Source organism: Salmo salar, chromosome 01 (genome assembly GCF_965601325.2).
Source record: "Salmo salar chromosome 01, fSalSal1, whole genome shotgun sequence".
Lineage (NCBI taxonomy): Eukaryota > Metazoa > Chordata > Actinopteri > Salmoniformes > Salmonidae > Salmo > Salmo salar.
The window spans coordinates 62,185,038-62,445,417 of record NC_138291.1 but is presented as its reverse complement, the minus strand read 5'-3'; the positions used below and the strand labels follow the sequence as shown (position 1 = coordinate 62,445,417).

At 41.7% G+C, this 260,380-nt stretch overlaps 3 protein-coding genes, 1 long non-coding RNA gene and 1 pseudogene across 15 annotated transcripts; 4 read left to right on the top strand and 1 right to left on the bottom strand.

Moving 5' to 3' along the window:
- Nucleotides 1-13,548: 13,548 nt before the first annotated feature.
- On the top strand, nt 13,549-26,201 carry LOC106605618 (sialin-like; annotated as a pseudogene).
- A 21,922-nt stretch (nt 26,202-48,123) lies between these two features.
- LOC106607006 (elongation factor 1-alpha, somatic form) lies at nt 48,124-53,076 on the top strand. The gene is made up of 8 exons (XM_014203539.3): nt 48,124-48,382; nt 49,671-49,837; nt 50,094-50,273; nt 50,497-50,793; nt 51,002-51,152; nt 51,238-51,494; nt 51,916-52,150; nt 52,282-53,076. The coding sequence occupies exons 2-8, from the start codon at nt 49,694-49,696 to the stop codon at nt 52,404-52,406; spliced, it is 1,389 nt and encodes a 462-aa protein (XP_014059014.1). The 5' UTR covers nt 48,124-48,382; nt 49,671-49,693; the 3' UTR covers nt 52,407-53,076.
- Nucleotides 53,077-61,184: 8,108 nt separating this feature from the next.
- On the top strand, nt 61,185-65,119 carry LOC106606998 (cyclic GMP-AMP synthase). Its single transcript, XM_014203532.3, has 5 exons — nt 61,185-61,811; nt 61,906-62,122; nt 62,226-62,489; nt 62,856-62,955; nt 63,131-65,119. The coding sequence occupies exons 1-5, from the start codon at nt 61,347-61,349 to the stop codon at nt 63,495-63,497; spliced, it is 1,413 nt and encodes a 470-aa protein (XP_014059007.1). The 5' UTR covers nt 61,185-61,346; the 3' UTR covers nt 63,498-65,119.
- Nucleotides 65,120-112,640: 47,521 nt separating this feature from the next.
- Nucleotides 112,641-259,966, bottom strand: LOC106606915 (potassium voltage-gated channel subfamily KQT member 5). 12 transcript variants are annotated; one of them, XM_014203394.3, is made up of 17 exons: nt 258,512-259,966; nt 152,715-152,811; nt 134,951-135,077; nt 133,536-133,711; nt 133,165-133,290; nt 132,404-132,514; nt 132,224-132,319; nt 130,261-130,349; nt 128,801-128,827; nt 126,356-126,412; nt 124,417-124,652; nt 122,619-122,727; nt 119,807-119,938; nt 119,425-119,559; nt 118,804-118,923; nt 116,646-116,772; nt 112,641-115,709 (listed from the first exon to the last, which is right to left on the bottom strand). In XM_014203394.3, the coding sequence occupies exons 1-17, from the start codon at nt 258,958-258,960 to the stop codon at nt 114,597-114,599; spliced, it is 3,327 nt and encodes a 1,108-aa protein (XP_014058869.3). In that variant the 5' UTR covers nt 258,961-259,966; the 3' UTR covers nt 112,641-114,596. The 12 variants fall into 12 exon arrangements, with proteins under 12 accessions (XP_014058869.3, XP_014058859.3, XP_014058882.3 ...); XM_014203384.3 differs by lacking the exon at nt 130,261-130,349 and adding an exon at nt 129,958-130,052; XM_014203407.3 differs by having other exon boundaries at nt 152,721-152,811.
- LOC123723846 (uncharacterized) lies at nt 203,806-207,120 on the top strand. The gene is made up of 3 exons (XR_006770295.2): nt 203,806-203,985; nt 205,427-205,485; nt 206,027-207,120. It is a non-coding gene; the product is annotated as an uncharacterized LOC123723846 (long non-coding RNA).
- Nucleotides 259,967-260,380: the final 414 nt, after the last annotated feature.

The following is a 260,380-nucleotide window of genomic DNA, read 5'->3' as shown; positions in this document are numbered from 1 at the left end:
AAGTGTTGCATCTCACTCATCTCTATCTCCGCTGAGTCTATCTTTTTAAGTAATTTCTTTTTTTGATGATTTTCCCCATTCTTTGATTGAAATGAATGACCTCAACCAAATTCATCCCTAAAGTTTGATCTGATCATAAAAATAGAGGATTCTAGTGTCCAAAAGCCAGTTTCACCATTTTGAAGTAGTTAATAACCTGTTGGGGCTCGGGGGCAGTATTGAGACATTTTGAAAAAAATATGTGCCCATTTTTAACTGCCTCCTACACCAACTCAGAAGCTAGGATATGCATATTATTAACACATTCGAATAGAAAACACTCAGAATTTTCTAAAACAGTTTGAATGGTGTCTGTAAGTATAACAAAACTCATATTGCAGGCAAAAACCTGTGAAAAATAGATCAAAAAAAAATGTGAATTTTGTGACTGTACTATTTAGTGTCATTGTTTTATAGATACCATAGTGAGAAAGGATTCATTTCGCAACACCTACGGCTTCCACTAGATGTCAACGATCTTTATAAAGTTGTTTGAAGCGTCTATGATAAACAGAGAGCAAATTAGAATCCAAGGAAGTTGACATGTCATCACTTCATTTTTTTGCGCCTGCGCATAAATCTGAGAAACGTGAGTTTGTCATCATTGTTTATCTAGACATAGGATAGGTTGTGTGAAAATATTACTGATGTTTAATGTTAAAAATGGACCAAAAGATTAATGCTAAACAACATTTGACATGTTTGAACGAACATAAATAGATTATTTACTAGGTTTTTTTAGCTTTTCGGCGTGATTTTACACTCCCCCCACCACGTTTTGTGGGAGCATAATGAACGCTAAGTACTTGGTGTTATTTGGACATACATTTTTTGTAAAGAATCAACAACAAGTGGGACACAATTATGAAGTGGAACGAAATTTATTGGATATTTCAAACTTTTTTAACAAATAAAAAACTGACAAATTGGCCGTGCAAAATTATTCAGCCCCTTTACTTTCAGTGCAGCAAACTCTCTCCAGAAGTTCAGTGAGGATCTCTGAATGATCCAATGTTGACCTAAATGACTAATGACGATAAATAGAATCCACCTGTGTGTAATCAAGTCTCCGTATAAATGCACCTGCTCTGTGATAGTCTCAGAGGTCCGTTAAAATATGCAGAGAGCATCATGAAGAACAAGGAACACACCAGGCAGGTCCGAGATACTGTTGTGGAGAAGTTTAAAGTCGGATTTGGATACAAAAAGATTTCCCAAGCTTTAAACATCCCAAGGAGCACTGTGCAAGCGATAATATTGAAATGGAAGGAGTATCAGACCACTGCAAATCTACGAAGACCTGGCCGTCCCTCTAAACTTTCAGCTCATACAAGGAGAAGACTGATCAGAGATGCAGCCAAGAGGCCCATGATCACTCTGGATGAACTGCAGAGATCTACAGCTGAGGTGGGAGACTCTGTCCATAGGACCTTTATGGAAGAGTGGCAAGAAGAAAGCCATTTCTTAAAGATATCCATAAAAAGTGTCGTTTAAAGTTTGCCACTAGCCACCTGGGATACACACCAAACATGTGGAAGAAGGTGCTCTGGTCAGATGAAACCAAAATCGAACTTTTTGGCAACAATGCAAAACGTTATGTTTGGCGTAAAAGCAACACAGCTCATCACCCTGAACCCACCATCCCCACTGTCAAACATGGTGGTGGCAGCATCATGGTTTGGGCCTGCTTTTCTTCAGCAGGGGCAGGGAAGATGGTTAAAATTGATGGGAAGATGGATGGAGCCAAATACAGGACCATTCTGGAAGAAAACCTGATGGAGTCTGCAAAAGACCTGAGACTGGGACGGAGATTTGTCTTCCAACAAAATCTACAATGGAATGGTTCACAAATAAACATATCCAGGTGTTAGAATGGCCAAGTCAAAGTCCAGACCTGAATCCAATCGAGAATCTGTGGAAAGAACTGAAAACTGCTGTTCACAAACGCTCTCCATCCAACCTCACTGAGCTCGAGCTGTTTTGCAAGGAGGAATGGGCAAAAATTTCAGTCTCTCGATGTGCAAAACTGATAGAGACATACCCCAAGCGACTTACAGCTGTAATCGCAGCAAAAGGTGGTGCTACAAAGTATTAACTTAAGGGGGCTGAATAATTTTGCACGGCCAATTTTTCAGTTTATTTGTTAAAAAAGTTTGAAATATCCAATAAATTTCGTTCCACTTCATAATTGTGTCCCACTTGTTGTTGATTCTTCACAAACAATTACAGTTTTATATCTTTATGTTTGAAGCCTGAAATGTGGCAAAAGGTCAAAGTTCAAGGGGGCCGAATACTTTCGCAAGGCACTGTGTGTGTGTGTGTGTGTATATATATATATATATATATATATATATATATATATATATATATACTACTCAAAAAAATAAAGGGAACACTTAAACAACACAATGTAACTCCAAGTCAATCACACTTCTGTGAAATATAACTGTCCACTTAGGAAGCAGCACTGATTGACAATACATTTCACATGCTGTTGTGCAAATGGAATAGACAACAGGTGAAAATTATAGGCAAGTAGCAAGACACCCCCAATAAAGGAGTGGTTCTGCAGGTGGTGACCACAGACCACTTCTCAGTTCCTATGCTTCCTGGCTGATGTTTTGGTCACTTTTGAATGCTAGTGGTGCTTTCACTCTAGTGGTAGCATGAGACGGAGTCTACAACCCACACAAATGGCTCAGGTAGTGCAGCTCATCCAGGATGGCACATCAATGCGAGCTGTGGCAAGAAGGTTTGCTGTGTCTGTCAGCGTAGTGTCCAGAGCATGGAGGCGCTACCAGGAGACAGGCCAGTACATCAGGAGACATGGAGGAGGCCGTAGGAGGGCAACAACCCAGCAGCAGGACCGCTACCTCCGCCTTTGTGCAAGGAGGAGCAGGAGGAGCACTGCCAGAGCCCTGCAAAATGACCTCCAGCAGGCCACAAATGTGCATGTGTCTGCTCAAACGGTCAGAAACAGACTCAATGAGGGTGGTATTAGGGCCCGACGTCCACAGGTGGGGGTTGTGCTTACAGCCCAACACCGTGCAGGACGTTTGGCATTTGCCAGAGAACACCAAGATTGGCAAATTCGCCACTGGCGCCCTGTGCTCTTCACAGATGAAAGCAGGTTCACACTGAGCACGTGACAGACGTGACAGTCTGGAGACGCCGTGGAGAACGTTCTGCTGCCTGCAACATCCTCCAGCATGACCGGTTTGGCGGTGGGTCCGTCATGGTGTGGGGTGGCATTTCTTTGGGGGGCCGCACAGCCCTCCATGTGCTCGCCAGAGGTAGCCTGACTGCCATTAGGTACCGAGATGAGATCCTCAGACCCCTTGTGAGACCATATGCTGGTGCGGTTGGCCCTGGGTTCCTCCTAATTCAAGACAATGCTAGACCTCATGTGGCTGGAGTGTGTCAGCAGTTCCTGCAAGAGGAAGGCATTGATGCTATTGACTGGCCCGCCCGTTCCCCAGACCTGAATCCAATTGAGCACATCTGGGACATCATGTCTCGCTCCATCCACCAATGCCACGTTGCACCACAGACTGTCCAGGAGTTGGCGGATGCTTTAGTCCAGGTCTGGGAGGAGATCCCTCAGGAGACCATCCGCCACCTCATCAGGAGCATGCCCAGGCGTTGTAGGGAGGTCATACAGGCACGTGGAGGCCACACACACTACTGAGCCTCATTTTGACTTGTTTTAAGGACATTACATCAAAGTTGGATCAGCCTGTAGTGTGGTTTTCCACTTTAAGACCTCCATGGGTTGATAAATTGGATTTCCATTGATTATTTTTGTGTGATTTTGTTGTCAGCACATTCAACTATGTAAAGAAAAAAGTATTTAATAAGATTATTTAATTCATTCAGATCTAGGATGTGTTATTTTAGTGTTCCCTTTTTTTTGAGCAGTATATATATATATATATATACACACACACACACTCAGCAAAAAAAAAAACTTCCTCTCACTGTCAACTGCATTTATTTTCAGCAAACTTTACATGTGTAAACATTTGTATGAACATAAGATTCAACAACTGAGACATAAACTGAACAAGTTCCACAGACATGTGGAATAATGTGTCCCTGAACAAAGGTGGGGTCAAAATTAAAAATAACAGTCAGTATCTGGTGTGGCCACCAGCTGCATTAAGTACTGCAGTGCAGATTTGCCAGTTCTTACTGTGAGATGTTACCCCACACTTCCACCAAGGCATCTGCAAGTTCCCGGACATTTCTGGGGGGGAATGGCCCTGGCCCTCACCCTCCGATCCAACAGGTCGCAGACGTGCTCAATGGGATTGAGATTCGGGCTCTTCGCTGGCCATGGCAGAACACTGACATTCCTGTCTTGCAGGAAATCACGCACAGAACGAGCAGTATGGCTGGTGGCATTGTCATGCTGGAGGGTCATGTCAGGATGAGCCTGCAGGAAGGGTACCACATGAGGGAGGAGGATGTCTTCCCTGTAACACACAGTGTTGAGATTGCCAATGACAACAAGCTCAGTCCGATGATGCTGTGACACACCGCCCCAGACCATGACGGACCCTCCACCTCCAAATCGATCCTGCTCCAGAGTACAGGCCTCGGTGTAACGCTCATTCCTTCGACGATAAACGCGAATCCGACCATCACCCCTGGTGAGATAAAACTTCGACTTGTCAGTGAAGAGCACTTTTTGCCAGTCCTGTCTGGTCCAGCGACGGTGGGTTTGTGCCCATAGGCGATGTTGTTGCTGGTGATGTCTGGTGAGGACCTGCCTTATAACATGCCTTCAAGCCCTCAGTCCAGCCTCTCTCAGCCTATTGCGGACAGACTGAGCACTGATGTGCATTCCGGGTGTAACTCGGGCAGTTGCTGTTGCCATCCTGTACCTGTCCCGCATGTGTGATGTTCGAATGTACCGATCCTGTGCAGGTGTTACACGTGGTCTGCTGCTGCGAGGATGATCGGCTGTCTGTCCTCTCTCCCTGTAGCGCTGTCTTAGGCGTCTCACTGTACGGAAATTGCAATTTATTGCTCTGGCCACATCTGCAGTCCTCATGCCTCCTTGCAGCATGCCTAAAGCACGTTCACGCAGATGAGCAGGGACCCCTGGGCATCTTTCTTTTGGTGTTTGTAGAAAGGCCTCTTTTTAGTGTCCTTAGTTTTCATAACTGTGACTTCAATTGCCTACCGTCTATAAGCTGTTCCATAGGTGCATGTTCATTAACTTCTCTAGGGTAGGGGGCAGTATTTTGACGTCTGGATGAAAGGTGTGCCCGTAGTAAACTGCCTGCTACTCAGGCTCAGAAGGTAGGGTATGCATGGTATTAGTAGATTTGGATAGAAAACACTCTGAAGTTTCTGAAACTGTTTGAATGATGTCTGTGAGTATAACAGAACTCATATGGCAGGCAAAAACCTGAGAAACATCCTACCTGGAAGTGTGGAAATCTGAGGTTTGTTGTTTTTCAAGTGATTGCCTATACAGTATACAGTGACTTAGGGTTCATTTTGCACTTCCTAAGGCTTCCACTAGATGTCAACAGTCTTTAGAACATTGGTTCATGCTTCTACTGTGAATAGGGAGAGAATAAGAGCTCCTGGAAGTAGATGAGTGAGAAAATGACATGAGCTCAGTGGCGCACACTCACGTGGGAGTTAGCTGTGTTCCTTTTCTTTTTTGAAGACATTGGAATTGTCCGGTTGGAATATTACTGAAGATTTATGATAAAAAAAACATCCTAAAGATTGATGCTATACGTCGTTTGACATGTTTCTACGAACATAAATATAACTTTTTTTGACTTTTCGTCGTGACATTTTGTGCGCTTTTCCTGCATTTGGAGTAGTGGACTAAACGCGCAAACAAAAAGGAGGTATTTGGACTTATATATCGACTTTATCGAAACAAATAAACATTTATTGGGGAACTGGGATTCCTGGGAGTGCATTCCGACAAAGATCATCAAAGGTAAGTGAATATTTATATTATTTCTGAGTTTTGTTGACTCCACAAAATGGCGGGTTTGGTTTCGTGTCTGAATGCTGTACTCAGATTATTGCAAAGTGTGCTTTCCCTGTAAAGTTTTTTTGAAATCTGACACAGCGGTTGCATTAAGGAGAAGTATATCTATAATTCTTTGAATAACAGTTTAATATTTTATCAACGTTTATGATGAGTATTTCTGTAAATTGATGTGCTCATTCACCGGAAGTTTTGGGAGGCAAAACATTTCTGAACATTTCACGCCAATGTAAAATGGGGTTGTTGGATATAAATATGAACTTTATCGAGCAAAACATACATGTATTGTGTAACATGAAGTCCTATGAGTGCCATCTGATGAAGATCATCAAAGGTTAGTGATTAATTTTAGCTGTATTTCTGGTTTTTGTGACGCCTCTCCTTGCTTGGAAAATGGCTGTATGGTTTTTCTTGTTTAGGTGCTGTCCTAACATAATCTAATGTTATGCTTTCGCCGTAAAGCCTTTTTGAAATCGGACAATGTGGTTGGATTAACGAGAAGTGTATCTTTAAAATGGGATATAATAGTTGTATGTTTGAGAAATTTGAATTATGAGATTTTTGTTGTTTTGAATTTGCCGCCGTGCTATTTCACTGGATGTTGAATAGATTGGGTGGGACGCTAGCGTCCCACATACCCCAGAGAGGTTAATTGTTTATGGTTCATTGAACAAGCATGGGAAACAGTGTTTAAACCCTTTACAATGAAGATCTGTGAAGTTATTTGAATTTTTATGAATTATCTTTGAAAGACAGGGTCCTGAAAAAGGGACGTTTATATAGGTTAAGGAAGGATCACAAAATTCCATCCAGGTCACCAGGAAGGATCAGCCAATGAATTATACTTCAAAACAAACATTCCAGGTAGCAGTAAATCAACAACCTTTTGCTTTTATACTTGTTCAAACAACACTCGAGGTGGCAGTGTGCACCGTTTCAGTTTGTTTGCCAACTCCGAAGTAGTAGAATAAGATAATTGACTACTTGAAAATAGAGATGGACTCAATGGCGCTACAGATAGAACAAGGAGTCCGATGTTTCACCAGATGTATAAATCTGAAGCATCCGGTTGGAATTCCCACATCTCACCAAATATGGTGAAGAGAGGAAGCCCAGTGGGAGCATATGGAGCGAGATGGAATTATGCCATATGGAGCGAGATGGAATTAGGCCGACATTCTGTTGATTTTCAAATCCTATTCAAAGTCAAAAGGGCATGAGATGGCGTGCAAGCAAGATTATTCATTAACCAGTGCCGGTTCCTCAGAGGAGGAAGGGGAGGACCAGGGGAGGAAACATTAAAGTTATGCTTTTTAGATAAAACTATACAAAATATATTAAAATGGCACCAATTGATAAAACTATTTTGCAATGAAGATACACAGTATTCTCCGCAGCACTCTGTAGGGTAGCATCATGGTGTGGCTGGAGGACAGCTAGCTTCTGTCCTCTGGGTACATTGACTTCAATACAAAACCTAGGAGGCTCATGGTTCTCACCCCCTTCCATAGACTTACATAGGTTGGAGGACGTCCTTTGGAAGTTATTACTATCAGAGCTCTTGTGGCTCTGATAGTAATCAGAGCTCTATCTATCAAAGCTACATCTATATTTTGTAGTGTGTGTGTGTGAGAGAGAGACTCTTAGAAATGTCCTTGTTTTTTAAAGAAAATGACTTTTGTCCATTTTAAAATAACATCAAATTGATCAGAAATAGTGTAGACATTGTTCATGTTGTAAATGACTATTGTAGCTGGAAATGGCTGAATATTATTATTTTTTATCTACATAGGCATACAGAGGCCCATTATCAGCAACCATCACTCCTGTGTTCCAATGGCACGTTGTGTTAGCTAAACCAAGTTTATCATTTTAAAAGGCTAATTGATCATTAGAAAACCCTTTTGCAATTATGTTAGCACAGCTGAAAACTGTTCTGATTAATGAAACAATAAAACTGGCCATCTTTAGACTAGTTGAGTATCTGGAGCATCAGCATTTGTGGGTTTGATTACAGGCTCAAAATGTCCAGAAACAAATAACTTTCTTCTGAAACTCATCAGTCTTTTCTTGTTCTCAGAAATGAAGGCTATTCCATGCGAGAAATTGCCAAGAAACTGAAGATCTCGTACAACGCTGTGTACTAGACCCTTCACAGAACAGCGCAAACTGGCTCTAACCAAAATAGAAAGATGAGTGGGAGGCCCCGATGCACAACTGAGCAAGAGGACAAATACATTAGTGTCTAGTTTGAGAAACAGATGCCTCACAAGTTCTCAACTGGCAGCTTCATTAAATAGTACCTGCAAAACACCAGTCTCAACGTCAACAGTGAAGAGGCGACTCTGGGATGCTGGCCTTCTAGGCAGAGTTCCTTTGACCAGTGTCTATGTTCTTTTGCCCATCTTAATCTTTTATTTTTATTGGCCAGTCTGAGATATGGCTTTTTCTTTGCCACTTTGCCTAGAGCATAGAAGTTATTTAGCTTGTCTGGTACGCTCGTGTCACTGGGCAGCTGGTTGCACATTTAACATGCCGATTAGAAATGAGGTAAAACCGATTTTAAGTTACCCTGCATTAAAGTCCCCGGCCACTAGGAGCGCCGCCTCTGGATGAGCGTTTTCCTGTTTGCTTATGGCGGAGTACAGCTCATTGAGTGGAGTTTAAGTGCCAGCTTCGATCTGTGGTGGTACGTAGACAGCTGTGAAAAATACAGATAAACTCTCTAGGTAGATAGTGTGGTCTACAGCTTATCATGAGATACTCTACCTCAGGTGAGCATAACCCTGAGACTTCCTTAGATATCGTGTACCAGCTATTGTTTACAAATATGCATAGGCCTCCGCCCCGTGTCTTACCAGAGGCTGCTGTTCTGTCCTGCCGATAGTGTATAACCCGCCAGCGGCATGTTCTTAATGTCGTCATTCAGCCACGACTCTGAAACATAAGATATTAGTTTTTAATGTCGCGTTGGTAGGGTATACTTGCTTTCAGTTCGTCCCATTTATTTTCTGCCGATTGACCGTTAGATAGCAGAACGGAAGGCAAAGGCAGATTAGCCACTTGTCGCCTGATCCTCACAAGGCATCCTGATCTTGTTCTGCTACACCTACATTTTCTTTTCCAGCGAATCACGGGGATCTGGGCCTGCTTGGGTGTCCGTAGTATATCCCTCGCATCTGACTCATTGAAGAACTCCTTGTCCAATTTGAGGTGAGTAATCCCAGTTCTGATGTCCAGAAGCTCTTTTCTAAAATAGCATGGTTGGTTAAGAGACGATAAGACGGCAGCCCTACCGATTTTTTTACTTTTTTTTTTTAACAGAAGCAAACGGAACGCAACTGGGATAAACATACTTGAACTTGTCCAATAGAAACTCTTGTTTGCAACTGTTGGCCTAATGATTACAACCTACACTACGTGCACAATTATTGGGCAAGTGAGTATTCTGATCTTATCATTATTTCTATTCACATTTTTGAACTCCAAACCATATAAACTTGAAAGCTTATTGGATTGAATCATTTTCAGGTGATATGTATTTGTGAAATGAGGGAGGGGTGGCGAAAGTGAATAACACCTTATATCAAGGTGTGCATAATTATTAGGCAGCCTCATTACCTCAGGTAAAATGGGCCAAAAAAGAAATTTAACTGACACTGAAAAGCCAAAAATGTAAAATGCCTTTCAGACGGATGCAACACTCTTTAAATAGCTAAACTATTGAGGTGTGACCACCGGACATTCAAACATTTTGTTTTGCGAATAGTCAACTGGGGCGCAAAAAAACGCATGGGGAAGAAAAGGCGCAAAAGACTTGAGAAGAATTAAACATCAAACTACCAGGAACCCATAATCCTCCAGTGCCACCGTATTCCAGAACTGCAACCTACCTGGAGTGTTCAGAAGTACAAGGTGTCAATTGCTCAGAGACATGGCCAAGGTCAAGAAGACTGAAACAAGACCACCACTGAATAAGATTCACAAGTTGAAGCGTCAAGATTGGGCAAAGAAATACCTGAAGACAGAAGGTTTTATGGACAGATGAAATGAAAGTGACTCTTGATGGACCAAATGGATGGGCCCATGGCTGGATCAGTAATGGACACAGGGCAACACTTTGAGTCAGGTGCCAGCAAGGTGAAGGTACTGGTATGGGCTGCTATCATTGAGGATGAGGTAGTTGGACCTTTTCGGGTTGAAGATGGACTGAAACTCAACTCCCAAACCAACTGCCAGTTTCTGGAAGATTCTTTCGTCAAACAGTGGTACAGGAAGAAGTCCTCAGCATTCTAGAAGGCCATGATCTTTATGCAGGACAATGCTCCATCACATGCATCCAAGTACTCCACTGCTTGGCTAGCCAGCAAGGGCCTCAAAGATGCCTGAATAATGACCTGGCCCCCTTCCTCACCTGACTTAAATCCTATTGAGAACTTGTGGGCCCTTCTCAAACGTGAGATTTACAGTGATGGAAGACAATACACCTTTTTGAACAGCATTTGGGAGGCTGTGGTTGCTGCTTCAGCAAAAATTGATTGTGAACAGATCAAGAAACTGACAGACTCCATGGATGGAAGGCTCATGGCAGTTATTGAAAATAAGGGTGGCTATATTGGTCACTGAATATTTTTGAAAGGCCAAAAATGTTATATAATTGTCATTTTGTGTTACTTATCTGTTACACTTACTCTAAAAATTGAGAAGAAACAAGTGAGTTGAGAAATGATTTTTGTAATTTAGTTGCCTAATAATTGTGCACACTAATAGTTGCCTAATAATTGTGCACACCATATATTTCCCTGAAAACACAAAACTCACTTTTCCTTTGTTAAACATTCAGGTTTGAGGTTCAATAACATTTTGGATGGACTGAGAGCATTGTGTTTGTTCAACAATAAAATTAATCCCGAGGAATACAATTTGCCTAATAATTGTGCACGCAGTGTAGATCATCTAGATGCAGGAAATAATGTGCAAGGCGGTAATGAATGTGTGATTGTCACCTTGATTACTCTAATTTCTCTCGACCTGTGCGCCTACGTTGTAAACTTTCATGCGTGGCCTTTGTTGTAGCAACCTCATGATGGGTATAGGGAAAATTTGAGTATCATGTAGTAGACTAAACCTATAAATGTTACATTGAGCTGTGTGAATGGAATATGAATGAGTCATCCAAAATGCTGTAATAGAAATAAGGCCATACGCTTAAAAAAAAGTCCTCCCTCTTAACTTCTATGGGCTACGTGGGACGCTAGCATCCCACCTGCAGGACACAGCCAGTGAAATATCAGGGCGGCAAATTCAAAACAACAAAATGTCATAATTCAACTTTCTCAAACATACAACTATTTTACACCATTTTAAAGATACACTTCTCCTTGATGTAACCACATTGTCCGATTTCAAAAAGGCTTTACAGCGAAAGCAACACATTAGATTATGTCAGGAGAGTACATAGACAAAAATAATCACACAGCCATTTTCCAAGCAAGGACATGTCAATAAAACCCAAAACACAGCTAAATGAAGCACTAACCTTTCACAATCTTCATCAGATGACACTCCTAGGACATTATGTTTCACAATACATGTATGTTTTGTTCAATAAAGTTCATATTTATATCCAAAAACAGCATTTTACATTGGCGCATGATGTTCAGAAAATGTATTCCCACCAAAACCCCCGATGAATGTGCACATCAATTTACAAAAATACTCATCATAAACGTTGACCAAATATATAACAATTATTTAAAGAATTATAGACTACTCCTGGATGCAACCTCTGTGTCAGATTTTAAAATGGCTTTACGGAGAAAGCACATTTTTCAATATTCTGAGTACATAGCTCGCCATCACAGCAAGCTATACAGACACCCGCCAAGTTCGGGGCAATGTAAACTCAGAAATAGTATTAGAAATATTGTCTTACCTTTGCTGATCTTCGTCAGAATGCACTCCCAGGACTGCTACTTCCACAATAAATGTTGTTTTTGTTCGAAATAATCCATATTTATGTCCAAATACCTCCGTTTTGTTCGTGCGTACAGATCACTTATCCAAAGGCATAATGCGCGAGCGCGGTACCAGAGACAGTCAAAATGTTCCATTACCGTACTTAGAAGCATGTCAAACGCTGTTTAAAATCAATCATTATGGTATTTTCAACGTAAAATTGCCATAATATTCCTACCGGACAATAGCATATTCATTCAAGAAGAAAAAGAAGGAGGGGCACGCTGTCGGGATCGCACATATCCAATCCCTTTGTCCACAGGCAGTCCACTGATTGACTAAGCTCCTATTATCTGCCCAGTGACAGGAGAATGCTGAAATAACTTTCTGAAGGCTGTTGACAGCCAATGGAAGCCTTAGGAAGTGCAACGTGACCCCACAGAAACTGTAGTTTCGATAGAGAATCAAAAGAACTACAATTCTCAGACTTTCCACTTCCTGGTTGGATTTTTCTCAGGTTTTTGCCTGCCGTATGAGTTCTGTTATACTCACAGACACCATTCAAACAGTTTTAGAAACTTTAGTGTTTTCTATCCATATCTAGTAATAATATGCATATTCTAGTTTCTGGGCCAGAGTAGTAACCAGTTTAATTTGGGTACGTTTTTCATCCAGCCGTGAAAATACAGCCCCCTACACCCCAACAGGTTAAACGGCGCCACTGGTTTGAACATCTACAAATATTTGTCATGGTCGGGCGCTGAAGTACTGCCCAAACTCTGCAAAATTTACACGCGTAGGTTTACAGATGCAATTATTGCTCAAAAATATTAACTTACAAGTTTGCAAATGCGAATACAACTACAAAATGATTATTATTCTTTTTTTTATCTTCACAACTCATCAGTAACATGTTTGAGAATGAGGGGAGGGGGGAATGCCTGCATGCAGGAATGCCCGAATTGTAGGCTGCAGTTGTACACTATTGAGCTAGCAAGCCCTCTGCGACAATGTTATTGGGGCACTGGAATTTCTGATTTGTATATAAATGTTAACTGTCACTGAAGTTGGTGGTTACTGCTGTACTGGTTTCAGATCCGAAGCGAGAGAAAAGGTCTGCATGTTTTGGTAAGGGGTCAGTGACGTCACACTCCCAAGAAGCTCAATCAACCCGACAGGTTCGCGACTCATGAATATTCATACAATTTGCCACCGCTTTTCTACCGGAGCTAAGCCACGTTCACGTGCTAGTCGGAACTAGGAAACTTGGACATTCCCGACTTGCTAACTGGTTGAACGCAGCAAGTGTAAAACTATAACGAGTTAGTAAGTCAGAAATGTCAGTTTCCTAGTTCCGACTAGCATATGAACAAGGCAGAAATTTCGCCACGGGTTCATACCTCAGTGGGTTCCCCTCAAAACGTCCGCTCAGTTCTCGTGATTCAATGCTGACTGCAATGAATGGGATGACAACTCCGTAGTTGCCGTACTTCCATACAACAAACATTTAACTCTGATGGTCATGTGCAATGGACCTATATGCATCGGAGACCGATGACCAAGAACGACCATTGTTACTCAGCCGACAAGATGATAAAGTTGAAAAAGGTCAGTGCAAGCTGGAACAGCTGCTTGAAGCAATCTTACTTTGTACTCTCTAAATAGCCTTTAAATAGGCCTTTTCACACTGCATCGTTCATCTTTGCCCCAGGCTAGACTGGCCCTGAAATAGCTTAGCCTGTATTAACACAACCATTTGTTACCCCTGGGCTAAGGTTTAGCACTGACCTAATACACACTTATATCCCAAAGCCCTGGGCTAACTGACAAACACATGCGACCAACATTCTATCTCTGACACGCAACCAATGTTAAAAGCAAAGCAATAAAACATTTATTAACACTAACACATTGCCTCTTGCACTAGCATTTGATTTCCAACAGTGGTGGTTTGTATAAACCTTGCTGACTGCCTGTCTGACCTCGTAAACAATGTAGTACTTTTGAAATTCGACCTCGCTCCTGTCAGAATGATGTACACGAACGAGACATCAACTTTTCTGATCCAGGCAAAATCATGAAACAATATTAATAAAATGGTTATATCCAATCAAATGTCAATAGAAAAGCTATGAAAACAGACAAATGGCACGTTTCCTGCACTTCCAGTTGTAGAGTTTGTAGCTTTACTAGTTGGCTAAGTGAGAAGAGCCTGCATGGCAACCATTTTTGTTATTCACAGCAACCAATGATTTAGCGTGGGTGAAAGTTTTTTTTTGTCCTCCGATGGAAATAGTATGTATCTACGTATCAAAATAATGCAGAACGTATAACAGGCATGACGAGCATATGTTAACTAAGTGACCGTGCAACTTTTGTGATGGACAGTGAGCATTCTAGGCCTTTTTCTTGACCCAATTTCACACTGGCACCCCCTGAAAAATCGGAATTAAGTTTTTCATATAAAACATTTATTAAAATAAACTATTCAATAATTTTTTCACAAGTAGCTCACTCTTGCAAAAAAAAATACTGTCAGGCTGTAGTATAACTGCAGTACACTGTAGTATAACTGTAGTTAGAGTGCAGTATAACTGCAGAATGTTGCAATTACAGCGTCCAAAATACTAGTTGACTGCAGTTACTGCAGTTTCAAAACTGACTTTTTTTTTTGTGAGGGCAGGGCCTTTACTGTTCCTCTATTGGCGGACCGATGTAGCAGGCAGATCATTTTTTGTACCCGTACCCCCCCACACCCCAAACTACTTCCCACTACTATGCTTCTAGCTAATTTCAAAACATTTACTCAGATAAATTCTGTGTGTAACGTTAGTCAACGAATGCCTCTGTTGCTTGCAAAACTGTCAAACCCTTCATTGACAAAAGTCAGCTGATGGAAAGAAAGCATACCCAAATGCGCAAAAATAAATACGGGAATCTGCGCCACGTTCAGTTGTCGAACATTGCAGATAGAAATGCTATAAATGGAGCTAAAATAATTACTTGTTTTACATGTTGGAGAGGCATGTTTTTTTCTACTTAACATACTTTTATCTGAACATTCCAAAATGGTGTGTCCTGCTGTACTAGGGCTATAGTCACTTTGAAACAAATGGAACAAAATGTGAAGGGACCTACCTGAATTTGTCCAATAGAAACTCATGTTTTCGATGCAAAACGTTTACCATTTATTACGGTTTGGACTAACGATTGCACCACAGGGATGTAATCATTAGTCCAATCTGTTTCAAACAGTTGCGATTTGCATCGAAAACAACAGTTTCAAATTCAGGTAGGTCCCTACCCATTTCATTCAGTTTGGTTCCTAGTGAATACACCCCATGCTGGTGCTCTACTGAGGGACTTCGTTAATAGCTTGTGGACATGGGCTGATCAAACAAGTTAATAATCTAGAGTCCTACACAAACATTCCACTTGAATAATAACAAAAAGAGAAATTAACAAACCAAAAAAGCATTTGCAAGAAAAATAGAAAGATCCAGTGCATTCGGGAACGTATTCAGACCCAGGGGTGGTTCTGGGGGGGGGGGGGGGGGGGCAGTGCCCCTGTGACAACAATTTTGGACCCCCTAAATGTGGAGTATGAAATCATTTTTACATAACAAATTTTTGCTATCGTTTGTTTTTTACATCCGTTATTAGACAGTGGCAACAAGGAACACTAATGATTATGAACATGGTCTTTTGCCTGCTAATGCCTGCAATGCAGTGAAGAAAACAATATGACAACAATGTCTAATGTAACTGGCCCCTCTAACAGTACAACTGGCCCCAGCTTGGCCCCCCCAGTTGAAATGGTCTAGAACCGGCACTGTTCAGACCTTGACTTTTTCCACATTTTGTTACAGCTTTATTCTAAAATGGATTAAATTATTTACTTTTCAATCTACACACAATACCCCATAATGACAAAGTGCAAACAGGTTTTTAAAAATGTTTGTACATTTATTGGAAACTAAAAAAGTATTCAAACCCTTTGCAATGAGACTCAAAGTAGAACTCAGCTGCATCCTGTTTCCATTGATCATCCTTGATGTTTCTACAACTTCATTGGAGTCCACCTGTGCTAAATTCAATTAATGGGACATGATTCGGAAAGGCACACACCTGTCTATGTAAGGTCCCACAGTTGACAGTGCATGTCAGAGCAAAGACCAAGCCATGAGGTCGGAGGAATTGTCCGTAGAGCGCCAAGACAGGATTTGTGTCAGATCTGGAAAAGGGTAACAAAACATTTCTGCAGCATTGACGGCCCCCAAGAACACAGTGGCCTCCATCATTCTTAAATGGAAGAAGTTTGGAACAACCTAGAGCTGGCCGCCCGGCCAAACTGAGCAATCGTGGGAGAAGGGCCTTACTCAGGGAGGAGACCAAGAACCCAATGGTCACTCTGACAGAGCTCCAGAGTTCCTCTGTGGAGATGGGAGAACCTTCCAGAAGGACAACCATCTTTGCAGCACTCCACCAATCAGGCCTTTATGGTAGAGTAGCCAGACGGAAGCCACTCCTCGGTAAAAGGCACATTACAGCCCACTTTGAGTTTCACAAAAGGCACCTAAAGGATTCTCAGACAATGAGAAACAAGATTCTCTGGTCTGATGAAACCAAGATTGAACTCCTTGGCCTGAATGCCAAGTGTCACGTCTGGAGGAAACCTGTCACCATCTGTACAGTGAAGCATGGTGGTGGCAGCATCATGCCATGGGGATGTTTTTCAGCGGCAGGGACTGGGAGACTAGTCAGGATCGAGGGAAAGATTAAATAGAGCAAAGTACAGAGAGATCCTTGAAGAAAACCTGCTCCATAGAGCTCAGGACCTCAGACTGGGGCGAAGGTTCACCTTTCAACAGGACAACAACCCTAGGCGCACAGCCAAGACAACGCAGGAGGGGCTTCGGGACAAGTCTCTGAATGTCCTTGAGTGGCCCAGCCAGAGCCCGGACTTGAACCCGATCGAACATCTCTGGAGAGATCTGAAAATAGCTGTGCAGCGACGCTCCCCATCCTGTAGATTGATGAGGGGGAAAAATACCTATTTATTCAATTTTAGAATAAGGTTGTAACGTAACAAAGTGGAAAAGGTCAAGGAGTCTGAATACTTTCCGAATGCACTGTAGCTGTTTATTAAGGCCTTTTGGATCGACTGATTATTTGATCAGCCCATGTCCATTTGCTATTATTGACATTTATTATTGGCATGGCTAGTGGGACACTCCCCTGCGAGGCTACATAGGTGCCTCCAAACTTTTCTTACCCAAGGCTCTGATGAAGTAGCCTGGTGCTAGGTGATGTTAGCAATGTTATTTTAGCAACGCGGGTGTATTTACATACACTAGTGTTGCTTTCAATTGGGTTGCACAAAAACAGCCCGTGGGAAGCTAGACGTAAAATACAAGTCCATTGCAACTTACTGTGACGATGGGCAGGACAGTTGGTCATTATGACGGGGGGGGGGGGGGGAATTTGACACAAAATATCTAAAGGATCTTATTATTAAACATACTTTCCAAATGTGGGCCTGCTGTAGACCCACTTCCTCTCTGCTTACTTCTTGTCAAAATTAAAGTCCTACATGTGCGCCATATGTGAACAAAAAAGGACTAACTTGTAGTGGACTTTTATATTGACATGAGGTAAGCAGCAGAGATGAAGTGGGCTCTCTGCTTAGCTGCTCAGTTTGACAGCTGCGCCAGTGCGAGAGGAAGACGCGTGTGCTTTGCGGTTTCCCTGATCTTTTTTAGGAAGTTTTCCTTAAGATCACTCATCGACCCACACGCTGCATCGCTGTCATTCAGCAGCAGACGATGCCCTGTTAGCCACTGACTTGTCAATCCCACTCACCGCTGTCATGAAATGGATTCATGCTGGACACTGACTGAGCTCAATTGTCATGACACACAAATACAGTGATGACATTCTGTCCCCTTCATACAAACTTTGAGAAATAACGAGGAGCGCCCACAGTGTGCTTTGTGCGGACGAACAAATGAATAAAACGACACGTCCTGACCAAACATCCACAACGCGACGGTAAACCCAGGGAGTTATTTCAGAACAGGGCAGAATGCTTCAGGAAACAGTGCTTCGAAAGTGGAAAAGTAAACTAGCAAGGCATTGTTGTCATTTTATAACAGGTGATGATAAGCAGAAATAAGGGAGTACTCTCTCTCATAGTAGATGTAAGTTTCTCTGATGAAAAATTCTACTGTACATCTTACTGTAGAAATTATTGTTGAAAACATGTCTATGTTGGAACTGTTGCTGTTAAAATACAATTAATTTTATTCTGAACTGGAATAAACTGATTGAAGCAAGATGCTTTTTGAGGCAAACATACTCACTTTTCTGGCCTGGAAGTGTGTTCTCATTCAAAACTAGACAGATAGCTAACAACTGAGTCTTCAATAAACTCCCAAGGCGTGACTTTTCTTGAATGAATATATTGAAAGCGTTTGTTGTGAAACAATAATATACTTTAGTAATCAATTCACATCGACATACTGTAGCTGTACATTATACATTTCAAGTTGAAGTTGCATGGTACCTTGGCACATGCTTTGTATTTATGCATCTGGCATGATGCCAAACCAGATAGACAATTATGAGTAGCAACTAGCCAACTCCTTTCATTACTCTAATGATGTGCAAACACCTCCGTACAATAACAAAGCATATTACACTAGAAACAGTAACAAAACGACAGTATTATGTTTTACAATTCGTTTACATGACACACGAGCAAACTAATATAGCTGACGGCATACATGAAAGGCAAGGCAATTTGCGTGAGTAAATGCAACCAACTAACATTGATAAGTAAGCAATTCTACCAATAACAATATCATCAGTAGCAATATGCTTCAATCGAACTTAGAAACAAATATTTTCCGAGACTGAAGCGTGACAAGAAATGGCTGCACTGAAAGAACTGCACCGTAGCGTTGTTTTTAGCCGCTTCTCTGCGTGCAGAAACGACTACTTCCTGTTTCCGTGCAGTCTTTATAAGTACCAGAGAGCTCCACTAGGGGGCTCTCCCTATAATAAAATAATCTGTTACATTCTAACAGGATGGCAGCCCACTCACACAGTTCTGGGTTGCTCATCTACAGCAGGTCATCATGACCTCAGTGTTGCACTGTCAAAACCTGAGCCCAAAATAGACATGCTTGTTGAAAACTTCAACCAGCCATACACCTCTCATTAGGACTGTGTGTGTGTTTTCTGGTCTATATCTGTGTGATGTGATCAATCAATTTATTCCAGTTCAGAATAAATAATATGTATTGTATTTTAACAGGAACTTTCTATCAACACTAATATCAACAGTAAGATGTACAGTAGGCCTGAATTTTTTTAAATCTGTACTGTTAATTAGGGTTGCACGATCAAAAAGCCTGTGTGTGTGTTCTGTTATACATTTGTGTGATGTGATCAATTAGTCCAGTTTAGAATGAAATTATTTATTGTATTTTAACAGCAACAGTTCCAACCTAGACAGGTATGTAAGAGTGTTTTTAATTGGGAAAAATAAACTTTAAAATATATTTATGGGTATTTCATTGTTTGTTTTTGTCTATATTGCATTTGTATTTTTAGGCATAAGGGCAATGTACTGATATTTACATATAGTTGCATATTTTCCTAAGCTTTGGGTCCCAGGAAAACACAGACTTTTTCATTTGGGTCCCAGGCTGAAAAAGTTGAAGAACCCCTGCTGTAAGCAGTCTATGGACCAGGTATAACAGCAACCCATGCTTTGGTTTTGTTTAACTGGCCACTTTTACAAGGTTAGACAAATGTAATGTGGGTGAACTATTCCTATAACAATGGGGGGACTTTAAAAAAAAATAATCACCTAATTGCAGGAACAGCAACATCTAGTGGTCAGAAGCTGGTAATATCAGGATGCAGGATGGGCCATAAAACCAACAACTTCAAAAACAGATTTCTCTGAATAGGGGAAAAAACTCAGAATTATTATTAAACAAGCAAAATTTAAGTCAGATGTGTTCTTTCCCCCTCCTTGACTCTGCCTCCCGTTAGCCCCAGAAATCGATTTATGTCTACAAAATAAGGTTGATTAGTGTACTGGGGCTACGCTTCTCCTGTAGCAAAGTGGAGCTAGCAAGAAGGAATCTACCACCCTTTACACATCCAATTTGTCAATCTGTAAAAAGGTATTAAAGTTTTTTTCTGGGCAGAACCCAGAAAAGTTTTCAATATTGATTGATTAGGCATGTTGCGGAAATATTAAATGTGTCACACTTGATTGTCAGCAAGTTGGCGAGGTCACAGTTAAACTTAGATGCATAAGTACCGGTCTGAAGTGCGCTCCCAAAAGGGAATTCCTTACATAGAGCCTAATATACTGCTATCTGAACCTACATCAACATGATTCATTGGATAGGTTCCTACATGTGACTGGCTCTGTCTCCTATTTTAACTTAAAGAACATATTCTGGGGCGTTCTAACAATGTTCCTCCGGAGGGCCGCCCCCCTCCCCCATCTCTTGACCAGATATAGGTAGGAACCAAGGGTTGTTTATGACACCAAAGATAAGATGCACAAAGAAAATGTCCTTTACAGGCATATTGAGTTCAAGAACTAGCCTAAATTACATATGGTGATTAAACTCAAGTGTATTGTGGAAATGGATATCTGACTTGTCATAGTCATCATGTTAGGCTTAGTATGTCAATGTCTGGACGTCGCCCCGTTTGTTTATAAAGTTGTCGTCTTGATATAATTGTGTTAGTGGCGGGTTTAGCCTAATCCAGTGTTTCCCAAACAGGGCTAGGGTCTACAAGCAGTCTACCATATGAACAGCAGTTGAATATGGGGGACACAGTCTCACCTTTTAGCTAACCAACCACCCTGCCAGCTTTGTGTAGTCAGTCAGTGCCACTGTTAGTAGGCCTACCATCACTGTTAAATATTTCTCCACTGTCTCATGTTTTGCATTCTCTTCTGGCCAGCAGTTTGTTTGTGCCATGGGTTGTAGAACAAACTGTCATTTTCAATTCTTGCATGTCTATTTTAAAACAACACATTTTTTTAACTGGTTTGCCATGCATTTGTTGCCTATGCACTATTTACCAATACTACCATATTCAGCTGTCAAATATTTATTTTAGACCTGGCCCTGAACTGACTGTGAGAGGTAGCCTATAGGTCTAACAATTTAAATGAACAGGGAGCCATCCCCTTCACTCTGAGTTGCAGGTCTCAACTTACCCTCAGGTTCCTGGTTTAGATCCCCCATGGTAGACAGACACGAGACACCATTTCATTCCCACAGCCATATTCATTCTGAATAGTGGTCATGGGAGGAATAGTTGTCAGGTTGCATTAAATGAGCTTCTGTTCTAGAGGAATGCTTTGGGTTATAAAAGGATGCCATGATTCAACAATAACAACCTTCAGTCTCATAAACAGCTCTTAGCCATAGTTAATGGTACTAAAAAAAGAGAGATGCTGTAGAATATTGTGAAGGAAAAAAGATACTAACACTGTAGCTGTCCTCTATGATCAACATTAGGTGTATGTGACAATACAGCATATTTTAATAATAATTGATTATTGTGATATTTTACTGTGCCTGGTCCATTTCCAACGGGTTACAGCATCTTACAACTCTCTCTGTTTCTCTGGTCTCCCTCCACTCTCTCCTTCTATCTCTCCCCTCCCTCTCTCCTTCAGCCCCTGCATGCTGCTCGTCGAGGTACGGTCTGTCCCTGCTCTCCTGTTATGGTTTCTTTGTGACTTATGCCCTTAGGGTCAACCTCAGCGTTGCCATGGTTGACATGCTTAACAACACAGACGCCAGCGGCAGCCCCAAGCACAACCACACTGTGAGTATCACCAGCCCCAGCACTGCTTGCCCCAAACACAACCACATTGTGAGAAATAATGTAATACTGCAACCACTATGACTGCACACATTACACACCTCACTGTGATTGTGACGCTTAATCACAACACCACATGATAAGCAACCGTATCTGTGTTGACTCTCTTGTTTGCTCTGGCCAGACAGACTAAGGATTGTCTGTGTGTTTGTGTGTGTGTCTGCCAGGCCAGTGTGTACGACTGGGACTCTGAGACCCAGGGCTGGATCCTGGGCTCCTTCTTCTTCGGCTACATCCTGACTCAGATCCCAGGGGGCTACCTGGCAAGCAAGTACCGTAATTTCCAGACTATTAAGCGCACCTGAATATAAGCCCGCACCCACTGAATTAAAAAGAATATATATATTTTGAACATAAATAAGCCGCACATGTCTATAAGCCGCAGGTTCCTTCCGGTACATTGAAACAAATGAACTTTACACAGGCTTTAACGAAACATGGCTTGTAACAAAAATAAATAGGCTTTAACGAAACACGGCTTGTAACAAAAAAATAATAATTAGCAGTAAGCTTTAGTTGTCTTTTTGCACTGAGTCAATTCCTCACGCTGCTGTTTCCAACGTCTTATCATCGACTCATTAAGACCAAGCTCCCGTGCAGCAGCTCTATTTCCTTTTCCAACAGCCAGATCAATCGCCTTCAACTTGAAAGCTGCATCATATGCATTTCTCCGTGTCTTTGCCATGATGAGGGTGACAAAATGACTACCGTAATCAGAATGATGGGAAGTTTGAGAGCGCTCGATTTAATCTAAACAGTAAACAAAAAAGTTGTTTGACCTTAACCTGTTCGGCAATTTCATTGGTCTAATGAAAGCTTCATGCCGCCAAAAAACTGAGCACATCACAGAATGTGTTTTTTTTTTTAGAAAAAAAAATTGAAAGCGGGAAAAATCCATATATGAGCCGCGTCATTGTTTAAGCCGCGAGGTTCAAAGTTTGGGAAAAAAGTTGCGGTTTATAGTCCGGAATATACGGTATGTGGCCAAATGGCTGCTGGGCCTAGGAATCCTGGGAACTGTAATCTTCACCCTCCTCACCCCCATGGCTGCCGACCTGGGCGCAGGTTACCTCATCGCTGTCAGAGTGCTAGAGGGCATCGGAGAGGTAGTGTGTGTGTGTGTGTGTGTGTGTGTGTGTATACACACACAAGACTGCTATAAGCTCTGTTAAGTACTCATGAGAACTCACACTATAGCATCTGTATGACCTCTTAATTACATATTAAAAAAATGTGTGGTTCCTTTGCCATGTTAATCAGATTACTTCTCAGTGTGTCCTGAGTCTGTGCCCAGTCGTAACCCAGGGATATTTTTGTCAACCAGGGACTGACGTTTCCCGCCATGTGGGCTTCTTGGGCCCCACCAATGGAGAGGAGCCGATTGCTCACCATTGCTTACACTGGTATTGCACACCTAACCCACCCTGCACATACATTTCTTATTCTGGGGACTCACTCATGTTTGCATGTGTAGCATATTATTTTTCTTAAAGTTACAATATGTAACTTTTTGGGCGACCTGACCAAATTCACATAGAAATGTGAATTATAGATCTGTCATTCTCATTGAAAGCAAGTCTGTTATGTGTGCTATTTCTATGCTTCCCGTGCTTAACATTTATTTTTATTTTTTTTCACCTTTATTTAACCAGGTAGACTAGATGAGAACAAGTTCTCATTTACAACTGCGACCTGGCCAAGATAAAGCAAAGCAGTGCGACACAAACAACAACACAGAGTTGCACATGGAATAAACAAACACAGTCAATAATACAACAGAAAAAGTCTATATACAGTGTGTGCAAATGAGGTAGGATAAGGGAGGTAAAGGCAATAAATAGGCCATAGTGGCGAAATAATTACAATATAGCAATTAAACACTGGCATGATAGATGTGCAGAAGATGAGTGTGCAAGTAGAGATACTGGGGTGCAAAGGAGCAAAATAAATAACAGTATGGGGATGAGGTAGTTGGATGGGCTATTTACAGATGGGCTATATACAGGTGCAGTGATCTGTGAGCTGCTCTGACAGCTGGTGCTTAAAGTTAGTGAGGGAGATATGAGTCTCCAGCTTCAGTGATTTTTGCATTTTGTTCCAGTAATTGGCAGCAGAGAACTGGAAGACAAGGCGCCCAAAGGAGGCTGACCAGAACGCTCATACGTGCACCATGTTATTTTAACTGAAATGCACAAGGTCCTCTACTCTGACAATTAATTCACAGATAAAAGTTAGATTCTAGTAATCTCTCCTCCTTCAGTCTTCTTCTTCTTCTTTGGACTTTATATGGCAGTTGGCAACCAACTTTAAGGAGCATTACCACCACCAACTGGACTGGAGTGTGGACCTCAGTTCATTTTTCAATGACCCACGTGGGTATATGCTCTTACAAACCAATGAGGAGATGGGAGAGGCGGGACTTGCAGAGCGTCAAGCGTCACAAATAGAACCAAGTTCAATTTTAGCGCCTGGCTACGCAGACGCTCACGAGCAGTGTGGGTGCAATGATTGACTAACGTATGTGTACATTTATTTTGCAACGCTCACGCATGCGACATGAGTGGTGTGGTCAGAATGTAAGTTTAGTTTTTGCATCTTTTACTTTTTGTTTTGTACACCAGCTGACAATACAATATTTTTGGTTATTGAAAAGATATTTCACAGCGGTTTTGATGGTACAATGATTCTCTACACTACTTGTTTTGTCACATAAACTGAAATTAGGCGAACCATTAGAATCTTAGCAACCAGGAAATGGCAGCGCGATTCCTGCATATTGCACCTTTTAAGTTGATGTGATTTTCTTCACATGGCAACTTAATAAAAAAACTCCTCTGTCCAGGTGCTCAGCTGGGTACAGTGGTCACCCTTCCCCTGTCTGGTCAGATCTGCTTCTACCTCGACTGGACCTGGGTCTTTTATATATTTGGTAAGGCCGGCAGAGAGTTTGAAACAGAGAAGATGTGAAACTGAACGTTTCAGCATTTGACCCATTTCACACAGGTTTTCCGTAGTGTCGGCTTTGTACAGTTTTGTCTTTGTTCATGCTTACAATGAATACAGACACGGTTTCCTTGATGCATTCCTTTTTTAGGGAACATAAAGGGGAAAACACTTGGTGGGAAATATGATTGGGGGGAATTTAAGTCCATGTCACAAGAAAAGCTTGTGCGGCATGTCCGTCCGTGTGTGTGTTTACATTTTAGTCATTCAGCAGATGCTCTTATCCAGAGAAACGTACAGTTTGACCATTAGTGCATTATTTGACTGTGTGTGTTTAGGTATTGTGGGGATTGTATGGTTCATCCTGTGGGCTCTCCTTGTCAGTAACACTCCAAGCACACACCTGCGGATCTCAGAACAGGAGAGACTCTACATCACTTCTACCCTGAGTAAGGCGGTATGTTGCAAAAGCAGCTGGGAATTGTAGTGTCTGATCTTTATCTCTAAGGCCCAATCTCTTTGTAAAGTGGCAGACTATGGTTGTGTCAGGCTCATGAACATTAAGTACATAAATATAGAATACAGTGGTCATATACGCACTGAAGTTATGTACAGCTTTTTGTGGGTTTTTTTTGTCCTCAGTACAGTAGCAGTGTAAACTGGCACACTATTTGGTGCGACAGCAATCTCAACAGGAGGAACTGACTGCCTTTTTATGAACACTGTTATATGCAACCCTTTTACTGCGGTCACATAACTTTTATTCTATTTTTACTTCACATTTGTTATGCAACACTTGGCAGACATTGAGACATTTAAAAAAAAAAAAAGGTGTTTCTAGCCAAACATCCACAAAGTGCTTTTCTCAGCCACCCTCAAATAAGCCTGTGATAAGTGACATTTCACATGTGCAAGTCTAGTGTTATTTTAAGATGGCCATGTTTGATGTTCTTTTGTTCAGATCTCTCTGACGGGACCACATCCCCTGGGGGTCCATCTTGGAAGTCCATGCCGCTGTGGGTCATAGTGCTGGCTCACTTCTCCTACCACTGGACCTTCTACACGCTACTCACCCTGCTGCCCACATACATGAATGAGGATGCAGGTAGAAGTTGCCAGCCTGGTCTCATAGACTAGACGTAACATAGTAAACATAAATCTGGGACACTCAAATTAGTATGATATGTTACGTTTGGTATGGTTGCATTAGACAGATGGTTACTTAAGGCAAAAACTAAAGTATGGTGGATGGCAGGTTTCGAGTTCGAATGTCATCACGGACAACTTCAGCATTTTAGCTAATTAGCAACTTTTCAGCTACTTACTACTGTTTAGCAACTTTGCAACTACTTAGCATGTTAGCTAACCCTTCCCCTAATCTCAGGGCCTAAAATTAACACCTGACAAATGCAGGTAGATTTTGGCATTGGCGGGTAAAATGTCTATTTCACCAGCCACTTTGGCGGGTGGTCAGGGCACCACAGTGTGAGCGTTTCACTTGCATTTTTTTTATAAAAATAGTAATCACATTTATAGTAAAAAAAAAAAAATTGTCATCTCATCTGTGATATTTTGATTAAAAAACTTGGGTCACAAATAATTTCATTAAACAATATACTGTACCACATTACTTCTTACTAGTAATACATTTATTGTTTCAGAAACATTACAAAGTAGGATGCTCATCTGTTTTTTTGGTGTAATTTGAGTGAAAAAAATCATATTGGAGCTGGTAGATTTTTTTTATCTACCTGCCACAGTAGCTGGTGGATCAAAAAGTAAATTTTATGCCCTGCCTAACCTTAACCCTTTTACCTAACTTCTAAACATACCCCTAGCCTTGCTAATGTTGGCCAGCTAGCTAATATTAGCCACCTAGCTAGAATTTGTAACATATATGATACATTTAGCAAATTCGTAAAACATAATACGAATTGTAATTCGTAACATATCATACGAAATGGGTGATGGACATCCACAAATTAATACATATCATACGAAACGCAACATATCATACTAAATGGAGTGTCTCAGATTTACATATATAATAATACGAAATGCTCTGAGACTAGGTTGAAGTTTCTAGTTATCCCATATCTAGGATCAGATACCCTCATAAAATCCTATCCTTTGATCCTATCCTATCCAAATCCTACCAGATACCCTCATCAAATCCTAACTAGTATTACGGAGAACAAGGCAACACTGACCTTAGACCAGTGTTTAGGTAGGGGCAACTTCAACCTACTTTATTGGGCTCACAGATGCTTCCTATTGTAGAACACTATAGAGGAGTGGCAGTCAGTGTCCTACATCTCTACTGGGATCAACCTGTTCGGAGCAGCTTTCTACACTCTGTTTTGCCAAGTCGAGGATCAACACTGAGCATCCACAATCCCCATTCCAAGGCAACTGAGGGGGACAAAGGGTGCACCAAAATGAACTCACAGCCATGGCACAGTTTCCTGTCAGTCTTCACCAAGCTGCTCTACGCACAACGCTATTGGGAAAACAGCCTTGTAAAGAAAACGTTTTAAGATTTTAATGTATGTTATTTTTGTTAAGTGGACCCAATATAATGGGTATAAGTGAATTTCTTTTAATCAATTATCAATGATTTTACTCTTTATGTAGGCCTTTTTGTGTGGTATGATAACCCCTTTAGTTTTTTACTTTGTTGACAGGTAGGGGATTGCGCTGGACTTTGGACTCTTGTGCCTAAAATCACTTGATGAAGTCTTGCATGGACTGACATCAGACAAGTACCATTTCTACTTTTAGTCATCATTTGTTGCTTCCTCCGCTAGATGCTCAGAGGAAAAAACAACAACAAGCCCTATGAATTAAGGATCTTGTATGTAGCACAGTTAGTGCCAACTGAAAGAACCCAATCTCAGAGGATAGAATCCAAGTGCAGTTCACCCACTGGTGGGTTTCTCTACTTGTGAGAAACTCATTTTTTGCCCTTCCGCTTGTGTCTTAGTGATGGCTACAGTGGTTTTCAACCGGTGAACATTTTTTTTTAAACACTCACATATAAACGTGACCTGTGGAATGAATGTGGGATTTTGACTTGAGCACCAGTGCCGTTACAAAGACAATCCACTGAACAATACATGAAATGGCACAGATGGTTACATCTGTATTGTTGTTTCAAGTCTGGTGCGACGGATCTGTTACATTTATAACTTGAGGGGCATAAATCACAAGCAAAGTAATTTGTATAATTTTACTTTGCCTGTGAGAATCATTAGCACAGGCAAGTCTGATTAGGCTTAGTGGTACCACAGCCTCTGCCATAGAAAAGAACCTGGAGTGGCTTCGTGTCTGTGGTTGCACATTTTACATTGCAGAAAACCACTTGTCTCTAGACCTTTTTGTTCAAAAGTAAGACCTGTTTTACTGGAGCTAGCCTACATGGTTTTTGTTTCTATTGGAGATTTGTGGGACGCTCTTGAAGGTTTACACACAAATTAACCATAATGAGTAAGAAACTATGAAAATAGTTTAAAGAAAACCTTATTTAAATTTTGGTACATCCTGTTCTTTTGGTATCTGTCAAGGAAGGACACAACTCTGTGGAGATATGAAGAGAACAGAAGCTAGCTTGAGCAGCAGCACCTAGAAAAGAGTAACAAAACTGGTGTTATTACTTGTTTTCACGCTATGTTCACACCAGGTTCTCACACATCTACTAACTGCCACGTAGACAGAGGTTGTACTTTTCTATAAGCTGAGACACAACTCTGTTTATTGGGCTCTTAGCTCTGCACAATTGAGTGATTGTTAACTGCTCCAGAATTGCAATTCTTATAATAAAGATGTTTGAAGAATCTAGTCTCTCTTCCTTTTGGTTAGAATTTCCACGACGTGCCACAGATTCGTTTTTTTGCCCATCAAGGTGTGCAACGGTTCAAAAACGGTTGGGAACTACTGGGCTAGAGTGTATAGGAATATGACCATCATCAACCCAGTGTGTCTCATCTAATTGAGACGTGACAGAAAACGGATACAAACAGCAGTATTCCCTGTGTGAATCTGTCTACCATCCAAATGTCATAAAAACATTTTTTGTTACTGATCAATTGTTTCATGTTTACTTGCTGGTCCAACTACAATTAAGGAGTTTAAGAGACTTATCTACTTAATACATTTTTTTTTAGATAATGTTTCAATTTTTTCATGAGATAATATTCTGAACACAAACATTCTTTACACACTACATACAATGTTAATCATGGTATATTGTTACTATTATGGCCAATTTGTTTTCTTTATGTGAGGCTGACATTTATTGCACAGGCTGTTTCCCCCACCTTAAGGAACTGTACTTTTTATATTTCTGAGAGACCTTATGGTCAGTTTCTGAATAAGCTTTATACACCTCAAAGTAATCAATGTGGAAAATGAATTTAAATTTGAATATTGGCATACCAGGTTGAATTTGACGCTTGATCTTTTAGAAAGAAAAAGCAAAATAAAGAACAGCACATTATTAAACCATTTATTTCAGTCAATGACCAATGTAAAAGTTTTTATTGATATCGTTTTTTTGTTGTAGTTTATAATTGTAATTATTAATTGCTACTTTTTACCCCTTTTTCATGATATCCAATTGGTAGTTAGTTTTGTCCCATCGCTGCAACTCCCGTACGGACTCAGGAGAGGTGAAGGTCGAGAGCGTTGTGTCCTCCGAAACACGACCCTGCCAAACCGCACTGCTTCTTGATACACTGACTTGCTTAACTCCGAAGTCAGCCACACCAATGTGTCGGAGGAAACGCCGTCCAACTGGCGACCGTGTCAGTGTGCATGTGCCCGGCCCACCACAGGAGTCGCTACAGCATCATGGGACAAGGACATCCTGGTCGGACAAACCCTCCCCTAACCCAGACGACGCTGGGCCAATTGTGCCCCGCCTCATGGGTGTCCCTGTTACAGCTGTCTGTGACACAGCCCGGGGTCGAACCTTGATATGTAGTGATGCATCTAGCAATGCAGTGCCTTAGACTGCTGCGCCACTCGGGAAGCCTTAATAAAACATTTTAATGAAATCGTATTGAATATGCATGGTCTTGACTCTTCATTTAGCCCTTAATTACACAAACTCACTGACAGCAGGTAGTGGTTCATTTGGGGTAATTCTAAAGCCAACCAGGGTGTGGCTATAATTTTTTCTCATGTACCTGCTGTGCAAAACATGGAGAACAGTCCTATAGGCTAAGATGGCGCCGGAGCAGAAGGCAGACGTTTTACGTGCACCCAACCGATAGTTTTTTTTGTTCTTTTATCTGCGTTGTAACTTATTGTTTTACTATTTTTGTACATAATGTTGCCGCTACCATCTCTTCTGACCGAAAATAACTTCTAGACATCAGGACTGCGATTACTCACCACAGACTAGCAGAACCCTTTTTCTTCTTTCACGACTCTGACGAGCCCAAGGCGAAGGATATACGTCTCCCTCGGGAACAGGCCCCGACCCCAGTGATCTGAGTGAAGAGGAGGCGGAGAAAGAGAGGCCGGAGGGCAGGCTGCCTTCTGAGGAGTCGGAGGCGATCGAATAAACCCCCACTCCCCTCAATTCTGCAAGCAAACATGCAATCTTTGGACAATAAAATGGACGAGTTATTGGGTAGATTAAACTACCAACGGGACTTTAAAAACTAACATCTTATGCTTCACGGAGTCGTGGCTAAAAGACGACAATATCAATATACAGCTGGCTGGTTATACGATGTACGGCAGGATAGAACAGCGGTGTCTGGTAAGACAAGGGGCGGCGGTCTATGTATTTTTGTAAACAACAGCTGGTGCGCAATATCTAAGGAAGTCTCGAGCTATTGCTCGCCTGAGGAGAGTTTCTTATGATAAGCTGTAGACCACATTACCTACCGAGAGAGTTTTCATCTGTATTCTTTGTAGCTGTTTACATACCACCACAGTCAGAGCCTGGCACTAAGATAGTATTGAATGAGCTGTATTCCGCCATAAGCAAACAAGGAAACACTCAACCAGAAGCGGCGCTCCTAGTAGCCGGGGACTTTAATGCAGGGAAACTTAAATCAGTTTTACCAAATTTCTATGTTAAATGTGCAACCAGAGGGAAAATAACTCTGGACCACCTATACTCCACACACAGAGATGCATACAAAGCTCTCCCTCGCCCTCCATTTGGCAAATCTGACCATAATTCCATCCTCCTGATTCCGGCTTACAAGCAAAAATTAAAGCAGGAAGCACCAGTGACTAGATCAATAAAAAAATGGTCAGATGAAGAAGATGCTAAGCTACAAGACTGTTTTGCTAGCACAGACTGGAATATGTTCCGGATTCCTCCAATGGCATTGAGGAGTACACCACATCTGTCATTGGATTCATCAATAAGTGCATCAATGGCATCTTCCCCACAGTGACCGTACGTACATACCCCAACCATGGATTACAAGCAGCATCTGCACTGAGCTAAAGGCTAGAGCTGCCGCTTTCAAGGAGTGGGACTCTAACCCGGAAGTTTATAAGAAATCCCACTATGCCCTCCGATGAACCCTCAAACAAGCAAAGCATCAATACAGGACTAAGATCGAGTCGTACTACACCGGCTCTGACGCTCGTCGGATGTGGCAGGGCCTGCAAACCATTACAGACTACAAAGGGAAGCACAGCTGAGAGCTGCCCAGTGACACGAGCCTACCAGAAGAGCTAAACTACTTTTATGCTCGCTTCGAGGCAAATAACACCGAACAGGCATGAGAGCACCAGCTGTACCGGAAGACTGTGTGAACAAGCTCTCCCCAGCCGATGTGAGTAAGACCTTTAGACAGGTCAACATTCCCAAGGCCGCAGGGCCAGACGGATTACCAGGACGTGTACTGCGAACATGCGCTGACAAACTAGCAAGTGTCTTCACTGACATTTTCAACCTCTCCCTGTCTGAGTCTGTAATACCAACATGTTTTAAGCAGACCACCATAGTGCCTGTGCTCAAGAACACTAAGGTAACCTGCAAAAATGACTACCGACCCGTAGCACTCACGTCTGTAGCCATGAAGTGCTTTGAAAGGCTAGTCATGGCTCACATCAACACCATCATCCCAGAAACCCTAGACCCACTCCAACTTGCATACCGCCCCGACAGATCCACAGATGATGCAGTCTCTATTGCACTCCACACTAACCTTTCCCACCTGGACAAAAGGAACACCTATGTGAGAATGCTATTCATTGACTACAGCTCAGCGTTCAACACCATAGTGCCCTCAAAGCTCATCAATAAGCTAAGGACCCTGGGACTAAACACCTCCCTCTGCAACTGGATCCTGGACTTCCTGACGGGCCGCCCCCAGGTGGTAAGGGTAGGTAACAACATATCCGCCATGCTGATCTTCAACACAGGGCCCCTCAGGGGTCACTCATGACTGCACGAACATGCACGACTCCAACACCATCATTAAATTTGCAGATGACACAACAGTGGTAGGCCTGATCACCGACAACAACGAGACAGCCTATAGGAAGGAGGTCAGAGACCTGGCCGTGTGGTGCCAGGACAACAACCTCATTAAATTTGCAGATGACACAACAGTGGTAGGCCTGATCACCGACAACAACGAGACAGCCTATAGGAAGGAGGTCAGAGACCTGGCCGTGTGGTGCCAGGACAACAACCTCTCCCTCAACGTGATCAAGACAAAGGAGATGATTGTGGACTACAGGAAAAATAGGACCAAGCACGCCCCCATTCTCATCGACGGGGCTGCAGTGGAGCACATTGAGAGCTTCAAGTTCCTTAGTGCCCACATCACCAACAGACTAACATGGTCCAAGCACACCATGACAGTCGTGAAGCGGGCACGACAAAACCTATTCCCCCTCAGGAGACTGAAAAGATTTGGCATGGGTCCTCAGATCCTCAAAAGTTTCTACAGCTGCACCATCGAGAGCATCCTGACTGGTTGCATCACTGCCTGGTATACTACCTCAACTAACTGGTGCCCCCGCACATTGACTCAGGATCGGCACCCCCCTGTATATATTGTTATTTTTTACTGCTGCTCTTTAATTACTTGTTACTTTTATCTCTTATTCTTATCAGTATTTTTTGAAACTGCACTGTCGGTTAGGGGCTCGTAAGTAAGCATTTCACTGAATACCTGTTGTATTCGGCGCATGTGACTAATTCAATTTGATTTATATTGCTGGACCCACTGGCGTACTGCAGTTTTGCAGCCCCCCCCCCCCCCCTCAATTTTTTTTAAAATAATAATTTAGGATTTTTTTGGGGGGGGGCAGCTAACTTCCAACAATTCTCCAAATGTTACCATGGGTCAAAGAGAAAAATGTTCTGTTTTATAGCTAATTTCATGATATTCTACACATTTTGCCATGAGGCTGAGAGGAAAATGTGCGTTTTATAGCTAATATCATCATTTTCTACAAATTTTTGCAATGATGCTGAGCGTCTTTAATAATGTAAAAGAACATTTCCTGCTTTTGAGAATAAATGCAACTCGCAAGCACGCAACGTGACGTGGAAATAAATACAACAACACTTGCAAACATGTCACTTGATATGTGAATAAATTCTATAAGATTTGCAAGCATGCAACTCAATTTCAGAATGTATGCAACTCATTCACTAAACTTGCGACTGATTAACCTTCTGTGAAGCAGAACTACATTTGCCGATTTTGAATCTGCACACTCAATAGTTGTATCACTAATTTAGCAACTGACCTCTGGCAAAAGTTTTGTAGGTGAAAAAAAAAAGTGCTCTGCATGCAGGTATAGCACATGGGGATGTGTAAAACTTATCTTCAGCCTGAAGTGTCCCCACTGCACCAGCGAATAGCTAGCTTTTTGCATGGCACCGACTGGTAAGACTCTTCAGGTGAGGAGCAAATGTGCTTGAAAAACTTCCGTTCATGAAACCGTTCCACCTGCCATTAGTTCCGGGCAAGCAAGACCAAAAAAGATGGAGGAAAGCCAATCATTGCTGTGTCTGGTTTTCCAATTCTATATGATCTCGCTTTGCTAGAATACAGAGACAAAATCAGAAGGTCAATGGCATGGAGGAAGATTGCAGAGAGTGTTGGTGGGTGAAGAGAGATTTGCACAACAATGTTTGCTTGTTCTGTTAGCTAGCTATGAAACTCAATCAATCTAAACCTCAAAACTGATCAAGGCCAATATTTGTGAATGTGTTGACTAATTTTTATTAAATTTGCCCACCAAAGGGTAGAAATCACCAGTAACACACAACATTGTAAATGAAACACTGGGTATGAATTTCCCATGTCAAATGCTACCAATTTAATTATGATATCTTAACATCATGATTCTCATATATCATATCTTATGGCTCTTTCATTATACCTGTGTCTTGATATGGATGATTTATAGCTCACTTCCTGTAAAATACATTGGCCTACAAGTACTGGGTACTTTAGGTTAAGGAAATTGTGGTTTTGACTTGCAAAAATTGTGCAAAGCTCTCTCACCTAACTTCAACATCAGCAATCTCTGCAATCCTCCTCCATGCCATTGACCTTGTACTCTCAAATCATTCTCAGCAAATAAGGTACAATTACGCGCCCCAAGATCCTTTTCGACATTTTCAATTACCCTACAAATTGTCAGCTCCTTATTTTCAAATACAATAATGTACCTACGATACAAGGGATGGATTTGCACTAAACAATTTCATGTCAGAAAAAACAAAGGAGGTTGGTTAGCCTCATATATTATCTGCTGGTATCATTTTAAACAGGTTTTGCTTTGGCATGCCTTATTTTTTTATTGACATTTGTCAATAAAACTCATGAATACATCGATTTATGTCAACTTGTTTTGTATTCTACGTGTAGCTCTGGTTGTCCTGAAAAGAAAAATGATAAAACACTTCGCTATGAGGCTAAATATAAGACCTGGACATGCAGATACAATTGAAGTCGGAAGTTTACATACACTTAGGTTGTAGCCATTAAAACTTGTTTTTCAACCACTCCACAAATGTATTGTTAACAAACAATAGTTTTGGTGAGTCGGTTAAGACATCTACTTTGTGCATGACACAGTTAATTTTTCCAACAATTGTTTACAAATTATTTCACATATAATTCAATGTATCACAATTCCAGTGGGTCAGACGTTTACATACACTAAGTTGACTGTGCCTTTAAACAGCTTGGACAACTCCAGAAAATTATGTTATGTTAAAATTATGGCCTACCTTCAAACTCAGTCCCTCTTTGCTTGACATCATGGGAAAATCAAAATAAATCAGCCAAATTGTAGACCTCCACAAGTCTGGTTCATCCTTGGGAGCAATTTCCAAACCCCTGAAGGTATCACGTTCATCTGTACAAACAATAGTACTCAAGTATAAACACCATTGGACCACGCAGCCGTCATACCGCTCAGGAAGGAGACGCGTTCTGTCTCCTAGAGATGAATGTACTTTGGTGCGAAAAGTGCAAATCAATCCCAGAACAACAGCATAGGTAGGACCTTGTGAAGATGCTGGAGGAAACAGGTACAAAAGTATCTATATCCACTGTAAAACGAGTCCTGTAACGACATAACCTGAAAGGCCGCTCGGCAATGGAAGAAGCCACTGCTCCAAAACCGCCATAAAAAGCCAGACTACAGTTTGCAACTGCACATGGGTACAAAGATTGTACTTTTTGGAGAAATGTCCTCTGGTCTGATGAAACAAAAATAGAACTGTTTGGCCATAATGACCATCGTTATGTTTGGAGGAAAAAGGGGGAGGCTTGCAAGCCGAAGAACACCATCCCAACCGTGAAGCATGGGGGTGGCAGCAACATGTTGTGGGGGTGCTTTGCTGCAGGAGGGACTGGTGCACTTCACAAAATAGATGTCTTCATGAGGCAAGGAAAATTATGTGGATATATTGAAGCAATCTCAAGATATCAGTCAGGAAGTTAAAGCTTGGTCGCAAATGGGTCTTCCAAAAGGACAATGACCCCAAGCATACTTCCAAAGTTGTGTTAAAATGGCTTAAGGACAACAAAGTCAAGGTATTGGAGTGGCCATCACAAAGCCCTGACCTCAATCCTATAGAAAATTTGTGGGCAGAACTGAAAAAGCGTGTGAGCAAGTAGGCCTACAAACCTGACTCAGTAACACCAGCTCTGTCAGGAGGAATAGGCAAAAATTCACCCAACTTATTGTGGGAAGCTTGTGGAAGGCTACCTGAAACGTTTGACCCAAGTTAAACAATTTAAAGGCAATGCTACCAAATACTTAGAGTGTATGTAAACAACTGACCCACTGGGAATGTGATGAAAGAAATAAAATCTGAAATGTATCATTCTCTCTACTATTATTCTGACATTTCACATTCTTAAAATAAAGTGGTGATCCTAACTGACCTAAGACAGGTTATTGTTACTAGGATTAAATGTCAGGAATTGCAAAAAACTGAGTTTAAATGTATTTGGCTAAGGTGTATGTAAACTTCTGACTTCAACTGTGTGTGTGTGTGTGTGTGTGTGTGTGTGTGTGTGTGTGTGTGTGTGTGTGTGTGTGTGTGTGTGTGTGTGTGTGTGTGTGTGTGTGTGTGTGTGTGTGTGTGTGTGTGTGTGTGTGTGTGCCAGCATGGTGTGTGCAATGCCAGGGTTGTGGGTTCGATTCCCACGGGGGCCAGTACAAAAAAAAAAGTCGCTCTGGATAAGAGCGTCTGCTAAATGACTAAAAAAACGTTTTTAAAGTGTAAAAAATGTATGTATATGTATACAGTGCATTCAGAAATTATTCAGACCCCTTGACGTTTTCCAAATGTTGTTACATTACAGCCTTATTCTAAAATTGATTAAATACCCTTTTTCCCTCATCAATCTACATATCGCATAATTACAAAGCAAAATGAGCATTTTTAAAAAATTTTGAAGGAAAGAAAACTGAAATATAACATTTACAGTGGCTTGCGAAAGTATTCACCTCCCTTGGCAATTGTCCTATGTTGTTGCCTTACAACTTGGAATTAAAATATATTTTGGGGGGTTTGTATCGTTTGATTTACACAACATGCCTGCCACTTTGAAGATGCAAATATTTTTTATTGTGAAACAAACATGAAATAAGACAAAAAAACTGAATACTTGAGCGTACATAACTATTAACTCCCCCAAAGTCAATACTTTGTAGAACCACCTTTTACACCAATTACAGCTGCAAGTCTCTTGGGGTATGTCTCTATAAGCTTGGCACATCTAGCCAGTGGGATTTTTGCCCATTCTTCAAGGCAAAACTGATCCAACTCCTTCAAGTTGAATGGGTTCTGCTGGTGTACAGCAATCTTTAAGTCATACCACACATTCTCAATTGGATTGAGGGCTGGGCTTTGACTTGGCCATTTCAATACATTTTAATGTTTTTCCTTAAACCACTCGAGTGTTGCTTTAGAAGTATGCTTAAGGTCATTGTCCTGCTGGAAGGTGAACCTCCATCCCAGTCTCAAATCTCTGGAAGACTGAAACAGGTTTCCCTCAAGGATTTCCATGTATTTAGCGCCTTCCATCATTTCTTCAATTCTGACCAGCGTTCCAGTCCCTGCCGATGGAAAAACATCCCCACAGCATGATGCTGCCACCCCTATGCTTCACTGTGGGGATGGTGCTAGGTTTCCCCCAGACGTGACGCTTGGCATTCAGGCCAAAGAGTTGAATCTTGGTTTCTTCAGACCAGAGAATCTTGTGTCTCATGGTCTGAGAGTCTTTAGGTGCCTTTTGGCAAACTCCAAGTGGGCTGTCATGTGCCTTTTCACTGAGGAGTGGCTTCCGTTTGGCCACTACTATAAAGGCCTGATTGGTGGAGACTGCAGAGTCTTTCTGGAAGGTTTTCCCATCTCCACAGAGTGACCATCGGGTTCTTGGTCACCTCCCTGACCAAGGCCCTTCTCCCCCGATTGCTCAGTTTTGCCGGGCGGCCAACTCTAGGAAGAGTCTTGGTGGTCCCAAACTTCTTCAATTTAAGAATGATTGAGATCACTGTGTTTCTGGGGACCTTCAATGTTGCAGAATATTTTGGTACCCTTTCTTAGACCTGTCCCTGGACACAATCCTGTCTCGGAGCTCTACGGACAATTCCTTCGACCTCATGGCTTGGTTTTTGCACTGACATGCATTGCAACTGTGGGACCTTAATTAGACAGGTGTGTGCCTTTTCAAATGATGTCCAATCAATTGAATTTATCACAGGTGGACTCCAAACAAGTTGTAGAAATATCAAGGATGATCAATGGAAACAGGATGCAACTGAGCTCATTTGAGTCTGATAGCAAAGGGTCTGAGTAACTATGTAAATAAGGTATTTCTGTTTTTGTTTTGCTATAAATTTGCAAAAAAATAAAAAAAACAGTTTTCACTTTGTCATTATGGGGGTATTGTGTGTAGATTGATGAGGAACATTTTTTATGTAATCCATTGTATAATAAGGCTGTAACGTAACAAAACCTGGAAAAAGTTTGGGGTCTGAATACTAACAATTTACACATTTAAACTTGACAATTTAAACATTAAAGGTAAGTATCACTAACATTTTCTATAGACAATGTGCTTTTGTACACCACATACCTGTTTAAGATAACAAAGAAAAAAGGGTAGGAGAAAGGTTATTATTGTCACAGGCGTCTTCTTTGAGTGTTGTTGAGGGGAGGGGGGACGTAAACTGCTATTATTTTGGGTTGAGTCCTCCAAAGATTTCCATTGGTAATTGCTGGTTGCAACGGGCATAAACAATTCCCAATGGAAATCTTTGGAGGACTCAAAATAGTTGATTACAACCATATACAGTCATTGATTACAACAATATCTAAACCATGTTTTATAAATACAATGTGATTCCATAATCTTATGGGCAGCCACAACTATAGTTTGCTAAAAATAAATATTCATACTTAGATATCTGTACGTTTTCAAAACTTGTACATTACAAATTATAAACCTACAATTATCACGTTTCCGGGAAGACCCAGATGCAAACAGTGTTGAGGTAACAAAAGTGTATTATTAGAACAGTGGGCAGGCAAATCAACAGGTCAAGGGCAGGCAGAGGTCATTAATCCAGATCAGAGTCCAAAAAGTACCGAACGGCAGGCAGAGGTCAGGGCAGGCAGAGGTCAATAATCCAGTGTGACAAGGTACAGAACGGCAGGCAGGCAAGCTCAGAATGGTCAAAACCTGGAAAACTAAAAAACAGGAATTAGAAACCGACAGGACCAAGGGTAAAAACGCTGGTAGGCCTGATGAACAAAACGAACTGGCAACAGACAAACAGGGAACACAGGTATAAATATAATGGGGAAGATGGACGACACCTGGAGGGGGGTGGAGACAAGTACAAAGACAGGTGAAACAGATCAGGGTGTGACAACAAAAGTCGATGTGACATCTCAATCTAATCTCAAAATGAGATGGCAACATCTACAGTACAAACAAAGATAAGACAAAGTAGTCATAAAGTTGCCTAACACTAAAATTAAAATAATTATATGCCATGTAAAAAAAAAAGTTTGTGGAACACATTTCATAACAATAAATGAATGGACTTTTTTTCTGAGTACATGATGAAAATACATATCCATGTTATGGGGGGGTGTGAGATTTATAAATGTTATTCAAATATGTGATCATATATTTTAAAATACACTGACTTTTCTGTTTCCATTTACGTGGGCTGGCACCCATGTCTCACTGACCCATGGCTCCAGCATCAACTCATTTACATAAGTATTCACACCCCTGAGTAAATACTTTGTAGAAGCAACTTTGGTAGCGGTCTTTCTGGGTTTCTGAGTCTTTCTGGGTAAGTACTGTATCTAAGAGCTTTCCACACCTGATTGTGCAAACTAATTTGCCTATTATTCTTTTCAAAATTCTTCAAGCTCTGTCAAATTGATTGTTGTTAATTTATAGGAAACCATTTTCAGGTCTTGCCATAGATTTTCAAGTAGATTTAAGTCAAAACTGTAACTCAACCACTCAGGAACATTCACTGTCTTTTTGGTAAGCAACCCCAGTGTAGATATGCCTTGTTTTTTAGGTTACTGTTCTGCTGAAAGGTGAATTCATCTCCCTGTGTCTGGTGGAAAGCAGACTAAACGGAATAGAGATTTAGCACAATAGAGCTAACTCTCTATTCCGTTTATTTTTTTATCCTGAAAAACTCCCCAGTCCTTAATAATTACAAACATACCAATAACATGATGCAGCCACCACTATGCTTGAAAATATGGAGAGTGGTACTCAGTAATGTGTCAGTATTTGACTTAACCTAACATAATACTTTGTATTCAGGACAAAAAGTGAATTGCTTTGCCACATTTTTTGGCCGTTTTACTTTAATGCCTTGTTGCAAACAGACTGCATGTTATGGAATATTTTTATTCAGAGCAGGCTTCCTTCTTTTCACTCTGTAAATTAGGTTAGTATTGAGGAGTAACTACAATGTTGTTGATCCATCCTCAGTTGATCCATCCTCTTCCTATCACTGCCGTTAAACTCTGTAACTGTTTTAAAGTCACCATTGGCCTCATAGTGAAATCCCTGAGCGGTTTCCTTCCTTTCCGGCAACTGAGTAAGGAAGGACGTCTGTATCTTTGTGGTGACTGGGTGTATTGATACACTATCCAATGTGTAATTAAACACTATTATTGCATGCCGAGTGAGTCCATGCAACATATTATGTGACTTGTTAAGAAAATGTTTACTCCTTAACTTAATTAGGCTTGACATAACAAAGGGTTGAATACTTATTTACTCAAGACATTTCAATTTTACATTTTTTATTACTTTGTAAACGTTTCGAAAAACATAATTCCACTTTGACATTATGGGGTATTGTGTGTAGGCCAGTGACACAAACTCTCAACGTAAAACCATTCTAAATTCTGTCTGTAACATTCCAAAATGTGGAAAAGTCAAGGGGTGTGGATACTTTGATGGCATGTATGCATATGTTTCAGACTACAGATTTAAATCTCTAAGGGATCGGTGTCCCTATACCGGGACGGTTGTTGCTAACGTGCACTAATGTGACTAGAATGACGTTGTAAGTAACAGCCAAAGTTTCACGACATGGACATGTCTTATATGGGCAGAAAGCTTGAATTATTGTTAATTTAATTGAAATGTCCAATTTACAGTAGCTATTACAGTGAAAACAATACCATGCTATTGTTTGAGGAGAGTGCACAACAACAAACTTTTAATCACGGTAACTGGTTTGATACATTCACCTCTGAAGGTAAACAATGTACTTACATTCAGTAATCTTGCTCTGATTTGTCATCCTGATGGTCCCAGAGATAAAATGTAGTATAGTTTTGTTTGATAAAATCAATTTTTATATTCAAATGTAGGAACTGGGTTCTACAGTTTGAACCCCTGCTGTGTCTTGCTTCAGGTCCTGAGCTACAGGCAGGTACATTTGGGTATGTCATTTGAGGCAAAAACATTTTTTTTAAAGGGTCAGATCCTTAAGAGATTTTTTAAGGGCATTGAAGTGGTAAAAACAATGTCATAAGGCAAAAAGCATTAAAGAGGAAAAAATAAATTTACAATGGTTATCTCTGTATTAGTATTACTGTATCCACATCAGCCCATTTAAACACCTAGGTAGAGCAGAGAGGACTTAGAGCATGTGGCTTGGCAACACGCAAATGTTTCATCTCCACACTGGGATGATTTTAACAGTGTGACACCACACAGGCCTCATGCCGCTCAGGTAGGAGGGTACCAGTAATAAATTAATAAAAACACTAAACTAATGAAAGCGCACACAGGATCACAGCACTTCAGGAGCACACAGACACCAAAAACATCAACATTTTCAACTGGCTTGGCTCGCTATTCCACAAATGTACATTTATTAAAGGCAGATTAAATTCCTATTGAGAGGGGATAGCTGGAAACAGCCGATGAATCTGCCAAAGACTGACAAAAGCTACAGCACTGTGTTTGTTAAAGTGAAAATCAGGAGATTTGTTTGAGTTCCTCTGCAAAAACCTGTTACAGAGTCTAGGCTTGTGTAGTGTGGCACTGCGTTGACAGTGAAGAGAAAGAATATGAGCACCACGATCATGATGAAGTAGAGGATGGTAGTGGCCGGCAGCCACGCTAATGATATGCAGCTTGGAGAAGAAGTAGTGCAAGTCGTAGACAAAAGGGTAGACTGCCATGAAGAGACTGGTCAGGAAGCAAGGCCACAACCAGTGAGTACTATACAAAACACAACACATTCTTTACGTTTGGCTCAATAATTTTTTGGACACTGTAGTGAGGTCTAAGTGATTGTATCGCTGAGCAGAGAAATTGAGCGAGAAACATTTGCATCATTTAGAAAGTTTTCATTAAAATAAATCGATTTACTGTTGACACAAAGACTTGACACTAGGTTGTTAAACATACTGGCACAGATAATCTGGCAGACTGAAAACGTTGGAAATGCGTTTAACAAATATTACACAATACTTTTATACTAAACGAAAATATAAATGTAACAATTTAAAAGATTTTACTGAGTTACAGTTCATATAAGGAAATCAGTAAATTGAAATAAATTCATTAGACGTTTATATAGATTTCACATGACTGGGAATACAGATATGCATCTGTCAGTCACAGATACCTTAAAAAAAGGTAGGGACGTGGATCAGAAAACCACTCAGTATCTGGTGTGACCACCATTTGCCTCATGATCAAGCTGTTGATTGTGGCCTGTGGAATGTTGTCCCACTCCTCTTCAATGGCTGTGCGAAGTTGCTGGATATTGGCGGGAACTGGAACACTCTGTCGTACATGTCAATCCAGAGCATCTTAAACATGCTCAATGGGTGACGTCTGAATATGCAAGCTATGAAAAAACTGGGAAATGTTCACCTTCCAGGAATTCTGTACAGATCCTTGCGGCATGGGGCTGTGCATTATCATGCTGAAACATGAGGTGATGGCGGGGGATGAATGGCACAACACTGGGCCTCAGGATCTCTTCACGGTATCTCTGTTGCATTCAAATTTCCATCGATAAAATGCAATGCATATTGACTGACTTTCATGTCTTAAAGTAATGATGGACTGTCATTTCTCTTTGTTTATTTGAGCTGTTCTTGCCATAATATGGACTTGGTCTTTTACCAAATATGGCTATCTTCTGTATACCAACCCTACCTTGTCACAACATAACTGATTGGCTCAAATGCATTAAGAAGGAAAGAAATTCCACAAATTAACTTTTCACAAGGCACACTGTTAATTGTTATTTGAAATGCATTCCAGGTGACTACCTCATGAAGCTGGTTGAGAGAATGCCAAGAGTGTGCAAAGCTGTCATCAAGGCAAAGTGGTGGCTACTTTGAAGAATCTCAAATATAAAATATATTTTGATATGTTTAACACTTTTTTGGTTGCTACATGATTCCATATGTGTTATTTCATAGTTTTGATGTCTTCACTCTTATTCTACAATGTAGAAAATAGTAAAAATAAAGAAAAACCCTTGAATGAGTCTGTACACAAGTGGAAGAAGCACATAGGGTTGGGAAGTTCAGCTCTTTTTACTGACACAGCTCTTTTCGACTCATTCAGTGAGATGAACCGGTGGTGGAAACAGTACCTAATTGTCACACTTGAGTAAAAGTAAAGCTACCTTAATAGAAAATTACTCAAGTGAAAGTCACCCAGTAAAGTACTACTTGAAGTATTTGGTTTTAAATATACTTAAGTATCAAAAGTAAATGTAATTGCAAAAATATACTTAATTATCAAAAGTTAAAGTGTAAATAATTTCTAATTGCTTATATTAGGCAAACCGGACCGAACACTTTTTAAATATTTATTTAATTTATGGAAGCCAGGGGCACACTACAATATGCAGACATAATTTACAAACAAAGCATTTGTGTTTAGTGAGTCCTCCAGACCAGAGGCAGTAGGGATGACCAGGAATGACCAGTGTATGAATTGGACCATTTTCCTGTCCTGCTAAGCATTCAAAATGTAACTAGTACTTTTGGGTATCAGGGAAAATGTATAGAGTAAAAAGTATGATATTTTCTTTAGGAATGTAGTGAAGTAAAAGTACAAGTTTTCAAAAATACGAATAGTTAAGTAAAAGTACAGATACCCCAAAAACCGACTTAAGTAGTATTTTTACTTAAGTACTTTAGCCTACTGAAAATAACAAATCTCTCGACTTATTTCCTTAATTTGAGTAAGTAATGCCCAGAGCACACAGGACCGCCTACCGGCGAAGAAAGAGTATTGATGCTACAAGCCTCTTATTCACTTTTCGTTCAACACAAGGGTAGTGGTGGGGAGTCGCCTCCTAAAGAATTGATTCCACCAGTCCTTGCCCGTCGACTCCTATTTCTGGGTATCAAGACTTCTACGATTCTGTATTTTTGAAAGGAGGAAACTCATTTCCATAGTATACTTTGAGAACACAAACTCTTGCATCTTTCACAGCAAAGAAAGAGAGAGCTAGCGAGGGAGAGAGAGAGATGGAAGGGCCACCACCAGGCATAGATAGGCATGTTTCCAAGTGTTTGGGGAGTCGAGCAAGAGTCAACTCCTGGTTGGAGTCGACTCCAAAAATCCTGAAGTCGTGCAGCATAAAGGGCTTATTAGGGATGTCATTTGTGACTGAGACATGTAAAATTGTGCTTTAAACAATGTACATTTGTTGATGGCTAGACATAAAAATAAGATTATTTCTTGTTACATTTGAAACAAGGTCTAGTTGTGGCAGCAACCGGACAAGATTTTGAATGACTACTTGCGGAATGTACTACCATAACTGCAATCTTTTTTTGTATTGAAACTGCAGTAAAAGTGCAGTAACTGCAGTCGACTGTGGTATTTTGGAAGCAGTACTTGCAGAATAACTGTAACTGCAGTTACACTGGAAAATTACTGCAGTAAAAAAAAGTGTGTTATTTTGGACACAGTATTTCCAGCATACTACAGTTATACTGCCCTCTAACTGCAGTTATACTGTAGTGTAATTCAGTTTTACTGCACTGTGACTGCAATATTTTTTGTAAGATTTTGCCTGACTGCCATGAGGGCGATAACCACAGTATAGTTCGAACTGCAGCACCCCAAATGATTCATTCTTCAGTTTTTTTTGAGCAAGTGTTACAGAATGTCCCTGCCGAGGGTGCTGTGGGACTAATTTCCAGCGTGTGTGTTGTTGTTTATGTCTGGCTGGAGCCTTGCTGAATGACTCTCACCCATCCTCCTTCCTCGCCCTTTCTCCCCCTCAAGTGAGAGATCACGTCTCCTCCAGCTCATGGCTTCAGCCAATCAGACAATAGCCATGTGTCTCACCCCTGTGCATTCTCTAGCCATGCAGTCTCTCCAGGTCCTGATTGGCTAGCCAGCCTGACCCACACTCTCAAAAGGGAGTAAATATTGCCACACTGTACCTTAACGTGGTATTCCGGTCTGTGATTGTGGGTGGACATACAGTATGTTCATGGGATGCTTGAGTAAATTATTATTGTTGTTTAGCTTGGCTTTGTATAGCACTACGTAGCTATTACAATGTTATATGCTGAAGTTGTTATTAGTATTGGCTATTATTACCTTTTAGTGTAATGCTTGCTATTTATGTTTCCCATTTGTATAGCCTTGTATAGTATTAGGTAAGATGTTTACATTAACTCTGCTGTTGTTATTATTATACTATTATTTAATACCTGGTTATTAGAGACAGTCCTTACCTATTGTGCTATTGCAGTTCTCTTCCATTTTTTTATTCACTGTTTTAGCCCATTTCATATGCAGACATTCATCCTGCTCTATTCATTGCTTTCCATGTGTATATTAATTATCTCTCTGTTTCTGTACCTTTACAGAACCATACCCATGTATATACCCACATGTGTGTGAATAAAAGTTATGTATGTGTGTTAACTCTTGGACTGCCTTATTCCCCTCTAACCAGCGGCGGTGTCAGTGAGTCACAAACCAAACCAGTGAAATACGTAGGGCCGGGTCGCTCACTTTCACAAAGGCTGTTGAGAAAATACTCAACAAACAATCAAAATCACACTCCTTGCATAGAGGCCGAATTGACGTTTACTTGTTCAAGGACATGATTTGATATTAACTTTTTAGAGAGATTGTTAATGTGTAATTAACATTTACAATCAATGAATTACTTGTTTGTTTCTTTAGGAATCATTATACAAACACCGCAAGTAAATTCAGTTCATGGTTGAGTGACAGACTTGACACTTGTTATTAACAGCCGCTGAGCGCAACTGTAGATCCGAGTTACTAGGCACCGCACGTCATGCTGCTTACTTACATGGAACCCAAACCGGCTGCACGCGTGCGCCATCGTGCGCTATCGTGCATACATTTATTTTGTCCCCCCACACCAAACGCGATCACGACACGCAGGTTAAAATATCAAAACAAACTCTGAACCAATTACATTAATTTGGGGACAGGTCAAAAAGCACTAAACATGTATGGCAATTTAGCTAGTTAGCTTGCACTTGCTAGCTAATTTGTCCTATTTAGCTAGTTTGCTGTTGCTAGCTAATTTGTCCTGGGATATAAACATTGAGTTGTTATTTTACCTGAAATGCACAAGGTCCTCTACTCCGACAATTAATCCACACATAAAACAGCCAACCGAATCGTTTCTAGTCATCTCTCCTCCTTCCAGACTTTTTCATCTTTGAACTTATATGTTGATCGCATCTAAACTTTCATAGTATTACCACAACGACCAAAACAGTTCGTCTTTCAATCACCCACATGGGTATAATCAATGAGAAGTTGGCACGGTACCTGCTTCTATAAACCAATGAGGAGATGGGAGAGGCAGGACTTTCAGCGCGATCTGCGACCCAAATAGAAAATAATTATATTTTAGCCCTTGGCAACGCAGACGCTCGTTGGCGCGCGAGAGCAGTGTGGGTGCAATAATTGAATAACATGGATTTCTAAATTTATTTTGTGACGCTCGTGCACGTGAGGTGTCCGGTCTGGTCAGCATGTTAGCGAGTACCACCAAAGATTATGGATATACTGACAAGATACATGTCTCTCCACCCTAACAATGAGAGTCGTTTGTCCACAAAGCGGCACAGCGTGTTGTCTAGCTCCCACATATCCTTTCTTTGGATTGGTGGATACATCTCATTATTGTATCCTTTTTTTAACATTAGGGTTTTTTCAAAAGAAAAATCGTTTATGGAGTAACAAGTACAATATTTTCTTTCGGAATGTAGTGAAGTAAAAGTAAAAGTTGTTAACAATATAAATAGTAAGGTACAGATACCCCAAAAAACGACTTAAGTAATACTTTAAAGTATTTTTACTTAAATACTTTACACCACTGATCAGTGGTTCCACTTCCGATTTGGTCCATACCTGGCGAGAACTCGGGACCTCTGCCTCGCTAGCACATGTGACCGCCCTCCTGAAGCGTCTTATATACAGTATGAAAAGCTAGCTATTCGCTTGCGCTAGTGGGGACACTGCCCGCTGAGGAGTACGTTTCACACATCCCCATGTGGTACACTTGCTTGCAGAGCAGCTCTTACGAAACAGAAGATTCACCAGTTGCAATTGTTGTAAATGAGTTGCATTCATTCTCAAATCGAGTTGCATGCATGCAACTCGTATTGAATTTATTCACATATCAAGTTACATGTTTGCAAGTGTTGTATTTTTTCACACATCACGTTACGTGTTTGCGAGTTTTGCTGCATTTATTCTCAAAATAATTTACATGTTTGCAAATATTTTTTGAAACTACAAAACTGATTTTACAGGTGCAACTCATATTTTACATGTGCAAGTCATACTTTACATGCCTACACAATACATTATGTCTCTAATTTACTTCCATAGCAGGACCTCATGTTCAGGAGTCCATGCATATGTTATAGGGTCGGTCTTATTTATAGGACCTTATTTAGTTTATACACAATTATTATTTATCTAAAAAAATACTTGTACGGATTATATCCCTAATCGCTCGTTCCCTAATTGAGGAAAAATACACTTTCATTGACGAATTCAAATTAAGTTGAGCAATACAAATGAGGAAAAAGTCAGGAGTTGTATTCGATAAAAGTGTTTATAAACAGTATGAATTTCAGCACCACGCGGAAGACTGCGGTTGTACAGGACAAACATAGGTACAGGTAGGAGTTTTCATAATTACAATTTTTACAAGTATGGACTGATGGCGGCTCAATGTTGTCGCTAGCAAAACGCGGGACCTGTTATCATCACTCAACTGTGGCTCAATGTAAGAAAACGGAGTTGAGTGTGCCTCATCTACTCGTTCCCTTGCTCTGATGCTCTGTCTAGAACGGTCTAGGAGGGGGCATGAGAATTGAGCGCAATTGCATAACTCCCTACTGTCTGGGATATAAGCGGATCAGCATCTCGTTACACACGGTCTTTCATTCAGCACCGAACTTGACTGTCGTTTGAGCAGGTAGGCAACAGTTCCCGATAATATTTCACCCTTTGATAAATTGCTCTCAAATGCAATACTGTAAATGGCGAATGATTGAATTATCTTTTTCTATTTTCAATGTGTCCTTATAATATTGTTGTCCGTAATGTTTGTGTGCGTGTGAATATTGTATTGACGCTGGAAGCCGACAGTCGGCCGCTAATGCGCATAGATAGTCTATTCCAGTAAACAGAGGGATGAGAACATGGCGGCAGAGGCAGAAGGAGAGCTCGAAAAGCCTGATAAATCCCCTAGACTTCCTTAGAATTATCTGGTCGCGCTGCTAATTGTAGCACACGCCCCCGTTTTCTAGTCACCTATTCTTTAATACATGGACAGCAAAGGAAAATGAACAGTGGAGAAAAAAAACTATTGCAAAGAAAAATAAACTATTGCAAAGCTACCAGAATTTTATAGTAAAAATAACTGTCAGTTGTGATTATATCTGGTATCAGCTCCCAGTGCACATAGATAATCTTGCAGAACTGGCTACTGTAACAATTTCCATACATTACTCAGTTAATGAAATGTTATGTCATAAATAAATAACCTAGGGTGTTGATTGTGGCAATTGCAAAATTAGGTGAATTTGTGATGATCTTGTTTATCTGTCATTGTCATGTTGTAAGTCAATGAAAAGGAATCCACACTACTGCCCTAGTAAAGCCAGAAATTGTTGACACGTTATTCCCCTTCATTTAACCTGTGCATGCATCCAATGCAGTTGTCTGGCTTCAGAAATGGCTGCTGCACTTCCAATGGCAAGGATCATGACAAAATGGAGGACTATCTGTGAGGCTATAGTTAGCAAATTGATACGGAATGCGGAGGATATTCAGTGACATAAGATCTGATCGTCTCAATGTCTCATTACTGAGCTGAGCTGTGGTGGCAGAGGAAAGGAGGGATAACTAGCTGGCCTGCTAAGTGGAAGAAGAGAGGTATGTGGAGGGATGTGAGGCGAGGGAAGAAACTGTCAGTGTGTCTTGAGCTTGACACAATTCTGTGCCCACTGACGTGATGCCCAATTTGCTGACATTAAGTGATTGCTTATTTGTCTCGTGGTGACAAATATGTGAAATTGTTTGTGTGTGTGTAAACTGTGCTTGCCCTTAGAAGTTATACTGAGGCAGTAGCTGCTGGGGCTGTTACGCAATGGCAAGTCAGTTGTAGTGTCCTTGTGCTATAATTCAATCTATTCCCTGCTGTGTTTTTGCCAAGGAAATCCCTTAAGATCCATTGACCGTGCTGCGTTTTCCGTTTGCAGACTCTCTCACTGTCACTTTGACCATGGGCAAGGAAAAGCTTCACATCAACATTGTGGTGATCGGCCACGTGGACTCTGGAAAGTCCACCACCACTGGCCACCTGATCTACAAGTGCGGTGGCATTGACAAGAGGACCATCGAGAAGTTTGAGAAGGAGGCTGCTGAGGTGAGTAGGAGTTCGTACTGTACTTTGCAATCAACTCTTGATAGTCCGTTCTTCTGTTAGCCGACGTGTTATGAAAAGGGTTTGTAGACTGCTGTTATATTGTATTATCCAATCATCTTTATAGGCTACTTAAAGATAGACATGATATTAACAATATGTGTCAAAAATGCGACAATCCTTCATCTTGGGAGTAAAATTCACTACCATGTTACTCCTCAGTAACATGTTTATAACCAGTGATGTGTGTTTTTCTCAGATGGGGAAGGGATCCTTTAAGTATGCCTGGGTGCTGGACAAGCTGAAGGCAGAGAGGGAACGTGGCATTACCATTGACATCTCACTGTGGAAGTTTGAGACCAGCAGGTACTACGTCACCATTATCGATGCTCCCGGACACAGGGACTTCATCAAGAACATGATTACTGGAACCTCCCAGGTCTGAACCACAATGACAGTCTTTCCTTACACACAGACAATTGCCAGGTCTTCACTTGCAGGGACTGGAAGTCTATTATTAAACTTGCAGCTTTGGTTTTCAAGGTTAGCTTATAGCTGTACTATAACCCCAGACAACTTCAGTAGTCGTAAAGTGCCTTCGTAGCATATGACTTTTTTGAAAACTTATTGTATGCATTATTCCCATGTTCTGGTGTTTACAGGCAGACTGTGCAGTGCTGATCGTGGCGGCCGGCGTGGGTGAATTCGAGGCGGGCATCTCAAAGAACGGGCAGACCCGCGAGCATGCCCTCCTAGCCTACACCCTGGGGGTCAAGCAGCTGATCGTGGGAATCAATAAGATGGACTCCACTGAGCCCAACTACAGCCAGAAGCGCTATGAGGAGATTGTGAAGGAAGTCAGCACCTACATCAAGAAGATCGGCTACAGCCCGGATATGGTAGCCTTTGTTCCCATCTCTGGTTGGAACGGAGACAACATGCTAGAGGCCAGTCCTAACGTACGTAAGCACAAAACTAAAGCGCATTTCTTGTTATTTTTGGTCATTATTCTAGGATAGCGTTGCAACCACAGTGAGCCATCTATGACGATATGTAATATAATCTGCTCTCCACTTTAATTTGAAGAAAGTACGTCAATGTTTAGCACAGCACACTTCATAACTTTGCTTTGAACATACTGCTAACTCCTGTCTCCTGCATGCTCAGATGACCTGGTTTAAGGGATGGAAGATCACCAGGAAGGATGGCAGTTCGTCCGGGACCACCCTGCTGGAAGCTCTGGATGCCATCCAGCCCCCATCCCGCCCCACCGACAAGCCCCTCCGCCTGCCCCTGCAGGATGTCTACAAGATTGGAGGTGAGCATCACACCCACCCTAGAGGCTGTCCATCCATAATGATGATACATCTGTCACGCTCACTTTCTTATCCTCTCTCACTCAGGAATTGGCACAGTGCCCGTGGGCCGTGTGGAGACGGGTATGATCAAGCCAGGCATGGTGGTGACCTTTGCCCCTGTTAACGTGACAACCGAAGTGAAGTCTGTGGAGATGCACCACGAGGCTTTGACCGAAGCAATGCCCGGAGACAATGTGGGCTTCAACGTCAAGAACGTGTCCGTCAAAGACATTCGCCGTGGCAACGTGGCCGGAGACAGCAAGAACGACCCCCCAATGGAGGCAGCCGTCTTCACTGCTCAGGTGGGCAGGGCCAGACACACACACACACACACACACACACAAACTACTGTAGAGGTGTAAAAACCATAGAACCAAAAGTCATACAACTACAAATAATTATTATGTTTAAGTATGATACACAGTAATGATTACATTTACATTTACATTTAAGTCATTTAGCAGACGCTCTTATCCAGAGCGACTTACAAGTTGATCACATGGATAAAAGTATTTGTGGCGATGATACAGCTTAATAGTTACTATTAATATCCCATATTTCTCTTTCTCACAGATATATATTTGTGGCACAGTGTGATGAGCTGTGGGGAACTATTTTTGGCAGAAAAGGGGCCAACATTGAATGTCATGGTTACCACATCAGTGCTGATACAGGTGTTGACAGAACAACCATGTTAACTGTGTCTGATGTTCCCTCCTTTAGGTGATCATCCTGAACCACCCTGGTCAGATCAGTGCTGGCTATGCCCCGGTGCTGGACTGCCACACCGCCCACATCGCTTGCAAGTTTGCTGAGCTCAAGGAGAAGATTGACCGTCGCTCAGGCAAGAAACTGGAGGACAACCCCAAGGCCCTGAAGTCTGGGGATGCCGCCATTGTGGATATGGTCCCGGGGAAGCCCATGTGTGTGGAGAGCTTCTCTGAGTACCCTCCACTGGGTGAGTATTGTTGGGTAGTAGTTCTCTTGGGCCTGGTTGGAATTCTTTGAAAATCATTCCACTCTCCCTTGAAGTTACCATTGATCTGACATCCTCTCTCTCTCTCTCTCGCTCGCTCTCTCTCTCTGCAGGTCGTTTTGCAGTGCGTGACATGCGCCAGACAGTGGCAGTCGGGGTGATCAAGGGTGTGGAGAAGAAAGCTCCCTCCACTGGCAAGGTCACCAAGTCCGCCCAGAAGGCCCAGAAGACCAAATGAATGTTGTGCTGCGCTGCCGACTCCAGAGTCACCCATGGCAGGACAGTGGTCACCCAACCCCACCCCCCTATTGGCTGCTTCAACTCCATAGTCAAGGACTGGTTAATAATCACAATGCATCGCAAAAGTATCAGAAGGAAAGAAAAAGATAAGCCTAGTCCTTAAGACAGTGTTTGTTCTTACTCCCATTTCAAAGTGGCTAGATTCATATGTATTTACGTTGTAATAGCACATTGCTAGTTTTAAACGTGTACTGTTAAATAAGTGAATGACCATGTCCCCCGTGTGAGATATTTTAACCATAGAGGGGCGCAGTTATAACTCACTCTTCACACAGTCTGTTGTCTTGCTTTAAGTGTTTGTTTGTAAACTACCTGGTGCTTTATAGCAGCCTATGGTAATACAACTTAAAACTCTTATAAGTAGAACATTTGAGAAAAGTTAAGTGTATGTTTTATTATAGCTTTAAAGTAAACAAAAAAGCTAAACATTTTACATTTGTCTCACTCTAGGCATACTGAGCAGACCAATTGTTGACTCTCCAAGCACTTTTAATTGGCGTTTTGTTAACTTTGCACTGGAAAATGTTTTAATTGGCAGAAGCTGTTACATCTTACTCTGTTCAAGATGGCAGAAGCCCTGTTCATGACATTAAAGATGTTTCAACCAACCAGAACGTTCACGTACACAGTTTTTGCAGATGTAATCGCAGGTGCACAAAATGCTTGTTTCTCACTCCGACAATGCAGCAATATCTAGCAATACAATAACAATACACACAATAAAAAATGAATAAAGACATCAGGTTGAGCAATATCAGAACGTGCAATGTCAGAACCAGAATGTAAATATATACAGAATGTATTTGAATGGTGTGTATAGACAGAATGGACAGTAGGGGAGTGAAGTAATTTGAGCCGAAGGGTTACTTGAGCCACCACCTTTTTCTAGGAAACCATACACAAAATGAATCTTGACCAAATATTAAGGAAGATGTCATCTTCAAATCAAATTTGATTTGTCACATGCACTGAATACAACAGGTGTAGACCTTACAGTGAAATGCTTACTTACAAGCCCTTAACCAACAATGTTTTAAGAAAAAATAGTGTTAAGTAAAAATAGATAAGTAAAAAATTGAAAATGAAAGTAAAAAAATAATTAAACAGAAGCAGTAAGATAACAATAGCGAGGCTATATACATGGTGTCTGAAGGAAGAAACCACATCGAAAAAGTGGTAAGCAAGTTAGGTCCAAAAAACTGATTTTCACAGTCAAATAAATGTATTGTGTTACAGTGGCTTGCAAAAGTATTCACCACCCTTGGCATTTTTCCTATTTTGTTGCCTTGCAACCTGGAATTAAAATAGATTTTTGGGGGGTTTGTATCATTTGATTTACACAACATGCCAACCACTTTGAAGATGCAAAATATTTTTTATTGTGAAACAAACAAGAAATAAGACAAAAAGACTGAAAACTTGAGCGTGCATAACTATTCACTCCCCCAAAGTCAATACTTTGTAGAGCCACCTTTTACACCAATTACAGCTGCAAGTCTCTTGGGCTATGTCTATATAAGCTTGGCACGTCTAGCCACTGGGATTCTTGCCCATTCTTCAAGGCAAAACTGCTCCAGCTCCTTCAAGTTGGATGGGTTCCGCTGGTGTACCGCAATCTTTAAGTCATACCACAGATTATCAATTGGATTGAGGTCTGGGCTTTGACTAGGTCATTCCAAGACATTTTAATGTTTTCCCTTAAACAACTCAAGTGTTGCTTTAGCAGTATCCTTAGGGTCATTGTCCTGCTGGAAGGTGAACTTCTGTCCCAGTCTCAAATCTCTGGAAGACTGAAACTGGTTTCACACAAGAATTTCCATGTATTTAGCGCCATCCATCATTCCTTCAATTCTGACCAGTTTCCCAGTCCCTGCCGATTAAAAACATCCCCACAGCATGATGCTGCCACCACCATGCTTCACTGTGAGGATGGTAATCTCGGGGTGATGAGAGGTGTTGGGTTTGGGTCAGACATAGCGTTTTCCTTGATGACCAAAAAGCTACATTTTAGTCTCATTGACCAGAGTACCTTCTTCCATATGTTTGGGGAGTCTCCCACATGCCTTTTGGCGAACACCAAACGTGTTTGCTTATTTTTTTCTTTAAGCAATGGCTTTTTTTCTGGCCACTCTTTCGTAAAGCCCAGCTCTGTGGAGTGTACGGCTTAAAGTGATCCCATAGACAGATGCTCCAATCTCCGCTGTGGAGCTTTGCAGCTCTTTGGTCTCTTTGTTGCTTCTCTGATTAATGTCGTCCTTGCCTGGTCCGTGAGTTTTGGTGGGCGGCCCTCTCTTGGCAGGTTTGTTGTGGTGCCATATTCATATTTATTTTTTAATAATGGATTTCATGGTGCTCCGTGGGATGTTCAAAGTTTCTGATATTTTTTTATAACCCAACCCTGATCTGTACTTCTCCATCAACTTTGTCCCTGACCTGTTTGGAGAGCTCCTTGGTCTTCATGGTGCCGCTAGCTTGGTGGTGCCCCTTGCTTAGTGGTGTGGCAGGCTCAGGGGCCTTTCAGAACAGGTGTATATATACTGAGATCATGTGACAAATCATGTGACACTTAGATTACACACAGGTGGACTTTTTGTAAACTAATTATGTGACAAATGAATGTAATTAGTTGCACCAGATCTTATTTAAGGGGTTCATAGAAAAGGGGGTAATACATATGCATGCACCACTTTTCTGTTTAAAAAATATATATATATATATATATATATATATATATTTGGAAACAAGTTATTTTTTTATCATTTCACTTCACCTATTTGGACTTTTTTGTGTATGTCCATTACATGAAATCCAAATAAAATAAATTTAAATTACAGGTTGTAATGCAACAAAATAGGAAAAACGCCAAGGGGGATGAATACTTTTGCAAGACACTGTATAGGTTTCATGCTTGTATCGAAACCAAAGTACATATTTTTAAGATTGTTTTATACATCAGTTGGGGTCTCTATAAGCTACAATATGAGTTCCTTAACCCAGCATGAAAGTGCATCCTTGTAGCTATGTGTTTTTGCCTATGGGTAGGTTGAGCCAATAGCCAAGGGGTAAATTGAGCCAATGGTCACCATACCCCATACAAATTATGAGTACATGTAGTCCGTTTTATGAGTAATATGCATGGTATTTTCGCAATGTGTCATGCATATGAACTTAAGTGCATTTTTATTGTTACAAAGCAGACATCATCATGCCCCTTGTATACAAACATCAAACAAGCAGGGGTCTACCCCCCCCAGTGAGGTTCTTGAGAGAGGCAGTCAAGGAAGTGAGAGTAGGGAAGAAGTCCAATCGAGCAGCAGCAAGGTATGAAAAAATAGACTGGATAACACAGAAGAGGTACACTGACAAAAAGGAAAGAGGATCTGTGCGAAAGAGAGGCTATGATAGAGTAGCAGAGGCACACACAGTTTTATCTGATGACATGGAGGCTGCGCTTGCTAAAGATACCAAGAATCTTCAGGCCAGTACATTTTTTGTAGTATTAGCTTAGCGCCTTGTTGCCAACAGGATGCATTTTTGGAATATTTGTATTCTGTACAGGTTACCTTCTTTTCACTCTGTCAATTAGGATAGTATTGTGGAGTAACTACAATGTTTTTCATCCATTCTCAGTTTCTCCTATCACAGCAATTAAACTTTGTCACTATTTTAAAGTCACCATTGGCCTCATGGTGAAATCCCTGAGCGGTTTCCTTCCTTTCCGGCAACTGTGTTAGGAAGGACACCTGTATCGCTGTAGTGACTGGGTGTATTAATACACTATCCAAAGTGTAATTAATAACTTCACCATGCTCAAAGGGATATTCAATATCTGATTTTTTTATTTTTACCCATCTACTGACCAATAGGTGCCCTTCTTTGCGAAGCACTGGAAAACCTCCCTGGTCTTTGTGGTTGAATCTGTGTTTCAAATTCACTGCTCGACTGAGGGAACTTACAGCTAACTGTATGTGCGGGGTACAGAGATGAGGTAGTCATTAAAAATCATGTTAAACACTATTATTGCACACAGAGTGAGACCATGCAACTTACTATTGGACTTGTTATACACATTTTTACTCTTGAAGTTATTTAGGCTTGCCATAACAAAGGGATGAATACGTACTGACTCAAGACATTTCAACTTTACATTTTTTATGAATTTGTAAACATTTCGAAAAACATAATTCCACTGACATTATGGGGTATTGTGTCTAGGCCAGTGACAAAAAATATCTACATTTAATGCATTTTAAATTCAGGCTATAACACAACAAAATGGGGAAAAAGTCTGAAGGCACTGTATATCTGAATGTAGGCATAAATTTAAGATATACAATATACCACACTCCCATTCCATGAATTAAACTTTGACCTACAGTGGCAAGAAAAAGTATGTGAACCCTTTGGAATTACCTGAATTTCTGCATAAATTGGTCATAAAATTTGATCTGATCTTCATCTAAGTCACAATAATAGACAAACACAGTCTGCTTAAACTAATGAAACACAAACAATTATACGTTTTCATGTCTTTATTGAACACCCCGTGTAACATTCACAGTGTAGGGTGGGAAAAGTATGTGAACCCTTGGATTTAATAACTGGTTAACCCTCCTTTGGCAGCAATAACCTCAACCAAAGTTTTCTGTAGTTGTGGATCAGAGGTGCACAACGGTCAGGAGGAATTTTGGACCATTCTTCTTTACAAAACTGTTTCAGTTCAGCAATATTCTTAGGATGTCTGGTGTGAACCGCTCTCGAGGTCATGCCACAGCATTTTAAATCGGGTTGAGGTCAGGACTCTGACTGGGCCACTCCAAAAGGTGTATTTTCTTCTGTTGAAGACATTCTGTTGTCGATTTAGTTCTGTGTTTTGGGTCATTGTCCTGTTGCATCACCCAACTTCTGTTGAGCTTCAATTGGTAGACAGATAGCCTTACATTCTCCTGCAAAATGTCTTGATAAAATTGGGAATTCATTTTCTCGTCGACGATAGCAAGCTGTTCAGGCCCTGAGGCAGCAAAGCAGCCCCAAACCATGATGCTCCCTCCACCATACTTTACAGTTGGGATGAGGTTTTGATGTTGGTGTGCTGTGCTTTTTTTTCTCCACACATAGTGTTGTGTGTTCCTTTCAAACAACTCAACTTTAGTTTAATCTGTCCACAGAATATTTTGCCAGAAGCACTGTGGAACATCCAGGTGCTCTTTTGCGAACTTCAGATGAGCAGCAATGATTTTTTTGGACAGCAGTGGTTTCTTCCATGGTGTCCTCCCATGAACATCATTCTTGTTTAGTGTTTTACGTATCGTAGACTCGTCAACAGAGATGTTAGCGTGTTACAGAGATTTCTGTAAGTCTTTAGCTGACACTCTAGGATTCTTCTTAACCTCATTGAGCATTCTGCGCCGTGCTCTTGCAGTCATCTTTGCAGGACGGCCACTCCTAGGGAGAGTAGCAACAGTGCTGAACTTTCTCCATTTAGAGACAATTTGTCTTACCGTGGACTGATGAACATCAAGGCTTTTAGAGATACTTTTGTAACCCTTTCCAGCTTTATGCAACTCAACAGTTCTTAATTTAAAATGAGGTCTTCTGAGATCTCTTTTGTTCAAGGCATGGTTCACATCAGGTAATGCTTCTTGTGAATAGCAAACTCAAATGTTGAGTGTTTCGTACAGGGCAGGGCAGCTCTAACCAACATCTCCAATCTCGTCTCATTGATTGGACTCCAGGTTAGCTGATTCCTGACTCCAATTAGCTTAGGGGTTCACATACTTTTTCCAACCTACACTGTGAATGTTTAAATGATGTATTCAATATAGACAAGAAAAATACAACAATTTGTGTGTTATTAGTTTAAGCACACTGTGTTTGTCTATTATTGTGACTTAGATGAAGATCAGATCAAATTTTATGACTAATTTATGCAGAAATCCAGGTAATTCCAAAGGGTTCACATACTTTTTCTTGCCATTGTACCTGCACCATCGCCCACTGTCACAGGACACCATCACCCACTTATCCCAAGGCTGCTCAATTTATCCTGTCCCTATGCTCAACTTACCCCACACCTGGGGTAAGTTGTGCCAAGAGACCACTTTTTTTTGGACAAGCTATCTTTTCAAAGCTGTTATGTTTGCATAAATTCTGATTATTTCCAAGGATTCACAACATTCTGAAATATATGTAGATATCTTTGTTAGAAAGAATACTATATTTCCTTTGAAGTAGTGATGCTGAATGTAAAAAATGGCTCAAAATACCCCCCTCTCCCCTATATGAATAGAAAAGGTGTGTACAGCAGTAGTTATATAGAATGAGCCAAAGTGCTGGAGTACAGAGACAAAAAAAACAATTATGTGTCACTGACTGTCCCAATACTTTTGAAGCTCACTGTCTATAGGACAGCCTGTTCTTATAGACTAGAACAGTGGAGGCTGCTGAGGGGAGGACAGCTCATAATAATGGCTGAAACAGAGTGAATGGCATTAAACACCAGCCATTACTACGTGCCCGTCCTGCCCAATTAAGATGCCACCAACCTCCTGTGGACTAGAAGTAACATTAAATGTAATCCGGGACACTCAAATTAGTATGTTATGTTAAGTTTGGTATGGTTACATAAGACAGAACATTATTTAAGGCAAAAACAAAAGGAGGGTGGTTGGTCATGGTGGATGGACAGGCATATAATGCGAACTTCTAGCAACCCAAAGGTTGTGTGTTTGAATATCATCTTGGCCAACTTGAGCATTTTAGCTAATTAGCAACTTTTCAACTAATTGCTACTTTTTAGCTACTTTGCAACTACTTAGAATGTTCGCTAACCCTTAACTCTTTTAGCTAACTCTAACTCTAACCTTAACCGTTTAACCTAACTCCTAACCTTACCCAGCTAGCACAGTGGATCTGGGCTGATTCCGACTGAGAGTCGGGGCACTCGGCTGAGAGTCAGACTCGGCCGACGTCATGTGGCCCGAGTCTGGGCCGCCATCGGCAGTATTACTTATGGCTAGCATGCTCGGGCTGCTTCCGGTGTGAGTTATCTGGCCAAAATGTATATATTACTTGGTGCTCGGGCCAATTCCGGTGTGAGTTCTCTGGCCCAAATCTATTACTTGGGGCTTGGGCCGATTCCGGTGAGAGTTATCTGGCCCAAATCTATATATTACTTGGTGCTCGGGCCAATTCCGGTGTGAGTTATCCGGTCCAAATTTATTACTTGGGGCTCGGACCGATTGGGGCTACTCTCTGGCAGATGATTACACGGGCTGCTTTATATAATTAACATTTCATTATTTATTTATTTTTCCATATTTTCCTCATTGTTTCAGTGATCAAAAAATACAATTAACATTTAAATGAAATTCTTTAAGAGATCTGTGTAGTATTTTAGTATTTTGTTACTTTGTGTAAGGGAATTGATAAGCATTAAAAACTTTGTTGGTGGAACTTCCCGAGTGGCGCATTGGTCTAAGACACTGCATCGCAGTGCAAACTGCGTTTCTACAGATGCTGGTTCGAGACCCGTGCTGACTGTGACCGAGAGACCCGTGAGGCGATGCACAATTGGCCCAGTGTCGTCTGGGTTAGGGGAAGGTTTGGCCGTCCGGGATGTCCTTGTCCCATCGCGCTGTAGCGACTCCTGTGGTGGGCCAGGTGCTTGAACGCTGACGCGGTCACCAGGTGTATGGCGTTTCCTCCGACACAAAATGTTTTTTTGTGGATGGGTATAATTTGTATGTATAAAATGTATAATAGTAATATTTTAAATGAATAAATCAGGTAATTTTGTACACATTTATTTCAATTTGCATCAGGCCGCTTCTGGGGGTATTCTGGTAAGATGCCGGCAAAGTCGGCTGAATTCTGGTAGACGGAAATTCTGGGCAGTCATTCATTTTGATTCCGGGCCGAGTCCGACACCTGATTCCGGGCCGATTCAATAAGTTCCGGTCCCCCGGAAGAGGGCCTCTTCTGGGCCAATTACTCATTGCTAGCTGGGTAACCCTAACCTTAACCCTAACCCCTAACTCCTAATGCTAGCCAGCTAGCTAACGTTAGCATTAGCAATCTAGCCACCTAGCTAACATTAGCCACAACATATTTGAATTCATAACATATCATTAGTTTTGCACATTCGTAACATATTCTACGTTTTGCAAATTTGTAACATATTGTACGTTTTGCAAATTCGTAACATATCATACAAATTCATTACATATAATTTGAGAAATGGATGATGGACATCCACAAATTAATGCATACCATACAAAATGTAACATATGGCACTAAATAGAGCGTCTCAGATTTACGTACAGAATAACACAAAATGCTCTGAGACCAGGTTGATAGGGCAGCAGTCTCTATGGTCCAGGGTAGAGATGACTGTTTAACAGTCTGATGACCTGAAGATCCCCTCTGGGGTTCATGGATATCTCAAGAGATATATTATACTTGTTTAACTGGTTTAGGGTAGTCATTTGCCCTAGTTTAGTAATATAGTTAATTCATGTAAGAGTAAAAGAGTAAAAGTTACATATTTATCGCTATCATACTGAAAGTAAAGTCCATTAACTTACTCGATGGAAGATAGGGATTTGGAGCGACAAGCATCTATCACGTCATTTACCTGACAATAGCACATTTCAGGGAAATCATACATGACACAAGTGAGAGGTGGGCGTGCATGTGCTTTAGTTTACTCTGTCTCAATAGCTTTCGACACAAGACGGCGATGAACGGATGCTGTATGTAGAAAGGGGAGTGTTCACATTCACTTTTCATCACACGGAAACAGTGAAGATTGTATCATTTAGCTAGCATAGAAGACAGTTTAACTCGTCGCTGTCACATCACGATCATACTTACTACAATGAGCGGCCGAGGGAAACCACAAAGCGTGCGCGCAAAGAGTCCGGAACCAGCGCATGCCAAGAATCCGGTTCGGGCCAAGAGTGCCCGGCAACCTCCAAAGGAACCAGTGAAAGACACTAAGAAGGAAACGCAACAGATCACTGATGAAAACAAACCCAAGAAAACTAAGGAACTTAAGCAGCCTAAGCTCACAACTGAGGAAAAGGCACTTGTGCCACAGAAGTGCGTAGAAGTTAAAACCGGATCAAGGATGGTCAAAAAAGGTCACAGCGTTGACTCAAATCCGAATAAGATCCTGTTTACAACCATTGATCAATTGACGATTAAGAAGAAACAGAAATCGGAATCAGCAAGTATTGTCAATGACATGGTAAAGCGTATAATGGACCACATGAAAAAGTGTACAGAATGCTTCAAAGATGTAAATGCTCTGCGCACTGGAAGTTACTACGAGAATTTAAAGGTGGGTTATTAATTGAATTCAATCATACATCACCAGTGTGACCCAATACTCGTTCATGCTTCACTAATGTTTGACGATCTTTTCATCAATATAGATTTCTAATCCCGACGAATTTGACGTGATGTTGACTGTGCCTGTCGAGCGGGTGAACATTCGGGCGTTTGGGGATGATGGGGCGTTTTACAGCGTGACGTTCAAACGAGGAAAACACTCGTTGGATCGCTTTCTAGATGAAGACAACACAATATCTGCCAGTGGAATGCTTACGGAGTTCAGAAACGAGGTTAAAAAGTGTGTGAAGATACTCAAAGGTGTGTACGGCTGTAGCGCGCGCTTCCCAAATGCCTGTAATGTAGCGTATGTATGCAAAACATTTGTTAATTAAATGTTTCTTATTTCCATACTTCTATCAAGATGTGGAGTTGGATAAGAAAAAGAAGGGTTGCCCGGCGGTGACCTTACTGATAAACGGGACGGGAACGGTCCCTATCTCACTGGACATTGTTCTGGGGCTTGAGGTCCGCTCGAGCTGGCCCCCTTTCACCCAAGGAGGCATAGACAAAATAGACATCTGGCTCGGGACCAAAGTGAAGAAAGAACAAAAGTTTAAGGGGTACTACCTCGTTCCGAAGTACGAGGGAAAGGGCACGGTGGAACGGGAAGGTGTCTGCGCTAGAGGTAACCTTTTTGTAAACATTAAGTCAACACTATTAAAGCTAACACATCTTGAATAAAACTATCACTTTCATTTGTGATTTCTTCATGAATGACAGTTGCAAAGCATAGGGCGACCAGGATGCCTGCAGTAACCCCCCCCCCCCCCCCCCCCCCCCCCCCCTCCAAACAAAACGTTTTGAAATTGTTGAATAAAATATTTTTCTCACAAAATTAGGGCCTTTACTAGTCCTGTATTAGAAGACACCTATAGGTGTCAAAAAAAATTCAGCACTGCTTCCCCCCTTTCCAGAGAAAGGGGAAGTGGCATGTAGCTATGTACTTTTTCTGAGTTTCCTAAATGTGTTTTTCTTGTCCTGTTACCTACAGACGTATGGCGCATCTCATTCTCGCATGTGGAGAAGAGTATCCTAACAAATCATGGCTCCCAGAAGACCTGCTGCGAGGCCAGCGGGACTCGCTGCTGCAGGTAAGCCTACTATAGAATAAAATCTACAAACATGAAAACTGTAGTCATAACGATCAAGTGGATTTTTCCTAGTTGTATGAATTTACACATTTTATGAACGTGTCATTAAACCCATTTCCTTTGATAAATTGTGTATTATCATGTGTGCCTTAGACTTGCCGTTTTCTTGCTTCAGGAAGGACTGTCTGAAGCTTCTGAAGCACCTGTTGGGCTTGCTGAAGGCAGAGAACCCTAGTCTGTCCAAGTTCTGTTCCTACCACGCCAAGACCACCCTGCTTCACGCCTGCTGCTCCAGGACCAAGGACAGCGACTGGGAGGCGGCCCAGCTGGGACTCTGCTTCCAGCAGCTGCTGGAGGACTTTGAGGTCCACCTGAAAGATGGCATGCTCCCCAACTTCTTTATCCCCTCACACAATCTACTGAGCTCCAGCCATGACCGCAAGAGCTGTCAGTTACTAGCCCGGCGCATCGAGGAGGAACGCAACAATGGTTTCCCCATTTTCCACAAGTCAGTCGGGACTACCTCGATCACCTCCCCTTAGTGACTCACCCAGAGGCCCAATAGGCATAAGTGGAGTACAGTGGTGGTCGCATAATGTTGTCTATTCTTAAAGCAAAGGCATAGGCAGGAGGAATTGAAGAGCAGAGGAGTCAGAAGTTTAATTTAATTCAGATCTTACTTGAAGAGTTTTGAATGAGAGCCAACTGCTCCTCCAACAAATTATAAAAGGTAATGTAGCCCTTTCCTGCAGTCAATGACCAAAAGCGCACTCTTAGGCCTCATGGGTGGAATGTTATTAATCATTTTTTTTTAAAACCCAACAAAAATCTGGAGTTTCTATGTCAAACAGTTTTGCTATATTTCAGTCTTCTGTGATGTATATAAGTGTAATATTGGGATGCAAAGTAAAAAATGTATACATCTCAACTCTGTATCTGACACGGTACAGGCGTCTTTTTTTAAGCCCATAACCAGGTTTGAGGTGCATACTTTTGTTTCAAAGTATATTTGTTTAAGACTACCAAGAATCACTATGTGTGACCCTACATTTTGCCCACTGCAGTAAAAGGTTAACAAACTCAGTACAACACTATTAATTGTTCAATTAAAAAAAAAAACATTAAAATGTGCAACACAAAAAAAGGCTGAACACTGGAGGTTCCAGCATGGAAGTTGTAAGTTGCTTCTTCCTCTTCCGAGGAAAGAAATTACAGATTCGTAAGACAATTGGCAAAGGGATATTGGACTCTAAACCACAAAATATGAGTAGTTTTAGCACTAGGAGCTAACATGAGCTTTCAGTGAGGATTTTCCATTAAAAAAAATTTAATCGCTTAAAAATTATTTCATACTCAATTCTACCTACTCAGGATGTCAACACCATCTATTCCTTGCAGAGTATTTGTCCACCTGTGTGTCTGTCTTGGCCAAACCAGGAGGAAGAAACAGATTTTCCCTGGTGTACGTTTTGCTGTGTTGAGTTGTTAGAAACTGACTGTGTGACAGTTGGTCCAGGTGCATGCTGGGAAACTCCAGCTATAATTTTTGTAACCACGGTCATTCTCTTTGACTCAAACTGTCTAACAGAGAGAGAGAGAGAGAGTGTGTGTGTGTGTGTGTGTGTGTGTGTGTGTGTGTGTGTGTGTGTGTGTGTGTGTGTGTGTGTGTGTGTGTGTGTGTGTGTGTGTGTGTGTGTGTGTGTGTGTGTGTGTGTGATGTGAACACATTGCAGGTGCCTCTCTGTTTACCCAATATTTGTATTTCTGTTCAGCTTTTGTTCACCCAAGTTTATTATTAGCCATGCATTGGAATTTAAAGCCTGAGGGCAGAGGTGTTTTCAGCTGCATACCAATAAATTGCAATGTGCATGTGTGAAATACCCTACTTTTTAATAAAACAGAATACATAATGGCAAAGATGTCTTTCTTATCTCTGTGAACCCAAAGGACTAGCCTTTTCTTCACACATGTATGCTTAACCTGTTCAATAGGCAGGTGTGTGTGTACCTGTTGTGGGTTAGAACTTCCAGTTAGACTCTCCTCTGTCTCTCACTCCCCACATGATGAGATTAATATGGACAAGAGGGAGATTGTATTTGTCAAACGGCAGCCAGGTATTGATCAACATGTCACCAGAATAAGACCCTCGATATTTATTGGAAAGGAACATCAAGCTCATCACCGTGCACTTTAACCACCCTGTGAAGTTCATTGTAACGTATTTCATATGTAGCCTAATAAACTGCATAGTGGGAGGCCCACACAACTCAAAGTTTACTTCTATATGATGGTTATTAGGACTCGACATTAATGCTTGTCTGCAAGTAAAAAAAAAAGGTCGAACAAGAAGAATATAGATATAAGTTGTCAGAATGGATAAGTACAAAAATTCAGGCACAAATCACAAAATCAAACAATTATGCTACTCCGATCAGAATTGAATCAGTGACCTCCGGATGCAATGTGTTGCACTCTGTCATCCCAATTTCTGCAGTATAATTATTGTAGGCCTGCATTGACAGGCACACGCGTTATTTCAATCATGCAGCGTTTTTGAGATGACAGTGTGCACGTTTGTTGATATCATTGCGAGTTAGCGATTTATTTGCCTATAGCAATTTTTTGGTTAGCAATTAAAATCCTGGAAAACTCATGGTGTGTGCATCAACTGCGTGTGCCAATGGGCCGTAGCCAGAGGATATAGAGCAAGCGAGAGCGAAATAGACATTTCGACGGCAGGTAAAATAATGCAGCCTGGTCTCAAAGACTAGACGTAATATAGTAAAGCTGAATCCGGGAAACAAATCCAGGACAGAGAATGCAATAGAAATATTTCGACGGCAGGTAAAATAATGCAGCCTGGTCTCATAGACTAAACTTAACATAGTAAACCTGAATCCGGGACATCAAATCTGGGACAGCTCAATTAATATGATATGTTACGTTGGTATAAGGATTTAGAATTTTAGGACTCCTTTAGGTATAAAAAATATATATTTTTTGGGGGATAAAATATTGAATTTGGCCTTTACTTCTATAGCCCATAGAAACACATTGAATAACATTCACATTCATAAATGGCAAAAAATACAATCAAAAATGTATCATAAAGAATAAGGTTTTTAAACGTCTGTCCTATATCTAGGAGATATAAGAAAGCTAAGGTACTTTATTTTTTGCGACACATATTTAATCCCTTATTTTTGTTGGCACAAAACTACCTCCATACTTCCATTTGTTTGTTTGGGTTACAGTGCATTCAGGAAAGTATTCAGACCGCTTTACTTTTTCCACATTTTGTTACATTACAACCTTATTCTAAAATGGGTTAAATTGTTTTTTTTTATCTCATAAATCTACACACAATTCCCCATAATGACAAAGCAAAAACAGGTTTTTAGAAATTTGTGAGGGCTGTAGAGTAAAACGTGTTCGTGAGAGTCTTCCCTTAGAGTGGTCATAATAGTTTTTGTGAGAAGACTGATTTTTGGGATGTTTCATAGTTTGACAACTCAGTGGCCTTGTGGTTGAGTGTCCACTCTGTGATGGGAAGTTTGTGAGTTCAATCCCTGCCTGAGTCATACCAAAGACTGTAAAAATGAGACCTGATGTGTCTTTGCTTGGCATGGAGCTAGATTGGAGGTAAGGCCCTGTGATAGACTAGCTAGGGGGTGTAGTTGTACATTAATAACCTCTTTGGGCTGGGGGCAGTATTTTCACATTCGGATGAAAAGCATGCCCAGAGTAAACTGCCTGCTACTCAGGCTCAGGAGCTAAGATATGCATATTATTAGTAGATTTGGATAGAAAACACTCTGAAGTTTCTAAAACTGTTTGAATGATGTCTGTGAGTATAACAGAACTCATATGGCAGGTGAAAACCTGAGAAAAATCCAACCAGGAAGTGGGAAATCTGAGGTTGTAGTTTTTCAAGTGATTGCCTATCCAATATACAGTGTAAATTTGGTCATATTGCACTTCCTAAGGCTTCCACTAGATGTCAGCAGTCTTTAGAACGTTGTTTCTGGCTTCTATTGCAAAAGGAGAGCAAATAAGAGCTGTTTGAACCAGTGGACTAGCCTTTAGTTTAGTCATGCACGCGTGGCCGTGAGCACGAGCGCCATTCCCTTTCATTTCTAAAGACAAAATAATTGTCCGGTTGGAATATTATTGAAGAATTATGATAAAAACATCCTAAAGATTGATTCTATACATCGTTTGACATGTTTCTACAAACTGTAATGAACTGTAATGAAACTTTTTTGACTTTTCGTCTGGACTTAGTGCCCATGCCTTGTGCATTTGGAATAGTGAACTAAACGCGCAAACAAAAAGGAGGTATTTGGACATAAAGATTAACTTTATCGAACAAAACAAACATTTCTTGTGGAACTTGGATTCCTGGGAGTGCATTCCGATGAAGATTATCAAAGGTAAGTGAATATTTATAACACTATTTCTGACTTTTGTTGACTCCACAACATGGCGGGCAATTGTATGGCTTGTTTTGGTGGCTGAGCGCTGTACTCAGATTATCGCATGGTGTGCTTTCACCGTAAAGCTTTTTTGAAATCTGACACAGCGGTTGCATTAAGGAGAAGTTTATCTATAATCCTATGCATAACACTTGTATCTTTCATCAACGTTTATGATGAGTATTTCTGTAAATTGATGTGGCTCTCTGCAAAATCACCGGAAGTTTTGTAGGCAAAACATTACTGAACATAACGCGCCAATGTAAACGGAGATTTTTTGATATAAATATGAACTTTATCGAACAAAACATACATGTATTGTGTAACAGGAAGTCCTATGAGTGCCATCTGATGAAGCTCATCAAAGGTTAGTGATTAATTTTATCTCTATTTATGCTTTTTGTGACTCCTCTCTTTGGCTGGAAAATGGCTGTATGTTTTTTTGTGACTAGGCGCTGACCTAACATAATCATATGGTATGCTTTCGCAGTAAAGCCTTTTTGAAATCAGACACTGTGGCTGGATTAACAAGAAGTTTATCTTTAAAATGGTGTATAATACTTGTATGTTTGAGGAATTTTAATCATCAGATTTCTGTTGTTTTGAATTTGGCACCCTGCAATTTCACTGGCTGTTGTTGAGGTGGTACCCACATATCCCAGAGAAGTTTTAAGCTGCCTCATGATACTGAAACAGGAGATAGGCTCCTGCCCTACGAGACATTTTGGCTCGCACAAGCTAAGGCTGCTGTAGCTCGGCCACCTTCCGTAGCAGATGTGAAAGGCCGACATAGGTGGGTGTGGTGGATTGAGACGCAGCCCATGCAAAAAAATGATATCTCTACCTTAAACTGATGGATTTTGATGCTTTTTGAAAATGTATTATGATACTTAGATTAACACAAGGGTGGTTGGCGTATAATACGAACGTCTAGCAACACAAAAACACTTAGCATTTTAGCTAATTAGCAACTCTTCAACTGCTTACTACTTTTTTTTCGTACTTTTCAACTGCTTAGCATGTTAGCTAACCTCTCCCCTAACCTTAATACTTTAACCTAACTCCTAAACGTAATCTTAACCTTAACCCCTAACCATTGCCTAGCTAATGTTAGCCACCTAGACAGCTTGCTAGAATTCGTAACATATCATACGTTTAGCAATTCTGTAACATATTGTACGTTTTTGCAAATTGTACCACATTGTACATTTTGCTAATTCGTAACATATCATTTTAATTGTAATTTGTAACATATCATACAAAATGGGTGATGGACATCCACAAAATAATACATACCATATGAAAAGTAACATCATACTAAATGGAGTGTCTCGGATTTACATACAGAATAATATGAAATGCTCTGAGACCAGGGTGAATAATAATATACAAGACTAACTAGATAGCCAATTCAAAACATATTGTGTAGTTTGACTGGTTATCTCGCTAGTTACCTATTTAGCTATTAGCATGTATTAATGTCATTGTCATGTCCGGTGTCCTAAAATAACTTTCTACTGGCACTCATGTATAACCGCAAAAGGGCCGACACGCAGTTGATATGGGTACACATTTGATGAAACCAATGCTGTATACTCCGGTTGTAAAACCGTCTCTCAAGCACTCAAAATTGGCTCAGATTCTCCTCTATTCAATACTGGCCATGTAATTCTGACAAAGTAAAAAAATAATAATCTTAGAACAGTCTAATTGAGAAGTAACTCCTATGGTGTCAAGATTTCCCCGGAACACAGATTTTATTTTTACCTTACAAATACAGTGGCTTGCCCTCTTGGCATTTTTCCTATTTTGTTTCCTTACAACCTGAAATTCAATAGATTTTATGGGGGGTTGTATCATTTGATTTACACAAACATGCCAACTTCAATGTGGGGATGGTGTTCTCGGGGTGATGAGAGGTGTTGGGTTTATACCAGATATAGTGTTTTCCTTGATGGCCAAAAGCTCAATTTTAGTCTCATCTGACCAGAGTACCTTCTTCCATATGTTTGGGGAGTCTCCTACATGCCTTTTAGCAAACACCAAACGTGTTTGCTTATTTTTTTCTTTAAGCAATGGCTTTTTTTCTGTCTGTAAAGGCTTTTTTCAAGCAATGTTTTTTTTTCTCTTCCGTAAAGCCCAGCTCTGTGGAGTGTACGGCTTAAAGTGGTCCTATTGACAGATACTCCAATCTCCGATGTGGAGCTTTGCAGCTCCTTCAGGGTTTTCTTTGGTCGCTTTGCTGCATCTCTGATTAATGCCCTCCTTGCCTGGTCCGTGAGTTTTGGTGGGCGGCCCTCTCTTGGCAGGTTTGTTGTGGTGCAATATTCTTTCCATTTTTTAATAATGGATTTAATGGTGCTCCGTGGGATGTTCAAAGTTTCAGGATATGTTTTTATAACCCAACCCTGATCTGTTTGGAGAGCTCCTTAGTCTTCATGGCGCCGCTTGCTTGGTGGTGTCCCTTGCTTAGTGGTGTGGCAGACTCTGGGGCCTTTCAGAACAGGTGTATATATATACTGAGATCATGTGACAGATCATGTGACACTTAGATTGCACACAGGTGGACTTTATTTAACTAATTATGTGACTTCTGAATGTAATTGGTTGCCCCAGATCTTATGTAGGGGCTTCATAGCACCACTTTTCCATTTTTAATTTTTTAGAATTTTTTGAAACAAGTATTTTTTTCATTTCACTTCACCTATTTGGACTATTTTGTGTATGTCCATTACATGAAATCCAAATAAAAATCAATTTAAATTACAGGTTGTAATGCAATAAAATAGGGAAAACACCAAGGGGGATGAAAACTTTTGCAAGGCACTGTAAGCTGTATCAAGTTAGTTACAACTGGGGCTGGAATGCAAACCTACAGGAAGTTAACTCTCCAAGAACAGGGTTGGATAGCTCTAGCCTACTGTTTCTGTAACAATAGCCTATAGCTAAAACCACGATTGTTTGTCAGTGTCAGAGTAGCCTGTCATTTTGGTCATTTGTGTGGTCATAAACAATATTCTGCTTACGTCTCCAGTAATGCCCTTACCAAAATATCAGGCTTCTGACAAACAGTTGTGGCAAACCTTAGGCAAATTTGCTGCAAGCTCATATTTTCATATGCAAAGTAGTTTTATGGCAAACTGTTGTGGCAAATTTGCGGCGACTTGTGAACTTCTGGCAAACAATTCTGGGAAACTTGTGGCGAACATTCTACTGTTTTCTGCAAATTTGATCAGGTTTTTGGTTACAGTGTGTTAACAACATTGAAATGTTGTATCTACGTGGAGATTAAAAGAGTACATGGCCATTAAGGCCAGATTGTTCTTCAAGATGTTCAAACATCCATAGATGACCAGCAGGGTCAAATAATAACCACAGTGGTTGTAGAGAGTGCAACAGGTCAGCACATCAGGAGTAAATGTCAGTTGGCTTTTCATAGCCAAGCATTCAGAGGTCGAGACACCAGGTGCGGTAGAGAGAAAGAGAGAGGGGGGAGGGAAAGGGTGAGAGGGAGAGGGAGAAAACAGCAGGTCCGGGAAAGGTAGCACTTCCGGTGAACAGGTCAGGGTTCCATAGCCGCAGGCAGAACAGTTGAAACTGGAGCAGCAGCACAACCAGGTGGACTAGGGACAGCCAGGAGTCATCAGGCCAGGTAGTCCTGAGGCATGGTCCGAGGGCTCAGGTCCTCCGGGAGAGGAGGGAGAGAATTAGAGGTAGCATACTTAAATTCACAAAGGACACCAGATAAGACAGGATAATTACACCAGGTATAACAGACTGCCCCCAAGCCCCCCGGCACATAGACTATTGCAGCATAGATACTGGAGGCTGAGACAGGGGTGGTTGGGGGACATTGTGGTCCCATCCAACCAGGCAGGATATAACCCTACCCACTTTGCCAAACCACAGCCCCCACACTACTAGAGGGATATCAACAGACCACCAACTTACTACCCTGAGAAAAAGCTGATTATAGCCCATGAAGATCTCTTCCACCGCATGAGCCTGAGGGGGAGCAAGACCGGACAGGAAGATCACGTCAGTGACTCAACCCACTCAAGTCGAGTATAATGCAAAAAAGCCTGGCACGACGTGATGCACCCTTCCTAGAGATGGCATGGAAGAGCACTAGTAAACCAGTGACTCAGCCCCGTAATAGGGTCAGAGGCAGAGAATCCCAGTGGAGATAGGGGAGCCGGCCAGTGGTCCCAGTTGAGCATTATTTATTATCTGCTGTTGTTAAATAGGAAACAGCACGTTAGTTGTGCAGGGCTTGATGATGTTGATGGCTGTCGATGGTAAAATCTGTAGCATGAAAACAACTGTGTTAGCAGTGGACTTATGTGACCAGCATGCTAGCTAACACACTTATATACAGCAATCATATACCAAAGCACATCCCAGAATGCCCCTCAATCCCTAACAGGTACCATATACCCACACATGTATAAATAAGCAATGTACAGCAAACCTGTACACATTGTAAAATAGAAAACAGTATTCAGAACGTGACCTACCCCTTGCATCACAGTTTCATACTGGGGAGACCTGACGTTCGTGATCTCCACCTATCTGCAAGCGGGGCTAATCACAACACGCCTTATTGTCATCGAAATTGAACCAACTAATAAGAATGCTTGAACATTAAATACGCCTTTCTTTAGAGGCAAGTGTAAACATAACCAACCTTGTTACATTTAGAAGCTTCTGATAGGCTAATTGACATCATTTGAGTCAATTGGAGGTGTATCTGTGGATGTATTTCAAGGCCTACCTTCAAACTCAGTGCCTCTTTGCTTGACATCATGGGAAAATCAAAAGAAATCAGCCAAGACCTCAGAAAATAAATTGTAGACCTCCACAAGTCTGGTTCATCCTTGGGAGCAATTTCCAAACGCCTGAAGGTACCACGTTCATCTGTACAAATAATAGTATGCAAGTATAAACACCATGGGACCACACAGCTGTCATACCGCTCAGGAAGGAGACACGTTCTGTCTCCTAGAGATGAACGTACTTTGGTGCGAAAAGTGCAAATCAATCCCAGAACAACAGCAAAGGACCTTGTGAAGATGCTGGAGGAAACCGGTACAAAAGTATCTATATCCACAGTAAAATGAGTCCTATATCGACATAACCTGACAGGCCGCTTAGCAAGGAAGAATCCACTGCTCCGAAGCTGCCATAAAAAAGCCAGACTACGGTTTGCAACTGCACATGGGGACAAATATCGTACTTTTTGGAGAAATGTGCTCTGGTCTGATGAAACAAAAATAGAACTGTTTGGCCATAATGACCATCGTTATGTTTGGAGGAAAAATGGGCGGCTTGCAAGCCGAAGAACACCATCCCAACCGTGAAGCACGGGGGGGGGGGGGGGGGGGGGGGCAGCATCATGTTGTGGGGGTGCTTTGCTGCAGGAGGGACTGGTGCACTTCACAAAATAGATGGCTTCATTGTGTAGGAAAATTATGTGGATATATTGAAGCAACATCTCAAGTCATCAGTCAGGAAGTTAAAGCTTGGTCGCAAATGGGTCTTCCAAATCGACAATGACCCCAAGCATACTTCCAAATTTGTGGAAAATGGCTTAAGGACAACAAAGTCAAGGTATTGGAGTGGCCATCACAAAGCCCTGACCTCATCCTATAGAAAATTTGTGGGCAGAACTGAAAAGCGTGTGTGAGCAAGCAGGCCTACAAACCTAACTCAGTTACACCAGCTCTGTCAGGAGGAATGGACCAAAATCCACTCAACTTATTGTGGGAAGCTTGTGGAAGACTACCTGAAACGTTTGACACAAGTTAAACATTTTAAAGACAATGCTACCAAATACTAATTGAGTGTATGTAAACTTCTGACCCACTGGGAATGTGATGAAAGAAATAAAAGCTGAAATAAATCATTCTCTCTACTATTATTCTGACATTTCACATTCTTAAAATAAAAGTGGTAGTCCTAACTGACCTCAGAAAGGGAATTATTACTAGGATTAATTGTCAGGAATTGTGAAAAACTGAGTTTAAATGTATTTGGCTAAGGTGTATGTAAACTTCTGACTTCAACTGTAGTTTCCTTGATGTTGCTATGCTTCCCACTGAAACTGGCATTCTATATATCTTTCAGCAAGGAAACAATGTTTCACTTGTATGAATGCTATTTAAACAAACAATGTATCTAGCATAAACTGGGACTTAGGCCTAGTAAATCGACCTTGAAATGTGTGGCCAACTGTTCATAGAGAGCCACAGTATACAAGATTTTTCTACAGCCAAGCCTCAACACAACTGATTCAAACTGATAATGATATTCAATCTAGACTGGGGACTTCATCATTAAAGCTGCAATATGTAACTTTTGGGGCAATCTGACCAAATTCGAAAGGAAATGTGAGTTATAGATCTGTCATTTTCATTGAAAGCAAGTCTAGGACGTGGTAGATCTGTTCTATGTGCGCTATTTCTACGCTTCCCGTTCTTAAGTTTATTTTTTGCTTCTTACTTTCAGGCTTGTACACCAGCTTCAAACAGCTGAAAATGCAATATTTTTGGTTATGGAAAATATATTTCACAGTGGTTGAGATGGTACAATGATTCTCTACACTATACGTGCTTGTTTTGTCACATAAACTGAAATTAGGCAAACTATTAGAATTTTAGTAACCAGGAAATGCCAGAGCGATTTCTGCATCTTTAAGAGACAGTTGTCTACTTGTTGTCTCTTCTTCCTGACTCAGGTGTATAAGGCCTGGGTGGAAGAAAAACAACATAACATTTAGTTATTATGCCTAATATGACAATTCATATTATTTTTCCAAAATGTATTATTGATAACTTACCATGCATGTAAGAAGTCTTGACCTAGTGCACACATATTTCACTGTTCTCAGTTTGATTGAAGGCCTCAACCGTTCTTTTTGCTTTCTAGAAAGAGAGAAGGAACAACACATGATCAAGATGAGCTAGCTACTAGTTTAAAGCAATGAAATATCTAATTGTTACAAAGAATGAATGTGTGGGCTATATTTATGAGAACGATTTCTGCATTTGCTTACCTTATCAAGCTTGAAGATGACACTAATTTATCACTAGAAAAAGTGTTATGAGTGAGTGCACCACAAACCAGTGGTGGAAAAAGTACCCAATTGTCATACTTGAGTAAAAGTAAAAATACCTTAAATAGGAAATGTAAGAGTGAAAGTCACCCAGTAACTTACTACTTGAGTAAAAGTCTAAAGGTATTTGGTTTTAAATATACTTGAGTATCAAAAGTAAATGCAATTGCAAAAATGTACTAAAGTATCAAAAGTAAAATTATTAATCATTTAAAATTCCTTATATTGAGCAAACCAGATGGCACAATTGTTTGTGTTTTTAAAATGTAAGGATAGCCAGGGGCACACTCCAACACTCAGACATCATTCAGAAACAAACCATTTGTGTTTAGTGTTTAGCCAGATCAGAGACAGTAGAGATGACCAGGGATGTGCGTGAAATGGTCAATTTCTGTCCTACTAAGCATCCAAAATGTAACGAGTACTTTTGGGTGCCAGGGGAATGTATGGGGTAAAAAATACTTCATTTTCTTTAGGAATGTAGTGAAGTAAAAGTAAAAGTTGTCAAAACTATAAATAGTAAAGTACAAAAAATGTATTAAGTAGTACTTTAAAGTATTTTTACTTAAGTACTTTACACCACTGCCATAAACATCTTTCCAGGGTGTTGATACATCCTCCTCCCAATACAACCTCTTCCAAGAGCACGAGTAGGGTATCCATCTGCAAGTTACGTTTTGTTTTGATGTCAAGTCAGCTCATATTGTTTCTACCTTAGCTGTTGTGCTACTGACCAGTGACACTACCATACTGACATGCTATTAAAAGACAGCAACGTATTCACCTGTGTTTAGGCAAATCATTAGTTACCTAGCTAGCTATCACATTAGTTGTGCAAAAATATGATAGCCAACGTTAGCGCTAGACAGCGAACTAAGCGCTAGCCAGTCAGTGGCGCTGACAGATTGAAACTGGTATCAACAAAATGTGTTTCACTCTATGCCATAAAACATGACATTGCTAACTAGGCATGAATTAGCTAACACAATTTGAAAGTGTATTAGGTAGTTTAATTAATAAGTTAGACACTCACCGGACAACTTTGGTAGGTAGCTAGCTAGATAATTTGGTTTCCATTTTCCTACAGATTTCTCTAATCCCCGTGATTTCTTGTCATTGGTTAGAAACGTCTTCTGGTAAACTGTTTGACACTAGTGGCAATAAATATTGTTGCCACAGGTTTGCCACAGATTCAAAAAGATTCTTAAGAGAATTGTTTGCCAGAAAAAAACCTCTGGTGAACTGTTTGGCACTTGTGGCAATAAATATTATTGTTGCCAAAGGTTTTCTGCAGATTCACCACGTGTGGCAAACATTTGCAAACTTCTGGCAACATTTTGTAACACACTATTTAGTTAGCAGCGTGAAGTTTGCCTACACTATTTTTCATCGTATAGCTTGTTCTCCATCTTTTTTTTAAAATAGTGAGGCATCATGTTTTCAGAACTTTTATTTCCATGACTGCTAAATCCCAGAGACTCCCATAGAATTATCTGTCTACTTAAAGATAGACAAGATATGTGACAATATGTGTAGACAATATGTGTGAAAAATGCGACAATCCTTCATCTTGGAAGTAGAATTCACTTCCATGTTACTCCTCAGTAACAGCAAGGATTTATGGTAAAAACAAATAATAGCAAAGTTTACTCATAAAATATTAGGAAACCAATGGTCTGGGGTATAAATATAAACTATATATTACAATATGATAATATTGAACAATATTTATATATTTCCATTTGCATTCTATATAAAGAGGGTGCTTTTTGTCATGTCTGCTCCCACTCCCCCTCTCTGGTGCTCGAGGTCGCCAGGTTGGTCATCATTACGCACACCTGTCACTATCGTTACGTGCACCAGCGCTTCATCGGACTCACCTGGACTCCATCACATCATTGATTGCTTCCCCTATATCTGTCACTTCTTCAGTTTCATTCCCCTGTCTGCATTGATGTTGTTTAGTTTCTCTTGTCCAGATGCTGTTCTTGTTTAGTTTCATGTCTATTTATTATTAAATCCTCACCCTGTACTTGCTTTCCGTCTCCCAGTGTCTGTTGTTATGGAACCATTACAGAATGCAGACACCACAATTGGAAGCATCAGGGAGTTTTTGTTTTTTGTTGGTGACGTTGGGTCCTGCTGCCGAAGCAACCGGGGATGCCTCAGCTGGCTCGTCAGGCTCCCATGCCTCAGCTGGCTTGAGAAACTCACAAGCATCGGTTGGCTCGGCAGGCTCCCATGCCATGCCTCAGCCATATTGTTGTGATTCACCAAGTTATGTTGCTACTGTATTGACTGTAACATATGGTACAACTTCTAGCATGAGAAGCCCATATTTTCAATTGGCAAGCAATAGTAATGAATTCCCATGTAGTATGTTATCATGTGCATAAATCAACACACTAATCTCTTAATTTGACAGTTCCTACTAGTGGCCAATTTCAAAGTTGCAAAAACACTCTCAGATAAACACATTTTCCAGATATATTTAGTTATATCTGGAAAATGTGTTTATCTGAGAGTGTTTTTGCAACTTTGAAATTGGCCACTAGTAGGAACTTACACATAACTGTTAATAACTTAATAATAAAACATCTGATCGGCTTAGAAAACCACATGAACTGCTTGAAACATTAAATATTTCTTATTTTTTTCTTTGAATCCAAATATTGAAATGGTCTTAATGGGTATGTGGGCTTAATAGGTACACTTACCCTTTGCCTCATGCCAGACCATAAACTAATACACCTGTTTAGCAGAGCTTACTGAGACTTGACTTCCCTCTGTGAGCCTATGCAAATAATTTTTTTAAATTTGTTTTATTTCACACGCAAATAAATCAAGGTTCAATTTAAAATCAAAGGCAAAGCACAAAACTATCACAAAAAGCTAACCCATGACAAACATACCTCAACCAGAGAACTAAGGACATGATTACTGTCACGCTCTGACCTAGGAGAGCTGTGTTTTCTCTGTTTAGTTAGGTCAGGGTGTGACAGGTGGGTGGGCATTCTATGTTTTGTTTTCTATGTTTTGGCCAGGTATGGTTTCATATCAGGCAGCTGTCTATCGTTGTCTCTGATTGGAAGCCATACTTAGGCAGCCTGTTTTTCCCTGTGTTTTTGTGGGATCTTGTTTTTGTGCAGCTGTGTGTGAGCAGCCCCAGAACGTCACGTTTGTTTCAGTTTCACCTGTTTATTGTTTTGTTCAAGTTCACAATTAAAATATGGACGAAAGCAAAAGCATTTGCCAAGAATGTTTTCATTAATCATAGCTTAAAATGCATTCATAACTTAAAATGCATTTAATAAATAAAGATCTTTAGGGTTACGGTATATTTTGGAGTGTTATACATTTTCATAAACAATGTGGGATGGCAGTATCAAATGTATGTGAGTTTTTGCTAATTTCTGACAGGGAATTCAAAGACAGCACTCGTGACAATTACATGATTACAAACATGATTACATGATTATACACATGATTACACAAATCGAAACTATAATCTCTCTATCTATCCTCATCTTTCTCTTTGTCTCTGCTACATGGGGAGTGGCACTGGAATGGAAAGGGCGAGGCGGGTGGTAGGACTGAGAGATAAGTTTCGTTTTCCTGCAAATGTTCATTGGGACATGCAATTGTCTAATCCAAGCCAAAGGCAGTCAAGTTGATATTTGTTTGAGCCATATAATGAGTGCCTGACTCAGACACAGGAAATGCTAAAATGATGACTTGGCATGTCTCTGCCGTTTTGATTATTCCCTTGTCCTTGGTTCACACATCATGTTGTGTTTCTGCCATGGCACTCTGCCACGGTTAAGACTCCTACCCCCTTAGCCATTGTGAAAAGTCAACAACCTATCAGAAATTTAGAGCTACTACCATATACTGTATATCCTTTACACCTATCCAATGTTTACCTATCTAATTCGGTCAGATTTACATGAAGTGCCTCTTGAATTGGGCAAGGAATAAATGTATAGTTTCCTCTTAATGTCTTGCTAGGTGTCATGTTGTGCAACACTATATTCTTGCCTATGAAGATTAGAACTTTGTCCTGAGGCTCCATGTAGCAGTTGCTCATTCTTCTCCGTGTAACAGTTGGGATTATCGGACAATTCGGAGGGAAAACATATTTCTTATCCCAGGATTGAGGTATGTTTCCCGAGCCATATCTAGCAAATCCAATCTGATAGTGGGTTATAAGCACTGCAGCTCGTAAAAGGTCCAATGCAGTCATTTTTATCTCAATATTAAAAAAATTCTGGATAACAATTAAATACCTTAATGTGATTGTTTTCCATTAAAATGGTCCCAAAAAAGTAATAATCTTAGCAAAGAGCAATTTCTCAAACTAGAATTTTGCTAGGATTATCTGGGATTGGTCTGAGTGTGGAGGGGAAAACTGAAAACTAGCTCTTATTGGCACATCCTAGTGATGACATCAGGCAGGCCAAAACCCCATCCCACCTAAACAGGCTGAAATTTCAGGCGGCCTTTTCAATAAACTGTTACACTGAAAGGGAATTATCATTATTTTCACAATTTCACTATTATTCCAGACTCGTAGTGTGGAAATATATATAAAACACAGTAAAATCACGTTTTGACTGCACTTTAAAGGCAATTGTCCCTCGTGCGCGGGATCCCATTCACAGTAAACACTCTATATGCCAGCTGTCAGAAATTGCCTTTAAAACTTCTTCAGGAAAGGTGTCCTGTCCACAGGACGGTTGAGCTAACGTAGGCTAATGTGATTAGCATGAGGTTGTAAGAAACAAAACAAAAATCCCAGGACATAGACATATCTGATACGGGCAGAAAGCTTAAATTCTTGTTAATATATCTGCAATGTCCAATTTACAGTAGCTATTAGAGTGAAAGAATGCCATATTATTGTTTGAGGAGAGTACACAATTATTTACATTTACATTTACATTTAAGTCATTTAGCAGACGCTCTTATCCAGAGCGACTTACAAATTGGTGCATTCACCTTATGATATCTAGTGGAACAACCACTTTACAATAGTGTATCAAATCTTTTAATGGGGGGGGGGGTTAGAAGGATTACTTTATCCTATCCTAGGTATTCCTTAAAGAGGTGGGGTTTCAGGTGTCTCCGGAAGGTGGTGACTGACTCCGCTGTCCTGGCGTCGTGAGGGAGCTTGTTCCACCATTGGGGTGCCAGAGCAGCGAACAGTTTTGACTGGGCTGAGCGGGAACTGTGCTTCCTCAGAGGTAGGGGGCCAGCAGGCCAGAGGTGGATGAACGCAGTGCCCTTGTTTGGGTGTAGGGCCTGATCAGAGCCTGAAGGTATGGAGGTGCCGTTCCCTTCACAGCTCCGTAGGCAATCACCATGGTCTTGTAGCGGATGCGAGCTTCAACTGGAAGCCAGTGGAGAAAGCGGAGGAGCGGGGTGACGTGAGAGAACTTGGGAAGGTTGAACACCAGACGGGCTGCGGCGTTCTGGATGAGTTGTAGAATTATTAACAATTATGAACTTGAAAATGTATGAATTAACCAATTAGGCACATTTGGGCAGTCTTGATACAACATTTTTTATATATATGCAAGATTTCACTGGATAACTCTACAACTTTGCGCATATGGTGCTGCCATCTAGTGGCCAAAGTCTAAATTGCGCCTCATTATGCCCTTTATCTTGCATTTCAAAGATGATGGTACAAAAAAATACAAAAAAAGTTTTTGTTTTTCTTTGTATCATCTTTTACCAGATCTAATGTGTTATATTCTCCTACATTCCTTTCGCATTTCCAAAAACTTCAAAGTGTTTCCTTTCAAATGGTATCAAGAATATGCATATCCTTGCTTCAGGGCCATGCAGTTAGATTTGGGTATGTCATTTTAGGCGAAAATTGAAAAAAGGGGGCGGATCAGGCAGGCAAAAAAAACCCATCCCACCTAAACAGGATGAAATTTCAGGCGCCCTTTTCAATAAGCTGTTACACTAAAAGGGAATGTTCATCATTTTCACAATTTCTCCAACCTCATAGTGTGGAAATATATATAAAACACATTAAAATCAAGATTGGACTGCACTGGGTCTTTAAAGGCAATTGTCCCTCGTGCGCGGAATCCCATTCACAGTAAATGCTGCGTATGCCAGCTCAGTCGGAAATTGCCTTTAAAACCTACAATTCATATAAATCCTCAATTGGATTGAATCCCACTCTAGGTCTTTACATACCTCCCCCCTCAATCCCCCGACCCCCGCACACTATAATTTTCTGTAAACAAATCTGTCCACCAAGATGCAATTCCATGCGTGGTAAATGTACTTTTGAAGAAAATGCCCCTATATAGTAAAGCCATAATAACATGTGTTATGTAGTACAGGCTACAGTTGAGCAGAGGCATTTTTAGGATTTCCACACGTGGGGATTTCTTTTTTTATCAGGTTCCGGGAAAAAACATGTATTTTAAAAACATATTTCATGCAATTCTACCTCATTTACACTACAGAAGACATTGCCTGAATCTTTTTTAATACCACACAAATGACTGAAACGAGTGGCTACTCTGACACTGACAAACTGAGATCAATCTGGTCTGAATTCAAACAAACAATAGCCCAGGCCAATGAAGCGACACACACAGATTGTAAGGAATTTGGAGGAAATATATATACAGTATATACAGCATGAGTCAAAAGTTTAGATACACCTACACATTCAAGGGTTTTTCTTTATTTTCACTAATTTCTGCATTGTAGTATAATAGTGAAGGCATAAAACAATGAAATAACACATATGGAATCATGTAGTAACCAAAAAAGTGTTAAACAAATCAAAAATAATTTATATTTGAGATTCTTCAAAGCAGCCACCCTTTGCCTTGATAACAGCTTTGCACACTCTTGGCATTCTCTCAACCAGCTTCATGAGGTAGTCACCTGGAATGCATTATAATTAACAGGTGTGCCTTGTTAAAAGTTAATTTGTGGAATTTCTTTCCTTCTTAATGCATACAGAAGATGGTATACAGGGCTTCAATATATCCACATAATTTCCCATCCTCATGATGCCATCTATTTTGTGAAGTGCACCAGTCCCTCCTGCAGCAAAGCCCCCCCACAACATGATGCTGCCACCCCCGTGCTTCACGGTTGGGATGGTGTTCTTCGGCTTGCAAGCCTCCCCCATTTTCCTCCAAACATAACAATGGTCATTATGGCCAAACAGTTCTATTTTTGTTTCATCAGACCAGAGGACATTTCTCAAAAAAATACAATCTTTGTACCCATGTGCAGTTGCAAACCGTAGTCTGGCTTGGCGGTTTCGGAGCAGTGGCTTCTTCCTTGCTGAGCAGCCTTTCAGGTTATGTCGATATAGGACTCGTTTTTACTCTGGATGTAGATACTTTTGTACCTGTTTCCTCCAGCATCTTCACAAGGTCCTTTGCTGTTGTTCTGGGATTGATTTGCACTTTTCGCACCAAAGTACGTTCATCTCTAGGAGACAGAATGTGTCTCCTTCCTGAGTGGTATGACAGCTGCGTGGTCCCATGGTGTTTATAGTTGCGTACTATTGTTTGTACAGATGAATGTGGTACCTTCAGAAATTGCCAAGAAACTGAAGATCTCGTACAATGCTGTGTATTAATCCCTTCACAGAACAGCGCAAACTGGCTCTAACCAGAATAGAAAGATGAGTGGGAGGCCCCGATGCACAACTGAGCAAGAGGACAAGTACATTAAATTGTCTAGTTTGAGAAACAAACGCCTCACAAGTCCTCAACTGGCAGCTTCATTAAATAGTACCCGCAAAACACGTCTCAACGTCAACCGTGAAGAGGCGACTCCTGGATGCTGGCTTTCTAGGCAGAGTTGTAAAAAAAAGCCTTATCTCAGACTGGCCAATAAAAAGAAAAGATTAAGATGGGAAAATGAACACAGACACTGGACAGAGGAACTCACATACAGACACACCACGATCATTGTATATATTTGATCCCTTGAAGAAGTTTTGTTGCATAAGGTTATTACAGTAGTTTGGATGTGGTACTTGTTAAAGCCCTAGTTGTATAGTGCATTAGTAGTATGTATGGTACCATTTAAAGCCCTTGTAACTGTTCTTGAGGCACTCTGACTTAATCTGTAGAGCCAGTTCTCTAGCGGGAGTCAGAACCAGCATACCAGGGCCGTCCCGCTTATCTCTTTTTCTGTGGGCACACATACAATAAGTGTAAGAAATACAGCAAATGTCTATACCATTCTCTCCGAACTAAACGAGAACATAAGGGGTAGAGGTCAATTTTGGATTGAGCAATGGATTGAAATTACACCAGTATGGGCTCCCGAGTGGGCAGCGGTCTAAGGCACTACATCTCAGTGCAAGAGGTGTCACTACAGTCCCTGGTTCAAATCCAGGCTGTATCACATCCAGTTGTGATTGGGAGTCCCATAGGGTGGCGCACAATTGGCCCAGCATTTTCCGGGGTAGGCCGTCATTGTAAATAAAAAATGTATTCTTAACTGACTTGCCTTGCTAAATAAAGGTTGAATATTTTTTTTATTTTTTAAATGGTGGTAAACTCACACAGACTGCGGATCCATGTGGATGAAGCCAGGTAGGCCAGGGTCTTCCCTGTGCCTGTCTCGGCGATCGCAATCAGGTCATCTCCTTTCAGTGACACAGGCCAGGCCTGAGACTGGGACAGAGGGACACAACTGTCATCAGCATGGGAATGACACTGACAACATGGGAGTTACAGTGTAATGGGTAGTGGGTTTATTGTTAAAACTAAATCTTGTATCTCAGAATAAAGACCTTGTCAATGCCAACCCAGGCATCACAGAATGGGTGCATGCTGCCCTTACTGATGTTAGGTGCAGGAAGTGTAGTCAGCATAATAGATATAACCACAGATAACAGGAAGCTATGAGTCATTACAGGCAGAAAGCTTTCTCACGAAATATCCTTCATTGAGCTTCAAAGGGTGTGTCCCAATAACATCTCCTTTCTCCTAGTTATGCACAGTATACTTCTGTAATTTTTTGATACTCGAACATAAAAAAATGGTTTGGTACTACAATTTAGTTACTTTCGGTACTTCTATCAAATGTGTCTCATGTCGCGTAATGACTTAGAGGATCAATTCTGTCTAGTAATATGTCAACCAGGCCAGAAACGTCTCAGCGCATTTGGTGTTCTAGTTTGACATTGAGATGCTCTGTCGCAGTTTTCCATTCATTTATGCACCACCACGCTTCGCACGGCACATGCAAGCTGTCCAGAGTGCAGACTAGCAAAAAGAAGCGCCCATCAATCCACTCACTGAGTTTATTTATTTTAGGGAAAGTGATTTATTTACAAAAGTAAACTTCCAATAGTGAACATAGTAGCAAATTAGCAATAGGTTACTGTTAGTGGTCTACAAAAAGTCAGCTCTACAAAAAGACACCTAGCATTGGTCTAGGCTACTGTAGCCAAATCGATCAAAAGTGTGCAACTGCAGCCCGCAATTTGTGGCGTTCCTGCATGTGGGCATTCCATCCCCCCCCCCCCCCCCCCCCCCCCCCCGAACATCCCTTTGGTTCCTTCATGAATGCACCCCCTCGGCTGGAGCACGACATCTTCATGCTTGTGTGACAGTTTTGAATGTGGGTCAAAAGGGATATAAAAGTATTATTTTTGTTTTTTTGCCCCCGCCTACCGGAGTCATCCTTGCCAGCGCACAGAAAAACTGTCTACCGGTCATCCCTACCTCCATCTAGCACAGAAGACGGGAGACGAGGGTAACACTGTGTACCAGCTAGCTTGATAGTTAGCACATGGTGTCACCTCCACCTCCTGCTTGCTGTTTACCAGAGTCCTCCTTAGGACTAGCTGGCTAAGCTAGCACAGTGTCCTTCGCTCCCGCCTGCCGAACAACTGCCTTCAACGTCATTAACAGAACTGCGGGAAAACCATGCCCGACAGGCGGTGCCAAAGGACACTGTCTACCGGTGTACAGCTAGCTAGCTACCGTTGTATGCTCTGAGTCTCATTTTTAAATGTATGCAGTTCTGTCCTTGAGCTGTTATTGTTTATTATCATGCCATGTTTTATGTTTTGTGTGGATCCCAGAAGGAGTAGCTGCTGCTTTCGCAACAGCTAATGGGGATAAATAATAAAATAATAAATAAAAGACCAATATATGGTTTTGCAGAAGGATTTTAGGCTAAATGCCCACATCTCATTATTGGTTTCTCTTATTTTAACTACAGAAGTCAAGTGCCACCACCCCATCAGCTACATTGAACAGTTATATGCACACAATAATGTGATTATTGTGGATAGTCAGACTAATATACACTGCATTCGGAAAATATTCAGACCCCTTGAATTTTTCCACATTTTGTTACGTTACCACCTTATTCTAAAATGAATTAAATTGTTTTTATTTTCCCCCTCATCAATCTACACACAATACCCCATAATGACAAAGCAAAAACAGGTTTTTAGACATTTTAGCAAATTTATAAATAAAAAAAATATGGCCACTTTTAAGTGGCTTCCATATGGCCATTTTACCATAAAGACCTGATTGGTGGAGTGTTGCAGAGATAGTTCCCCATCTCCACAGAGGAACTCTGGAGCTCTGTCAGTGACCATCGGGTTCTTGTTCACCTCCCTGACCAAGGCCATTCTCAGTTTGGCCGTGCGGCTTTGTCATTATGGGGTATTGTGTGTAGATTGATGAGGAAAAAAATATTTTATCCATTTTAGAATAAGGCTGTAACAAAATGTGGAAAAAGTCACGGGGTCTGAATACTTTCCGAATGCACTGTAATAGTTTTCATTAATTGTTTACATGCTTTGCAAGAAAAACGATTCCCCTAATAATCCTGATTACATGGACACATCTGAAAAGGCTATCTGATGGCATTGATAAATACCTGATAAATGCAGAAAATCGCCAATCAAAATAAACATTCTACCACAGAAAACATGCTATTTTTGGAAGCATATTTGATTCTGAGTTCGGAAATATAAAGTATGAATGTGAAAACTACTTCTAACGCATACATTCAGTCCCGAACTCCCTTCACTCACGCTAAAGAGGGAGGCTCGGTCGGCTGGTGCTAGCACATGCACAGATCAAATAAACTGCTGAAACACTGATTAAGGTGTTTACTGTCCTAATAACTTGAAAGATTGCTAAGAAAACCAGTTATTTTAATCGGCGTATGTTTACTTAGATTTTGACTTTATGCCGATTAAGATAAACAGAGTAAGGTGTTTACACGACTATCTGTTTAATATTAAATTATTAGTGTGCATGTAAACATACTCCAGCCTACCATTACATCCACGCAAGAACCAAAGACTGAAGTGAAACATCGCACTCCCCCATTTCTTTCTGGTTCATATCAGAGCATGTGAGCAGAGTTGAGAGGTTGGAAATCCAGGGGTGCTTGCGCACCATTCCGGTGCTCGGTTTGCTTTCCTACTGCTCAGCTAAAAACTGCTCTATGCTCACAGGAAAAAACACCAACACCCATCTATTTTTGTGACTGCATGGACCTACCAATTGTTTTTTAAGTATTTGAATAAACATGAAAAGGTGAATGTAAGAAGCGAACATCATTTCAAATAGGCTACATGTTATATTAAACAGCATATAAACACTATAAATAGGTCAGGAGCCAGACAGAGAGCCTAAGAAGGAATGATAATGAATTATCTAGTCTATATTATTTTAATCATTTCAAGGCTATAGCCTACAAAGAAATACATTGTGAAGCATTTGCGAGTGTGACACAATAGGCTCGAAGGGACAAAAAGCGTTCAGCATTTTTAAACAACATTTAGTTGAATTAAATCATTATAGTCTATAAATTGCGCATATAGGATGTGACTTAGTTAGAATTAAATACAAATCAAATGAAAAATTACTTATTAGTGCCTTTGAATTCATTTTTAGAATGCATTTTTAGAAACATGAGTTTGGCCAGTCTGGTTTCAGGCTCATACGATGGTGCCTGGAGGGCCGGCTAGCAGCAGAAAATATCCTCTCCACACTTGCAGAGCTACTGGGATGATAAACACCCTTTTGGCCACTCTTGCCAGGCTGGGCAGAGATGCAGTTGTTTTTGTATTTTTCTATAGGTAGGCCTAAAGGTTTTTAGGCAAAATAACCAAATCAAAACGGAAATCTCCTTGAAAGTGAGAATATGCAAAAATGTGGTCCTATTGTATAGATAATAGAACTTTTAATACATACTTTGCTACAATGACACAGTTATCTACCCACCTTGTTCCTTTTTTTTAGCATGTGCACATAGCATGCTTTTGGCATAGTGTGATTCTTTAGTTGTGGGCACTAAATCACCGCATTTCCTCTCTTGCTATTGGTCCTCATCTTTGTAAGTTACCTTGATTTAGCACCTGTGAGTTTTATCAGTTTCTTTATGAAATATTTAGCGAATTCCATGACAGTAGCACAAGCAAGGGGCTAAAGCAGCACACAAGTAGACTACGAATGCATGCTGGGCCGAGCATGCCCTGAGCTTGTGAAGTGAGTGCTACTGGTGCGGGCGAGAAGGCCGACGCTCCAGCCAAATTGGGCACACTCAGCTCACATACTCTGGTTCATATACAGTCAATAAACTAAGCAGACCAGACCCAGCTGCTAATGCATAGGTGCCTATAGATGGGTTACGTTTATTACACATTTTTTATAATTTAGCAGACACTCTTATCCAGATCGACTTACAATAGTGAACACATACATTTTCATTTGTACTGGTCCCTCGTAGGAATGGAACCCACAATCCTGGCATTGCAAGTGCCATGCTCTACCAACCGAACCACACCTGTCAGCAGACAATGTCACAAAAACTATGTAAGTAGATGACAAGAAACTGATATATGGGGTATCATAAGTGGCTCGTTTCATCTTCTTCTTGATACAATGTCTTGTTTTGAGGTGTTTTGACAAATTTCATGTCAATACTAATATGGCTCAAATTCGCTAGCTAACCAACAATCGTAAGGATGTTGTTGTGTATTGATATTCTGGTTTGTCCCTTTAGGGCACCTGTAACACTTTAGGGCACAGGTGCCCTTACATACATTGGAATGCTTGTAATGTTTTTCCTGTAAAATGCATTAAACAATGCCCACGTTAGTTTCTACTCCAGTCTCATGTCCTGTCCTTATATTAGTTGTATAAGTAATATAGTGTGCTACACAACAAAACTAGCGACGAGGAAGAAACGTTCTCACATTTGTGCTCCTTATCTTAAGCAGAGAATGTAGAAAAGAAGCAAAGAAAACGTGGAGTTCTAACCAGTCGAGGGACGCTAGCTAGCTTCTGATGTCACAGTAACAAGAGCCTCAAGGGATAGGAAGAGTTTCGCTTCAGGAGACAGTGAATTCACTGTGAGTGGGAAAACATTTAATAAAAAAAGGGTCTGTGAGTAAGGGACCGTCTGAAAGTGTGAGAAAGAAGAATAATACATCAGAAATGTCTGCAATGGTTGGAAGTAAAGGAACATTTGATGAATCTGTGGAACAATGGAGTTCTTACGCGGATCATTTTGAGTACTTTGTGTTGGCAAATGGAATTAAAGCAGAAGTAGTTGTACCAACATTTTTGACTGTTATGGGAGGAAAAACATTCAATCTGCTGCGCAGCCTAGTAACGCCTGAAAAACCTGTTGATAAATCATATGATGAAATTGTGGCTACTTTAAAAGGGAATTATTCTCACAAACCACTGATAATCGCAGAGAGATTCAGGTTTCATGAGAGAAATCAAGAGGAGGGGGAGTCAATCTCACAGTTTATGGCTGTATTGAAACAGTTATCTGAACACTGAATTTGGGTGATCACTGAGCGACACTATACGTGATAGGTTAGTGTGTGGCATGCGCAGCGAGGCAATTCAGAAACGCCTTTTGACTGAGAGTAAAAAAAATATTGAGGAAACATGTGGATGTGTTCAAAGGAGAACTTGGCAGTATGAAGGACATAACAGTTAAACTGACTGTGAAACCAGACAGCAAGCGAAAATGCTTCAAAGCTAGACCTGTCCCATATGCCATAAAACCAAAAGTTGAAACGGAGCTAAACAGATTAGTCGAGAGTGGAGTATTGGATCCAGTGAATGGGCTACACCCGTTGTTCCAGTCATAAAAAATATGGATCACTCAGACTCTGTGGTGATTTCAAAGTCACCATTAACCCAGTCTTGACTGCTGAAAAATATCCATTACCCCTCATTGACAACCTCTTTTCTGGTTTAGCTGGAGGACAGAAATTCAGTAAGATAGGCCTGACATTAAGTCTATCTACAGATGCATGTGGACCAAGAGTCATAAGAACTGTTGACCATAATGACTCACAAAGGACTATACAGGTTCCCGGAGGCCTCCTTTTGGAATCACCTCAGCTCCGGCCTTGGTTCAGAGAGCTATGGACCAGACACTGAGCGGGCTCACTGGGGTCCAATGTTACCTCGATGATCTACTCATCACCGGCAAAGACAAGCAGGAGCACCTGAGAAACCTGAACACTACACTACAGAGACTTGAGGAGTACGGTCTGAGGGTCCGGAAGGACAAATGCAAGCTTTTCTGGCCCTCTGTTGAGTACCTGGGCTACGTCATCGACAGTTCGGGGCTCCATAAGGCGCCATCGAAGGTGAAGGCCGTCGCGGAAGTTCCATCCCCACAGAACATGAGTCAGCTGAGATTATTCTTAGGACTACTGACATACTATGCAAAGTTTGTGCCAAACCTAGCTAACATGTCAAAGCCACTGCATGAACTTTTGAACAAAACCAAACAGTGGAAGTGGACAAATTGGTGTGAGGAGGCCTTCAAGAAAATGAGAAAACAGCCTTAGCCCAGTTAAAGGCCCTAACCCACTTCAACCCCAACTTGCCATTACAGTTGACATGTGATGCATTGCCTTATGGCGTTGGTGCTGGGGTCTCACACATCATGCCATCAGATGAAGAAAGGCCAATTGCTTTCGCATCATGGACCTTAGGTAAAGCCAAGAGCAATTATGCACAGTTAGAGCGTGGAGCACTCGCCATCGTGTTTGGAGTTAAGAAATGTCATCAGTTCTGTTTGGCCGACGATTCACACTGCTGACGGACCATAGACCCCTCACCTGCATCTTTGGTTCCCACACCAACATTCCCTCACTTGCAGCCAGCCGCATGCAGCAATGGGCATTATTGTTATCTGCTTACCAGTATGATATCAAGTACAGAATGTCTGAGCAGCACTACAATGCTGATGGCCTCTCAAGGCTTCCCTTACGCCCCAATTATATCTGTCCAAGTGAAAAAGTTCACCCACACTGATCCAGTGATGTCTGAGGTTGTGGACATTGTCACTCGTTGGAAAGGAGGAGAGCTGTCGAACAGCCTAAAACCTCAGCTAGTGCCACTACACCCATGGGACTTCCCAGAGGAGCCTTGGCAGCGAGTCCACAAACACTACGCAGGCCCACTGGAGGATCGTATGTTCTTAGTCGTAGTTTATGCACACATCAAATGGCCTGAGGTCACAGTGATGAAGAGCACCTCAGTGGAGAGAACCATGGAAGAACTACGGTTAATCTTCAGTCGCTTCGGATTGCCAACGCAACTCGTTAGCAATAATGGCCCCCAACTGGTGTCTGAAGAATTCCGGTCATTAATGGAATGGAATGAAATTTAGCACATCAAGTCAGCCCCGTATCACCCTGCAATGAACGGCCAAGCTGAAAGATTTGTCCAAACGATGAAGCAAGCTTTAAAATCATCACAACGGAACGGCTCCCTCAATAGGCGACTAAACACCTTCCTGTTGATCTACAGAAACACTCCCCACACTACAACCAAAGTGGCACCCGCGTCAGCCATGATGAAAAGACAGCTTCGCACACGACTCGACCTCCTGAGACCTCCAATGATTAAACAGGTCATACAGACACAACAGAGAGCACAGGTGGAGAGACAGAGCAAGCAAAAGACAGAAGCTTTAGAGCTGGAGAAAGAGTTCTTGCTCAGAACTACTGCAAAGGTCCAAAGTTGATACCAGCAACAGCGGTCGCACAAACAGGACCTGTGTCCTACACAGTTCACACACCGGAAAACATCATCTGGAGGAGACACGTAGATCAACTGTTGCCAGGAACCAACCTCAGAGATGACTCAAGTGACAAACCAAGATCAGCTACTGGAGACCTACCATGACTATGAGTCATCACCTGAACACCCACTGCATCAACCTACAAATGTGGAAAGTGCTCCAGACTCACCTGAACCAGCCAGAGTGCCTACTCAGGGTGCTGTTGCACCCCAGTCTGGGCATACACCATCATCAATCAGACTCAGAGACAATGTGACTGTAAACTCACCTGTACGTCGTTATTACCCTGCAAGAGAAAGACTACCCCCTGAAAAGTTGAATATTTAGTTCAGACTATCCTCCAACATTGGGGCAGAATACACCTCAGGGTTAAGTCTGGGAACTGAGGCAATCTACCCTCTTTCCCTAGTTCAGAAATTAAGAGAACTGTTATGTTAAAAATAAAATAATATGCAAAACAGTGAATATTTGCTTTTTCCTTATGAGGCATAAAAAGTAAAGGGGGAGGAATATGTTGTGTGTTGATATTCTAGTTTGGCCCTTTAGGGCACCTGTAACACTCCCCTGCTTACATACATTGGAATGCTTGTAATGTTTTTCCTGTGAAGCTCATTAAACAATGCCCACGTTAGTTTCTACTCCTGTCCTTATGTTAGTTGTATAAGTAATACAGTGTGCTATACAACAGATGTATTTGATAAATACATTTGCACAATTGTTTCCTATGTTTTAAATAAACATTGGAGAGGAAATATAGCTTACATGTTCCCAACAATCTAAGCCAAACCCATCTGTTTTGCTCCATAGCTGTGCACGCATTGGTTTTGTTGCTAAAAAACCAACACGTCTATTGGACATCCACCCCATTAAGCAGACCGAATTGACCTTTTGTTTTATCAATCGTAAACCGCCTGAATGGGACATCTTCATTTATTCACCATCTTTTTTAGAACTTCACAGAAAGTACGACAAATACTCAAAAGATGCCCAAAGGTTATTCTGTGACTTCGGCAAATGCGCATAATTTTTTTGCAGATGGTATGGATCTGGTATCAAATATCGTTTAGGTAACAAGTATCGCAATAATAAACCTGGTATGGGTATCAAAGTCAAAATGATGGTATCGTGACAAACAATGATCCTGAATTGTGCATTCGTTCACTACGTTCACTACATTCATTCATTACTGATGCCCTTAATCTCACACAAATCTCACACAAATTATCAATGAACCTACCAGGTACAACCCCAAATCCGTAAACATGGGCACCGTCATAGATATCATCCTCTGCTATGCAATCCGGTTTCCGAGCTGGTCACGGGTGCACCTCAGCCACGCTCAAGGTCCTAAACGATATCATAACCGCCATTGATAAAAGACAGTACTGTGCAGCCGTCTTCATTAACCTGGCCAAGGCTTTCGACTCTGTCAATCACCGTATTCTTATCAGCAGACTCAACAGCCTTGGTTTCATTAATGACTACCTCACCTGGTTCACCAACTACTTCTCAGATAGAGTTCAGTGTGTCAAATCGGAGGGCCTGTTGTCTGGACCTCTGGCAATCTCTATGGGGGTGCCACAGGGTTCAATTCTCGGGAAGACTCTTTTCTCTGTATATATCAATGATGTCACTCTTGTTGCGGGTGATTCTTTGATCCACCTCTACGCAGACAACACCATTCTGTATACATCTGGCCCATCTTTTGACACTGTATTAACCAACCTCCAAACGAGCTTCAATGCCATACAACACTCCTTCCGTGGCCTCCAACTGCTCTTAAATGTTAGTAAAACGAAATGCATGCTCTTCAACCGATCGCTGCCCACACCCGCCCACCCGACTAGCATCACTACTCTGGATGGTTCTGACTTAGAATATGTGGACAACTATAAATACCTGGCTAGACTGTAAACTCTCCTTCCAGATTCATATTAAGCATCTCCAATCTAAAATTAAATCTAGAATCAGCTTCCTATTTCACAACAAAGCCTCCTTCACTCATGCTGTTAAACATACCCTCGTAAAACTGACTATCCTACCGATCCTTGACTTCGGCGATGTCATTTACAAAATAGCCTCCAACACTCTACCCAGAAAACTGGATGCAGTCCATCACAGTGCCATCCATTTTGTCACCAATGCCCCATTTACTACCCAACACTGCGACCTGTATGCTCTCGTTGGCTGGTCCTCGCTACATATTCATCGCCAAACCCACTGGCTCCAGGTCATCTATAAGTCTTTGCTAGGTAAAGCTCCGCCTTATTTCAGCTCACTGGTGACCATAGCAACACCCACCCGTAGCACGCGCTCCAGCATGTATGTTTCACTGGTCATCCCCAAAACCAACACCTGCTTTGGCCGCCTTTCCTTCCAGTTCTCTGCTGCCAATGACTGGAACGAATTGCAAAAATCACTGAAGTTGGAGACTTATATCTCCCTCACTAACTTTAAGCATCAGCTGTCAGAGGAGCTTACCGATTGCTGCAGCTGTACACAGACCATCTGTAAATAGCCCATCCATCCATCCAACCAACTACCTACCTCATCCCATATTTGTTTTTGTTTATCTGCACTTTTCCACACCACTTGCACATCTGCACATCTATCACTCCAGTGTTAACTGTTAAATTGTAATTACTTCTCCACTATGGCCTATTTATTGCCTTACCTCCTTACTTCATTTTTCACACACTCTATACAGATTTTTCTATTGTGTTATTTACTGTACGTTTGTTTATCCCATGTGTAACTCTGTGTTGTTGCTTTTGTCGCACTGCATTTGCTTTATCTTTGCCAGGTCGCAGTTGTAAATGAGAACTTGTTCTCAACTGGCCTACCTGGTTAAATAAAGGTGAAATTTAAAAAAAGAATAATACATTTCCTACAAATATAAACGCATTGGATTTGTGGAGGCATGGGAAAGAGTGTTTCCAACATATTTCTTATACAAGACATTTCCTTTTAGATCAGTAAAGTACAGGTAACAAGTACACACTTTCGGAGGAAGGAGACATAACTGGGAAGTATTATTATTATTTCTTCATCCCTTGTGTTTTTATATCTTGGGGGAAATTATAAACTGGAATGTACCCATCAAAAAATATGTATACACTACGGGTCAAAAGTTTGAGAACACCTACTCATTCAAGGGTTTTTCTTTATTTGTACTATATTTCGTTGTAGAATAATAGGGAAGATATCAAAACTATGAAATAACACATATGGAATCATGTAGTAACCAAAAAAAATATATTTTATATTTGATATTCTTCAAACAGCCACCCTTTGCCTTGATGACAGCTTTGCACACTCTTGGCATTCTCTCAACCAGCTTCACCTGGAATGCTTTTCCAACAGTCTTGAAGGAGTTCCCACGTATGCTGAGCACTTGTCGGATGCTTTTCCTTCACTCCGAACTCATCCCAAACCATCTCAATTTGGTTGAGGTCGGGGGATTGTGGAGGCCAGGTCATCTGATGAGGCACTCCATCACTCTCCTTCTTGGTCAAATAGACATTACACAGCCTGGAGGTGTGTTGGGTCATTGGTCTGTTGAAAAACAGATGATAGACCCACTAATCGCAAACCAGATTTGATGGCGTATCGCTGCAGAATGCTGTGGTAGCCATGCTGGTTAAGTGTGCCTTGAATTCAAAATAAATCACAGACAGTATCACCAGCAAAGCACCCCCACACCATCAAACCTCCTCCTCCAAGCTTTATGGTGGGAAATACACATGCGGAGATCATCCGTTCACCCACACCGCGTCTCACAAGGACATGGCGGTTGGAACCAAAAATCTCCCATTTGGACTTCAGTCTAATGTCCATTGCTCATTTTTCTTGACCCAATCAAGTCTCTTCTTATTGGTGTCCTTTACTAGTGGTTTCTTTGCAGCAATTAAACCATGAAGGCCTGATTCACACAGTCTCCTCTGAACAGTTGATGTTGAGATGTGTCTGTTATTTGAACTCTGTGAAGCAATTATTTGGGCTGCCATTTCTGAGGCTGGTAACTCTAATGAACTTATCCTCTGCAGCAGAGGTAACTCTGGGTCTTCCGTTCCTGTGTCCGTCGTCATGAGTGTGTGAATTTAAATATGCTCTCTCTAATTCTCTCTTTCTCTCTTTCTGTCTTTCTCTCGGAGGACCTGAGCCCTAGGACCATGCCTCAGGACTACCTGGCATGATGACTCCTTGCTGTCCCCAGTCCACCTGGCCGTGCTGCTGCTCCAGTTTCAACTGTTCTGCCTGCGGCTATGGAACCCTGACCTGTTCACCGGACGTGCTTGTTGCACCCTCGACAACTACTATGATTATTATTATTTGACCATGCTGGTCATTTATGAACATTTTAACATCTTGACCATGTTCTGTTATAATATCCACCCGGCACAGCCAGAAGAGGACTGGCCACCCCTCATAGCCAGGTTCCTCTCTAGGTTTCTTCCTAGATTTTTGCCTTTCTAAGGAGTTCTTCCTAGGGAGTTTTTCCTAGCCACCGTGCTTCTTTCACATGCATTGCTTGCTGTTTGGGGTTTTAGGCTGGGTTTCTGTACAGCACTTTGAGATATCAGCTGATGTACGAAGGGCTATATAAATAAATGTTATTTGATTTGATTTGATTCTAGGTGACTACCTCATGAAGCTGGTTGAGAGAATGCCAAGAGTGTGCAAAGCTGTCATCAAGGCAAAGGGTGGCTACTTTAAAGAATCTCAAATATATAATATATATTTTGATTTGTTTAACACTTTTTTGCTTACTTCATGATTCCATATGTGTTGTTTCATAGTTTTGTTGTCTTCACTATTATTCTACAATGTAGAAAATAGTAAAAATAAAGAAAAACCCTTGACTGAGTAGGTGTTCTAAAACTTTTGACCCATAGTTTACATCTGCCCTCAAGGTTGCAGTTTTGTGGGTTTGTCCAAAGATTTGACAAGACCACGATTATTCCCCAGATACATTTACCTAACTGACCCAATAACTGATAGAAACAATCAAACCCTCTTTTTGTATAGCAACTCTGTTCAGTTCTTCTCCCCTCCTTTTCCAGGGTTTCTGTTTGATGTTGTAAGTGTGTAGGGTAGTTCCTCCCTCAACGATCTTAACCATCATGCTCCAACTTGAGGGGTATGAAGTGAGTCTGTAGTTTGATGGAAATCCCCATCGACTGAGGATGAGCGATCACAATTATGTAATTGAATGAAAATTATGTTTAGTAATAATAATCTACATGAATCAATCTGACTCCATTATTATGTGAATAAATTCAACAGGCGTGCTTCTCTGAGGATCTAGTCAAGGTAGCGAGCCTTGCATCACCTCTCAGTATGACTATAACGAACATGTGTCCATCTTGCAATGCCATGCAATTATTAAGAGGCTAGATTCAAATAGCTTATCCTGGCGACCAATTTCTAGCATTAAGTTATTGAGTCAAGTAGACCAGGGATGTCAAGGTGGAACCCAAGCATAAACTATATGTAGTGTAAATAATATTCACCAATAGACCTGCTCAATTATGAACGTATGGTCAATCAAAGAATTACTTGAATAAACGAGGAATGCATTTGTGACTCGTTTCAGGAAACTAGCCGTATGTCGCACTTCACTACTTCACAGGAGAGGCATTTGAACGTAAAGATTTTTTTTAATCAAAATGCGTTTTTTTGGAAGAAATGCCTTCTGAACTTTCATGTGCCTTAATAAAAAACTTGTATGTCATCTTAAATATGAATAAAATTGTTAAATTACGAGCCTAGTTGGTTTAGCCACGGAAAAAGCCAGGAACCTTACCTCTAGCCATGATTGGCTGAGATAATGGATGGGCTGGACATGCTGAGAGATGAGTTCGGATTGGTCTGCCATGTAGCATGCTTCTGTCTATAACAGGAGCTGCTCAGTATGTGTAGATAGATAATCCTTTCTTCCGTAGCTTTATTGAATGATATCATGAAGAACTGCAAAAGTGTTGCTACTGCTCTCCAATTTCTGGAGGAAGCTCATGCCATGCTGACTCTCTCTGACTCTGAAAATGAATCAGTCGATGAGGAAATGGCTGATTCAGGTAAAAACATTTATATTGAACCAGACATTGTAGTCTTTAAATAACAGTCATGGGGAAGAAATGGCGATCAACAGTGTTGTTGTCACGGAAGAAGTTGACCGATACAAAAGTTGTACACAAACAACAGTAAGGTTTTAGTGGTGAGGTTGGATGGAAGGCTTTGTCGAAGGTGGTTGCAGGGTTGGGAATGGGACGCTTCTCCCTTTCTCCATCCTTCAGGTCGTGTACAATAAGATATCGTTATTTGCTTTCCTACAGGAAGAGAGTGTATAACTAGACAGGAATATAGTGACTTTAGTTTAATGTTGGTTGGTACCAAACCACAGAAGAGTTATTACCTGATAAACATTTTACTGAGCAGAAAATCTAACTCAGAAAGGGAAGTAGGATAGATAAACAGCATCCTCTGCTGGACAATAAATATACCTCCCAAAATGAAGGCCTCATCCCCAACTTGCATGCCTATAAGTTATCTTCACCCCAAATGGCTACAGTCTCTGACTCAATTTTGAAATCCTAATTTAAGAGCAGAGATCTGCAAGGGGTCCCAAAACAATATTCTTTCAGACACTAAGAACTCCAATCAGAATACTGCCGTGTAAGAACACAGGATAATCGAGTGGAGCAACAGTTGTCAGTTAGTTGACATCTTATTGTGCGTGTCTGCCACTTCATCTCCTCGTATTTCTGCTGGTTCTCCGTCATGGAGTTCCAGTCTATAGCCTGTGGAGGATTTTCATCCACAGACACCTGCAGGCCACAATTTTACCACTTGGAGCCGCTCCTGCCTCCCCCACCACACCCACCTCCTCCACCCCCAAGTCCTCCACCTGCTCCACCCCCAAATCTAACACCTCTCCCAGGTCCTGAGAGAGAATACAAAGCACACACAGAGAAACTCTGACAATTCAGGAGCTTAGTTACAGCAGGGAAAGCTTCAATGGAAGGCAGACAATGAAAAGCTTCACAGAAATCTATACTGTAAGAACACCGACTTGATTCAGTAAAATATGTGATGTTGGTGAAATGCCCATCAAAACTTTATACTGAAGCCATTATCAAAAAGCTATAGTTAAAGAGTATAAACAAACAGTATACAGTATCCCACTCAGTGCTCTCTCCCTTTCACAGTGGTTTAAGTGGGTTTTACTGCTGCAGAAAACCCGGGACTTTTGTCTCCGGCCACCAGCTCCTCTATCATCTCTCGGGCCTTCTGCTGCACCTCACTGCTCCTGAAGATTTTCACCTCACCTTCATAGTCCCCCTTGTTGATCTACAGCACGCACACACACAGAGGGAGGTTACCTCTACAGGGGGTCTTTTGATTATGTGTAGCGTAGAAAATGTATCCCCCCCCAAAAAATCATACATGCTGCTACTACTAAGCAAATGCAGTGTCTAAGTTAATTTACTAAAGCTGAAGAACATACCATTGAAATCGGAAGTTTACATACACTTAGGTTGGAGTCATTAAAACTCATTTTTCAATCACTCCACAAATTTCTTGTTAACAAACTATAGTTTTGGCAAGTCGGTTAGGACATCTACTTTGTGCATAACACAAGTAATTTTTCCAACAATTGTTTACAGATAGATTATTTCACTTAAAATTCACTGTATAACAATTCCAGTGGGTCAGAAGTTTACATACACTACATTGACTGTGCCTTTAAACAGCTTTGAAATTTCAGAAAATGATGTCATGGCTTTAGAAGCTTTTAATAGGTTAATTTACATCATTTGAGTCAATTGGAGGTGTACCTGTGGATGTATTTCAAGGCCTACCTTCAAACTCAGTGCTCAAACTCAATTTGCTTGACATCATGGGAAAATTAAAAGAAATCAGCCAAGACGTCAGAAAATAAATTGTAGACCTCCACAAGTCTGGTTCATCCTTGGGAGCAATTTCCAAATGCCTGAAGGTACCACGTTCATCTGTACAAACAATAGTACGCAAGTATAAACACCATGGGACCACGCAGCCATCATACCGCACAGGAAGGAGATGCGTTCTGTCTCCTAGAGATGAACGTACTTTGGTGCAAAAAGTGCAAATCAATCCCAGAACAACAGCAAAGGACCTTGTGAAGATGCTGGAGGAAACTGGTACAAAAGCATTTATATCCACAGTAAAACAAGTATTATATCGACATAACCTGAAAGGCCGCTCAGCAAGGAAGAAGCCACTGCTTCCAAATCCGCCATAGAAAAGCCAGACTACGGTTTGCAACTGCACATGGGGACAAAGACCGTACTTTTTGGAGAAATATCGTTTGGTCTGATGAAACAAAAATAGAACTGTTTGGCCATAATGATCATCGTTATGTTTGGAGGAAAAAGGGGGACGCTTGCAAGCTGAAGAACACCATCCCAACCGTGAAGCACGGGGGTGGCAGCATCATGTTGTGGGGGTGCTTTGCTGCAGGAGGGACTGGTGCACTACACAAAATAGATGGCATCATGAGGTAGGAAAATTATGTGGATATATTGAAGCAACATCTCAAGACATCAGTCAGGAAGTTAAAGCTTGGACGCAAATGGGTCTTCCAAATGGACAATGACCCCAAGCATACTTCCAAAGTTGTGGCAAAATGTCTTAAGGACAACAAAGTCAAGGTATTGGAGTGGCCATCACAAAGCCCTGACCTCGATCCTATAGAAAATTTGTGGGCAGAACTGAAAAAGTGTGTGAGAGCAAGGAGGTCTACAAACATGACTCAGTTACACCAGCTCTGTCAGGAGGAATGGGCCAAAAGTCACCCAACTTATTGTGGGAAGCTTGTGGAAGGCTACCTAAAACGTTTGACCCAAGTTAAACAATTTAAAGGCAATGCTACCAAATACTAATTGAGTGTATGTAAACTTCTGACCCACTGGGAATGTGATGAAAGAAATAAAAGCTGAAATAAATCATTCTCTCTACTATTATTCTGACATTTCACATTCTTAAAATAAAGTGTTGATCCTAACTGACCTAAGACAGGGAATTGTTACTAGGATTAAATGTCAGGAATTGTGAAAAACTGAGTTTAAATGTATTTGGCTAAGGTGTATGTAAACTTCCGACTTCAACTGTACTTTGATGTGTAGTGTCAGGATTTGCTTCTGGCATGTCCTGCTTAAGTTTGCTAGTCTTGCCAATGAAAAAATAATTGAAGTAGTTGGCAATGTCAGTGGGTTTTGTGATGAATGAGCCATCTGATTCAATGAATGATGGAGCTCAGTTTGCCTTTTTTTCCCAACATTTCATTTAAAGTGCTCCAAAGCTTTTTACTATCATTCTTTAGATCATTTATCTTTGTTTCATGTTATAGTTTCTTATTTTTTTAATTCAGTTTAGTCAGAGGATTTCTCAATTTGCAGTATGTTTGCCGATCGGTTGTGCTGCCAGACTTACTTGCCATACCTTTTGCCTCATCCCTCTCAACTATACAATTTTTCAATTCCTCATCAATCCAAGAGGATTTATCAGTTTTTTCAGTAATTTTCTTAATGGGTGCATGCTTATTAGTAACTGGAATAATCAATTTCATAAATGTGTCAAGTGCAGTTGCTTCTAATTACACACCACAGACCAGTAAATATTGTTTACATCATCAACATAAGAATCACTACAAAACGTATTGTATGACCTCTTATACACTATATTAGGCCCAGCCTTTGGAACTTTGGTTTTCCTAGATATGGCCACTATATTGTGATCACTACGTATAATGAATTTGGATACTGCTTTAAAGCAAATTTCTGCAGCAATAGTAAAGATGTGATCAATACATGTTGATGATTTCATTCCTCTGCTGTTTGTAACTACCCTGGTAGGTTGACTGATAACCTGAACCAGGTTGCAGGCACTGGTTACAGTTTGAAGATTTTTCTTGAGTGGGCAGCTTGATGAAAGCCAGTCAATATTTAAATCACGCAGAAAATATACCTCTGTTGATATCACATACATTATCAAGCATTTCACACATATTATCTAGATACTGACTGTTAGCACTTGGTGGTCTATAGCAGCTTCCCACAAGAATGAACTTTAGGTGAGGCAGATGAACCTGTACCCATATTACTTTAACAGTATTTAACATGAGATCCTCTCTAAGCTTTACAGGAATGTGGTTCTGAATATAGACTGCATCACCGCCCCCATTGGCATTTCTGTATTTTCTGTAGCTGTTATAACCATGTATTGCTACCACTGTATCATCAAATGAATTATCTAAGTGAGTTTCAGAGATCAGAATATGAATGTAATCTGTTACTAGCAAGTTATTGACTTCATTAACTTTTTTTCTTAAGCCACATATGTTAATGTGGGCTATTTTTAGCACTTTTCTTGGATGCTTGATTGTTTTCACTGATTTACTGGGAAGCTTAGCAGAAGAAGACATGCTCATGTTATTCATGTTAGTGCAGGGAGAAATGCACACAGTGGACTTTCTACTAGGGCACACCACCTCAGTGCTAACAGTATAACTCTGGTTCATAGGCACATGATCACTGCATACAATAACTATGGGATCAGCAGAGGCATTCAGGGCAGTTCGAGGGACATACATTAGGTTACTTACATCGTGTCTTCCAACGGCCCTGAGATAATGTACATTTGCTGAAGCATTTTGACAACTCAGTGACACAATGGTAGGGATTAACTGAGCTGGGCTTGGGTCATGATAAATCATTGTCTCAACACAGCCTTATAATGCTGTGAAAGGATCCAGGAACCCAAATGATTTGGGTGGAACCCATCCCCCTTATAAAACGAGCTTTGTTTCCAGAAGGTTTCAAAATTGTCAATAAATGTTACATCCACAGAGCTGCAATAGTCTTGTAGACAGTTATGGAGAGCTATATGTCTGCTGAAATGTTCAATGCCACAATTTAGGGAGGGCAGAGGGCCAGATATTATGGGGCATTTGTTGGTGTCAAGCAGTGACCCAATCAGTTCTTTAAAATCCATCTTCAGCTTTTCTGAGCTGCCCTTTAGTTTAGTGGAATGTAATGGCAAAATTACTTCCATAACCTAGGCTGGCTTTCAATGGCCTTGCTTTATTGTATAGGGCAATGTCCATGGTGCTGATAGAGCGAAGCGGAGGTTTCGCGCCAACCGATGTCTTCTTGGTAAAAAACACACAATGGTCTCTGCATTTGAACTTTTATGTTTATTGTGGCATAGCGTGATAAAGCAGAATTCAACATAATTCCAATGCAAGAACCAAAATGACGCCCCATGGGTATTACTACATATCGGTATGTTAAATCATAGAAATAGATATATTCTATTATGGTTTTCTTGGTAGCCTATTGGTTTTCGTGGTTGTTAATGGAACTTGGAAACATGTTTATGGTAGGCTGGCTTTGTCCCTCTAGAGTCCATGGCCAAGCGCCTGTGGAAAAATCGAATTAGAATAATAAAACAATTCCCATCAAAATCTGTCTGTTTGAGCTATAGATCAGATTTTTTTGTACGGGCTGCGTCTGAAGCCACCAATGGTCTTCCGCATTTGGGGAACCTTAAGACATCCCGGAAATCTGTCTTCTCCCAAAAACGTCTGTAGCATCCGACTGGTTTGGCCTAAAAACTAATATGACCACTGAATGGAAAGATGAGACTCTCGCGAACATGATGGTGTTCTCCACAAGCGTCTGAAGTCGGCACCACCGATCTGCCAACTTCTGTCTGTAGCGTCTGAATAGTTTGGGCTACACACTAATAGGACGCCCACAAGCCTCACAGGACTCGTCTGAAGGTACCAGTTTAAATAATTTATGGAAGTCTACAATGACTGTTCAAAGCATTAGGAATACCTTTCTAATATTGAGTTTCACCCCCTTTTGCCCTCAGAACAGCCTCAATTCGTCGGGCATGAACTCTACAAGGTGTCAAAAGCGTGGAACATGGATGCTGGCCCATGTTGACTCCAATGCTTCCCACATTTGTATCAGGTTGGCTGGATGTCCTTTGGGTGGTGGACCATTCTTGATACACACGGGAAACTATTGAGCGTGAAACACCCACCAGCGTTGCAGTTCTTGACACGCTCAAACCAGTGTGTCTGGCACCTACTACCATACCTCGTTCAAAGGCACTTAAATAATTTGTCTTGCCCATTTGCCCTCTGACTGGCACACATACATAATCCATGTCTCAATTGTCTCAAGGCTTCCTTCTTTAACATCTCTCCTCCCCTTAATCTACATTGAAATTCATTTAACAGGTGACATCAATAAGGGACCATAGCTTTCATCTGGATTCACCTGGTCAGTCTGTCATGGAAAGAGCAGGTGTTCCCTAATGTTTTATACATTTAGTGTATATGTGTAACCAATGTGAAATGGCTAGCTAGTTAGCGGGGTGCTCGCTAATAGCGTTTCAATTGGTGACGTCACTCGCTCTGAGACCTTGAAGTAGTTGTTCCCCTTGCTCTGCAAGGGCCGCGGCTTTTGTGGAGCGATGGGTAACGATACTTCGAGGGTGGCTGTTGCCGATGTGTGCAGAGGGTCCCTGGTTCGGGGCGAGGAGAGGGACGGAAGCTATACTGTTACATATGGAAGTAGTTTAGTGCCCAAATTGTTGTGTTAAATATTTTCCTGATCTATTTTTATATATCTCAGATATAGGACAGATCTGTTTTTCAATGTATGAATCTGTTATTCAATGCATTTTTATGGGCTAATAGCAGTAAGGCCAAATGCAATGTTTCATCAAATACTGACACAACTGCTAGTGTATACACTACTGTTCAAAAGTTTGGGGTCACTTAGAAATGTCCTTGTTTTTGAAAGAAAAGCACATTTTATGTCCATTAAAATAACATCAAATTGATCAGAAATACAGTGTAGACATTGTTAATGTTGTAAATGACTATTGTAGCTGGAAACGGCAGATCTTTTATGGAATATCTACATAAGCGTACAGAGGCTCATTATCTGTAACCATCACTCCTGTGTTCCAATGGCACTTTGTGATAGCTAATCCAAGTTTATCATATTAAAAGGCTAATTGATCATTAGAAAACCACACAGAACAGCGGAGTGGGAGGCCCCAGTGCACAACTGAGCAAGAGGACAAGTACATTAGAGTGTCTAGTTTGAGAAACAGACTCCTCACAAGTCCTCAACTGGTAGCTTCATTAAATACGTCAACAGTGAAGAGGCGACTCCGGGATGCTGGCCTTCTAGGCAGAGTTCTTCTGTCCAGTGTCTGTGTTCTTTTGCCCATCTTAATCTTTTCTATTTATTGGCCAGTCTGAGATATGTATTTTTTTTTTCAACTCTGCCTAGAAGGTCAGCATCCCGGAGTCGCCTCTTCACTGTTGACGTTGAGACTGGTGTTTTGCGGGTACTATTTAATGAAACTAGTGTGTGTATGTATATATGTATATTACACAACACAACTTGTTGCTGAAGTCAAGAGTGGCATGATTTTCCACGATTGAAGCTGACCTATAAGCCTATTTATTTGTCAAGACAGCTGTGCATGGCTGCATCTCACTGTAGTAGACTGTAGGCCATGTTTTGGGTTTTTGGATCTCCATTCCCCTTTTGTGTACTGCATTTGTTTACTGTTAATGTAACTAGCCTAAATATAGATAGTGCCTTGCCTTTATCGATCTGATATTTTGTTTACTAGGCCTACTTAGTACCAATGTTTTGTTCTGTTTGCGTTAGCAGTTGTGTCAGTATTGTAAGCCAAACTGCTATTCAGTATTCTTGTTTGTATGCAGGAATAACTAGGCAGCTACTTTTAGCATTTAGTTTGCATTATTTTGGTAAGACAGATGTGTGTACGGCTGCATTCACATAGGCTGTTTATAATAGGTGAATTACCCTAACTATCTTATAGCCTATATTCATTACCAAAACAGCCGTGCTTTAATGTGTAAGGCACTGTTCATTGCTGTGATGCACTGCAGCGGAGATAGGCTACAGATTTCACGTCACTTAAAAAGCATTCAATGGTCTCGGAGTCTCAGGCTTTGAACATTATGTGTAATGTGATTTATCGTGATATGGGCAGAATTCAATATAATTCCAATGAAAGAACCTCACATGTTTTGACACCTTGGGTGTCGAATTTGGTCAACAAAATATTTAATTGATAATTTGCTATGTGAGGCTTATTTGATCAAATAGAAGTTTTGTAATGGTGAGGCTGTTATGATATAAGTGGACGCATGTAGCATTTCTGCATCTTTGAAAAATTATTCTACATATCTGAAGTGTACCTGTTGTCGTAGAGATACAATACAGTGCCTTCAAAAAGTATTCATACCCCTTGACTTATTCCACATTTTGTTGTGTTCCAACCTGAAATCAAAATGGCAGCACTCTGGCAGCACTATTCCAGGACTACTCCCCTGCTCCCGCTACACCCAACTAGCTAATTGAAGCAAACCTAGCCTACTCTTTTGCCTTGCACAAAATTTGGTGATGCAGAAACGACAGACAACGAGTGGCTGTTTTATGAAAATCTGGGAACATGTGGCCAAGAAAAACAATTTTGGTTGGTCTCAGGGAATGTAAAACAGTTAAGGGAGAATTATTTTATGGGATTGATGAAGTAGCAGCAAATACAGTATGTTGAATGAGCAACTAATGAGCATGGAGAGCCTCACAAGTTTGACAAAATTACCATTCAGTCTAACACGGCTATTTACTGACTTTTGTAGCTATTCGTCTGAAGCTCACTTTTTGTAAGTAGTTAGGCCAAACTGACCTCTATAAGTTTAGCTGGAATTTATCCAAAAATTATTTGAGAAATGGGATTGGTTGACTATAGGCTTGTCATTGGCCTACGTCTTGTCTTGCGCAAAATATCAGATCTCAACAATTATTGGAGAAGTGTTTAACATCACCAGTACCACATCCTTATGATATACATATTTTCAGAAGCGCAACGTGACTGCAAGAGACAGGTTGCAATGTCTGAATGAAATACGAGACAATCAACCTTATTTGGTTGTGGGACAAAGCGCCAAAATGACCTACACAATCTGGGACATGTGGGCACCCTACTTCCACCATTTTAAAGTAGTCAACTGGGTGGGAGCAATGAGTTGGGAGCAATCAGCCAATGAAGAAGAAGAAAATTGACTACTTTAAAATAGATATGGCCTCAATGGCACTGCCAGTCTTGTCATAGATTCTATAATGGCACAGATACAAAGATAAGTCTTCTATCTATCTCTATAGCCTGCTACATGCGTATCTGCCCTCTCATTGGCTAGAATGGTCCCATCTGATCTCGCCTTCTCCAGCCTACCTTTCATATTTGAGGACATGTATTTCCATTGTTAGAGCGGTCACATGTCTATCTTGTCGATATAATAGACAATATTTGCTATACCACAGAGATCTCCACTTGAAAAGATCTCTTAAAGGGCCAGTGCTGTCAAAAAAGTTACATGTCCACGTTATGAGGTTGGAAAAATACAGTAATGCCCTTTTAGTGTAAGAACTGTTTGAAAAGAACGTGTGAAATTTCAGCCTGTTTTGGTGGGATCAAGTTTTGGCCTGCCTGGTGACATCACCAGGCGGTAAATTAGTGACTAGACCAAGAGGAAAGAGAGTACCAAACCTCTCTGCCAATAACAGCGAATTTTCAGTTTTCCCTTCCCCACTCTGACCACTCCCAGACAGTCCTACTAAAATTCTTGCTTCAGAAATTGCTCTTTGCTAAGAAACTATATTTGTTTCTTTTTTGACCATTTTAATTGAAAACAATCACAGTAAGGTATTAAATGACCCCCCCCCCCCCCCCCCCCCCCCCCGAAACACACTCAGCTGTCAGTGTATAGCTAGCTAGCTGTTTTTTTTATTAAACTTATCTTACTAGCTAATGTTATCTGTTTTTTTAACTACACCATATTCAAAAGATTAGCCAGCTGGCTTTATGGCTGGTTCTGGGCTGGATTTGTCATAAGTATTAATTTAGGGAAAACTTCACCACAGATGGAAACCACTGGCCTATCTTTGACTTCGCCACACATTTTTATCTCCAACGTTTTGGCATCTTCCATAAATTGCGGCCGCAAAACCACCATAGAAATGGTTACAAAGAATAAGATGGTCTGGTAATATGGATAACTATTGAAAGATAGCTGATATGCATTTTTCTACATTGTAATGGACATGGTGCAGCCTTTGGTAGGTAGGCTACTGGCAGGCTTCTGCTGCGGTACAGCAAAGCCAAGTCAGCCTGTGCTCATGGTTCTCACAGGGGAAGTGACATGATAGGCTATAATGACTTTACTGATGATCATGCATGCCGCAAATGACATGGAACTATAAGTTCCTTGAATTTTATTTTGCAGGTGCCTTTTCATTATCTGGATAGACACTTGTGGTTTCTAGCTAACGTTACGCCAATCAAAGCAGTCGAGCATGTAGTGAAGCAAAACTTTAGTGGTCAAAACCATTCATATTGGAGCGACGGGGGAAGCGGGTTTTCAACATGCTATCATATCACACAATTATACCATTTAGAAAATGTACATACAGTATATACACTGAACAAAAATATAAACGCAACATGTAAAGTGCTGGTCCCAAGTTTCATGAGCTGCAATAAATGATAGCTGAAATGTTCCATTCACACAAAAAGCCTATTTCTCTAAAATGTTTAGCAGAAATTTGTTTCAAATCAAAATCAAATCAAATCAAATGTTATTAGTCACATGCGCCGAATACAACAGGTGTAGACCTTACAGTGAAATGCTTACTTACGAGCCCCTAACCAACAGTGCAGTTTCAAAAAAATATGGATAAGAATAAGATATAAAAGTAACAAGTAATTAAACAGCAGCAGTAAAAAATAACAGTATATACAGAGGTGTGCCGGTACAGAGTGAATGTGCGGGGGCACTGGTTAGTTGAGGTAGTATGTACATGTAGGTAGAGTTAATTAAAGTGACTATGCATAGATGACAACAGGGAGTGGCAGTGGTGTGGAGAGTGGACGTAGGAAATGCAATTAGTCTGGGTAGCCATTTGACTAGATGTTCAGGAGTCTTATGGCTTAGGGGTAGAAGCTGTTTAGAAGCCTCTTGGACCTAGACTTGGCGCTCCGGTACAGCTTGCCATGCGGTAGCAGAGAGAACAGTCTATGACTAGGGTGGCTGGAGTCTTTGACAATTTTAGGGCCTTCCTCTGACACAGCCTGGTATAGAGATCCTGGATGGCAGGAAGCTTGGCCCCAGTGATGTACTGGGCCGTTCGCACTACCCTCTGTAGTGCCTTGCGGTCGCAGGCCGAGAAGTTTCTATACCAGGCAGTGATGCAACCAGTCACGATGCTCTCGATGGTGCAGCAGTAGAACCTTTTGAGGATCTGAGGACCCATGCCAAATCTTTTCAGTCTCCTGAGGGGGAATAGGTTTTGTCATGCCCGCTTCACAACTGTCATGGTGTGCTTGGACCATGTTAGTTTGTTGGGGATGTGGACACCAAGGAACTTGAAACTCTCAACCTTCTCCACTGCAGCCCCGTCCATGAGAATGTGGGCGTGCTCGGTCCTCTTTTTCCTGTAGTCCACAATCATCTCCTTTGTCTTGATCACTTTGAGGGAGAGGTTGTTGTCCTGGCACCACACGGCCAGGTCTCTGACTTCCTCCCTATAGGCTGTCTCTTTGGTGTCGGTGATCAGCCCTACCACTGTTGTGTAATCTGCAAATTTAATGATGGTGTTAGAGTCATGCCTGGCCATGCAGTCAAGAGTGAACAGGGACTACGGAGGGGGCTGAGCACGCACACTTGAGGGTCCCCGGTGTTGAGGATCAGTGTGGAAGATGTGTTGCTACCTACTCTTACCACCTGGGGGCGGCCCATCAGGAAGTCCAGGATCCAGTTGCAGAGGGAGGTGTTTAGTCCCAGGGTCCTTAGCTTATTGATGAGCTTTGAGGGCACTATGGTGTTGAACGCTGCGCTGTAGTCAATGAATAGCATTCTCACATAGGTGTTCCTTTTGTCCAGGTGGGAAAGGGCAGTGTGGAGTGCAATAGAGACTGCATCATCTGTGGATCTGTTGGGGCGGTATGCAAGTTGGAGTGGGTCTAGGGTTTCTGGGATGATGGTGTTGATGTGAGCCATGACCAGCCTTTCAAAGCACTTCATGGCTACAGACGTGAGTGCTACGGGGTGGTAATCATTTAGGCAAGTTACCTTAATGCTCTTGGGCACAGGCACTATGGTGGTCTGCTTAAAACATGTTGGTATTACAGACTCGGACAGGGAGAGGTTGGAAATGTCAGTGAAGACACTTGCCAGTTGATCAGCGCATGCTCGCAGTACATGTCCTGGTAATCCGTCAGGCCCTGCTGCCTTGTGAATGTTGACCTGTCTAAAGTTCTTGCTCAAATTGGCTGCACAGAGCGTGATCACACAGCCTTCCGGAACAGCTGGTGCTCTCATGCATGTTTCAGTGTTTTTTGCCTCGAAGCGAGCATAGAAGTAGTTTAGCTCGTCCGGTAAGCTCGTGTCACTGGGCAGCTCTCGGCTGTGCTTCCCTTTGTAGTCTGTAATGGTTTGCAGGCCCTGCCACATCCTACAAACATCAGAGCCGGTGTAGTACGACTCGATCTTAGTCCTGTATTGACGCTTTGCCTGTTTGATGGTTCGTCGGAGAGCATAGCGGGATTTATTATAAGCTTCCGGGTTAGAGTCCTGCTCCTTGAAAGCGTCAGCTCTAGCCTGAAGCTCAGTGAGGATTCTGCCTGTAATCCATGGCTTCTGGTTGGGGTATGTACGTACAGTCACTGTGGGGACAACGTCATCGATGCACCTATTGATGAAGCCAATGACAGATGTGGTGTACTCCTCAAATGCCATTGGAGGAATCCGGAACATATTCCAGTTTGTGCTAGCAAAACAGTCTTGTAACTTAGCATCTGCTTCATCTGACCACTTTTTTATTGATCTAGTCACTGGTGCTTCCTGCTTTAATTTTTGCTTGTAAGCAGGAATCAGGAGGTTGGAATTATGGTCAGATTTGCCAAATGGCGGGCGAAGGAGAGCTTTGTATGCATCTCTGTGTGTGGAGTATAGGTGGTCCAGAGTTATTTTCCCTCTGGTTGCACATTTAACATACTGATAGAAATTTCGTAAAACTGATTTAAGTTTCCCTGCATTAAAGTCCAAGGCTACTAGGAGCGCCACCTGTGGGTGAGCTTTTTCTTGTTTTCTTGCTTATGGTGGAATAAAGCTCATTCAATGCTATCTTATTGCCAGCCTCTGACTGTGGTGTTATGTAAACAGCTACAAAGAATACAGATGAAAACTCTCTCGTTAGGTAGTGTGTTCTACAGCTTATCATGAGAAACTCTACCTCAGGCGAGCAATAGCTTGAGACTTCCTTAGATATCATGCACCAGCTGTTGTTTACAAAAAAACATAGACCGCCGCCCCTTGTCTTACCATACGCCGCTGTTCTATCCTGCCAGTCCATTGTATAACCCGCCAGCTGTATATTGAAATTGTCGTCGTTCAGCCACGACTCCGTGAAGCATAAGATGTGATTGTGTTTAATGTCCCGTTGGTAGTTTAATATTTCCCATAACTCGTCCATTTTATTGTCCAAAGATTGCATGTTTGCTAGCAGAATTGAGGGAAGTGGGGGTTTATTCGATCGCCCCTCGACTTCTCAGAAGGCAGCCCGCCTCTCTTTCTCCGCCTCCTCTTCACGCAGATCACTGGGGTCGGGACCTGTTCCCGAGGGAGCCGTATATCCTCCGCCTCGGGCTCGTCAGAGTTGTAGAAGAAGAAAAAGTATTCTGCTAGTCCATGGTGAGTAATCGCAGTCCTGATGTCTAGAAGTTATTTTCGGTCATAAGGGACGGTAGCGGCAACATGTACAAAATGAGTAAAAGAATAAGTTACAAACAACGAAGATTAACGAACAAAAAACACAATCGGTTGGTGGCACGTAAAACGTCTGCCTTCTGCTCCGGTGCCATTTTAAGGTGTTTGTGAACATTTTATCATTTGTCAAGATAATCCATCCACCTGACAGGTGTGGCATATCAAGAAGCTGATTAAACACCATTATCATTACACAGCTGCACCTTGTGCTGGGAAAAATAAAAGGCCACTCTTAAATGTGCAGTTTTGTCACATAACACAATGCCACCAATGTCTACATTTTGAGGGAGCGTGCAATTGACATGATGACTACATGAATGTCCACCATAGCTGTTGCCAGATAATTTAATGTTAATTTCTCTACCATAAACTGCCTCCAATGTTGTTTTAGAGAATTTTGCAGTACGTCCAACCGGCCTCACAACCGCAGACAATATGTAACAACGCCAGCCCAGGACCTCCACATCTGGCTTCTTCACCTGCGGACTCATCAGAGTGGGTAAGGGGGGAATACGGAGGATTATTGCTGTCTGTAATAAAACCCTTTTGTGGGGATAAACTCATTTGGATTGGCTAGGCCTGGCTTCCCAGTGGGTCAGCCTGGTTCCCAAGTGGGTGGGCCTATGCCGTAATATCAATTATGGTCCCATTCTCATTTGCTTATAACAGTACCAAGAATTAGAACAGGTCGTGGTATAAATAGTTAAAGATTTGAAAATAAAGATTTGATGATCTACAGTCGTGGCCAAAAGTTTTGAGAATGACACAAATATTAATTTTCACAAACTGCTGCCTCAGTTTGTATGATGACAATTTGCATATACTCCAGAAAGTTATGAAGAGTGATAAGGTGAATTGCAATTCATTGAAATGTCCCTCTTTGTCATGCAAATGAACTGAATCCCCCGAAAAAACATTTCCACTGGATTTCAGCCCTGCCACAAAAGGACCAGCTGACAGCATGTCAGTGATTCTCTCGTTAACACAGGTGTGAGTGTTGATGAGGACAAGGCTGGAGATCACTCTGTCATGCTGATTGAGTTTGAATAACAGACTGGAAGCTTCAGAAGGAGGGTGGAGCTTGGAATCATTGTTCTTCCTCTGTCAACCATGGTTACCTGCAAGGAAACATTCATTTTTTGAAAATGTATTAAAAATAGAAACACTTATCTCACATTTACATAAGTATTCAGACCCTTTACTCAGTACTTTGTTGAAGCACCTATGGCAGCGATTACAGCCTCGTGTCTTCTTGGGTATGACGTTTGTAACGATGACGCTGGGAGTCAGGAAGCAGGTGTAGGTGGTGAATTTAATAATAATAACGAAGCGTCTGGACATGAACACAGAACCAATACTGCCTGAAGAGTGATGCTAGGGACTGCTAAATAAAGCGGGAGTAATCAGGGTAGTGATGAAGTCCATGATGGGGCGCAGGTGTGCGTAATGAGGGTTGCCAGGTGGGCGTACAGTAATGATGGGTTGCCAGGACCGGTGGTTAGTAAATCGGCAACACCGAGCGCAGGAGCGGGTGAGCAGGAGTAGACGTAACAACGCTACAAGCTTGGCACACCTGTATTTGGAGAGTTTCTCCCATTCTTCTCTGCAGATCCTCTCAAGCTCTGTCAGGTTGGATGGGGAGCATTGCTGCACAGCTATTTTCAGCAGAGATGTTCGATCGGGTTCAAGTCCGGGCTCTGGATGGGCCACTCAAGGATATTCAGAGAAGCCACTCCTGCATGTCTTGGCAGATTTTTAAGCGTTACGTGCTTCAGCACTCGGCGGTCCCGTTCTGTGAGCTTGCGTGGCTTACCACTTTCCACTTCACAATAACAGGACTTACAGTTGACCACCACAGCTCTAGCAGTGCAGAAATTTTATGAACTGACTTGTTGGAAAGGTGGCATCCTGTGACGGTGGCACATTGAAAATCACTGAGATCTTCAGTAAGGCCATTCTACTGCCAATGTTTGTGTATGGAGATTGCAGATTTTATACACATGTCAGCAACGGGTGTGGCTGAAATAGCTGAATCCACTAATTTTGAAGGGATGTCCACATACTCTTGAATACAGGGTGGGTGTTTATTCAATCATAGAAATATAATTAATAGAATGGACCTATCCTTTCAGACCCCTGAAATGTACAGTAGCTGGTACACCATTGACATTTCATTACAGAGAACACCCCCACCAGTCACATATGCAGGTTCCAAAGTCTCCAAACAATTGTGCATTTATCGTACCAACTCGGGCCATTTTCATACAAAATCCCATTGTAACACACAGCTATATAGATTTTGCTGGTCACGTCACACATATGAACATAAAATATACACATTATACAGTATAATTGTTAATCAGCTAAGCCAATGCACGTATGCACCAATCAAAAAACTCAATAAAAACATAAACAAACATGTTGAATGGAAGCTGTCATCGTTAACTCGACAGAATACATATAAGACTGTTGTGCCTCTCTCCTTCAAGAACAAAAAGGTGCAACATAGAGAAAATAAAGATGTCTAACACAGTTTGTGCATATTCTCATTCAAGAGCAGTCGTCTGTGTTCAGGCTGAGTGGCAGTCAGCAGTGCTGCTGCCTCGTAAGGCAGTGGGACATGCAAACAACAGACAAATCACATTCAGAAGTTGAGCTCGTTGACAGCAGACTTGTTACCATATTTTCCATCCACTTACAACATGGCTTGTTCATTACTTTCCTATCTGTGTATCTCTATGGACAGCATCATTAGTGATGACATTGGTTGGACAGTAGACACACAAGAACAGTGGCCTTCTCTAGACAAAAGATCCTGTGTGCTCTATTGGAAGTGCCAGGCTTGTAGGCTCACATACCACTACTTTAAGGGGACTAAATCATGGTGGATCAAGTCCTCTCTCCCTGTATTTATGATCCAACTCCTCTGACTTACTCTCACACCGCTCATCTTTACCTTGGCAAGTCTGTAACAAGTTCTGATCATTATAGCTACTGACAAAGTGTTAGGCTGGCTAACCACTTGTAGAGATGTCCCCAACCTGTCATAGACTAATGCTCATCCACTTTGAGGAGATATACTGTATTTATTTTCAAAGTTTGAAGTGTCCCCTGTCAATCAGCTAGTAACAGAAGGGAATACTGTGGGCACATGAGCTGTAGGACAAGGAACCCTGAATTCTGTAGTGTTTATTGTGACCGACAACTGCAGTGTACCACAGCCTTGTTTCACCATCTACAGTTTCACAGTAATAACTGATCTTATTTGGCTGTTGTTTGCCTTTAAAAGTGAAAATACTGAATCCTACTGGCCTTGTCAGATTAGAGCACCCAATCAGCATATTGGATTTGTCATCAAAATCAAATGGCCACACAAGATTGTAAAATGTATTAAAAAAATGTTTTGACAACTTTACATCAGTAGGGTTATCTTATGTTATTATCAAATGAGTTATTGTATTATCTACAGTATTTACTACATTTTCAATATTTGGGTAATAATTGCTGATTGCTCATAATTGCCTCCCAAGGGTTTGGAGGATACATTACTGGAACATGCAGATAAACAGGTGAGATTTGGACTTATGAGGTTGGGCTCAGCCATCATGACTGTGTTTCCAGGGCTAATGAAGGGGCTTGAACGCTCTTGACCCCAAAGTGCGGTTTAGACATGCGGTGGTCATGCATAGCCGAGAGAGCAAACATTAACACTATCTGACCATCCTCTCTTTTGTTCAATTTTCCTCCCCCATCTCCCCTCCCCCTGTTAGTTTCTCTGCTTGTTCCTGTTTTAGGAAATTCGAAATAGTCCATGCAATGATATGTGTGAGAGTATAAAGGGAGCCTGAAATCTTTGATTGAAAGGAGTGAGAACCCCCCCCCCCCATCTCTTAAAAACAGAGTTATAATCAACAGTTGCAATTCTATTTGTTGTTTGTCCAGTGAGTCCTCTTGCTGGATGGTAATATTGGTAACGTCTGTGTTGGGGGGAGGGTTTATCTTATTCACTCCTATGGAAGAGTTATTTTAGTCGTACGTGGGTAGGCTGGTTGAGGGACTCTGCACTGCCCGTTGTGGGGGTGTGGGGACCAGTCAGACTGGTTAAGGACCCCCCATCTTCAGTCCGCAGAACGTCCAAGCAGCCAGTACCGTCCGCTGTGGGATGGGACAGGAGGTCACTCCCCTGGGACAGGAAATCAAACTGGTCCTCCTGCGGTTCCAGGTCACGGCCGGTGATGAAAAGGTCTGTCTCGCCCCAGTTGCTAGCGTCGGGGTCGCCATGGCAGTCGTCACTAGAACTGCTACTGTTGCTGAGGGGGAAGGACAGGTTAGGAAGGTTGTCTGCAGATGGCTGGGTGAGGTTATGTGCCGACAGGGACTTCCCCAGCCCCTGTTCCTGCTCCGAGGGCTTGCCGTCACATCCAGAGGAAAGCAGCAGCATGGGGTCCACCTCCAGGCTCATGTGCCTCCTCCAGGGGCCCTCCTCCCTCAAATGGGGCTTCCCCCTCAGCTGCACCCTGCCCCAGCTATGTCCACCCTCTCTGTCCCCCTCCTCTCCATGGTCAACCCCAGAGACCACCACCATAGAGAGGCCTGAGCTCTGCTCCAGCCTACCCCCTCGTGTAGCATGTGGGGTGGGGCTCAGGGGACGTCTTTGCTGGGGGCCCATGGGGGGCAGCTGAAGGGTGGCAGCACCAGCGGATGGTGGAGGGGGTGGGAGGTCAGGGAAGTGCGCTCGCCTGGGGAAACTACTGGGTGTGGTGAGGAGCGGGTAGGGGCTGTCAGGGGGCAGGAGAGGCGAGGGCGTGAGGGATGCAGTGGAGGCAGGGTAGGAGGGGGGGCAGGTGTTGAGGGTGAGCTCGCTGGGGGCCAAGATGAGCTGCAGGCCCCTGGAGAGATGGCCTGTTGTTGACCGGGACATCCCCCCACCACTTTTATGCCCCCCTCTGCCCTCCCCTCCCTGGGGGGAGCCAGAGGACAGGTCCTTGCTGAGGATGGAGCTCCGGTAGTCGGAGGTCTGGTGCTCCAGCTCAAACAGGGGCAGGGAGGAGAGGGTGAGGGAAGACGAACCATTTTGTAACACCTGCCTGTACACATCCAGCAGAGAGTCCAGCTTTGACTCTATGGATGTCACCTGGGCAGGGGGAAGAGCAAGAGACATGACCGTTAAAAGCAGCAAGGGTTCATTGCACTTTCTTAAAAATCTAGTTGATTCAACTAATTATTATATAGTAAAAGCCTTTTTAGTTTACTCAAGTTTTTGATAAAATTGTTATCGGAATTTAAATGTTTAGTTAGCTCCAACTTCATAAAACTAGTCAAAAATTGGGTTAGCGACACCCACACATTCAAATAGTGCTTTTATCATACAATGTTTTTCAACTTACGTATTTGACACATACAGACATACTGTACATGATTAGATTGTGCATGTCCATTTATACAGTAATTATTATTCAACAGGTTCTCCCCTGGGATTTTGAACTAGCAACCTCTTGGTTCATGAAATTCCTATCTTCCTGCTACACCACCATGTCTGTGTCAATGACTGATTTCACCTGTATTCCTACACTTTGCACTGGTAAAAAGTCACAAGAAAAACAATTGTATTTATCATAGTGATTAAGGAGTAACATTCAAACAGAAAATCATTAAATAAGTCAATCAAATCAATGATGAGAGAATAGTCAGATTAACTGATACCTGACACACATGGTGGTGTAGCAGGATGTTCAGAAAGACTTGAACCAAGAGGTTGTGAGTTCAAATCCCAGCTAAGGACATGTTGAATAATAATGACTATAAATATGTAAGTTGAAAACATTGTGTGTTAAAAGCAGTGTGGGTGTCCCTAACCTAATTTTTCTCAAGTTGGAACTAAGTTTGGGCCAGATAAAAATGTTAAGTTCAGGTAACACTTCGACCGAAATGTTTAGTAAACTAAAAAAGGCTATGTTTCAGTCACTAAATTAATTATTAGTTGAATCAACTATATCTTTTTTTACAGTGTGTGCAAGAGACACTTCTCTACGAGTACACACAAACTAATGTAATTGGCTTAATTGGTCACCTGTCTTTCCACCTTGCACACACGTCCCAGCATGCTCATGTCCTCCAGAGTATCCCTGTCAGGGTGCAGCTTGTCCCTGATCTTCTTGTCGATGGGGATTTGGCCCTTACCCAGTATCTGATCCACCCTGCGATACACACACTTGTCGTATTAATCACAAAAAGTGGACAAATGGGTACATTGACCGTCACCCCAGCCTCTTCCAAGGGCACTTCACAGCAGGCAACAGACCTAACTCTAATGGAAGCGTGTCAGTGTTAGAGTTAGTTAGAACAGACACACCATGATTAGATTCAACAACCCACACTACAGAGTCACAGTTCACACAACAAACCACAGGCTACAGTCAAAACACAATCATACAGGGTTTCTAAACTACAGCTATAATTAGCTACAGTGCAAGCTACAGTTCATGTTAAAAACAACAATCTGCACCAACTGGTAACTACAGCCATTCTCTGTGTTCACAAAAGTTCCACAATGAGAGATCCTTATTCATTAGCCATTTCTTTGCAGGAGGAACATCGATTCTGTTAGATTGACAGCTGCTGCTGTATCTTTACTATGTCCCCTAAGCGCAGCAACATGCAAGATATTTGAGACAGACCTCACATTCACAGCAGCCCACATGAAAAAATATCATAGTATACTATGATAAATACTATAGTATTCACTGTAGTGTTTTTTTCCTCAGATTTACTGTAGTATTCAGTGTAGTGTGTTTAAAGTCCACAAACACACTACAGTGAATACTATACTGTAGTATTTACAGTTAACTATAGTATAAATACTGTAGTAAAATAAAACTGTAGTATATACTATATAATGAATGTAGTGTTTATGCGGATTCTACTATACTGTAGTATTTAATGTACAGTTTTTGTGGACTGTAGTATACTGTAGTATTTACTGTAGTGTTTTGCGGGCTGTAGTATACTGTAGTATTTACTATCGTGTTTTTGGTTTATTATCTTTGACATGGAAGTGGAGGCTTTCTCCTTCAGGAAACGTACAGGAGAAATGCTAAAATAGATCATTTTCCATAACCTCTAGGTAGGTAGGACTGAAACCTGAAACATCTGAAACCCTACCTCTTCAAAGAGTATATTACATAATCCCACAGCACCCCCCCTCGCACCCCTTCTCACCCCCCACCCCACTCGCACTTTACTTTTTTCCCCATACTAATCAAATCTAATTTAATTTGTGACATGCGCCGAATACAACAGGTGTAGACGTTACAGTGAAATGCTTACTGTGCCTTGCAAAAGTACTCATCCCCGTTTTCCCTATTTTGTTGCCTTACAACCTGTAATTTAAATAGTGTCGTGTTTTTGCAGACTAGTATTTTTGCAGACATTACTGTAGTATTTACTACAGTGCTTTATTTGCAGATAATACTGTAGTACATTTACATAGCAGACGCTCTTATCCAGAGCGACTTACAGGAGCAATTAGGGTTAAATGCCTTGCTCAAGGGCACATCGATAGATGTTTCACCTAGTCGGCTTTGGAATTCAAACCAGCGAACTTTCGATTACTGGCCCAACGCTCTCACCGCTAGGCTACCTGCCACCCCTACAGTATACCACAGTAAGTACTACACATGACCGAGGGACACTACAGTGTGTAGTATAGTATTCTACTGTTTACTACAGAATTCTTCAGTAAGTACTTTTATATTCTATAGTAAACTTTCATGTGGGAGCTTTACTTCTACCACACATTTGGGGATATGTTACATCTGCTAGTTGAAGGCTTCCATTTGTTAAGAAGCATTTCCGAACACCTTTATGTCATCAGGGAGTCCAAAGCTTCTAAATCTGGGTTGATTCAGTGAAAGCAGTGTGTCCTTTCTGGTCTGATGCTCTAAATCTAAAGCTCTAAAAGTGACCGGATAGTGTAAGCAATATATTAGAAACTCTTGTAGTCCCTTTGGAAGCCTGTAGGTTGAGCCATCATCATCTCACCTTTAAACCTATCCTGCCTCTGTAGCTCTACAAACACAGGCTTTTTGCTCCCTGATGGACACATGGACATAGCCCCATCTCCTTTCAAACTGTCCTCTGTGTGAGGAACGGGGGACAGGATGGAGTTGGGGGTAGTGGCTAGCGGGTCTACGTTAATAGGGGTTGGTGTGGGAGGGGTGTTATCTAACCCTGGGGACTTCATCCCTGGGGCGGACTTCCTCCTGGCCTGGCTGTAATATAATTGCAGGGAGGGGGAGGACATGTTCCCAGGTTTGCTGCTCAGTGTGGGACCCAGTCCAGTGGCCAGTCTGTATGGGAGAGACATGGGGGTCAGATACAACACACACACACACACACACACACACACACACACACACACACACACACACACACACACACACACACACACACACACACACACACACACACACACACACACACACACACACACAAACACTTGAAGTGTATCAAAAAAGGACAACTACAGGCACCACGTATGTACCAGCTACAATTACATTCTTTAAAACCAGACTAGACTACCACTACTACAATCCACTACTAAACTATAGTAGATTCCACTCTTTTGGCTGAAAGACACAGTGCAATATCAAGTCAATCAGGGTTATATCACTGATTTAACCGAAGACAACAATCCTAACTCCTGAAACATTATTGTTTATTCTCAGACATTGTTAAAAATAACACCATGCAAGAGACTAGAATGTTTATAAAGTCACACATCGATGCATGAGATGTCTACAGTTAGCCTATTTTAGGCAGGCGAGTGGGGGGTGGGGGGGTTGCCTAACCCTGGGACAGACTTGGTCCCTGGCATGGACTTCCTCCTGGCCTGGTTGTAATATACGTGCAGGGAGGGGGAGGAAAAGGTCTTGACTCTGGGGCTCAGCAGCTGCTGCTGAGGAGGACCCACTATGGTGTCCAGCCTGGGAGGAAGAGGCACATAGGAGGGTCAGATATATACACGCACACACACACACACACACACACACACATAGAGAGACAGACACACACGTGAATTAAGTGGAGAAGGTGAACATAGATATGAAGGTGTGTGTGTTTGTGTGTGTGTGTGTGTGTGTGTGTGTGTGTGTGTGTGTGTGTGTGTGTGTGTGTGTGTGTGTGTGTGTGTGTGTGTGTGTGTGTGTGTGTGTGTGTGTGTGTGTATCTCACCTAGTCTGTAGACTCTTGATTCTGCAGAGCATATCCAGGTGTCCTGCAGAGTACTGTTCTATCACATCTTTCACATCATACGGGCGCAGAGTCTCCTTAAACTTCTTCTTTGCTACATGAAACTTCATGATCCTGAGTGGAAAAGTGGTGAGAATCAAACAGAATCATGTCATTGTGCCATGATCTATCTACCTGTCATCTCTTAGTCAGCCACTAGAGGGAAACAACAGCTTAACTATGCATAAACCAGTATGTTGACAAGAAGCTGTCGTTACTTTAGCCTTTACCTTTTGTTTTCGGAGGTAAAATGAACATTACTCAAATACTATCACAAGAACATTATGAAACCGTAGCACATGTCATGTAAACAAAACCTGACTGAGCTATTTTGTAACCAAACCACACTAGAATTGTATTATCCCTGTACCTTAATGTACAAGCACAGCTACTGCTGAGTGAATAATATTGATGCAGGTAAGTGGCTCTCTACAGTTGGTTCATTCTGACCCCCTAATGGCTCCAGAACTGCTCCAGTTGCTCATTATCCTCACTGTATAAATGGAAACCATTATGACAGATGAGGTGCTGTGAAAACAGTTCTGACTGAGAGGGTGTCAACCCGACACCCTGGGAAAGTCAGGGACACGTCTCCACTCCCACTGCCCACAAAGGGGGCCTGCTGAGCAAGCAAGCTGGGCAAGGGGAGAGGGGGTCCTCTGGAGCAACAACCTGTGGGTGGGAATTGGGGTGTTGGCAGACAATCAAAATAGGACATCTTTTGACACCGCCAGAGAGAGGTGGGGGAGATGGAGAGTTAAAGGGAAATGGAAAAAGAGAGGGAGGGAGAGAGAGAAGAGGTAGTAAAAAGGAGCGTGAGGGAGGGCGATGGTGAAGGAGAGGGAGAGACAGTGCCAGTATGGTGGCCACATGAGTAAACAGAGACATGTTGTCGGGGTCAGAGTGAGTAAGGGGCCAGATGTAACAAAAAACACCCAAACTGTTCTCCCTGAGCCATCACTGGGTTAGCAGAATCCCCTTGAAGCACTGGGCTAGAACAACATAGAGGAGGCCCAAGCTCTGGATCTGCTGTATCTAAAAACCTCAGGAGCCCGAGGGGAGAGAGGGAGGTGAAGGAGCCCTGGAAGGCTCTATGTTTAAGTGAAGATTGTGGTCGGGGATGCGATTGCTATGTACACTGTTCAAAATAGTCATGTCCTGTACAAAATAAATAGAATGTTTTACAAAAGATTGTGTAAGAAAACAAAAGTCTACAGTATATAGGGATCTATATAGCGATATACAGTGAGCTCCAAAAGTATTGGAACAGTGACACGTTTGGTTGTTTTAGCTCTGTACTCCTTCACTTTGGATTTGAAATGACGCAATGACTATGAGGTTAAAGAGCAGACTGTCAGCTTTAATCTGAGGGTATTTTCATCCATATCAAGTGAACCGTTTAGAAATGACTGCACTTTTTGTACACAGTCCCCCCATTTTAAGGGAGAATAGAATGTTTCTAAATACTTCTACATTAATGTGGATGATACCATGATTACGGAGAGTCCTGAATTAATCGTGAATAATGATGAGTGAGAAAGTTACAGAGGCATAAATATCATCCCCCCAAAATGTTTTATTGTAACAGTGAGAGGTTAACATGTCTTGGGGATATGATTGTTGTGCGTCTGTACCACCCATCATTCAGGACTATGTGATTCCAAAATGACACAATACATTATTTACCATTCATTTCTACTGGGCACAAAATAATCTGAAACACAACCAAAACAAACAGCAAATGCATCCAAGTCTGTAAAGTCACAAGCTTGATGTCATTATTGCGTGTTAGGAATATGGGACCAAATATAAAAATGTTGACTACTTTAATACACTTAAGTGAATTTGTCCTTATTATTTTGGTCTCTAAAATGGGGGGACTGTGTATAAAAAGTGCTATAATTACTAAGCAGTTCACTCAATATGGATGAATCAAATCAAATCAAATGTATTTATATAGTCCTTCTTACATCAGCTGATATATGAAAGTGCTGTACAGAAACCCAGCCTAAAACCACAAACAGCAAGCAATGCAGGTGTAGAAACACGGGGGCTAGGAAAAACTCCCTAGAAAGGCCAAAACCTAGGAAGAAACCTAGAGAGGAACCAGGCTATGAGGGGTGGCCAGTCCTCTTCTGGCTGTGCCGGGTGGAGATTATAACAGAACATGGCCAAGATGTATATAGCCTCAAATTAAAGTTGACAGTGCACTTTAACCTCATAGTCATTGTATCATTTCAAATCCAAAGTGCTGGAGTACAGAGCAAAATCAACAAAATATTTTTCACTGTACGAATATTTTTAGAGCTCACTGTAGATAAGCACTCCTACCAGCTCTCACAATCTCACGTCAGAATTAGATGTTCATCCAAGTTTCACAAACGTCAAATTTCGGAGTTCTTCCAAACGTCAAATTTTGAAGTGTTTAAGAATAAGTTTAGTCATTAACTCAGAATTGTTAAGGTTAGGTTCAGGCATTAACTCCAAATTCTTAAGGTTAGGCATTAACTCCAAACGGTTAAGGTAAGGGTTATGGTTTGGGATAGACTTAAAACAAAAATATCAAAAACAACTTTCTATCTCTGGATTTGAACTTGCAACCTTTGGAATCAGAGGGAGATGCTTACACCCGTCCAAAACAGAAACATACTTCAAGGTAACAGAGCTCACTGTTGACCTTAGCGGCCGGTTTTCACGTCAGTATTCTACGTCGAATACTGACTTGTATCACGGGTGACCTGGCTGAAGCACTCACCTGACGGCTCTGATGACAGCCTTCAATGGAGCTGATAGGTCTTCCACGGTGACATCACAGTGGCAAACCCTGTCGCCGAATGCGTCATCATTCCCCATTCCTGTGTCCACTGAGAGACAGAAAGAAGTGTCAAGTTATTTATTTTTACATTTTTTCGGGGGTAGATCAGCTTTAACATTGCAGATAGATTGTCGCTTCGTTACAGACTTCCACTCCAAGCTGAAACTCAACAATATAATATTTATTTATCTTTTCCTCAAATGAAATTTGAAATCAAATCGTTATTGGTAACATACACATGGTTAGCAGATGTTGTTGTGAGTGTGGCGAAATACTTATGCTTCTAGATCCGACCGTGCATCAGTATCTAACAGGTAATATCTAACAATTACACAACAAAACCTAATACACACAATCTAGTAAAGGAATGGGATGAGAATATAGAAGTATAAAATATATGGATGAGCAGTGACAGAGCGGCTAAGATGCAATAGATAGTAAAGAACAGATAGTGAAGGATACAGTATACAGTATATACATATGAGATGAGTAATGCGAGATATACAGTATATACAGTACATAGGCATACAAAGGCCCATTATCAGCAACCATCACTCCTGTGTTCCATTGGCACGTTGTGTTAGCTAATCCAAGTTTATCATTTTAAAAGGCTAATTGATCATTAGAAAACTATTTTGCAATTATGTTAGCACAGCTGAAAACTGTTGTCTTGATTTAAGAGGCAATAAAACTAGTCTTTAGACTAGTTGAGTATCTGGAACATCAGCATTTGTGGGTTTGATTACAGCCTCAAAATGGCCAGAAACAAATAACTTTCTTTCGAAACTCATCAGTCTTTTCTTGTTCTCAGAAATGAAGGCTATTCCATGCAAGAAATTGCCAAGAAACTGAAGATCTCGAACAATGCTGTGTAGTACTCCCTTTACAGAACAGCGCAAACTAGCTCTAACCAGAATAGAAAGAGGAGTGGGAGGCCCCGGTGCTCAAGTACATTAGTGTCTAGTTTGAGAAACAGACGCCTCACAAGTCCTCAACTGGCAGCTTCATTAAATGGTACCCACAAAACACCAGTCTCAACGTCAACAGTGAAGAGGTGACACCAGGATGCTGGCCTTCTAGGCAGAGTTGCAAAGAAAAAGCCATATCTCAGACTGGCCAATAAAAAGAAAAGATTAAGATGGGCTGGCAGCTTACTGCATGTAATCTCTGCACTTAAATAGCGAATGGAGGACGGTTAATTTTCATGCCAGCCAGGTAGGCTATACTCCTGTTGTAAATAAGAAGCAATGTGCTTAATATTAGAAAAGTTGAGAAATAAATAGAGTCAGCCTATAGAAAGCTGATGGGATCCTCCTCTTTTTAATAGAGGCCATCACTCAGTTTTTCTCAAGTAATTTCAAAGCCTATAGAAATGTTGCGCAAGAGGAGCTTATGGGCTCTCATGAAGTGTTTGATTAGATTTTCGATTACATTTGCATTGATGTCAGAGTGATTAGAGGGACAATAGAGTGCTGAGTATCAGGCAGTTAGCTAGTTTGGTAGGCTACTAATGACCATCAGCAGCATCAGAGTTTGGAGAAGCTTAATTACTGTGACTAAACGGTCACGTGGAATTTTACTGCCTTCATGACTCGTGACCGTCAGTGTGGTGGTAATACAGTCACCGCAACAGCTCTAGACTCTCCCCTTGTGGACTTCTTAAAAAGCACATACTGTATACAAACACATAAACCCACACATACGCAGACACACAGAGGCACACATCCTCTCTACTCACCCTCGGAGGGTGCGGTGCGTGATTGACTCTTGAGGCGCAGGGAGGGTCTAAAGCGTGTGCGGTCGTTGAAGCTCCAGCTCTTCTGCACCTTGGCAGGGCTGGTTCCTGTGTTAGCACCTGCCACATCGTTGCCTGGGGAACAGCGTCGGTCGTTGTTGATGGATGTCTGGCGGCTCTTCATGCTCTGGCCGCGAGGGCTTGCCATCCGTACCCGCTCCTTAAAGCTCAACTTTGTACTGTAGAGAGAAAGAGAGAGAGGAAGAGAGAGAGGGAGAGAGTGAGAACAAAAGCCTGTTATTATGCATTCCACCTGAGAGAGAAAAATGTGTGCCGACAAAGCAAACTCACAGTGTAGTGAACTGTCCTTTCCTCAAAACCAAACACGCTCACCTCATCCACAACACACTTAGAGTACCCCATCTGCTCTCTAAGAGAGTGGTCCCTAACCCCGGTCCTGAGGAACTACAGATATAGAATCTTAATTAGAGCTAGTTTGCCACAGCAGGAAAATAATCCTGCAGCAACAGGAAGTGTAAAATGTGTAGATTATAAATAATGGAAAATCAAGTCTGAAATTTCAAAATGGAAATTAAAACTTCAAAAGCCTTTTTAAACTTCAAATACACTACACTTTTAAAATGTCCCGCATCGAAGGAGAGTTCTCCTGCAACAGGATGATCAAATGAAGATCCTACATCTGTATAGGATGTGCAGGATTTTTCTCCAGCCCAGCACTAAAGCAGCTGAATCAGCTGGGTGGAAACAGAAGTCTACACTCTTAGAAAATAAGTTGCTACGTAGAACCATAAAGTGTACTTTATTGTCCCTACATTCAAGTGGAACCCTTCACTAATACAAGGGTTCTACCTGGAACCAAAAAAGGGTCTCCTATGGTGACAAACAAAGAACCCTTTTTTATAAGAGTGTACACACATTGTAGCTCTCTAGGACCGCTAACTCTTGTGGACTACTGTTGTAGAGAGCAGTTGCAGTAGTACGACACTGACCACTGTTCTAAGACAAAGATAATTACCAGGGAAAACTGCAAGATTTACAATTCATATTGATGCAAAGAATCACTGTTCCTACTACTTAAACTGTAGGCTACTATTTCTGTATCTCTAGGACACTTAGACCTGTATTGTGCCGATGGGCCTGTGCTTAGACGTAGTGTAGACTTATGGCCAGGTGGGGGGGGTGCAGAGAGCCCCTAACTGAAACACACTCTAAACCCCCCCCTGCCATGGCAACCGGACAAGCATGCAATGCTGTGCATCAATCAGATGGCGTGACAGCAAGCCCAATGCTCAGGCTTGATTCTGCAGGCACTAATGATCAGTGAGCCAACTCCCAGATTCAGACTAAAGTTTTTGTGGAAACTTCAGGAGGGAATATCGCACTCCAGTAACGATAAGGAAGTTATTAACGATAACAGGGACCTTGCCCAAGCCTAGATCAATGAAGATGCATCAATGCAGTGTGGGTTGTGTGGAAGACAGGGATCAGTGGGGTCAAAGGTCAGTCATGGTGGTTGCAACCATTTTTTATGAATTCATGCAGTGACACCATGCAGCCAAGCTGAGCGACCTCAGCAGACCAATGGAGATCGAGATGGACTGTATATTTCAGAGATTAAGGACTGTATTAAGAGTGCAGATTTCTACACACAGAACTACTTCCGATACCCAAGGGGACCAGGGTACAGTTATTTAGGGGTTGTGTCTGATAAGGGGATCCAAGGGAGGTGGGGGTCAAAATCAACAGGCAACAGGCAGCAATCCCATTAGACAAGCAAAGGGCAAATACAATAGTCTCATTGAAGGGAAGGGGGTAGGTGGCAGTTTGGGGGTTCTCTCATCATCCTCCATGCACTTGGCAGTTAGAAGGCATTCCCAGAGATCATGTGACCAGGGAGGAGCGGATGCTGGGTATTGGGTACCTCCTACATTTCCGTGTGTAATACCTTCTGAAGCGCCTCCTATTACTATGACCCTTACTAGGGGGGTAGGGAGGAAGACAAATAGAGGAGGAAGGGGTTAACACACCATGGAGTAGGAAAGGGAGGGATGAGAGACATCTGTACGGTCAATACTGTCAGAAGTTTAAACTTTTTATGTATCTCACATTCCATGTTGTTAGTGCTGAAGCATAAATATAACTGGGATTATATGGCTCACATACATTTAGCTGTAGGCCTAGGAGTTTACATAAAAAATATGAAGGTTCATTTGTGGTGGTTATGCCCTTAGACTCTACACTCTTAGAAAAAAAGGTGCTATCTAGAACCTAAAAGGGGTCTTTGGCTGTCCCCATAGGAGAACCCTTTGAAGAACCATTTTTGGTTCTAGGTAGAACCCTATTGGGATAGGGTTCAGAAGCCTTTCCTCAGAGTGTTCTACATGGAACCCAAAATATTTCTACCTGGAACTAAAAAAGGGTTCCTACCTGGAACCAAAAAGGGACAGCCGAAGAACCCTTTTGGAACCCTTTTTTTCGTTTCAAGAGTCTAGATTGTCAGAAGTCATAAGTTGTGAAGAAAAGATTCCAAAAGAGCAGAATAAGCAGACACACCCCCAATCTCATATTCTCACACCTTCTGTATACACATACATACACACACACACACACCCCCAATCTCATATTCTCACACCTTCTGTATACACATACATACACACACACACACACACCCAGTCTCATATTCTCACACCTTCTGTATACCCATACATACACACACACACACACCCCCAGTCTCATATTCTCACACCTTCTGTATACACATACATACACACACACACACACCCCCAGTCTCATATTCTCACACCTTCTGTATACACATACATACACACACACACACACACACACACACACACACACACACACACACACACACACAGTCTCATATTCTCACACCTTCTGTATACCCATACATACACACACACACACACACACCCCCAGTCTCATATTCTCACACCTTCTGTATACACATACACACACACACACACACACACACACACACACACACACACACACACACACACACACACACACACACACACACACACACACACACACACACACACACACACACACACACACACACACACCCCCAGTCTCATATTCTCACACCTTCTGTATACCCATACATACACACACACACACACCCCCAGTCTCATATTCTCACACCTTCTGTATACACACACACACACACACACACACACACACACACACACACACACACACACACACACACAGTGTTTAGCTGGTTGAGTTTATACGTCTGTAAAGGAACTAATAACATTATCTAAGTTCTAAACCCTTGATGTGAGCGATGCTTAGGAAAAATGTAATTGTACAGCTAATTGTAAAGTATAAATTTAAGTGCATGAAAAGATGGGGTATAATTATGATTTCAAAAGCTCTTGCATTATTGAGTAAACCACAACAGAAGTTCTTTGAGAAGCCAATGAAAGCATACAAAACCCCATGACTTCTAATAGCTTGGAGAATTAGCAGAGAATTACAGTTTGGTGTGTGTGTGTGTGTGTGTGTGTGTGTGTGTGTGTGTGTGTGTGTGTGTGTGTGTGGTGTGTGTGTGTGTGTGTGTGTGTGTGTGTGACTGCATCTGTGCTATGCATATGTCTCTCAACAGAAAATCCACATTTATAAAAGCTGCACTGGCATGACATGAGAAATCCACCGTTGCCAAAGGAGCACTGTATTGTAAAAACAATAACCAAAAATCATAATTAAAGTCACAAATCTCTCTGTCTCTCCCTCCTCCTCTCCTTGTCTCTCGGCCTGCCGACTGAGACCAGTGTTTGATGAGTTATATAAATACCCTTGGAATGGAAAAAGCGCGTCATGGTGCAGACATGGTACAGACGCCGGTTTGCACATACTGTAACACACACATATCATAGAAACACACACACTCAAACCCATACAGTGTAGAAATACACACACACACACACACACACACACACACACACACACACACACAAACAGTAAGTGTAGAAACACACTCAGATACTCTCTCAAACACACAAACATGGCAGAGACAGAGAGAAACGACCGGTACTGCATTCATGGTGGCTTGGAGAGGTGCAATGAGAGACAGAGACGGATACGCTAGAGAGCCTTTTCTCAAACCAAGACATCGACTTCCATAGCACTGCTGATTTTCATTTCCCCCTCTAACCAGGGACTGATTCTGACCTGGGACTCCCCGGTGATAGGAAGCTCTGGCCAAACAGTGACTTTCAAAACAATTTGAAAACAAGGGTTCAGTATCTACACTTGTAACAAACAGCATACGACTTCTTACTAGAGTGGACGTCATTGAATAAACGATTGCGCGACGTGTGTAGAGGTGAGAGCTACAAACCTGCTGGTTGTCTCGCCCTGTTCTTTCCTTTAGGTGTTAGTGAGAAAAGAGGAGAGAGAGACAAGGGAAGAGACATCAGTAGTTAATGACAGAGTCTACAGCAGGCCTGGGCAACTCCAGTCCTCGGGGGCCTGAATGGTGTCACAGCTCCAGCTAACACACCTGACTCCAATAATCATCATCTTCAGTTAAAAATGCAATCTTTTTAAATCAGGTGTGTTTGCTAGGGATGGGGGAAAAGTGTGACACCAATCAGGCCCCAGAGGACTGGAATTGCCCAGGCCTGGTCTACAGGGTCTCCCACCGGGACAGCGAGATGAAGACAAGAGGTCAGCCAGCTTCATAAGAAGAACACAAACCACCACAGTCAAAGCCTTGTGCAAGATAAATGTTGTCAGCTAGTTTGCAGAACATTGCAGCAGGTGCACATGCAAGCGATGGATGTGCCACATGACCGGGCTAGGAAAGCTCTGGTAAACAGAGATAGGAGGTAGAAATGTGTGTGTGTGTGTGTGTGTGTGTGTGTGTGTGTGTGTGTGTGTGTGTGTGTGTGTGTGTGTGTGTGTGTGTGTGTATGTGTCTGTGCATGTATTTCTGTGTATTTGTGATTGAATAAGCAGATGTCTGTGTTTGTGCCCACACTGTATGTAGACCTACAGAGGGTATGTGGGTGAAGGTATGCATGAGAGAGAGAGTGAGAGCAATAAAGCAGGTGATCCAGACAATATTACCAGGCTCCTCTCCTGTGCCCTTAAACACAGCCTAAAGCCTTCAGAGAAAACATGGATGTCATTTCTGGACAACATAAGTTGGAAAATGTTTGTTTGTACACTCGGTTTTACTTTCCATCTTTAAATGAATTAGCGAAAGCAAAGTATTTCAAAGTTTGGTTCTTTGTGTGTGGGCGCTTGGAAATATTGGACTATTTGATGACTGTGAGCCTTCCAAAAAATGACTGTAAAAGTACGGTATCCAATTAAAAGAAAAAAGAAATAAGTATACAGAGGAATGGCAAAAGTAGTTGCTGAGCTGATTAAACTAAAAAAGACACCCGACCACTAAAAAAGCAGAGAATGAAATTGTGAAAAAAGCTAGAAGAGCACAGAGACCAAATAGGAAAAGAGCAGAGCAGCAGCCATACTTTAGGTGTTACCTACTTTGCAGGACTGCAGGTATGCAACGCCTTCAAATGAGGCTTCCAGGTAGCTATGGAAACCGAGTTCTCATCAGCAGCATAACTACGCCAGACACACTACGTGCAGAGTCAACAGAAAACAAAAGAAAAACAAAAAGACAAAGGAGGGAGAAGTGGGGAGAAATGTTTTGTAAGACAAGGCCAGGGGGAACGGAGGAGGGTGGGAGGGAGGGAGAAAGGAAACAGAAAGAAAACAAAAAGAGAGTGATTAGTAAAACCGGTGGTATCAAGGCAGCATGGGGCGGGGGGAGGGGGGGATACATGCCTGAAGGGGGAGAGGGCGCCCTGGTAGTGCTGCCACGTGGCACTGAGGTAGGGACGGGCACCGTCTGTGGAGTAGAGCCGCCAAGCCGCCTGGGGGTACGAGTTGACACACGCAGACAGACACACATCGACGGGAGGAATAGCATCATGGTGAGGAGATGGGGTACACGTAATCATAAACACACTGAGGTGCACAACACATACACAGACAGACACACACATACAGTATACTGAACAAAAATATAAAAGCAGAATGCAGCAATTTCAAATATTTTACTGAGTTAAAGTTCATATAAGGAAATCAGTCAATTGAAATAAATGAATTAGGCCCTAATCTATGGATTTTACATGACTGGAAATACAGATATGCATCTGTATTTAAAAAAGGTAGGGGCATGGATCAGTCAGTATCTGGTGTGACCACCTTTTGCCTCATGCAGCGCAATACATCTCCTTTACATAGAGTGGTTCAGGCTTTTTCATCAGACCTGTGGAATGTTGTCCCACTCCTCTTCAATGGCTGTGCAAAGTTGCTGGATTTTGGCGGGAAATGGAACACGTTGTCGTACACGTCGATCCAGAGCGGCCCAAAAATGCTCAAAGGGAGACATGTCTGGTAAGTATTCAGGCCATGGAAGAACTGGGACATTTTCAGCTTCCAGGAATTGTGTACAGATCCTTGCGACATGGGGCCGTACATTATCATGCTGAAACATGAGGTGATGGCGGGGGATGAATGGCACCACACTGGGCCTCAGGATCTCTTCATGGTACCTCTGTGTATTCAAATTGCCATTAATAAAATGCAATTGCGTTCGATGTCCATAGCTTATGCCTGCCCATACCATAGCCCCAATGCCACCATGGGGCACTCTGTTCACAATGTTGATATCAGCAAGCCCGGTACGGTACAGTTGAAACCGGGATTCATCCGTGAAGAGCACACTTCTCCAGCGTGCCAGTGGCCATCGAAGGTGAGCATTTGCCCACTGAAGTCGGTTACGACGCCGAACTGCAGTCAGGTTAAAACCCTTGCTAGGAAGACGAGCATGCAGATGAGCTTCCCTGAGATGGTTTCTGACATTTTGTGCAGAAAATCTTCGGTTCTTCAGCTGTCCGGGTGGTTGGCATCAGACGATCCCGCAGGTAAACAAGACAGATGTGGAGGTTGTGGGCTGGCGTGGTTACACGTGGTCTGCGGTTGTGAGGCCGGTTGGACGTACTGCCAAGTTCTCTTAAACAACATTGAAGGCTGCTTATGGTAGAGAAATAAGCTTTTTGTGAGTATGGAACATTTCTGGGATATTTAAATTCAGCTCATGAAACTTGGGACCAACACTTTACATGTTGCATTTATATTTTTGTTCAGAACAAAGGGGACACAATAGTGAAAGACCAGTACAAAGAAACAACAGCAATAACACATCCCTGCCAACAGAAGATATACTGGAAGTCTGTCTGTGGAGGAAAAAATATCTGGTTAGGAGAAGTGTTCCACATCAACTCAGCCATACTATACAGATAGGATAAATAGAGTACAATGCTGAATTAGTTGACGGTTTGCAGGCCTTAAAGCAATGGAAAAATGGAGCTAAATATATGAATCAAACGAGAAGCCTAATCGTTTTTTCTGCTTGATGGCAAAAGCTCTATAAAAACAAGATCTGTGTGTTTGTTTTGTGGAGTTTATTGTCTATGTTGAGTTGATGGTGTATTTTAATAGTCCGGGTCTTGTCTGTTAGGATGAGCTTTGGCGTAGAGGTAAATCCACCCTGGGAATAGCTCTGGTGGAAACAGCTCATAAATATCAGCCCTGTATTGCCTTTGGACCTGAGAGAGGACAAAGAGTCTCAGCTACGGTTAGATATCAAATGCACACACACACACACGCGCGCACACACACACACACACACACACAGAACAGTTCAATCATATCTGGTGATGGACTTGTGTGTGTTGTGTACCTGGATGAGGCTGGCTGCTGGGTTCCTCCTCTTCTCAAAGTGTTTTTGTCTGTGCTGCTCCTGTACCTTCAGGGCAAAACCTGAGCCCAGGATACCCTGCACACACACAAAGGACCACGTTCAATCACTCAACGTCAAATTGTGCGTGTGTGTGAGTGTGCGTGCGCGTGTGTCTCTCACAGCAGGCAGGGCGAAGAAGGAGATTCCCATCAGAGCAAAGCCAGCTGAGATCAGACGACCTGTCCATGTCTGAGGAGTCTTGTCTCCATAGCCGATAGTCGTCAGGGTGATCTGTTCACACACGTCAACATCACAGAGTTCAGAGGTAACCAAACGATTTTCCCACAAAGCCAGTTTGTAGTATTTTGGGTCAATTTACATTTTCAATTCAGTCAATTCAGGTAGTGAAATGTACTTCCTGGATAGAAAAACCCACTGTATAGAGCTCTTGAGGACCAGAATTGAATAACACTGCACTTGTGTGTGTGAATTTCAGTGACCCCCTTTCTCTTCCTGTCCCTGTCTCCCTTGCACATCTAATACCCCAGTCTCGCCCGACAGACACTGGAAATTACATTCATCGATTGGGTCATTTTAGCGCGTCTGAAGCCCTGGGCATTCATTAATTGTGTTGACATTGTATAAGGTCTAGCAAGAAGCGCCTGGGAGGTGTTTGAAGACCAGCCAAGCATGATCTTGTAGCGGTGTCATTAAGGTGTCTTAAGGTCATATTATAGACTGGTCGGCAAATCCAGTAATGAACATAAAGCTACTCTTTCTTTTAGACTTTCAGAGATGTCCTGGTTAGGTTGTTTGTTTTCTATCTGCTTAAACTTCAGTCCTGTGAATATTGGTATGGGCTATGTAGAAACATATTGATCAATCTCTGTGCGTGTGTGGTGTGGTGTGGTGTGGTGTGTGTGTGGGGGGGGGGGGCTCACCGTGCCCCACCACAGAGCATCAGCATAGGTGGCAAAGTCTTTGTTGAACTCCTTCTCCACGAGGTAGACCAGGAACGAAGAGAAGATGAGCACCAGGAACCCAATGTACCAGGCTGTCACCAACTCCTATAGGAAATCAATGATTATGATCAAACAAATACATCAAATCTCACTGTATTGGTTGTGTAGCCTAATAGCAACTTAAACCCCTAAAGTGCAAGTTGTAGTGACAGAGACAAGGAAAGATTCACTAGGAAGAACATGAGAGGAACCAGACAGTAGAGGGGGAGCGCATCCTTCTATTTTTTCAAGAAGGTCAGAGTACATAGGACCATCTAGGCCAGACTGTTGGACTACAAATGTGGTTGTACCTTACTGTGTGCATAGACTACAGATCCCAGTAGTTTCCAGGTGCCCCCTCTGCGGTCCATACGCACCATCCGCAGGATCTGCAGGAAGCGAAGGCTACGCAATGCTGAGGTGGCAAAGATGTTACCTTGGCTACCAGCGGACACCACAGCAATGGAAGCTATGAGGACAATTATGTCTGGAAAGAGACAGAAAGATATAAAACGTACTTCAATACTTTTGTAGTATTTACAGTCTTGAAAACTTTCATGAGAGTCTAATGATAATGTATTGCAGTGCATATGAGTGATACACATAATACTATAACATGTTCCAAATAAGTTTGTCTGTGAAAATGTCCCCCACTCATCAGGCTGTTGGTGCCCAACACCAGAGAGCGTAGAGGGGGCCCGGGGCCTCAAACTGTGTTGATCTGGAGCTCTGAGACTGGTTAAGAAAATAGACACAGTGTACTGGATGAGTCATCACATGGATCTAACGTACCTAGTATTCACTTTCACACAATCAGAGAAGAAAGGAGAGATAGTGTGAGGGATTGATAAAGGGAGAATGAGAGGGGTAAAGAGGGTTCACACAAACCCCCATCTTTAGGGCCACGGTGATAGTCCTGAAGAACATACAAACCTCTACTGCTCCTACAGTACACTGGGATGATAGTGTGTTTCGTTCCAATTCACATCTATCACATTTCAGCAAACACATTTAAAGTTCTGAAACTCTAACCGTGGCTGGTTTTAGTCTATTGGGAGAAGAAAAAGATAGTGATCTATGTTCTTGTAAACTGTATTTATCCTTCTTTTATGAGAACTCAACGCCAGCTTCTGTTTTCTCTGTTTGTGTATTGAAGTACACCATCTGTCAATCAGAAGTCAGCCTTGAATATTGACAGTCTTGATGACCATCTCTCAACAACAAGACCTCATAGCTTCCATTCGAAATTCGACGTATTATGGATGAACGTCTATTTTTTGTGCATTACAGGGTTAAAACAGAAACAACTCAAAAGGTTAACAGTTTAGGCATTAATCCCGAGTGGTTAAGCTAAGGGCTATGGTTTGGGGATGGCTCCGCAAACCAACCGGCACTGTTTCCATCAAGTATCCTCAAGTATTCTCACGACTTGCTAGAGCATTGTGAACTGCCGTAGAGCAGTGGTCTGAGCAGTGTGCTTCGGCACTGAGCATCATGAGTTTGAGCCCAGTGTTGGGCAATCATTTTTCTTTTTTTGTGAACCACGAGGAAGGAATATATCGACATCAGGACCTTTCAAACGTCAAAATCGAAGTCTATTTCTAGTAATCAGGCTGCATCTCTTGGTGGACTGATAGGACCTTTGCAGTACAGCACACACACACACACACACACACACACACACACACACACACACACACACACACACACACACACACACAGTTACCTATGACACAGAAGGGTTTCCTGGCAAAGCGGAGGCGTCCCTGCCATCCCCTGTAGCGACAGCAGCAGCCTGCGCTCCATATCCTGATGATGTACTCCAGCCCAAACACCACGATCATCACAAACTCCTACAGGACACGCACGCACGCACACACGCACACACACAGTCGCAGCCCATTATTGAGAGTCGAGGCGAGGGGCAAAAGTTCAATATGCTGTAAATACCAGACAGTTGAAATAGAAAAGCCAGCAATTAATAATGATATTCAATAATCAATATACAGATGTTGGATCTTCATTTGACCCTATTTGTCGCGGAATAATCCTGCAGCAGGAGGATTTGGATGAATATTGAATATTTAGAGTCGCCGCCAGGAGGCAGTTAGAAGCGGTGTTTGCAGTCTATACAGTAACTTAGACTGCAGGTCTATGTAGGCCTCGGGTAGGCTACACCTCATCTTGTGTGAATTCTTATGTCGATTATAATAATATTTGTAGGGGGTAGACATATTTCATTTTCATTTTTTTTAGATGAATAGTTTTATTATACAGTACCAGTCAAAAGTCTGGACACACCTACTCATTCAAGGGTTTTTCTTTATTTGTACTATTTTCTACATTGTAGAATAATAGTGAAGACAACAAACTATAAAATAACTCATATGGAATCATGTAGTAACCAAAAAAGTGTTAAACAAATCTAAAGATATTTTATATTTCAGATTCTTCAAAGTAGCCACCTTTTGCCTTGATGTAAGCTTTGCACACTCTTGGCATTCTCTCAACCAGCTTCACCTTGAATGCTTTTCCAACAGTCTTGAAGGAGTTCTCACATATGCTGAGCACTTGTTGGCTGCTTTTCCTTCACTCTGTGGTCCAACTCATCCCAAACTATCTCAATTGGGTTGAGGTCAGGTGATTGTGGAGGCCAGGTCATCTGATGCAGCACTCCATTACTCTCCTTCTTGGTCAAATAGCCCTTACACAGCCTGGAGGTGTGTTGGGTCATTGTCCTGTAGAAAAACAAATGATAGTCATACTGCAGAATGCTGTGGTAGCCATGCTGGTCAAGTGTGCCTTGAATTCTAAATAAATCACTGACAGTGTCACCAGCAAAGCACCCCCACAACATCACACGTCCTCCTCCATGCTTCACGGTGGGAACCACACACGTGGAGATCATCCGTTCACTTACTCTTTGTCTCACAAAGACATGGCGGTTGGAACCAAAAACCTCAAATTTGGACTCATCAGACCATAGGAAAGATTTCCACCAGTCTAATGTCCATTGCTTGTGTTTCTTGGTCCAAGCAAGTCTCTTCTTCTTATTGGTGTCCTTTAGTAGTGGTTTCTGTTGAGATGTGTCTGTTACTTGAACTCTGTGAAGCATTTATTTTTTGTTATTTATTATTTGGGCTGCAATTTCTGAGGCTGGTAACTCTAATGAACTTTTCCTCTGCAACAGAGGTAACTCTCGGTCTTCCTTTCCTGTGGCGGTCCTCATGAGAGCCAGTTTCATCATAGCGCTTTATGGTTTTTGCGACTGCACTTGAAGAAACTTTCAAAGTTATTGAAATGTTCCGTATTGACTGACCTTCATGTCTTAAAGTAATGATGGACTGTCATTTCTCTTTGCTTATTTGAGCTGTTCTTGCCATAATATGGACTTGGTCTTTTACCAAATAGGGCTATCTTCTGCATACCAACCCTACCTTGTCACAACATAACTGATTGGCTCAAACGCATTAAGAAGGAAATAAATTACACAAATTAACAAGGCACACCTGTTAATTGAAATGCATTCCAGGTGACTACCTCATGAAGCTGGTTGAGAAAATACCAAGAGTGTGCAAAGTTGTCATCAAGGCAAAGGATGGCCGACTTTGAAGAATCTGAAATATTAGATATATTTTGATTTGTTCAACACTTTTTTGGTTACTATCTTACTGTTAAAATTAAAATAAAAAAATAATTTTAGTTAATGCACTTTGAACTGGGTTATCAAATCTGATCATTTGAGACATCGTTATCAGAGATGGGGATTGGAATGATGTACAGTATGGGGTTACATTGAGGGGTTACAGTGAGGGGTTACAGTGAGGGTTTAGAGTGAGGAGTTAGAGTGTATAAAAGCACCCAGGGTTGAATCAGTGGGTCACAGTACTGTTAAAACAGTAAGTAAGTAAGTGTATATTTTGCATTTGTGAAATTATTTTGATGTGATATGAAAGTAAAGGTCTTCATGTTTCTAGAACCATATAGCAATTGAGAATCGATTCATGTTTAGATGGAGTATTTGGCTGTTTTGGCAGCCAGAGCCAGTTAACTTCTGAAAATAACCCACTCATAGGCTCGGTCGTGCCATGACATTGTTATGAACGTTCTATAGCCGCCCTCTCAAGCCCAGTCATTCTGGACGGAGGCTAACTACTGTTTAGTCTAACATACACTATAGTTTCTGGAAATACGATGACATTGATAAAGTAGTCAAATATTTAGGAGGAAACAACTTTGCCAGCATTATCATGTCGTCAAATTTACTTTAGACAGATGACAATGTTGTCATTAGCTAGCAAAGTTCTTAAAAAAAACACATTTGTTTAAGCAAGTCAGCCATATCAGCTATGTTTTTTTTAAAGGCAGTAAATGAGGCTGAATAAACGGTTTCGCTGCCAGACAAGGCTCCGCTGATAGCCAGGTGTAGCAGTGGTAAGGTGTTGGGACTGCTGTTGGGACTCTGCTGTTGGGACAGCTTTATGTAGGCCCTAACAGTTTGTGGGCACCATTTGTCACCGTTATATAGTGCAATTAATGTATTGTTTAGTTTCGTGTTGTGTTGTGTAGTGGCTTTGATGGAATACATCCAAGGACCTTATTCATGGCTTACATGTTTCGTAACAATATTGTTTTTAACGTTAATTTGGACTGATGGCCGACTGAGCATTCTACCCAATGCATCGTCAATGAGTACTGATGAAGATTTCATCAAAAGTGCATTACAGTGGCTTGGAAATACATTGACATTCAGGAGGCAAATAATAAAGGAGGCAAATAATTAGTAGGAAAATCTTTCATCATCATTTTGAAGTCACCAGGTTGACTTTAAATGCACTATAATGTTATAACTATAACGTTATCTATCTAGCTAAGATTAAGGGGAGGCTTAAGGGGATGTATTCTACTATTCTACTGACAATTGAGATGGCATAAGGGAACAACAAGTAGATAAGAGGCAATAAGAGACAATCAGCATAAGAGGCAATCCATAATTTCGATTAAGACATTAATGAGCGAGCTAGGGCGGACGTTTTCAATATAACTATTTGTTCAGCACTTTTGAAATGTACAGTGACAGAATTCAGAGCATGGGCCGTTCTTATAGTGTTCTCCCTGTACACCAAGTCAGAACCGTAGGATAAATAAAGGGGCCACAAAAGCAGACAATGAAAGCTCTTACAATATTCGATGATTACATTTCTCTAAAACAGGTCATAGGCTACACGTGCACCACCAAGTCAGAACAGTAGGCGCAATTAAGAGGGGAAAATAGACCCAATTATTAGGGTGAGGCAGATGGGCTACTAACAGCTTACGACACAACATACACTTAGTAATACTTTCTTAGCTACAGTATGCATATCTCCCTGGCATATTTCATAATTTATGCAGCAGCATAGAAGCATTTTTGGACTGACCTTGTTGTGCTGTACCCACTTGAACAGGAAGGTGGCGTGGTGGTCCTTTGTGGGCAAATTTTGTTATCTGGCATTCTCTAGATTTATGGTGCTTTCAAGACAACTGGGAACTGGGAAAAAACTAGGTTAAATCATGATGACATCATTATGACTTACAATTCTGAGTTGGATGACCGTTCAAAGTGTGTTTTCCCAGTCGGAGCTTGTTTTTTCCTGAGTTCCCAGTTGTCTTGAACTCACTGAAGTCAGATTTCCCAGTTCCGAGTTAACAGTTGTTTTGAGCGGGGCAGAAATCATACTGGATTGACCGCATGGCCAAAGTTGAATGTTTTCATTTTAAGCTTGGAAAAGAGACCCTTAAACCCAGACTTTTGACCATAGAGCCACTCCACTGAGTAGCAGGCTAGTGATTGCTTTGCAATGCTTGCAGTTAGCCACTGATTCCTTACAAACCACTCATTGTTGAATTTGCAATTTTCAACTTGTTGTGTAATGTTTGTGTAATGTCCAATGGCCGATGAACACTGATACATTTTATCAATAATTTATCTTCATTATTTATCTCCATATGACAAGGATTAAAAAGGATTTGCCAGTAGATTATCGACTTGATTCATAATGATGACTGCTAGCTAAGATTTTGAAATCAAAGCTACTGTAGATATGTGATTTGACATCATTTTATCTGTGGCCAATGACCTCAAGCCTTCTTGGATGGGTACTTCTAATGTAACTCTATGGCAGCATCCAAGGGGCTTGAACTTTCGAGCTCTACCCTTAGATTTGGCAGTCACGTTGTGTCCCCATGAGTGACAGAAGACTGAGCCAATCACGGCGCAACTAGAGAACATTACCAGCACCTACGCTCCATATTTTCTGCTGGCTGCCCCACCACCACAGAAAGCACTGAGCTAGGCTGAAACACCTTCATTTTTGAGCTGCCTTACTCAAGAAAGAAAAACAGAGACCATGTTTGTATGCGCTTTTAATGATTATTTTTAATGATTCTTATTTTTTTATTATTATTTTCAATGATTATTTTTTTTTTTTACATTGTTTGCAAACTGATATGTGACACATATTAATGCCAAAATAACATGCAAAACAGGCAACCCCAATTTTTTTATCGAGTTATTTATTTTTATTGATGAATAAACAATGGTTGTTTCAAGTTATGTATTTATGCATTTATGGTATTTTATGTATTGCCTTGGAATCAACTCCAATTCCGGTTTACAGAAACAAAATGTAAACCTATCCCATCTTTGCTAAATATGATAACTTGAACCTGTTTGCAGTTCACATTGTTCTAAGTAATTTCATGGCTTCAACATCGAAATATATACATAGCATTTGTACTGATATAGGGGTTAGGCCTACTGTAAATTGCCTTATGCGAGCGCATGGACAAGATTCAATTCATTATTGATACGGCCTAAAGACAGAGAGCAAATAATTCTAATCAAATTCTAAACAAAAGGAAACAACAACTTGTTTTAAATAGGCTATGTCTAAATACACTTACAGGCACCGTAATTGCTTCCCGTGGGCATATAATATAATATAAAAAAAAAGAAAATGACTATGGAGGGTTTTACGCACATCCAAACTTTTCACAGTAGCTGGACAAAGATCCAATATAAAGAGCATGCTGTTGAACTAGCCTTCATTATAGTAGGCCGATAGTAAGGGTAGTATACGGAGGGCTTGTTTAAAAGAAATTACAGTTTTTTCCAACTGCTTACACACAAAATCTTTTCATGTCACACGATTTTTGAAACCTCTCACTCAAAGTGCAAAACTACACACCAAATATCCAAAACCAGAAGCTATTTCTCAGCCTTTGACTCAGTTGTCAATTGCATAAAACACTTTTTTCAAAACACTACACACAATTGTCTACCTAAAACACAAAAATCTAACAGGAAGTGACTTGCTTTCCTTTTCCAAACACAACCAGTCAAAATGCTACACTTATTCACCAGGTCACACACTCCTCACATGTGCAAACACTAATTGCTTAACTGATCACTAACCAATCACTGCTTTACTGTAGTATAGGCCTATAAATAGGTCAAAGGTCAGATTACCTGTTTTGAACAATGGATGCCAACAATGGACAGAGAGCAAGAGGAGTAGGAGGGAGAGGCAGGGGACAACAATGAGGACAAATTCAAAGACGAAGAGTTGGAGTAGGAGGAATTGGAAGAAGAGGACGAGGGCAAAGAAGAGAATGAAGGAGAGCCATCTCTGATGAGATTAGGGCAACACTTGTTGATCATGTGATCAACCACGGTTTGACCATGAGAGAGGCTGGACTGAGAGTCCAGCCCAACTTGAGTCGATTTACAGTGGCATCCATAATTCGAACCTTCAGAAATGAGAACAGGTATGCAACTATCTAATGACTATTTTAGCATTACAGTAATGTACTGTAAAATACGTATGACTGCATAGTATTGCATAAACATTTGTAACTCTAAGCCATCCATTTACTGCACTGCATTGAATGAATGAGGTTGGTTATCATGCTGTACTACCTTTTTTTGTACATTGTTTACAGTTCCTATGCTGAACACATACTGTGTTTGAATTCTGTACAGAGTGGAAAGGCAAAGGCATCATGGAGAATGAGGACGCTTGTTTACAGATGTACAAGAGACTGCAATTATAAATATGGTTTTGGCCAACAATGCAATTAGGATTCGAGAGATAAGAGGGCATATCTTGAATAATGACACCATATTTAACAATATCAATGCTGTAAGCCTGTCGACCATACAACGCATCCTCCAACAGCACCGAGTGATGATGAAACAACTTTACAAGGTGCCATTTGAGAGAAACGCCGACAGAGTCAAGAATATGCGACATGACTTTGTAGAGGTATGTATGCAACACTACTTCCAGTATTTCAGACATACCATATTTACTCATCTGTATATCCTTTTGTCTGTTACAGAGAGTATTGGAGCTGGATGCCCATGTAATTCGCCATTAATTTATTTATGTGGATGAGGTTGGCTTCAACCTCACCAAAACCAGGCGCCGCGGAAGAAATGTAATAGGATAGAGGGCAATTACCAATGTCCCTGGACAGCGTGGGGGTAATATAACTATGTGTGCTGCCATCACTCAAAACGGGGTCCTCCATCACAATGCCACACTGGGTCCATACAACACCGGCCATATGCTCACTTTTCTGGATGCAATTTACACAATGCTTGTCCCTGATCCAGATCAGGAGCCTGCTAGACTTGTGATTTTATGGGACAATGTTAGTTTTCACCGGGCTGTTCTGGTCCAAAACTGGTTTGCCACCCATCCACAATTTGTAGTTTTGTACCTACCCCCATATTCACCTTTTCTAAATCCCATAGAGGAATTCTTCTCAGCCTGGCGCTGGAAAGTGTATGATCGCCAACCCTATGCCCGCATGCCGCTTCTCCAGGCAATGGAGGACGCATGTGGGGACATAGAGGTTGCCTCTGTCCAAGGTTGGATACGCCATGCTAGGAGATACTTCCCTCGATGTTTGGCAAGAGAAAACGTATCTTGTGATGTGGACGAAGTATTGTGGACAGACCCAGCCCGGAGAAGAGATTTTTTTTGGTTGTTTTTTTTGTCATTTAGCAGTCGCTCTTATCCAGAGCGACTTACAGTAGTGAATGCATACATTTCATACATTTTTTTTTTCTGTGCTGGCCCCCCGTGGGAATCAAACCCACAACCCTGGCGTTGCAAACACCATGCTCTACGAACTGAGCTAGCACTGGTGACTCCCCCCCCCCCCCCCCCCTACCAATTCCTGGACTGCCCCCCTGAGAACCCACACACACAATTGTGTTCTTTACTGTATTCTAACGAATATACTTTTGGTTTACATATGTTTATGGTTTTGTTGTATGCTACTGTATACAACAGTAATGTTTGGCCTAATAAATATTTTCTGTTTCTACATTGCATTGGTGTTTACAGTGTACTTGTTACCCCTCTCAGCAGATTACTTTCACTGTAGAACATTGTATTGAAATGTAGATATAAGCCTATGAAAGACCAAAGAGCTTTAGATTTAGAACAGTGTTTACATGGTATATCCAAAAATGTACTATTATGAAAGCAGTGTTTGCCATTTGATGCAAATGCTTCATTCTGACGTGTTTATGGCATTTTGAATGCAGTGTTACATTTTGAAGGAGATGTGAGGCATTTTGCATTTTGTGTGTGCAGTTTTGGGAATTGTGTGTAGAGTTTTGAAAAAAGGAGAGACAGTTTTGAAAATGTGTGTAAGCAGTTGGAGAAAACCGTAATTGGCCGACATTTTTTTGTTACTGCAAGTTATTGCTAGTTTGACCACCAGAGGGCATCTTTGAGAAGCATTTGATAGTATTTCGTATTGGCATTACCAGAGAATTTAAAGCCTTTTTTGTAATAACATAGTATATGAGATTGATTTTAAGAAATTTGGCTTAATTAATTTGAATTATATTATGGTGTTTCTATTCAGAGAAAAACGAAAAAAGAAACCCTCAGGGTTTCGTTAGGACGGAATGGAAAATATGGCTCTGTACAACGTGATGGTCGGGAGTAGCCTACGGGATTGGAGGATTCTAAATGGTTTTCCTTCATTAGACAACTTTGTTCCAATATTTCTGTAAATCAGTGATATTTATTCCCATAGTAATTCGTTATGGCTCCATAACTAAATCAACATCTGCATTTTGAAAGAGTATTTAAAAAAAAAAAATTATTAACAAAATGTGTTTATTTGTTTTTAGGCTACTGTGCAGTCTACAATGCATACTGTAGTAAACATGGGAAAGTGCCTAATTCCTTACATAAGGGAGATCAGGCCATGGCTGTACTACAGAATGCAGGGCATGCGGGAGACCGGTGTTGTTTCATAGTTGTGATTCTAAATTGTTTGCCTTCATTAGACAACTTTGTTCCAATATTTCTCTAAATCAGTGATATTTATGTGTTATTTCATAGTTGTGATGTCTTCACTATTATTCTTAATGTAGAAAATAGTAAAAATATTGAAAAATCCTGGAATTTGTATTTATTTATTTTACCGTTATTTTACCGTTATTTTACCAGGTAAGTTGAGAACACATTCTCATTTACAGCAACGACCTGGGGAATAGTTTCAGGGGAGAGGAGGGGGATGAATGAGCCAATTGTAAGCTGAGTAGGTGCGTCCAAACTTTTGACTGGTACTTGCTGGAACGGAAAATATGGAGCTGTACAATGTGATGGTCAGCAGTACAGTACTGGGCTATTTAGCTAAAGAATCCCCGCAGGGCACGAGGAAGGAGTAGTCTGTCCTTGAAAAATAAGACATTTGTTTTTAACTGACTTACCTAGTTATATAAAGGTTACACTAAGAGCATAACATTTCTGCACCCTAATTTTCTAATTCTTGTCTAACCAATACCCAAATGGAGATTAAGTGAAAATAAAAATCTCATTGATTTATCAAGACCAGTCCCCATGCTTTCCTCAGAGCAGCGCGAAACAGTGCTAAAATAGTTGTTGGCTTTTGCTTCTAACTTTAACATGCTCTTTAAATAAATAAGACCTACACCATTTTTAACAGGACATTACTCAACACTAGTGAGACTCATTTCGCCTACAGTATTTCGAAAATATTTTGTTCAATGACGTGATTCTCCGCCAACAATTACATTTCTAGGATTGGAGGACTCTAAATGGATATCTAAGGGGCATTTTCCATTAGAATCTGTGAGAATATCTGAATTACAAAGCAGCCTTTACTTAAATCATGTTTCTAGTCTATTGCATAATTACAATGTGTAATCATTGATGTCCCAGGAGCAGGTGTGGTAAACACTGTTGAAGTGTATAATTGTAATACATACATACATGCAGACACAGCATTATTCACAGAATGGAGTTTGATACACCTGGTATATGACAAAAAACTTGCTAAATAGCGATTTTGTAAATTAACTTTATGACAAAAAAATACACACAATCGTTTGTCTCTACATTAACTAACATATTCCTCTCAGTTGTACATTTTTTGCTCGACTCGTTATGACGTTATAACTACTTACATTTACATTTTGTCAGCCATCTTTGCTGAAGAAAGTCACCAGGGAGCGGTGGCTCGCGTCAAATTTGTCATTGGAACCACTCGATATGATTGGTCATACAGTGAGGGAAAAAAGTATTTGATCCCCTGCTGATTTTGTACGTTTGCCCACTGACAAAGAAATGATCAGTCTATACTTTTAATGGTAGGTTTATTTGAACAGTGAGAGACAGAATAACAACAAAAATCCAGAAAAAAACGCATGTCAAAAATGTTATAAATTGATTTGCATTTTAATGAGGGAAATAAGTATTTGACCCCTCTGCAAAACATGACTTAGTACTTGGTGGCAAAACCCTTGTTGGCAATCAGAGGTCAGACGTTTCTTGTAGTTGGCCACCAGGTTTGCATACATCTCAGGAGGGATTTTGTCCCACTCCTCTTTGCAGATCTTCTCCAAGTCATTAATGTTTCGAGGCTGACGTTTGGCAACTCAAACCTTCAGCTCCCTCCACAGATTTTCTATGGGATTAAGGTCTGGAGACTGGCTAGGCCACTCCAGGATCTTAATGTGCTTCTTCTTGAGCCAGTCCTTTGTTGCCTTGGCCGTGTGTTTTGGGTCATTGTCATGCTGGAATACCCATCCACGACCCATTTTCTATGCCCTGGCTGAGGGAAGGAGGTTCTCACCCAAGATTTGATGGTACATGGCCCCGTCCATCGTCCCTTTGATGCGATAGAGTTGTCCTGTCCCCTTAGCAGAAAAACACCCCCAAAGCATAATGTTTCCACCTCCATGTTTGACGGTGGGGAGAGTGTTCTTGGGGTCATAGGCAGCATTACTCCTCCTCCAAACACGGCAAGTTGAGTTGATGCCAAAGAGCTCCATTTTGGTCTCATCTGACCACAACACTTTCACCCAGTTGTCCTCTGAATCATTCAGATGTTCATTGGCAAACTTCAGACGGGCATGTATATGTGCTTTCTTGAGCAGGGGGACCTTGCGGGCGCTGCAGGATTTCAGTCCTTCATGGCGTAGTGTGTTACCAATTGTTTTCTTGGTGACTATGGTCCCAGCTGCCTTGAGATCATTGACAAGATCCTCCCGTGTAGTTCAGGCCCAGAAGCTAGGATATGCATATAATTGATAGATTTGGATAGAAAACTCAAAAGTTTTTAAAACTGTTAAAATAATGTCTGTGAGTATAACAGAACTGATATGGCAGGCTAAACCCCAAAGACAAACCATCCAGGGGGGAAAAAATTGTGGTCATAGAATTTTCCAATTGTTTTCTATGGGATACCCTTTTTATAAGGAACCTGGTTGCAGTTCCTATGGCTTCCACTAGATGTCAGTCTTTAGAAATGGTTCAATGTTTTTCTTTTGCGAAATGAAGAAGTAGGGCTGTTCATTGTAAGTGTCACTCCAGGTGGACTCTACTGTTTGATGCCCGTGAACTGGAGCACGCTTCACGTTGTTTTTATCCAGTATTAGAAACAGTTTATTCCGTCTAAAATTGTATTGATTATTTACGTTTTAGGGTACCTGAGGTTGGATTAGGAACATTATTTGAAATGTTTGGATCGAGTTTACAGGTAACTTATTAGATACTTTGTAGGCATGTTGGGTGAGTTGAAACCGGTGTATTTCTGAATCAAACGCGCCAAATAAATGGAAATCTTTGGGACATAAAGAAGGACATTATCGAACAAAAGGACCATTAGTGATGTTTCTGGGACATTCTGGAGTGCCAACAGAAGAAGATCTTCAAAGGTAAGGCATGAATTATATCACCATTTCTGACTTTTGTGGCGCACCTGCCTCGTTGAAATATGATTTTCATGTGTTTGTATGCGGGGCGCTGTCCTCAGATAATTGCATGGTTTGCTTTCGCCGTAAAGCCTTTTTGAAATCTGACACAGCGGCTGGATTAACAAGAAGTTAAGCTTTATTTTGATGTATAACACATCTTTTCAAGAACGTTAAATATTTGAATTTGGTATTTTTGAATTTCGCGCTCTGCAATTTCACCGGATGTTGGCCAGGTGGGATGCTACCGTCCCACCTGCCCATAAGAAGTTAGTTAATTTGATTAATATTATGGTGTTTCTATTCCAAGAAAATGAAAAACGAAACCTTCAGGGTTTCCATTAGGAAAATATGTCGCTGTACAATGTGACAGTTTCCACACCCTAATTGTAGGCTAACCAATACCCAAACGGAGATTCAGTGAAAATAAAAATCTCATTGATTTATCAAGACCAGTCCCCATGCTTGTCTCAGAGCAGTGCGGTCTTTACCTCTGAATGCTGTGTCTTTTCCCCCTTCCACTTGCCTCTTCCATTACTTTTTCCAGTAAGCAACAATTTGTTAACCTTCATTAGCCTACTTTGTTTCAATATTTCTGTCATTCAGTGACCTTTATTCCCATAGTAATTCGTTATGGATCCATATTGAAAATGACATGTGCAAGAGACGGTGGTAATATTTTTCCTTTTAGAGACTATACATGGTGTCCAGGTCAGGATAACCAAAACATGTACTTATTAAAAGACTATCAGAAAGAATGTTGGTACTTGTTTATTTTGATCCAAAGCCATGAATTAGTGAGTCACTCAGCTTTATGTAGATGCCGAGGCTATATGACTGCGCCATCAACTTGATTATTTAGCAGACATCACTTGTTTTTATTCAGTCAACACATACACTATTGTTCAAAAGTTTGGGGTTACTTAGATTGAAAGAAAAGCAAATTTTTTGTCTATTAAAATAACATATAATTGTTAATGTTGTAAATGACTATTGTAGCTGTAAACGGCAGATTTTTTATGGAATATCTACATTATCAGCGGAGTCGCCTCTTCACTGTTGACAATGAGACTGGTGTGTTGCAGTTACTATTTAATGAAGCTGCCAGTTGAGGACTTGTGAGGCATCTGTTTCTCAAACTAGACACTAATGTACTTGTCCTCTTGCTCAGTTGTGCAGCGGGTCCTCCCACTCATCTTTATATTCTGGTTAGAGCTAGTTTGCGCTGTTCTGTGAAGGGAGTAGTACACAGAGTTGTACGAGATCTTCAGTTTCCTGGTAATTTCTCGCATGGAATAGCCTTCATTTCTCAGAACAAGAATAAACTGACGAGTTTCAGAAGAAAGGTCTTTGTTTCTGGCCATTTTGAGCCTGTAATCAAACCCACAAATGATGATGCTCCAGATACTCAACTAGTCTAAAGAAGGCCAGTTTTATTGCGTCTTTAAATCAGCACAACAGTTTTCAGCTGTGCTAACATAATTGCAGAATATTTTTCTAATGATCAATTAGCCTTTTAAAATTATAAACTTGGATTAGCTAACACAACGTGCCATTGGAACACAGGAGTGATGGTTGCTGATAATGGGCCTCTGTACGCCTATGTAGATATTCCATTAAAATAATCTGCCATTTCCAGCTACAATAGTCATTTACAACATTAACAATGTCTACACTGTAGTTCGGATCAATTTGATGCTATTTTAATAGACCAAAAAATAATTGATTTTCTTTCAAAAACGAGGACATTTCTAAGTGACCCAAAACTTTTGAATGGTAGTGTATATCTTAAGAATATCACAGAATTTAATTGAACATTTTCGTTTCTCTTAGAATAAAAGTGTAACAGTTTCAGTAAGTAATACTGGCGAGTAGAAACAAAAAAATGTGTATTTTTCCAGGTGTTCGTGTGCAGGACAGAAGAATAGCAATTCTTACACTATTGTTCTAAATTCAATCACCTCTTTCATTCTCATCATTCAGTTCATTGAAATTAAATTTTGAAGTTGTACACAATTATCAGTTTCAATTTGGTCTATGTCGCCCATTAATTGTCATTTAGAGACACATTAGCACCTTGGGACCCAAAAGCATAATCAGTGCTCTAACTCCCTCTTGTGGTGGTCTGGAGCAATGAAGCAGTGACGCAGGGTACTCGTAGCCTAGTGGAGTGGAGACCAATACCTATCTTGTGTTATTAAGCTAGATAAAATGATGGTTATGGATGCGTATGGATACATTTTTGTACATTTGGATGTTGCAGTAATAGGACCTAGGCCTACTGTATACCGTAAGAGCAAGAGAGAATATTATTTTGATAGCAGGCCTGATCCCAATGGAGAAAAAGAGTACTGCTCATTTTCAAGGAATCACGAGGCTCATTTGAATTTCCTGATGCAACAGGAAAATGATCTGCGACAAAAGAGTGATCTAGTTAAGATCCGACATCTGTAGCATCACTGATTGCTAACTTGATAAGGTATAGTTGCAGTAGATTAAATGGAATGTCCATAATTGTTGAGTTTTAATTTGTGTAGTCCTGCGAAATAACAAGAAAGCAAAAAGGAAGATTAGTATGTAGTCATGAGTCTGCATTGTTTCACTGCAACACACACATGTACAGTTCACACACACATGCACACACTTTGCTCAGCATGTGCTTTGTTGGTTCTTATGGGATGCAGTTAGAGGCAGACCAAGTAATTCGTATGACTGCAATCCATCAGTGCCAAACGTAGCCTAGAGTAGGGATGCTCTAATTGCTGTGTATGATAAAACATAATACGGATCTACACACGCACTCAGCACACATGTCAGCTACCCTTGAATTTCTGAAAATGCACATATTTAAATATATGCACAGCAAATTGATCAGAGTAACCTAGCGTTTCTTTTTCAGTGTAAATTTTTTTTGTGTTGATTCAGGTGTGAAATTAACACTCATTGGTGTAAAAGAACCCCAGTGTTTGTGTTAATAACCAGTTAAACCAAAACCACACACATCATGATCATATTTCCCAGCATGTTCTATTGCAGGTATATTTTTTGAATAGTTTGTTTCAATGTCTGTGTTTTTGCATGTACATTGATCAGTGGATTAATTCATTTTATGCTACTCAAATATAAACATACATTTTTCTAAACTAAGCCAATCTGGTAGTTTAACTTATTTCACCCGTTACTGAAACGGTTGTTTCAGTTTAGACAGTGGTGGATAAAGTACCCAATTGTCGTACTTGAGTAAAAGTTAAGCTACCTTAATAGAAAATGACTTAAGTAAAAGTCACCCAGTAAAATACTACTTGAGTAAATGTCTAAAAGTATTTGGTTTTAAATATACTTAAGTATGAAAAGTATAAGTAATTGCAAAAATATATTTGTGTCAAAAGAAAAAGAATAAATCGTTACAAATTGCTTATATTAAGCGAACCTGATGGCACTTTTATTTGAGGATAGCCAGGGGAACACTCCAACACAAAATTTACTAACGAAGCATTTGTGTTCAGTGAGTCCTCCAGCTCAGAGGCAGTAGGGATGACCAGGGATGTTCTCTTGATAAATGTGTTAATTTGACTATTTTCCTGTCCTGCTAAGCATTCCAAATGTAATGAGTATTTTTGGATGTCAGGAAAAATGTATGGAGTAAAAAGTACATTATTTTCTTTAGGAATGTAGTGATGTAAAATACAACTTTAACTTAAGTACTTTCCACCACTGAGTTTAGATGCTTTAGGTATTCTCATATCTTAGACTTCTCAACCCTGGCAGTCATTCTGAATGCAGGTTGTGGATGAATGAACATTCTAAATGTTGGATATTCCCACTCTGGCTGGATTCCAATAGGAATTACACATCATTTTGCAAGCCAGCATAATGTGACTTGCAGGCCTGATGTGGCCCGTAAACCATACGTTTCAGGTCAATATATTAGTGTAAAACGAGGCCCTCAAAATAACGCATTATGAAATACATGTTCTCTTAAATAATTGTATTTTAATGATAACATATTCACTTATTTCTCACTTGGTGAAGGCTAAAGGACTGAAAATAAATGGAAGCAACAACCATGTCTCTGTCACTAACAAATACAGTCATGGGTGGTAACAATTCACTCCAATGCAAGGCATACTGGGAAATATGCAAATAAGGCTTTACAACAAGCAGGGTGTTAATTTAACACTGAAAGGTGTGGACCAGTATAGACACTGGAACAGTTGACACTGAAATTTGCTGTGTATATATGTATATGTCCAAGCGTCCTGTCCAGGGGGTGTACTTCTACATCAAGCTGACTCACGCTGAAACAGGAGATCCTGCCCCTATGGGCCATTTTGGCTAGGACAAGGCTTACTTGAAGTCGGAAGTTTACATACACCTTAGCCAAATACATTTAAAAACTCAGGTTCACAATTCCTGACATTTAATCCTAGTAATAATTCCATGTCTTAGGTCAGTTAGGATCACCACTTTATTTTAAGAATGTGAAATGTCAGAATAATAGTAGAGAGAATGATTTATTTCAGCTTTGATTTCTTTCATCACATTCCCAGTGGGTCACATACGCTCAATTAGTATTTGGTAGCATTGACTTTAAATAGTTTAACTTGGGTCAAACTTTTCAGGTAGCCTTCCACAAGCTTCCCACAATAAGTTGGGTGAATTTTGGCCCATTCCTCCTGACAGAGCTGGTGTAACTGAGTCAGGTTTGTAGGCCTCCTTGCTCGCACAAGCTTTTTCAGTTCTGCCCACAAATTTTCTATAGGATTGAGGTCAGGGCTTTGTGATGGCCACTCCAATACCTTGACTTTGTTGTCCTTAAGCCATTTTGCCACAACTTTGGAAGTATGCTTGGGGTCATTGTCCATTTGGAAGACCCATTTGCAACCAAGCTTTAACTTCCTGACGGATCTCTTCAGATTTTGCTTCAATATATCCACATAATTTTCCTACCTCATGAAGCCATCTACTTTGTGAAGTGCACCAGTCCCTCCTGCAGCAAAGCACCCCAACAACATGATGCTGGGATGGTGTTCTTCGGCATGGAAGCCTCCCCCTTTCTCCTCCAAACATAACGATGGTCATTATGGCCAAACAGTTCTATTTTTGTTTCATCAGACCAGAGGACATTTCTCCAAAAAGTACGATCTTTGTCCCTATGTGCAGTTGCAACCGTACTCTGGCTTTTTTTATGGCAGTTTTGGAGCAGTGGCTTCTTCCTTGCTGAGCGGCCTTTCAGGTTATGTCGATATAGGACTCGTTTTTACTGTGGATATAGATACTTTTGTACCGGTTTCCTCCAGCATCTTCACAAGGTCCATTGCTGTTGTTCTGTGATTGATTTGCACTTTTCGCACCAAGGTACGTTCATCTCTAGGAGACAGAACTCGTCTCCTTCCTGAGCGGTATGACAGCTGCGTGGTCCCAATGTGTTTATACTTGCGTACTATTGTTTGTACAGATGAACGTGGTACCTTCAGGTGTTTGGAAATTGCTCCCAAGGAAGAACCAGACTTGTGGAGGTCTACAATTTTTTTCTGAAGTCTTGGCTGATTTCTTTTGACTTTCCCATGATGTCAAGCAAAGAGACACTGAGTTTGAAGGTAGGCCTTGAAATACATCCACAGGTACACCTCCTATTGACTCAAATTATGTCAATTAGCCTATCAGAAGCTTCTAAAGCCATGACATCATTTTCTGGAATTTTCCAAGCTGTTTAAAGGCACAGTCAATTTAGTGTATGTAAACTTCTGACCCCCTGGAATTGTGATACAGTGAATTATAGGTGAAATAATCTATCTGTAAACAATTGTTGGAAAAATTACTTGTGTCATGCACAAAGTAGATGCCCTAACCGACTTGTCAAAACTATAGTTTGTCAACAAGAAATTTGTGGAGTGGTTGAAAAACGAGTTTTAATGACTCCAACCTAAGTGTATGTAAACTTCGTCTTCAACTGTACTTCTTACTTATACGTCCAGCAGCCTTGAGGGAAAATGTAGTGGCATAAGACATAAGGACAGCAGGCACTCATGCTGCTTGGGAACTCTGCTGGACTCTGACATTGATTTAAGTGTTGTATTGAAAACAGAGTTCCGCATAGAATAGTGTTTATTATCCTACAGTCCATCTGATCCTCTGAGCGACAGAGAGACATCCACATGCACACACAAGGACAATAAGGCAAGTGGTGGTATATTCTTACACTCACCAGGATGAGCAGGCAGTGGTTGGACAGGTCTTGATGGGCAGGGATTGTGGAGAACACTGACAGGACCAGACAGCCAAACACCAAGATGAACCTGGGTGAGAGAAAAACACACAAACCCTACATTAGATAATAAATATATCACCTACAGATAATACACACAAATATGTACAGTTGAAGTCGGAAGTTTACATACACCTTAGCCAAATACATTTAAACTCAGTTTTTCACAATTCCTGACATTTAATCCTAGTAACAATTCCCTGTCTTAGGTCAGTTAGGATCACCACTTTATTTTAAGAATGTGAAATGTCAGAATAATAGTAGAGAGAATGATTTATTTCAGCTTTTATTTCTTTCATCACATTCCCAGTGGGTCAGAAGTTTACATACACTCAATTAGTATTTGGTAGCATTGCCTTTAAATTGTTTAACTTGGGTCAAACGTTTTAGGTAGCCTTCCACAAGCTTCCCACAATAAGTTGGGTGACTTTTGGCCCATTCCTCCTGACAGAGCTGGTGTAACTGAGTCATGTTTGTAGGCCTCCTTGCTCGCACACGTTTTTTCAGTTCTGCCTACAAATTTTCTATAGGATTGAGGTCAGGGCTTTGTGATGGCCACTCCAATACCTTGACTTTGTTGTCCTTAAGACATTTTGCCACAACTTTGGAAGTATGCTTGGGGTCATTGTCCATTTGGAAGACCCATTTGCGACCAAGCTTTAACTTCCTGACGGATGTCTTGAGATGTTACTTAAATATATCCACAGAATTTTCCTCCCTCATGAAGTCATCTATTTTGTGAAGTGCACCAGTCCCTCCTGCAGCAAAGCACCCCCCACAACATGATGCTGCCACCCCCATGCTTCACGGTTGGGATGGTGTTCTTCGGCTTGCAAGCCTCCCCCTTTTTCCTCCAAACATAACGATGGTCATTATGGTCAAACAGTTCTATTTTTGTTTCATCAGAGCAGAGGACATTTCTCCCAAAAGTACAATCTTTATCCTCATGTGCAGTTGTAAACCGAAGTCTGGCTTTTTTTATGGAGGTTTTGGAGCAGTGGCTTCTTCCTTGTTGAGCGGCCTTTCAGGTTATGTGAATATAGGACTCGTTTTCCTGTGGATACAGATACTTTTAACCCGTTTCCTCCAGCATCTTCACAAGGTCCTATGCTGTTGTTCTGGGATTGATTTACACTTTTCGCACCAAAGTACGTTCATCTCTAGGAGACAGAACTCATGTACTTCCTGAGCAGTATGAGAGCTGCATGGTCCCATGGTGTTTATACTTGCATACTATTGTTTGTACAGATGAACGTGGTACCTTCAGGCGTTTGGAAATTGCTCCCAAGGATGAACCAGACTTGTGGAGGTCTACAATTTATTTTCTGAGGTCTTGGCTGATTTCTTTTGATTTCCTCATGATGTCAAGCAAAGAGGCACTGAGTTTGAAGGTAGGCCTTGAAATACATCCACAGGTACACCTCCAATTGACTCAAATTATGTAAATTAGCCTATCAGAAACTTCTAAAGCCATGACATCATTTTCTGGAATTTTCCAAGCTGTTTAAAGGCACAGTCAACTTAGTGTATGTAAACTTCTGGCCCACTGGAATTGTGATACATTGAATTATAGGTATAAATAATCTGTCTATAAACAATTGTTGGAAACATTACTTGTGTCATGCACAAAGTAGATATCTTAAAAGACTTGCCAAAACTATAGTTTGTTAACAAGAAATGTGTGGAGTGGTTGAAAAACGAGTTTTAATGACTACAACCTAAGTGTATGTAAACTTCCGACTTCAACTATATTTAGTACACACATATGTACTGTATATATCAAGGTCAGGTCACGCTGTCAGAAAAAACAACCGTATTTATTACTGTAATGAGGATGAAACTGCAGACACAGAAAACTATCCCTGTGTTCACTGTTTCCTTAAACCCATGCCTTGCACTATTAGGGGATCATCAACTAGATTCATTCGCAGGGTGATTTTTTCTGGAGCGGATGGTCGGGGGGCCGGACCATAATTACAAATAATTTGTAGACTGCAAATTGAGCGCAAGAAGCCCAAACAGATATAATGTTTGACTAAAACATAATCATTTCAAACCTTGCTTACATTTGTATACGACCACGTGTCTCTCTCTATTATGGGTAGGTATACTTGGGAACAGATTTCTTAAATTAAAATAACTTTATCTGATTTACTGGTGTTTTTACAGTCTTTTATGTCCAACAATGAAACAATTAAAAGACGATTTTTTCTATGGCTCAGAAAACTTAGGTGGCCAAATAAAACCACCCACGGGCCAAATTCGGCCCACAGGCCGCTAAAGTAATTAGTTGAACAGTGGGGACAGAAACAGATACAGAGACGGAGCCACAGCTGAATCTTACAGAGTGGAAGGAAACTGCTGGCCAATTCCAGATGTAGGATCTTAATTTGATCACTCTTTTGTTGCTGAGAATTTTCCTTACACAGATGAGCTCCGTGATTTACATAAATTCACTGAAAACCCATACTAACACGCGGTTATATTAACAACAGTATTGCACTTTTCATGTAGACTACTTTAGCCCAGCTAATAACTACTGACAAAGCAGCATTATGGACTAAATGTTCAAATCCTGTTGCTGCAGGATTATTTTGCTGTGACAATATAGGTGAAATTAAGATCCTACACCTGTAGACGTTTATCCAGCTGAACTAGCAGTTGACATAGCATGAACGTGTGAGATGATTAATCTGTGTCAAAAATGTTTTTCCTCTATCTTCATCTCCTGCTCATCTCCATCTTTATTGCTGTCTTTTCACCCCTCTTTCTCTCTAAGTAAATCCACTCTGTGGCTGGTACGGGATTTTTCATTTGCAGTAAAAAGGTAATTTTTCATCTTGTCAAGAGTGAACAAGATGCATGTTGTTATTCTCTTTGTCTGATGACTTGCTCGTCTCACCCTCTGCTGTGTGTGTGTGTGTGTGTGTGTGTGTGTGTGTGTGTGTGTGTGTGTGTGTGTGTGTGTGTGTGTGTGTGTGTGTGTGTGTGTGTCTCACTCTGTATTCTTAAATCTTATCTAATCTCCACATAGCTCTGGGACTTAACGTATTAGTTGGTGTGTCTGTGTCTCTGTGCGTCTGTATGTGTGTCTGACTGTTTTTGTCTGTGCGGTATGACGGTAAAACAGACAGCAGGGATACTACTGGAGGATGATGCTAATAAGTGGCTTGGAGAGAAATGCACTATGTATTTACCTTTGTGTTGCGTCTCTCACCCCTCATCCCCTCATCCCCCTTCCCTCGCTTAGTCCTCTCTCTCCCCTCTCCTGGAGCTGAACTCCCCCCTTCCTCTTAGATGGTGATTCAGAACATCATTTATTTTCCATGGGATTAATGTGAAATATTAGAGTGAGTAAAGGGCTGTCGGCGGTCCACTCCAGGCTGAGTTATACCTGGAGGGGGAGGTGAGTTAGGGCATGGTTTGGACCTAACGGCCCAGGAACATCTGGTTTTGATAGAGTAGCAGACACTAATAGGCCTTTACTGTCAGACAGGCCATGCATGGACACCAGATCCGCTCCCAGCTGCTGCTGCTCAGAGAGAGTGTGTGTGTGGGTGTGTGCGTTTGCGCGTTTGCGTGTGTGTGTGTGTGTGTGTGTGCGTGAAAAACGTTTCAAACTTTTTATAGGCTTGATCTTATATAATAATACAGATAAATGATACATTTCACAGGATCAATCGAACATAATATGGAATCAACAATGGGTTGTCATTTGTCAGCACCATCGGGGCAGAACCCTTCTCTATTTGAAATAACAATGTGTGTCTTGACCTGGGGAGGGACTTTGTTTGTCTTGACCTGGGGAGGGACTTTGTGTGTCATGACCTGTGCAGGCGCCACTACCACAACCCACGCGTCATTACACTTCGATAACTTGACAGTATGACACCTCTGTGACTAATGACTTCATCGATGACTGGACCAATCCATCACTCAGTCCCTGGACAGAGCGATCAATAAACAACCAATCCAAGGTGGATAAATCAATGCCATGATTGGACAGTAACAGGCTTTTGGATTACGTGTATTGGATGGCTTTTGTAACTTGTTGTGTCTAACCTGCTTGTGGCTGATATGGTGTATGTAAATTGTATATCCCTGCAACTGTCAGAGACACAAAACAAAACAGAGCGACAGAGACAGACACACAGAGAGAGAGAGAGAGACAGAGAAACAGAGGCAGACAGACAGAAACAGACACAAAGAGACAGGCAGACAGACAGACAGAGCCAGAGATGGAGAGGTGAAGTGCCTCACTCTCTCCTCTGGTAATGATGAGTGCATGGAAGAGCAGAGACAAAACCATATACAGCCAAAACACCCCACAACCTAATGCCCTCTTAATGAAATGGAACAGCCAAAGTGAGAGTGTAAGCGCCCTAGGAGTGTGTTCTGTTGGAGTGCCACTCTGTTTCCCTGACATAGGGAGATGTGGCTGGGGAGAGGGCTTTTGGTCAGGGTGAAAGTGGAGAAGGCAAATAGTGCAGTTTCTAACTAACCATGCCTTGTAGGTCCATTTAATATCCTTTTTATCGTTAGTAATTATTCCGCCCCAAATAGTCTACTTTTGTCAATAATCCACAAGCAACATTATAGAATGGACTGACACACACACAAAACACATTTTACCATCCTGTTTCATCTGGGCCGTGAATCTCCCTTAAGCGGACTCATCCAACTGGGCGAAGATTTAGAGTCAAGGAGCAGAAATACAGCTGTGTGTGTGTGTGTGTGTGTGTGTGTGTGTGTGTGTGTGTGTGTGTGTGTGTGTGTGTGTGTGTGTTGGCGTGCATGCGTGCATGTGAATGAAAGAGAATGTGTGTATAATGTAAATGGTATATGTGGTTTAATATCCTGTGGTGTGTGTGTGTGTGTGTGTGTGTGTGTGTGTGTGTGTGTGTGTGACGGTTCAGCTACGTGAGAGGTCAGTGTTTTCCACACCATACTGCCTGGTATCATTATCTATTTCCTCCTTTCTTTCTATGCCAGCCATGCATTCCCCTTCAATCAGAGAGAAAGTGGGAGGGAGGGAGGGAGGGAGGGAGGGAGAATAAGGCAGGTGCTAAAAATACAAACGAAAGAGAGAAAACTAAAAGGAGACGGAGGACAAGAGAGTGTGAAATTGCAACACTAAGACCTTATTGTAATTTCAACTGTAAAACACTGTAGAATGCACAGTAAAATACCGTAAATGTGTTTTACAGCATTAATGCTGTAGATTGCCCCGCATTATGGGCAAAATTCAGAAAGATATTGTTATTAATTGTAATTCGAAGCCTCCTGTAAAAATTACTCTAACATACTGTATTTCTTTACAGTAATAGCTTATGCCTACTGTAGAATAAAATGATCCGTTTCAGGCACCAACCTCATGCTGTCAGGTGAGACACATGAAGCTCAGACTATTTTAGTAAATATCTTCTTCAAGCTGCTGTGAAGTGGAATAATATTTTCAGCAGCTGCTGGGTAGGTACCTTGGCCTGTTTATAAGTATCTTTATTGAGTTACTGCATGTTTTCTTTGCTAACCTAGCTAGCTATTTAGGTCAAGTTGACACCAGCCATTTCAGCTGCTCTAAATTGCTCGTAAATATATTGCTGTGCGTCCTAGAAAAACATCACCCCAGATAATAATTGACAGACAAGTTTCACCATTACTACAGAGAAATGGCTTGCTTGTAGCAGTTCAAAAGATATTACCAATATATTACCGGTGCAGCGATTCTTAATGGGGATTGACGGGCTGCATTACCCATACCGGTAAACCACGTTGTGGGCTGTACTAGTGAGCCACTAAAGCTGATGAGAATGACCAGTGCACCAGTGTTGTATCGAGCTGCCTGCCGACCTAAGGTGCATCTATCACAGTGTCGCCGGCGGTAGCTAGTAACGTGGCCAATTCTTTTTCCCCTCGGATGATTATATTTCAAGTAGGGTGGCAGCCTACACAAGAAATAACTCACATCGGTAGCCATCTAGATGTCACCGTGATATAGTCTACTAATCAATGGGGAGAGCATGAACTGCAACAACACTGGGACACAGTGTCCTCCTCAACCCCGTGGGATTTGATTCACTCGGCTCTTAGCTGCGCGACATATGGCATCGTTTTGCAGGCCAAGAGTGTCCGTATACTCTCTCCCCACTAACCATTTGTTTAATTTAAACAAAACTGTTCAATATAATGCTACAGTATTGGTAAACCTGTTCACTTTACTAGTAGTATGCAAACATTTGGCGGCACAGAAAGAAAGGAAAAGGTTGTAAATCCTGTAAAATAATCTGTGCTATTGTATAGGCTATAGCGATGTTTTATTTGGGACGGATCGAAATGTACAGATTGGTTACCTGGAGGAAAAAGGGGCGAGGGTCATGCTTTTTCAATTTCAGTCAAGGCAAGGGTTTAGTCTTTTTTAAATCTAGTCCAAGGGAGGGTCGTATAATTTGTAATTAATGACATTTTCAGATTTCTCAGTGTTTAAGAATTAGTTGCTTATTAGGCTATATAGATATATATATAAACAATTAGGCTATATATAAAAAAAAATGTAAAAACTTGCAGACAATCGGCCCTCTGTGGGATTGAGTTTGACATCCCTGGGCTATAGGCTACAAAGTGCATGCTTGGAAAAGCACAGAGCAAAGTTACATTTCTAAGATAGTTTTATTTACACCATCCCAGCAGCTATGCTGTATTACACACCGCAATGGATATTCCAACCCTAAGCCCCGTCCTGCTCTGCTCTTGCTGAAGAAGAAAAAAAAATGGTGTGCTGCCTAACCAGAGGCTGTGCTGTGTAGGCCTACGGTGGCAGTTCAGGAGGCGAGTCAAAGGCTTCTTCCAAATTTGTTTTTTGATTAGGCCTAGTCCCAAAAAATCTTATGCGCGGACTAGCCTATGTTCTGTTCAGTTTGAGAAGGAGTGCGCGAAGATGAGAAGGAGGACCGGAGGTCAACTTTGATAGCTTGCTACTACTATAATTTATTTTATAAAAATAAAAAAAACATTTACCCATGATGTATTTATTAGAGTTATTGACCTCACAATTAACCAGATTCGAGTAACTTACATTGTGGTGCTGAAACTGGAAGCAGCATCTGTGGTGTAATCAATCGAAAATGGACAGCTCATTGTGCTGAAAGTAGGCAAAATGAAATTAATTTCAAACGTCTTAATTTTAATTAGACTTTACTTGGAACGATATGGCTTTGTGTTGGATCCTATTTCTTCCAATTTAAGAAATAAAAGGTAGGCCTACCTGTTTGACAGACAAAATTAAGCTATAGGCTGCTATATCCATAGATTTCTCAGTCAATTCCTCCACTCACTCTTTAAATAGCCTACCTCCGTGTCAGTGAAGGGCTCTTAAGTTAAAACCAAGACTCGAATTGTGGTGTGCCACAGGCACAGGCCTACCCCTTGTTAGCTTAAGATCCTATTATATGAAGTGATCTATAACAGTGCTTTGGTCCGCAGTGCTTTATGATAGAAACAAGCTCTAAAATACCAGGGAAGACATGACTCCGATGCATATGGGGCTATCATTGTTAAGTTTCTTTGATGTTGAGGCTGAGCTACAATCTTCTATAGCCGAGGAGACAAAAAATGGAATTTGCTTGGGAAGTAATTGAATTCTGTCACTATCAATTGATTAAGCTATTCACTGTCTGTACAATAGAAGAAGTTTAAACCCAGACAGCTTAAAGGGAAACACTTGTGACCTTCTCTCGTTGGGTTAAGCCACGGAAGAAGAGTAGCCAGCAGTTAAAGCTTAAATTGTTCTAACTTTTGAAAGTACCATGTTCAGATTCCTAATGACGTCTCAGATGTAATTATTTGCAAAGAGGGAAAATTTCATTGCAAACGAGACACAATGATTTGGAATTGGAAAAATATGATAAGATGAGCACATTGGCCTATTTCTCTTTCCATTCTTAGCCTATCATTTCGGTAATTTGTGTGGTATTAAAAAAGATTGTGCTAATATGTAAAACACTGTAATTTTGCTTCACAGCAGAGATGCTGTAATATATTACACAATACTATTTTCCTCACTGTAAAACAGATACACTGAGTGTACAAAACATTAGGAATACCTTCCTAATATTGAGTTGCACCCCCGTTTGCCAACAGAACAGCCTTAATTCATCGGGGTAAGGACTACAAGGTGTCAAAAGCATTCCACAGGGATGCTGGCCCATGTTGACTCCAATGCTTCCCACAGCTGTGTCAAGTTGGCTGGATGTCCTTTTGGTGGTGAACCATTCTTGATACAAATGGGAAACTGTTGAGTGTGAACCACCCAGCAGCCTTGCAGTTCTTGACACAAACCCTTGCGTCTGGCACCTACTACCATACCACGTTCATAGGCACTTAAATCTTTTGTCTTGCCCATTCACCCTCTGTATGGCACACATATAGTGGCTTGCGAAAGTATTCACCCTCTTGGCATTTTTCCTATTTTGTTGCCTTACAACCTGGAATTAAAATAGATTTTTGGGGGGGTTGTATCATCTGATTTACACAACACTTTGAAGATGCAAAATATATTTTTTGTGAAACAAAAAAAAAAAACAGAGCGTGCATATCTACAGTGAGGGAAAAAAGTATTTGATCCCCTGCTGATTTTGTACATTTGCCCACTGACAAAGAAATGATCAGTCTATAATTTTAATGGTAGGTTTATTTGAACGGTGAGAGACAGAATAACAACAACAAAAAATCCAGAAAAACGCATGTCAGAAATGTTATAAAATGATTTGCATTTTAATTGAGGAAATAAGTATTTGACCCCTCTGCAAAAAATGACTTAGTACTTGGTGTCAAAACCCTTGTTGGCAATCACAGAGGTCAGACGTTTCTTGTAGTTGGCCACCAGGTTTGCACACATCTCAGGAGGGATTTTGTCCCACTCCTCTTTGCAGATCTTCTTCAAGTCATTAAAGTTTCGAGGCTGACGTTTGGCAACTCGTACCTTCAGCTCCCTCCACAGATTTTCTATGGGATTAAGGTCTGGAGACTGGCTAGGCCACTCCAGGACCTTAATGTGCTTCTTCTTGAGCCACTTTGTTGCTTTGGCCATGTGTTTTGGGACATTGTCATGCTGGAATACTCATCCACGACCCATTTTCAATGCCCTGGCTAAGGGAAGGAGGTTCTCACCCAAGATTTGACGGTACATGGCCCCGTCCATTGTCCCCTTAGCAGAAAAACAGCCCCAAAGCATAATGTTTCCACCTCTATGTTTGATGGTGGGGATGGTGTTCTTGGGGTCATAGGCAGCATTCCAAACACGGCGAGTTGAGTTGATGCCAAAGAGCTTCATTTTGGTCTCATCTGACCACAACACTTTCACCCATTTGTCCTCTGAATCATTCAGATGTTCATTGGCAAACTTCAGACGGGCATGTATATGTGCTTTCTTGAGTAGGGGGACCTTGCGGGCGCTGCAGGATTTCAGTCCTTCACGGCGTAGTGTGTTACCAATTGTTTTCTTGGTGACTATGGTCCCAGCTGCGATCATTGACAAGATCCTCCCGTGTAGTTCTGGTCTGATTCCTCACCGTTCTCATGATCATTGCAACTCCACGAGGTGAGATCTTGCATGGAGCCCCAGGCCGAGGGAGATTGACAGTTCTTTTGTGTTTCTCCCATTTGCAAATAATCGCACCAACTGTTGTCACCTTCTCACCAAGCTGCTTGGCGATGGTCTTGTAGCCCATTCCAACCTTGTGTAGGTCTACAATCTTGTCCCTGACATCCTTGGAGAGCTCTTTGGTCTTGGCCATAGTGGAGAGTTTGAAATCTGATTGATTGATTGCTTCTGTGGACAGGTGTCTTTTATACAGGTAACAAGCTGAGATTAGGAGCACTCCCTTTAAGAGTGTGCTCCTAATCTCAGCTCGTTTCCTGTATAAAAGACACCTGGGAGACAGAAATCTTTCTGATTGAGAGGGGGTCAAATACTTATTTCCCTCATTAAAATGCAAATCATTTTATAACATTTTTGACATGCGGTTTTCTGGATTTTTTGTTGTTGTTATTCTGTCTCTCACTGTTCAAATAAACCTACCATTAAATTATAGACTGATCATTTCTTTGTCAGTGGGCAAACGTACAAAATCAGCAGGGGATCAAATACTTTTTCCCCTCACTGTATTCACCCCCCAAAGTCAATACTTTGTAGAGCCACCTTTTGCAGCAATTACAGCTACAAGTCTCTTGGGGTATGTCTCTATAAGCTTGGCACATCTAGCCACTGGGATTTTTGCCTATTCTTCAAGGCAAAACTAAAAAACCTATTCTCCCTCAGGAGACTGAAAAGATTTGGCATGGGTCCTCAGATCCTCAAACGGTTCTACAGCTCCACCATCGAGAGTATCCTAACTGGTTGCATCACTGCCTGGTGTGGCAACTGCTCAGTCTCCGACTGCAAGGCACTACAGAGGGTAGTGTGTACGGCACAGTACATCACTGCGACCGAGCTCCCTGCCATCCAGGACCTCTATACCAGGCGGTGTCAGACTCACTATCCAATACAGACTGATGATAATTATGTTCGAGCCGACACATGTGAACATGTGGAGTGAAATTAGAAAGGCTTCTTAGGGTAACGGTGCAGATATATATGATATTTATAACATTCTGCTATAAATACACTCTTTCTATCCCTAAAAAGTAGACCAGCATGAGAGACGATACAACAGCAGTATGGAGCACCCTGTGCAATGTGTGTGTGCGTGTGCGTGTATGTGATTGCTTTCCTATTTTTTCCCACTGATGTAAGAGACAAATGAAAGCTGGCCCTGAGTTTGTTTGGGTCTGGGGATAGAGAGGGAAGGAGAGAGAGACGAGAAGAGTAAAGAAGGGAGAAGAGATATGAGAAAGTGAGAGGCACAGACTTACTGTCTCCTTGCCAAGAGTCTATTAGTTCATCCCTGTGTTTATCAAGTGAAGTGCAGTAACTTACCTGCTGATGGCAGCGATCAAGCACACGGTTTTATTTCTAAGCAACTACTTCACAAAACACACCAGGGCCAAAGCCACTGGACTGAACAGACAAAAGTTCTCCAAATGAAAAACCACAACCCCTCAGCGTTCCACATTTTCTCCAAATGTTGTACATTCATAAACTTCATATTCACAGTGACCTGAAGCGTATGTAGATCCCTTGGTTAAATAAGAGAGATTCTAATGGCACTAGTAGAGTCAATCACAACCATGTTACAGTGATGCATACTGTGCTGGAAAACAGGTGGATTTGATTTCCTACGCCCAGGTTCTATATCTGATAGGTTTTTATAGGTAAGCTGTTCTATAATAGTGATTTAAAGTTCAGAGCTCATCATTCAGACTATTGACGAGAGAGAGAAGAAAAAAAACTATAATGAACCAGTTCAGTGGCCAAATTTCCATGATGCTGCATGAGGCTTTGAAGTTGCAGTCAAGGGGGCAGTGCGGGCTCTTAAGTTAAGTGTGTGTGTGTGTGTGTGTGTGTGTGTGTGTGTGTGTGTGTGTGTGTGTGTGTGTGTGTGTGTGTGTGTGAGAGAGAGAGTAGGTTGTGTAGAGCTGGAGGAAAAAAAGTATAATTGTGCAACAGGTGTGTAACACTGGATGTAACAGCAAAGGGTTGCAAAGTGGAGAGCTTTCACTAGAAGTTTCTCACAAAGAGCTCCTCTAGATTAGATAAGAAACCTATCTTTTTCTTTATCCTATCATGGAAGTAATAGGACGCAAGAGAAAACAGCTCTCTAAAAGTACTGGCTCACATCTAAATGAGTTGGTGGAGTTTTTCTCTGTCCCTACAGAAGCCACACAGTGAAGCTGAGGTTATCTGTTTTTCTAAACATTATAATGAGTGTCTAAACCGTTGAGATATACACTGTATTGCCAAAAGTATGTGGAAACCTGCTCGTCACACATCTCATTCCAAATGGGCATTAATATGGAGTTGGTCCCCCCTTTGCTGCTTTAACAGCCTCCACTCTTCTGGGAAGGCTATCCACTAGTGACTAGATGTTGGAACATTGCTAAGGGGACTTGCTTCCATTCAGCCACAAGAGCATTAGTGAGGTCGGGCACTGATGTTGGGCGATTAGGCCCGGCTCACAGTCGGAGTTCCAATTCATCCCAAAGGTGTTCGATGGAGTTGAGGTCAGGGTTCTGTGCAGGCCAGTCAAGTTCTTCCACACCGATCTCGATAAACCATTTCCGTATGGACCTTGTTTTGTCCACAGTGGCATTGTCATGCTGAAACAGGAAAGGGCCTTTGCCCAAACTGTTGCCACAATGTTGGAAGCACAGAATTGTCTAGAATGTCATTGTATGCTGTAGCATTAAGAGTTCCCTTCACTGGAACAAAGGGGCCTAGCCCGAACCATGAAAAATAGCCCCAGACCATTATTCCTCCTCCACCAAACTTTACAGTTGTCACTATGCATTTGGCCCGGTATTGTTCTCCTGGCATCCGCCAAACCCAGATTTGCCAGATGGTGCTGCGTGATTCCTCACTCTAGAGAACGGGTTTGCACTGCTCCAGAGTCCAATTGCGGCAGGCTTTACACCACTCTAGCCTACGCATGGCGCATCATAATCTTAGGTTTGTTTTGATCTCCGTTTTTTGTTTAGTTTCTACAATTATAAAGTGACTTTGGGTCATTGAAATGCACTATATAGGTCACATATATTATTAGTAGTAGTATTTCTTTGGCAAAAGGTGCAGTGAGTATATAGTAAGTCACAACAAACTAATAGACTATAGGGATATACTGTATGATTGAGTGACTACAATACTCATAACGTTTAATGGTGTTCAAATAAGACCTGAATCATATTGTCATATATACTGTATTTATTTGTATACTTGTTCTCAATATCTCAGCAAGGTTGGTATTTGAAGTTAATTTGCAGTGCCTGTTGTTAAGCTGAGAGGAGAAATGAAGCTGTTTCTGTGCGTTAATGTGAGACGGCCTTATAGATGCTATGCATAATGCTATGCAATGTTGGCTAACCTTAATGACCAGCCAATGAAGGGCCAAAGACAGGAGAGGAGGGAGAGAGAGAGAGAGAGAGATTCAGATTTTCTCTGCTACAGGATGTAGGACACAGTCAGCCTGCAGGGTAGAGAGAAATGCATCAGTTCCTCCTCACTTCCCTCTCTTTCTCTCTCCCTCTGAGATTAACAGTAAGGTTACAGTGCTTGGTGTCTGGGACAGTCTGTGGAAACACTATGTGCCTTACAGGTATTCAAGGGCCTCTGTCCTCCCTTTGAAAAAATACTCCATACATACTATTCCATTAGATTGAACATCTTTGGCTGATACAGAGTGTTTATAGACAATGAGGACATCCCCAGTGTGAGTGTGAGTGTGAGTGCAGGAGCTCCCTGTGTGGGAGAGAGCATTGCAATAATCAACACCTCTCCTCCCCTGCCCTCTCCTCACCTCCAAACGAACATGAACCATAAAGGAGTGGAAATATCAGCCTCCCGTTTCCTGAGTGTGCATGAAGAGGTTTCTATGGTCTATATATCTGGAGCTGTATCAGCGGGGCAGTAAAATACAGTGTCACTAGTTGTGCTGAGTGGGCCTCTTTTATATACACTCATCACCTCACAGGCTATACCCCCTATTAATCCAACATAGCAGCTAGACATTTATCAGCATTTATCAGCAAACACGCACGCACACACACACACACACACACACACACACACACACAGACAGCCACACACACACACACACACACACACACACACAAAATAGAATGCTAACTGGTCATATCCACAGAAATCCCCACGTGTCACAGTTTAGTTAATCCTGCCATGAGCTGGCATTGTGTCTGCATATGACATAGTTACCTCTGGGAGAAATCACAGCCAATAACATTACACTAACACAATATGCTTAGCAGAGCAAGCATTCCAACAATGGGACAAGTTGGGAATTTTCTGAATGTCCTAATCAATCTCCCTCTGAACTTGCAATTATGGGAAAATATCAACAATAGGGATAGGGGAGACCAGGTCTGGTTGTCTCACGAGTTGGTTGTCACAGTGCTTATTACAAAAAAATCCAGGGGTGGCTGGTTAATAATTTCAAGATATAAATGTGTGTCATTCATGTGGTCAATTTAGGTGTAGATTATATTCGAATACAGTGCAGTACAGTAGTGGTGTATGGGTAAAATCACCGGGAAAGCCAAGCCAGAAAAAAAGCCATATTACAACCTGTGTGTTGTGATAATTGCGTTGTTTGCTCTATAACCTGTTAGTTCATATGCCTTGACACCGATATACAGACCTAATGCCGACACAATAATAATAAATTCAAACACATCTTTGTTTCACCACAAAACCGGAGAGCAACCTCTGTGCGGCGAAGTCCACAAAATATATTGCATATAATAAACAATTACTGTACAAGCAAGGTAATCTTTCCGACATTTTCGGACTACTAAACAACTTTTGAATTTGAACCACGGAACCTTACCTCAAGTCGCAAAGACAACAGGAGCTGGCTCCACAATTCCAGTACCATTTCAACTTCAACATTTCAACATCATCTAATCACCTATGCTTAGTCTAATACAGTGACAACTAAAAGATTGTAAAAACGATTTAGTCCAATCAAAGTAAGCTAAATATGATGTGGCTGTCCATGCAGTACAGACTTTTAGTTTTTGTTGTACTAGGCTACCTGGCTAAAATACTTGCTTGCTAGCCTAACTTCAGCATACTACATCTAGCTACATGTTGAACTTCCATCAATGTATGATTGGATCAGAATCCCTGTTATAATCATCGGCCAGTACGGAGAATTAAGTAAAACTACAAGTCCAAATCCCTATTTCAATCCATGGCTAATTTAGGAAAGGGACAATTTTAGCTAGCTAGCCACAAAGAGATGCAACGATGCACATTTTTTTTTCTGTCAATAATGGCATTTGGCTTGTGATGTGATTGGTCTGAAGCCAAATCCAAACTGTCTTCCCTTGACACTTTTTTGGTGGGTCAGGACCATTCACAGCTGAGTTCACTCAGTTTAGCTCAACGCTGATTGGCTATAATGTTATTACATTTTTATCAAGGGATGCCAAATACTCACTGGCTTCCCTTGCGTTCAATGCTACGGGCGGCAACAAATTTCATACTCTTTCTGACCAGACAGCATCAGATAGATACGCTACACGTATTGAGACAGAGGGGCGCTGTTTCGTTTGCTCGGATGCTTTCTCCGGTGAGATACATTCAGTCTCTTGCGAATTGAAGGAAATTGATGAAACACAGAGAGACGAAAGATAAAATATTTAGTATGTTTTTTCTTGGTAAGTTTTTTTGGGGAAGCCTGGTTTTGAAAAGCCTATAAATAAAATTGGCACCGACCTATGGGCCAAGAGAAGAAAAAAATCACATTGCAAAATAATGCTTTTTAGCCTATTCATTGACTGAAATATCAGTTGATGGAAATACATTTGACCAGTCATGTTTATGGGTTAATTTTCACAATTTAGTGGAATTAAAGTGGTGGTTGTGTATATTCATTATGTATCTTATTTATCACACACGCACAGCATACAGATACAGAGCCTTTGAGTGGAAAAATCTGCCAGACAGCGCTTTTATGAGCCCAATCATTGGGCAACCATTCTAAACACATTTCTTTGGGGGCCACGATTAAAAATAGCTAATATTTCTCAACTGGTAATTGAAGCGTGCTTCCCATTCACCATTCAAATGCATAGGCAACGGAACCCAGGCTTCATCAGCGTGACACACACACCACATTACGACCGCCACATTACGACGCTATACCATCTTCTGCATCTTGCTATCTTGATGTAATGTATCACTACACACTTTAAACAATGTCACTTCATATAATGTTTTCATACCCTGCATTGCTCATCTCATATGTATATACTGTACTCTATACCATCTATTGCATCTTGATGTAATGTATCACTAGCCACTTTAAACAATGTCACTTCATATAATGTTTTCATACCCTGCATTGCTCATCTCATATGTATATACTGTACTCTATACCATCTACTGCATCTTGCCTATGCCGTTCGGCCATCACTCATTTATATATTTTTATGTACATATTCGTATTCATTCCTTTACACTTGTGTGTATAAGTTAGTTGTTGTGAAATTGTTAGGTTATATTACTTGTTAGATATTACTGGATGGTCGGAACTAGAAGCACAAGCATTTCGCTACACTTGCATTAACACCTGCTAACCATGTGTATGTGACAAATACATTTGATTTGATTTGATTTTGATTTGCAATGAGCTGGAGGCAGTTTGCATTTTGAAAATATAGCTACTTAATTACCATAACCTAAATGTGATTTCTGTCATTCTGAGCACCGCGGATGGACGCCCTAATCAATGCATATAGGTCCGGTACATTTCTCAAATGTCCGGAAAATTAAAATGCTACCAGTCAAATGTCTGGCACCACATTTTCATGACGGAAACCCTGACACACACACACACACACACACAAACGATTTGAGTGGAGTAAGAACCAGGGGTGCAACTTTCACTGGGGACGGGGCGGACATCTCCCTTTCCAGATTCTGAAACTGCATTTTTGTCCCCCCTAGTTGTGTGCTTTAGGACCATGTGGATGTCTCCGAGCGGTAGGGTAGGCTGTTTGGAGTGTTTATCCAACTGGATAAATAAAAATTAAAATGTCCCCCCCACTTCTAAAACCAAAGTTGCGCCACTGGTAAGAACTACAATTTCAAAGCATTATTTATTTACTTACTTATTATTATTATTAAAATAAATACTGTTCAAATAAAGGCTTTATATTTTCAAAAACTTTGTCAATTGTTGCTGAAAAACAAATGGCAAACATTGACAACCAACTCCATACTGTGTAACAACCAACCTCAACAACCAAGATGGGGCTCGTTGTCACAGAGTGTGTTTAATGGCTTATACTTCATGTTGGTATAAAATATAATAATACAGCTCATCTTTCAACACCGTAGTACCCTCTAAGTTCATCATTAAGCTCGGGGCCCTCGGTCTGAACCCCGCCCTGTGCAACTGGGTCCTGGACTTCCTGACGAGCCGCCCCCAGGTGGTGAAGGTAGGAAACAACACCACTACGCTGATCAATGGTGCGTGCTCAACCACCTCCTGTACTCCCTGTTCACCATGACTGCATGGCCACGCACGCCTCCAACTCAATCATGAAGTTTGCAGATGACACAACAGTAGTAGGCCTTATTACCAAAAATGACGAGACAGCCTACAGAGAGGAGGTGAGAGCCCTGGCGGAGTGGTGCCAGGAAAATAACCTCTCCCTCAACAAAACGAAGGAGCTGATCGTGGACTTGAGGAGACAACAGAGGGAGCACGCCCCCATCCACATCCACATCGACGCAACAGCACCTCTTCAACCTCTGGAGCCTGAAGAAATTTGGCTTGGCCCCTAAGACCCTCACACACTTTTACAGATGCACCATTGAGAGCATCCTGTAGGGCTGTATCACCGCCTGGTACGGCAACTGCTCAGCCCGCAATAGCAGGGCTCTCCATAGGGTGGTGCGATCTGCCCAACACATCACCAGGGAATTCTGCTTGCCCTCCATGACATCTACAGCACCCAATGTCACAGGAAGGCCAGAAAAATCATCAAGAAAATCAACCACCCGAACCACGGCCTGTTCACTGTGCTATCATCCAGAAGGCGAGGTCAGTACAGGCGCATCAAAGCTGGGACCGAGAGACTGAAAATCGGGTTCTATCTCAAGGCCATCAGACTGTTAAATAGCCATCACTAGCCTGCCTCCACCCAGTACCCTGCCCTGAACTTAGTCGCTGTCACTAGCCAGCTACCACCCGGTTACTCAACCCTGCACCTTAGAGGCTGCTGCCCTATGTACATAGACATGGAATCACTGGTCACTTTAATGGAACACGGGTCACTTTAATAATGTTTACATACTGTTTAACTCATTTGATATGTACATACTGTATTCTAGTCAATGCCATCCTATTCAACTGCTGCTGTGCATGCGGAAAGTATTCAGACCCCTTGACTTTTTCCACATTTTGTTAGGTTAAAAATGTTTTAATTCGTTTTTTTCCCTATCAATCTCCACACAATTACTCATAGTGACAAAGTGAAAGCCGGTTTTTAGAAAATGAAATATCACATTTACATAAGTATTCAGACCCTTTACTTTGGCAGCGATTACAGCCTCGAGTCTTCTTGGGTATGACGCCACAAACCTGGCACTACCGTATTTGGGGCGTTTCTCCCATTCTTCTCTGCAGATCCTCTCAAGCTCTGTCAGGTTGGATGGGGAGCATAGCTGCACAGCTATTTTCAGGACTCTCCAGAGATGTCTCTTCAGAGATGACCACTCAAGGACATTCAGAGACTTGTCCCGAAGCCACTTCTGTGTTGTCTTGGCTGTGTGTTTAGGGTAGTTGTCCTGTTGGGAGATGAACCTTCACCCCAGTCTGAGGTCCCGAGCACTCTGGAACAGATTTTCATCAAGGATCTCTCTGTACTTTGCTCAGCTCATTTTTCCCTCGAGCCTAACTAGTCTCCCAGTCCCTACTGCTGAAAACATCCCCACAGCATGATGCTGCCGCCACCATGCTTCACCGTAGGGATGGTGCCAGATTTCTTCCAGGCGTGACGCTTGGCATTCAGGCCAAAGAGTTCAATCTTGGTTTCATCAGATCAGAGAATCTTGTTTCTCATGGTCTGGCCTTTAGGTGCCTTTTGGCCAACTCCAAGCGGGCTGTCATGTGCCTTTTACTGAGGAGTGGTTTCCATCTGGCCACTCAACCATAAAAACATGATTGATTGAGTGCTGCAGAGATGGTTGTCCTTCTGGAAAGGTTCTACCTTCTCCACAGAAGAACTCTGGAGGTCTGTCAGAGTGGCCATCGGATTTTTGGTCACGTCCCTGACCAAGGCCCTTCTCCCCCGATTGCTCAGTTTGACCCAGAGGCCAGCTGTAGGCAGAGTCTTGGTGGTTCCAAACTTCTTCCATTTAAGAATGATGGAGGCCACTGTGTTCTTGGGAACCTTCAATGCTGCAGAAATGTTTTGGTACCCTTCCCCAGATCTGTGCCTCGACACAATTCTGTTTAGGAGCTCTACGGACAATTCCTTTGACCTCATGGCTTGGTCTTTGCTCTGACATGCACTGTCAACTAGACAGGTGTGTACCTTTCCAAATCATGTCCAATCAATTGAATTTACCACAGGTGGACTCCAAGTTGTAGAAACATTTCAAGGATAATCAATGCAAACATGATGCACCTGAGCTCAATTTCAAGTCTCAAAGCAAAGGATCTGAATACTAATAAGATATGTTTTTTTTATATTTAATGAATGTGCAAAAAATTCAAAAAACCTGTTTTCACTTTGTCATTATGGGGTATTGCGTGTAGATTGATGAGGAAAAACATATTTAATACATTTTAGAATAAGGCTGTAATGTAACAATTCCAAATGCACTGTATAGTATTCTATCCTACGTATTCTACAGCTATACTAAATATTATTTCCAAATACTGTCCATGTCTATAATGCATATACATTCCATCCCATATATATATTTATACTCCAGACTCTGACGTTGCTTCTCCTAATATTTATATATTTCTTAATTCCATACTTTTACTTTTATATCTGTATGTATTGTTATGAATTGTTAGATATTACTGCACTGCTGTAGCTACCGAACATAAGAATTTCACTAACACCCGCAATAACATCTGCTAAATATGCGTACAATTTGATTTGATTTTGATAAAAAAAAAGGTCCCCATTTCAACCCAGTACCTTGGTCTTTCTACGAACAGTCTTGTACGATATACCGGTGCAGAGAAACTTTGAAATTACTCAAAAGTGTGATAAGCAACCTCGGTCTCCTCTACATGCCAGGCTATGGTCGTGGTAGTCTCCAAATAAAGCAGATGAGAGGATTGGAGAAATGTGCTTGTGCGTTCCAAAGACACCACTTCAGGATAGATAAACACAGATGAGAACTTTTGGCAATGAACCCTCTGATCTAAATAGGAACATTGATTGGTAAAGGCTGGGGGAGCTGAGCCCAGTGTATGCATATGCATGTGTGTGTAAGGTGCGTGAGTCCTGTGTGTCTTGCAATTGGACCAAACGTACACAATCTGGGAGGCAGAGTAGCGGGAGTGGGCTTTGATCAAAAAACATTTTTTGTTAGAATGTGCTTCCTTTGATGCCTATGGCTGGCCCAGACCCGTGTAGCCTATCACAGCATAAACATTATTCCAGTTGATTACTGCCTGATTCACATCAATATCACTCATGTTGCCCTGATTAACGCCACTCTGGCTTTCTGTCAATGTGTTCTGTGTGTGTGTGTGTGTGTGTGTGTGTGTGTGTGTGTGTGTGTGTGTGTGTGTGTGTGTGTGTGTGTGTGTGTGTGTGTGTGTGTGTGTGTGTGTGTGTGAGAAGGAGAGTTTGTGTATTTCTACACTGTCTATGGGTTTGAGTGTGTGTGTTTGTGCGGGGGGAGTCATGAATACGTGCGTGCAGGGGTGTGTGTGAGTGAGAAAGAGTCAATTCACAGGAATGTCTCCTGTAAGTCTTACTATGCAGCCCCATGCTGCCAGGACTAACACAGACAGACAGACAGACAGACAGACAGACAGACAGACAGACAGACAGACAGACAGACAGGACAGACAGACAGACAGACAGACAGACGCAGACAGACAGACAGACAGACGTCCATCTATTTACTCTTGAGTTGCTATGACACAACATGCCCTAGAGGAGGTGTTGCATACCCCCCACTAGACCACCAGAGAGACTAGTCCACTGCTCTGTGCCTGCTATGCCACTGCTATGAGGCTATTAAGCCATTCTGATTTGTGCATGGTACGCCTGTGTACAGCATCAACAAGTCAACAAAACAATTCACTTTAGATCACTCGTAAATATGCTGACACCAAGTATTTTAAACAGTGGAATAAATTACAGTATATAATAAAACATCATTTTTTCATAAATATAAAGATTAAAATACAATAATGTCCGTGAATAACATCAATAGCTCGCCGTTATTGTCCTTTTAATGAATAAACAAATCGGATCATCAGCTTAAAAAGTGTGACAATTTCAAAAAAGTAAAAGGAGTGTTTAGTGTTGTCATTATTTAAAATGATGAAAGCTGCTAACTAAACAGACAAGTTAAAAGGAGAAGAGAAGTGAAGGGAAGAAAGGAGAAGAGAAGTGAAGGGAAGAAAGGAGAAGAGAAGTGAAGGGAAGAAAGGAGAAGAGAAGTGAAGGGAAGAAAGGAGAAGAGAAGTGAAGGGAAGAAAGGAGAAGAGAAGTGAAGGGAAGAAAGGAGAAGAGAAGTGAAGGGAAGAAAGGAGAAGAAAGCACACAGAAGTGCTAATGAGTGTGCTTTCAGCCCTCAGAGATTTACACCAGTACTGGCGTCTGGGTGGCTGAGGTACGGGGTACATCTCCACTAGAACATCCAAGCATGGTGAGGACAGCGACGAGAACACACACACGTGCACACCCAGGCACACAGACACACACACGCCTACACACACAAACACACTTAGGGGAAGTGCTGAGGAGAACCGTGTGGCCACATGCCTTTACACTTGCGTATAACTTAAGCTGTGCCCAGCTGTTGCAGACTGACAGGAAAGCAGCCAGCACAGTGTGTGCATGTGTGTTTGCGTGTGCGTGCGCGGGCGCGTGTCCACACATTCAACTGCCTGCTATTTCCTGAGCAGTCGGTTACGACAGCAAGTGCAACTGCCTCTCACAGTGATATTTCCCAGTGGAAAAGGAGGCTGTCTAAGCTGACTGTAAAGTCATTTAAAGCAATATACTGCAGCTCAACAGCTTACCAGCTCAGCAGCAGTGTGTGTGTATGCATGGGTAACATTTACATAAGCATGCATGTGTGTGTGTTTATATTCATATGTCTGTATATTGTATGTTGCATAGGCGTGTATGTGTCTGCGTGCGCACGTGTGTGTGTTCTCGTCGCTGTCCTCACCATGTTCTAGTAAAGATGTACCCTGTTGTGTAATTGTGTGTGTGTATACTATGTGTGTGTGTGTGCTCTCCATAGACCCTCAGTTCCTACATCTTTAATTGATGTGGTGTTCTATAAATACACAGTCAAGGTGCAGACCTTTACCTGCCTTCCTGGGTGTCTGCAGCCCTGCTACTACAGAGCATTCCGCTCCAGAGCACCAAAAACTGCTGACGCACACATTTTACTCAGTATCCATCATACACACCCCTGGGGACCTAGAAGATACACACCTTATACACAACCCATTGGATGCACACCTTTTGCTGAGCGACAATAATACACAAAACCTTTGATTTGCACCTAGAAAATACTTACAGTACATTCTGAACGTATTTAGACTCCTTGACTTTTTCCACATTTTGTTACGTTAGAGCCATATTCTAAAATTCATTACATTTTCCTCATCAATCTACACACAATTGCACATGAAGACAGCGCAAAAACAGGTTTTTAGACATTTTAGATTTTTTTGCAAATTTAGAAAAAAGAAAAAAACTGAAATATCACATTTATAGAAGTATTCAGACCCTATACTCAGTACTTTGTTGAAGTACCTTTGTCAGCGATTACAGCCTCGAGTCTTCTTGGGTATGACGCTACAAGCTTGGCACACCTGTATTTGGAGAGTTTCCCCCATTCTTCTCTGCAGATCCTCTCAAGCTCTGTTAGATTGGATGGGGAGTGTCGCTGCATGACTATTTTCAGGTCTCTCAGAGATGTTCGGGTTCAAGTCCGGGCTCTGGCTGGGCCACTCAACGACATTCAGAGACTTGTCCCGAAGCCACTCCTGCATTGTCTTGGCTGTGTGCTTAGGGTAGTTGTCCTGTTGGAAGGTGAACCTTCGCCCCAGTCTGAGGTCCTGAGCGCTTTGGAGCAGGATTTCATCAAGAATCTCTCTGTACTTTTCTCCGTTCATCTTTTCCTCGATCATGACTAGTCTCCCAATCCCTGACGCTGAAAAACATCCCCGCAACATGATGCTGCCACCACCATGCTTCACCGTAGGGATGGTTCCAGATTTCCTCCAGATGTGACGCTTGGCATTCAGGCCAAAGATTTCAATCTTGGTTTCATCAGACCAGAGAATCTTGGGGACCTTCAATGCTGCAGACAAATGTGGGTACCCTGCCCCAGATCTGTGCCTCGACACATTGCTGTCTCTGAGCTCTACGGACAATTCCTATGGCTTGGTTTTGCTCTGACATGCACTGTCAACTGTGGGACCTTATATAGACAGGTGTGTGCCTTTCCAAATCATGTCCAATCAATTGAATTTACCACAGGTGGACTCCAATCAAGTTGTAGAAACAGCTCAAGGATGATCAATGGAAACAGGATGCACACTTCTTACCATATAAATGTACTTGGATTTTATTACTTAATTTAATTCTATAAACTCTCACACGGTAATAATTTAAGTAATATCAAATACATTTAACTGTGATACGTTTAAACATGAATTTACTCTAATAATCTCTGCTACAATCTATGACCCGAAACATTAAATGTTACACAACAACCTAGAAGGATCAGACATTAAGTCTGCAAAATAGTTTTTTACCTTTGATTACTACTAAGATCTGCTGAGACACTCCATTCACAAGGTAATCTGGTCCATCTGAACCTCAGCCAAACTCAATGACCTCCATGAATATGTGAGGTACTTTTACTTGAAATAACTTTATTTAGACTATCGGGCTTTATTGAGACGGTGTTGGGAGAGGAGAAGGGGGCTAAAAAAGCAGGAAGGGGGAGATAAATGAGCAGCCAGATCAGAGGAGGCTGTATCAGGGGCTGTTCGTCTCGTGACAGTGTGTGGAACGATTTTCCATCCATTAGTGTGGCCGTGCTCCCAGAGACATACACACACACTCCCATGTAACTTCTCACAATTCTACTTACTTACGTTAATAAACTACCAATGCATGTTAATGTTTACAGGCATGAGTGTGTGCCAAGAATAATAAAAATAAGTAATCTCCTACAAAATGATTGACAAATGATTCAAAGCAATGAACTCACCTGCATATGGAATGCGGGACAGAGACATGGACAGGACAGGGCAGGACCAAGGAGAAAATAGAAGAGAGGAAAAGATTACTACTATAGACAAGTACAGTCAAAGTTTTCATCTTATGGCTTACTCCTAGGCCCTGCATATAGCCTACCTACACTGTAAAAAATCCAACTTAACCAATTGTTTAATCAGCGTCGTTATGGGAGTTGAGTGGACTTGAAAAGGACAATCATTTGAGTTAATGTGTTAAAGTTGGTTTACTCAACAAACTCTGCTCGAAGTGAGCTGAATTTGAACCATCTTGTTGAGTAAAATTAGAAATTAATGTTTGCGCAAAACCACTCAATACCACGCCCATCATTATCATATTTCCCAGCATGCTCTATTGCATGGTGATTTTTATTTGTTTCAAGGCCTGTGTTTTTATATGTACATTGATTGGTTGATTAATAATATAGTACACAAATATAAATAACATACATTTTTCAAAACCAATCCAATCTGTCAGCAGTTGGACTTACTGTACCCGTTACTGAGAAGGCTGTTCCAGTAAACCAGGAGTTTCAGACCACTGTGTTAGAGTGTGACTAGGCCATCAAAGAAATGCCTTATGATATATGTAATGTACTGTCAAAAAATAGTTAGATTTTAAATATAACATATTGGTGTTCACTTAGAAAAATCACAGGCTACAGGACTACAAGCCATTGAATACAACAACAAGGTCTCTGTTTCTAACAAATACAGTCATGGGTAGTAACTACAATTCACTCAAAAGGCAAGGCACACTGGGAAATATGCAAATAAGGTATAGTAAATTCTCAAGTTGAATTGTATGTTCACTCAACCTAAAATTAAAAGTTGAGTGAACATACAATTCAACTTGAGAATGTATGTTGGTTGAGCTATATACCAAAATGTTGAGCAAACTCACTATCCTATTGCAGCTGGTTACCTTACAATTGTACGATGAATCAACCTCTTTTTTGTTTTACAGTGTACTGTTCTTTTATACTAATGCATAATTTGGTATGGTAGGCTAGGCCATCTATGGATACTTTTTCCAATTGTCAGTTGGTTAATTAGACTGTTGAACCATTCTGTAATGTAAGTCAGGTATTAACAGAACCAATAGTGAGAACCAGTCATGTAAGTCAATTTGTTTTGATCTAATATGTTTCAGACTGTGATCCAGCACAGTGCTGCAGTCGTCTTGTTGTGGAAAAGGACAGTAGCACTACGTAATGGAATCTCTGATGTGCTGTCTCGTGTCTAGTTTACAGTTTGTCCTGTCCCATCCATCGTTTGACACACACACACACACACACACTCACACTCACACACACACACACACACACACACACACACACACACACACACACACACACACACACACACACACACACACACACACACACACACACACACACACACACACGGTAGTGTCTGTAGACTCCTGTGTGGCTCTGCGTCAGGATGTCTGGACAGAATCACTCACTGCAGCAGGCACTGTCTGGGCCATATACAAGACGGACAGATACAAGCACATGTCCACACACAAGGTCCGTGTCTCAAGTCGAATCACAAGTAGAACGGGTCGAGTCTCGAGTCAAGTCCAAGTCGTGCATTCTAAGAGCAAGTCAAGTCAAGTCGAATCAAGTCTCAAGTCAGGTAAAAAAAATCTTGGGACTATAAGGTTCATTATGACATTTTTGTCAAAAATGAGTTAGTTCCATATGGTATGGAACGTTAGATGGTTCTTCATATGTCTGTGGAGTTAGATTATTTTTTAAGTAAATGTTATGTGGGAAAAAATGAAAAACTAGAAAGTTCTATCTGCATAAAGCCATTTGAACTTGGCTCTATAAGGTTATATCTGCAATCCAATCACAAGTCTGAACAAATACAGACGGACCAATCAGAACACGTCTTTGCCATCTCACTCTAAGTACAATCTAGCTAGTCTAGCCAGCAATAATAGCACACAAGCAAAAAAATAACACTGTCAGAAATCTTAAGAAAGACAAACAGTTCTGAAATCTGGGATGTGAAAACTTTGATTCTCAATATCTCAGAACTACGCTTTGCACAGATAGAACCTTATAATCGTAAGGTCACAAAATCTTTGTCTATTTATTGAGGCTACAGCCCGCAGAGCGCGAACACGAGCGCACAATCGCTACACAAATGTATCCTGTCATTACAGCCATAAAAGGTGATGCATTTTCAAAATGCAAGATAGAGAAATAAACTGCGTTTAACACCTGCATTTTGAGCTGAAAGTCATTCATGTTAATAGTCAATATCAACTAGGGATATCATGTCACATTGTCACTCGTCTGGTGTCCAGACCAGCAGGATCATAAGGCCTACCTGGATGGAAAGCATGATCTGTCTGTAGCCTTTTTCTTCCTCACAAGTACCGTAATTAATTTGCCAGAAAATGTTACATCTTCATCCCATACAGTAGCGAAGGTAGAGTGACGTTACAGCTACACTGCATCTTTAGACATACAGTATAGTCAGTACCACCACTGAGGTATATCATTATAACCCACCCAAACTAGGCATATCTGAAATATGAAAATGATCAATGAAATCACCAGGTAGCCTATTGTTCTGGCAAAGATGCGTCCGTTGCTAAACTGTAATTTATATGGATGATATCAGCGTAGGTAGGAAGGCTACTCTGTTTTTGCCAGGTAAAACCGGAGAAAATTAAACAAGCGCTTTCTGGTCACTAATCTGGATACGGGCGCTCGCCTTTGCGCTTCAATGCTGATGACTGGTCACTGGTCAACGGTCTTATGCAATGTATTGATTCTGAAACAAATGTTTTTGAAACTAAATTTGGTGCAATGCGGTAGGCCTATGTTAGTGACCAGATCGAATAAGCAAAGTGACTGCTGATTGACAGCTTGCTGGTCCAATCAGAGGGCCGAGGGTGCGTTTCAGTAGCCAATCAGTTTTTTTTGCAAGTGCGATACTGTCTCTGGCTGTGTGGAGAGTAGCCTAATCTACGGAGACTCTGTGAAAATGTTACAAAACCTGGCTGGAAAATGTCAAGTGATCGGTCTCATGTAAAAGTCAAGTCCAAAGTCACAAAACGAGTGACAAAACATTACAAAACGTAATTTTATTTTCTCAGGTCATCAAATTTGTGACTGGAGTCAGACTCGAGTCCAAGTCATGTTCGGTGCGGCAGGGTAGCCTAGTGGTTAGAGTGTTGGACTAGTAACTGCAAGGTTGCATGTTCAAATCCCTCAGCTGACAAGGTACCAATCTGTTGTTCTGCCCCTGAACAGGAAGTTAACCCACTGTTCCTAGGCTGTCATTGAAAATAACAATTTGTTCTTAACTGACTTGTGTAGTTAAAAAAAAAATGTGTATCCACACTCACTTTTTCAAACTCCCAGCACTAATATCTCACAATCCAACCAAGGGTGTCTCCATATGCAGACACATTCTCTGATGTCACACACACACAGATTCCCAGTTCAGACCATAATAAACACTATGTCTATGTGAAAGCTCCGGTTGTGGTGTGAACAGAGTATCATTATAGCAGGTTGAGGGTACCTACAGGGGACCCATTCGGACCTCAAAATAGAATGCCCCATACTTACACACACACACATACACACACACACACACACTGGATGCCGACCATGTCAGTCAACCCTCATTCTCTTTGTCACTGTGAACATCCTGTGACATTTCTCTACAACCATGGTCCAGACACATTCTAAAATTAGCACACACACACATACTGTTATAAATCATACGATCAAAATAACCAGTGTAATGCAACATTGGTCCGTGGCTGTGTATTAATTATCATCCATATGAGGCCTTAAAACAGCACTAGATACATTTTAACCAGTGAGTAACCCCAACATAATTACAACCCCCACCCTAACCTTAGTACATGATGTTACTACCATAGAAAAATAATATCCATAGATCCTCCACCTAGTTGAATGGGATTTCACTACAGACAGACATAGGGACAGACAGAAAGAAATATGCCTATTGGTTGACAAACAGCAGCAATAGGTATCCGTTAGACTAGTCTGGGAGCAGAGGAGCCAAGACACAATAGCCTTACAAGACCATGGGAAACCAGGTCAGCTGTGACTGCCTACGTCATTGGTTACCAAACAGGTGTATGTATGCCTCTGTCGGACTGTTTGTTTGTTGTCTGTTTCTATCTATTTAGCTATATCATCTAGGTTATCCGTATTCTTGCGTATGTGTACGTGTGTAACAGTGTGTGTCCAGAGACATAAGGAGGGCTTATAAAATCCCAGTCAAACACCACCCACCCTCCTCACCTCACCCTCCTCACCTCACCTCACCACTCCTCACCTCACCTCACCTCACCACTCCTCACCTCACCACTCCTCACCTCACCACTCCTCACCACTCCTCACCTAACCTCACCACTCCTCACCTCACCACTCCTCACCTCACCTCACCACTCCTCACCTCACCACACCTCACCACTCCTCACCTAACCTCACCACTCCTCACCTCACCACTCCTCACCTCACCCTCCTCACCTCACCACTCCTCACCTCACCACTCCTCACCTCACCTCACCACTCCTCACCACTCCTCACCTCACCACTCCTCACCTCACCTCACCACACCTCACCACTCCTCACCTCACCACTCCTCACCACTCCTCACCTCACCACTCCTCACCTAACCTCACCACTCCTCACCTCACCACTCCTCCTCACCTCACCCTCCTCACCTCACCACTCCTCACCACTCCTCACCTCACCTCACCACTCCTCACCACTCCTCACCTCACCACTCCTCACCTCACCACTCCTCACCTCACCCTCCTCACCTAACCTCACCACTCCTCACCTCACCACTCCTCACCTCACCACTCCTCACCACTCCTCACCTCACCACTCCTCACCTCACCCTCCTCACCTCACCCTCCTCACCTCACCTCACCACTCCTCACCTTACCCTCCTCACCTCACCACTCCTCACCTCACCTCACCACTCCTCACCTCACCACTCCTCACTCTCTTCACAGGTTTCTCCACCAATGTTTTTCCCAACTGATGGGGCTAATGCAGCTACAGTGACTACTCTCACTACAGGTGCTCTGGGAGCGAGAGAGGGAGCGAGAGAGAGAGAGGTGGCGTGAGAGTGCATAAGTATGGAATCAAGGGGGTTGTGATCTTTTTCAAATGTCAGCGAGACCACCGTGTGTATTCCTGTTATATGTTCGAACCTGTTGAGTGATGTATCAGAGGCTTTGAAAGAGCCAGGGGACAGGACCAACATCAATCAGCCTTAACAGCTACATAAGTCATCCCCTCCAGTCCCCCTTAACTTTAGCTAAACCCTCAATCCCTCCGTCTGTGGTTCATATGAGTGATGGCTGACAGATCTCCGAAATTCCTTGACCTTTGACCTCTCTTTACCCTTAGGCTTCCCAGATCCGGTGTTCCTGGCCTGTTTCCAAGCCCACACCGGCAGAGCGCTGTGTGTGTCGGATCGTTTACAGGGGCCCCGCCGCATCTGGAATGTATTCACAGTTTTACTCCCGTTTATGGAATTACATGGATCCTGTCCTCCGTCTCCCCTGGTTTTAACCTCCTCTAAAATGGGGCACACCTTAAGAGGGCCAGCCGGTGAGGTTATGCCCCCACAGACGCTCTCAATATGGGTCTTGGCAGTGGGGTTATGCCCCCTCGTAACAAGCCTGGAGGGGCAGTAAGGGGGCTGTGGAAACACCCTGGGTGGAAACCTGAGACAGAGGGGGTCCTGAGGCAGCCGGGTTACAGCAAGGGCATCTCATCTCCTACCCTGGTGCTTGTAACTGGCTGGGGTCAAAGGTGAGAGTGTAGGGTGAGGGTCATCCTGCATCTAGTCTCTGTCTGACTGAGAGGTAATAAGTTACACAGCAGGAAACCAGGATTCTTGTTGTCTATAAGGAATGCTTACACAACCACATAAATGTTGAAGTACATGGGTATAAAGTGTGCGAAAACAGGAGTAACCGCAATGCAAAACTGTTTTCAGTCATGTCAAAATACTTGTAGTCACACGCTTTAAAACACTTTTAAAGCAGTAGTAGAGCGTGTCATGAATTTTAAGTTCCTCTACGTCCACATCACCGAGGACTTGTCATGGACCAACAACACCGCCACTCTACTGTACCTAAGGCGGCTGAAGAAATATGGCATGCCGCCCCTGGTCCTCTCCAAATACTACCGTTGCACCATCGAGAGGGTCCTGATCGGTTGCAAACACGGTCTGGTACGGAAATTGCGCCATCCATGACCACAAGGCCCTCCAGCGGGTGGTGAAGACGGCCCAGTACATCACTGGGACTGTGCTTCCACCCATCCAGGAAATCTACTCGAAACAGGGAGGAAGGCAATCAACATCCTCAGGGACCCCACACACCCCAGCCTCGAGCTCTTTCTCTCCCTTGCCGTCGGCAGACGATATCGGAGCAGGAGGTCTGATACCAACAGGCTCAGAGACAGTTTCCATCTACAAGCCATCAGACTACTAAACACTTGAACTGAACTGACCACCTGCTCTGATTCTCTGCACCTTATCACACAGCACAATCGCTGCTACCAGACTTTTGTTATACGGCTCAATTTCTACACTTGCCCCATCCCCTCTTTCCCCAATACACTTGTAAATATTGTACTATAAATTGTGTATTCCATTCTACTGCCATTTACTTTATGTTTGTATTCTTATTTTTTACTATTTCTTATTGTTGTTGCATTGTCTCGATGGAATTTGCAAGTAAACATTTCGTTGGACAATGTATACCATGCGTATCCCATACATATGACTAATACAATTTGAAACTAGATCAAGCCTTATCTAATCAGAATCAGAGATAACGCTAGCATTAGCTGACATAAGCGAATACTAGCCCAAGTCAAAATCCCAAGGTAAGTAGTACATCTTAATTTGATCACTCTTTTGTTGCTGAGAAATGACCTGTATTGGACAAACTTGTATTGTATTCAAGGTTTAAAAAGGCTTCTAAAGTTTGTAATTTTCACTTTAAAATGTCAAACTTAATTTGCCCTATTCATTATAATCCACACAATGAATCACATTTCCTTTTGCTGCAGGATTATTTTCCTGCTGTAGCAAACTGGCTCAAATTAAGATCCAACATCTGTACAGTGCTGTGAAAAAATATTTACCCACATTCTGATTTTCTCTATTTTTGCATATTGTTTGGACCGAATGTTATCAGATCTTCAACCAAAACCTAATATGAGATAAAGGGAACCTGAGTTTACAAATACGCAAAAAAATGTAGACTTGTTTTATTTATTTAATTAACAAAGTTATGCAACACCAAATTCCCTTGTGTGAAAAAGTAATTGCCCTGTTACACTAAATTACTGCTCGTTTCAAGTCCTGCCGCAACATCTCAATTGGGATTTGGTCTGGACTTTGACTAGGCCATTTTTATTTTATTTAATTGTTTTTCTTTTTACCATTATCATGTTGACTGGATTGTGTGTTTTGGATCATTGTCTTGCTGCATGACCCAGCTGTGCTTCAGCTTCAGCTCACAGATGGATGGCCTGACATTCTCCTGTAGAATTCTCTGATACAGAGCAGAATTCATGGTTCCTTTTATTAAGGCAAGTCGTCCAGGTCCTGAGGCAGCAAAGCATCTCCAAACCATCACACTACCACCCCCATGCTTGACCGTTGGTATGAGGTTCTTACTGTGGAATGTAGTGTTTGGTTTTCGCCAGGCATAATGGGACCCATGTCATCCAAAAATTATACTTTTGACTCATCTGTCCACAGAACATTCTTCCATAAGTCTTGATGATCATCTAGGTGCTTCCAGGTGATTTTTGGCAAACTTGAGTCAACATTTTGGATGAGATGGGTCCCATTATGTCTGGTGAAACCCAAACACTGCATTCCACAGTAAGAACCTCATTCCAAAGGTCAAGCATGGAGGTGGTAGTGTGATGGTTTGGTGATGATTTGCTGCTTCCTAGTCAAAGTCCAGACCTAATCCCAATTAAGATGTCGTGGCAGGACTTGAAACGAGTAGTTCATGCTTGAAAACCCACAAATGTCGCTGCGTTAAAGCAGTTCTGCGTGCAAGAGCGGGCCAAAATTCCTCCACAGTGATCTGAGAGACTGATCAACAACTACAGGAAGTGTTTGGTTGGAGTCATTGCAGCTGAAGGTGGCACAACCAGTTATTGAGTGTAAGGAGGCAATTACTTTTCACACAGTGTTGCATAACTTTGTTAATGAAAAAAAAATAAGTATATATTTTTGGGGGTTATTTGTAAACTCAGGTTCCCTTTTTTATATAACAAAATACGCAAAAATAGAGAAAATCAGAAAGGGGGCAAATACTTTTTCAAAGTATTGTATATATCATATAACTACATATTGCTGACAATTGTGGAAATATTATAGTTTTTCATCCTTAGTTTTATTGAATTTGATTAATACTTGAAAAGAAACCAGTGCTTTTTCACAGCACTGTACGTCAAATAATACAGTGAATTGATGAGTTCATCTAGCTAACAGACAATACAATGTGAGCCAAGAAGAAGCTCATCTGAGCACTGAAATACGGTAGTGTACTAAACGACTAGGACTGGCCTATGGGTTTTTAATGGACAGCACTAAAATGCTGCGAGAGACAAATTGATGAGTATCTGTTGTCAAACACACATTAATGAACACGTTTCTAGGCCATATCTTGGTTTTGCATTCTATTTCTGTCTTTAGAGTCTCATTTCAAACCTACAGGCCTCCGTTGACCTCGAAATAACCCTTGGGCTAGGCAAGGGATAAACGCCTACACCGCTGTTTGTTGTGTCTGTTTCTGCAGATTTGGGCCATTTAACTTTAACACTAGCCACGGGGGGAGATATACAGGGAGACTGTCAGGGAATGGCTGAGTGTGGGAGGGAGGGAGCGGGTGTGGGAGGGAGGGAGCGGGTGTGGGCTTCATTATGTATGGCTGAACTGAGGACATTTCTCACCAGCAACTACTGTACTGTTCCAAACTGGACAAACACCACGTACTGGAATGACAGCCATATGGAAGTAATCCCCTCCACTCACTGTGAGGAGATATCAGAGCAGGGGTAAATTGGTGTTATGACTGGGAGGGATGCTTGGATTTCAACATCTGAAAGAGTCAGTGTCATAATGTAAGTCACTTACTGATGCAGATACTGATTCAAGTGTAGTTATCCCAAAAAATGGGGTAATGTGTCAATGTGCTTTAGTAGCTATTTTCACCACTCTATCTAAGGCTGTGTTTGTGTCAGTGTGTGTACAGTATGTGTGTGTTTGTGTGGGTCAGTAAGTGTGTGTCAGTGTGTGTGTCAGTGTGTGTGTGTGTGTGTGTGTGTGTGTGTGTGTGTGTGTGTGTGTGTGTGTGTGTGTGTGTGTGTGTGTGTGTGTGTGTGTGTGTGTGTGTGTGTGTGTGTGTGTGTGTGTGTGTGTGTGTGTGTGTGTATACGGTGTGCATCTGTGCCGCCTATGTCACTTCCCATTTACCTCTCCATGGGGGTTTAATGTCTTCTGTAGGTGACGATGGTTATGTAGTGCATTATTTAAATTCTCTCTCTCTCTCCCCCTCACTCCTCTTCATCTCGCTCACTCTCTCTGCTGACCACCCCCTTTCTCATAACTTTCACTTAACTATCTCTTGCACATTTCGCTCCTTCTCTCTCTCTCCCCTCCCCTACTCCCTCTTCCTACTTTACCACTCTCCACCCTCTTGCTCTCTATTTTTTGCCTGTCCTTTCTTCCCCTTCAGTATTATGCCCCCCCCCCCTCTCTCTTCCTCTCTCTCTCTGTCTGTCAGAGTGTATATGAAGCATGTTTATGTGTCATGTGTTAACTGAGAGCCCAGAGTGGGTGGTGTGGTCAGCCAATTTGTCAATGCTTGACAGGGCGATCGTAGTCTTCCTGTGGGTTGGGCCAATGTCATCCTGGCAACAACCAAACAACAACAACTTACAACACCATAATAAGGAAGGAGCTTGGAATTTGAGAGAAGTGATTCACTAAATGCAAATCATCACCACGATCATTATCATCATCGCCATCTTCATTGGATCAGACTGAATTGAGTCAAGACTAAAAGTAAACATTGCACCCCTATAGGTGGTAAACATCAGTATGGGCACTTTCGTAAGCATAAAGAATATTAGCCCAAAATTTGTCCAAACTATTATTTACGAGTTACCCTATAGAATCAATATGTAATTGGAACTAAGGAAAATAATGTTTCACCCTATTTCTAAACACAGACGAAAGGGAAATATTACCAAAGGGAAGATTAAAGGGAAGATAACCCAAGTACATACTGTACATGGACAGACACTAATATAATTAGCCAGGGAGAAGGTAACTGATGGGCATGAATTTATAGCCAAGTATTTCCCCACAGCCTGTTCTGAGCTGTAGCTATGCCAGCTACAGTATGTGCAACTTTCAACTGGCTGACTAAGAGGAGCTGTCCACACCAGCTGCTTACAGCCTTCAGTCATCACCAAATAGACGAGAGACTACCCAGCAAACCGGGAACATTCCAAGAACATTTGCTAAGATTGCCATTACGTTCTAGTTAGAGTTTTATCAAACATTAGGAAAACATCCCATTTTGTTTTTGATAGCAAAATATTTACATTTTTTCCGAATTTGTTTTCATGAAATATCCTTGGAATGTTCTCCAAACATTCACAAAAATGTTGTGCACAACATCTGTAACAACCACAACAGAACTTTCCCCAAAAGTTCTCATTAGGTTTCTAGGCAATGTATTGTAATAACACAATGTACCAGTAATGTTTTTCCAGCAAACTAAAGTTGTATCTGTGAAAGTTCCCAGAACATTAAGTAAGGTCGTGGTAAATCTTTTCATAACACAAAAACTGTCCATTCGTGGTGATGATTATACACTGTAAAAAAAAATATGAACGCAACATCTAAAGTGTTGGTCCCATGCTTCATGAGCTGAAAAAAAAAGATCCCTGAAATTTTCCACATGCACAAAAAGCTTATTTCTCTCAAATTTTGTGCACACATTTGTTTTAATCCCTGTTAGTGAGCATTTCTCCTTTGCCAAGATAATCCATCCACCTGACAGTTGTGGCATATCAAGAAGCTGATTAAACAGCATGATCATTACACAAGTGCACCTTGTGCTGGGGACAATAAAAGGCCACTCTAAAATGTGCAGTTTTGTCACACAACACAATGCCACAGATGTATCGAGTTTTGAGGGAGCGTGCAATTGGCATGTTGACTGCAGGAATGTCCACCAGTGCAGTTGCCAGAGAAGTTAATGTTCATTTCTCTACCATAAGCCTCCTCCAACTTCTTTTAGAGAATTTGGCAGTACGTCCAACCGGCCTCACAACCGCAGACTATGTGTAACCACGCCAGTCCAGGACCTACAACATCCGGCTTCTTCACCTGCGGGGTCGTCTGAGAACAGCCACCCGGATAGCTGATGAAACTGTGGGTTTGCACAACCAAAGAATTTGACCTGACTGCAGTTTGGCGTCGTAACCGACTTCAGTGGGCAAATGCTCACCTTCGATGGCCACTGGCACGCTGGAGGAGTGTGCTCTTCACGGATGAATCCCGGTTTCAACTGTAACGGTCAGATTGCAGACAGCGTGTATGGCGTTGTGTGTGTGTCGCGCTGCATGATACTGACTGGTTTTCTGAAGCACGCCCGTACCTTTTTTTAAAGATATAGTATCTGTGACCAACAGATGCATATCTGTATTCCCAGTCATGTGAAATCCATAGATAAGAGCCTAATTTATTTATTTAAATTGACTGATTTCCTTATATGAACTGTAACTCAGTAAAATCTTTGAAATTGTTGCATGTTGCGTTTATATATTTGTTTAGAGTAGAATGTTTGTATAAAACATTTGCCTGATGTTGCAAGAACGTTCCTATAACACCTTTACTCAAGATTCCCAGAATGTTCCGTTAGGTTGTGGGAGCAGTCTGGTTGGAACATAGTGGGGTCATCCTAAATTTTACTGTATGTTCCCAAAACACTAAAAGTGTCCAGTTGTGTGGAAGATTCTACAATGTTTCTTTTTGTGCAAAAAACATTTACCTGATGTTACAAGAACGTTCCCAGTACCCATTTTGTCTGTTTTTTAATGGTTCCCAGAATGTTTTATTACGTTTTGGTAACATTGTGGGGACATGACAAGAATATGTTCCCAAAACACAAAAACTGTCCATTTGTGCTGACATTCAGGTAATGTTTGTATCAGGGTGCACAAAACATTCCTTTGATGTTTGTTGCAAGAATGTTGACATAACAGCCTTTCTGAGTTCTTTAAAGGTTCCAAGAACATTTAATTAGGTTATGGGAACAGTGTGGTACATTACAAAAGATAGGTTCCCAGAACACAAAATATGTCCGTTGTGATGACATTCAACCAATGTTTAAGTTATGTTGCACAGGACATTCCCTGAATGTTATAAGAATTAAATAAGTCAGTTTTTATGACATTCATTGCGTATTTGTTTTAGGTTCAACATAATATTCCATTGATGTTCACCCAATATACATTTTACCTTGTCTTGAAGGTCCGCAGAACATTTCGAGAATATTTAGAAAATGTTACATTTAAGTTTGACATATATTACCACAACATTCTCAGCAGGCAAATTGTAATTAATCCCAATGATGTTCATCTGCAGATATAATGCCAATTTACATGATATAAAGACACACCTTTTTTACTTAATTCATAGAACATTTAATCATACAAACTCAACCATGTTTTGTACCCTTCATATGTTGACTATGTGCACATGTGGGGTTTGAACCTGCAATATCAGGTTGTCAAATCAGGTCTTTTATCCTCTGCGCCACCAGGGAAGCGCTCTTAGATTGTTTTTCAGTATATATCCATGGCAGCATGGTCAATCAGGAATTCCATGCTTCCTTTTTAGCCAATGTCACTAACCCATAGATATACTGTTAACTGGGTTATTCACCTTCACATCACTAATGTTACAAAATACAATTACAAAATACAGATACAAAACACCATAAAGATTCATGTATCAAAATAAACTATAAAATAATTGGGATAGTTGTATTTTGTATTTTAAAATACAAAAATACATTTGCAAGTAGCTGGCCCGAACTACAACAACGTTCTCAGTAACGGTTACAAAAAAACAACGTTTTACATGTTATGACTGTGATATGATGTTGTTTAACTACCTTAGTTGAGCAAGTCACTCTGGTTAAGCGTGTCTGCTAAATTACCAAAATATAAATATATATGTGAAAATGAATACACCAAAATCAACTGCAAAGCACACTGTGTATTGTTTTAGGGCATAGCTAAGTAGAATAATACTTGGCATTCTTTACAATTATACATATTTACATTTACATTTATATTTAGTTAATTTAGCAGACGGTTTTATCCCACCATAGTCCTATCAGACTTCTGATACCAATGCAGGCTGAAAGGGGGGCTACAATGTCACGACTTCCGCCTGAGTCGGTCCCTCTCCTTGTTCGAGCGGCGCTCGGCGGTCGACGTCACCGGCCTTCAAGCCATCGCCGATCCACTTTTCATTTTCCATTTGTTTTGTCTTTGTTTTCATCACACCTGGTTTCAATTCCCCCATTTCATGTTCATTATTTAACCCTCTGGTTTCCCCCATGTTTGTGTGTGTGTTTGTTCTATTGTTCAGGCTGTTACTGACGGCTGGTATTTTGTTGCCGGGTTTTGTTATTACGCCCGTTTATTTCGTGGTACCGGTATTTTTCCCACACACCGTAGTATTGTGTTTTTACTGGTGTTATCTTGTATTAACTACCTTGTCCACGCATCTCAGCTCTCCTGCACCTGACTCCTTTCACCAGTTACCCACAGCCTTGACATACAAAATGTGAACTGCTATAAAAATTGTATAGAAAAGTATTTTTTATGTTGAAAATACAAATTACAGTATTTTGAAAATATAAAATACATTGGAGTGTAGTTCAGCCCAGCCTAATTCAAATGACAAAATACTCAGAAGTAATTAAAATATTTCTAATATATGTAACAGAAATACTACCCATCTCTGACTTCACCCATCCTCTTTATATGCTGCATACTTCTGCGTCCATATTTACAAGGTATCCAAGACTATAAGTACTGATCTAAGATCACTTTTGCGCTTCAGATCATAAAAATTAGCCGGGAGGGACTGTATCAAGCGTTTCAAAGTAGGAATTATACCGGGTGTGTTTTTTTATTTAAATGAACAATTTTTACTCAATGTTACATTTTTTTTACAGTTTGACTGAATTCTGCATTTCTGATTCATACATCTTTTAGTAGAGTATATCTGAGCCTCAATTAATGCATAAAAAAAACATGTTTGAAGAATATATGGGACTGAACCTGCAATATTCAAATCTGCAGTAAAATAATTTAGCACCAGTGGATTAGCTAGCCTTGTGGCTTTTCTTCAGTCAAGTATGGTCAATCAGGACACAGAACACAATTTCTGAGTTATTAAACTGTTCCCATCCTCTTCACATGCTGTGTACTTGTAAAACTGTATTTTATGATTTTCTTTCTTCATCGCATGTGTTGTAAAATGTGATTTTAGTTGGATAGAGCTTCCTTTAAATAACCTGTGTTCATGTGTATTCCCATGCTTCTTAAATACAGACTCTGAACTTTCATACTAAATAAGAAAACAACCTTTTCTCAATTTTTTGAATCACATCTCATTACACTTTCAACACGTGATGAAGTAAGAAAATCAAATCATAAAATACAATGTTACACACTTTTTTGTGATCCCTTTCAGAACCTGAGATCTTCCGTGGCAATCACAGTTTAAATAGGGGTCTGCATATGCAAATGTGTGTGTGTAGTTGAGGTGCTGACAGTCTGCCTGTTCCGCGGCGACACATATACTGTTAAACACAACGTTAATTCCCTTCCTCTCATAACTGTACCACAGTCCACATACACATACACATACACACACCGCAACACAACACATCCATGGCAACGAGTGAGAGGGGCGGGGACTCCTCAAAATACATACAGTTACCAAGAGAATGATTACCTAAATGGATATCAAATCCCTATCATTTCAGCACTTGAGGAGGCATATGAAATGAGAGCTGAGTCAAAGATCATAAATGGCCTCTTATATAGCTTAGCCATGTCTGATATAACCTAGTTTAACTCCCACATAAACCCACTGGCCTTGCAGAGGTTTAGTGCAGGAGGGGAGCCAGTGGAACAGCCAACGACCATCATACACACACACACACACACACACACACAATGACAGGGTATAAATAAATAAACAACTGAGTGAATGAACAATAAAACAATGAAAGATTGAGCAAATGAATGAGGAATGGAGGAGTGAGGGGGCTGATTGATCGAAGGAGGTGGGATAGGAGTGAATAAAATGAATTACACGTTAAATCAATGAAAGAACAACTGCACAACGGACAGAGGAAGCCCAAAATGTCCATCTCTCTGTCCCTCTTTCCTTCCCTCTCTCCATCCTCCTCTTTCCCTCGCTCACTCCCTCGGTCCCTGAGTCACTGTTTCTCAGGGCCCTGTGGCCCTCTAGGTAATTTTATGTGACAGGCTGTGTCCTGGAGGCTAAGAGGAGGATTAGGCTGCCCAACTCCCTGATACCAGCCAGAATCCACACCACAGAGCCCCTAAACCCAAACCATTCATAGAGCCTGATCCTGTCTGTGAGAGAGAGAGAGAGAGAGAGTGTGTGTGTGTGTGTGTGTGTGTGTGTGTGTGTGTGTGTGTGTGTGTGTGTGTGTGTGTGTGTGTGTGTGTGTGTGTGTGTGTGTGTGTGTGTGTGTGTGTGTGTGTGTGTGTGTGTGTGTATACAAGTGAGCATGCCTGTTGAGTTCGAGCGGGAAAACACACACACTCACACTCACACTCACACTCACACACACTACACACTACACACTACACAGTACACAGTACACAGTAGGCAGTAGGCAGTAGGCAGTGCATTATGAGATAAGTCCCAATTAAACAGCCACTTAAGCTCTACTCTATATTACCATCTCCAAATTCCTCCTGCCTCTTTCAACCTAGGATACATCCCTGCATGTCTGGTCCTCCTGGGTGCATGTTTACTTTGCAGTTATCAAAGACAAGCGGTACATTACATGCGGGTCACATGACTAGACTGCTCTTTCCACTGTGGCTCCAATTTGCATAAAGTACAGGGATGCAAACAAACAAACAAACATAGACTAACACAGACACCAAACCATCTAAACTGATGAACCTTCCATCCAAATTCGGCCCACTGGTGATTTTATTTGTCCTCATAAGTTTTCGGAGCAAAAATATATATATTTTTTAATAACTTCCGTTGTTGGGCATAAAAGACTGTAAAATCACCAGGAAATTATCTCAAATTGATTTTAAATTAGGAAATCTGTTCCGAAGGTTTCCCACGCATAAATAGAGAGGCATATGTGATCGTTTCCCAGTGTAATCAAGGTTTGAAATGATTCTGTTTTTCTCAAATACTATATCTGTTTTGGACTCTTGCGGTCAATTTGTAGCTTACAAATTGTTTATAACTATGTTACGGCCCCTGACCGTCCACTCAAGGAGAAAAATCAGTCCATGGTTGAATCTAAATGGTGGACGCCTGTCTTAAATTATATTCAATAACACAGAATTAAAGGCCATTCGTAAAGCCATTGCAAAACTCATGGTACTTACCAATTTAGTTAGGTATTTCATTGAGAAAACGTTATCAATCAATCAATCAATCAATCAATCAAATGTATTTATAAAGCCCTTCTTACATCAGCTGATGTCACAAAGTGCTGTACAGAAACCCAGCCTAAAACCCCAAACAGCAAGCAATGCAGGTGTAGAAGCACGGTGGCTAGGAAAAACTCCCTAGAAAGGCCAGAACCTAGGAAGAAACCTAGAGAGGAACCAGGCTATGAGGGGTGGCCAGTCCTCTTCTGACTGTTATCATACAGAACATGTGGTTGAGCTAAGTCCAGTTTATTTGATCAGCATCTATGCTGGAAACATTCCAGGTAAAAGTTCCCCACAACTTCATACAACATTGAGTTACAGCATTGGCTAAAGAGGTCAATCCCTTATCAGTCAGTAGATAATGTCACTTCATGCTTACAGTGCAGCCTAATGCACTACACTGCCCATAATTCCATTAATACAATCCAGCATTCAAAGCCACGGTGGGTACCTTACCCAAAACTTTGGGAGACAGTAGGCAGTGAGTTAGAGGCCTGTAAAAGACTAGTAAAGATCTTTACAAGGCTTTGAGAACTTTAACACTCTCCAGTCCACACTCAGTGTCCACTGTAAAAGTTTGAGAGAGTTTAGGAGACAAGAGTAGGAGATGGAGGGAATGTGCGATAGAGGAGAATGAGAAAGCAAGTGCAAGACGAAGGAGAGTGACAATGAGGGAAGAGTAAGACAGCCAAGTGTGAGAGAAGGGGTGAGGGAAAGAAACAGTGAGGTAGTTGAGGATTGTAAAACAGATATATTGGAGGAGAGCAAGATAAAGAAGAGCAAGAAAGGGCTTGAGATGGGTCTTGAAGTCAGTATTCTAAAAGTATGTTGTATGAGACAGAATCAATGCGTGTCCAATTCCCATCAGTTTCAGACTCAAAGTTCACACGCACACGCACACGCACACGCACACACACACACACACACACACACACACACACACACACACACACACACACACACACACACACACACACACACACACACACACAATAGAATTCAGGACTGGTAGCCAGATGAAAGGCCTCTACTGACATGTGGAGACACGGTTACTATTTTTGGCCCAGGTATCAATCATGGGCTGTCTGAAATATTAAAGAGAGGCTTACAAAGAGTGAAATGAAATATGTAGAGCATCATTAGAAAAGACCTACATGTACATGACCCTTAAATAAGGGAGGAGTGAGAGAAAGAGAGATAGAAAGAGGGGGAGATAAAGTGGCAGAGGGGAAACAGAGAGGAGAAGAGCGAAAGGGACAGATGGAGAGTGGGAAGATGCAGAGGAGGTAGAGATGGAGAGAAGAGTCACCCAAGAATGGCAGGTTAAAGTGAGTCAGGGTGTGTATATATAGGGTATAGAGTGAAAGTGAGGGGGGAAATTGGATATCAGAAAGGAGTGATACTGTAGAATGAACACCAACACACACACACACACCAACACACACACACCAACACACACACACACACACACACACACACACACACACACACACACACACACACACACACACACACACACACACACACACACACACACACACACACACACACACACACACACACACACACACACACACATACACATACACATACACAACCGTGAGGGGGGAGGGAGGGGTGGGGAGTACACCATGTTGGTTAAAACATTGTGTGCATCAACAGAACCTCCATTAAAGATTATTTGTGGTGGAAGCAACCAGTGAGTGGAAATTACTTTATTTCCTCACAAATCTCAGTTACCTACGGAGTCCTATTCTTGGAGATTGCAGACATTGATTTATGTGTGTGTACCTGGAGCGCCAGTCAAGTCTTTCATCTAAGAGCAGTTCCACATCCCTGACAGCACTTTATACAGACAGGAGATGCCACCGGATAATGGGGATAAGTTCAAACACACACACAAACCACCAGGATTCTTTTTTACATAGACAGGATGAGGAATTGATTAACAGGACCTGGGTACAGGTGCATATTTCCTCCACTCTACTCTTCTCTCCTCTCCCTTCTCTCTTCTCTTCTCTACTCTATTTTGTTTCCTCATTTTCTTGTTTCTAAATTAGGAACAGTTAAACTGAACCACTTTACAGTCTCCCCCTACTGTTTCATCGTCAGCTTAGGTCGTGCAATCAAACAAACACACACACATGCACTCAGGCACACACATTTGCGCATCAAGATAAATCAGTTCCCAAATTAACGCTTTCCTGACCTGATAATACATGATGACCAAAGCAAAAGGACTTCCCCACACACACACACACACACACACACAACACCACACACACACACACCATTCAGCAGACCATGGTAATTAAGCCTATGGCCGGTACAGTACTGTTCTGTGTGGCTGTAAGAAGTGCTGTCCTAAGCAGATGTGCTATTAATATTTAAAAGGAGGCCTCTTGAGGTTAGTCAGTCCCAGTGAGGATAGCACTCTTTGCTTCGGCATTGGCTCAGCACTCACATACAGTACATAGTGTATACATTTACAGTACCAGCCAAAAGTTTGGACACACCTACTCATTAAAGGGTTTTTCTTTATATTACTATTTTCTACACTGTAGAATAATAGTGAAGACATCAAAACTATGAAATAACACATATGGAATCAAGTAGTAACCAAAAAACTGATAAACAAATAAAAATATATTTTATATTTGAGATTCTTCAAATAGCCACCCTTTGCCTTCTTGACAGCTTTGCACACTCTTGGCATTCTCTCAACCAGCTTCATGAAGTAGTCAGCTGGAATGCATTTCAATTAACAGGTGTGCCTTATTAAAAGTTAATTTGTGGAAATGTGTTTCCTTCTTAATGCGTTTGAGCCAATCAGTTGTGTTGTGACAAGCCCTATTTGGTAAAAGACCAAGTCCATATTATGGCAAGAACAGCTCAAATAAGCAAAGAGAAACGACAGTCCATCATTACTTTAAGACATGAATGTCAGTGAATACGGAAAATGTCAAGAACTTTGAAAGTTTCTTCAAGTGCAGTCGCAAAAACCATCAAGCGCTATGATGAGACTGGCTCTCATGATGACCACCACAGGAAAGGAGAGTTACCTCTGCTGCAGAGGATAAGGTCATTAGAGTTAACTGCACCTCAGTTTGCAGCCCAAGTAAATGCTTCACAGAGTTCAAGTAACAGACACATCTCAACATCAACTGTTCAGAGGAGACTGCGTGAATCAGGACTTCATGGTCTAATTGCTGCAAAGAAACCACTACTAAAGGACACCAATAATAAGAAGAGTCTTGCTTGGGAAAAGAAACACAAGCAATGGACATTTGAGTGGTGGAAATCTGTCCTTTAGTCTGATGAGTCCAAATTTGAGATTTTTTGGTTCCAACCTCTGTGTCTTTGTGAGACGCAGAGTAGGTGAACAGCATGTGTGGTTCCCACCGTGAAGCATAGAGGAGGAGGTGTGATGGTGCTTTGCTGGTGACACCGTCTGTGATTTATTTAGAATTCAAGGCACACTTAACCAGCAGGGCTACCACAGCATTCTGCAGTGATATGCCATCCAATCTGTTTTGTGCTTAATGGGACTATCATTTGTTTTTCAACAGAACCATGACCCAACACACCTCCAGGCTGTGTAAGGGCTATTTGACCAAGGATGAGAGTGATGGAGTACTGCATCAGATAACCTGGCTTCCACAATCATCCGACCTCAACCCAATTGAGATGGTTTGGGATGAGTTGGACCACGGAGTGAATGAAAAGCAGCCAACAAGTGCTCAGCAATATGTGGGAACTCCTTGAAGACTGTTGGAAAAGCATTCCTAATGAAGCGGGTTGAGAGAATGCCAAGATTGTGCAAAGCTGTCAAGTTATCATCAAGGCAAAGGGTGGCTACTTTGAAGAATCTCAAATATAAAATACATTTTGATTTGTTTAACACTTTTTTGGTTACTGCATGATTCCATATGTGTTATTTCATAGTTTTGATGTCTTCACTATTATTCTACAATATAGAAAATAGTAAAAATAAAGCAAAACCCTTGAATGAGTAGGTGTGTCCAAACTTTTGACTGGTACTGTACATGTGCACACATGAGCACACACACACTCAGCCACCCATCTTTAGGAGAGACACGACAGCAACAAAACATCTGACAGACACATGGGAGAGAGATATAGTAAGAGAGTGAAGGCGATGGGGGCTGTGTGCGCACATGCTTGTGTAAGAATGTGCATGTGTACGATCGAGAGACAGTGTGTGTGTACGTCACTAAGCCAGTTGCACAGAGAAAGGAAGTCTTGTAAATGAACCCCTAAAACGATTGTTAGATCACAATGTCTGCTCTATATTTGGACTTTCATTTTTCTTGTATGAGCTTTCTATCCTCACTGTATATTTGACAGTTTAGTGTGACTTTTATTTTGAAAGCAGGTGTTTTTTTGCCTTCTCTGGTTTACACGCCAAGGGTAAATGGGAAACGGGCACGAGAGAGGAAAAGGAAAATAACTTTTTGTTAAGGTTGTTCAAGCACCCAAGAAACAACATCAAATTTAGCACCTAGTTGGAAAGAGAACAAGGCATTTACTGTCTTTAAAAATGGTCTTGTTTCAGATATCTTTCTAATTCTTTAGAACGTGTACTGAAAGGATATTTGTGTTGTAATTGATGTTCTTAAGTCTGCTAGCGATATGACGTTATTAGCTGTAGCCTAGCTCTAACTGTTTGTGCTGGCTAATATTAGTTAATATTGTGCCATATTAGCAAGCTATTAGCATGTAATCAACTACTGTGCCTTGCAAAAGTATTCATTAACCTTGGCGTTTTTCCTATTTTGTTGCATTACAAAATGTAAGTTAAATGGATTTTTATTTGGAATTAATGTAATGGACATACACAAAATAGTTTAAATTGGTGAAGTGAAATGGAAAAAAAATACTAACTTGTTTTAAAAAAAATTATAATAAATATAAAACGGAAAAGTGGTGCGTGCATATGTATTCACCGCCTTTGCTATGAAGCCCCTAAATAAGATCTGGTGCAACCAATTACCTTCAGAAGTCACATAATTAGTCAAATAAAGTCCACCTGTGTGCAATCCAAGTGTCACACGATCTGTCACATGATCTCAGTATATATACACCTGTCTGAAAGGCCCCAGAATCTGCAACACCACTAAGCAGGTGGCACCACCAAGCAAGTGGCACCATGAAGACCAAGGAGCTCTCCAAACAGGCCAGGGACAAAGTTGTGGAGAAGTACAGATCAGGGTTGGGTTATAAAAAAAATATCAGAAACTTTGAACATCCCACGGAGCACCATTAAATCTATTATTAAAAAATTATTTTAAAAAATGTACTGAGTTACAGTTCATATAAGGAAACCAGTCAATTGAAATAAATAAATGTGGCCCTAATCTATGGATTTCACATGACTGGGCAGGGGTGCAGCCATGGGTGGGCCTTGGAGGGCATAGGCCCACCCACTTGGCAGCTAGGCCCACCCACTGGGGATCCAGGCCCAGCCAATCAGAATGAGTTTTTACCCACAAAAGGGCTTTAGTACAGACAGAAATTATCCAAAATTTGAGAGAAAAAAGCTTTTTGTGCATTTTGAAAATTTCTGGGATAATTAATCCCATTCCACTACCTTTTCAATTTTTTTAAAATGATATGAAAGCAAGCTTTTATATTTACAAGACCATCATGCTTGATTGAGCAAGCTATTTTGTCTTGTAGTAATGTGGTGCCTGCTTGTTTTCTTAAACCTTTATTTTAGCAATACATGTCATTGAGGAAAATGTGACCCGATTCAGGAAACTAGGCATATGTCGCAAGTCATGACTTCACATGAGAGCCGTTTGAACTTAAAAAATATTTTTTTTGGCAGAAATGCCTTCTTGAACATGTGAACTTTCATGTGCCTTAATAACAAACTTGTATGCCATCTGTAAATACGAATAAATTGTTAAATTACAAGCCGAGGAGTTCGGATTGGTCTGCCATAGAAGCTCGTCAGTCTGTGTTGGTAATCCTGTCGAACGCTGCTTTTAAAAAAATGTATTGTGTAATGGAGCTGCGTAAGTGTGGCTCTCCACTTTCTGGAGAATCACGTTTTGAAATCAGTGGAATTAGAGTATGATAGCTAAAGAGATGGAGGAAACACCTGTCTCCGGATTACATCTTAAAACTAAGGGCAACCGTGGCATGGATTCCTGACAGGGAGATGCGTCCAGGCACGATGATCTATACAGGTAAGATAGTCTAGCGTTAGCTAGCTACATTTTAAGATATTACATGTTTTCTAATTTTGACAGAAAGTGGTTTCATTTCAAGCTAAAGTGTACTGTTAGCAAGCTAATGTTAGCTGGCTGACTCCTTAGCTGATGTTATCTAGTTAGCTAACATTGAAAATGGTTGGTTAGCTCCCAGCACTGTGGTAGGCTGGACACATGACATTTTTAACAATGCTTTTTTCTGATAAAAACTAGTTAATTGCATCTGCTGTGGAGCCCAGTTTTATGATATGACCATATTTCCCAGCTGCTTGCCATTGTTTCGAAGTAATCACTAAAAAACTGGCCTTATTTTAGGGCATTTTTCACCCTGCCAGCTCCTATTAGTTATATTGAGCACCATGGCACCAGCTCGCCTTCTGAACGTTCTATTCCCAGCTTATTGTTCTACGTCACGATGCCTTCTTCGCTATTGTTGGCAATGAGACCTGTTCACGTTGTCTATAGTTAAAATATAAGCAAAAACAAAAAATTACTCATGAAACTCTAAGGTCGTCCCATTGATTCCTATAGGGGAAATATAGGCATGTCTGTCTATTTCGCCAAATATCTCGCAATGTGTATGTTTAGATTTTTTCAAGTCGGACGCCATTTTAATCATGAGAATCTCCTCCTTCTAATTATGTAAGTCTGGGCAGCGAGCTCGGTTGTCATCAAATGCTAGCCCCAAAATACTTTTTGCCCCTGGAACGCTGAGCTCCCCCCATTGTTTTCCTATGGCGAGGCATGCCAGTCTATTTCACCAATATCTCACAATGTGTATATTTAGATTTTTTCATGTCGGGCACCATTTTACTCAGGAGAATCTCCTCTTTGTAATTATGTAAGTCTGGGCAGCGAGCTTGTTTGTCATCGATCACTAGACCAGAAATAGTCAGAAGTTTTAATTTTTTTCCTACTTTCTCATGACACCATCGAGGTGCGGATGTTTACTTTCTACACAAGTATTTTTATTTCAATTTTGTCCGTTCTAATGCTGTTTTTCAGCCTTGGGTGAATTTTTACTTGTTCTATTGTCCAGCCTACCTGTGGGATTGTTGGCACTGTTCATTGTTGTTAGCTGGCTGGCTCTTTAGCTAACGTTATGTGACGTGTGTGAACTTACACTTTATTTACCTAACTAGGTACATTGTTTACCTAGCTAGCTATTTGTCTTAAGCTAAAGTGTACTGTTAGCTAGCTGGCTCCCTAGTTGACATTATTATTTGTTTCCCAGAGCCATGTGCTGTTCTAGTAAGAGCCTAATGTTAGCTAGCTAACATTGAACATGGTTGGTTAGCTCCCAGCACTGTTGCATTGTTGGCACTGTTCATTGTTTAACTAGCTAACGATTGGCTGACTGGCTCGTTAGCTAATGTTACGTGAGGTATGTACAACACTCGTTGAATATGGACGGTGTCAGTAAATGTCAGCAAAAAAGCGTAATGAAATTGTTGCCAGCAGAGCTGGTTAGGCTGTTTTCATGCTATCCAGAGGTAAACAAATCATCGGCCAGAGCGTCAAGTGTGCGCTTCGAGAGCGAAACAAGATGGGTGGGGCTAAAGCTTAGGGTGAGGGTGTGAACGATACTGAACGGGTGAAGACAAAGAAGAGCTCTTCACTAGATAGCAAAACATTCAAAGGCTATTTTCTCAAAAGTGAGTTTACAAGTTGATCAACTTTCAAAGCAGAATTACTTTCCCATTGTTCCTCAAATGCAGCGTATGATATACCATTTTGTAGCTCCGAGTCTCTACTTTATCTAATGTAAAAAACACAATTTCAAATTTTGCTACATAAGACTGAATCCAGGTGGTGAGTCACAAATATATATTTCATAGCATCTTTTTTTTGGTCAGTAAGTGCCCAACATAACAACAGTTGGTGGTGTGTTGGACACAGTCACTCAAATGTATAGGTCTATAGAGTCTATCTTCATTCCTGATTTCTGTAGCTGTTAGCTTACCTGTGTAATATTGACATAAGCTTAGAAACACTTGTTTTGCAAAATAGTCCTGTTTTATCAATTGCTGTGCCGATATATATATATATATATATATATATATATATATATATATATATATATATATATATATAATTTTAATAGCAGGATACTGTAAAGTCTATTATTCCTCTGAAGGGTATGAATCGGGCTGTTTGAGAATGTTAAAATCCTAATCGACCTGCATACACATTGTTTGAAGTACAATAGACCAACATAGCTACTGGAGTAGTTCAAACCTGTGTGCTAGAATACCTTGGTAGAGCATGGGTGGAGTAGGCATTGTGGTGCTAGTGAATTTCCTTTCTTTTTCAGCTTCAGACCAATGCCTACTTCTCACTTAAAACATAGGTTTTTGATTTCCATGGTTTTTACACCGGAAGGTGATTACACAAAATTATACAACATTTCCACATGCAAAAGGTATCTTTCAAAAATGTAATTTTGCAATTCAAATGATGTAAAAAAAATGGTTTTGTCTCACTTAATTTATTGTCCAGTGTAGTGCTAGGGCAAAAAGACCGAGTTTGACCCAGTGTAGTGCTCGGTCCCGAAGACCGAGTTTGGGAAACCCTGCCATAGCTTAAGCATTCAAATAAGCCGCCTCAAATTTGCAGCCTTCGGTGATAATTTCTTTCTAGGAACTGATCCATCCTCAGTATCTAATGTGAAGGTAATATTTGAATGGAGAATGCTGATCCGAGAGCAGCGCTGTCTTTCTTTCAATCCTATTAGTATCGACACATGCTCTAACGACGCACTTATTAAAAGTTCTCCCTACGTGGTGTTTTGGGAAATGCATGTGAGTTCTACGGCTGTTATAGATACGATGCATCGTTAAAACACTCGTAAGCTTAAGTTCCATTGCAAAGTTCCATCACAAAACATATGGCTTCTCCCTTTAAAGAGGGGAGGGGGGGTGAATATCAACAGCTGCTTTTCATTAAGCACATACCAGCTCCTTTGACTCTCAAAGTACTAAATAAGTTGAGTGAGCATTTGGAAAGAGAGTCCCCCCAGATCCCCCTTGTTGATGGCTACTTCTGACTAAGGGGACCTACGCCAATGTATTTTTTTGTATTTATTTTAGTGCGGTCCGGACCAGCCTTGATTTCAACGTCCACGGACGTGATTCCCTAAAAACACGCCACTTCGATACAAGTTACTTTCCGTAGCAGGTTAGGAGAGCATTTTCGAAACATAGACGTCTTTGTTTGGTTTAGATTCGGTCCGGTCCAGACTGAAACAAATCTGAACCAATATTAGACATCTATGTTTCACAAGTTTGGACAGCACAGGACAGTCCAGTAGAGTAGCGGTTCTCAAACCTCTCCATGGGGACCCCAGGCCGTTCCATGTAATTTATCTATTCCAGAGCTAGCACACCTGATTCAACTTGTCAACTAATCCCCAAGCTCTTGAGTAGCTAGTTCAGAGCTACAGAAAAATTGCCAAATGTACGGGGGACCTTGAGGAGAGGTTTGAGAACCATGGCAGTAGATCACAGTAGAGTGCAGTACATTACAGTAAAAAAAAAGTACAGAATGTATTTAACATTTATTCAGAATCGAACATTTACCTGATTTCAACATCCGAAAAATATTTATTTCCAACGTCTGGAAAATACATCCTTTTGCTTATTGGTTTCAGATTTGTGGGAACACAACTTGAAATGGTGTCTTTTACTGCTTGTTTCTAGCCTAATGTTGTGTCTTTTACAGCTTGTTTCTAGCCTAATGCATTGCAGAGTTATGCATCCTATACATTTATATAATCCGGGTTTGAGTTGGCATTAGCCCCCTCCCCACCCCTAGCGCCGCGCCACTGGAATGGATGTGCACGGCAGAGTTGTTGACAAATACATATCCAACACATGGGCTAGTCCAGCATCCAGATTGGAGCTGTAAATACAATCAAGATGGTCAAATAGCAGAGTTGTGAGTTTGGCACTGATGATCAACACATACTGTATTTGGATTAAAATGTCAAGAAGACAGGTGTTCGAAACTGGTGAGTTTTTCTGATGCTAGCAAACATGCATTTGCATGCTCTTTACATGTGCATTTGTTTTCTCAGCTACAGTTTGAGTTGTTTCCTGTCTGACAGTGAAATATGGCTAGCTCTTACCATAGCTAGTGTTGCAAAAGCCCATTGCATTGCATGCATTGTAAGGTAGAAGCGTGACAACTTGCCCAAAGTTTGGTGTAGGTTTTGTACTGATGTATCTTGCTAGCTAGCTATGTTTTGTGGAAAAATTTAGGACTGGAATTTGGACGGAAGCTAGCTATTGTTAGTTAGCTTCTGTGTCAAGGTCAGCTGTTGTTGTCTGGCTCTAGCTAACTAGCTAATGGCTGAAAGTATTTGTGTAACAAACCTTCCATAAACAAATATAGCTAGCTACCATTCTTTGCATGTTCGTTAGCTAGCAAGCTAGCATTTAGCTGACTGGTGTTAGCTAACTAGCTAGCTAGAGAGGCTAGCTGCTGAACTTTGGACAAGCAAGCTAACGTTAGCTAGTTAATCAAAATATATGTTTGCAATTATTGATTAACCTCAGCATGAACACCACCATATAGCGATCTATAGTAGCCTAGGTTTTATAAATGTAATTTTTTTTGCCTAGGTTTGTTATCAGTCACTTCTTGTAACTGGCAGCATTTTGCAACTGAAATTCTCGACCCGGTCAGACAGAACTCTGAGATTCGGCTAACAAGATGTTAGCTTTGTCAGAAATGCTACAAAACGGCAGCATATAATTGGTCCTTAATGGAGGGAAATGAGCATGTGAGAGCGATAAATTATTGTTGCGCCTAAAAACGTTGTCAATCCGAAATTTTTGAAATCCATTGGATGCTATAGTCTCATTTTAATCCATCATCTAGAATTTTAGCTAGGTAAGTGCCAGCTAGGCTGCTGAGGGAAGGACGGTTCATAATAATGGCTGTAAAGGAGCAAATGGAATGGCATCAAACCATGTGATTGATACCATTACGCTCCAGCCATTTCCATGACGCCGTCCTCCCCAATTAAGGTGCCGCCAACCTACTGTGGTAGGCGAAAACTCAATTGCTAACGACCCTGTTAATCAATCCGATATGTGATTCTCGGTAACGACCGGACGGCTCATGACAAGAGGTGGAGAGTGTGTTGTGTACCACCAATCAAGTTGATTTGTGAATTTTCACCGAGATTGGTGTCATATTGGCTTAGATATGATGGTAGAGAGATTTTAATCTAACACTGAGCTTCAACCAATGCCATACTATTGTGGGGGCTATCGACCCTACAATAGTAACATTGGTGTCTCAGTAAAAGCACTCTTCTGTTATTAGATTGCTTACTATAAACCTACTAATTCCAGGTCACACACTCCCTCACACAGGTTCACACTCACCTCTGAATATTCCTAATCAAACAACAGTGTCCCTAATGTTGAGTTTGTTTTTTTCAGAACGCTGGGGAGAGACCCTGACCTTTACGATGGCGGGAGAGGAGATAAATCAGAAAGCAGTGAGTACTGTCTGTTCTGTAGCCTTCTCTTAATCACTGTCTCCCCCCACTCTTCTTTCCCTCTGCATCCCTCTCTCCATCCCTTTATCATGTTCTTTCTGTCTCGCTCTCCCTCTTTCCTCTCTTTCCATCTCTCTTTCTGTCTCTATCTCTCTGTTTTGCTTTAAAACGCACACAAAGTATACTGAACAAAAATATAAACCAAACTGTTTCATGAGCTGAAATAAAAGATCCCAGAAATGTTCCATACGTACAAAAAATGTTGCACAAATTTGGTTACATCTCTGTTAGTGAGCATTTCTCTTTTGCCAAGATAATGCATCCACCAGACAGTTGTGGCATATCAAGAAGATGATTAAACAGCATGATCATTACACAGGTGCACCTTGTGCTGGGGACAATAAACGGTCACTCTAAAATGTGCAGTTTTGAAACACAATGCCAAAGCTATCTCAAATGTTAAGGGAGTGTGCGATTGGCATGCTGACTGCAGGAATGTCCACCAGAGCTGTTGACAGATAATTTAATTTCTCTACCATAGGCCTCTTCCAACGTTGTTTTAGAGAATTTGGCAGTACGTCCAACTGGCCTCACAACCGCAGACCATGTGTACCACGCCAGCCCAGGATGTCCACATCCAGCATCGTCACCTGCGGGATTGTCTGAGACCAGCCACCCAGACAGCTGAAGAAACTGTGGTTTGCACAACTGAATAATATCTGCCAAAACTTTCAGACACCATCTCAGGGAAGATCATCTGTGTGCTTGGTGTCCTCACCAGAGTTTTGACCTGACTGCAGTTCAGCTTCGTAACCGAACTGCAGAAAGAAACCATGGTGGCGGTGGGGTTATGGTATGGGCAGGTCTACGCTACGGACAATGAACACAATTGCATTTTATCAATGGCAATACCGTGACGATATCCTGAGGTCCACTGTTGTGCCATTCTTCCGCCGCTGTCACCTCATTCAGCATGATAATGCACAGCCCCATGTCGCAAGGATCTGTACACAATTACTGGATGCTGAAAATGTCCCAGTTCTTCCATGGCCTGCAAACTCACCAGACATTTTACCCATTGAGCATGTTTGGGGTGCTCTGGATCAACGTGTATGACAGTGTGTTCCAGTTCCTTGCCAATATCCAGCAACTTCGCACACCCATTGAAGAGGACTTGGAAGACATTCCACAGGCCACAATCAACAGCCTGATGAGGCTGCATGCTGCATGAGGCAAATAGTGGTCACACCAGATACTGCATGATTTTCTGATCCACGCTCCTACTTTTTTATAAAGGTATCTGTGACCAACAGATGCATATCTGTATTCCCAGTTATGTGAAAGTAAGTTATGTAATGAATTGATATAAATTGTCTGATTTCCTGAACTGTAACTCAGTAAAATCGTTGAACACAAGTCAGTAAAATATGTTGAACACAAGTCAATAAGGCTACCTGGCTATCTACTACTGTTAGCTAGCCATATGATTATGATTAACGACTCATGGTTTGATCATAACAACATACAGGAACTTAAGTCCTTTTGTTCACCTGACCTAGAATTCCTTACAATGAAATGCCGACCGCATTATCTACCAAGAGAAATCTCTTCGATTATAGTCACAGCTGTGTGTATTCCCCCCCCCCCCCCCCCCCAAGCAGACACCTCGACGGCCCTGAAAGAACTTCACAGGACTCTATGTAAACTGGAAACCATACATCCTGAGGCTGCATTTAATGTAGCTGGGGATTTTAACAAAGGTAATCTGAGAACAAGGCTTCCTAAATTCTATCATCATATCGAATGTGCGACACAGGCTGGTAGCATTGTCGACCATTGCTACTCTAACTTCCGTGATGCATACGCCCTCCCCCTCCCTCCCTTCAGCAAATTTGACCATGACTCCATTTTGTTGCTCCCAGCCTATAGACAGAAACTAAAACAGGAAACACCCGTGCTCAGGTCTATCCAACGCTGGTCTGACCAATCGGATTCCACGCTTCAAGATTGCTTCGATCACGTGGACTGGGATATTTTCCGGGTAGCCTCAGACAATAACATTGATGTATACGCTGACTCTGTGAGCGAGTTTATTAGCAAGTGCATCGGTGATGTTGTACCCACAGTGACAATTAAAACCTTCCCAAACCAGAAACCGTGGATTGATGGCAGCATTCGCGCAAACTGAAAACCACTGCTTTTAATCATGGCAAGGCGACTGGAAACCGAATGACCGAATAGAAAAACAGTGTAGCTATTCCCTCCGCAAGGCAATAAAAATAGCAAAGCGTCAGTATAGAGACAAAGTAGAGTCGCAATTCAACGGCTCAAACACGAGACATATGTGGCAGGGTCTACAGTCAATCACGGATTACAAAAAGAAAACCAGTCCCGTCGCAGACATCGATGTCTTGCTCCCAGACAAATTAAACAACTTCTTTGCCCGCTTTGAGGACAATACAGTTCCACTGACATGGCCAGCTACCAAAGCCTGTGGGCTCTCCTTCACTGTGGCCAACGTGAGTAAAACATTTAAACATGTTAACCCTCGCAAGGCTGCCGGCCCAGACGGCATCCCTAGCCGCATCCTCAGAGCATGCACAGATCAGCTGGCTGGTGTGTTTACAGACATTTTCAATCAATCCCTATCCCAGTCTGCTGTGCCCACATGCTTCAAGATGGCCACCATTGTTCCTGTTTCCAAGAAAGCTAAGGTAACTGAACTAAATTACTATCGCCCGTAGCACTCACTTCTGTCATCATGAAGTGCCTTGAGAGACTAGTCAAGGATCATATCACCTCCACCTTACCTGAAACCCTAGACCCACTCCAATTTGCTTACCGGCACAATAGGTCCACTGACAATGCAATCACCATCACACTGCACACTGCCCTATCCCATCTGGACAAGAGGAATACCTATGTAAGAATGCTGTTCATTGACTACAGCTCAGCATTTAACACCATAGAACCCTCCAAACTCGTCATTAAGCTCGAGACCCTGGGTCTCGACCCCGCCCTGTGCAACTGGGTCCTGGACTTTGTGACGGGCCGCTCCCAGGTGGTGAGGGTAGGAAACGACTTCTCCACCCCGCTGATCTTCAACACTGGGGCCCCACAAGGGTGCGTTCTCAGCCCTCTCCTGTACTCCCTGTTCACCCATGACTGCGTGGCCATGCACACCTCCAACTCAATCCTCAAGTTTGCAGACGACACCACAGTGGTAGACTTGATTACCAACAACTACGAGACTGCCTACAGGGAGGAGGTGAGGGCCCTCGGAGTGTGGTGTCAGGAAAATAACCTCTTACTCAACGTCAACAAAACAAAGGAGATGATCATGGACTTCAGGATAAAGCAGAGGGAGCATCCCCCCATCCACATCGACGGGACAGTAGTGGAGAAGGTGGAAAGTTTTAAGTTCCTCTGCATACACATCATGGACAAACTGAAATGGTCCTCCCACACAGACAGAGTAGTGACGAAGGCGCAACAGCACCTCTTCAACCTCAGGAGGCTGAAGAAATTTGGCTTGTCACCAAAAACACTCACAAACTTTTACAGATGCACAATCAAGAGCATCCTGTCGGGCTGTATCACCACCTGGTACGGCAACTGCTCTGCCCACAACCACAAGGCTCTCCAGAGGGTTGTGCGATCTGCACAACGCATCACCGGGGAAAACTTCCTGCCCTCCAGGACACCTACAGCACCCGATGTCACAGAAAGTCCAAAAAGATCATCAAGGACAACAACCACCCGAGCCACTGCCTGTTCACCCCGCTACCATCCAGAAGGCGAGGTCAGTACAGGTGCATCAAAGCTGGGACCAAGAGACTGAAAAATGGCTTCTATCTCAAGGCCATCAGACTGTTAAACAGCCATCACTAACATAGAGGCTGCTGCCAACATACAGACTCATCTCTTGCCACTTTAACACATTTAATAAATGGATTTAGTAAAGGTATCACTAGTCACTTTAAATAACGCCATTTTAATAATGTCTACATATCCTACATTACTCATCGCATATGTATACACTATATACTGTATCCTATACCATCTACTGCATCTTGCCTATGATGCACGGCCATCGCTCATCCATATATTTATTTGTACATATTCTTATTCATCCCTTTACATTTGTGTGTATAAGGTAGTCGTTGTGAATTTGTTAGATTACTTGTTAAATATTACTGCACTGTCGGAACTAGAAGCACAAGGATTCACCTACACTCGCATTAACATCTGCTAACCATGTGTATGTGACCAATAAAATTTGATTTGATTTGATAAAGCCACAAAGAATTGTTCGCTAGCTAGTTACCAACAAACAATTGACATCTACCTTGCATAACATTAGTCTTAAGTCATTTTGTCTGTTAAACTATCTGGTTAGCTAGATGATTACGATTCACATATAGCTAGCTGATAGTTATGAAGTAAAATGTATATCTTGTTTCCTCTATTGTTGCAATTGTCCTGGCTAAAAGAAGGTTCAGTGAACGGGGAGGTGCAGCATGAGGTAATACAGTAGGGGGAGTGCGAGTGCTTCTCAAATGTATTGTTTTATCCGTTCTTCACTCTCTCGTTCTCACAAGAGCGTATTTAAGAGAACGTCCTCGGTGAATACACAAGGAGCATGAGATTATGGAGTTGCCGTAGTACGCATATTGAGAAACACCTACACATTCTCTCACTTTCCAATAAATCTATGTCATTTTAAGCCCAAGGTTTAGAAGAGGAAATCCAGTGTTATGAACTGAGGAATAAGTAGTAGCCTACACCTCCCTGGCTCCTCAGCAAACAAAAAGAGGGGCTCATAACCCACACACACACACACACACACTTCTATACACACACGTCTACACACACAAACACACACACTGGGAACACACACACACACACAATGGGCCATCATATTGCTTTCACATAAGCCCTTTCATATTTGTAATAAATAGGAGAATGGGAAAGGAGGCCATTCTGGGTACGTATTAGGATGTGGCCCGGTCTATTTTTCCTCCAGTTTCCTCAGTCCCAATCTGTGAAGCAGATGAATGCAGCAAAAGCGAGCCCATCATGGGGTCCCCAGTGTCCAGAGCAGGTTCAGCACATTCTCTGAGCACCAACCACCACCCTAGGGAGAAAAACACCTTATACTTGAGTTTAGTAAATATACACGTACACTCTCACCACACACACCAACATAGGAAAATATCCCACCTCCACACACAACGCACACACACACAAACATATATAGAAAACCTCTTCACACTTGTCGCATTGTCACAAAAGCCTTAGATTTTTCATAAACAAATAAACCTGCCACCTCCACATCCACTTACATTGCTGGCTGGCTTTGTAAGGTTATGAGAGCGTATTTGATTGACATGACCATGTGAGCACATTATTATTATTATTATTATTATTATTACAACCAATAGCTTTCAGTCACAAGAATCTGTGAGCTATGTGGGAGCAGAATAGGTCATGGTAACCCTATGGAGAGTTTCATTCACTTACACAAACACCCTTAAATCCCCTCTCCAATAATGCACAAATTAAGTGGGCGAGCTATGGCAAACATAGGAAAACTAGGTTCTGACACACATACGGAGCAAAACACAGGCTATAAATGTATTTTATTTTTAATCTACTGCAGCATATCATAGAATTCAGTATGTGGGAGATCTATATAAAGCCACTGGTTATGTGAAAGCATATGACATCCTGTAGAAAGGAGGTGTTGTTAACTTAAGATAACCTTCACTGTGCAGGTTTGCCTAACACACGCACACGCTAACATTGACATCCTAAACAATGCATTTAATTGGTCTTACAATATATTAGATGCCTCAAACTTCAAAGCCCATTTTCTCTTTGTCTATTCATCCTCCTATTGACAGAGTATACAACATTATACAGTAGGTCTGGCGGTGTGAGTGAGATCAGCAGAATCCCAGTAAGAAATCACAGAGGGGTGGAATTATTTCATATTTCATTTTCTTTATTGACTTGGCAATGGACCATCAATAGCCCTCCATATCAGCTATAAAATGCCAAAACATCCAACATAAAACTAAGTAGGGGAGCTAACTTAATTTAATGAGCAGCTTTCTTTGCTAACTAGACTGTATGGGTTCTGGGATGTTAGCTTGGCAGGGCTGGATCCTATTACTTAGCTACTTCCCTTGTCTTCTTTTGTAGTTGCTGCCCTATTGCCCTATGAGTCAGTTCAAATCAAATCAAATGTTATTTGTCACATGCGCCGAATACAACAGGTGTAGACCTGACCGTGAAACGCTTACCTACAAGCCCTTAACCAACAATGCAGTTCAAGAAATAGAGTTAAGAAAATATTTACTAAATAAACTAAAGTAAAAAATCGAATAAAAAGTAACACAATAAAACAACAATAACAAGGCTATGTACCAAGTCAATGTGCGGGGGTACAGGTTAGTCGATGTAATTTCTACATGTAGGTAGGTGTAAAGTGACTATGCATAGATAATAAACAAAGAATAGCAGCAGTGTAAAAACAAAGGGGTGGGGGGGTCAATGTAAATAGTCTGGGTGGCCATTTGATTAATTGTTTAGCAGTCTTATGGCTTGTGGGTAGAAGCTGTTAAGGAGCCTTTTGGACCTAGACTTGCTTGCCGTGCGGGAGCAGAGAGAACAGTTTATGACTTGGGTGACTGGAGTCTTTGACATTTTTTTACACAGAAGTGGTGACCATGGCAAGGTAACAAAGAAAAAGGGAAATGTGTTTCCTTCTCCACAGACACACTCACAGTGGTGTAGTAAATAATTGAGTTTCTCTCTGACTCGTGGCAGTCTTGACACTGGTTATAAGGCGCCTGGCGAGCGTCGCTGGAAAAGGGGCCAGCTATTGCCATGGAAACTGCTGACTGAAAGGTCGAACAGGTAAAGGGATGGAGGAGGGGGTACACCTGCAGGGACGGGTGGACTAAGGACCTGAGAGAGACACCGTCACACTAAAAGAAGGTGCCTTTGTCTTTGCAACTCTCTTTCTGGCTATGCTTTGTTTTCTTTCCCTTATTCCACCTCTGTACTTCCTCCAGCTCTCTCTACCCAGACTAAAAGGCTCAATCATAACCAAGATGAACAAAGACACGCTGAGTGAGAGAATGAGAGGCCGAGTGAAATCAGAGGGGATATTGAAGAGTGAAGTCTGTGACGTGTGTGAACATTTTTCATTTAGCTGTACTGGTGAGTCCTAACATGAACAGAGAGCAAATGAAGGAATATTAGTAGCAAGAGATAGAGCAGGACAGAAGGTGAAGGAGAGGTTTAAGTGAGAGAGGGGAGCTGACACTGTTCACATCCCTCTGTCTGCCAGGGTATGTGACCTGGTATCTGTTGCTGGCCTTATGAGCAAATACCTCCTTCATTCTAAGTGTGTGTGTGTGGGTATGTGTGTTTGTGTTCTAACTTGGGCTGAAATAGCATTGAACAATGGAGCAACAGTAGGGGCTAGAATGTGCCCAATGTGGCACGCCAGCACACCTGTGTTTGCTTTTGTGGATCTCATTGGATGTTTGGTCTGTATGAGCCAACGTGATTGGGGCCAGCTTGTCACTGGCTGATCAATCTGATTAACCTATCCTTTTCATTCAGATCAGTGCAGGTGAAGAAGAGGAGATGAGGAAAGGAAGACACTTTAGACTATCGAGATGCACCCCTGGTCCTTCTATCTAGGCCAGATGTAGGAGGAGACAAGTGTAGGCATGAAGTCTATTAGAACGCAGCCGTTAGCTAAAAGAGAAGAGTATGTGCAGACAGACAGCCCCCCTCCTCCCCCTCTGTGTGGACATTTTGATCTCTTCCTCTCATTTAGTTTCAATTAGAAAGGGGATTATGTACCAGCTGCATTACGGCAAATGGGGGTGTTTTTGTTTGCTTTGTAGTATTAGCCGGGTTCCTTTTTTTAATTATGAAAAATAAAAGTGATTTATAATGGAAAAAGAATATATCCACCCACACACACACACACACACACACACACACACACACACACACACACACATCGTTTCTCTGGCTGCCAGTGAAAGAAGGATAAAAGGATACAAGTTTTATTGCCTGGCCACCACATAAATCCAGCAATTACTTCAAGACCCAGGAATAAAAATTATAATATTTTTCTTTTAATGCACACGAACACTTTTGTCATTGTTAGTCCCACAGAGCTAGAAGGAGATGGAGAAATCATTTTTAATTTGAAGCCACACATACATACAATGCCTCCCAGTACTACACACAAAGGGACCCGAACAGAATACAAAGACAAACAGACAGATACACACTGAAAAACAGCTCCAGACACCCACACACTCAAATGGCGACATGTAGGCTTTGAGGACATAACTTGCTGGATTACCATATTCACATAAGAGAACATGGGACATTCACTCCCTCCACCTCCACATACTGTGGTAACGGTTATGGTAGGAGTTGATTTACATAATTTTTCCATATGAGTATAAAAACAAATCAGAGAAATGTCAGCATGTGAAGCTTGTCTATATAACACTGCAACGTGGCACCGTCTTAGGATGCCAACAAGTCAGTAGCACATAAAAATCGTATGTCCTCCGTTGCAACACTCATTACCGAGTTCCAAACTGCTTCTCGATGCAACGTCAGCACAAGAACTGTTCATCGGGAGGTTCATGAAATGGGTTTCCATTTGCAAATACCAAGTGTCGACTGCAGTGGTGTATCACGCTTCACAATCTGGCAGTCCGACAAACAAATCTGGGTTTGGCGGATGCCAGGAGAACGCTACCTGCCCGAATGCATAGGGCCAACTGTAAAGTTTGGTGGAGGAGGAATAATGGTCTGGGGCTGTTTTTCATGGTTCGGTCTAGGCCCCTTACTTCCAGTGAAGGCAAATCTTAATGCTACAGCATACAATGACATTATAAACGATTCCGTGCTTCCAACTTTTTGGCAACAGTTTGGGTAAGACACTTTCCTGTTTCAGCATGACAATGCCCCCGTGCACAAAGCGAGATCCATACAGAAATGGTTTGTCAAAATCGGTGTGGAAGAACTTGACAGGCCTGCACAGAGCCCTGACCTCAACCCCATCGAACACCTATGGCATGAATTGGAACACCGAATGCGAGACAGGTCTAATCGCCCAACATCAGTGCCCGACCTCACTAATGCACTTGTGGCTGAATGGAAGCAAGTCCCCGCAGCAATGTTCCAACATCTAGTGGAAAGCCTTCCCAGAAGAGAGAAGGCTGTTATAGCAGCAAAGGGGGGACCAACTCCATTTTAATGCTCATGATTTTGGAATGAGATATTCGACGAGCAGTTATCCACATACTTTTGGTCATGTAGTGTATGTCTATTAATTTGGCACTGTAACTCACTTTGGGACTGAGTTTTATTATACACACACACAGAATCTGTAGCGCTGGTCCCCACATGTTTTTCATTGTGCCTCAGTGCGTATGAGTGTATTCCATCATCCTGCCTGTAGCAACACAGCTAAGATATTAAATCTATAATTTCAATAATTGCCACATTGCTTTCCCAAAACAAACAATATTGCTTTCTGGGGTGACATTGTGATGACAGCAGGGAGAATGTGAACAGTGCTGAACAGACATTAAGCAAAGATGTGAAAGAAACAAAGTACACACACACACACACACACACACACACACACACACACACACACACACGCACACACAGTCATCATCAACATCCACAACTCCACAGCTTTCTCCTGTGAAGCCTTTTGGTGGGTGGTGACATTCACATTAACGATAGAGCAGCTTGTTATAGGTAATTGGGAAAGGTTTCTGTGGATGAGATGAGTTGTCGTGGAGATGTGGATGTTTGCAGTAACGATTGTGTGTGCATAGGGTACCTGTGTGTGTGTGTGAGCTCTGATCCAGATAGTAAAGATGTAATGTATGAAGGCCAGAAAACATCACGCATGGACATAAATAACGAGAGAGAGACTATGACGCATCTCTCGTTGGAGAGATAAATAATCTCACAATTAGATTCCCCATATTTGTTATCGATTGGAATAAGCACAAAGGATTTGCGTCCGACTCCCCCATGACCAACCTGTAATCTTATTGGATTAGGGATAGGGAGATTATTATTTACCAATCTGGTCCAATTGAGTATTGTCCTTTAAAAAATGAGGGTTAGTACCAGGGGTTGGAAACGGTTGAGGGAACAAAACCGAAAACCACAAAATAACAAAAAAAATTAAAGGAACAGAATCAGAACCACAAACTAAAATGATTTATATTGTTTCCGGAACAGAGCCGTTATTTTAAAAGCATGGAAACCGGTTAATAATGTTATTTTACATTCAGGGCGTTTTATTCCAGTCCCACAAAAAACGCAATAAACGCCTATGCAAAGCCCTCCCTCTGTCAATCAGAAACTTATTCCAGCGTCTGCCTGCCAGCCAGCTACAAATCTTTGCCAGTGTGTATGCGTGTAGGCTACCTGCCCCTCTGCCTTCTTTTACATATCTGCAGCCTACTGACTTTACAAGCGTGATTCAGAAAATAGGGAAAGATATTTTTAATTAGAGAAGAATGGAAAAACTCTTTCAGTGCTAAATAGGGATACAATAGTTATCACATTTCACATTGGATTTATTAACTGGTGTATTTTAATACCAATAAACCCATCCGTTTAAAAATGAATTTAGTATATGTCAATCTAGCAAATCAGGCAACTAAAAGCAACTGTCTAAACCATGTTTTGGTTTGTTTCTAGCTTGTTAGCTAGCTAGCTAATGTTAAATTAGCTGGCTAAGCAGTTCAAATAATGACCACATAATATAGCTGACAACGTCTTAACTTTAGCTAATTTTATATTATTTATTACAGGAAAATAAACTCACAACAAGATCATTATTTACAAGTTAATGGCGGGCTAATTTCAGAAAATTTCTTACGATTGTGAGTGTGATGAAATAAAAGCAGGGCCTTCTACCGGATATTTTTGAATTTGGACACTGTCTCATTGGCCTAATGTTATATCCTAATTTGACTTTGGTGCAGGTAATGTTGTTCTTCATGTTACCGTCTCTGCTAAACAAAGACTATATCAAATAAAATCTAAGTTTATTTGTCACATGCACAAGATACCGAAGGTGTAAACGGTACAGGGAAATTATTACTTGCATACTGGAGTCTTTTGTTAAGACATGTAGCTAGCTAGCTACCTAAAAAATGAACCATAATCCCAACTCATAACGTTACTACCCTGCAAGAATCTGCAGGTAGCTAAAACTAACCAACCAGGTTCAATGTTAGCTATCTAGCAATGCAAATGGCTCTGAGAAATGCACGTAAGGCTAGCTAGCGAGCCAGCAAGCTAACGTTAGCTAGATAGCTAACAGTAAGCTTTAACTTGCAATGAAAACAACTTTCTGACAAAATCATAAACATATAATAAATGAAAATGTAGCTAGACTCTTACCCATATACATAGATAAACACTTCTCCCTCTCTGTTACGGATGCCATGGTTGCCCTAGTTTCAAGATGTAATCCGGAGACAGGTGTTTTTTAAGCCAGAATTTTCTCCATCTTCTTAGCTATCACACTCTGCTTCCACCGGACATTCCAATGATTTCAAAACTCGGTCCTACAGAAAGTGGAGAGCATGGCCAACACTTTTCAGTTCTTCGTGATATATTTTTTTTAAAGCAGCGTTAGAAAGGATTACCTACACATACTGAGCAGCGTGCTACATGTCAAACCAATCCGAACTCATCTCTCGGCATGTCCAGCCCATCCCTTATCTCAGCCAATCATGGCTAGCGGGAAGGTTCCTATCTTTTTCCGTGGCTAAACCCACTCTAAATTGAACAATTGTATTCGTATTTACAGATGGTATACAAGTTTGTTATTAAGGCATATGAAAGTTCACATGTTCCAGAAGGCATTTCTGCAAAAAAAAAACGCATTTTGATGAAAAAATGTATTTGTTCAAATGCCTCTTCTGTGAAGTAGTGACGCACGACATAGGCCTAGATTGAAATTAGTCACAGATGTAAACCAGGCTTGCTTTTGGGTAAAGTTTGCCAACTTGAAAAAGAAGTTCATTCAAAAAAAAAAAAAAAACGTATTTCATTTTCATGGTGGGCCTTCATCAACAATCATCAGTTACAGTTGCCAGCCCTAATTAAACACATGCATTCAGCTCCAAAAGTATTGCCCCCCCCCCCCTTGATAAATACTGAGCTATATTGTATGCTCCAAAAAAATGATTTTATAGTAATAAAATTGCTCAGAAAAATAGATTTTGTATAACATGTATATATATATATATTGACACCCCTGTTTTCAATACCTTTCAATAGCTCCCCTTGCAAGAATAACGGCACTGACTGTTTTTCTAAAATGTTTTATGAGATTGGAGAACACATTGGGAGGGATCTTAAGACTATTCCTCCATACAGAATATTTCCAGATCCTTGATATCATTCGTCTGGACAGACATTTACATTTACGTCATTTAGCAGACGCTCTTATCCAGAGCGACTTACAAATTGGTGCATTCACCTTATGATATCCAGTGGAACAACCACTTTACAATAGTACATCTATATCTTTTTTGGGGGGTGGTTAGAAGGATTACTTTATCCTATCCCAGGTATTCCTTAAAGAGGTGGGGTTTCAGGTGTCTACGGAAGGTGGTGATTGACTCCGCTGTCCTGGCGTCGTGAGGGAGCTTGTTCCACCATTGGGGTGCCAGAGCAGCGAACAGTTTTGACTGGGCTGAGCGGGAACTGTGCTTCCACAGAGGTAGGGGGGCCAGCAGGCCAGAGGTGGATGAATGCAGTGCCCTTGTTTGGGTGTAGGGCCTGATCAGAGCCTGAAGGTACGGATGTGCCGTTCCCCTCACAGCTCCGTAGGCAAGCACCATGGTCTTGTAGCAGATGCAAGCTTCAACTGGAAGCCAGTGGAGCGGGGTGACGTGAGAGAACTTGGGAAGGTTGAACACCAGACGGGCTGCGGCGTTCTGGATGAGTTGTAGGGGTTTAATGGGGTTTAAACCCACACTCTTTCTTTCTGTCTCTCACAACTTCAATTCAAACCACAGGTTTTCAATGGGGTTCAAATCCGGAGACTGAGATGGCCATTACAAAATGTTGATTTTTGTGGTCAATTAACCATTTATTTGAGGATTTTGATGTATGCTTACAGTTATTGTCTTGCTAGAAGATTCACTTGCAGCCAAAATTCAGCCTCCTAGTAGAGGCAAGCAGGTTTCTTAACCAAAAATGTCCTGGTACTGCGTAAAGTTCATGATGCCGTTGACCTTAACAAGGGCCCCAGGACCAGTGGAAGCAAGCAATTTTCTGCCAATGCATCTTTATTTCGACGCCAAACCCACCACTGGTGTGCGTGGCAAAAGAGCTTTATTTTCATGTCGTCTGACCATAGCACTGGTTCCAATCTAAGTGTCCATGACATTTAGAAAACATCAGGCATTTTACATTTGTTGGATGACATGAAAATAGTTAATGCTGTACTGTGGGCGTGTGTGCATCTACTGTAGGTGTACTGAGTCATTTGCTGGTCCTCAACTACACACACACACACACACATACGCAAGCGCATACAGTAGAAGTCAGACTTTTACATACACCTTAGCCAAATACATTTAAACTCAGTTTTTCACAATTTCTGACATTTAATCCTAGTAAAAAATTCCCTGTCAGTTAGGATCACCACTTTATTTTAAGAATGTGAAATGTCCGAATAATAGTAGAGAGAATGATTTATTTCAGCTTTTATTTCTTTCATCACATTCCCAGTGGGTCAGAAGTTTACATACACTCAATTAGTATTTGGTAGCATTGTCTTTAAATTGTGTAACTTGGGTCAAATGTTTCGGGTAGCCTTCCACAAGCTTCCCACAATAAGTTGGGTGAATTTTGGCCCATTCCTCCTGACAGAGCTGGTGTAACTGAGTCAGGTTTGTAGGCCTCCTTGCTCGCACACACTTACTCAGTTCTGCCCACACATTTCTATAGGATTGATGTCAGGGCTTTGTGATGGCCACTCCAATACCTTGACTTTGTTGTCCTTAAGTCATTTTGCCACAACTTTGGAAGTATGCTTGGGGTCATTGTCCATTTGGAAGACCCATTTGCGACTAAGCTATAACTTCCTGACTGATGTCTTGAGATGTTGCTTCAATATATCCATATCATTTTCCTTCCTCATGACGCCATCTATTTTGTGAAGTGCACCAGTCCCCTCCTGCAGCAAAGCACCCCCACAACATGATGCTGCCACCCCAGTGCTTCACGGTTGGGATGGTGTTCTTCGGCTTGCAAGCCTCCCCCTTTTTCCTCCAAACATAACGATGGTCATTATGGCCAAACAGTTCTATTTTTGTTTCATCAGACCAGAGGACTTTTCTCCAAAAGCACGATCTTTGTCCCCATGTGCAGTTGCAAACCGTAGTCTGGCTTTTATATGGCAGTTTTGGAGCAGTGGCTTCTTCCTTGCTGAGCGGCCTTTCAGGTTATGTCGATATAGGACTCATTTTACTGTGGATATAGATACTTCTGTACCGGTTTCCTCCAGCATCTTCACAAGGTCCTTTGCTGTTGTTCTGGGATTGATTTGCACTTTTTGCACCAAAGTACGTTAATCTCTAAGAGACAGAACGCATCCCCTTCCTGAGCGGTATGACGGCTGCGTGGTCCCATGGTGTTTATACTTGTGTACTATTGTTTGTACAGATGAACGTGGTACCTTCAGGCGTTTGGAAATTGCTCCCAAGGATGAACCAGACTTGTGGAGGTCTACACTTTTTTTCTGAGTACTTGGCTGATTTCTTTAGATTTTCTCATGATGTCAAGCAAAGAGGCACTGAGTTTGAAGGTAGGTCTTGAAATACATCCACAGGTACAGCTCCAATTGACTCAAATTATGTCAATTAGCCTATCAGAAGCTTCTAAAGCCATGACATCATTTTCTGGAATTTTCCAAGCTGTTTAAAGGCACAGTCAACTTAGTGTATGTAAACTTCTGACCCACTGGAATTGTGATACAGTGAATTATAAGTGAAATAATCTGTCTGTAAACAATTGTTGACAAAATTACTTGTGTCATGCACAAAGTAGATGTCCTAACCGACTTGCCAAAACTATAGTTTGTTAACAAGAAATTTCTGGAATGGTTGAAAAACGAGTTTTAATGATTCCAATCTAAGTGTATGTAAACTTCCGACTTCAACTGTATATAAGGGCCCTCTGTGAGGATTGTGACTGAATAAAAGTTAGATATAAATCGTTGATAAAATAATTCTTAATTTTCCAATAAAGGCTGTAACAATGGTGGGTTTTCCATCTCTTGCTAAGTGCCAGGGACAATAACTCTGTTTCACAATCCCAAGCCTTGCCCAAAGAAACATAAGTTATTTAAGCCTACCCAAACCTCTGAAAGGCTGCTTCTCCTCTATCCTATCCAAAACAGAGTATCTAAGTTCTGTGTGCAAAGAAACGTGAAAAGGAAAGGGAGAGAGGGAAAGGTAGGGGGAGAGGGAGAGAGAAGACAGGAGAGAAAGAAGAGAGGGATGGGGAGCGAGAGAACAGGCTTAGAGAGAGCATTATATTGATGAGGAGAGGGTGTCATCCTTGGACGAAGAGAAGTTAAATACGTGTCATATTTACACTCTGGACACTTCATGGGGAAACTCATATAATTCAGATGTGACATTTAGCAGTCACAAACACACACACACACATACAAAACCCACATTCTTTCTCTCTGTCGCTCACTCTCTTTTACACACACACACACACACACACACACACACACACACACACACACACACACACACACACACACACACACACACACACACACACACACACACACACACACACACACAGACACACACACACACACACACAGCACCTTGTTATTCAAACACCCAGCTGTCTTGTTGTGTCAGGCTCGCTCGTCTGCTGGCTGGAGTCCTGGGAGCAGGCTTACTTAGAGAAAACAGACTCAGAGTGTATTAGGCTCCAGTCAATGGACTGGGCCCAAAGCCTGAATAAACACACAGACACACATACAGTACACACACCGATCCACAAATGCATAACTATCCCAGACACAAACACAGATAAACATACCAACAAAATTACACAAACACACAGAAAGAATGATAAACAGACAGACAGACAGACAGACACTCTCTCACACACTCTCACATTCTATCACACAGTCAGCTTTTTATCCTGGCTAATTTGAGTCACTGGCTTCTGGTTAGGCTCTTGGTTGCTAATAGCAATGTCCACTTTGGGTAGAATGTAATATCTGTGGGGTCGTCTGTGAGCGAGGTCAGAGCAAACGTCATACACCACACACACCTACCCTCAATGCAAGACAAGCTGTTCTAAACCACAATTACGCTGAATAAACACACACACACACACACACACATCAAGCGAATATCATTATCACATATCTCATACCTCATTGTACACGCAAACACAGAGAGACACACACACACACACACAATAGGCACACTCTTTCCATCACACTGGTGAGACTGTAATGTAGTACTACTGTAAGTCCAGCAAAAAAATCATTATACATTTTCGTCCAATAAAGGGGATGTTTCCTAGCTGATAAAGTCACACGATAGCATTCAAGTGTTGAAAAATAAACACTGTCTATCTGAACTCTGAACGCAGCCCTGACACAGCAGCCTTGGAATGAGTCCCTATCAGGAATGGTATCCATGCGGGATTCACAGCTTCTGATGGCTCTGATGACAAATGGAAAAATGTGCTTCAGTCGTTTTCATTAAGCCTACTAACACATGTGCAAAGATTCCACACTCACTGAACTTCAAAGGATGGTTACGGGCAGACGGGCCACAACAAAAGAGCAATCTTTAAACAGAAATAACGCAATATGCGCTCATGATTCAAGTTTGCACTTGATTCACAACAGCTTGCAAAAAAAAAGAGCGAGGCGGGCAAAATTATTTTAATATTTGATTAAACCAAAAGATTGCAAGACAAACAGACGCATTCCATTAATGTGCTTTCAATGCATATTTCATCAGGACAGGACGGGACACACACAGAGGGGGGGAAGAATGGCTGGACGACCATCAGAGGCCGGCTCCAGGGGAGGAGGAGCGGAGCAAGGGTTGACGTGATGAGATGGAGGCTTTGTCCCCAAATGAATCCCCAATACAGCTTCTTCTACCCTCTCCTTGTCTCCTATCGTTATAACCACTCAGGTTTAACTTGATTAAATTTTAATTAACCACAACAACTTCTGATCAAAGACTAGGTGTTCGTCCACTTTTGATGCCAAAGAACCACTGATGAGCAAACAGTCACATTTGAGGAAGCCCCTATCGCAAAGGCACAATAAGGATCGCAATGGGAAATATAAAACTGTGCACAGACGTAATTGTGCGCAGACGTAATTTCAACGTCTAGTTTTGATTTACATTTGGTTGAGATGTCAACTAATGTGAAGTCAACATGAAATCAACAAAACATTTCACCATGTAATTGGATTTAGGTTAAAAGTTGGGTGAAAAAAAGACAGAATTCCCTGACATTGAGGACTTTTTGCAAAGCCAATCATTTTCCCATGTGGATTCAATGTCATCAGATTCAATGTTTTTGTTGAAATGACGTGGAAGCAATGTTGATGGGAAGTGGGAAGGCACAGATGAGACAAACGTCACCCTGACGACTTTCTCCTTCTCTTCTATCTCTCGTCTTTTTCTCACTATACATCTTCCTCCCATAATTCTTTTCTCCCCATGTTTCTCCAGTTCTTCCCCTCTCCCCTCCTGACTCCCTTACTTTCTCTCCTACTCCCTCAATCTCTGCCCCACACTCGTCCTCTCTCTTTCTTTCTGTCTTCCACTCTTTGTTTCTTTCCTCCTCTCCCTCCCTCACTCTCTCTCCTCCTGCCTGTGTCAGGTTGCTCGACAGGTTCCTAACCACCAATTAAACTCCCAGGCAACGGTTGCTAGACACGTAGCAACAAGGTCCACCCTCCTCAGGCCAGGGCATTACAAGTCACTTTCTGCAAGGCAGGGGTCACGTCAGCAGATGACCTGGAAGTAATTGCCTTATTTGAACAATAGCTGTTTTGGGATTTTCTAGCAAACTGTGAGACCAACATAGGAATCAGAGAAATTGCTCCTCAAAAGAGAGAGAGAGAGAAAGAGAAAGAGAGACAGAGAGACTTGACACATTGATAAGAATTCACAAAAAAAACTGAGCAAACTAGAATGCTATTTGGCCCTAAACAGAGACTACACAGTGGCAGAATACCTGACCACTGTGACTGACCCAAACTTAAGGAACGCTTTGACTATGTACAGACTCAGTGAGCATAGCCTTGCTATTGAGAAAGGCATCCGTAGGCAGACCTGGCTCTCAAGAGAAGACAGTCTATGTGCACACTGCCCAGAAAACGAGGTGGAAACTGAGCTGCACCTCCTAACCTCCTGCCAAATGTATAACCATATTAGAGACACATATTTCCCTCAGATTACACAGATCCACAAAGAATTCGAAAACAAACCCCATTTTGATAAACTCCCATATCTACTGGGTGGAATACCACAGTGTGCCATCACAGCAGCAAGATTTGTGACCTGTTGTACTTTAACCATTTGCACATCACTACAACACTGTATATATACATAATATGACATTTGAAATGTCTTTATTCTTTTGGAGTGTAATGTTTACTGTTCATTTTAATTGTTTATTTCACTTTTGTTTATTATCTACTTCACTTGCTTTGGCAATGTTAACATATGTTTCCCATGCTAATAAAGGCCATTGAATTTAATTAGAGAGAGAGAGAGAGAGAGAGAGAGAGAGAGAGTCAGGGCGAAGAATTTCTCATTTTCAGGATGAATCACCAATGCTACCTGCCCCTGGACATAGTTTCAGACAGTCCTACCTCTCCACATCTCACTGTGGACCCAGACAAAGGGGGAAACAGGGAGAGCTAGGTAATATATAAAACCATTTAAACACGCCTGGACACTGTCAGCTATTTTATCCTGGTGAAAAAGCACAGTACTCCACCCTGAGCCCTTGCCTGTCTCTCCCATGGTGAAGGAAAGGTCTTTGCAAAACTGTGTTTGGAGAAAAGCGACATGTAAGTGTGGGGGAGGTGAGAGAACCCTCTGCGTGAATCAGGAAGGCTGTCAGGGAGATATCTGGATGACTAACGCAACAGCAAGATAATGTAATTGGGAGGGGGGCACAGGGGGAATGTGAGTAAAAACCAAAATAATCTCTAACGCACGCACACACACAGACACAAACACACAATCCCCTGGGCTGAAAGTAGGGGGGGTGACACTGCACGGTAAGATATGACAGAGGGATTGCTCCAGAGTTGCTGGGCAGAAGAGCCCAGGGTAGCTCAACACCAGTCGCAGTGCATTTTGTGTGGGCAGAGAGCACTCAATTGCCTGTCTCCATCAATCAGCTCCAAAATCATCTGGGGGAAGTGGCACCTATGCTGATAGGGGGCTACTGTATGACTAATACTCACACACAGAGATCCACACACCACAACTTCTGAGCACAGTGATTTCTAGAACCTTTGGTAACACACACACATTGCCACAAAAAGGCACAGTCACACACTGAAGCACACATTTCCAAAATAACACCACTTAAACACACATGCACACACTGTTCTACCAGCATTGATTCTACGATAAACTACCACAAACGCTCTCTGACTATCGCTCTCGCACGGACGCACACACGCACGCCAACACACATACACACACACACAGTATAACTTTGACATTCACATCCTACGACCTGTTCAGCAGCAGTAACATACCGTACATACACAAGCCCTTTACTTGGCTTAGACCCTGATGTCTAACTCTCTGGGTTACACATACTGCCATATTGATACATTATAATTAGTCCAAACTCCACTCCAGCTCTATCTACACTTTTAGAAAAAAAAGTGATTTGTTTGTCCCCTTTTTGGTTCCAGGTAGAACCCTTTGGTGATGAAAAGGGAACTTGTAGCCATTTCCTGCAGTCAAATGATCTAGTGGCCTCATGGGTGGAATGTTATTAATATTTTTCATAATTCAATAATGAGGCAAAAAAAAAAATTATGCCGAAATCTGCTGTTTCTATGTTAAACAGTTTTATTATATTTCAGTCTTCTGTGATGTACAGGACCAGTCAAAAGTTTGGACAAACCTACTCATTCAAGGGTTTTTCTTTATTTTTACAATTTTCTACATTGTAGAATAATAGTGAAGACCTTAAAACAATTAAATAACACATATGGAATCATGTAGTAACCAAAAGAGTGTAATATTTTCTATTTGAGATTCTTCAAAGTAGCCACCCTTTGCCTTGATGACAGCTTTGCACACTCTTGGCATTCTCTCAACCAGCTTCATGAGGTAGTCACCTGGAATCCATTTCAATTAACAGGTGTGCCTTGTTAAAAGTTAATTTGTGGAATTTCTTTCCTTCTTAATGTATTTGAGCCAATCAGTTGTGTTCTGACAAGGTAGGGGTGGTAAACAGAAGATAGCCATATTTGGTAAAAATACCAAGTCCATATTATGGCAAGAATAGCTCAAATAAGCAAAGAGACATGACAGTCCATCATTACATTAAGACATGAAGGTCAGTCAATCCGGAAAATGTCAAGAACTTTGAAAGTTTCTTCAGGTGGAGTCGCAAAAACCATCAAGCGCTATAATGAAACTGGCTCTAATGAGGACCGCCACAGGAAAGGAAGACCCAGAATTACCTCTGCTGCAGAGGAAAAGTTCATTAGAGTTACCAGTCTCAGAAATTGCAGCCCAAATAAATGCTTCACAGAGTTCAAGTAACAGACACATCTCAACATCAACTGTGCCGAGAAGACTGCATTGAATCAGGCATTCATGGTCGAATTGATGCAAAGAAACCACTACTAAAGGACACCAATAAGAAGAAGAGACTTGCTTGGGCCAAGAAACACGAGCAATGGACATTAGACCGGTGGAAATCTGTCCTTGAGTAAAAATTTTAGATTTTTGGTTCCAACCGCCGAGTCTTTGTGAGACGCAGAGTAGGTGAATGGATGATCTCCGCATGTGTGGTTCCCACCGTGAAGCATGGAGGAGGAGGTGTGATGGTGCTTTGCTGGTGGCACTGTCTGTGATTTATTTAGAATTCAAGGCACACTTTAGCAGCATGGCTACCACAGCATTCTGCAGCAATAAGCCATCCCATCTGGTTTGTGCTTAGTGGGACTATAATTTGTTTTTCAATAGGACAATGACCCTAAACACACCTCCAGGCTGTGTAAGGGCTATTTGACCAAGAAGGAGAGTAATGGAGTGCTGCATCAGATGACCTGGCCTCCACAATCACCCGACCTCAACCCAATTGAGATGGTTTGGGATGAGTTGGACTGCAGAGTGAAGGAAAAGCAGCCAACAAGTGCTCAGCATATGTGGGAACTCCTTCAAGACTGTTGGAAAAGCATTCCTCAAGAAGCTGGTTGAGAGAATGTCAAGAGTGTGCAAAGCTGTCATCAAGGCAAAGGGTGGCTACTTTGAAGAATCTCAAATATAAAATATATTTTGATTTGTTTCACACTTTTTTGGTTACTACATGATTCAATATGTGTTCTTTCATAGTGTTGATGTCTTCACTATTATTCTACAATGTAGAAAATAGTAAAAATAAAGAAAAACCCTGGAATGAGTTGGTGTGTCCAACTTTTGAACGGTAGTGTATATGTATATATATATTTAGATATCTTTTTTTCTAACACAACAACATGTAGGCTTCTACTTCCAGCTTATAAATACTATATATATACTATGTATTTTACAATAGATATCTTTTGTTTGTTTTTAATCCCATTCTTCAGACACCCTCAACCCCTCACATCTATCTCTGAAGACCATCCAGTTTTGATTTCTATTTGCAATATATATTTTAACTGTGCTGTTTCACAAAAGTTCTGAACCTTTATAAATGTTACGGACACAGTGTATTTTACATGTGTTATCTTGTTGTTTTTAGTCCCACCCTTCAGTTCCACTCAGCCCCTCCCATCTATCTCTGAACACCATCCAGTTATGATTTCTATTTGCCATATATTTTTCTGTGCTGTGATGTGCTGTTTCACAAAAGTTCTGAACCTTTCTATTCTCATAGTTTCTACAGATTGTAAATTAAAGATAAAAACATTAGCAAAAAGTATTGTTATATTATTGATCAATTGACTATGTCTTTTCAAATCACCCAGCAGGTTAATGTTGCAATTCTTCAGCCAATCCTGAAGCTGTGACCAAAAGCAAGCTACATATGGACAGTACCAAAACAAATAATCGAATGATTCTGTCTCTTCGCAGCAAAATCTGCAGAGCTGGGATGATTGTATCAGTAAGCAACAATGTGTTGCCTTCAATTGCATTAGCCTAATTTATTAAAATATTTTTGACATTCAGTGATATTTATTCCCATGTGGACTGACGATTTTCGAAAAATAGCATACTTGTGCATTACAACCCATTACATAAATGAAGAGTGGATGTTATCCACCACAGAGTGGGACAGTGCAGCTCAAAACTGCAGATAACATAAGGCCAGCTATTGCAAAAGAATTCTTGTGGATCTTGTTGATTTCCTCTATCGCTCCAAGAGGCTAGGTCCAACTGGTAATGGTGTGGTTCCAAAGGATAAAGCATCATCTACAGATGGATTTGTGGTTTCAGAGAGAAGCCAGTTGCAAGCCTGTTTCCAGGCACATCAATTTGAAGAAATCCAGTGATGAATGGACTATTTTTCAAGTTATTGTTTTAGTATATTTATTTGTTGTCTAATATTAGAAGGCTCTTTAAAGCGATTTGAGTTGTCAATATGCCGCATTGCATTGTGAAATTCATGATTCATGGCATGTTTTCTTTTTAACCAAAGGTTGAATAGACATGCAGACAAATAAATGAATGCGTGAAAAGAGGAATAATAGCCTACTGTCTGTTGTCATAAAAACAATTAGACTAAATAAATTGATGTTATAGGCTCTCGGAACTCGTTAAGAGTTCTATCTTCAATATAATCATTCATTCAGAAGGTTAAACCCATAGGCCTGCAGCAAATTAAATTAGATTACCAGGTTCATTTTTCATTAGGTTATAATAATCCATGCCTTCTGGGAATGTTATCAAGTCTAAAAGTTATGGGCGGAGTTAGAAAGTCAGCTGTCAGGCCTCCTGAGTGGCGCAGCGGTCTAAGCATTACTAAAGACCCGGGTTCATTTTATGGGCTGTGCCACAACTGGCCATGGCAGGTCATGTTTCGAAGGACGCATGACTTCGTCTCTTCCGAGCCAGTTGGGGGATAAAAAAGGGGATTAAAAAAAATACAAATTGAAGTTGGCTGTCAGAATTATTACAATGGAATTAACTTTTAATCCGTCTGTTTGCATACTTCAAGAGATGACATATAAGGGTGCAGTGTGATACCCTATGGGTTGGACGATACTTTTCTTGTCAATCATCTTGAAAAAAACGTATACTTAAAAACTGAAAATCAACCAATGTCAGCCTTTCAATGCTTTACTATCCAAATGATTAAAGTGGGTGGGCAACAGACAGAAACAAAATTGTGAAATCTGAGGTTGTATGCCCTGTGTAGCTCAGTTGGTAGAGCATGGCACTTGTTGGGTTGTGGGTTGGATTCCCGCGGGGGACCAGTATGAAAAAGTATGAAAATGTACTGTATGCACTCACTATTGTAAGTCACTCTGGATAAGAATGTCTGCAAAATAACGTAAATGTAATATGTGGCCCAGAGTATGGTGGGTCAGTGATGTAGTTGTTGTGTGTACGTTTTGTAATGTCTCAAAAAATATAATAAAATGTTAAAGGAAAAATGACAAGCTTGCAACACACATCTGATTATTCATTATGAATAGGATTTATTTGATGTATTTCCTTTCCATTCTTCATTGTAACCACTGTCACAAATAATTGAACACTTACACACACACAACATGAGCAGATTAACTTGGTCAAAACATTTGTTTATTAAAGATGATCAGAAAGAGTGTTGGCACGTATTTATTTGGATCCAAAGCCACAAATGAGTGAGTCACTCAGCTTTATGCTGAGAAGTATAGCTTTATGCTGAAAAATAGCCTACTAAATAAGCCAAGCCTAAACGAATACAGTGCATTCGGAATGTATTCAGACCCCTTGACTTTATCCACATTTTGTTACGTTACAGCTTTATTCTAAAATTGATTAAATATAAACATTTCCTCAACAATCTACACACAATACCCCATAATGACAAAGCGAAAAACACATTTTTAGAATTTTTTGCAAATGTATTAAATATAAAAACATGAATACTTTATTTACATAAGTATTCAGACCCTTTGCTATGAGACTTGAAATTGAGCTCAGGTGCATCCTGTTTCCATTGATCATCCTTGAGATGTTTCTACAACTTGATTAGAGTCCACTATTGATTGGACATGATTTGGAAATGTACACACTTGTCTATATAAGGTTGACAGTGCATGTTGACAGTGCATGTCAAAGCAAAAACCAAGCCATGAAGTCTAAGGAATTGTCCGTGGAGCTCCAAGACCGGATTGTGTCGAGGCACAGATCTGGGGAAAGGTACCAAAAAATGGCTGCAGCATTGAAGGTCCCCAAGAACACAGTGGCCTCCATCATTCTTAAATGGACGAAGTTTGGAACCACCAAGACTCTCCCTAGAGCTGGCCGCCTGGCCAAACTGAGCAATCGGGGAAGAAGGGCCTTGGTCATGGAGGTGACCTGATGGTCACTCTGACAGAGCTCCAGAGTTCCTCTGTGGAGATGGGAGAACCTTCCAGATAGACAACCATCTCTGCTGCACTCCACCAATCAGGCCTTTATGGTAGAGTGGCCAGACGGAAGCCACTCCTCAGTAAAAGGCACATGACAGCCCGCTTGGAGTTTGTGGAAATGTGGAATAAGTCAAGGGGTCTAAATACTTTCTGAATGCACTATATATTAAATTGCATAAATAAACTAGTACATTTCATAAATAAAATGAATTAAGTAGCTCAGGTCTTGAAAATATGGGCAACCTTTATCCCCTCCATGTCCTTGCTGGACTCTCATTCAGTTTCTTCTTCTCATCAGCAATGAAGGACTCTGTGCTTCAGAAACTCACTTTATACAGAGGGGATATCACTCTTTCACACTGTGGTAAATAAAGCCAGTAAGTTTATTTAGAATTATTGCTTTCTGTTTTTAGAGGGAGAGAAACCAAAAGCCCACTTGCCTATTTTTTGAAAATCATCAGACTTCATGCCAAGTGTAATTGCGCCATTGTATTTACCAAGTTCTATCTCAACTCCGGGACCACCCACCAGTTAATCATTTTTTGATCTGATGCAGGGCTCTAGTGCCAGAGGAGAGAGAATCTCGGACTGAAACATTCACACCTCCATGAATTTACCCCAGGATGGTCTAATAGCTCAGCTCGGTGCGAAAAATACCCCAATTTGTGCCACAGTTTAGACTACTGATAGATCAGCATTCTAACACCCCCTTGTGATGGTGTGGCGCAATGACAGAATGATGCAATTTACCACCGTCTGCCACCATCTACCACAAACTATTGCAGCATAAGCTCTAAACTTGTAATTGAGGAATCAATTACAGTACCAAAACAAATGGTCTAATGATTCTGTCTCTTCGCAGTAAAATCTGCAGAGCTGGCATGGTAGTATCCCCCATACTGTATATATAAGATTCTATTGGTTGCAAGAATGTTGTATAATAAATTAAATAGAAAAATTCTAAATTTTGAATCCGGTGCCGTTTTGTGTATCAGTTCATAAACCATGTGCCATGGAATCGGTACATCGAAAATCTCTGTCAATTTTTTGCTCCATAAATGAAACTGGTATACTTTTTTATTTATCACAGTTTTCTTTAACCAATTTTGGTCTGTAATGCAGGGCCGACAGACAAGTTTCTTACTTTTTCCTCCTTCCACTTGCCTCTTCCACTTTTGCGGTAATGCTGCAATGAGTTGTAATTTTGGGTAGAGCAGACATTTCCATATATTTTTGTTGGCTGCATGTGTGACAACTCTCCACCAGTCCTACAAAGATTATAAATATTATACATTTTCCCCCCATTTTTTTTTTAAATCAATTAGTATATTTGAGTTTAACCATAATATTTGTTGTATTATTTGTTTTGTCTTTTCTGGTGGATTAAACTGAAATTGCACCCAAACCTTCTATAGCTTGTTTTAAAAATAGCAATAGTATTTCTCTAAAGAATTGCCATGCAGGACTTCACTGCTGTTGTTTGCCTTTCTCTGCCATTTTTCTAACTGTTAACGACGATGACATACAGTGAGTGAAAAAAGTATTTGATCACCTGCTGATTTTGGACGTTTGCCCACTGACAAAGAAATGATCAGTTTATAATTGTATTATTTGAACAGTGAAAAAAAGAATAACAACAAAAAAAATCCAGAAAAACGTATGTAAAAAATGTTATAAAATGGGTGACAACAGTTGATGCGATTATTCGCAAATGGAAGAAACACAAAAGAACTGTCAATCTCCCTCAGCCTGGGGCTCCATGCAAGATCTCACCTCGTGGAGTTGCAATGATCATGAGAACGGTGAGGAATCAGACCAGAACTACACGGGAGGATCTTGTCAATGATCTCAAGGCAGCTGGGACCATAGTCACCAAGAAAACAATTGGTAACACACTACGCCGTGAAGGACTGAAATCCTGCAGCGCCCGCAAGGTCCCCCTGCTCAAGAAAGCACATATACATGCCCGTCTGAAGTTTGCCAATGAACATCTGAATGATTCAGAGGACAACTGGGTGAAAGTGTTGTGGTCAGATGAGACCAAAATGAAGCTCTTTGGCATCAACTCAACTCGCCGTGTTTGGAGGAGGAGAGGAATGCTGCCTATGACCCCAAGAACACCATCCCCACCGTCAAACATGGAGGTGGAAACATTATGCTTTGGGGGTGTTTTTCTGCTAAGGGGACAGGACAACTTCACCGCATCAAAGGGACGATGGACAGGGCCATGTACCGTCAAATCTTGGGTGAGAACCTCCTTCCCTCAGCCAGGGCATTGAAAATGACAATGACCCAAAACACACTGCCAAGGCAACAAAGGAGTGGCTCAAGAAGAAGCACATTAAGGTCCTGGAGCGGCCTAGCCAGTCTCCAGACCTTAATCCCATAGAAAATCTGTGGAGGGAGCTGAAGGTTTGACTTGCCAAACGTCAGCCTCGAAACCTTAATGACTTGGAGAAGCTCTGCAAAGAGGAGTGGGACAAAATCCCTCCTGAGATGTGTGCAAACCTGGTGGCCAACTACAAGAAACATCTGACCTCTGTGATTGCCAACAAGGGTTTTGCCACCAAGTACTAAGTCATGTTTTGCAGAGGGGTCAAATACTTATTTCCCTCATTAAAATGCAAATCAATTTATAACATTTTTGACATGCATTTTTCTGGATTCTTTTGTTGTTATTCTGTCTCTCACTGTTCAAATAAACCAACCATTAAAATGATAGACTGATCATTTCTGTGTCAGTGGGCAAACGTACAAAATCAGCAGGGGATCAAATACTTTTTCCCTCACTGTAGTAATTGATTCCTCAACTCCTTGCACATCGACTCCCAATGTTGACTCTCATTTCTGTGTGTCAAGTGTCACTCCTAAGTATTCACTCTTAAAAGTCAGTATTTTTGGATCTGAGGAGACTGATTAGTTGCCGTACTTCAGAGAACACAAACACCCGCATCTTTCATAGCGTAACTAGCGAGCACGGAGAGAGAGGGGAGGGGCACAGTATATGCAGGTCGGCCACCAGGCAGACAGAGTCAGAACCGTGCACTATGCCTATCTATCAGCAATCAAAATCTGTATCTCGCAATGAAATGAAATGATCAACACTTCGCTCTCACACAGTCACACACAGTATCTGCGCATGTGCACGGGTTCACAGGGTGCTAGCCATTGAGGAATAAAGATCCAGGGCACCAAAACCGTGGAGAAAATGAGCCTCGTGCTTAAAAGCTCTTTGTTGTGCGTTAATTGACCCAATATACTGTTTACTTTCTGCATCTACTTTATATCGCATAGTCTACCTTTAAATTACCCCATTTTCCCCAAGCCTTTATATCTATCGTCTAGTTAGGCTATAACATGTAAAATAATATGTTTTGTGATAACTGCCCTGTTATTTACATTACATGAAGAAAACAAATAACAGGTTTTCGGTTAGGGAATTTTCTTAATGTTAACGATCCCCATTTCGTTTAAACATTTTAAGTGGTGAAAGGATTCCACCTAGAACCTTGTTTTTAGTGAAAGGGTTCCACTTGGAACCAAAAGTAGTTATTTTCAGTGAATTCTCCTATAAGCGGACAATGAAAGATCCCTTTAATCCCTATAAAGCACCTTCTTTGCTTACTTCAGATGTATTTTAGACATTTGCGCTAAAAACCTGTCTGGCTTACTTTTCATAAGAGCTATACAAGACTATATCATTATGAAAGGGTCTTCAGAAAATGATTTTACATTAAGAGATGTGTCAAGGGAGACGGGGTGCTTGCGTAGGTGAGTGGGTGTCTGTGCATATGTGCATTAGGGTTGGTGGATAAGGAGATCGTTTAGAGATAATGAGATAACCTTCACATTCTTAATCACAGGCACCAGACTCTCTCCCCTTCCTTCGCTCCCTCGCTCTCTCTCTCTCTCTCCCGCTCTCTCTCTCTGGGCACAAATTAAAGAAGAAGCACAGCAGTGATGTGGTGACTGTGTTGTGTCACAGAGCCCAGTAAAGGATCAAACAGTGTCCTGTTCACCTAATGCCTCTCTCTGCCCATCCATACTCTTACTGGAATACACACTGTCACACTGTTTATGTGCCTCCATGCACCTCTCTCTCATCCTTTCTTCCCCCCCTCACTCTTTCTCTCTCACAACATCCTATCTGTCTGGATTCTACTGCCTACTTTTTCCATTGGGTACCTGCCAACACCGGTCTCCATATGTACCTTTTAACGGTGAACCAAAACACTAGGTGTTTTATGTGTATGTGGGTAGTTGTCTGTGAGACCGGTGACACAAAAAGGAGTGAAAATCCAACTGAGTTACTGTGTAAACGAGGTTAGCGTTGAGGTCACGTCAACGTACGTAATGTCAGAGTACCATCAAGATGAGTTGTGTTACCTATCAATGCACCGCAGAGGCTCTTGAATGAATTGTGCTGACGCACTTAGCTGAAAAGTGAGCAACACAATCCAATTATCGCTGCTGCGTAAGCTTAGTACAAACTGGCTCTTCATCACAAATACACACACGCACGCACACACACACGATAAGTTAGTGGAAACTAACTTTGGTTCCTAGACTAGCACATGATGCAAATTGGTGGTTCTGTCCCGGCTCAGCAAATCTGATTACTCAAACACACAGCAGCACATTAAGAGATTGGATCATAATGCCATTATTGATTCAATAAGGGAGCACTATTTGGCAAGGGTAGGGCCTGGTCTTTATTAGATTCATGCTAGAGTGGTTGGACTAGAACAGCAGATATCAACAACTCAGGGAAATCCACACAGGCTTAGTGAGTGGAGCGTGGGGTTGAGGAGGAATAAGCCTGGATAGAAGTTGCCCATAGACTGAGTGAAGGTACGTTTGATGATGTGGAAGGTATCTATGGTCAACTACTATCCAGAGTAAGTTAAGCACTCACCTTGGCACCCACAAGCTCATAACATTTTTACAGGACCATTCTCAAAGCGCTTCATACTTGTGCGCACATCACTCTCTCTCTATCTTGAGACATACACTACCGTTCAAAAATTTGGGGTCACCTAAAAATGTCCTTGTTTTTGAAAGAAAAGCTCTGTTGTTCAGAGGACCTAGCCAACAACACAGCTAACACAATCATTTCAAACTGAAGCTGGAAATCAACAAACTAGCTGCACTTTGTTCCGTTTGACCTTTTTTCTGTTTACATTTCTTTGTATATATGCATACAAATTATGGCAGCTGATTCATGATTACGACTGGTTGAGAAACGCTGTCTGCCTCTCTGTCTCTTCCCTACTCCCAACACGTTCATTACCATGAGACAGCTGGAGATGGAATTTGAATATTAAAGCAATGTTGCAAAATGTGTCTGAGAGACAGTCAGCAAGGTTTTAACCAATCAGCATTCCGGATTAGACCCACCCGTTGTATAAAAATAAATCAGTCAATTGAAATCAATTCATTAGGCCTCACAATGGAACTCAGGATCAGGTCACGGTATCTCTGAGCATTCAAATTGCCATCGATAACATGCAATTGTGTTCATTGTCCGTAGCTTCTTCCTGCCCATACCATAACCCCACCACCACCATGGGGCACTCTGTTCACAACGTTGACATCAGCAAATCGCTCGCCCACAAGACCCCATACACATGGTCTGCGGTTGTGAGGCCGTTTGGACATACTGCCAAATTTGGCGCACCCCACAGTTTGGAAACCACTGTTTTAAACAACTAATTGACCAATGTCGATTCAATTATTTGAATTCCATTTTTTTTTTTTTTACTTTCTGTGAGCTCAATGCGCACATCTCACAGTTCCTCTAGAGATAAATGAGATCCAGACTGAACTGTGTGATGTAATAGGGAGTTGTAGTTTCCAACAGGCCAATATTCAACATAGTTTAGCGCATAAAACGTGGTAGTTACCTACAATGACCATAATCCATTGCGCATATACTTGTCCGGTCTGTGCTTCTTTCACGACTGCTACTACAGAAGCGAGAAGAGTGTGCAATCTTGAGGTGATATAGAGAGCAGCTGTTGCTTCGCGAGGTATCTCTACCTGAAAAAACATGATCTAAGTGATTAATAGTTGGTATTCAGCAGTCATAAAAGTATGGCTTTTTTACATTTGAAAAACGACATAAGAAGGAGTGCCACCCCCCAAACAAAAATAATAATATATATATATATATATATATATATATTTTTTAAAGCAGTACAGTCCGGCTTTAAACTTACTCTTGAAAGTTGTAATAGTAGATTGCACAATTTTGAAATTTGGTTGTGTATCATCAGTTCCTCTTGTCTGTTAGTCATTGCATACCTTAGAGAGCTATTATAACTTGTCAGAAATGTCCAGATCAACTAGTCCATGTCAGCCCCCCCCCAAAAAATTGCCCATCGATATCATTGTAATTTTTTTGTCACTCAAATATGACATTAATACACATTAGACATTGCAAAATGTATAGAATTGCAAGAAAATTAGCTTTAAAACTGCAACATTTCTTTGCACCCCATGACAAAATGTGTAGAATTTCAGGAAATAAGCTTTAAACCTCTCCACCAATGGTGTGCCCATAGAAATAGACATGGCGTGTGCTCGCACGTGTGCTCGCACGCGCAGGGGGGGCACGGGATGTTCCCCAATGCTGGAAGGGGGACACCGCGTGAAAAAGATTGTGAACGCCTTGTTTAAAAAAATGAATCGCTCATCAGAGATGCTATTTAGGCCAATATAGTATTTTGGAAGTCATCCACAGCTATTGTTTAAATTCAGCCAAGGATTCAACAAAAAATAAACAATACATATAGGCCTAGGTTTTCAAACTTGATTGATTTCAAATGGAATATACAAGTCAATAATAAATATGATGAATTCACGTCTACATCTCAACCAAAAATCAAAGAGAATAGGATTAAATCAAATCAAACTGTATTTAAAGTTTGATTTTATTTTATGACTCTGGATCAGAAGATTGCGTGTTCGATCCCAGTCGTGGACACAGTTCTTTAAAAAAATATATATTTTTACCCTATCCCAAACCTTAACCCTTACCAGGGTAGGAAGCATGAGTTTGTACTCACTAATGTAACAACTCAGTGTGGTCAAAGACTTAGTAACTTAGTTGAGTCACGATCTGCTTGCCTGGATCCTGGACTTCCTGATGGGCCGCCCCCAGGTGGTGAGGGTAGGTAGCAACACATCTGCCACGCTAATCCTCAACACTGGAGCTCCCCAGGGGTGCGTGCTCAGTCCCCTCCTGTACTCCCTGTTCACCCACGACTGCATGGCCAGGCACGACTCCAACACCATCATTAAGTTTGCAGACGACACAACAGTGGTAGGCCTGATCACCGACAACGACGAGACAGCCTATAGGGAGGAGGTCAGAGACCTGGCCGGGTGGTGCCAGAATAACAACCTATCCCTCAACGTAACCAAGACTAAGGCGATGATTGTGGACTACAGGAAAAGGAGCACCGAGCACGTCCCCATTCTCATTGACGGGGCTGTAGTGGAGCAGGTTGAAAGCTTCAAATTCCTTGGTGTCCACATCAACAACAAACTAGAATGGTCCAAACACACCAAGACAGTCGTGAAGAGGGCACGACAAAGCCCCTCAGGAAACGAAAAAGATTTGGCATGGGTCCTGTTATCCTCAAAAGGTTCTACAGCTGCAACATCAAGAGCATCCTGACCGGTTGCATCACTGCCTGGTACGGCAATTACTCGGCCTCCGACCACAAGGCACTTCAGAGGGTAGTGAGTACGGCACGGTACATCACCGGGTAAAAGCTGCCTGCCATCCAGGACCTCTACACCAGGCGGTGTCAGAGGAAGGCCCTAAAACTTGTCAAAGACCCCAGCCACCCCAGTGATAGACTGTTCTCTCTACTACCGCATGGCAAGCGGTACCGGAGTGCCAAGTCTAGGACAAAAAGGCTTCTCAACAGTTTTTATCCCCAAGCCATAAGACTCCTGAACAGGTAACCAAATGGTTACCCGGACTATTTGCATTGTGTGCCCCCCCAACCCCTCTTTTACGCTGCTGCTACTCTCTGTTTATCTTATATGCATAGTCACTTTAACTATACATTCATGTACATACTACCTCAATTGGCCCGACCAACCAGTGCTCCCGCACATTGGCTAACTGGGCTATCTGCATTGTGTCCCACCACCCGCCAACCCCTCTTTTTATGCTACTGCTACTCTCTGTTCATCATATATGCATAGTCACTTTAACCATACCTACATGTACATACTAACTCAATAAGTCTGACTAACCGGTGTCTGTATATAGCCTTGCTACTCTTATTTTCAAATGTCTTTTTACTGTTGTTTTATTTCTTTACTTACCTACACACACACACACACACACACACACACACACCTTTTTTTCACACTATTGGTTAGAGCCTGTAAGTAAGCATTTCACTGTTGTATTCGGCGCACGTGACAAATAAACTTTGTACAACCATAGTTATGTTTTTGGGTTATTACATAAACTAATTTCTGGATATCTTCTAAACTACCCACAATGCACTATTTCTCAACATCATATGGAGGATATATTCTGTGCTACCAATTTTGAATGCTAGCTCGGTAGCAAGCTCAAGCTGGCTAATGTTAACCATTAGCCATGCTAGCATATCATTGCATCCCAGACCAAGTGTTGGCAGTGGTGAGCTACAATCCACCAATCACAGGAAGTGTCATGTAATCAAGAAGCAGATGGGGGCACAAGCGGCCATACAGCATGCTCTTCACAGAATATGTGACTATGTTATCTAGTGGGAACTCATTAGCATGGCAGGCTTTGGTGCCTTCTTCCCGTGGGTTCAAAACGAAAGAGAAAATGATATGCTCTAATTTTGTAGTACCTAGTCTGTTTTCCTTTTTGTTTTGTCAACTTTTCGGCATGTTCTCTGTGAAGTAGGCTACGGGAGTTTGGTAACATTTTACAACTTGGCTTGGTGTTATATAACCTATCTATTTGGGACTCTCCATCGGCCGGTGACGCGCCCGCCTCTCCCTGGCTTTAGTTGTGTTGTGTTAGTTGGGTTCTAGCTAGTCTCCAGTAGTTGGGCTCTAGCTTGCCAACCAAAACCGTGGTGGCTGGATAGGCTAATAGCTGGTTGGCTAAATATTTAGGCTAAATAATGTTAACTGACTGGCTAGTTTGCTGGCTAATATAACTAATGTAACTTTTCTTTGGGACATTTCAAATCCATATGTTGCATGTGGATACGTTTATGCTGCCTACCCTTTAATCAATCGGAATGAATGCCTGAACAATGTTTTAACCCTATCCCAAACCTTAACCCTTACTGTAGCCATTTGGAATGTGCCTAAACTTAACCCTTATAATTTTGAAATTTTACGTTTAGAGATATGGAACGATACAGAGAGAGATGAGGAACTATACTGGGCAGCAGAAGCAACAAAAACACGTTTTTTTTCCCAAATTTGATGTTTGGAGAAACTTCGAAATTTGACATTTGATGAACGTGGATGAACGTCTAATTATGCTGTGAGGCTGTGAGAGCTTGTTGAATAATCTGCACAGAACCTCAAACAGCATTGATCACTTGCACTATGTAATCTCAACTGCAATCCAGGTCATTTGGTTGTACTATTAGATAACGCACAGTAATAACACATTAAGTTGTTGGATAAATAAACAAAATATCTGATATTGTTTTCCCCATTTGACCTTTGTTGTGATTTTAAATGGTTGAATGTGCAGTGATAACACATTTAGGTGACAACTAAATCAAAAATCCGACATCAATTTTCATTGAAATTTGGTTGCGCTTATAGATGGTTGAAAGCATAGTGGTAACACATTGGGAATTCATCAAACTTTAGTCTATCTTTTTGAGTGGGTGAAATAAACTCAGCAAAAAATTAAACGTCTATTTTTCAGGACCAAAAGAAAGATGCCCAGGGTCCCTCCTCATCTGTGTGAACGTGCCTTAGGCATGCTGCAACGAGGCATGATGACTGCAGATGTGGCCAGGGCAATAAATTGCAATGTCCGTACTGTGAGACGCCTAAGACAAAGCTACAGGGAGATAGGACGGACAGCTGATCGTCCTCGCAGTGGCAGACCATGTGTAACAACACCTGCACAGGATCAGTACATCACACCTGCGGGATAGGAACAGGATGGCAACAACAACTGCCCGAGTTACACCAGGAAAGCACAATCCCTCCATCAGTGCTCAGACTGTCCGCAATAGGCTGAGAGAGGCTGGACTGAGGGCTTGTAGGCCTGTTGTAAGGGAGGTCCTCACCAGACATCACCGGCAACAACGTTGCCTATGGTCACAAACCCACCGTCGCTGGACCAGACAGGAAATGGCAAAAAGTGCTGCTCTTCACTGACGAGTCGCGGTTTTGTCTCACCAAGGGTGATGGTCAAATTCACGTTTATCGTCGAAGGAATGAGCGTTACATCGAGGCCTGTACTCTGGAGCGGGATCGATTTGGAGGTGGAGGGTCCGTCATGGCCTGGGGCGGTGTGTCACAGCATCATCGGACTGAGCTTGTTGTCGTAGGCAATCTCAACGCTGTGCGTTACAGGGAAGACATCCTCCTCCCTCATGTCGTACCCTTCCTGCAGGCTCATCCTGACATGACCCTCCAGCATGACAATGCCACCAGCCATACTGCTTGTTCTGTGTGTGATTTCCTGTAAGACAGGAATGTCAGTGTTCTGCCATGGCCAGCGAAGAGCCCGGATCTCAATTCCATTGAGCACGTCTGGGACCTGTTGGATCGGAGGGTGAGGGCTAGGGCCATTCCCCACCAGAAATGTCAGAGAACTTGAAGGTGCCTTGGTGGAAGAGTGGGGTAACGTCTCACAGCAAGAACTGGCAAATCTGGTGCAGTCCATGAGGAGGAGATGAACTGCAGTACTTAACGCAGCTCCACACCAGATACTGACTGTTACTTTGATTTTGACCCCCCCTTTGTTCAGGGACACAATATTCAATTTCTGTTAGTCACAGGTCTGTGGAACTTGTTCCGTTTATGTCTCAGTTGTTGAATATTGTTATGTTCATACAAATATTTACACATGTTAAGTTTGCTGAAAATTGTTGATAAACAGTTGATAGTGAGAGGACGTTGCTTTTTTTGCTGAGTTTAGGTTGGAATCTCATTATTCAACGGATCGACCAAATACTACACATTGAAATTATGTGGTGTGCCCAGTGGGCATATTTGACATGCTCCTATTAACCAATGCTGCAATTCAGACACTAGCCCAGTGTGTTTATAGCTCTTTACACATTTGAAATGATTGATTGAATCCCCATTGTAAAAGTCATTGGCCCACGCCAGCGCATGACTACAACCAGTCGGTGTATGAAAACGGAATATTATGCTCAGGGGGCAGAGCCTTGCACAGATCTTTGGAGGGGCAGGTGCTCAAAGTTAAAAAAGGGCACACAATTAGACTTGTAATTATTGTGTTAGCAACAAGACTACGGATTTACAATAAAGAACATTAATTGACTGCTTTGGGCATTTTCCTGCAATAGAGTAGATTTACTATGTGCATGTCATGACCATTAATTATTATTTACTTTGGCTCAAGATTTCAACAATTTCTGTAAAAACAAACAAATAGGTGGCTGTGCGTTTGTATGTGTACAGCAGGTATTTGCACGTATTATATAGTGCATTCGGAAAGTATTCAGACACCTTACATTTTTCCACATTTTGTTAGGTTACTGTAATGAACACGATGGGAGACAGAGAGCTGGTTTCAAGCACAGGGCGCAGCAGGTGTTTATTGTACAGGACCACAGAAAGCAGGAAGCTGGGTCCAGGGGCAGGCAGAAGGTCATACACAGGGGGTCCAACAAGGCAACAGTACAGGCAGGGAGAAGGCTAATAACGTCGTCCGGGAGAACAGGCAATAGGTTGATAACAGGAAATCCGATAGGCTAAGGTACAGGCAGGGAATAGGCAAAAGGCGTCGTTAGTGAGGTATGCAAAAACTATCATACACGGGAGGATTAAATGACTGGAAAAACAAAGCTCCGAATAGAAGTGTGTCACAAAACAAACAATGCCTCACCATGATGGGGTGCAAAGAACTGAACTAAATAGTGTGTGTAATGACATACAGATGTGTGAACAGGTGATCAGAATTCAAGTGATTGGGATCTGGAGAGTGAGCTGTGTTCAGGGGATCTATGTGTTTGAGTGTGAGCTGGAATGTGGGCTGGAAAGTGAGCTGCGTTCAGGGGATCTACATGTTTGAGAGCGTGAGTTGGAAGCAGACGTTACACTTACAGCCTTATTCTAAAATTGATTAAATTGTTTTTTCCCCCTGATCAATCTACACACAATACCCCATAATGACAAAGTAAAAATAGTACCATTTTTATTTTTGCAAATGTATAAAAAATATTACATTTACATAAGTATTCAGACCCTTTACTCAGTACTTTGTTGAACCACCTTTGGCAGCGATTACAGCCTCGAGTCTTCTTGGGTATGACGCTACATGCTTGGCACACCTGTATTTGGGGAGTTTCTCCCGTTTTCCTCTGCAGATCCTCTAAAGCTCTGTAGGATTGGATGGAGAGCGTCGCTGCACAGCTATTTTCAGGTCTCTACTGAGTTGTTTGAACATTTTGAAGTCCGGACTCAAGGACATTCAGAGACTTGTCCCGAAGCCACTCCTGCATTGTCTTGGCTGTGTGCTTAGGGTCGTTGTCCTGTTGGAATGTCAACCTTCGCCCCAGTCTGAAGTTCTGAGTGCTCTGGAGCAAGTTTTCTTCAAGGATCTCTCTGTACTTTGCTCCTGTAATATTTGTGTTGTGGAGAAATGACCAGGCAGGAGACAGGAGTAAAGTTAGTTTCGTTTAGTCAAAAACTCTCGTGCTCTCCAGCCCCCGGCACAATAGTGTGCATGTGCATGTCCTATTAGGTGTAGTAACGTAACACTGCTGTAATACATTACTGCTTAGTAACAGCATAGTAACTAATATAAACAGATAAACAGAATATCACAGATACTACACTCCTCCCCCATAGTGTTTAACTCCCAGAGAACAAGGTAAATATGTTAGGGAACTACTAATGCAATATCTGAACAATGCATTCTTAAACATTTTTCAACTACTGGGTTTTTCACAACGTCGACTGAATGTGGCGCCTCTCCTCGTTCGGGCGGCGCTCGGCGGTCGTCATCGCCGGCCTACTAGCCGCCACCGATCCTCTTTTCATTTTCTTTTGGTTAGGTCTGGTTTATGTGTGCACCTGTATTGTGTTAGATCGTTAGTGGGGGGGTTATTTAGTCTCTCTGTTTAGGTTTGGGGATTGTGCAGGATTGTTTTTGTCTGGTTTGGTTAGGTTGGGGTTTTAGGCATTCCCTCTGCATTTTGTGTATTAAGGCTACGAGTTTTTCTGGGCTGCGCCCCTACTCGGTTTTCGGGCTCTTACTGTATTGGTATTTTTGCCCTGCCTTACATGTTGTTGGCAGTTTGGACTGTTGCCTACTAAAAACGTGTGTTCATGGACCTTGGTCTCCTGCGCCTGACTTCACCCATCCTGCTGCTTTGAGTTCCCTGACAGGGTTGAAGCAGACTTTTCAGAGCCCAGCACAAATCCAGGGGATTATTCTGCCCCTAAAATGGAATTTGTGTCCTAATAACTAACCCAGGTAAAGTCCTTTTTCTTTCCTTTTTATCTAGGACATATTAAAGTGTTTGTTTGTTTTACTGTCTGTTACCTCCTGAAACAGCTCAACTCACAGGTCAAGCTTTTGAGCTGCCCTTTGCTGTCGAATTGGATATATCCGCTCCCCCTGGGCTTCCGGTGGTGGGCCAGGTTCAGGTGGTAGGTCAGGCTCTGTCTCTCCCGTTCTTCCACAGTCAGGAGAATAGTCCTGGGGGTCGTTATTGTTCTTGTTCTCTCGGCATGACTCTGCTGGGGCGTTGGACTGTAGCAGGTGATCCACATGAACGTTGACATGGCGATGACCAATTTGGACTTGGTAAGTCAAAGGTCCTCTGCGTTGCAAGATCACACCTAAGGTCCACAGGCACTTGGGGTGTCTGAAATCATGTACCATCACCCTCTCTCCCTCTTTGAATTCTCTGACAGTCTTTGAGTGTCTGTCATGAGCTTTCTTCTGCTGTAGAGGGTGCTTTGCCACAGTGCTTGACAAGTCTGGTTTCAACAATGTCAGGCGGGTACGTGGTTGGCGTTTCAGAAACAGTTCAGCTGGTGTACATTCCGTTACTGTGTGTGGTGTGTTACGGTAAGTAAACAGGAACCGGGGAAGCCTTTGGTGGGTGGACACAGACTGAACCTCGAGTCTAGTCCAGGCCTTCTTAAAGGTTTGCACGGCTCTCTCCGCTGTTCCGTTTGATGCCGGATGGTAAGGTGGTGACAGGATCTGCCTTACTCCGTTGTTCCTTCAGAAACATTTCAAAATCATTTGACGTGAAAGGAGGGCCATTGTCCACTACGAGCTCCTTGCAGAGTCCAAAGGATGCGAACAGGTGTCTGAGAAGATTGATGGTCTTCTCAGCTGTGGTCAGTTGAGTAGGGAACACTTCCATCCACTTGGAATGGACATCGACGCCAACAAGGAAATGTTGCTTGTCAATCTCGGCGTAATCCACATGGATGCGTTCCCATGGTGTAGCAGCCCAGGACCATGGATGATGAGGTGCAGCAGCAGGCTTGTTGCAAACAGCTTCACAAGGTGAGTAGTGGCCTACATGCTGTTGAATGTCCTGATCCAGTCCAGGCCACCACAGATAACTGCGGGCGAGTGCTTTCATTCGAGTGATCCCTGGGTGTACCTCATGCAGGTCAGATAGCAGTCTCCTCTGGAATTTGTGAGGTACCACCACCCTTGATCCCCACAGAACACATCCTTGATCAGTAGACAATTGGTCTTTCTTGTCAATGAATGGACGAAGGTTATCGTCATTTACGAAGGTTGGCCAACTGCCTAATGTTAAGTCCAAGACTTTGTAAAGCACTGGGTCTTTCCTCGTTTCCTCAGCTATGTCTGAAGTAGATATGGGCAGTTCGTCGATGAGAGAGATCTGGAAGACTGCTCTATCATCTTCACTGTCGAAGTCACTATTGCATGGTAGTCTTGATAGTGCATCTGCATTTGCGTGATCACTGGATCGTCTGTACTCGATCTCGTAGTCGTAGGCTAGCAATATCAGAGCCCAACGTTGCATTCTAAGTGCAGCATGGCTGATTTTGGTCCACGGATGGCCAACAGAGGCTTATGACTGTCAGCAGTTGTAACTTCCTTCTGTAGAGGTATTTATGAAACTTCTTCACTCCGAATATTATGCTCATGGCTTCCTTCTCAATTTGAGCATAATTTTTCTCAATTGGTGACAGAGTCCATGATGCAAATGCAATAGGGTGTTCTTCACCTGACGGTAGAACATGTGAGATGACGGCTCCTACTCTGTATGGAGATGCATCCCACGCGAGTCTCAGTTTCATCTCTGTGTCGTAGTGGGCAAGCCACTTGCTCTTTAGCAGACACTGTTTGCAAGTCTTGAATGCTTGCATTCAAGTCTTGAATGCTTGAATGCTTCTTCGCATTGTGGGGACCAATTCCACTTTGCATCGGCCTGTAGCAGTTGGTGAAGCGGATGCAACAATGTGGACAAGTTTGGCACAAACCTTCCGTAATAGTTCAGGAGCTCTGAGATATTTGAGGGTGCTGGTGCGTTTACGATTGCTTCCAACTTGCTGTTGGTTGGGTGCAGTCCTTGTGCATCAATCTTGTATCCGAGATACTCAACTGAGTCCTGGAGGAACTCACACTTGCTGCGTTTCATTCTCACTCCGTACTTCTCCAGTCTTGACATCACTTTGTCCAGCTGACACGAGGATGTCATCCATGAAGCACACAACATTGTCTATACTGTTCTGCCTACGGCTATGGAACCCTGACCTGTTCACTGTGACTACTATTATTTGACCATGCTGGTCATTTATGAACATTTGAACATCTTGGCCATGTTCTGTTATAATCTCCATCCGGCACAGCCAGAAGAGGACTGGCAGCCCTCATAGCCTGGTTCCTCTCTAGGTTTCTTCCTAGGTTTTGGCCTTTCTAGGGAGTTTTTCCTAGCCACCGTGCTTCTACACCTGCATTGCTTGCTGTTTGGGGTTTTAGGCTGGGTTTCTGTACAGCACTTGGATATATCAGCTGATGTAAGAAGGGCTATATAAATACATTTGATTTGATTTATACCATCTAAGATCTGACCCATTGTGTGTCGGAACATCACTGGAGCTGTCGAGATTCCATAGGCCAAGCGATTGAATCTAAATAGCCCCTTGTGTGTATTGATGGTCAGATACTGTTCTGACTCCAGATCCAGCTTCAGTTGCTGATAAGCGAATGCCAGGTCCAGCTAACTGAAAACCTTCCCACCAGCTAGAGTGGCAAACAGATCTTCAGCGTTTGGTAGTGGATATTCCTCTGGTAGAATGCAGCGATTTACTGTGACCTTGTAGTCTCCGCACATTCTGACGGTCTTGTCTTTCTTTGGCACTACAACGATTGGAGCGGCCCAGTCGCTCCTCTCTACTTTCGTGATGATGTTATTCTTCTGTAGGCGGTCCAATTCCTTCTCTACTGCTTCCTTAAAAGCATAGGGAATTGGATGTGGTTTGTGAAAGATAGGCTTGGTTCCTTCTTGCACTGAGTTTTGCTGTGAAGTCTTGTATTTCGCCATAGCCATCTTTGAAAAGTTATTTGTGCTTCTCCAGCATGTTAGTGAGTGTAGCCTGACTCACTGGTTTGTCATTTGTAGACTGAAGATTTCTCCCCAGTTCAACTTGATCTTTTGTAGCCAATTTCTGCCTAGCGACGCTGATTTTTCTCCTTTAACAATGACAAGCGGTAGCGTCCACTCCTTCCCCTCATACTGGACTGGTACCTGGATCTGCCCTAACACAGGAATAGTGTCACCAGTGTATGAAGAAAGGCGGATGGACGCTGGCTGAAGAGGGCACTCTTTCAGTTTTTCTTTGTAGAGTCTCTCTAGAACCAGAGATACAGCCGCTCCGGTGTCCAGCTGCATTTGTACTGGTTTTCCCGCTAACTCCATGCTGAAATAGATTCCATCTTTTTGCTGTTGAGCTGTGTACACTGAACAGTTCCAATACTGTTTCAGTTGTACCTTCCTCTTTTTGTGCTGCGTCTGACACTTTGTGTGCTCTTGCCGTGCGTTTTGGAGCTTTACATACTCTCTGTAGATGTAGATGTGTCCACACTTTTCATTTTGGAATCAACATTCACTGTGCTGATGATTATCTCCCCCACAACTTAGCTTAGACCTTTGTGATGTGGGCTGCTTTGTTCTTGTGTAACCTTGAGGACGGGACTGAGAAAAGTGTGACTTTTGTGAGCCTTTTTCACCACGTGCATCACTGACCTTGTGAACACCTTTCTGACGTTCTGCATGTCCCGATAGCTCAATAGTATCCCAGTGGGCAAGCTCAAGTCCAAGTGTGATATCACAGGCTTTCTTAAAGGTCAGGTCCTTCTCTGACAGAAGCCTTCTGTGATATGCTTCACCTGTGAGACCACATACAAACTTGTCTCGAAGAGCATCATCAAGAAATTGTGCAAACTCACATGTCCTTGCCAGCCTTTTCAAAGCAAGGATGTAGTCAGCCATGGTTTCCACTTGACTCTGGTGACGTTGGTAAAATCTGAAACGTTCTGCAATGAGAATTGGCTTAGGCTTCAAATGCCTTGAAAGAGTTTCAGTCAGTTCCGCATAGGTCAACTCCACTGCTTTTATTGGTTCAATGAGACCTTTCAGCAATCCATACTCAGTTGGACCCAAAACACTGACAAATACGTCTGCTTTCTTTTCATCTTTGACTTCATTTGCAGCCAGCCAACGCTCAAAACGCTCTAAATAGGAATCAAAATCCTCTTTTGGAGCATCAAACTCTGGTACTCGACCAATGGTTGCCATTTTCACAGTTAATTGTTCAGTTTCATCATTCCTTGTATTCCTTAATTTTCTGAATTTTCATCTAATTCTTCACTTCAGAAGTTTCTGTAGTTACTTCATTCACTGCACTCATTTGTAATAATGTACACACCAATAATTCTCCACTGAGATCGCCAAATTTCAATGGGTTCAATTACAGTCTTTTTTATTTAACCACCAGAGGGCAATGTCGCTATTCTGGACTCCAATAGGCTTGCTACTTGGCAGCTCCTGAACACTGTACCTACTAGCAGTGCCTTTTCTACTGCCGAAAAAATAATTAAAATACCTGACGATTTACATAATTATTTTGAGTTTCATTACTCACGCAACATTCTTCCCTTCAAGCAATGTCCGTTTAAGAAGCTTAATCACCTCGTCGCCACTGCAATATTTGTGTTGTGGAGAAATGACCAGGCAGGAGACGGGAGTAAAGTTAGTTTCGTTTAGTCAAAAACTCTTGTGCTCTCCAGTCCCCGGCACAATAGTGCGCATGTGCATTTCCTATTAGGTGTAGTAACGTAACACTGCCGTAATACATTACTGCTTAGTAACAGCATAGTAACTAATATAAACAGATGTAGATCACAGATACTACAGCTCCGTTCATCTTTCCCTCGATCCTGACTAGTCTCTATGTCCCTGCCACTGAAAAACATCCCCACAGCATGATGCTGCCACCACCATGCTTCACCGTAGGGATGGTGCCAGGTTTTCTCCAGACATTACGCTTGGCATTCAGGCCAAAGAGTTCAATCTTGGTTTCATCAGACCAGAGAATCTTGTTTCTCATGGTCTGAGAGTCTTTAGGTGCCATTTGGCACACTCCAAGCGGGTTGCCATGTGCCTTTTATTGAGGAGTGGCTTCCGTCTGGCCACTCTACCATAAAGGCCTGATTGGTGGAGTGCTGCAGAGATGATTGCCCTTCTGGAAGGTTCTTCTATCTCCAATCAAGTTGTAGAAACATGTCAAGGATGATCAAGGGAAACAGGATGCCCCTGAGCTCAATTTTGACTCTCATAGCAAAGGGTCTGAATACTTATGTAAATAAGATATTCCTTTTTTAATTTGTAATAAATTAGCTACAATTTCTAACAACCTGTTGTTGTTTTGTCATTATGGGTTATTGTGTGTAGATTGATGAGGAAAATTGTTTATTTAATTCATTTTAGAATAGGGTTGTAACGTCACAAAATGTGGAAACATTCAAGGGGTCTGAATACTTTCCAAATGAACTGCATGTATGTCCATTTCTTGTAGTGCATTGTGAGGCTCAGTAACGGTGTGTGGGTAAAATCACCATGGAAACCGTGCCAAATTATGTGTTGTGATAATTGCGTTGTTTGCTCTATAACCTGTTAGTTCATATTTTTTTACATTTTAGTCATTTAGCAGACGCTCTTATCCAGAGCAACTTACAGTAGTGAATGCATACATTTCATACATTTTTTCCCCCGTACTGGTCCCCCGTGGGAATCGAACCCACAACGCTGGCATTTCAAACACCATGCTCTACCAACTGAGCCACACATGCTTTGACACCGTGATATACAGGCCTAAAGCCGAGACAATAAGACGACACAGTGGCAGAATAAAGAGAGCAACATCTGTGCAGTGAAGTCCACAAAACATATTGCATGTAGCAGTTACATGACCTACAGCAAGTTAATGTTTCCAACATTTAACAACTATTGATTTAGAGTTACCGCAAGACGCAAAGAAAACAGGCGCTGACTCCACTATTCCAGCACCATTTCAACTTCAACATCATCTAAATCACCTATGCTTAGTCTAACACAGTGACAACTTAAAAACTTTTTAGTCCAATCAACGTAAGCTAAATATGATGTGTGTGTGTGTGTGTGTTTGCGTGTGTGTGTGTCAAATCAAATTGTATTGGTCACATACACATATTTAGCAGACGTTATTGCGGGTGTAGTGAAGTGCTTGTGTTCCTAGCCTCCAACAGTGCAATAATATCTAACAATTCACAACAATACCCACAAATCTAGAAGTAAAATAATGGAATTAAGAAATGTATAAATATTAGGACGAGCAATGTCGGAGTGGCATTGACTACAGTAGAATAGAATACAGTATGTACATTAAATTAGTAAAGCAGTATGTAAACACTATTAAAGTGACTAGTGTTCCATTATTAATGTGACCAGTGATTCCATGACTAAGCACATAGGGCAGCAGCCTCTAAGGTGCAGGGTTGAGTAACCGGGTGGTAGCCGGCTATTTAACAGTCTGATGGCCTTGAGATAGGACCGAGAGACTAAAAAACTGCTTCTTTAATGTATCTGTACTGACCTCGCCTTCTGGATGGTAGCGGGGTGAACAGGCCATAGCTCGGGTGGTTGATGTCCTTCATGATCTTTTTGGCCTTCCTGTGACGGGTGCTGTAGGTGTCCTGGAGGGCAGGAAGTGTGCCCCCGGTGATGCGTTGGGCAGACCGCACCACCCTCTGGAGAGCCCTGCGGTTGCGAGCGGTGCAGTTGCCGTACCAGGCGGTGATACAGCCTGACAGGACGCTCTCAATTGTGCAGCTGTAAACATTTGACGATCTTAGGGGCCAAGCCAAGATTCTTCAGCCCATATTGCGCTGTTGCGCCTTCTTCACCACACTGTCTGTGTGGGTGGACCATTTCAGATCGTCAGTGATGTGTACGCCGAGGACCTTGAAGCTTTCCACTGTGGTCCCGTCAATGTGGATAGGAGCGTGCTCCCTCTGCTTTTTCCTTAAGTCCACGATCAGCTCCTTCGTTTTGTTGACGTTGAGGGAGAGGCTATTTTCCTGGCACCACTCACCTCCCTGTAGGCTGTCTCGTCATTGTTGGTAATCAGGCCTACTATGGTTGTGTCGTCTACAAACTTGATTGGGTTGGAGGCATGTGTGCCACGCAGTCATGGGTGAACAGGGAGTACAGGAGGGGGCTGAATATGCACTCTTGTGGGGCCCCTGTGTTGAGGATCAGTGAAGTGGAGGTGTTGTTTCCTACCCTCACCACCTGGGGGCGGCCCGTCAGGAAGTCCAGGACCCAGTTGCACAGGGCGGGGTTCAAACCCAGGGCCCCGAGCTTGATGATGAGCTTGGAGGGTACTATGGTGTTGAAGGCTGAGATGTAGTCAATCAACAGCATTCTAACATAGGTATTCCTCTTGTCCAGGTTGGATAGGGCAATGTGCAGTGCAATGGTGATTGCATCATCTGTGGATCAATTGTGGCGCTAAGAAAAATTGAAGTGGGTCTAGGGAGTCATTTAAGGTAGAGGTGATATGATCCTTAACTAGCCTCTCAGGGAAACTTCATGATGACAGAAGTGAGTGCTATGGGGCGATAGTCATTTAGTTTAGTTACCTTTGCTTTCTTGGGTACAGGAACAATGGTGGACATCTTGAAGCAAGGGGGGACAGCAGACTGGGATAGGGAGAGATTGAATATGTCCGTAAACACTCCAGCCAGCTGGTCTGCGCATGCTCTGAGGACGCGGCTAGGGATGCCGTCTGGGCCAGCAGCCTTGCGAGGGTTAACACGCTTAAATGTCTTACTCACGTCGGCCACGGAGAACGAGAGCCCACAGTCCTTGGGAGCGGGCCACGTCGATGGCACTGTGTTATCCTCAAAGCAGGCAAAGAAGGTGTTTAGCTTGTCTGGGAGGAAGACGTCGGTGTCCACGATGTGGCTGATATTCCCTTTGTAATCTGTGATTGTCTGTAGACCCTGCAACATACGTCTCATGTCTAAGTCATTGAATTGCGACTCCACTTTGTCTCTGTACTGACGGTTTGCCTGTTTGATTGCCTTACGGAGGGAAAAACTACACTGTTTGTATTCAACCATATTCCCAGTCACATTGCCATGGTTAAATGCGGTGGTTTGCGGTTTCAGTTTAGCGCGAATGCTGCCATCTATCCACAGTTTCTGGTTTTGGTAGGTTTTAATAGTCAGAGGGAACAACATCCCCTATACACTTCCTGATGAACTCAGTCACCGTGTCCATGTATACATCAATGTTAACATATCCCAGTCCGTGTGATCAAAACAATCTTGAAGCATGGATTCCAATCGGTCAGATCAGCGTTGAATAGAACTTAGCACAGGTACTTCCTGTTTGAGTTTCTGCCTATAGGAAGGGAGGAGCAAAATGGAGTCGTGATCTGATTTGCCAAAGGGAGGGCCTTGTAGGCATCCCGGAAGAGAGAATAGCAGTAGAGTGAGAGTGTTTGTGTGTGAGTGTGCATGCATGTTGACTCACCCTACTTTTAGAGAAACGCCAATGCCATCCTCTTTCGTGTTGCCTGAATGGTCTATGACTCTGCCATCCAGTACAAGCTGTTATTTTTTGTTGTCCTAGGCTACCTGGCTAAAATGCTTGCTTGCTAGACTAACTTCCTTTCATAGGCAAACGATGTGCCAGGCCAGCTCGTTAACATTTGCCAGCCAACTGAATCTAGCTACATGTTGCACTTACAGTAAAACCGCAAGTCCAAATCCCTATCTCCATCCATAGCTTATTTAGGAAAGGGATGATTTTACCTAGCTAACTGGCCACCGGAGCACAACGACACAACGAGATGCAACAATTCAAGTTCTCTGTCAATGACATTTGGCTTCTAATGTAATGTGACTGGTGTGAAGCCAAATCCAAACTGGCTTCCTTGACACATTTGTTTGGTGAGCCAGGACCATTCACAGCTGAGCTCACTCAGTTTAGCTCAACGCTGATTGGCTATTATTTTTATTTTTTTATCAAGGGAGGCGAAATGCTCGCTGGCTTCCCTAGCATTCAGTGCTACGTCTGCAACAATGTCATACTCTTTTTGACCCGACAGCATAGATAGGCTACACATACAGAGACAGAGGGATCTGTTCCGTTCGCTTGGATGCCTTTCTCCAGGAGACACATTCAGCCTCTTGTGAATTGAAGTAAATGTATGAAACACAGAGAAATTAAAGAAAAATTACTTAGTATGTTTTTTTTCTTGGTCATTTTTTGGGGGAAGCCTGGCTTCCCTTGGCATCAATGAATTAACGCCACTTGTGAGGCTGCGTTGTGGTCAGGGCAGATGTAAGGACTTAACCCCGGTGACCCTGCTGTCCCGCCTGAACAAATAAACCATCAACATCCTGCTTCACAGCCCTCGCCGTCCCCCATCTTACCCAACCTGACAGCTCCATTACCTCCTTCACATACTCCTCCCTACACTCCACGGCCACAAATCAGCTGAAGTGTTAGGAGACTATTTTAACTTAAATCAAATAAAAAGTCAGCACAAATAAGTGTGTGTGTGTGTGTGTGTGTGTGTGTGTGTGTGTGTGTGTGTGTGTGTGTGTGTGTGTGTGTGTGTGTGTGTGTGTGTGTGTGTGTTTGTTTGTGTTTGGTTTTGCTATCCTTGTGGGGACCAGAAGTCCTCACAAGGATACTAAATCAACGAAATGTGGATAAGTGGGAACATTTCACCGGTCCCCACAAGGAAAAAGGCTATTTTAGGATTAAGTACCTTGTTAAGGGAACATCAACAGATTTTCACCTTGTCAGCTCAGGTATTCAAACCAGAAACATTTCAGTTACTGGTCCAATACTCTAACCACTAGGCTAAACCTACTGAGTCTACCTATAATGTCATTTACTGTTTCAGATCCCATGATGAGAAATTAGATCTCTAACATTGACTAAAGGAGTCCGATAACATAAAATAGGATTTCTCAACCCGAACTGTACCGAGTACGGTTATGTGCACACAATAATAGTTTGATTTAAACGTTTACATCCTTAGCAAGAAGAATGATTACCCTAATAGTACTGTTTACATGGATACATCTGAAATCAGGCTTCCTGATGGGAGTTTGATAAATGCAGAAAATCGCCAATCAAAATAACCATTTTACCACAATGATAAACTATTTCTGTATGGACCTCACTTTGTGCATAAGGGCATTGTCATGCTGAAACAGGAAAGGGGCTTCCTAAACTGTTGCCACAAAGTTGGAAGCACAGAATCATCTAGAATGTCATTGTATGCTGTAGCATAAAGATTTCCCTTCACTGGAACTAAGGGGCCTAGACCGAAGCATGATAAACAGCCCCAGACCATTATTCCTCCTCCACCAAACTTTACAGTTGGCACTAAGCATTCGGGCAGGTAGAGTTCTCCTGGCTTCCACCAAACCCAGATTCGTCCGTCTGACTGCCAAATGGTGAAGCATGATTCATCACTCCAGAGAACGCGTTTACACCACTCCAGCCGACGCTTAGCATTGCACATGGTGATCTTAAACGTGTGTGCAGCTGCTCGGCCATGGAAACCCATTTCATGAAGCTCCCGACAAACAGTTATTGTGCTGACGTTGCTTCCAGAGGCAGTTTGGAACCCGGTAGTGAGTGTTGCAACACAGGACAGACGATTTTACAAGCTACGCGCTTCAATACTCTGCCTTCCCATTCTGTGAGCTTGTGTGGCCTACCACTTCGCAGCTGAGCCGTTGTTGCTCCTAGACGTTTCCACTTCACAATAACAGCACTTGACCGGGCAGTTCTAGCAGGGCAGAAATTTGACAAACTGACTTGTTGGAAAGGTGGCCTCCTATGATGGTTCCACGTCGAAAATCACTGAGCTCTTCAGTAAGGCCATTCTAATGTCAATGTTTGTCGATGGAGATTGCATGGCTGTGTATTCGATTTTATACACCTGTCAGCAACGGGTGTCGCTAAAATAGCCGAATCCACTAATTTGAAGGGGTGTCCATATACTTTTGTATATATGGTGTACTTCAGTCTGAGACTGCTATTATTGAAGTCGTTTGTGGTGATGTCAAAATGAGGGGTGTTGTACAAAACAAAGTAATCAGAGATTGGATCATCTCTGACCAATCAGAGTATCAAAGCCAATGACGAATTATCAAAACGCAGATTTACCCTCGTGTTCCGTCTCTGGCCCAACCCATCGGTTTCTGGGACCTATCAGACCGTCTGGAATGGATTTCCATTCTACAAATCCTCAGGGAGGTACTCAAAGCCACACTCTTTGCAGAGACAAAACAACATTCATGTGTTATCGCTATGATTTATCTAATAGCAGAACCAAATGACCTGGATTGCAGTTGAGAATACATTAAAAGTACATGGTGCAAATTATCAATGCCGTTCGAGATTCTGTACAGATTATTACAGAAATTGTGAAGATGTCCACAGACCTGCGATGACCTATGCATGCTATCTTGAACATGCACACTTTATATGATTACATAAGACATTTATAGTTACAGTAACCTCAAAATGTGGCCATGGATGTGTTACTCATTCTAAGGTTGAATGTTACATTAGTTTGTGGGATTGCCTTAACTTTAGGCTATTTACTGTATTACAATAGTAATATTCAATTGTGTTTGGTTTTCAATACAACCACCAAAGGTATGCACGCCGAGCCATCTGGTCCGCACCCCCGGGAGGAGCGTGTCCTATGGCTTGCCGTCGGCTTAGATCAGTGGGGGGGCCGCACCTTCCTGAGGGAGTCTCGCGGGCCTTTAATTCCAGTTTGTCTACAAATGAATAATTCATATGTTGGATTCACATCTCCATATCAACAAAAAGAAACTTTAAATGCACTTTAAATAAAGTTTGATATGATTTAGTCCTATTTTTTTTACTTAGATTTTTGGTTGAAATGGAGACATGAATGCAACATATGAATTATTAACGAAGATTGCATTTGAAATCAACCAAAGCTTGAAACCCTAGGGCTATGTATTGTCTATTTTTTGTTGAATCCTGGTTTGAATAGAAACAATAGCTGTTGATGAATTTGCAAATGCTATACAGTATATAGGCCTAAATAGCACAATTGACGATATAAGTGATAAAAGTATGGTCACATTTCATTTGACTTCTCACGATAGCACATTGGTAAGAGTTGCTAACAAATATCATAGCTAAACTGGGCTGGGCTTGGTTACAAATCCTGGATGGGAGACCAAAGTATAGCTTTTGATAGAGCAATTTTCCAGTAAAAGATTCTAACCAGACTATTCTTTTTTTCTGATAGTGTAAATAACGTTGAAGATCTGAAGTTGTTTTAAAGGTACAAATTATTCTGAAATGTGGTTACCATGATGACATAATCCTGTGGTTGACATTTCACCCTCAAATCAACAGTTGTGCACGTCCCCGGGACTTGCTGCACCTCCCCAGCCGGCGTTGGTGATGCCATGCCCCGCAACCACAGTGGTGATGAGGCTGGTACTGCGCTCTGGATGAAATCCTCTCAAGGGGGTCAGGTTCGCGACTACGGGTTGAAAAATGTGAAGTCTGGACATGCACGTGATGACTTCGTTCAATTCCAATGTTTTTCCACGTAGATTCCAGGTCGCACTACGTTGACAGATTACGTTGAAACAACATTGATTCAACCAATTTGTGCCCAGTGAGATACTTCCACTTTTTCCGAACTCACTTCACATGCGCAGAGGAAGGTTTACGCTGCTGGTGCTGGCACATGCGCAGATTAAATACACCGCTGGATATCTGATTAAGCTGTTTACATGTCCTAATCATTTGAAAGATTGTCCAGAAAACCAGGTGTTTCAATCGCCGTATGCTTACTTCAATTATGACTTTACGCCGATTAAGATGTTTACATGACTAATACCATACGTGGCCTACTACCATAATCAGTTTAATATCGAGTGATTAGTGTGCATGTAAACATACTCGTAAGGCCCTACTCTACAACAGCAGCATCCAACTGTTACAATGAAACAATCTAGACAAGGCACTTGGACACACACACACACACCAGTATGATTTATATGATTCATTTGCACTGTAAAAAAAGAAAAAACACCCCGAGTGGCGCAGTGCAAGAGGCTTCACTATAGTCCCTGGTTCGATTCCAGGCTGTATCGCCCATAATTGGGCGGTCCACAATTGGCCCAGCGTGTTCCGGGGTAGGCCGTCATTGTAAATAACATTTTTTTTCTTGACTGACTTGCCTAGTTAAATAAAGGTTATATTTAGTTGTTTCAACTAATTATTACTAAGTAACTGGTTCCACAGCCTTTTTTTTTTTTCTAAACTTTTCGGTCCAGAAAAAAAATTGTTGGAGTAAACTTAGCTCTGTAAATTTTAAATTATGTGTTTGCTCAATTTGTCTCATAAAGTATGTTCATTCTACAATTAATTATTATTTGGGCATCTTAACTAAATAAGGCTGTGCAACTGGTTACACATACAGTGCTTTTAACATAGAACATAGATATTTGATACACATTGACATTTTCCATGTATACAGTAAATTGTATTACTCACCTGGGATTTAAACTCCCGACCACTTGGTTCATTCTGATCTTCCTGCTATGCCACTATGTCTGTGTCAATGATCAGATAATCTGTCTATTCCCTCATCATTGATTTGCTTTACTTATTTAAAAACAAATTGGGGGGGGGGGTTGTGTATAGTTGTTTAATGTTGGTAGGGCATAGTACTCTGTTTTAATGTTACTCCTTAATGTTCTCCTTAATTTAGTTTTTCTTGAGTGTACTTTTAGCAGAGCTTAGATTTACTTTGACCTGCGAAGTGTAGCCATACAGGTGAAATCAGTTGTTTACACAGTGGCATAGCAGAAAGATTGGAATGCTGTGAACCAATAGGTTGTGAACATGTTGAATAATAATTACTGTATAAATGAACATGCACAATGTAATCATGTGTGTCAAATATGTACATTGAAAATATTGTATGTTAAAAGCACGGTATGTATAACTAGTTTTCTGTGTAAAATGGATAAATGAGACAATTTGAGCAAACAGATCATTTTCAATTGACTGAATGTTTGCCTACATTTTCTCATTTTGAAGCTACGTTTGGGCCAATTAAAAATGTTCAGTTAACACTGACAAAAGTGTTATTTTTTTTACAGTGTGGTTCTGGTTGCCAACACTTCACCTGGACAAAACCTCTAATCATTCCCTTTCCCCTATGTAGCTTTGTGCGCTGGAAGAATTCCCAGCAACAGGTGACTGATTTAGTACCCTGCCATAAAAGTACTGTTTAAATCTGTTTAGATTACATGATAACAGCTCGTATACTCACACGAAGGCGTGATAGATGAACGCCCATGCCCTGGGTCTCTCCAGCACATTGTAGAGGTAATTCTGCAGACGCCGGTAGCGCACATTCCTGCGCCCGCTCTGCGCGCTGTAGATGAGCGGCTTCCCGAGCAAACTCAACCGGGCGCCCTTTTGCCTCTCCGCGCCGTCTGCACCTGCCGGGCCCAGCGAAAACATCCCGTCTCCGACTCGAACCGCGTTGTTCATCATCCTCCGTCCAGACTCGACATCTTTCAACCCGTAGTCCTGAGCCCGACGCCCTGGGGAGGTTTTCATCCAGAGCCCAGTACCGGCCTCATCGGCACTGTGGTTTCGGGGCATGGCATCACCAACGCCGGCTGGGGTTGTGCAGCTAGTACCGGGGACGTGCACATAGAGTGTAGATGAGTTTGCACAAAGGTGTAGGAAACAAAACCATACGGCTATATTCATGAATTCATTGAAATAACTATAATTAACACAACGCTATTTTATGGTCTCATCCTCTATCTCGGTGGTCTGTCTACTGTGGTTCGGTGCGGTAAGTAGAATTCTGGGGTTTGGAGACTTCTGTGCCCACGGCGCTTTGGCCATCTGTGTGAGGCGCGAAAGAGCAGGGTTATGAAGGAGTGTCAACGACTCCCGGACAGAAATTTGGCGAGGGGAGGAAATCACCCGACACCAACTCCCTCCCCCCTTCTCTTTCTCTGACTTCGATATGTAATATCCGCGGCTCAGGATTTGCACAGACAGACAAGAACCAGGTGCGAGCTTGCTTTCCGAATTGTGGCACTTTGTTTGGTTCTTCAATGCGCGCGTCTTCATTCATGGCACGGGAGTTGTCTAGGATGTTTAATCACTCAGAAACCAAGTATGTGGCATTAGAGAGCACCAACAATCCCATGGCTACCAGGGAATCGATGTGAAGTTTCAGCAGAGCCGGGTGACATGCATGTGCAGTGCTGAGGAAAACCTATTCAGGATAAGTGTAATAATCTGTATTCTGAAACACTGCCTCGATATAATCACCCACTGCGACCTCACCTCAAAAATATCAACGGGCTCCTATGGAATGAGCTCCAATTAAGCGCGTGTAGGCTTTTACACTTCCATTTTAATGGCCGGTGAACAAGCGGTCATCCAAAACAAGAAACTAACTCGCGTCAAAAGCCAATGTACACATCGGGTAAATCCAGTTCATCACTGTCCTCCATCCTACTCACGATGTCCCAGATTGTCGGACTGTAGACTCTCTTGTAGCGCTGAATATGGGCATTGACAATTACAACGAGATTAATCCGTGGCCAAAGTGTCGTCGGTCTGATGGCACTTTTCGTTTACTTTCGTTTCCAATACGATTTTCTGTCCTCATTTTTCGTTTATGTAAATACGTTAATTTGATATTTTTGCGCTTGTGACTCTAGGTCACACTCTTCACAGGCAACAGGGGTTCTGTCCGACCACGTGATCTCAAGTGAAACACACACACACACACACACACACACACACACACACACACCCCCCCTTATACATTGTAGCCTATTAGGCCTATGCAGCGGGATAAAACAAACTACCCACTGGGCAAAAACGTTTTTTTTCAGGTCATTTCAACAACAGAAATTCAATGTGATGACGTTGATGGAAAGCGGATTGGATTTGCAAAAAGTCATCAACCTAAGGGAATTTTGTATTTTTTTCCCACCCAACTTTTAACCTAAATCCAATGTCATGGTGGCATTTGTTGAATTCACGTTGAATCCACGTTAGTTGACAACTTAACCAAATGTAAATAGAGTTGATCTGACATCTGTGCTCAGTGGGTATAGCCTACACTCTCATTGAAAAACTTTTCAATTGCACATGGACTATGTCA

Coding starts and splice junctions, on each gene's coding strand:
- LOC106606998 (XM_014203532.3), top strand. CDS start 61,347: ATGAGCGGCCGAGGGAAACCACAAAGCGTGCGCGCAAAGAGTCCGGAA. Junction 61,812..61,905: donor GTTACTACGAGAATTTAAAG/GTGGGTTATTAA, acceptor TCATCAATATAG/ATTTCTAATCCCGACGAATT. Junction 62,123..62,225: donor GTGTGTGAAGATACTCAAAG/GTGTGTACGGCT, acceptor ACTTCTATCAAG/ATGTGGAGTTGGATAAGAAA.
- LOC106606915 (XM_014203384.3), bottom strand. CDS start 258,960: ATGAATATAGCCGTATGGTTTTGTTTCCTACACCTTTGTGCAAACTCA. Junction 130,053..132,223: donor CAGCAGCCAGCCTCATCCAG/GTACACAACACA, acceptor CTCTGCACGTAG/TGTGTCTGGCGTAGTTATGC. Junction 118,924..119,424: donor GGGACCAAGTCTGTCCCAGG/GTTAGGCAACCC, acceptor TCTCCCATACAG/ACTGGCCACTGGACTGGGTC.
- LOC106607006 (XM_014203539.3), top strand. CDS start 49,694: ATGGGCAAGGAAAAGCTTCACATCAACATTGTGGTGATCGGCCACGTG. Junction 49,838..50,093: donor TTGAGAAGGAGGCTGCTGAG/GTGAGTAGGAGT, acceptor TGTTTTTCTCAG/ATGGGGAAGGGATCCTTTAA. Junction 52,151..52,281: donor CTCTGAGTACCCTCCACTGG/GTGAGTATTGTT, acceptor CTCTCTCTGCAG/GTCGTTTTGCAGTGCGTGAC.